This window comes from Momordica charantia (genome assembly GCF_013281855.1).
Source record: "Momordica charantia cultivar OHB3-1 chromosome 8 unlocalized genomic scaffold, Mcharantia_2.0 BLBB01000008.1, whole genome shotgun sequence".
NCBI lineage: Eukaryota > Viridiplantae > Streptophyta > Magnoliopsida > Cucurbitales > Cucurbitaceae > Momordica > Momordica charantia.
The window spans coordinates 2,706,612-2,982,803 of NW_028275166.1; the positions used below are offsets into that span (position 1 = coordinate 2,706,612).

Here is a 276,192-nt window from a genome sequence, read left to right on the forward strand (position 1 = left end):
CTTCAATATTAAGTCGTCTAGTTATTCATCAAATCAATATTATTTTCTCGATGGGAATTCAAACTTCTAATATCATAGGGAGGATCACTCATGCTTTCACCAATTGAATTATATTGAAATCAATAACATCCACCAAATAATTAACATTAGTGATACGATCCAAATAGATATATAATACAAAATTTAGAAGCCTATATAACTTTAACGTCAACGTAGCTCAACTAATTAAAATACATATCATTAATTGTTGATAGAGAAATATGGAGTGCCACGTGTAGCCCTTGCGGAGACGCGTGTGGTCCCATGACTCATGAATAGAAGGGTACCGAGCGCATATAGCCAAGGTCAACTGCACTGTATAGGTGTATGAATATGGTTAGCTCTCCTAGCACTCAGAACTCACGATACGTTAGGCATTCTGTTGGATCGTTGTCCATGCATGACGTCGTTGTGCACCTATGAAAATTCAAAAGGAGGTATAGAATGTTGGGGTCCCCCACGAATCTCATAGATACTTGTTATTCCACGTGATTCATACCCACTTGCTCTCATCTTGATGAGTGCTAACGTACACATCAAAATGCAATTGGCCGAGCAACACACAAATACTAAATTTCTGTGTTCAAAAGACGATGTAGGCGTCGTGACATTTGCATGGCAACATACATGGAACTTACCAAGAAACTAATATGAACATTAATAAAAAATCAAAAGTTGGAATCTTTAAATCGCTGCAACTCGTTAAAAGATTAAAAAAAAAAAGAATCCTAATTTTAATTAGGGCCGTACAAGAAGAGATGAAGATTGAAGACTAAATGGGAGGCTTCGTGGAGGCCGTTGTGGGCTCCACGGCGGCTCGTACAGTTCAACCAAAAAGATTTTTCCTGACCCCATCGAGATCCTCTCTATTTTGTCTCAGTTTTCCATTTTTCCATCAAGTCCCCCATTTTTATCTTTATTTCATTTGGATCCTTACACTTTTAAATATTTCCATATTATTTTATACTTTTAGTCCTTCATCTCTACGCTTTACCAAAATTTTAAAAGAAAAAGAACAGAAGAAAATAAAATCAAATTTTGTTATTGTATTTTGGCTGCAAGTGTCCTTATGATTAAATGGGACTATTTATTGTAGTTATTGATTTTCCAAATTGTATTTGATATATTTTTTAATTTAATAATTGTGGGGTTGGAGATTGGATCGTCAAACCTCAAAGAACGGTAATTGATATCTTATCTATTTAGATACGTCTAGATTAGCCTATGCTTTTAATTAGTTGATTTTCGATATTTTGTTGCTCAGCGTTTCTTATAGACTTCATTTTGAAAAGTCTATTAATTATTTTAACAACATCTAGAAAAGAGCAAGATATGTTATAATCGTTGAGCTATGTTCGTGTTGGTAGTAAAAGATGTAATTTTTATTATTTTTTTTAAAACAAGTAAAAGATGTGCTTAACTAGGTTTCATTAAACAATTTACAAAAGTTAAGGATAAAGATTAAAATATCCTTTTTAATACAAAGTTTAAGACAAAAAAATAAAATTTTTGAGAGAATGAAATGGATATAAATGTTTTAGGGACAAAATTTAAATGATTTGGTTCGATGATCACTTTTTTTCTTGAGAATCTTGACCCTCGACATCTCTCCATTAAATTTGATTCTCTTAAAAAAAAACTAATATAATGTTAGTCTTTCATTTGGACATTTGATCTATAAATAAATATAATATATAATCGTCGATTAAGTTGGTAAATAAACATATTAAATATTTTTAAATGATATGAAACTCTATGATAAAATTAATGTTCAAGGAAATTCTTGTTTCTATTAAATTTTTTTTCCTCTATGTGTGTGCACATATGACATCTTAACTCGAGAAATTAAAATAAGAACATCAAATCATTTTTCTTGACCCTTTTCCAAATTTCATTTAAATATGTTGGTTGAATCGTATATGTTGTGTTGTTTTAATGTTACACTTTAAGTAGTATTTCCTATTTAATTTATTAAATTCTATATTCATAGTCGCAATTAGATCTATTCATTTTAAATAATTAATTCTACATCTCTTATCTAATCATACACATACATACATTATATATTATATTAGATTTAAACATATTTTAGAACATCTATCTAATCCTTAAATTTTCCATCGTCCTAAAATAAGGTATGACCTAAGTATTTATTATTTCATCCATCCTTAAAGTTGAATATCGCATTGCATAATTGTTTTTTATTCCATTCACATAAATTAATCAAGAAAAAAGCACAAATTATCTTTTATCCGGCATGATCTCAATAATAAATAAAACATATAAATCCATCATTTTTTTTTAATTACATCACGTTGAGAATGAAGTTTAGGTTTGAGTTGATTTATTATATTTGAGCGGCTACTTGACAGTTAGCGATTTATTATAGATCTCAACTATCAATACAGTCTACTTGAGATTTATTTTATAAATGTATATTAAGATTTTTTATTTTTTATTTTGTAGTGTTGTGTTTATCTGCTTTAGTTATGTTTTCTTTCTTGTTCATGTCCCTCCATCATTTTTAGCTGATCTCTTTGTTCCTCTAGTGCCTTAGTCTCAAGCAGTGAGATCCATCTTTTTTCTTACAAAATACGATAAATCCATCATTTCTTTAACGTCTCTTTTGACTTGATACTAGGGTGAAACATATATCTTCTCATTGGCTTATGAAATGGGGAAACAAATAATTTGTTCAATAAAAAAATGGTTTAAAAAATCGTTATCATATATAAATATAGAACAAATACTTGAAGTTACGACTTTTTGAATAAAAAGATTATTAATATATTTTTTTTTTTTTAGAAAAACATGTGAGAATGAGATTGGAACTTACAATTTTTTGATTGGAAATATCTGTCAATTACCATAGTTATACTCACTTTGAGAAAAGATTATTAATGTCATAGTCAACTTACCTATATTAGGTTGGTATTCTTTTATCATATGTGATATATAATAAAAGTTAAATAAGTGCATGTATAATAATGCTTATTATAAAGTCAAAGAAGGATAGTGGGAGAAAGATTAGGATGGGGAAGTCAAGATAGATGGACACAAGGGCTTATCTTCTAGAATTTTATTGAAATTATTGGTGGTTCAATTAAATAGGCAAAAGTAGATTTGATTTCATTATATCTGTATGGGGGAAAGAATACCCTGGACACGTGGAGGACAGCCATTGGTGCCCCAAGGTGACCATGAGTCATGCCTCAGCTCGGACCGCCGAGATCACCACCACTAGCGTTGACAGATGCTAAGTATGAGGGCCGAGGTGAACCTGGCCGAGGTCCGACCTATCGGGAAGCTCGGTGGGGGTCGATGTGAGCTACTGTCAGCGGCGTGATTATCGGGTGTAACCGACGGTCCCGAGATTACCGGGTGTAACCGTCGCGAGATTAGCGGGACTAGCACCCATAAGTAGAGGACTTCACTCCACGATCAGGTACGATGATTTCTGACCTCGAACTAAACTGGGAATCCGACTTATACTGACTTGATCGTCGGAGTGCTCATCTTTTTGTGCAGGTCCGCCCAAGTATTCAGATCGGTCCGGAGGCCGAGTTCGAGCTGCAATCTGAAATACACTGTTGTGCATATCCTTGCATAAACAATATCCATAGAATTAAAAACAAGACAAATATTGGTGGATAAGCACTCTCAATTCATTAATTACCCAATTTGATAATTTCTTTTTCCCTTTTTTTTCTATCTTGTTTGGAATTAGAGTTATTGCCTAAATATTTAAAGCAATAAAGTATATGAAAAAGGTATTTATGTCATTTCAGATGTGAGAACAAAAAATTAGGATAAGGTTTTGATTCATATGAAGATATAAAATATGTTTTGTTCATATCATTAAGTGAATGGAGAGGAAAATAAATCGACATTATCTAATAATTTATTCAAGTTGAGATTTTTTAACCTTTTGTATCATAGAAGATTGTTTAGTTTTTGTGTAATCCAATATCAAGATTAGAGTGTTGTTTATCTCCATTTAATCCTATTTTAAAGAAAAAGTTCAATCTAAATTACAATTGAGATGTGGAAAAAAGATTGATTTAATGATAATATTAGAGCTTATATATTTTAGAAAACAACTAATTTTATACTATTATCTGTGGTTGTTAACATGAACATAACTTAACGACAAAGACATATATAACTTATTTCTCGAAGGTGGTGATTCAATTTTTCACACCACGTTAAAACTCTACTATGTTCACCAAAAGCATAAACATGAAAGTATCATTATTGTTGTAAGATAATATTTTTCTTACCTGATATATGTTATGTGACGGTAAAAATTGAATAAAGTTAGTAAATTGTATTTTTTTTTTCCTTTTTAGTTCAACTGCGATGAGGATTCAAATATCGAACATTTTTTTTAAGTACAACATATTGGAAAGAGAATTCGAACTTACAACCTCGATCAGAAGTATATGTCAATTATTACTGACCTAAGTTCTCTTTGCAAAATGAAAAATGGACGGGAGATATCTGAAGCTTTAAAATTTCATTGCCATTAAAAAAAGATTGAAAAAAAAAGACAAGTACCTAACTATATGAACAAAGTGGAGCCCCTTAATTTATTTTATCCAATTAAAGCAAACACGATAAGGTTTTTTTTAATCTCTCTCTGTTAGGTTGGTCTGACGTTTCTCCTTGGGCGGGCCCCTCTCCTTGCCACGTCATCAAGAAAAGTCAAACGTGTCCGATCGTTTTAATCTTCGTGTTTTTGTTTTGCAAATTACTACCCTACCCTTTCCTTTCTACTGATAAAGAAATCAATAAAAAAGAAAAAGAAAAAGAAAAATACCGATAATAAAAAAAATGTCATAATGTAACATTCATTGCAGAAAATTTTCAAATGATTCAAGTTTTAATTACTCAGCCAACTTGGTTAAAAAAAAAAAAAAACTTAGTCAAACCTTTTTTTTAAAAAATAGTTAAACCAACTTATATTTTTTTTTTCCGAACTCACAACTTCTTAATTGAAAATATATGTTAATTACCGTTGAGCTAGACTCGTTTTTAATACTTAATCAATTTGTTAATAATCAAAATATTCTAATTTTCCATCCCCACATTTGTAATATTATATTTATAAAAAAAGTATTTAGTTGGATTTAAACATTCAAAGATATTTGTAGCACATTTTATGTCAACCCGAATGTAACTTAATTAATTGGTTAATATATTAGTAATTTTTACTAAAAGTTACGGTTTGAACCTCTAAAGCTGAAGCTTCAATCTCTCTTCCCAGAGCATGACCCTACTCAACAGATTAAAATGTATATTTTTGACAAAAAATTGTGAGTTCGAATCTACACTCCATATGTTGTTGGACTTTACAAAAATTCTCTCATACCACACTTTTTACACTGAAAAAGAAAAAAAAAATCTCACTCACTTGATTAAACCCAAAAAAAAAATAATTAAAAAAAGTTTTGATGACTGGAATAAAAAATAGTAGATTACTTTATTTTGATTATAATATAACCACAAATGGGAGAGTAAAGTTTTGAATTTTCAATCCATAAATAAATAAATTAATTAAATACCTTAATCAGGAAGTTGTATTCAAATTCAACTTTTTTTTTCTTATCTCGAAGAGAGAGATCGATTTTTTTTTCTCTTACCTAAATTCGGATTGACTAATTTATTGTGGTAGATATGGTATTGATCTTATTGATAATAAATTAAGCTAATTAAAGGAGAAGATTGAATAATTGAAATTTAGGGCAATACTTTCCATAATATGAACATAATTTAATTGGTCGAAATTAAAAATTCAATTTTTCCTTTAAATTAAAAGAAAATAAAAAATCAGTTGCTTCCCTTTTGTGCAGCGCCTTTCTTTTACGGATCGCATTTTCTCCTTCCATTTTGTTCCCCTCTCTCCTCTCTCTCTGGTAAGGCCAATCACTGTCTCTGACCCACCGTTTCATACCAACAACCAAGCTTGTACCGGCGGACGGCGACGGCGACGGCGAGCCCTAGAAGAAGGATAACGCGAACGTCCTATTCTCCACCGCCGCGATCATGGAGGTTCTCTTTGGTCGTCCCTCTTTCACCATCCAGGTTCCGTCCTCTTCGCTTTTCGCCAGAGATCGGACCGCCGCTCCTCCGCTTCAGGAGACACCGGAGGACGCCGTCGATGCGACTTGGAACTGTTTCAAATCGGATTTCGGCTCCGGAAAAGGTCGGGAGGATGTCGATTACCGTTCTGATTCCTCATCGTCGATCGGAGTTCCCGATGATGTTAGCGACGATGAAAGCGTTTCGTCCACGGCTGGCGGAGATGGCGAGGAGGTTCAAAGCAAATTAAACGCAGGAATCTGCTCTCTCGGATCGTTGGAAGAGTCTCTTCCGATAAAGTGAGTTCAATCTTTTCTCTCTTCCTCTGTTATTTTATCGATCAATTGAAAGAGACAATTACTCCGATCAAAACATGAGATAAATTAATCAATATCCTCTTCAATCTGTCGTCTCAATTTGAATCTCGTTGCATTTTAATCAGGAGAGGCTTATCGAATCACTTTTCCGGAAAATCGAAGTCGTTTGCGAATCTAGCAGAGGCAAAATCAGTAAAAGAGATTGAGAAACCGGAAAATCCATTCAATAAGAGGAGGAGAGTTTTGATTGCGTCGAAATTGGCGAGGAGATCTTCCTTCTACGCCTGGCCAAACCCTAAGTCGATGCCTCTGTTAGCCCTAAGAGAAGAAGACGACGACGACGAAGAAGAGGAAGAATCGCATGCTCCATATTCCTCAGAAGATAATGAAGATGAAGATGAAAAATCAAAAGGAAAAAGAGTTTCAGATTTTCATCACAGAAGATTGATGAGCTTTAAGTCGAGAAGCTTTTCTCTGGCGGATCTGCAACAGCAGCACCATGATCCACAAGAAGAACAATAATTCACTGCGGTAGCCCTTTTTTTTTTTAATTTTAATTTTATTTTCTCTTAATATGTACTGTACACACCTATGTCCTATCTTGTATAAATAAAAAGGTTTATTCTTCTTTTCCAATCTTAGTTTCTATTTATTTTCTTACCAAAGATAAAAGAGTGAGGAGAAAAATAAATATTTATCTTTTTCCTAAAAGTAAAGATAATAGAGTAAACAAGGTTTTAAATGATGGTATGGTATGTGTTTTAATTTTATTGAAATGACACAATAATATCTATAAAATGATGGAAATTTATAATAAATATTTAAATTAACAAATAAAGATAGTAAATGTTTAAATTTAAATAAGTTATAAATTATTAATATAAATATCTGCGGAGGATTCCGGAGAAATTTCTTCTAGTTTAGCCAATCTCTTAGTTTTGTTTTACTGTCATCATGTTTCAAAAAAAAAAAATCATATAAATATTATGTTCAAATGTTTTGTTGATTTTCTTTTTGATATATAATTGATTTTTTTGGCCCATTATGAAAATTTCGATTTATACCTCATATCTATTTTGAATCTATGAACGTATAAAAATTTAACATATCGACTAAATTTAATTTTGTGATATTGAGATATAACTTAGGTTTTATTTTAGATATTATTTTATTAGATATTGCTTGACAGCATATTTCAACTTAAAACAATTATTCTCAAAATTAAAATTTGCTTCTTTTTTAATTTTTGAAAAAAGTAAAAATGTATATTACAATACATTTTAAATTATTGATAATATAAATTCAATACTTTTTATTGGTTGGGTTGTGATATAAGATCGATTCTTATATTTCTATAAAATTGTAATGAAGGGATAATGATGAAAAGATATGGTAAATTTTTAAAAAAAATTAGAATATTTATTGGAAATTAATACAAAATTAATGACCATGGCCGTAAAAAAAAATTATCGGGTTCGATTCAATTTTATTCTTTTGCCAACAAATTTTATTTTATTTTTCTAGAAAATAGCTCATTCAACTTCAAAATGAGTCAAATCCGCGAAATCAAAATTCCAGTGGAGTTGCTGTTCCTATTTTGTGTAGATTTGAAAAATTGGAAGAAGAAGAAAAGAAGAAGATAAAGAGATAAGATAATTTCACATTGAAAGCTAAGTCAATTATGTTTGTTTTTTGGGGGAAAGAGGAATAAATGTAAACTCATGTCTCAAAATAGTTGGGCAATGACTTTGGAGATAATCTTTTGAGTTTTTTTTTTTTTTTTTTTTTTGAGAATATTTCTAAATAGCCATTAGAGATTTTGGTCAAACATAAATGATGTGGCTGGTAGATGATATTATTAAAGAGAAAAAAAAAATCTTTGTGAGGTAAATTAAGGATGTATGACACAAAATAATATACCATTCATTTTTAGAGTTAGTGATTCAAAACGACTTTTAAGAAAATAGAGATGAAATTTTTTTATTGAACTCTCTAGAACCGAGAGATTAGATATGGACAAATTCCAACTACTCTAAAGAAATTAATGAGATCAACTCAACATCGATTAGAATTATTTGTTTCTCATTTTTTGAATATAGACAAATAGAAAGACTTTGACCTATTTGTTATGAATATGTAGAATGTTTATATATTATATTATGTCACAGTAATTGTTCTCCTAGGTGATTACTTATCATCGAAGTGTATACATTTTGCTTAAAAACTAATTACAATTAGAGGGAAAAAAAAAAAAAACTCACTACGAAATTTCAAAGAGAATTATACATGATATATTAACTAAATGGTATTCGTTATTGTAGCTAATGGTAAAGTAATAACATAACTGAATGGAACTATTTAAAAGGAAAAAAAAGAATTCATAAATTAAATAATATGTTTCAAAAACTTGAGAATTAAATAGACAAAAAGGTAGGATATAATTTATCCAATAACAATACCCAAAAAAATAAAAGTTAGAAATATATAATTTTACACAATAAATGATATCTTTTAGTTTTAGAAAATTAAACTATATAGAAAATTAGGGGCAGTCTAGCTTCTTCTACCCTACTACAACACCACTTGATTAATTTATTTCTTTTGGTCTTCTTAATTAATGAGATACAAGTTAAAAAAAATCCAAATATAACTCAATCAATTGCATTAGTAACTTATCTTAGAAATCAAAATTTCAAATTTCAAGAACAAATTATTTAAAAACTTATATTTAAATTATACGTTTAATTTTTTTAATACAACAAATATAAATGCATGAAAATTTGAAGTTATATAAACTACCTTCCTTCCGTAAAAAGTTATCTACCTAACAGTTAACAGTTCATTTAATATTGATGTACAAAGACTAAGTTCTCATATTTATTATTTGGAAAACAATGCCAGCTAAGCTTCATTATTTAATTATATTCAATTAAACAAATCTTATTGTACAATATCATAAAATCCTAAAAAAAAAAAAAAGAAGCTAAAATATGGTGGGCCCAACCTTCAGGCCCAAAAGGCCCATTAGAAATGCTGGACGGACGGCTTCCCTTGAAATCTCAAGGTTCGGTAGCACGGTTTCACATGCCTTTGTGGGTAACGATATCATGACATCTGTAGTTTCAGCATTCTCATTCTCCATCCCCAATTTCTGCAGGCTCTGTTCAAGGATTAGGGCTTCGCCATCTTCTTCACTCCCTCTTCGCTATCGGAACGGAAATTCCAGGTTATTTAGCTCGGTCTCGATGAGTGAATCCGTTGAAAGTAATTCCGTTCCTCCAACGGACGACGGCGGAGCGAAGGCGGAGGAACGAGCCAAGGAGGAGACCGCCGATGTTTTGGTTCAGTACGTGGTGCTCCGGAGAGATCTGATCGACTCGTGGCCGCTCGGAAGCGTCGTAACTCAAGGATGCCATGCTTCAGTCTCCGCCATTTGGTTGAACAAGGACGATTCCCACACTTCTGAGTACTGTAGTCCTGGTAACATCGATTCTATGCACAAGGTAAGTCAAGCTTTTAACTCCATTTTTGTTTTTGATTTTCAAGTAAAGCACCTCGAACAATGTAGTATGGGTTCGTGGCTACTATCTTTGTATGTTGATGTGCCGAATATTTGGTTTCTCGGTGCTCTATTTAGTCGGTCTGACAGTTGAGATATTCTGAGCAATTTGGAAGTTTTATGCTGTGGTCGCTGGTTGATTTATTCAGTGCTGGGAAGTACATTTTATTTGTAGTTTTCGATCTTTCTTCCGTCAGGTGTTTGAACATTTCGGAAGAACAATGGTTGATTGGAAAGCCTATTCTTATTTCTGTTCGCGTTGTTTTCCATGTGAAGAATTATTAAACTGTGTTCTGATTTTCCACCTTAATTCCACAATTGTATCCTTCCAGTATCTACATTATAATCGGAGGTCAAGGAGAGCTCATTTATCTCATATTTCTGCTTGTACATTTTCTTTTAGTTTTATGTGGTCTTCAATCATTTTCATGGTTAAAATGCATTCCTCTTCATTCGCATTTTTGTTAAACGATTGAACTGCCAAACCTCTTGTTTATTGGCAAATTCCTTGCGTATCAGATTAATATCTTGTGCAACTTTGTTGAATTAACTGGCATACTTCCGTTGATCTATTAAGCCATACTGGACTTTTTGATGCCTGAAGGTGGGTTTTAAGAAGCTGATTGTATTTCACTTTTTCCATATGTAGATTACTGTCGAGGTGAAAGGAGAAACCCAGATCGTTAACTTGTCAGAGAAACTCAAAGCAAATTCAATCGCCCATAAACTGTGGATCGAACAACCCGAGAACATTCCAACATGCCTTGCCACAAAGCCCTACCCCAAATCTCTAGTATCAGCATTTTTTAAAAAGCTGAAACTCTGTAAGTGATGAAATCTAGAATTTTTAAGAGTTGATACGTAATTTCCTTTACAAACCCCTCTCTCCCACCCAAAAAGGAAAATAGTGGGAGAGAAGAACGGCTTCTTGAACAATTCGAATTCAAAAGAATTGCTGACTTCTTTATGCCCTTCTTCTAATTCATGCTAAATATGAAAATTCTACGTTATGAAGACTTGCAGAATTACAAACTACTTCTGCAGAGAGATCATGCGACACAATTCATAATCATAAAAGACACAAGGGAGAAGAAAGGTATTTTTGGGCAATCGAGGTACATATCTATTTCTAAGACAGTGTATACTCTGGTAGATTTTACACAAACCCTGATAAAAAAAAATTACAAAAAACGAACATAAAACAGAAAACAAAACTGTAAGAAAGATAATAGAGTTAGATGATTCTACTGGACAACCAATTCTCTGGTGCAGATGCTGCAATATAACTTTCGTTTGGTTTTCCAGTAGAGAGGGAGGAAACAGAAGCTCCACTGGGTTTGAATGTCGGTGGCCTGGACCATGCCTCCACAGAAGGGGCAAGCCCCTGGAGCTGGCTGCCTCGACAGCACCCTCTGGTTCTCGTCGCAAACAAACACCAAACACATCTTCTTTCTCTTCTCTTCTCGCTTTCTTCTGGCTGTGGGATTCTTTTTTTGTTTGTTTGTTTTTGGGGTTTGGATCAAAAGTAGGATGGGAGGGATGGATTTATAGAGAGAGAGAGAAGGAAGTTTCAAGGAACCTGAGTTTGAGATTTTTCTTTGGCCTATGCCTATGGCTTCCGGAGAAGAAACGCGTATCCAGAAGATTCTGACCCACTCTCGAAACAAGGAAAAGAGATGAAAATTGAGAGAGAGGAGAAAGTTTCAATACCTTTCGGCTTCCCAATTTATTCTTCCTTCCCACTTGCTCTGGTAACCTTTGACGGGTACGAGTATTAGGTAGGGGAGACAAAATTTAATAAACCTTGATGACGTGATGTTTCAATTTTACGAAAACATCAACAGTTGATAGTTATTTTTCTAAAAATTAAATTAATTAATAAAACTTTAAATCTTTTTTAAATAGGTTAAAAGTTATTAATATTAAAATTATGCTCATATTAGTGATATTTTTTTGATATTTTTTAGTGTCGGAATGTCAAAATGTTGATAGAAATTTAAATACTCTAAAGAGGGTGGAATGAGATTATAGGGTGGTGAGTGGTTTGGTTCAATATTCGGTTTTTGTGGGTTTTTTTTTTCCTCTCGAATCTGACCTATTGATTTAAGTAAGTCTTTAAAAATTAATGTTGAAATTAATATTTTTTTTGTCAAGAAATCGAACCAACTCTAATTGACCACCCCACGAAACCAGTAAATTTTATTCACATTATAAATTTTAATTTAATTTAAAATCAATTGTTTATTTTTTTATTAAAAACTAAAGGGATCGAATTCTGTAATTATTTTTTTAGAATTAATTTTGGAGGTGTTTTGTAACCAGTATTCCAAAAGTAATACGAGGTTGTGTTTATTTTTAATTTAATGTGTTTGTTAGTTGTTTAATAGCTTTTGTTTTCCTTTTTTTTTTCTTAAAGATAAAATTGTATGTGTGTGTGTATATATATTGTTTTCGTACTCTATTTTTTGAAAACATTATTCTTCTTCTTTTTTATATCTAAAAACATTATTCAATTATTAGTCAGATTTTGACAATGCACATAATGGGTTCTCTTGGGTGTAAATTATAACTTACTAAATATTAGATCATGAAATAAGATGATTGGTATTGTATTGTATTCACCATGAAATTTGAATCGCCTAATGCAGTTTTTGCAGCAAGGGTATTAAATTTTTGTCGACGTTTTCACATGTCTATGGATTTGTTCAACGTCAATACGATGGGTAAATCGATATTTTATAATATTGTAAACGAATTGACAAAATATAAAAAATATCAACAAAATAACACTAATGTGTACCTAATATTTATATTAATAATTTTCAACTTATTCAAAAAGGGTGAGATGTCTATTTTTTAATTTAAATATTGGTTAGAAATTTTAATCTTTATAATCTTTCTAGAAATATCCATTTTACCGATATTACCTATGATGGTGATCAAACCTGGCATGTGATGTTTGGACATAGAATCAAATCTTAGTGAATGAGCAAAGTTAGGTGCTCTTATTTTACAACGGCAGGGACGATTGCAGGTGCTTCCACTGCGGTATTGGTAGAAGAAGTTGATACGAAAATATGAAATGGTGAGTTGAGGTATAGTAGACAATTAATGGATCAATCATGTGGTCTCGCAGAGTTCTCGAACTTGCTGGACGCTCCCTTTCACTTTTTTAACTGTCTCAAATCTCTTCATAATAGAAGGTGAAAGTAGGAAAAGACGAAGAAACCCCTTTTTCTTTCTGTCTCTCAAATTCAACATCAAAATGCTTAAATCCAGCGAAATAAACAACAAACAAATTTAACACCCACAAGGATACCCTTGCTCGGCCATTCGACCAATTAAGATATTGATTTCATAGGTTTCACTTCATGGTTCAATTAAAGATAAAACTTTAAGATTGAATTTACCTAAAAGGTAAAAGGTTAAAAAAAATTACCTTTTATCTTTTATCTTTTAGATAATTGAAATTTCAGATAGTGTTTGAGTTCTGAATTCTTATTGATATTAGCATGTATATGATAATTACAATAGTAGCCTGTGCTGAAACAGCCAGTAAAAATCATACTATCCTCACATTTATACAACCTGCTTCAAATAGTGAAATTAAATACAACAAATTCAACAGATTGAATAGAGAAAAGGAAAAAGAAAAAGAAAAAAAACCAACAAACTGATACAATCTTCTCTCCCAAATTGTGTCATTTTATTATACATTTAAGATAAGAAACTCAGAAATGGATGCATCAATCCCTTTTGAAACCCACCAACCACCAAGAAGCAAAAATAGAAAGAACGAAAACCTCAAACTCTACAAATTTGAGTTAAATTCTCCATAATGGGTTTTTTTTTTTTTTTTTGGTAAATTGATGAATGGAGAGTGTGAAAATGGGAGGCATTTTATGAATCATTTGGATGAAGATTCATAGTCAATGACTGTCTGAAATGCCCCAGCCAATGCTTTTACCTTGTTCTGCCTCTTCTCCAATAGCTTACTTGCTGTCTCCTCTATTACATCATTGTACATTGCCGGAGACTCCTTCCTCCCGCTTCCTTGTCGTTGTTTCGCTCCCATCACTGCCAGCTTCTCGGCCACTGCTTCGCCCTCTTTCTCCGCTGCTGCCACCTTCTCGGTCACTTCAGCCTCTTCCTTGCAATTCTCCCCATCTTCTACTTCTTTCTGATCTAAAACGACGATTCCTTCCTGAGTAGGACTGATCTCGCTTTTCTCTTCATCCTTATCTACCTCTTTTTCTTGTGTTATTATCTCTGGTTTCTCCTCATCTTTGACTTCTTCCTCTCCTACACCTTCCGTTCGTTCTCGATTCGATTCTTCCTGGATTAACAATTTCGCTTCCACCTCTATGGGCGATGGAGTTTCAGTGTCAGCTTTGGAGATCTCTGTGTCTTGTATAGGCTGCTTCTCAGCCTCATGTTTTGCATCAGCTTCTTCTTTATCCAAAACATCCACCTTTTTTTCCACATGATCAGTTCTGATTTCTTTATCTAATTCAGGCATTGGATCAGGAAGATAAGGATCGAGTTCGCACTCGATCTTCTTCAATTCCTCCTCGTTGACACCGAGAACGAAAGAAGGACTATGAACTGCTTGTTCAACGGCAATATTCTTAGCCTTGGGAACTATTTCTGCCAAGGCAGAGCCAGCATTGCTAGATTCTCTCCTCAAGCTTTTCTTTGCAATTGCATTACTACCACTTCTCAAATTCTGAACTGGCTGCTGCGGTTTCCCACCCACCTTGGATGAGGATTTGGAAGATGATGATCTCTCCAAATGGCTAGGCTCAACCTTGGATGAGGATTTGGAAGATGATGATCTCTCCAAATGGCTTGGCTCAACCTTGGATGAGGTTTTGGCAGATGATGATCTCTCCAAATGGCTAGGCTCAACCTTGGATGAGGATTTGGAAGATGATGACCTCTCCAAATGGCTTGGCTCAACCTTGGATGAGGTTTTGGCAGATGATGATCTCTCCAAATAGCTAGGCTCGACCTTGGGTGAGGTTTTGGAAGATGATGATCTCTCCAAGTGGCCAGGCTTTGCAGAGCTGGGAAAGGTGGGGGCGGGTTTGGACCCGAAGGAGGAAGACCGGACGGGAACATGAGTGGCCCTACTCCTCGGTCCAGGTGACCGAAACGGCTTATCCAGACGCGGTGCGGTCGGGGGTGGTTTGTCGAAAGATCTTCTTCTATTCAGGCTCGCCTTGCCCTCTGGTATCGGTGCAGGGGCGACAAACTTCTTGACCGTCTTGAAGCTGCCATGGTCGTGGCGGGAGCTGGCTGTGGACTTGAGATAGTTTGGAACGTGCTTCTCGGAGAGCATCGAGAGCGAAGGAGAAGAAGAAGAGGAGGTTAGTTTGGAAGAAGTTGAGGAAGAAGAAGAAGAAGAAGAAAAAGAAGAAGAATAAGCTAGTTTGTGATCAGTTTGTTGGCTTCTGGGAGATGATTTTGGAGTTCTTTTGGTTGAATAATTAGGAATGGTGAGAGAAGTTGGAGCAGTGATCCTCCTTTCCTTCCCAAAACTTGCTCTACTTGTTGCCATTCAGCTGCTTGGCTTTGAAAATTCTAGCATTACCTGCATTTCAACAAGGATCATGAACAGGGAAAAAAATAATTAAAACAGATAACTCAGATCTTAAATGTTCGATAATCAAAATGAGAAGATAAAAGTTCGTAGACCAAAATCGTACTTGGCTGAGTTTGAGGAGAAAAATACTTTCAAGTGAAAACACTTTTAGTATAATTAGAATTTTCAAAATCACTCTTCAAATGGGAATTATGAAGAGGAAAACAAAAATTTAAAACAAATTACTAGAACGAAATTGCTAGTGTAGGTTTTAAATGTTCGATAACAAAAATGAGAAGATAAAAATTCGTAAATCAAAACCATAGTTAGGGTGAGTTTGAGATAATTTTGAGAAAAATATTTGTTAAGTGGAAATATTCTTGCCCTTTTAAAAGTCATTATGAACTCACTCTTAAAATTAAATATAAATATGATTGAGGTTGCACGATTCATCAACTTTGGTATTGGATTAATTTGCAATTTTCTCTTTTTATAAGGGAAAAACTCAAGAATCTAAACGCTTAATTACATCTCTAACCATAACTCAAAACTGTAAATTAATGATAATATAATTATAAATAAAACAAAATAAAACAACACAATAATTTCATATAGATTACACATCATTTCCAAAGTTCCATTTTGAGGACTCATTAGAATGGAAAAAGAAAAACATATAAATATTTCTTCATCTACATATTCATGAGGGGAAAAAATAGAGGAAGAAAATTGTGGCATAAACTTGTAATTTCTATTGAGTCTGCCACACAGTTTCATATCAACGTTTACAAATCATAAACTCACCCATCGAATACAAATTACACATGATTCTCGAGGTTGATTTGATAACATTCTCGTTTCTAGTTTCTAGTTTCAAATTTTATTAAAAAAAATTAATCATTTGATAACTATTTATGTTTATTATTTCTCATGATTTTAGCAACATTCTCAACCTGGTATATAAATTTTGAAAACAACATAAACAAGTTTCTTGTTTCTTGTTTCCGTTTTCAATTTCTTCCAACATAAATAAAGATCTTATTTTGTCATTCTTGAATCCACAGATGTCAGGATCTATGCAATTCTTTTTTTCAAAAAATAGAAACAAGAAACGAGAATGTTACCAACGGGTCTTTAACAACCGGTTCTTGTGCACAAATCAATACATATATATACTACATAAATCCAAACTTCTCAATCCTATATCAGAGTGTCTAGTGCATCACATTATAATATAGATACTTTACCGTATGAAAGAGTCGCAATCGAGATTTGAGAAAACATTTCAACGGAAAGATCGCAAAGGATCGAGCAACGTACCTTGAGGAAAGAAGGAAGGAAATTAAATCATGGAGTGAAGAAATGGGAGGAAGAAGAAGAAGAATAAAGGGCAAAGAATCAGTTTGAAAGAGAGAAGAAGTTTAAAGAGTTTTGTTGTTGTGTTCTTCTTCTTCTTCTTCCTTTGTTTCTTCGTTTCTTCTTCTCTTTCTTTGTTTCTTCTTCAGTTTTTGTTTGATGGAGGTGCGCCAATTCCTCTCAACTCGATCCTTTTTTTCTTCTTTTTCCTTTTTCTTCTTCTTCTTTTTTTTTCTCTTTTTTTTTTTTTTCTTTTTGTTATGAAGAAAACAGCCCCATATTAAAGCCAACCATTCCAATGGTTGACTTTTTCAAACACAACACCACAGATTTGACCTCGGCCTCTTCTTCATCCTGCTTTTTAGGACAAACAACCCAACTATGCCATACTTCTCCTAATTAACCTCCAAAACTTGGTCGGTTCGGTTCGTTTCTATTCATTGCTACGAACCGAACCAATCAAATTTCTATTAGATCAAACTATGTCAAAACGACTATGGGTTTAAATCTTATCTTAGAGTCTATAAACCCTCTTATTTTTGTTTGGGGTTTTTTTGTCGTTTTTAATAAGAATTTTATATGACATCACGTGAATAATTTTGTTTCTGAGTAAAAATAGATGCACCAAGATTGAGTAGTACTAAAAAAGAGTTTAGAGATTATAATAAAATATTTTAATCTGATTATTGTTTAATTGGTTGAGTCATGTATCTCCAATTAAAAGAATTTCGAATATATTATTTAATTCAAAAAATACATATATTTTACAAAGAATAAAAATTAAAGTAGAATATTTTAAAAGTCAACTAAGTTTCTGAATATAAATACAATATAAAATAAACTTTTAAAAAGTGAAAAATATAAAATTAATTTAAAAATCAATCATATTTGTGCATAATACATCTCAATATAGAATGCAACTAAATGGAAGAGATTGAGTTTAGTCCTTTTTTGGTTTTTAGGTTTAGTCCCTTTTTGGTTAGATTCAACCTTGAGAAACCAACCAAATTTGATCGACTCTCGCTCTTAATGAAGAATTAAGGCACGTAATAGAAATTTATAAAAGTAGCGATTATTTTTCAATTTTGAAAAAATAGCAAAATTTTGAGACGCAATCAAAGAAAGCAAAAGTCCAGTATACCCTCAATGAACACAAAGGCGAAACGATGATATATCTGATCTGATACACCTTATTTGATATATACCACTAATATACTAACGTTGATATACTAACAATATACTTGTATTGCTAACATATATGATATATTTAGTATATATATCTGATTGGATATTTCATTGATATATCAGAAAATTTAGAAGGGTAAAATTGGAATAAATAAAAAATTTCAAATTTCAAATATTTTATCATATTTGCAAAACTCAAAAGTTACCCTAATTAATGATGAATATTGTAGCTAGCCATCACAAATTCCCAAAAATTTAATATATTTGGTGATTCTAAGATATATAGACCTTTTATACAAAATATTGTAAAGTAGACAATTATTCCATTTTGCTTAGAAAAAAAGGACAACTATTTGCACATAACACCCAAAAAAACCATCAATCTTTAACTTCATTACATTAAAATTTTATCATAACCCAAACTATAGGTTTTTATATGTTTTAATTTTTAATTAACGTTACAATAATTTCTTATAAAATGTAAATTATAATAATTAGTATTTTAAAGGTATAATGATGCGGTTGTGACATTGCCATTATATTACTAAATGTATCCTGCCGACTATGGTATTGGTGGAATTTAAAAAAAAAAAAATCAACGACAAGCGATAAATAATTTGTTTTTAAATTTTTATAAATTTTTTTTTTGTTGTTTTACCAATTTGATGAAGACAGGTCCCGTCTTGAAGTTTTCATCAAAGAAAATTAAGGTTATTTAATTTATAATTTGTCTGAAAGAAGTAGACATTTAATTGCCATATATATAAAAAAAAGACATTTAATTAAATTTTCAAAACAAACGATTGGTCCCCCAAGATTCTAGTTATTCATTTATTTTTTTTTTAATAAAATTTGTTTATTTTCTTAGAGCTCATTATGTTTAACATAATAAACTCGAATTTGGACATCTGGACTCACGTTCTATTTTGGTCATTTAATATTTAAAACTTTAATTTTAATCCTCAAATTTTCATTAAATTTCACATTATTTCCATTGATATATATGACAAATAGATGATGAATAGGTTACAATCATATATGGATAAATAAGACATAGCATTAGAGACTAAATGTGAAATTTAATAAAAGTTTGAGGACTAAAATTGAAAATTTAAAAAGTTTAAAAAGAAAAAAAAGCTAAATAGAACATTGGGTTAAATAATCAATTTAGATATAGTATCTATGGTATCAACTTACTTTCCATTCGGTTTTCATATCTTGGGATTAGTTTTAATTTTTAATCGGCACTAACATTTTGAAAGTTTCAATTAATTTGATTGAATTTGCAAATCATCCAATTTTTCCTATTAAACTTGACCAGTTTTATCAAATTTTAGTTATAAATTTTCAATCTTATCAAATTGAACCCTATGTTTTGACAAGTGTGGCATATTACGTCTCATTCAATATTTTTTGTTAATTCACCCATTAATTTAAAAAAATAATAATATAAAAATTTTAAAAAACTGACTAATTTAATGGAACTCAAGTTTTTTTACCAAATGAAGTTTAATTAATGTAAAAAAACAATCACTCAATGTCTTTACAAAAACTTACAAATTTCAACTCAAAAAATCCAACTATAATATATATATATATATATATATATATATATTTCTAATCCTTTCATTTCATTTCGTGTTCTTTCGATCTCTATGCATTTCACTACTCCACCAGAAATTCCTTTGTGCCTCTACCATACTCGAGCTTGGTAGTTTCCATAGACTGTCCAAGATTGAGCCCTAGGTTATATATATATACTTTTTTTAATCCTATCAATTTCATTTCGAATAAATGATTTATAATTCATTAAGAGACACGTGGTAATACTTTTTTTCAATAATTTTTTAAATGAAAATCTATTAAACGGTAAAAATTACAACATTTTTTTAAGCTGGCTATGTTTATCCAAACTTAAATGTATAATTTGATTAAATTAAAAAAAGTTTACAACTTGTCAAATTCTAAGGTTAAAATTCTATCTTCTCTCCGACTTTTTTTTTTCCTTCTAAGTACCGTGCTTAAACCCTTTCTTCTTCTAAGTACCATGCTTAAACCCTTTTTTCTTTTTTTTTTCTTTTTTTTTTTTTAAGGAAATCTCTCCCTCTCTCTTTAAATATAAACCGAATTTTCTCCATATGGCAGTGCCTCCCCTCAATGTTAGTAGCCATCACGTAAGAGAGAGCAAAAAAAATAAATAAATAAATAAAAACATTTTGGATATGAATTGATTGAATCTGAAATTGCTCTCAATATTTTTTTTCTTTCAAATATATTTATAATATATATAAACACACTCTGTTGGATCAAAACTTTCTTTTATAATTTATTATTTCTTTGACCTTTTGCCAACTTGTACCAATTTTCTTCATCTCATTTCGTTTTCATCTGCCTTAAAATAAATAAAATAAAATAAGAAAATATCTTCCAATTTTTCCTTTTCCCATCATTTCAATCTAATCAAAAGAAATTTTGTTTGTTCTTTCTCCTCCACTGCACTTGTTAAAATGATCCTTATCCATTCTGTCCTTGTTTGTAATTTAAAAGATCGGTTGAAAAACACTTTTAGTTGATGTGTTTTTGTTAAAATATTAATTTAGTCTCTAAACTTTAATTTGTAACGATTTAGTCTTTGTACTTTGAAATCGATAAAAATTTAATCTTTGAATTTTAATATATAACAATTTAGTTTTTATCGCGAATTTTTTTTGTTAAATTTCTTGTATGTATAGATTGATAAACTAAAGAGTGACCAAATATGTTTATGAATTAGTAATATTTAATTGTTAAATGATAAAATTTGACACTTAATTTTAATTAAAAAATTTACGATAGGGACTAAATTGCTACAAATTTTAAACTACATGGATTAAATCGTTACAAGTTAAAATCGAGGGACTAAATTGTTACTTTAAGAAAAGTATAGGGACTAAATCGTTACAAACTTAAGTTTATAGACTAAATTCTTACTTAATTAAAGTACAGGGACTATTTTTAACCAAAAAGATTTAAAAATTTAGATTCATCAATGAAAAGATAAATAAAAATCTAAAACATCTGTTACCATCTATAAAATTGATGGTTGAATTTTCCATCCACGCAATTGTTAAATTAAAAAAAAAAGGAATAATAATCCAAACCACCCTCCTTTTTGATATTTTGGTATAGATACCATTTTTAAAATCTTAAAATTATTTTTCAAAAAAAGATTAATATTGGTTATGGTGGATCGTGATAAAAATATTATACATATAATATTTGCTAGTTTGAAAGATTCGAAATTTGGATGTGAACCTTTACGACAAGTCGTTCAGAATTTGCTGGGGTTTGGTTTTGGTTGAGGCTTTACTGAAACGACACGTCATCCGCCATCTTTTTTCTCTTTTTTTTTTTCCCTCTTTTCTTACTACTTATCACTTGTTTGATTTCCACGGATGAATGAATCCGTGTGCCATATTTCCCTCTCATAAATCTCATTTTTCTCCCAAAATTTTATAATTTGTTCTATTTTCCTTTTACCTTTTATACTTTAAAAGTTTAAACTTTTCTATTTTATTTCATGTACAAACTTTGTTTCGATCCTTATTGCTAGATTTATCTTAGAATTTTCTTCTATAGAAAATTTGGTATGGCATTGAGTGGGCATAAATTCTAAGTCATCTTATCGAGTGAAGTATCAAATTTAGAAATAGATGGTCCCGAATTAAAATGCAAACATTTAATAGCAAGAAACTAAAACTGGATTTGTCAATCTCAATACTACTCAGTTGGCTAAGACATATATTTTTCATAAGATTGAATCCTCTCACACGTCGTTGTACTAAAAAAATTAAAAAAAAAAAAGCTAAAATAGTTTTATTGTACCTTTCTCCTGACCCGTTCACGTTCAGTTGGAGAGTCTTACGAGCTATGGCATGTCTCCTTATGCCATTTAACTGCACTTATTTTTAAAGTTCTCGTTCAAGCATGGATGAAAAACTAAGAAAAGAATTCCAACATTAGAAATATTGCAACTAAAATGATGGATCTAAATCAATTATATTTTAAGTTAAATTAAGTCTGGAAAGTTTAATCAAATGTCACAATTTAAAATAATATATTTTTTTGTTTACATAGAAATAAACTAATTTTTCCGTTCACTGTATTAAAGTTAGACATAATTAAAACAAAAAAGTGAAGAAAATGGTTTAAGAACAAAACTTTGAAGTTTAACTAAATGCTAAGAACCAAATTAAGACCTTGAAAATATACGGAAATGAAATTGAAACTTAGTTGAAACCAAAAAATTAAATTGGTAATCTATTTTTTTTTGTATATATATATATATATTAAAATTAAATTGTTAAGCTAATTTAACAATTGCTTAGTTTTTTAAGTTCAAGACAACAATATATATATATATATATATATATATATATATATATATATATGAAAAGACAACATAATACTTAGCAGCGCGGGGAGAACAATGAACATATACAACTTTATTACAATTGCACACTTTAATTTATATCAATATAAGGTATAAATCGATATTTTTATACTATTATAAAATATCAACAAAATATGAAAACATTAACTAATAGACTTAACATTAATATTAATCATTTTTAAATGATGAATGCTTGTTTGTTAATTTAAATATATTTTTATAAATTTTTTATTTTTATAATATTTTCAGAAATATCTATCAACATTTATATCTTATCGATATTTTTAATCATATTTTCATGAAATTGAGACTTCAAAATTTTCATAGACCTTGACGCTTAACACAATTTATTCAAAATGTTTTATAGATTTTTCTATTATCATAAATAAAATTTATTCAAATGAAAACATTCTTTTAAAAACCAATAAAACTCACAACCCGTGAATTAACAAGTAATTTTATAAATTAATTGTTTGAAGATATCAGCAAATCTAAATTTAAATTGTAGTCCTACTTGAATTGTAGTCTTGGAAAAACCAGTTTTATAGATTGAAAAAAAAAGAAGACAAATAAAATAAAACGAAATTAACTAACTTGTTGAACATCATCCTAAAAAATTAACCAACTAATCTTTAAAAAGTAAACTCTTAATATTTAATCTTCTGTTTTTTTTATCAGAGATAGGTGATTTAACCACTTGAGCTATGCTCGATTTGGTTTTAATCTTCTGTTACATGAATAGGTTTCCTTGCACATTAAAAATCTCGTAGAAAGTACCCTTATAGTTACGGATAAAATAAAATAAATTCATTAAAAAAATAATTTAACAATATAAACTCTATATAGTATAATAGTATAATATATTTATAGAAATTTCTCTATATTATATATTATATGGTGAACTTTATACCATGTTAGTATATTGCAACTCAAAAAATAAAATTCAAACAATACATCAAGGTGAAAAAGATGCCAATATTTGAATTAATGTGACACCTTCTATAAGAGAAAGTTTGATGTAGAGATTTTTTTCCAATTTGTTGATTAATTATTTGATATTTTGTATTAATTGGTTTAGGTTTCAATCTTATCCTTTCCATTTTTTTTTTCCTATTTTTTTAGACAGTTTGATTAAGATACGCCACTTGAGATAAAGTTTCCAAAACCATAAGACTCTCACACAAGTCATGTCAAGTCCAAATCCAATATATTTTAACTTTAGGTTTAAATAGCGATTTTGGTCTATCTGATCTTGTCTCTGTATTTTTAAAACATTCGTTTTAATTTTTATATTTTAGTTTATTTTAATTGGTGTACTTTCAAAATATCGAAATCTCTGTACTTTTTTAAAAAATGACCAATTTTTGTTCTTATTTGCAAAATTTTAACAAAAAATGTATGTCCAATGAAAACCTTTTAATACAATTTATGGCTACATTTCAAAAAATTATGTGAATGAAGTGTTCCTCGCCAAAAAGCCGTCTCGTGCAGGAGCGAAGCTGCTTTACCGAGTTTACGAGGTGAAGGAGCGCTCACATTGTTTTTTGCTTCCTCTTTCATTTTCATTTCCAAATCCGGCTCGCTCCCGGCTACGTGTCCTTTGGACCCTTTGCTTAGAAGTGGATTCGAACCACTGACACAAGGATTTTCAGTCCTTTGCTCTAACCAGCTGAGCTACCTGAACCACTTTCCTAAAGTCTGTTTTCTTCAAAGAATACGCCCTACCTTACCACTTGACTAGTAAGGGAAAATCCCTTTACTCAAATAAATAGTTAGGGCTTTGTGCTAAAATTGTATCAAAATAGTGAGATAAAAATGATAAATGAGCTAAAATAAACACTTTTTAAAAGATAACCAAAATGAGCTTTTTGTAAATATAGAGACTAAAATGAATAAAATTTAAATGTATAGAGACCAAAACTGACGTTTTGAAAGTACAAAGACTAAAATGAATCAAAAGTCGAAGTATAAATACCAAAATAGTGTTTCAATTGTTTTTTTTTTTTTGTAATATTACAATTTAAACAAGTAGGTGTGAATTTTTTTTTAGTATTAATAAGTGGGAGTGGAGAATTTTGAATTCATGACCTTTTGATCAGAGACATGTGACAATCATTGCCAAGTTAAGTTCATCTTGACGTAAGTGATAATTATTTAGAAATGTCATATCAGACCCAATACATGGTTATTTAATTAAAACATATGTTCTCATATTGGTCTCACATATAATTTTTACACATGTTTAATGGGCAAGGATGAAAGATGATGAATTTTTATACAAAATTTAAGAATCAAAATGTAACATTTTTTAAAGTACAAGATGAAGATGTGCGTCAAATTTAAAGAATAAAATACTATTTAAACCCATCTTTAATTCTTTAATGGCAACTTATTTTATGTTGAAATAAAGAAGAATATATATGGGTGGGTCAAATTTATATTAAATTAAAACATTAATTGTAGAAAAGAAAAATAGAGAAGATGACAGCTCAAAGATGAAGATTTAAGTAGACCACAATTAGCAAAGTGGGAAACAACTTTGGCCATCTTAATAATAATTCATTACCACTTTCCAGCCAAACAGAGATCACAATTAATCAAAAATTTCCTCTCATTCTTCCTCTTCTCATCTTATTATTATGTATACTTATTAATCATGCTACCAAGCTTGTTCTATGTCCCACATATTCCTTTCACCTAACTTCAAGCCCTTATTCTCTCTCTTTGGAATTTCTCTCAAAAAATAGGTCCTTCTCTCCCTAAAATGGAATACCGTGAAGAACGAACCACTTTAATTATATTATTATCACGGTGGTATGATATTGTTGCTTTAGACTTAATTAGCAAACAAGGTAATTTTGCTTGAATACATTCTACCCTAGGTGTTATCTTATTCATATAGTTAGATCTTCGAACCAATAGAGAAGATGTATCTTTGTTGATGCGCGATTCTAGCTTGCGTGACATGATGTGGGGTTAGTTGGAAACCTGCAAATAGAACTTTATATTGGTGTAGTGCTCGACCACATACTCTTCTGAAACTTAAGTTAGTGGTTAGTTCGAACTAGGGGCAAGCTGATCAACTTAATTGAATGGAAGAGATTGCGTACTTTTGAGAAATTAGGACTCCGCCTCTTATAAGGAGAGCATGGGAAGTGGCACCTTGTTGTGATGGTATCCATACCATCATTTAGCAAATATTCTTTCAACGATCAGAAGATCTTCTACTCGCATAATTGAAATTTCGGTCGACTATCAACAGATTTCTATAGGTCAGTATTTTTCCCAAGTCAGACCCGAGCACACGTCGATCCTTCCTCTTCGTCCTCAACGTGTTCGAGCTAAGACCAAAACACACGTGTCCCAACAAGGAAAGGTCACATGTTTGAACTTAATTTTACCCTCAAAAATTTTTTTTCTTATTTATATTAAACTAGAGCACATGCTCCGTGTGAATCAAATGTGACACTATATTTGTAACACTAACATATATCATCACTTTTTCCTATCAAAACAGAGTATTTCTCTTTTTATAAACTGAGTGCAGATTGGTTTAGTGAAAAAATGTTGCTCTCTAATTTTTTCCATGGTTACAATTTAAAGGGAAAAATAGAGGAGAAAAAAAAATTAAATATGAATTTATTAAATATATATATATACACACACACACACTAAAGAATGGGGTATCTCTATCTTGAGATGAGGCTGTCTCTAGAAATGGAACTTTAATTATATGATGTGGATTGTTCATGTTGTATACACATCTAATGATGCTTGAATAATTTTATTATATTATAAGCATATGGTTGGTAAATTATGGTACACGCGTTAGGCATGTGAAATTACACCAAATTTTGACAAACATACATCAACTTCCATTCAACATTTATGGCTTTACAAGGTTTCGTGTATATACACCTCCTGTGTATGGTATTTATTAATCAATCTTTTGTTTACGTATAATAATTTTAAATTAGTTCAAACACCATATATTTATGATTTACCATAACCAACTTTAATAACAATCATACCAAAAAAAAAAAGTTGGTATTATTGTAGGTATCATTGAAATGTAAAGTGAGAAATTAGAAATGTAATTCTAATTTTTTTAGAAACATAAACGTTTGACAACCGTTGTTGTTTTTCGTATTTTAAAAAAATGTTTCTATATTAAAATTTTAAAAACAGCAAAATCAAGTTCTTATTTCCGCAGGTTCAATTTCATTTTTTCCCAAAACATAGATTAAAACATTATTTTATCACTTGTTACTTATAAAATACATAATAAATATAATATAAAATTTTAAATATTTAATTTAAAAATTTAATTCTCATATGAAATTATATTTAATTTAAAATTTTAGAGAATCAGAAATAAGAAATTATTACTTTTTTTTCCAACAAAAAATAAAAATGTAAGAAACAATTACTAAACACAATTATATTTTTTAATTAAAAAAAGAAACGAGAAATAAGAAAGAGAAATGTTAATAAACGAACCTAAAAAATTAGGGTCTCATTCGATAATTAATAACAATACCTTTTAACTTTAAAAAAAAACTTAAAAATATTCTCAAAAGAAAAATTTTACAACAAATCAAACAAACTTACTATATAATTTGGAATGGCTATCCCACTTTTGATACCTGATGCCCACCACATTAATTTCATAATTATATAAATACACTGCATGGTAGAGTAAGTTAAAGTCGGTATCTATTTCGATAACGGCTAAGTCGAGTCATCCCAACTAAAAATTATGTCAATATTTAACTACTTAATTATAACGTGTCTCTCATTTTATCACAGATAACGACCCAACACTTCCAAAACGATAATCTTGAACCTTCATCGCATCCTTCTCACAGAAAAACCAATGACAATTATTATTAATCAAAGAATGGTTCCAAATGTTTTGTAATCATCCCAACATTTTGTTAAAGAGACAAGGAATTGTACATACTTTCCTTTTTATTTCTTTCCATCCTTTTTTTTTTCAGCCTCTAATTTAGATGTCAATAACATCAATGCCTTTCTTTCACTCTCTTTTCTCTCAAACACATATATCTGCTTCGATTATATAAGTTCAAATAAATAAGAGAAATAAAAGATAAAAGATAATTAAAAAGTTATAAAAAGGAAGAAATAATATAATAAGGATATTTTTCATCCTATTTTCTCTAAATCAAATTATGTATTTGGAGTGAAAGAAAATTATTCAACGTGCTAATATATATTTTTTCTAATGATTAAAATTTTGTGTTACATGCAATTAACCACATGTAAAATTTTCATTTTACTTTTTAGTTACGAAAGCTATCCACTTAATTTTATTTTAGACATTCCTTAAAAGACAGAGAAAATATTCCATTTTGAAAATTTCAAAGTCACATATAAATTTACCAATGACCATATTTTTCAAAGAAATGGCGACCAAAACGTCCCTCCTAGGTTAGTTGAGTTGACATTGAGATTAGAGTGAAGATTAAGTAGTAATATTATATTAGGAAAAAAATTCCTCTTTAATATAGATTTATTTTCTCATATTACAAATTAGAGAAAACATTGTTAATGCTTGATTTGGATATGGACTCTGACGTCGAAGGCTCTAAACACCTACACACAAGAGATTTATTTGCACACAATATGATGTTAAACCCAACGTACTCAGATGGCTAAAAAGTTAAGTTGAGAGTAGCCAAAAGTAGAGTTGTGAAGAATGCACCTCGTACCTCAAGACTGCCTTTTATTTATAGAGAAAATCTATTCGCACGTGGACGAGCAGAATTAGGTCTAGTCGAATGGTCTGATCATAGTCGAATCGGGTGATTCAACCAGACGACTCAACTTTGATCTCATTTCAAGTGAAGTAATTTCACTGATAACAAGAAATCCAAATACATTTAAACAAAACACTAATATCAAACTACTCAAATTAAGTTGAAATCGAAATCAAGTAATTGATATTAAAATAAAATGTTGGGATTATCGAAATAACTTTGTAGAAGGGGAATAAACAAGAGAAAATATATATTTTTTAATTAAAAAAAACCCTGAAAAGGAAAGGAAAGGAAATTAAAAAAAAAAACCCCTAAGAATAAAATAAAGAAGGGGATTAGATAAGAGGCTAAAAGCCACCCAAAAAGTTTCAAAAAAAAAAAAAAAGAAAAAGAAATCAGTGGAAGGAAAATTTGAGGGTAGGCGGGTCAGCTGGTGAGGTGGGGCAGAGCTTCTCTGTTCCTTCCAGTCCACAAAAATGGAGCCTCTTTGAAGATGACGTGCAGTCATCCACAGCCATTGATCGTTGACTCTCAATCCAACGGCCCATATTTCACCGAATCCCTTATTTTTTATTTTTATTGCTATTTGGACGGCACCACTATAGAGTTTTTCGGTACGCCCCCGTTTTCTCTCTCTCTTCTCCTCTTTTTCCGTTTCCCTTTTTTCGAAAGAATTATACTTGATATTGGGATTGCAAATCGACAAGCTCTCGTCCTCGGATCATTCATACACGTTTTTGCCCCTTCCCCCCCTTTTTCATCTCAATCTCTCTCTGAAATCAAAGCCTTTCCTCGCTCGCTTTCTCAATATACTTCTAAGCTTCCACTTCTTCTCTCTTTGATCGTTCTTAGCAACACGGGGAAACGAGGTAGATGATGTTATGTTTCGTTCTTGTATTGCTTCTTTTGCCCTTTTGAATTCTGGGGTTTGTTTGTAACTTCGATTGATTTCTGGGATTACGTTCGATTGATGTGAATTTGATTCTCTGTTTTCGTCTACTTAATTCTGATCTTGTATAATCAATCAATATTGGATTGGCAGTCACTCTGCTATTTTTCCCCCTTTGTTCGTTGCTTTTTCAAGAAAAATTTCGTGGGGTGTAAAATAAAGCTAAAAGCTATTGTTGGTTTTCCCTTTTTTGGGATGGTTTTTTCCGGTTATTGAACTTTTTAGGCCTTAAATCACGGAGCTATTTTGTTTTATAAATATGGAGTGAGCCTTTTGTGAAGAACAATGAAGAATGGCTTTCTCCTGGAAAAAAAAAAATGATAGACTTCACTTTTTGTGGGGATGGATTTCGACCATCTGACACATAGATTCCTTTACCTTTTTCACTTGTTTTGATTTTCCTTTTTTTATTTTGACTTAACCAAATTCTTATGGTTTTTGTTCCTTTATTTGGATTATGCTGATCAACTTCTTATTTAAATAGGCCGTAATCATAATTATTTAAATTGGAAGTGGAAATTATTTATTTGTGTTTATACCCAAACAAGTGCTTCTCTGTGTTATGGACCATCTTTCTAATTATGTTGCTTCTTCCATCATTATATAAGATTGGTCTGTTTCACTGCCATGGATGCATTTGTTATAGACTTTAGTTCTTCAGGAGAGAAACATAGTGGGATAATATCTTTATATCTGAGAGTTAGGTGATGAATGAGACTCGAGATTCGCCAGACTGATTTACTTTCTAGGATGGTTTTGGTTATATTTTAAAGATGATAAGATTATTTTAGTGTTACCCAATCCCGTCATAGTTGCAGCTTTGATTTCTGGCCAGGCTCAAAACAATGAAGAGCTAAGCAGTATTTTGGTATGAGAAACAATACCTATTAGATGCTTATTTTTGTTTTGAGTTTAGTACTCGTTAATTTAGAAATAGACTTTGATTTTTTCCGTCAAAGTTATTAAATATGGCCTTCCCGGATTGATCTGATGCTGCTATCGGATAACTCTGCAGCTTTAGCCTTGTGGGTTTATAATTTAAAGTTATTAAATATTTGCAATTTAAATGCTGCATGATTCTGGTGCTTATTTTCAGCTAGCTGGTTGGTATATTTATATTATATTAAACCATGAACTAGGACTAGAATTAATTGATATCCTTTTCTGGAATTACTATTTTGGATTTCCATTATTCATGTTGTGGATAATGAGTATATTGATCTTCATCTCTGATTTTGCCTCAGCCTGTGAGTTTCAATAAATTATTATTTATCATATTTAAATTAGATGCTACTATTTGAAAATTGGGCTGTGGCCTCCACTGGTTTGTACAAACTACATCCACTTTGTTTCCCGAGTTGACTGCATGACTTTGTAAAAGGTTTCAAATTCTCACTCAGGAGCTGGTTGTTGCAGAGTCGAAGTGTCTACAATTTATCATACATGGAAGAATATCCTAGTAAAAGAGCTGCTGATGGATACGTATCCAGAAGGGGACCCGGTGCGATTTTGAGAGATACTGCAAATAACAGAGACCAAGATGGTAAATATTGTAGCCGAATTGGTTGCAGTGGCAGACTAAACTCCCCAAAGGGCACTCGGAGTAGTTATTCAGAGAAACTTAAATCTCCATTGCAGTCTTTTCGAACCAATTCAAGTGGCAAAGAAGTTGTCGGAAGTTCCTCTAGGACTTACTATGCTGTTCGCGGTTCCAAGAAATCTGTAGCTGAAACTCGGAGAAAACTGTCCACCCAGTTAGAAACAGACTCTTCAGAAACTAGTAGCACCCAGGATGAGCCAGAGATTTCACAAGTTGTCCCGTCAAATGAAAGGATACGAACAGGGCTTCATGTCGGTTTTAAAAGTTCCGACTCTGCAGATGACACAATGGAACCAGGAAGCTCCAACGCTGCATCTAACACTAGAGGGCGAAGGGATTTCAATCGGAGATCTGGAACGCGTAGTAAGGATACTGCAGCAGGTTCTTCTGTGGTGACGGGGCCTAAAAGTTCTCGCCAGACGTCACGTGGTGGTGCAGGTAGGCATACCTTGAGAAATTTCAGATGTAATTCAATATCTGATGTCATCTCATCAGGTTGTTCTTCATCAGATCCAAATCTTAGTAAACGGAAGGATACAGCCAAAAAAAGGAATTCTGAAGCAGAAAGTAGCTCTACGGGAGGAAAGAAGATGAATGGATCATCCTCAGAAAGAAGGATTACGAGCTCTGGTTATGGCGTTTCAATATCTGATTCAAGAGGAGCCAAAAATGGAACTTCTCCCAGGGAAAATGGCATTGCAGGTCGATCTAGGGCATCAATCAACGGGATGTCAAGAGCAAGATCGCATGGCAACAGACCCGACAGAAACAGTACATCGTTGCAAGAGTCACGGTCCATGATCTCTCAGGTGCCTCATGTTCATCAACCCGACAGCTCAATAGATAGTAATGCGCATGAAGTCTCTACAGATTTGATTTCAGATCACCCAATTTCTTACAGACGATCAGATAGCATCAATGAGAATATACTTGGTAATAGACCTGCTAGTCCTGCAGAAATTGGATTGGCACGCACTTTAGCAACTCGAGATAGCTTTCGACACTATGGTATTGCAGAGGTACATTTCCATATCATAATTCCATCTATTTTGTGAAGATAAATCGAAAGAACACTTCATTTTCTCAGTCTAGTTAATTTTAAAAAATTTGCATCTGCTTTTTTAAGGTATTGTTGGCTCTTGAAAGGATTGAACATGAAGAAGAGCTAACTTATGAGGTAGGTAGTTCCTTGGTTTTATCTTTATTAATCTAGGGTTAATTTACAAATTTAGTCCTTGAGCTTCGTGAGTTGTCCTTTTATTTTAACAGGTTCTTGAACCTTTTCAATTGTGCTTAACAGGATTTTGAATTTTGAATTTCGTATCAAATAGGCCTAAAATGAAAGTTGAGGGACCTATTAGACACAATATTTAAAGTTTAGAGACTTCTTAGCACCTTTTAAAATTTATTTAGAAACCTATTAGAAACAACTTGAAATTTCAAGGACCAAACTTTGTGATTTAACCATAAGTTATTAAGTCACTACATGTTGAGCTAACATTTAATTTGCCCTGCAGCAAGTAATTCTTTTAGAGACCAACCTTTTCCTTAGTGGCTTAAACTTCTATGATCAGCATAGAGACATGAGGCTGGATATTGATAACATGTCATATGAGGTTTGATATCTTCTTTGGAAATACTGTGCTCCCTTTATATCTAATATATCCAAATGTACATCCTCTGTCCTGCCTTTTTGATGTTATTGTGGACCATTTCTTTTGTTACCCAAACAATTCATTCAATTGTCCTTGGGGGAGTTGCATTTTAGCATCGACTATTACACTCCTCCCCATATGCTGTGTCGGTTGTTCTCGTATTTTTACTTATCTACTATGTTGTGCTTATGACAGGAATTACTAGCTCTAGAAGAGAGAATGGGAAGCGTGAGTACAGCGGTTACCGAGGAAGCATTGTCACAGTGCTTGAATAGAAGCACATATCAGTCTAGACATGCAGAGAATACATCTGCAGGCAGTAGCGAGGGCAGCAGCGAGTACGAGGATGGCGTCAAATGTTGTATATGCCAGGTCTGTTTATACCAGCTGTTTGTTCTGAACCTCTGGTTATACTATAAAGTTAGAATCCAAAAGGGTAAAACAGCCACTAATCAGCCATTATTTATTATAAGCTTAGTTTTGAGAATGGACTTGATGAGGCTGCTAAAAGACCTGAACTCAAGGAACTGATTTGTTATCCTGTTGTATTATAGGTTACCATAGTGTCAGGATTTGCATGCATTTACCAACATCTCTGGCTATTAGTTACCAGACATCTTCGATTTAATTGAATTTTGGTCGTAATATCTTTCTGGGACCTAAATGTATACTCGTTTTCTTTTCAGTCCGTGAACTTTTGAACATCACTTTTGGTAAAACTTTACTCGTTTTTCGTCTTTCTACATGTCAATTTTAATCCTTCAGCTTTCATCAAACTCTAGTTTTGGTCGTTACCATAAAAACTTTTTTGAGTTTACCACATTACACAATTTATTATCTATGTATTAAATCAAGGTATCACTTTTATGGGAAAGATTAGAGACGTAGTTTAAGAGAAGATGAAGGAATAGGAACCAAAATAGAAAATGACAAAAAATTCAAGTACTATAACCATATTTAAACTACCTGAGTTTCTTGATCATTCAAATATTCGATCTGAGATCCGCACCTCAATCAGTTTAAGTAACAAGGGGTTTGACTTTTTTTCCTTGTTGCAGGAAGAATACTCGAATGGAGATGAAGTCGGGACGCTGCAGTGTGAGCATACTTACCATGAAGGGTGCATACAACAGTGGCTGCGGCTGAAGAACTGGTGCCCCATTTGCAAAGCATCTGTGGAGGAACCTGCTTCAGCTTTGCCTTCATAATTCGTTTGATTGTGTCCAGAAAAATGAAAAAAGAAAAAAAAAAAAAAGGAAAATGGAGGAGGATCAATCTTCTCCCCCCACCCAAGATTTATTGTACATAGCAAATTCTGTTCTATTAAAACCCTACTTAATAAGCACAGGCCAGCCATTGGCTTTAAAATCAGAAACTCAGTCTTATCTGTGAATGAAATCCTCTCATCTTGTACACCTTTTTCTTTTATATTCTCAGTACTTTCATTTGCTGAATTTCTAGATTGGAGAACTGAGTCAGGCAGATTTTGACCTTACTTTCATCTTTTAACTTTGTATTCTGTTGGATTCATTTAGTAAAAATTCTAAGTGACAATCAGTATTTGTATTCTAACTCATATACATCAAGCTTGAAGTTAGAATTAAAAAACAGGTAATTTAATGACTGAAGTTAAAAGTATTATGTAATCTTTTTTCTTTTTCAAGTATTGGAGATGGTGAGATTTTGAATCTTTTTTATAACCCTTTAATCAAGTTGGCTGGGCAAAACTAAATATATATATACTCAAGTTCATAAGATTTGTTTGATAATATTCTCGTTCCTGTTCTTCGTTCTTGTTTAACTCAGTTGAAAGTGAGAACATGGATCTAAGAGTTCGAAAGCGCAAATAAAAACAAATAACATATCAGTTTATATCCTGTTCCTTTGATTGGATGATCAAAGAGAAGAATCAGAATCCAAATGTGGCTGACTATTGCACCATAAACGTGGAACATGTAGAAAACAGATCCTTGTGTGAACAGAAAGGCTATATCATTTTATAGCTTCTGCATCTTTCTGTCTAACAAAAAAAAAAGCAAGCATGAAATACAGAGGATATTAACTGCAGATTGTTGTCTGTTGGTGAGTGTTATTAATATGGAATTTAAATCAATTCTCAGAATTAATACACAAAGAGCAACACTAAGCTCTTGGACCAGTAATTTACCTCTCACCAAGCTACACAAGCTGTATCTCTGCAAAATTTTGTATATTTCCTCAGTGATCTAAATTTACACGAAAAGCTTGAGATCTTTAAATCATGGTTATGGCCAGTTTAAATGCGAAACATAGATCAATCAGTGATGGGCGTTCCGACTGACAGTGCCCAAGCTTAGTCACAGTTAAATAATTCCCGAGAATAAACGCCAGTTTTGATGTTCGACCCGCTTTTCGTCTTTGCAAGTAGGAGCTTTATCGAGTTTTGAGCAATCTTGTTTACTCGCACAAAGGAGCAGAGCTGAGAGGTCTTTGAGATCCATTCTCGACCCCTTTGAACCATGACGAGTCAAACAAACTGTGGAATGTGACAAACGGATATAGCAGAGTCGTCTCATTCCTCGAATGCACGCATACGAATTTTCTCCAGCAGCAAAGGCCAGTCTTCCCCAAGTTGCTTTGGGTTAAGCTCCATTGCTACTTTGAAATCAAGCAACGATACCGAGCACCGTAATCTGTGCTCGTGCATAACTTCTCTGCTTCCATTGCTATGTCGCCCGTGTAATTGATTATTCGGCAACATACCATTGATCACCTTCCCCTGAACCTGTAGCTTATCGGTAAGAGGCTTCTCGGGCTCACATGGCATAGGGCATGTTCCAACCAAGCCAACACAAGACCTTATTAACTGCTTCAAATATACATCCAACACCTTATTCAAAATATTAGCAGAGTCTGCAGAAACACTGCCTAGGCCATGTACTGCAGCAATTTGTTCCATGCGTCGTCTCAATGACTCTGTATCCGATAAATGACCAATATCGCTAAAGCTAACGAAATCACCCCCAAAATCCGCAGGCCTTGCTTTGCGGGCCCCGCCGATACTAGCTGAGCAGAAAGGAATCCCAAGGGGTGCCAGTAAGCGACTTTGAAGTAAACCCGAGTGGATTGAGTGTCCCGCTTCTTCCCGGTCTCCAACCTTAGTTCCTTCATCATGGATCTTATTGTTTAGGACTTGCTTTCCTGCTGGTCGAATTCTAGCCTCGATATTGTTTTCAGGCAGTTCAGCGACTCCTTGCAGATGTTGCACTGGTCTCTGATAGTCACATAGAGTTGCATCACCATTAACCATCATCATTTTACAGCTTCCATCTTTCTTGCCTGCTGATTGATGTGAGATACATTCGACCTTCCCATTTGGCCCCAGTGGACTCGGCCTGTCCTTGAGTTTGCGGTCGCGTATCCCAGACCTGCTCTTTCTTGGGGACGCTGGAAATCCTCCATTAGACCAAATGGGAATACTTTGAGTAGAAGTAGGATAAACAGCTCCAGTGTCCTCATTCCCATCTTCTATAACAGGGGAAACTTTTGCAGATTGTGTTGAAGTTTTCGGATAGCCTGCTACAGGTAACGGCGGCGCAGCCTTAGCTTGGCACGCATTCTTCAAAATTGACTGTATCAACTGATTATGCAGCCAAAGATTGTCTCTCCCGAGCACCCGACGACATAACTTATCAAACTCATTCTTACTCAGCTTCTGACTCAAGAACCTGTTCAAGTAAAAGAAATACCGTTTTGACCGATCAGTTCCAAGCTTCTTCACTATCTGAGATTTCAATTCACCCAAGTCAATTCTCAAGCTCTGCTGAGGTTGCATTTCTCAGCAGACAGATTCACACACCCTTTACAAGATCACTTAATTCCAGACACCAAGATGAACACAGTCACTATTCAAGTTCACAGAAAAAGAAAAAGAAAAAAAAACCACAAAATTTTCACTCCCACATATCAATCAATGCAGATTAATTTTCAAGGTCAGCATCATTTGGACAAGTTCCTAAAACTCACCCCTCCAGATCAAGGATAATTGTAGCAATCATACTTCCAACTGATCCTTTCGTTGCCCAACTACAAAGCACAGAATGCAACTCCAAATCGCAACTTCTCAAACACACAACCCTAGAAGTTAAACCCACTACATGGCTCACTAAATCCCGCCAAAAATTCAAAATCAATTTCAACCTATTGCAAATCAATCGCAAATCAAAACCCTAACTTCGAACAAAGAAACCCAGGTTCAGAACACGGAATTTTTTTTTTCAACAACTACAACAAAACGCGTACTGCATCGTCGAACCAATACAAACCCATCATTCTTTCAGCAGAATTCGCAAGCTCGGAAGTTCGGAACACGAAATTTCAAAGTCGGAGAAGGAGATCAGTGAGTTGCGGGAAGTGGAGTAGAGGGAACAGAGCACGAATTGCAGAGACATGGAGCACATTGAATCTCGCCCAGTAAGTTCAATAGCATTTGAACAACGACGACGAAGAGATTGCCGTAGCTCTGACCTTTTGACGAACTTGAAGAATTGAAGAGAAATTGAAGCTGAGTGGCTGGGTCCGAATCTTCGGAGCTTCGAACTTTCGTTTGCTTTCACTGTCCTTCAACCTCCGTCTCTCTCTCTCTCTCTTCTCTCTCTTCTCTCTCCTCTCTCTCTTATAATTTAGATTTATTTTAATTTCTTCTTTGATGGGTTTTTTTTCTTCTCTTTTTGCTGATTATTATTGGAGGTTTTGCTTCTGCGTAGCAATCTGCAATATCTCTCTTCGGGTTCTTCTTCCTCAGTAGCTCTCTCAAAATGTTCCCTTTTTTTCTGTGTAATTAAAAAGCTCAGTTTTTTATTTTCTTTCAAACCCTCTCTTAATCATTTGGAGGTATTATTTTTAATTTATTTTAGTGGGGTTTTTTTTTTTCCTTTTAGTTTTTTTAGTTCAAGGAATTTGGAGTGAGGGAATTCAACTTAGCGACATATATTTTTTAATCAAGTTTATTTTAACAATTAGCATAAATAAATAAAATACTTGATAAAAAAAAGGACTAAAATATGAGATGGAATAGAGTCTCACTAACTTGAATTTATTATTAGTGAAAATAATCATTTACGGTACAAACTTTTTTTAATGTATATATTAGTTTTATTTTGAAAACTATTTTTAATTATATTAATTAGACAAATAATAATTTGTTAAGTTTTTTATAATATAGTTGTTCTTTTGTTAATAATTACAAAATGTCTTTTAAATATGTTTTATAGCCTCATAGGCAACTTTAAAATGTGTACTAAAAATACTTTATTATATTTGAAGGTTTTTAAAAACTAAATGTGAAATATTAATTATTAAAAAATTTGTAGATATCTCAAATGAATGTTGTGGATGGTAACAACTCTCAACATCAAATTTGTGGATTATTTTTTCATAATGAGCGTTGATTCTCCTCAATATTTTATTTAGGCATCTTATAAATAATATAAAATAAATAAATATTTTAAATATAGTAAAAATATTGAAATTAAAAAAAACATAATTAAAGTCTAAGAGAGTGGAAAATCCCTTATTTTATTTTTACAATTGTGATATTATATTCCAAAAACTATTTATTGAAAATAAAAGCGGGCATTCGAGATTTATGCATAAATAATGTTTTGAAAATAAAAGCGGGCATATTTCAAAGCCCTAATCTCTTTGCCGGGAGAGAACACCCGCCTAAAATTTGTTGCAGTTCACTGGGCGCGAAGTGCGAAGTTTTTTTTCAATTTTTTTTTCTGGTCAATTTTGATTCGTAGTCGAGAAATGGAGAGCGACATCGAAGAATCAATCAAGAAGAAGCCGAGAAAAAATCCACATCCTGGCGAATCTTCTCGCAAGGTACGTTTACTTACGGTCTCTGCGCAAATTTATTCTCTCATTCGATCAGGAGTCGATTCCAAATCTCCGTTTGTGTAAACGAGTTCAAGTGTACGACGTAGAAATCGAAAGCTTAGGTTTCTGGATCGAATTTGGCGTTGCGAGAGTTTAATTCTTATAAATTCGGAGTTTACATGTTACGACAGTATAGACGGTAAATTATTCGAGACGTGATTCTGTAATCGTTTTTATGATCTGAAGGTTTCAAGTGTGGAATCATGCAGCGGTTTCCTAGGGAGCGACGATATTAAGTAATGTGGGAAAATTGAGTCATATTACTCTTCCTAGGAGTTAATTAGCCAAGTTTATCGGCTGATGCAACAATGTAATGAAAGTATTTAAGAGGTATATGCATTAAACCAGTCGTGTTTAATGTGGCTAATGCGCTCAAGTCTATTTCCTCAAGAACAACCTATAGTTGAACTATCAAAAATATTCTAAGGTATCATGCAAGATCACCAATTGAAATGGACACAGTTAAATTAGTCAAAGTAACTATGCTTAATTTTTAGTGCTGTTTGTGGAGTTGTGGTTATTTGATCTGATAGTTGCAAATGTCATGCAGAATTTAAACATGGATACAATACATAAATCAATTAAAATGGACCTAAATATTACCGCTGAGAATTACCCTCCTGCTGTTGTAAATGTACATGAGATGCAGTTTTGCTTTTGCATGCCTCAGCATTTTCAGAAGTACCGTTTAAAACTCCATTTCTCCAGTTTCTAACTTCTTATTAAGGCATAAGAGATACCGTAACGTAATTGATTTTCTGGGTAATGAGAACAAGTGTGGCTATTTCTAGTGAATTAGCTATGAAAACATTAGAGATTTGGGGAAATTGATGAGAGGATACTAGTGCCATGCATCTTCCTTTTGTGAGTCTGACCAAGTAAGTTGGAACACGAGGTGTTCTATTGGAGATAATGAGTGCTGAACTTACATGGATGCAAATTAATGAAAGAAAATTTGGTGATGTAGTGTATTTAGGAGTTATTTTATAATTTTGATCTGAGTTGGTTTTTTATTAGTTTTTAGTTTTTAGGTTCAGAGGATTCCTGCAAGTTCCACTGATAGTAAGATACTAGAGTCCCTGTGGCAGAAGGCCGTACTTGCTCTCTGCAATCTTATGCCACTGAGAATTGGGTTATAAGAAGAAGCACTATAACCACTTGGAAAGGAGAGCAATACTTTTTATTGCCAACGACTTAGCTGCTCTAAGTTTGTTATTTTTCTTGGCTCTTGTTTTTTTTACTCTTTGTCAAGACTCATCATCTCAGATGCAACCTCTCATCGGTGTTATATAAGAGTTACTCAGCACTGGGACTGCTCACTCTGTTTTTCTTTTTTTTCTCATACATATATGTGTAAGCAAGACTCATGCATAACTTGAGATGCACATATCATGAAGGATTTGGCCAATATCTGTGTTGTTATCCGTTCATCACTCATTGTTGTATGCTGCTAGTTGTATTGTATGATAAAAATGTTTGCCTTGTAAGTATTTAATTTTATTTCTGGTGCATTATTCTTTTTATTTATGCCAGCTTTATATAGTTATCTTGTAATTCTTTATGGTTTGTAATTTTCTCTTTTGCAGCTAGCTTTGGGTTTTAATTCTTCCTTATAATGTTTGGTTCTGAGCTTTATTTATCTTCTCTGCACTCTTTCCTTTTTCAGCTGGGTACAATATGTTGTCTTGGGTTGAAATTTTTCTTTCAACGATTTGAATGTCCCTTTATCTGTGACAGAGTTTTATGCAAGAAGAAGATATTAGCTTGGAGACTACACGGGCAAGATGTACTTCATTTTTTTTTTGTTCTTTTCACCTCTTTCAAAATTTCTTTTATGTTATTTTTCCTTTTTTCGTTAGTTAATGAAATTTCTGGTTTCTGGCTTCTTTGTTATTTTGCAGTTTCAAATGTCCTCAAAAGGCACAGTGAATTAACTGAGCGTCTCTCCAGGTAGGCCACCTTTGATGTAGTTATGTTTGACTAAGCTTAATTGTGTACACGATGGTTTTTTTTTTTTTTCTTTTTCTAAATAATCATTTGAACGTTCTCTTGCCATGGAGAGCTTGTAGATATCTTGTTATGTTGTGGTGTATGTCCTTTTATTTTGTTATCAACTTATCATGAACAAATGGCAATGAACTATTTACTTTTGGGTGAGGGTTTCAAGTTATGTATTCTTTACAGAATATAAGGCGTAAGGTTTTTGGTTTTTGGCTTTTGTTTTTTTTTTCCTTTTTTTTTTAAATAATAATATTAACAATAGGGACTCTGACAAGATGATTTTTGAGCGCTTACAAAAAGAATTTGAAGCTGCTAGAGCATCTCAGACTCAAGGTAATTTGCAGTGAATTACATTCCCTGAGATCTATTTTACTCGTCTTTTCACTTGTTTGTGTGGCACAGTACCACATAATTATGAGATGACTCAATCCTTCCTCTTCTACCTTTTTTCTTGGTTTTTATTTTTCCCCTCAAAATGTGCAGTATGGCCATTTTAATCACTTCTTCCTCATTTGCCTACTTAGGTAAGGTAGTTAAGATGCTTTCCCCCTTATTTTTTGTGGGTTTTGCAGAAATATGTTTGGATGGTGAGCAATGGAATGATGGGCTTTTAGCTACAATAAGAGAGCGGGTATGACAATGTTGCAAACTGTCAAATCATTCAATTTTATTTTGAGTTTCTTTTTTTATTTCACTATCATTTTAAAGAAACTTGTAAATTGAGACAAAGATGATCGATGACCAAAGGTAATTTATGCCATTTTGATCCCATTGTTTCATGCTTCCGATGACGAATGCTTATGGTAATGTCCTTCCTTTATCAGGTTCATATGGAGGCAGATAGAAAGGCCATGCCTGCAGAATCGGATATGTTGCCACTGGAAAAAATCACCTATAAAGTTGGAACCAAGGTATGTTTTGTATGGCTGCACATTTCGATGGTTCTTTGAAATTACAAGGTGAATACAGAGCGTGGGAATGGTTGATTGAAATGACTCTTAAGAATTTTTCTGGGCTAGTCTAGAGGGGGCAATAAGACGTGAGAGGCCATTAAATTTTGAGGACTCCCTCTGGAGTTTATTGTCCAAATTTTTTGTAGTTGGGGCTTTTTTTTTCCACAAATGCTAGCAGGATATAATCCTCGTGACTTTTGTGGGTTGATACCTTATCTCCTATTGTATCTTTACTCCTTTGAGATATTAATGAAGTATTTTTGCTTGCAAAATGATCGTGGACTATAGCATGCCTTTGAATGTATGGAGTAGATTATTTTCAGATAGTGTATTAAGAGTTGAAAACGAGCATGTTTTTTGTTGAACAGGTTATTTGCTGCTTGGAAGGAGCAAGGATTGGTATACAATATGAGACATCTTTTGCTGGTAATTTGATAATTTCACTCTATTTCTATAGTATTTGGATTGTGAAAAGGAAAACAATTCACTAATATGTATTGACTTCCACTCATGTAATGAGGTCTTAAATGAAAGAAAATTAATGCTGTATGAGCCTATGAGGAGGCTAAAACTTATGGGCATTCATTCATTGTGAAAGGTGCCGGCACGTTCATTTTGGAATCTGTAATAATTTTGATTAATCAGCAGTGCAGACCTTCGCTTCCTTAAATTGAATAAGTGGACTACCAAATATTATTAAAATCTATGGGTCACATCCATACATCAATTTTATAGTGCAACGACATGACCTGGTATCTCCAACTGGAATAGGTTGGAAAAATGCTCATTTTAGTGCCTTGAATTCTGAGATTATTTGTCCAAATATTATTTCATTTTTCATGTTACTTAGAAACTTAAACTTTATGCTACTATAAATATTTTGGTTGATGGTTGATATTTTGCTTGAGCTTCTCTTAGTCAATGTAGCTTGGAAACTTGGAACTTTATGCCAGTGAGTACATTTATCATTTAGTGCTGGTATACAGGTTTGAATCACATAGAACTCATTTTGTTTCATTTTCTCTTGTTGCCGAGAAACCTGAATTTTATGCTATGGTAAATATTTAGGTAGAATCATTTAGTGCTGTTGACTTATATTTTGGTGCTCTTAATTTTTATTTTGCTGGTATGATCATTCATTAATTTATGTCTCTTGGAAGTGGAATGATCTGGTTGAATAATTTTCAGGTGAGCCTTGTGAACTTTACCATTGCGTGCTTGAGAGTAAGTCATTTCTTGAAAAAATGACCGTCCTAGAACATACAATTCCATTCTTTTTGCCAATACGAGAAGCAGAAAATGATCTTCTCTCCTCTAATGCGATGGTAGGTTTGGTTGCCTAAATTTTCATTGATGATCTCAGATTATTGCAAATAAATTGATTTTTCCACGTTTCCTTCAATTTTTCGATCTTGCAGAAGTTTATAGATCATATTGGAGAACTTTTGCAGGCCTATGTGGATAGAAGGGAACAGGTAAGAAATCAGTAAATGGTTATATTAAAAGGAAGACGTTAGTTCATCCCTTAGCTTGCGTGCTTCGATCATTCTGTCTGTTGTCTACACAGTACAGACCCCTGTGCTGTTAGACTTATGATGGCATTGTAGTAGAATTAATTCTTGCCTTTTGTTTTGCACGTGTTACGTCGATGGATGTTTGATTATGCATCCTGATGGTTGGCTAAGTAGTGTCATTTAGTATGAGAAGGCCAAATCTTCATAAAGTGATAATTATTGTTAGACAAATAAGACTTCTTCAGGATGATGTTTACCTCTTAACAAAAAAAAAACGGTGGCACTACTTGGGTTGTTGGCTGATATGCTAAAATTCGCTAACTTATTTTGATGGTGGTTGTAGGAGAGAGTTTTATGTTGTCGTGCACAACCCTAAGCATACTCATACTTAACAGTGCTTAGCATAGTTATGGAAAAAATCTTGTATGGGACCCCCGGTGTGCGTGTTTTTTTCTTTATAAGAATCCTCCAAAAAAATTTTGATGTAATCCTCCTGTGTGTTTATGTGGTCGTATGGCTATTCCTTTTGGTTCATTATAGGTTGCATCCTTTTGGTTCATTATAGGTTGCATCTTCCTTTCTCGCTAAGTGAAGATTTACATGATGTGTTCATAAATAATTCAGGTTAGGCTTATCAAGGAGTTATATGGCAACCAGATCAGGGAGTTGTATCATAGCCTTCCATTCCATATGGTTGAATTTGTGCTAGATGATTTTGACTGGTCAGTTCACTAAACTCAGTTATATTCATCGTTGAACTCTTCTTATATTTTGCCATATACCTTAAGCTGTTTTTCTATGAGTGTTTTAAAGAAAATGTAGAAACTGGAATTCTGAATACATTTACTCTTTAATCCTAACGTAGTTCAGCATGAGAGTTGAGTCAGGTGGTCTACCTGAAAGCCCAAGATATTGATATTGACCCGTTTATTTTTTTCTGCCATCAATTCCAAGGCCTGTTACTAGAAATCAACAACCATATTTGTCATGATTCTTATCAAATTTAACCTTAACCTGTGTCTTCTTTCCAGCACGGTGACTGTCAGTCTGAGATATGCAGATCTTATCTATGTGCTGCCAACTAAAATCAGTGTGCTTGCATGGCCAATGCCTCAGTTTCAGAAAAATGGAGGAACTGGAAGTCATCCTATTCCAGCTCGCCTATCATATGCAGAGGATGCTTTACGAACCATGAGCTTACCGGAAGGTATGTTTTCCAATTCAAATTAGTTAGGCAGTTACCAAATCAAATTTTAGAACTGTAATGTTCTTTTCTTTTCCTGCTTCCCCATATCAGCATATGCAGAGATTGTGTTGAATTTGCCTAAGGCTATACAACAGATGTTTCCGCCGAAACCTCCCACTTAAAAGTGTATTTCAGCAACTCCTAGAGAAATGCGGAACTGTACAAAGTTATAGCAGAGGTACGTTTGAGTGATGTTTGTATTTTATTTGGTATCATGAATTTGGTTAGAACAACATCAAAATCACAAATTGAAGTAGGTTCATCTGTAGGTTAGCTCCCAACTATAATGGCTTTTTTGTGGTTGGCATCCAGATGTATAGAGCAAAGAATACATTAAGATTTGCATTTTTGTATGTAGCATCCCCTCTTTTGGCCATCATTATTGTACTTTTCTTGATTCCTTTCCATTTTGTAAGGGTGTAAAATAAAATAAACTGACAATTGATCCCAAAATTTTAATAACCAAATTGACAAATTCTATTCAAACCAACTATCTTTAACCTCATTGGTTCGGTGAGTTTCTAATCTGGTAACGCTCATAGTTGCATTTAGTGATTATTTATTGTTCTTTCATTCTTTTTATTAAAAAAAAAGTAAGGAAGCTTGATTTTACCGGTAACATGAACAAGAGATTTTCAATTTTTTTCAAAATTTCTATATAATTTTGGGAACATTTCTAAAAAATGATAAACAACTAACAAGAAATATAAAAAAGTTGTCAAATGTTAAAACTTATCTATAGAACTATAAACAAGAAATGGGAACATTGCCAAACTGATGTTCGAGTTTTGAGCTTGTATCGGTATAATATTATAGTTGAGATCTCCTTTTCCGTGTTAATTATATTGGAATGGAAATGAAGGAATAAAAGGTACGTTTGCGTTGGTTATCCACTTAAACTAGGTACTTATGAACGAGGATAACGAAATGCTAAAGAAATTAGGTACCAACACCAGTTCTAAATAAAGGTCGTAAAATTCTAGGAGGGACCTCACACAACGTTGGTGCAGAAAGAAGAAAATCCCACTAAAAAATCTTCAAGGTCGGCCAATAAGTTTAAAAGTCTGAAATAAAGCTGGCAGTTAATATTACAGACATGGAAAACTGAATATCTATTTTATTTTTATTTTTCCTCTGCCTTGCATAATAAAAACAAGCAGCTAAAAAGTAGGACTCTAGAAACCAACTACTCGGTTATATGCGTCATTCATCGTTTTATCAGGAACAGAGAAGTTAAGTTATAGAGAGAGAGAGAATTTGGATGGGGATTGGATTCTCCTCACCGTCTTTAAACTGTGTAGTGTTGTTGGATTGTATCAATGTCCAGTCCTTTCAGCTTCACTACCGACTCAACATGGCCCTTCAGTGTATGCAATTCTCGGAGCCTGCACTCACAACACAAAACAAAAAATGATTTTCATAATTCTAAGAACACTGAATTTGGATTTGTAAGAGTGTAAGAACCTGGCAACTTCAGCTCGGCGCTTGGCTTGCTCCGCAATCTCTGAAAGCTCCCTGTAACTAGTCTTTTCAGGGAAGAGATTGGAGTTTTCGGGTGGTTGTAGACCATGTAGAGTCCGCTGTGCAGCTGCCCACTGCGCTTCTCTCTCTTCTTTCCCGTAGTCCTTCTTCGTTGTGAATGCGGTCTGCAATTGCAGCAGTAGTCCACATAGAATTCCAATCCCCATTAAATAACAAAGATTTTTGGCAAAATATTAGAAGAAAAGTTATCCCATGTTAAAAAGGTACAATGAGGGAGTGTGTTCTAAACACTTCAAGAGTTAACTAAGTGGCTTAAAATTTTGTGAGAATGTTTGGTGTAATTGGAATCAGAGAGAATTTTTGTGAGAATGTTTTGTGTAACTGGAATCAAGAGAAAGAATTTGGGTGATTGTTGTGTATGTGTTTTTTTTTTCATTTCTCAGTTATTTTCTACTTATATGCACAGTCAAAATAAGAGAGACACGAGACCTTGTTCTCCAAAAGAGTGTCCCAGGCCTTGCCACTGTGAGCGTAGCGTATTCCAAATTTCAGAATGTCGAGAGGGATATAGGTTACCAAGCTGTAGAGCCAGATGACCCCAGCCCAGCCCCATCCCATTCCCTTTATCCTTGCAAACCCCCAATTTGCATAAACAGCTATCACAGTCGCCACCTGCCAGTTCAAAGTTCAAACAATCCATTTAGGGACAACAAAACTTGTAATTATAATTAATTTGACCCATAATTCTTACCAGCTGAGCGATTATGAAAGCCCCCACTAGGAGGAGTCCAGGACGTTCCATGTATGACCAGCTGCGAGACCTTGTCACAAAAATAAGCGCCTGGCTTATTATGCTCACTTGTAGGTATAACGCTGCCATCATTTCTTCTGGACTATCCCTCAGGGGTTTCACATTAAATTTTTCCTAAAAAGAACAAAACAAAAGTATTTATATAAGTCTATAACAACAGCCCTTGTTAGTTATTAGTAAGCCAAAGCCAGACATGTAAAATTCTTACTGAGAAAAAGTTAGTATCTTTCACAGCCCAGAAGAATAACACTGTCATCAGTGCCAAGTATCCTCCAAGCACAATGCCAGTTCCAAAAATCTCCTTCAGTTTCCAACTGTCGGGCTGTGGAGATGGCTTTACTCGATCCTTTGAAATTGTCATAATTGTTCCTAAGAGTAGAGGAAATGCACAAAATCAGAAGCCTGATCCCTAGCCTGGTATGCGAGTAATGGTCCAGTTGTAGGTTATTCGTATGAACTTACCATCATTTAGAATGGCTATTATTAAAACCATAAACGGTGCAAAGTCAAACTTCCAAATCAAAGCAATGAACATGAAGCCAAACTGCAATATCCAAAGATTGTAGAAAGAAACAGGTATTAGAGATTAGAAGCATTTGGGTATAATTATCAAATCATTCACTACATATTTCATAATCACTTACCACTATTCGAATGGTGATTGAAACTGCGTAGATCTGCGGAAGAGAGAAGTTAATTAAACCACCGGTAAATGATCATTAAGAAGAAAGTACTTGATGACTTCACATGAAGAAAAGAAAAATCCAAAAAAGTACTAGAATAAAAGAAAGAAAAAAGAACTAACAGTGTAATTCTTCATCCTCTGGAAAATAGCTCTGCTGGTTAGCACCGCGCTAATAATTACACTCAATCCTGGTTCTGTCAGTACAATATCTGAAGCACCTCTGGCAGCATCAGTAGCATCTGCAACAGCAATTCCGATATCTGCCTTCTTCAAAGCAGGAGCATCATTAACACCATCTCCTGTCATTCCACATATATGTTTCCTTTCCTGCAGCCTTTTCACAATTTCATATTTGTGCTCTGCACGATGCAAAATATAGCATCAGATACCAGATTTAAAAGCAAACTGAAACTACTGGTTGCTATAAATGTCATTATTTGGGGAATAATTCGGTTCAATGTAGACTAAGACGAGCACGGATGAAAACTATCACTTCAATATGTTAAAGAAGAAAGAATGTGAGAGCAGAGTCCAACCTGGAAATACTCCAGCAAACCCATCCGCCTTCTCAATCAACTCGTCCACAGGAAGTGAAGCAATAGATTCATCCTTGTCTTGACCAAGTAATGAAGAAGAAGGGTACATATTTGTTCCCATTCCAAGTCTGCGGCCTGTTTCCTTGGCAATGGCAAGTTGATCACCTATGCAGAAGGACTTAAAAATGTTAGTTGCTGGAGTATATGATATAGAAATGTATAGTATAGGCAGTAACATTTATCGATATGTACCAGTAATCATCTTCACATTTACTCCGAGGTTCAGAGCTCTCCTTATGGTTTCTGCACTATCATGCCTAGGAGGATCAAATAGAGGCAACAAACCAACAAGCTGCCATGGTCCTCCAGGGCCATCTTTCGTTTTTTCAGGTACTTCCTAATATATGTTAAAAGAGTAACATAACATAAGCATTACATTCACTAGGAAAAGAAAAAACTTTAAAGATTTAGTTCTAAAAGTACCTGTCTTGCAACACCCAATGAACGAAGTCCACGTTCTGCAAACTTATCAATCACTGCATGAACTTTTCTTCTAGTGTCTTCCCTGGAGTTGCAAAGATTAAGGATCTGCTTGGAAAAAATTTGCAAGATGATCAGTTACTTCACTAAACTTGCAAGCAAGAATTGTTACCATTAAAAGTAGCTTACCTGCTCAGGTGCACCTTTGCTTACTCGATGCCAACTTCCATCAGAATCAATATAGGTTAGAGCAGTTCTTTTATCTACAGGATTGAATGGAAGGAAATGAACCTCCCTAACTCCTGCTCGTGCCTGAAAAGTTACAACTATACAAGTAATATGAATCCAATGTCCAAATCTTGGTTTAAGAAATAAAGATCAAATGCAGCCAAATTTCACCTCTTTGGGATCCGCGAGCATTCCTACTATAGCTGCATCAATGGCATCCTGATTTTCTGTTCTAGAGGCCCTCGCTGCAAGAAGAATAACATACTCTTTCTCGACACCCTTAACGAACACTTCGATCAAGCTTCTGTCCACAGTTAGCTTGTTCAGGGTCAGAGTTCCCGTCTTATCGCTGCAGAGGACATCCATGCCTGCCATTTCCTCAATAGCCGTCATCCTCTTAGTAATGGCACCTTGCTGAGAAAGCCTATGAGAACCAATGGCCATGGTGACAGACAAAACGGTTGGCATTGCTATAGGAATTCCACCAATCAAAAGCACCAACAAGTTGTCAATTCCGTCTCTGTACTTGCGGCGTTGTATTGGGTACATGACTATAAGCTCAATTAGTATTCCAACAGCGATTGAGCAAATGCAGAAATTACCAATAGCAGTAAGAACTTTCTGGAAATGTCCAACTTGATTGGTGCTGTCGACTAAATGAGCAGCTTTGCCAAAAAATGTGTGCACTCCAGTGGCAATGACAACTGCTTCAATTTCCCCCTGTTTACACGTAGAGCCAGAAAATACTTCATCTGAGGGGTTCTTGGTGACTGGGAGTGATTCCCCAGTCAAAGCAGATTGATCAATTTTTAAAGGATCACCCTCCAGAAGACGGGCATCTGCTGGTATTATATCACCAAGCTTAATGCTGATAATATCTCCTGGAACAAGAATAGCAGCCTCTTGCTCACTCCAACGACCATCTCTTAGAACCTACAAGACATCAAAAATAAATGAGAAAACAATTAACAGATGATGGAAAGCCTAAAGAGCCATGGCAGATGTGTTTTTTTACCTTAGTTTTAGGAGCAAGACCAGCCATGAGGGCTGCAGCCGCGTTACCAGCATTGTTTTCTTCAATAAAACTTATGGTAGAGTTGATAAAAAGTAAAGCAATGATCCCCACAAAGTCTTGCCAGTCTGGAGGCCTTCCACCACCATTTGCCAAGACTATAGCCATTAAGGCAGCAGCTTCCATGACCCAAGATAAAGGATTCCACATGAAACCCAAAAACTTGAGAAGTTTGCTTTCCTATTTGTCGGCCAAATGGAAAAATTAACAACGATATTCGTCTATTGTAGGAACTTTGAGCAATAATGAACTACTAAATTTAGTTAAAGCATGCATATGGAAAAATATGCTACTGTTACACCGTATGAATTCTACCTTCTTCTCTTCTAGCTTGTTGGGTCCAAAAACTTGAAGCCGGTGGGCTCCTTCCTCGGATGTCAGACCTTCTCGCGTACATTTCAACTGTTCAAACACTTCCTCTATTGGAATATGCTCCTGCAGAGAACAACAACATATGTCACTCAACAGTTACTACTCTCGAACCCTTCCATAACGAAATGCGACCATGAAGGCTCATGAGACTACATAACTTTATCCTTTACTAAAAGCAGATAACTATCAAGCTGCCAAAATTATGAATTCAGGCGAACAAAAAAATTTATTACTAAACTGTTATCAATGAGTCTGAGATTCTTATCATATTGTGAAAACAGGTCATACATTACACACAGGGCATAGCTTCTTTGGTTTGCATGACGTTAGCAGGGACTTTAAACCATTTGGCAATGAATCTGGTCATGCTGTTAATCCATTCTCATATACTCCATTGCAGAACCCATAGAGATATTGACTTTTATATCGCTTAAAAATATCAAAAACAAAAATTTAGTGGGCTTAAAACTAGTAGGCCACTGATAATTCAAACATCTTTGATTGAGTTCGAGAATTGGACCTTTCACAATCCACCACGGGCTCCAAGATACACCACCTGATCTTACAAATTTACGGAAGTGAAAGGTGGGAAATAGGCAATAACTCTAAAGAAACATTGTTTATCTAACAGAACAAGAAACTGTTGAAGAAAGCAACCCGCCGCCAAAAAGCGTTGCCACTTCGGGCTCAAAGAAAATGAACTAAAATGCCAAACTGCTTTTTCAAGCAATGTAAAATTATCATGATATGGAAAGAAATACAAGGTTAGCACATCATCATAAAACTGACTCACGTGACAACCAACGCCACCGCTGACATGTGAAAAGATAAGATTAACCTTTTATAAGAACAGCCACGTGAACTTAGCACACGTCAACCAACAACCGCTTCTATAACAAGTGCAGTTGTCGTCCTCTCGGACTTGTAGACCCCATAGAAATGGAAATTTACTACTATTTATTATCAACAGAGGCCATCCAATAGAGTATGGATGAAATTCTGCGACTTTCGTGCCCCCACTCAACGACTATCCATAATATTCAGACATCAACTTAATTAAATAGCCAGAGAGAAAATCCGTGCGGCTGGACCGCCAAGTACTGCAAGTACTTCGCCGCGCGACCCTCAAATAATATTGCAGGCTTGCTAATCTTTCAAATTTCTTAAATTTATATTCCAACTTATCTAATTATTTTTACAAAATAGTAAAATCACACATCAAAATCAATCATAAACCACATAAATTTAAATTACTGGGATCAAATACAACTTTAATCTCTCGGAACACAATTTAAAATGGTATGAAAAATCAATTTACTTGAATATTAAAAACACCCGTAGAATTATAGAAAAAAAAGTTGAAAATAAAAAATTATTTGAAAGAGTAAAATAAATTTATGAGAGACAAAGTCGAACAAAACTCATTTAGCATGAAATAAACACGCTAATTTATAAGAATCATTATATATATATAACTTTTGTTTTCTTTTTTTAATTTTCAAAACATCTAGGGCTGTCCATGACGGCCACGGGTTCACAATAAAATGGGTCCCTCGCGTTGAAAATTTTGGATGCTTTAAACAGCTTCTTGAAAATTCTAATTTACGTACGCCAGATCGCGGCGAAATCACGGCAGAAAAAGATCCGACGCGGATATAGGAATACCAATTTCTTCTATAAAAACAATACTCCGAAAATTTTGACGTGGAGACGATATAAAACATGTAGGTATTCTATAGAAATATTGACATTATAAATTCAAGTCTATTTTTATCTCAAAATTTTTTTGAAGTACATATTTAAAACACTGAATATAACCCTTCCAAAAAATATACGGAAAATTATTTTATGGACTCCGCTCCATAGTACTTGTACGATATTAAATAGACTATTTTTCTCTTTGGAAAATACGATATCAAATATTTGATAATTCATTGTCTGATAAATTATATTGCAAGGTTCATCACCTGCAGCTTCAGAAAACAATATTACATACAAAAAAGGAAGAACGTGAACATTAAATAATCGATCTCTCTGAACTTCTATATTTGATATTTATCTTTTTACTAGATTACGAATACAATAACATGATGTGATAGGAGTTAACAAAATAGTTAAAATCCGTAAACTGCTCGGGAAAAAAAAAATTAGAGACTACACTCCACCATGTGAAAAATGTTTCGACAAACGAGACTCCACTCTAGGATGTGAAAATTTCTATCGCCGTATTTTTTAAGCAGGCGAAAGAAAGCAACCGATCAAGTAAAAAGAGTTACAAATTAAACAAACTTCCGAATCGATAATTCATTCGCTGCGATGCGACGAGAAGATGTTAACGAAATAACGCAAACAAATAACCGTACAGAAAAATCAGAAACTAAAGCATCTCTGCTGGCAAAACAACAACATGCAAACGCAGAGAATCCGAATTTATTCGTCGTCGTTCCAATTAATTTTCTCGGCAACCAAACACAAATCGACAAGCCGCAAAATAAACAAATTAGGAGAAAGAAGCAGCGTATGTACCAGATCCACAGCCTCGTTTTTAATCTCCTCGAGAGTGATGGCCTTGTCGCCGCCCATTTTCGAAGAGCAACCTCGCTAAAAGCGATAGCTCAAGTGAGGAAATGAATTATTTCAAGTCCGATCAGAGAAAAAAAAACTACTAGAAATACGAGAAGTCCATGAGATTCATGGAAGAAATGCTACGACCGCCATTAGAGAAGAGGAAGAAGAAGAAGAAGAAGACGATACGGAACAGTGAGAAATAAAGGCTTCAAGTTTGATTGGTGATATCAGTTTATTGGGGCAGTGAACGGAGTTTGTTGAGCTCTGTACCGGCTTTTATAGTAGGTTCGACGTTTGAAGTTACGCTACTGTAGTGTGGGGCCCGCTGACCAACGCTTTATGGGCTTTGGCCAAGTTCGATTGCCACACGCGCCAGTTTTTGAATTGAGATACACACATCTAATTTGGTTTTTTTTTTAATTACATATTTTTTTCGAAATTTAAACAACTATGGGAAAATTAAAAAATAAATAAAATCTATACGTATTATAAAATTTGTTACTCTTTAATTTGAGTAACTATCTCCCAACTGGAATCTGAGTTTAGCTCAATACTAAATGATATGATTTTTGGTAAGAAATTTATGAGTTCAAATCCCAATTTATTGTAACTGAAAAAGAAAAAAAAAAACTACCTCCAAACTTATATTCTTTGCAATTAAATTCTTCTATTGTTATAATTTAGTAAAAATGCATAAACTCCTTTTCTTTCTGTCAAATGTTTACCCCTTCTTTTCAAAAAATGTTTATCCCTATGCTCTTTTTAACTTTTCTACATTTTTTTCCATTTCTCTTACATGTGTTTTCTCTCTCTAAGATCACTCTTGCTCATTAACTTCTCTCTCTAACATTTCTTTATCCCTCTAAAACGAAAATTTATCTCTTCCAATTTCAAAATTTTTACATGTTTGAGATGCTATCAAACATATCAATATAATAAGGGGCGGATTTACGTGGGGTTAAGGGGAGGGCTCGAGCCTTCCTCCTCCCCCAACTTTTATAATATGTATATTATTAGTTAATTTATTACCAATAAGTTTCCTTGGCACAGTGGCAATTGTCTTCTCAACCTCCGACCGCTTCGCTTCAATTCATTCCAACCTTCGTCTTTTGAATAGTGTCCTAAAGATGGTCTTCCCAATCCGAGTCAGATTAGGAAAAGATCCAGTGTATTTCTATCTCTTTCCCTCTCCTTCCCTTTCCTCATGTTAAATCAAGGTTAGGATGGCTATTACCCTTGTGTTTTGTCATATGCTCTAATGGCATGCACTAAGACTACGAAATCTTTTTACTATACTATGGATGAAGAGTGAGCCTCTCCTATGTCTAGGAGGAGAGGAGAGAAGAGAACACCTTCAACCGACAAAGCATTTATTTCCTGCTTTTCCTGCTTGGCCAAGATGTGTACGAACTCGGAACTAATAGATGTTCATACTCTTACCCGAAAGTAAGATATCTATTCATCTTCGACAACTGAACTATTGTCACCATTCTTTAGCCTAGACTTTTTTGGACGTTATATGCAAAATACCGCAAAGCTTCATTCCACAAGAATGCTCCCATAGAACAACACGACAAGCTTCCTTAAGACCAAATACTTATAGATTTGGTACCAATCGTGACATTTGAGAAGCTTGTCTATGCTCTAACTTACTCTTGTGAGACTTTGTCAATTATTTACCCACATAATTAAATAAAATGAAACTTACCTAATTTGTCAATTTCTAAAAGGGAAAAAAAAATCATAAAATCTATGGTTCTCTTATTTCTTATAGAAAAATTGAAAATTTTCCTTTGTATAAATATGTCAATTTTTATAAATACTTTTAAATGGTGCGGCTCCCATCCTATTATCTTTTAATATAGATATTTATTGTTTCTTTAGTTTAATTGTGTTCGTAATTTCACAGCCTGTTTTTATTTTCAATTTATTTTTTGCCTTATGTAATATCTTTATTATAGATTATTTTACTCATATCTTTCTTTATTATCTGTAAATCATTAATTCTTTTATTTTCTGTTGTTATTGGTTTATATAAATTTTTAGTAGTTCAGTAATGTCTCATATTAGAAAAATTATATTTTTGAATTCTGCATCTAAATAAGTGACAATTTGAAGATTAATCATCTCATACTTAATATATAATATCATAATTTACTTTTTCATTTTTTTTATATCAAACATAAATATAAATCAATAAAAATATTTTAAAAATTTTAATTATTATTTTTAATTAATTACACAAAAAACTATAATTCTTATAAATAAAATATTATACTTATTATTAGATAACTTGTAGATTATTTTTACTAAACTGTGAAGCTCTCTGTACGAGAAAATGTTGGATCCGCCACTAAATATGATCAATGAATTCAATGATCTCAAGATATCATTCTTTTTTAACGTTAAAATTCAAATAGTCATGTGAATAATAGGAATCTGGTGTTCATTAGCATTATTGCAGTGTTATATCCTTGTGGACGAGGTCTTTATTTAATCGAGTTTCAAATCATAAAATGACAAAGCGACTACACCAACGAATCAAGTTGAACACATGTTTGATTTACTTTATCAACTGAAACCAAGATCTTATAAAATGAGTAAACCGTCTCATCCATCGATTAAACAAGTGTTAGCAAATCGAATATAAATACTCAAATGATCGATCCCGAGGAAAAGACTAAATTAGATATTTTAAAAATTAGGATCCAAAATAATTCTAAAAGTTTTTTAGAATCCAATTTAGTTAATTTATCGGTGGTAATTATAAATGAACGTGGCAGAAAAAAGAAGGAAAATGTACAACGGAGCGTGAACCTCACGCTCCTCGAGGTGAATGATGGATGAAGTGGCACAATTCAACGCCCAAAAAAGAAAAATACTGAACCTCAAAACCAGCAAATTTCCTCCAAATTATAAGAAACCTAGACCAAAAACGGTGTCGTTTCCAAAGCAGACAACATTAACTCTATTGACTTTTAACATAAAAAAAAAAAAAAAAAAAGAAATAATTGGTATGACTTGGACGGGACGGGGTTACGCTGCGCCCATTCCAACGAAGTACATTGCTTGTCCACCGTACACGTGCCTGATGAAATATCTATTTATCTATTTTTTATTTTTATCAAAAGTCAACTTTTCATTAATATCTCTTCATTTTATTTTACTTTATTTTACTTTATTATTTGGACAAAGCATGATATAAATTTCTAATTACAATTAATGTATTTTCAATCATTATTTTAAATACCACTGTAATCTATTCCGAAACCTTTTCAATCACATTCATTTGCTATTATTGTTATTTTTATTGTTCCAGTAATTTTCTCCTTGGTTTCTATGCTATCAAATTTTGTTCATTTTAATTTCTGTCTTTCTCAAATAGTTTTGATCTCTATACTTTAAAAAAATGTTTATTTTTTGTCTCTATTTGCAAAATTTTATACATAATGAAAATATTTTAATACAAATTTATTATTACATCTCAAAAAATTTAATGAATGAAGTGTCATGTTAAAATTTTATTGAAATAAATGAGATAAAAATAAAAATGAATAGACCATGATGATTACTTTTTAAAAGTACGAAAATCGAACTAAAAAATATATAGGCTAAAATTTGATCAAATTAAAAATATAGAAACTAAAATTAACGTTTTGATAGTAAAACTAAAAAGAACTAAAGTCAATACTACACAGATTAAGATAGTATTTAAACCTTAAATATATACAATAATGTTGAAAATTATTTTCAAAATATTGAGGTACAATTTCTTTTATATATAAAAAAAAAGTAGAAATTTGCAGTTTCCCAACAAATAATTTGTTAGAATCCAAATGCTCCTTAAAAATTATTTTCAAAATATTGAGGTACAATTTCTTTTATATATATAAAAAAAAAGTAGAAATTTGCAGTTTCCCACCAAATAATTTGTTAGAATCCAAATGCTACTTAAAAAGAAATGTCCGGAGTCTCAAATCAATAGAAATATTGATAGAAATACCCATAAAATATTCCTATCCATGAATGTTTATAGAAAATTTATAAAAATAAAATATTCAAAAAAAATATTTAAATTAATAAATAAATATTTTACTAAAATAATTTCCAAATGATAGTTTTGGTGGCTTTAAGCTTCAAGAAATATCTTGAAATATTGGGTTCAAATCACATGGAATGCAACTCTACCAAACAATAACCCGTTACACTACAGGATTGCCGACTCCAGGTGTTCGAATCTTTTTCCCTCAACTTTATTTTATACATCTCACAACTATTTGTAACTAAGAAAAATAAAAATGTCATTTTCAAAAAAACTCGTTTGAATATTTGTTTTATTTAATTTTCTTTTTAAAGAATGGATAATGATTTCTAATTTGTCAGCCCAACATCAATGGAAACTAAAAGTTGCACCTTCAATTCATTCCTTTATTGTTAGCTTTTTATCTCTCTCCCTCAACTTTTTTTTTTTTTTAACTTTCACCATAATTTTAATTCGATTCTTATTCCATAAAATAATAAATAACATCAAAACGTCACAAATTGAAATTCTATACCCATTTCCTAAAGAATAAACTTCATCTCAATCCTCGCTATTTCCCATAGTACCCAAAAGCATCATTAAATTCAACATACACTTGAAAAAAGAAATTAACAAAATAAAATTACAAATATAAAGAAAATTCAAACCTATAATTTACGAAAAGAGGCACTCAAGTATCCGATTACTCGAATGACACTTAAGTTAGTAATTTCAACATAGCCACGGTGAATACGCTTTAAAAAAAATGCTCGAATGGCTCTAAGACCACACCTAGGTGTAAAGAAATAAGATCATAGTGCATATATTCCTTCATCAAAACTTAAAAAATAAATGGTCCACGGCATTATTTTTATTTTCAAACTTTGGAGAATTTGATGCGCCCACTGATTTTACATTAAAATTTAAATATAACCGTACCCAAGATTTTAAACAGGTTAAAAAAATATTTGTAGTCCATGTAATTTCACGGAAGTAACAATTTAATCTCTAAACTTTAGTTTGTAATGATTTAGTCCATATACTTTCAAATTGATAAAAATTTAGTTCTTGAACTTTAATATGTAACAATTTAATCCTTATAATTTGAAGATGGTAACAATTTAGTTCTCATCGTAAAATTTTTTTGTTAAGTTTCTTGTATGTATAGATTGATAAACTAAAGAGGGACTAAATATGTTTATGAATTAGAAAGATTAAATTGTTATATGATAAAATACGACATTTAATTTTAATAAAAAATTTTACAATGGAGATTAAATTGTTACAAATTTTAAACTATAGGGACTAAATCGTTACAAGTTAAAGTTCAGGGACTAAATTGTTAATTTAGGGAAAGTACAGGAACTAAATCGTTATAAACTGAAGTTTAGAGATTAAATTGTTACTTTAGTAAAAGTACATGGACCAAATGTGTTTTTTAACCTTTTAAATATCTATATAGATAAAGTCTCAATTTTATGAAAATATCAATAAAAAGATGCAACATCGACGAATAGTTAAATTATGAAAAAATCATATCAAATATTTAAATTAACGAATAAGAATCTCATAATATTAACAACACTATGTCTATATCAATGATATTATGTTGATGTTTTATCTTTTTTTTTTATTTCATGAAAATGACGATTCATTATTTATGTTAATATCGAATTTATGAATATATGGAAATATCGATGAAACTTTAATATCAAATTTATACCTTGCTAACATGTGATAGCAATAAGCAAAGGATTGCCGCGAGCAAAAGGAGAGGAAGAAAAGAAAGGCGGATAAAAGAGATGCCCGTGTGTTAAAGAGAGGAAATGTAACTCAATAAAATTTATACCTTTGCTATTATTGCCTTCAATTGCTTCACAACCAATCCTTTTATTGCTTATTCATTGCCAAAAATTTGGATTCTTATATACCTGCGTTTTTTGTTTATAAATAAAAAATAATTCAAATTATGCCGACTCGAGCACTCGACTGTAACTCAACTTGTTAAGACATATATCATTGATCAAATATCGAAGGTTCGAATCCCCACACCTATATGTTGTTGAACTCGAAAGGAAAAAAGAAAATAAACTATAAGTCTAGTCTCTAACTTTTTGAAATCGTGTTTAATTAATATGTCGTTAGACTTTAAAAATTGTCCAATAAATGCATGTTTGATAGTGTTTATGTATATTAATTTTCATTTCTTTATTTTTTAATAAATAAAAATAGAACTATGTTTGGAACCATTTTTCTAGTTATTTATTCTTTTATAAAAAAAAATAGAAATAAATATCTCTTGAAAATATTTCTTGGAAAAAATAAGAATAGTTACCAAACGCCTATGTTTCTAAAAAGTTGATAACAAGAAATAAGAAACGATTATAGATAATTCAAGAATAAAATCTTTTAATTAGTTTTAAAAGTGAAAGTAACTTGATTAAGTAATTTCTTTTATATGAGAACAAAATACTTATAAAGATCAGTTTGTCGTACATCATTATTTTTAGGAGCTTTTTTATTATTATTACTATTATAAAAAAGAAAAACTAAGATATGCATCCTACCCAACGCAATTAAAAGATGGAACAAGTCATACTTTTTTGTTTTTAATTTTTAAAAAATTATACATATAGGAATACTTTACAATTCTCTCAATCAAACTATTAAAAGACATCCAATAGAAAGTCATATATTTTATGAATTCTAATGATATTATATAGATAGGGAATTGATTGAGAATTATTAAAACTAAATTAACTTCTATTGCGAGGGGAAGATGGATCTCCCAACGTAAGATCAAGTACGGATAAAACAAAGAGACCTATCAAAAAGACATCAGAAATATCAATAAAAAAAGTCAACAATGGAACTAGAGCGAACAAACAGCAAAAGAAACACGCCACGTGCCTCGTAAATGAGACACAACATAATAACTCATTTATGGAAATAAGTTCCAAGCAAACTCTATCAATGAGCAGAAAGTATAATGAACTCTATTACGACAAGTAGAAGCACAAACCTAAACATCGCTCTGAATAAAATGTAAAATAATCAAGTCGGACGAGAATCACTTCCATTAATTTATAGAATTACGTGCTCTCCAAATATGAAAAATATAGACAGTTCAAACAATCTTCAATAGTCTACATCTATTGGATGAATGATCTCTACTAGCTCAGTATCCTATAAGCACGTTGCGGGGAGCCCGTCGAAAATAGATGGTCCCGAGTCTCAAACCATCCTAACAAAAATGTTACATGTGTATCAAAATCGTTCAAGTCCCAATACTCAATTACTTCACAGTATAGGTAATTCGAGCTAACCATGTTAATTATTCATTTATTAATTTCGACCGAGCTTGCAACTTGCAATTTCCATATGGGCTTGAAAGTCATTATTGAGATAATTTTTTAGAATAGTATTTTTGAAGCACCATTTAATAATAATTTTGTTTTTAATGGTTTATTTAAATTTTTACAATGCTTTTTTTCCCCCTTTGACTACAAAGTACTTTTGAATGCCAATATTATTAAAGGAATAGAATCAATTTTCAAGGTGAGACTTTGAATTAAAAAGGCAAGAACGAATGGAGATTATTGCCTTCTAGGTTTTGACCACATAAAAAAGGTGAAATCCAAAATCATTTCAAACTTGGAACTCCTAAAAATTAAAACTTATTTTTTTAAAATTATATATATATATTTTTTTTTTGTTAAATTACAAATTTAGTGGATGACCTTTCAAGTTGTGTTTATTAAATTAGTCCCACTTTAAAAATTTTATAATATGCTACTAAACTTATAGGATTTTGTTTATATAATTCTTATATTTTTAAAAGTTTCTCTCTAATTTTTCAATTTCTCTCTAACACGTATATACTTAGCACAACATGTGGTGGTGGAGGATCGAACTCACAACCTCTTAGTTGTAGGTATATGTCAATTATCATTGAGTTATGCTCGCTTTGATAAAAATGTGGGAGTCTATTAGAACCTTATTAAAATATAAGAACGATATAGATATAATCCTTTCAAATACCCTATTAGAAATGGTTTTAAAATACAATAACTTAATATACAACCCTAAAAGTTTATATATAGATTTAATTTACGAGTGTTTTAAATACTATTTTGGTCCATGTGTACTTTCGGCTTTTGTCCATCTACTTTTTAAAAGTTTAATTTTTATTCAACTTAGTCAATGTAATCTCGAAACATCAATTTTAGTCCTTGTACTTTTAAATGTGACCATTTTAATTTGGTCATTTTCATTTTTATCTCACTTCTTTCAATCACAGTTTTGTCACGACATCTCACTCACTAACTTTCTTGAAATATAGTCATAAATTTGTATTAAAGAGTTTTCATTGCGTATAAAATTCATGTTAAAAATTTTGTAAACATGAACCAAATGGGTCACTTTTGAAAAGTACGTGCAACAACCAAAACATATCATATTTTGGAAGTCTAGTGAGTAAAACAAACAAAAATTGAAAGTATAAAAACCAAAATAGTTGATAAGTTTAACCAATATATTTTGAATCTAGGATAAATTAAAACCGATTATAAATGATTGAGTGATGAAGTGTATAGGATTTGACGTGTGCTAATTACTATTGAACTAAGTTCATGTTAGCGACGGGCGAGTGAATTAAAACTTTGGAAAGAAATATGGCTCACGGGTCTATGAGATGTAGGTAGCATTTTCCATTTGGGGAAGAAAAAACCGAAAAGGGTATTAGATTTGATCATGGGAAAGAGAGGGGGAGAGCATGTGAATAATAATCAAAAGCATTTCAAAGTAGACTTATAAGAGAGAGGGCCAAAAGCCAATTACCAAACATGATTCCTCGTGAACACTTCTTTTTCTTTTTCTTTTCTTTTTTTTTCACTTTTCATTTGCAATCTCATTAAACATAATGGTAGGGAGAGAAGTGTCGTGAAAGTCGTGACTATGGAAGCTCTCATCTCCCTACGAAGCTCAAGAATTGAAGTTAGTAAGATTGGTCGGGTTTGGATGTTTAGTGGTCAGCACCTTTTTGTTGATCACTATTAAAAATTTGGTAATTCTTCATTTTTTATCTTTTTTAAGATAAAAAGTAATTTTTTTTCTTCTTACGTGTCAAAACTTGAATGATGATTAGTAAAAAATAGGTGCTTTTAACTAGTGTCTACTTTCTCATAGGAAAGTGGCTAAAGGAAATGTATAATTACTGCCCTTTATCTCTTTGCCAAAGCGCTCAGCGGTAATTGATATATACATCCAACCAACTTCAAATGACCCTACAATATTTGGTGTCGGGATTGAACTCATTCCCTTTTAATTAATCTAGTCCTTTTGAACCAATGAACGACTCATGATGATTAACAACAATATTAATTAATCAAGAATTAGGACAATAAAATTGAGATTAAAACAAAATAAATATAAAGTCTTAAAGAATAAAATAAAATTAAAAACTTTTAATATTGTATCAAATTTTGTATGAAGTAAACCACTAAAAAGTATTGATACTTCGATTATTAATTGCATCAAATATTCTGTGGAACTACGTGTCGCATTGTGTTAGCGACGCGTCGGTTGCAAAATTTTAGTGTATGAAAATGAAACTATACGAATGCAATCATTATTCATTAGTGATCCAATATTCTAATGATGTCCTCTTCATTTCAGAATCGCATCTGGTTCTGAAATTTTTCCAATTTGCTCTGCCAAATAGCTTTCCACTTTTGGAACAATTATCTATAAGGTTTTAAAAAATATTCCGTTGAGTTTATAAACTAAATTATTAAATTCAATAAAATGAGGAGGGAGAGGCTGAATTTATCTTTTTGTTTTTTAGCTCATTCATTAATTCGATGACTTTATTTAACTTTAAGGTCATCCATTTTAAATTAAGTTTAATATTGTTGGTCAGTAGATTTATCTCGGCCCATTCAGATGAAGTATGCATTCCAATCTATATAATAGGCCGACCTATGAAGTTCGTAAGAAACTAAGATGGTTTTTACAAAGACAGACTTTCAAACAGCGACATAACCGACCTCTTTACGTGAGCTTTGACGTGTTTGTTTCTTCTTTACAAATTTTTTTTCTTGCATAGCTTGCTCCAATATAGTTCATTCGAGTGAAAGTTATACTCACCTTCGATATTTGACAGAATTCATCATCAACAAATATAATTTAACCATTTTTTTAGTACCTAATTTAACGAACTTAATTCAGTTCACCATTTTGAATCCAAGTTCTAATTTAACGAACTTAATTCAGTTCACCATTTTGAATCCAAGTTCTACTTGAGCCAAATGATTAAAGGTGAATTGGTAACTAAAAAAACATTTATATGTACAAATAATACGTTACTACAGTCCTGAAGAGCCAAGCTCATTAGTGATTAAGATTTAAGAGGCAAATTCTTCATTTTCTTTTCCTTTGCCAGGGAAAAAAAATTATCAAATTGATCTATAAATAAGTTGATATTTAATTTGTCCATTATCTTTTTTTTTCATTATAATTTTAACTCGGACACATCTCTCACTAAATTATTTAAAATGTAGCTATAAATTTATATATAACGAACATTGTGTACAAAGTTTTTTGTGTTAAAATTTTACAAATAGAGATCAAAATAAACACTTTTTAAAAGTACCAAAAAGACTGCCTAAGTTTGAACTACTCTCCAAAGTCCCAAAAGTGGACCATGGTAATTTAATTTATTTGGCAATTATGAAAACCCATCTATAATCAAATTGTTTGAAACGTTAAAATTATTTTGTAACCATTCACAAGCCTGGCAAAATCCCAAATACAGAAGAGAGAGAGAAAAAGGTTGCTGGTAAAAATAAATTAGAAAAAATAAAAATAAACAAGAGAGAACATCTTCCAAAAATTGTGAAACAAACATATTTTTACCTGTCGGTTTAGAAGACAATAGTTGTTCAAAAGAACTCTTCAAATGGTCCTCAAGCGAATCCCATTCTGTGGCCAATAGAATACTGTGCACTGTGACTAAATTTCAATCAGGAAGAAGACTGAGAAGTGAATCGCCTGGTCTATGATTAACAAATGAAAACAGTACACTAGAAACATTCCGTTTAGCTATTAATCTAGGCAACCCAAAGAAGATTCCCAGTCCTCGGAAATTGCTGCGCAAACGGGCGCAATATCGAAATACACAGTAACAATATACCCCGTCAATCAAAACAAAAATCTGCACCTTTTTCTCTGATCTCGCCTGGTGTGGGGAAGAAATATTGAGCTTCAGGATGTTAAGATTTCGTCAGCTCCCTGCACATCAGCTTTCCACCATTGGTTCGGGATCGGATGCCTCTGGCCGAGACTTGTTCGATTGTCGCACTGAGTTGAAAAGGATGTCCTTGATAACCTAAGCAGGAAATAATGTACAACTTTGAGATGTTGTTTTGCAAAATGAATAGATAATTAAGAGTGGGCATTAGCACTAGTCACCTGTGACATCAGACCATGAACCTGCTCGACCGTTATCTTTGCACTGTCGCGAGTAATCTTTGCAAGTTGAGAGTCTTCCTGCAATTGGAGGATGATATTACAAAATATGACATATGCTTCAATATAAACAAGAGTTCATTAAAACAAATGTTGCGTAGAGCAGCTAGCTCACTTGGAGATGTATGTCGTGTATTGCCATCTAAGATAAACTAAATTCATTCATCAGGAAGCAACAAAAGCTCTATCATGACTCAGATACTAATCTAGACAGTCCTTTAAATGGGACCAAAGCACATCAATAATTAAGATCCATGATTAGGAATCACTAAGTTCCACTCTATATAATAAATCTCTAATGTGCAAAAAATAAGCACCAACTGTGGATACGGAGACAGCAACAAGCAACAAATTTAAAGAAAAATAATCTGTTTGTTTCTTGATATCTATATATATATACACACACACACATCTGAGTATGTATGCATATATCTAGTTTAAATCTTCTCTAAGTTAGAAATAAATATAAAAGGAGAGAATTCTTGTCAGAACATATCAAAGTGAATTTTGCACTGCCAAACCAGGACATAACATTAGGACCAACAAAAGAGTAGGATAAATACAACATTTGAAGTACACATGGTCATACCAGCACTCTGGTTAAAAGGACGGACCAACTTTTTCCAAAACAAGAGAATAGGAAGCATAGAGCTGATGAAAGGAGTGACACATGTCCAACCACGAAAAACTTAGTTACTCGAAATCTTTGTATCAGCCCTAAAAAAGGAACAAAACAACTGTTCTCTAATTTTTTAACACACCCACCACCCTTGGTTTCTGTAAAATGTGGTTTACAGCATAAAAAAAATCTGACAAAAAAGACGCATAATTCCCCTACAGTACAAATTACAGAATAATAGACAATTCTTTTACAGCTTACAACATAGATAAATGCATGTACAAGAAAGATTATATGTGCTCATTCATACATATATAGAGAAGAATAAAGCAAAAGAAAAATGACACAATGCAGTACCTCCTTCTTCCTCTGAGCAGGAGCTATTAATGACCCAAAGCGGGAGTGAGCCAACTGATTCTCCACCTGCTCAAGTTTTTCAGCTGCAAAGCACAAAATGGACCACTAAAAAGAATCATATAAAATCCAAACCACACCGGATGATTTGTGTAGGGTTAGTAAATAAAGCGAGTTCTAGGAAAGATAAGGATACCTAAATCTGAGATTTGCCCAGCAACATAATCTCCATTACCCAAGAGAGGAGAAGATGAAAGAGTATTGACCCAGTACTTGTTCCAAAGCAAATCCAAGAGGTGGCAGTCAAGTGAAGACTTGAAATAAGTAATATCAAGCGCATAATACTGCAACGACATGTAAAAATTGAGTAAAAAGTATACTCGATGGCAACTAAACTAAAAAAAAATATCTGAGAAGATGAAAGATTGAGTGAGGAGACCTGTTTGCAATGTACACCGAAGTCTTCAATCTTATTCAGTGGGATGGTTTGATACTCAGAAACGGGCTCATCTGGTGGCTTATATCCTTCCGGGTAGGTCCTGAAAGCCCCAATCTCAACTTTTCCAGCAGAAACAGTCCTCGTAGGATCAATTACAACAGCCAGAAAGGGCTCCTGAAATTGCTGGTTTAACATTTGTGTGGAAACATCAATCCCCGAGAGCCAGCATCCATAGCCTGGATGAGAATGGTACCATCCTACGACGTTCTCCAACCTCCCAGCCTAAATCATAGGATAATCTTTAAGAGAGCCAACCATCAACAGCACAAAGAATAACCTATGAACTACAAAGCTAGTTTAATAGACAGGCAGCACCATTCACTATTATGTATGCAAGAAATTTAAAATTTCTGATGAAACTCGACCAATTCAAAACCGCTAGATCAATGATATGACATATTAAACGAACTCAGATATCTAAACATCAACAACAAACACAGGATAAACAAGAAATATGTTCAACTTCAGTACACCCCTTCACCTTCAATGTAAAGCTCAATGGACCATATAAACCCAAACTCCATACATACAGACGTATATACAACTTGTCAGACAAAAAACTATAGACATATACCGTATACGTACAATTAATTGAAAAGGAAGCAATCAGAAATGACTATTTCAAAGAGAATAAAAGAAAAACCTGCTTATTAGTCTGAGAATAATCGACCATATACTCGTACGCATCAGCCTGAGCGTTAACCCTAGTCTCAGTACCTTCGACGGGCAAAGCAAAGGCATCCATCACGATAATAGCGTCTCCATCAGTCTTGCCCTGCATGAGTCCCATGACCTCTATAGTTCCACCGGAGCGTGCATGGACGACCATTTTAAGAAGAGCGAGTGCAGAGATCTTCACACGCTTGAAGTAATGGGGATCATTTTGCCACGGCTTCTCCTGCTGGAACTTGGCCTGTGCAGCCTCGTCGTAGTAGAATATCGCATCGGAGGATGAATCTGTAGCTTTGGAGGTGGTCGGAGGAGTATCAACGGGGATGATATTGTTCTCAAGCTCCCAGGTTTTCTGAGCCATTTGAGATGACGACGGAAACGGCTCCATTCGTCTCGGAACAGATGACGAACAAGAAGAACAGAACAAAAATGCTCCAAATTTTCGACTGAATTCAGATTCTTCCGAAATTTCTGATTCCTGTAAAACCAAGAATTTGGGGATTCTTCAATGGCAGCGTTGAAGGAGAAGCGAGTAGACTACCCCCAATCTACAGTTACTGAGGAAATTGATTCTCTCTTCGCACCGTATAAGTAACGAACTTGATGTAGACGGCCCATCAGGTTTGGGCTCAGCCCGTTGATCGGCCCAAATTTAGTCCTATAAGCCCACGGCCATGCTAGTAGTCTGCCTCTATTCAAGATTTTTTTAAAAGAATTATATTTATATTTATAAGATAAAATATCGAATTATCAATTTTGTTTTACAATGTGATATGACGTATGTTCCAATTTTTTTTATTTTGAGATTTTTCTTGTGGTTAAGATTTAAGCACGCCATCTACATCTCTTCATACGGATAAAATAAATAAATAATCAAATAAATGAAAGAATAATAAAAGATGAATCCTTTTATTTGTATATATAAAGCAAGACTAATATTTGAGTTAAGATGGGGCCCACACCCACCGAAATGTATAAAGCAAGACTAATATTTGAGTTAAGAGACATTCTATTCTTCTCTTGTATAAAGTCTCCATCTTTGTTTGTTTTAATACATGTAGTTTCGAAAGGTTTATTTGATTTATAAATTTTTTGTTCATTCATTTTTTTTATATATTATTTATTTAGATCATAATTTTAGTATAATCTTCGCTCATTAAATTTCTTGAAATATGAAATCATAATTTTATATTAAAGAGTTTTTATAAATCTTGTGGTTCAAATTTTGTAAAAAAAATAATAATAATAATAATTGGTCATTTTTTAAAACTACAATAACTAACATCAAAGTATAGTAACTAAAATAAACAAACCTTTTAAATTACATTACCAACATGAACCAAAGTCAAGATTAACCAAAATAGTATTTAAATCCTACTTAAAAATATGGATTAAACCATACATATTATACAAAAATTGAAAGTTCAAAATTTTCACTCTTGTTTTACTAATACAAAAGTTTAAAAAAATTATATTAGGTACTACTATCTTTCTCTAATATTATAAATTTTATAAATGTGGGCGGAGGTTCTAAACGTCAACCTAAAGTTATTGATAATAATCCATTGAGATGAGCTGAATTTAAAAAGTGGATTAAATTTAAAAAAATGTAAATTGCATTATTTAATTTGATCAACAGAAAGTAATATTTGTTTTTTTAAGAAAATATTTATGTTTTCTTTTTAATTACTCACATGTTAACTTTAAAATACAAGCCACATCATCCCACTAAATAGTTTAGATTTGGTTGCTAATAGAGCCACTTAGTTCTTGCCTTTATAATGAAGCATGCTCTGCTTGCCCAATTTGGTGGTGAATTTTAAATTTTTTTTAAAAAAAAAGGCTAATAAAGAACAGCATGCTTCATCCTTTTTACCCCCATTTTTTTCCCCTTTTAAGTAAATTTATTAATATTTGTTTAGAATATTATCTCACTTGATAAGCAATCAAAAAGAGAGAATAAAAAAGAAAATATGATAAGCAAACATGGTTGAGTTTAGTGTTTGACGTGCCTTTTCTTTCTATTTATTTTATTTTATTTTTTCTAACCACCACAATAACCTTTTTTTTTTTCATTCATTTTGCCCAAATTATTATTTTCTTTGTGATATGTTGAAAGTTTTCTCTGTCCCAGATGTTTTTTTTTGTCTTGTATGTTCCTTTTTCCTTTTGTATTTATTGTCTCTCAAATAAATAAATTGATGGAAAAGACATTCATTTAATTTATTGTATTTTGGCCATTGATCATGCATTAATTTCTTGAGAGTACTGTTTCAACACTAGTAAAAAAGCATACCATAAATTTATGGGAATTTGTTATTGCAAATAAGTAGCCATTAAGGCACACCCTTTTTTACTAACAAATCAATTTAAATTGGGTTCGATATATTTTTTGAAATTGTTTTTAAGTAAAATTTTTCATTTCATTCAAAATCGAGAAAAAAAAAAACCCTAAAAAGGGAGTGAAATGTACACTTTATCTCAATTTAGGGGATTTGAATTTGAAATTTTCTTTTAAGATTTGTGTTTCCATTTGTTATTCTATTTTAGTTAGTGAATTTAAAAAAAAAAACTATTTTGTTCACCACCTTAATTTGTCATCAAATGTTTAGAAATCTGAATGGTATCTGAATGGTGTAGTTTCGAATATAAATATCAACATACTAAAATGTACGTATAATTGAATCACTTAAGTTGGTTGATACGATATAGTAGTAATAGATGAGGCGGATATTATATGGCAAAGTAATATATCAATTACAATTTTTAACGACTAATAAATATTTTTACCGTTCTCGAGGTTTGATGATTGACCCACCTTCACAATTGTTGAATTACAAAATTTTAAGACTGGATTTTTTTAACATTTTTCTACAAATCATATTTTAACTCGTTAAATTCATCCTTGCAATTAATTAGTTAAACAACGAGAATGCTGTAAACAATTTATGAATAATTATCTTGCTAAGCACGTGTATGAGCACATATAAGTGTAACATTCAAGGTATTAAATGTCAGTGTTGTGTAAATGTTGATAAAATGTATTGATATTTTGAAAAATTCATAAAAATATTTAAATTTACAAAAAGTCATTTAACTATTTTTAAATAAGTTACAAATTATTATTATTAATATTATGTTCATACTAGTGATAGTGATATAATAGAAATATCGATTCAATTCGTTATATCGATATCGAACCCATGAACATATGAAAACTTAGTACAGCCATAAATGTCATTTCTTAAATTATAATAGAAATTCTTTTATTTAAAAAGATCTCACATTTTTTTAGTACTTGGCACCTTTGTGTTTATCTCATTAGATATTGGACAATAGAGTTCCACATGGACTAGTCCGCATCCCATTATTGGACGAGGGAAATTCCTCGCACATAATTAAGGGAGCCATTAAAAGGTGATTGAAACGAATCAGAAATAAATGTTACAAACACAATAATGAAATTAAAAGTACAAGTCAAAATTTTAAATAAATAGATAAATAAAACTTAACAGACATACAATTATACCGATTTAGAGTCCGTTTGATAATAATTTTGTTCACGATCTCCAATATAAAAAACAGATATGTGTGTACACTTTTCGTTTGTCTATTATTATCTTCTCCCTTTAAATTACACCTTGTATTTAATTTTATAATATACTTTTCAAAATGTCTTAAAAATTCGAAATATATATTTTTAAAAGTACGGTCCATTTAATAACAATATTGTATTATTGAATATCAAGCTTATAAAATTACTTATGCCTATATTTTTTTATTTATTAATTATTTAAAGAAAAACTTTATACAAATTGGCATGATTCATAAACAAAATACACCTTTTTTTTAAGTAAACAGGCTGCAATTCCAAAAGAAGTAAATAAGGGGGAGACGAGTAAATTTTCAAAAATTGTTGATTTTCAAAATATGTTTATTTTTAAAAAATTGGCTGAAATATCAAAAAGTATTTTAAAAAGTGCAAAAATTAAAATAACTACAAGAATAGTAAATAAACATTTTTTTTTTGGCAAAGGAAAATAAATAAACAATTTGAACTTTTCTAAAAACATAATCATTATAAAAAAATCTATTCAAAATTTATAGTACTTAAACAAACAAATATATATATATATATATATTTTTTTTTTAAGGACTATTTTAGTATTTATATCTTTTAACTTTGATTCTTTTGATCTATGTATTTGTAAATGTCTATTTTGATCCGTTTAACTTTTGTTCATTTTAGTTTATGTACTTTTGAGAAGTAGTCATTTTGATCCATTAATTTATATTTTTATCTCATTTCTTTCGATCTTAGTGTAATACTTTAATCACTAAGTTTTTTGAAATGTAACCATAAATTTGTATAATAGGATTTTCATTAGGCATAAATTTTGTGTTAAAAATTTTAAAATAGAGACCAAATTTATCAATTTTAAAAGTAGATAGACCTCAGATCAAAACAAACATTTTGAAAGTACATCAATTGAAATCAATATAAGTTGAAAATATAGAGACTAAAACTAACATTTTTAAATTACACGAACAAAAATCAACTAAATACAAAAATATCGAGATTAGAATAATATTTAAAATATTTGTATTCATGCAAAATATTTAGACGTCAGATTTAATATAATAATGTTTCAAAGAAGAAAAGATTTGATTTAATAACGAAAGGATACAACTTACAACGTGTCGCTTTATTCTGTGATTATATTTTATTATATTGAAAAAATAATGATTTGAGTCCACAAGAAATTATGGAAAAAGAAAAAGAAATAAACAAAAAAGAAAGAGAAAAAAAAACTCTACAATAATGACAGCCATCCACGTCGGCTCGCAATAGCGATTGTCTGAAAGCAATATGGTCTGTGCATCGGAACGGCAATTTTTTTTCTTTTTCTCAAATAATTTTGTTTATAATAAATTAATTAAAAAAGAGAGAAAGTTTATAAAGAGGAACATGCCTTCCCACCCTTCTGACGACTCTCTCACCCTTTTTCCAGGCTCAACTTGCAGATACTCTCTTCTTCTCTTGCGTGAAAAGTCTCCGCCTCTCTTTTTCCAGGTCTAAATCTCAATCTCCATCTGGGGTTTCCATTTTCCACAGATTTTTTTGCTGTATTTCAGGTGCTGCGGCTTGGATTTTTTCGTTGCCTTTGTTTATCTGGAGTTGTTTTACTTTGATTCTTTGGATTTTGTGTTTTTTTGCTTGCGGATTTGGTTGGGTTTTTCTGGGTTTGTCTCCTAATTTCTTGTATTAGCCGTCTGAAAGCCGTTTTTTGTTTGAATTGATGAATTTGGAACCAATCGTTTTTGTTGGTGATTGTGAATTGTGCGTGTTCTTTCAGTAATCGCATTGAACAAAGCATTTTTGGACGGGGTTTTTATTGTTTTTTCCTTTTTTTTTTTTGAGCCCTTGACTATGAGTCTTTTGCGAATTTTCAATCATCTAGAGTTTTGACTTTCGGATTCTTCATCTCTCTCTCTCTCTCTCTCTCTCTCTCTATTTCGCTGTCAGGATCAAATGTAAATGGCATTTGATATTTGTTCCTTTTAAAAGTGGTTCTTGCCCTGATTTTTGTCTACTAAAGGCTTGGGGGTGAATACCGATGATATTCATAAAATAATGAGACGGCATAGAATAAATGAGAATTTGGAATTTGATTGTAGAAGAGTGGAAGGGAAAATGAAAAATCTCCTTTCTTGAAAAATAAAAGCAGCAAATTGTTGTTACTATTGGTTCTATATTAATTTTGAAAAGTATGGTCCCGTAGAAGTTTTCTTCCAGAGAGTGTAGAATCGAAACTACGGGTTGCATTGTTCTTATCAAGAATCTTATTTGCTGATTGTTAGTTACCTAATTGAAGTTTTGGTGTTGTTTCCAGATGTGCAGCCATTTATATTGGTGCAAGGGCTGGCCTTCAAAAATTCTTCAGTGTATTATTCTGTCATCTCGTAGTGTCGTTTTGGGCCTGGTTGATCAATGACGAGATTCTGTTTCTTTGATTAGTATTTTTTTTTCGACTGAGGTGCACGTAGTTCCTTTTTGTCCATTGAGTGTTCTATGAAAGTGGACTCAACTTCCGATTTCTTCCATGGATATTAATCAGTTTAATCCAAACTGGGATGATGTGATTTGTTCAATATGCTTGGATTTTCCTCACAATGCTGTACTTCTGCAATGCTCGTCTTATGACAAGGGATGCCGTCCCTTCGTGTGTGATACTGACCATTTACACTCGAATTGTCTCGATCGTTTTAAAAATGCACACAACACAGCTCCGCCATCGACATCTGATGTAGTTCCTCCAATCAACGTTGAGCCAGTGGCGTCGGAAGATAATTGCAAATTATGTTGTCCTTTGTGTAGAGGGGATGTTAGTGGATGGAAGGTTGTTGATGAGGCCCGCATACATTTGGACGAGAAGAAGCGTTGTTGTGAGGAGGAACAATGTAGATTTATGGGTACATATTTAGAATTACAACAACATGCTCAACTGGAGCATCCTCACGCTCGTCCTTCAAAAATTGATCCTGCTCGGCAGCTCGACTGGGACAATTTTCAGCAGTCCTCCGAGATCATTGATGTCTTGAGTACCATTCACTCAGAAGTTCCCCGCGGTGTGGTGTTTGGAGACTATGTGATTGAATATGGAGATGATGAAAGCGGAGACGAGTTTGAGGATTTTCCAGGGGATGAAGGCAATTGGTGGACCTCTTGTATCTTGTATCAAGTATTTGACAATTTCAGGAACTCGAGAAATCGAAGAAGGTCGAGAATTGCTGATACGAGACGGGGAAGTCGCCGTTTGAGTAATGACTTATCAAATTCCGACGACAGTTCGGTGGCCTCAGTAGAATTTGCAGAGTATGGGGTAGAAGAAATTGATGATGAACTTGTGAGTAGAAATGTCTCTTCAAGGGGTAGTGCCAATGCCAACCATAGAAGGTGAGAAAATGCTTCCCCTTAAATTTCCCTGTGGGCTCTCTTCATTTATTTACCTTATCACTAGTTAGTTGTTGGCTTTACACAATTTTTCAACATGTTTTGGCTGAAACAGACCTGAAAAATTTTTAAAAATGATAAGTTTTACTTACGAATCAGATAGGACTTCTTTGGTTGCATCTAGTTCTTAGCTCTTTAGCTTGGATGTTGCATTGTAATTACAGTTTATTTGAGTTTCTCTTTTCTAACTTGATTAATTCGTCTTCCTCATCCCATACCTAGTTCCCGAAGACGTCGCTCCCGCTTTTACGACAACTAGGTGTGCAAATTTCCATGACTCTTACACTTTTTTTTTTTTGGTCTCCGTTTTAAGTACTCAAACGAGACATCTTTTAAGCACAATCAATTTTCTTTTCCCATCCATCTCACAAATATTATTTCCATTTTCTTTCGATTTTCTTGCAGTGCCGAAAAATGAGGCGGAGTTAAGAAAATAGAGGAACCATTTAGACGTAGAAATTTCTAAGGTTTATGTTATGTGTTATGTTAAAACATTAAGTCCTCACATTGTGTTGGCTTCTTTCTTTCTTTTTTCTATTTTGTTTTGTTTCTACATGGGGTTGTCCTAGGGATGTATTTTCTGCTTACTCAAATATTGTCAAAAGAGATTGAAAGGTGCCAAACTGATGATACTGATGCTTTAATGTACAGCTGATCTAACTTTCCCTCTCATGCTTCATTTAGAACTGTCTTGTTCTCGACCACGGCTTCTCGACATGCTTGAACCCCAAACCAATGCTTATTCTAGAGCTTTTCTAAAACGCCATGCTCTTGCTTACATACTAGTCTCTTACTCATTGTCCACAATTCCGAAATTATACTAGTGTCTTAACACTTGCTTAGATGGGGATCTCTAATGCATAAGCACAATTTGTTGACTTATTTCGGTAAACTTGCCTTTTGAATAGATGAACTGACCGCTGACATACCGAGCTCCTAGTGACTGACTTTTTGATATGGTTTATTTGTATAGACCTATTTTTATGACATTTAATAGGTAGGTAGATCCTACTAATATCATGGTTCAACAAATATTGTAGGGTCAAACGATTGCTCCGTGAGATAGTTGAAATGCGTGTAAGCTGGTTCGGACACTCGCAGATAAAATAATAATATTCTATGAATTACTTTGGTTATTAAATATAATAGAGTCAAATAATCGTCCCATGAGATTAGTCGAGAGGCACATACAAGCTATAGTTTAGATACTCGCATAATAAAAAAAAATGTGGATTCTACTAGTATCTTTGAGCTACTAATAATATATCATATCAAAAAGTTTAAGAAAAGCTTATTGCTTTGACGTAATTGATATTGTTCAATTTTAATGTAGAAAAAAATTAACACACTTTACTAACATCTTGATAAGCTTTCATGATTTATAACATCTTGATAAGCTTTCATGATTTATAGCTCGGTTTTTCACCTTATATTTTTGAAATGGTTGTCAATTTTAGAAACCAAAACAGATTTTCAAATTTTTTTTTCTAGATTATTTTTCCGTAGTTTCCAAAATTTAGTTAAGATTTCAGGGTGTTTGGAAAATGGATTGGTAAGTAAATGAAAATTATAAATAAATTACTCCTCGTTGTTCAGTCATTTGATAAGAATGATCATTGGTTCAAACTTCTAAATTTTAATTGGTTGATGTTATAAATAATATTATATATATATATATATATATAAACTGAAAAAGACACTTCGTAATTTTGTTCCAAACTTTTAGTTCCTGAAAATGATGTCGTCGGCCACAGATACTTAAAAATATGGTTTGTCAATTGTCCAATAGTAGAAATAAATAGGCAACAATCATTTGCCTTCGTTTTGTTTTTGTTTTGTGCTACTGGCATATCTGCAAGATCGATCAATTCGCACCAATCGCTATTTAAATAGTGATTTCCTAAATATATATTTTAGCCTTTGGAGTGTTTTTTTTTTCTTTTAATTTAGACTTAGTTTCTACAATTTAAAAATTTTCAATTCAGTTCTTATGCTTTAATATTTTTCAACCATACAATTCACATGAGGTGAATGTCAAAATTTGCTGGTGATAAAGTTATATGCATAATACTTAGTGAGACGAACACAAATTTATAAAAAAGTAGGTCATCTAAGTAATAAAAATTTCTAGTATTTCCTCCAAATATATAAGTTGGGCAAAAAAATTTATCCTTATTCCACATAATACTTTTTTTTTTTTTTTAAATTACTACAAACTCATTAAGAATAGTACATATAAACTTATAATCAGTCAATTTTAACTTGAAAGAATAATATAATTAAAAAAAATGTTAAAACATTACCGACTTAAATTAAAAGAAAAAAAGATACTTTATAGACTGAAACATTAATTTAGCCTTTCAGTTCCAGTGTAAAAATACATTTTCTTGCACAAGAAAAAGGCTAAAATTAGTTCCTCAGAGAAGAATCCCTTTTTTACTCGAAAGTAATTTTCTATACAAATATATGATATGCCTGTAAAGATAAAATACCTCCCTGTAATTTACAAATGCTCTTGGTTAATGCTTATAATGTATAACGGCAGAAAGCCATCTTCGGTACTAGCTTTCCGTATGAACTGAAATTGTATTTCTATAGGTGGCTAAATAAGGCTATCTTTTATCTGTCTGATAGAACGGAATCGCTCCAAGCAAGCACGAGGTCCCGGACAACTGATGGGAAATCTGCAAAAGACAGCCCCGGTCGTGGTCGCGGGGGAATGTTGAATTCAGTGTTAGGTTTCGACTTGATTCGACTCGAATGTGTCGATGTTTAACTGTCTAAATGCTTAAATTTTAACGATCAGTGATTGTAAGGCTCTACCTCGGGCTACTTCCAAAGCCATTGATGGTATGTCTATCTGATCTTCGAGTAATCTGTAGACGTCCACGAGCTAACAAAGATGGCAGTGACATTTAAGTACATTTTAAACCAATGGAATCAAATTAAGAAGGGAAAAAGAAGATTACTGACCTCTTGAACATGAAGCTGCGAGTCTTCGGTCAAAGCAAGAAGAAGCTGTCGACGGATTCCTTCGTCAAGGAGGAAAAGGCGAGCCCCGTCTTTGATTGTATCTTTGAGGTCAAGCTTCCTCTCAACTTGTCTTGAACCTTGCCTGAAAAGGTTGTCCGAGAAGAAACAAGTTGATGGTATATATGCGGAAAGAACATAAGCTAGAGTTGACTGTAGAAACTAGAAAGTTACAGACAGGTCTTTCTTTTGCAATGCGGGATTGCTGCTCATCTTGATTACGTTCTCCTTAGCAAGCACTATGAGATTTTCAAGACGCTTCCACTGGAACATTCCATCTTTGAATAAAACCTAAAGAGCATGGGAAATAAAGTATCTAACTTTTTTAGTGAGCAATTGAGCTTTTCATTAATAAAATGGAAAAGAAAGCATATATACGAGCATACAAAAAAAAAAAAAAAAACAGCTCTACAACAGGAGGCCCATCTAAAGAAAGGAGTTCCAATCTTGATAATTACAAAAAAAACTTAGAAACTGACCCCACAGGAAAGTATTAATTCTAATAAGCTCCCAAAAAATACTCCTTGATCTCTCCAACTCCAAAAAATTCTATTATCACTCCATCCAGATCCCCACAAAATAGCAAAGAAACAAGTTTGCCACGAAAATTTTCTCTCATCTCAAAAAGGAGGGAACAAGAAAACCTCTCCCATCAGAGTCTCACAGTCAGTATTACAAATCCAAGACACCCAAACAGCTAAAAAACACGACCCTAGATATCCTGAGCATATTGAAGATGGCCACAAAAATGCAGTCAAAATGCACTCCTACAAAGCACACACCACTGTGGCCCAAGACGAGCGCCTTTGAATACCAAGGTGTTGACTTTCCCTTTCCCATCCAAGGTGTTGAAATTGCCATATTAAGAAACTATTTAGACTAAAATGAATTAAACTGTTATACATAGGAGTAGTGTTGATCAAACCTGAATGAGGCGTTCACGTAAAGCGGGGTTCGGATCTGTCAGAAGGCGCTTTGCCACATATGGATATGCAACCTGTTGAGAAATAAATATCAACAAACATATGGCAAGCATGGGGATGGAGATCAGATCCTTAGCATGAGAAAGGAACAGAAAAGGACAAGGTAATGAAAGCATAGGTAGTGCTTACAAGCCCATTGTAGTTTGCAATTTATAAACTGTTTTCTTTTAGAGACAACAAATCAAAATTCGTTAAGTGGAAAAGAAACCAAGACATTCTCCCATGTCTAAGCCCTAAGGGTTTGCGGAAATACACTAATTCACTGCCTTGAATAGTAGCTTAAGAGCATTCTTAGAAGTATTTCGATTGAGGGGAACATTGTGAAAAACCTGTGCGCACGAAATACCCCAACACTTTCAAAACCCTAGATTTTCGCCATAGTTTATTCATTAAACAAGAAGTCGGGTCTAGAAATAATTGTCTCTGACTGCCCAACATAAAAACTAGGATGTCTGCCTATTAAGTAGGCGCCCGGCTCTTTGCAACTTATTCTTCTACTAACATAAGAAAACATACCATAAGAATTTAGAAGCAACGTGCAGCTTATGTAAAACATAACCTCACCTCAAGAAATTTGAAGTCGGGCTTGAGAGTAAAACAAATTCCCTCTTGAGTCAGTAGAGATCGAATAACAAGAGAAAACCTTTCAGGTATTCGGATAGGATAATTATAAACCAACTGGTTAAACTTTCCTGGAACACGTGGAGCAGCTATCTTAGCAATTCTATATTACGAATCTTGACTTTATAGGTACTCTGTTGAAATTAGAAGCTTATACTGACTAAAAACTTCATACGATCATATGTGGTACTAGGGAAGTTACCAGTGACACTTCGGAAATTAAAATCAGATAACCCTTTCCCAGCAGAATTTTGCCAAATTGCTTCTAATGCCGGAATGATAGGAGCAACGTCTGTTCCAGGGGCCAGAAACCCGAGCCTAGTGAAATCATTTGCCATTTCAGCGTAATCCTCATTTACAGCATGCACAACGGCATCGATTAAGATCTGTTTGTTTTGCTGAAAGATAGAAAGAACAACGCCACACAAAAAGAATATGAGAGAAATAATATATTGTTTTTTATTCAATTTTTCCATTTAGGACAAAAACTTACCTGACTGAGCACGGCAACGTTGCCAAAATCCACATAAGCAATACGTCCATCTCGCATTGCGAAAATATTTCCAGGATGGGGATCACCATGAAATAACCCAAATTCTAGCAATTGCCGCAATGCTGCACTAACTCCAACTGTTAAGAATCCATCAACATCAATGCCAGCATTCTTAATAGCCTGGTTTGTATGAGTAAACTGTTAATAATTCAAGTAGTACCCGAGAGGCTCCATGTACCAAATAATCCATATTAACAATCAAACCTGTGGGTCAGTGCAGCGGATACCATCAATCCATTCCATCACTAAAACTCGTGAACCAGAAAGTTGTTTGTAAACACGAGGAATTTTAACTGTGGGGTCATTTTTGAAGTTTTCAAGAAAATCCTCAAGGTTACGGGCTTCCTGAATTAGAAAAGAAAAATTAGCACAAGTATTAAACAGTGAGACATAACTTGTCTTCCTGCATGCTTTCCACTTATGGTTGCTTCAATGATATTTGGTCCAAGAGGACTTTGATAGAGGACAGTTCAGATCCGTACCAAAGTATAATCAAGCTCCTCCAATAGCTTCTCACCAAATTCATCGACTATGAGCTCAGCATTACACCCAAGTTTTTGTAGACTGATGCCATTTAAGAAAGAAGCAAGTGTACGAAAGAGAAAAAGGTCCTGATATATTATAGGCTCTATCTTGGGTCTTTGAACCTGCCAAAAAATTATATAATAATACTGAGGCTAAGTTTCTTAAAACAGATATGCAACTAGAAAATGTATACTATATAAACATCAGAAAATATGAGGAAATAATGTTCATTGGATAAAATCATAAAAACCTTGATAGCAACATCCTCGCCAGAATCTCGTAGTGTAGCTCTGTAAACTTGACCCAAACTTGCTGCTGCTATTGTCTGTGATGAAATTTTGCTAAAAACAGCTTCAAGAGGACGGCCCAATTCCTCTTCTATGATATTGAATGCAACCTATGCATCGTCAAACCACATGAAATTACCAGAAAAAGATAAGATCGTGCATAAGGATGTCTCAAATTCATTAACTGCTGACAACAGCATTGTACCTGATTAGGAAAAGGAGGAACATCATCTTGAAGAATGCAAAGTTCATTCATATAATCTTCTCTAATAATATCAGGTCTGTTGGCAAGGACCTGCCAAATGGACGAAAGATATAGACAACTATGAGATGCTGAAAGGCCGTGTATGCTTTGCTTTAGAGAGCATATATCTTTTCTAGAACACATGACAAATAGAGCTCTCACTGCCTGAAATGGGCTACTCATAGTTTAACTTTTAAAGCACGGCTACTACAAGTTAACTTTTGATCTGTAATCAAATACATCTGAGCTGATTTCAGTAGTATCGTATCATGATTTTTTAAATAACCAGTAAAAGATCCTATCGAGCTGCAAACAGAGCTTAGAAGTCCGTGAATATGGCTTGGCTTTTAATTAAGTGGACACAGATCAGGGTATCCAGGGCACTTTCTTGATATTGATGGAGAGAACAGGTAGATGACAGTAGTGGAAAATTACAATACATAACATGCTTAGATTTCATTCAGCAAAACAATTTATGATATTGACGATCAGAAAAACAAACCAACGAAATACAAACATTGATAAGTTGATGAGACATAAACCACAATTTAAGAGCAACATACCTGACCAGCTTTAATAAACGAAGGTCCCAAATCACACAATAGATTTCTAAGCTGCTGAGCGCGAAACGGAACAACTTCTTCATCCCTTCCTACAAAGCAGTCATACATCAATGTGGACCAGTACAATCCCAGACTCCAAACTATCTCTACACCACGCGAAATGAGTGACAAGACTGCTCCTCTGGATTCCAACACCTTATTTCTCACCTATATACAAGATTCAAATGGTTATACATGACAAGCTTAACCGAATATTATTTTGGAGCGCCATCATATACTGAATCGTCAAGCTTAAACAAGTACTCAGTGGATTTCTCCCTAACAGTACCAAAGCCGACATTTCGCAAAAGAATACTAGAAAATTGTTATCATGATATCACAGTCTCATTCTCCGCTAAATTTTTAGAGAGATGCTTATTAAATATACTGCCACAATTAAGTATGAGTAACAATGGCGCGAAATAACATCATCCACGCAGTAAAGAATGAGGTCTTGAAACCATATTAGCGGAGAAAGACACGAATATGCAAAAATGGAATATACATTCAGTTTCTTACAAATTACTGTTAAAAAATTCGTACTGTCTCGGGAGAATACTTGCGAAATGGTATGCAAACACCACGCTCGATGTCGAGCAACTCCAAGGCAGTACTAGATTTGGGCACCTGCCAGTCCTTACCCTCACTGGAACCATCACTCCTTCCACTCGCTGCAGTTCTACTGCCGGAAACGTCTGCAGCAAAATTAGAAATCCTAACCACAGAAAGCCTCTTGTTCCTTCCTCGCACGAACCTAATCCTACAATTCGACAGTGTCCGACCTCTGAAGCTGCGTTGTTCAGCAGAAACCGAGACGCCATGCGTGCAGTTCGCGAGGACAAAATCCATGTCCAAAAACGAAAAATCGAAACCCTAAAATCGGAAAAAAACAAATTAGAAGAAACACGGCGTTACTGAGCTTGGCGCCGGAGAGGAACAGCGAACGATCAACTTCAAAAATCAGTTAAAGTGGATAATTCATCTTCGAGATTCGTGCGCTTCGATAGAGCCACAAAACGAGAGTTCGGTAATTGATCCCCTCCACAAAAATACTTCGGCCATGGATAGTTGAATTGAACCATACGTGTACGGTACAGCTACCTTTTTCTATTGGATTAAGAACACAAAATTCGCGGCTGAAGTGGCTTTCGCCTATTCGTGGTCGTGGCTCACTGGATTCTTCAAACAGAGTAATCAATTTGAAATGATATCATTGCGTACAAATTTTACGTTAAAATTTATAAATCGACTAAATTGGTCATTTTTTAGCAAAATGAACGTTTTGAAATTATTCAGTGAAGAGTAACTCAAATTTAATGAATTTACATTTATATTTATGTACGCAGTGTTACGACCTCTAATATATAATATTATAATATATAATATTATAATACTTTCTCTTTGATGTAAACTTCGAAGGCTGGTAAATTTGTGCACCAAACAATGAGGTGACGCTTTGAGCTTGTAGTTTGTTGAAGAAATTTTAAAGTCTTTGACTTTGAGCTTGTTGGAGATCTTATGCTTGTTGAAGTTTGATAAAGTTATTTGACCGCTTGAACAAGTTGTTAGACTTATAGCTTGATGAAGTTATTCGACTATTTTTTATTATTTGATTTGTTGGTTGACAAAGATAATACTCAACTATTGAAGTCTCGTAGTATTTTACTTTTCGAGTTTTCAATTATCTAGATCTTCAATCTCTAAATGCATGATAAATGGTCGAATGACTCTAAATTCGTGTAGATAATTATGAATGTTCTGATAGTTCTTAATATGAATACCTCTAATAAATGGTGACTTTATCTATCTATTGCATTTTGTGTGTCTTATGCGAGTTTTCTTACACAGGGGTTGATCCCGATCTACACATAACTAATATAATTAGTCAATATCATCAAACGACCCTAAGAAATATACCTGACATAATTTGATTTGTTGATTTCATAATTAATTTGAACACACGAATAAATTTGCAATGATCTCAAAGACAATTTTAAAATAACGTCATGACATTTTATAATTGACTAAAATTTATCATTCAAAATGACTAAAATGAATAAAAATTAAAAGTACATGCACTAAAGTGAATATTTAAGACATACAAGAACCAAAATCAACCACATGCCAAAAAAAATTAAAACAAAATGATTCGTGAGTTTTTTAAATAAGCAATGAAATAAGCATGGGCTGGAGATAGTGCTCCCCACATCTGCAATTCAATTTGATTTTTAATACATGCACGTATCGTGGAAGTTAGGATCATGGCAAACCTTTCACACCCATATGGTGTTGTGCAACAAAAACTAATATAATTAATATAAACATTGACAAACATTTAAATCCGTAAATTCGTATTTTTATTCTATTATTTAAATTGTGTATTGCTAAGGAATAAAAAAATATAATTTATAATTTTGATCCTTAAAAGCACACTTCCGTTTAGAAATAATAATTGAATTGAAGTTAATCATTACTTTATTAAATAGGGAATCATCATTTCATCATTTAAAACTATTTTCTAAATATTAAGAATCTAACATGTCACTTTTTTAAATATTGAATATTGGATTGAAATTAGTTTACAACTTGAAAGCCCAAGGTGGATTTTACCAACCAAAAAATCTCCAATTTACAAGTCAAGGTTAATGTTGAAGGGTCATTGTCCAAACTTTGGGTTTCCAAGTGAGAAAATTAACTTTTATATTTTAATTCATTGATATATTAAAATTGAATAAACTCAATAAATAGATAAATGAACGAATATATAGATTTGCAGTTTGATAACTCAAATAATTACTTTAAAAAAACTAAGAATAGTTCACATTAATTTAATAAAATATGTTATTTGAATAGTATTTGCTTAGGCAGAAATTTGATTTCGTGTTCTCAGGATAAAAGTTTCAACAAATACTTGTATACCACATATTAGTGTGGTGTTAAAAATAGCTGTTTTTGTCCATAAGTGACCATCTCTACTTACAAAATTTAAACATAAATTAATAAATAATAAAAATGTTTGAATACAAATATATGACTACATTTAAATTTTTTTTAGTGAAAAGATACAAAGATAGAAGATTGAACCTCCGATCTTTCTTTCTTTAATAGTTAAAGTAAACACGTTTATTGGTAAAAAAAAAATTAAAAACTATGATATTTCTAAAAATACATATGTTATATAATGAAAATTGACAAATATTTATACAAGAGAGATAAATTTCGATTAAGAAATAGCATAAAATATATATAAAAAAAATATCCCCCTTAATTTCACTCTCAAACTCAACAAAACGAAGAGGGAAAAGAAAGCAATATTTGGCGGGAAACGGATTTTGCTATTTCGCGGCCTCGGCCTATTCGATATAAATGCTCGATTTCTTCAATCCTTATGTATCAACGACATCTACAGAGACGCGCTCTTCTCCGGCAACGGACTTTAATCGGCGCCGGAAGTATCTGCACTTTCACAAACGCTTTTCATCCGGTAAGAGTAAGCATCATCTGTTCTACATTTATCTCGCAGTACTGCATTTATCGCTTTTTTGCTGTTGTTTTTGTTTGCTGAGGAAGTAGGAGTGGAAATTAGTAATAAATTATTCAGAAGTTTCAAATGAATTTGACGAGATTGATTCGGTTTCCTCGTTTTCTAAATCGTAGAATAGAAACAGAATATTGGATTTCTCTCCTCATTCTTCTCCGCTCCAACCGTGGACTGCTTAGGCATGAGAGCTAGTGTTTGGTTTTTTGTTTTCTATGCTCTGTTCCTAAATTAGATGAATCGATGATCGTAATCCTGATTTGTTTGCGTCAATTGAGTTCAGTTGTTTGGAAGAGGATGAAGCTGATAGCCAATTCTTTCAGATGGTGACAAGATTTTGAGTTTTATAACGGAATTTAAATAGTACAGACTTACTCTGTTTCTGTGATAATTTAACCATGACAGTCCAATGAATTTGCCAAGTCCTGACCAACTGAGCTACCCTTGAGCTGCTTTTCTATTAATTAGGGATCAAGCCTTTGAATTGTAATTGGGCACCAAAGACGACAAAAGATACAATCGAGCCTTGGAATTGCCAATTTCCTTCACAATAGAGTTTATATCTACGATGTGCCGGAGCCTAGACATAACACTTGGTCGATTTATTTTCCTTGCTCTTATTTGAAAGAGTTCGCAGTCCTAATAGAAGTTATAATAGTCATTAGACACTTCCAGCAACTGGGGGGAAGACATTAAAAAAAAAAAAAAGAGGCGATGAAAAGTGGAAAAAGGAAACTACCAGAAGCTAGTTTTCTTATGGATTGTGCAGGGATGTGAAGATAAGTGACCTGAATTATCCATTCATGTTTCCAAGCTAAACATTTCAAGGAAGATCAAGAAATTAAGAACATGCTACAGATGACAGAGCTCTCTCAAATGGAGGAATGAGTGGCCCACGAAATTGACAGTTTCTTTCATCTCCTGAAGATGCCAGAGAAGGCTTGGGATCTCACTGCACCAAACACCTTCAAATAAGTGAATAAATATGTAGATAAAAGTTTGGTCATGTCTTTGAATCAGGAGTTCACATCCCTAAAATGTTCCTAAATCTAAACCAATTTAAAGGTCCACTTCCTACTCGATAACACGGTAAGATATAAGATAAATTACAAATTTAGTCCATGGACTTTTAAAATTGTAGGTCTAATATTTGTTTAATTTTAGAAAGTGTTTGGTAAGTCTATAGACTTTCAATTTTAAAGTCGTATGTCTAATATTTGCTTAAATTTAGAAAGCGTTCAATAAGTCAATGAAGTTTCAATTTTTATATTTAAGAGATCATTGATCTATCAAATGTATTAGATATAAAACTAAAAGGTCATGATGTTTTCTAAAAGGTGTGCTGGGATTTTATTGGAGACAATTTAATTGTGTTTAATATATTTATCCATTTTTAAAAATATCTAATAGAGGTTCAAAGTCGATACAAAATTAAAAGATCAATATCCTATTAATCACATTTAAACTTAAGAAATTTATTAGTTACAAAATTAAAAATTTAAGAAACTATTAGACACCAAAATCCATATACCTGCCCAACTTTTAAAAATTAAGAAACTAAACTTGTAATTTAACAAGATACTCAAGGTTCTATTAACTAGACAAATAAGCCTATTGGAATTGACTTTGTATCCATGAAATCTCATGATTGATACTCAAATTGGTGCGGTATATTCGTACCATAATACACGAACAATAATAACTAGCTAGTCTTTCTTACTAAGACTCGAACCCGAAGAAAAGAAAATTTATGGATTGAATCAAATAGGCTGTATTTACAAAGAAAGTACGGGATTATCAGGGAAAAACGAATAATCCTACCATTACGTAGATATAAAGTCACTCGTTCTGTTAAGTCTGGTGTCTGAAACTTACTCGTGTCAGGACCACATAGAGAGACACTTTGCAGTTTTCACACCTTATTTTTCATTCGGATTAGGGAGTCAGTTCCACGTGCATACAGGCTACAAAAATTCCAATATAATGCCCCACATCATATTCGACACATGGCACCTTGCACCTGTATTGTCACGTGAAAACCCATACTTCTCTTTCGCTCTTCCTTGGGACCTCACATCTGTTGGTATTATTCCCAATCAAAAGCCTACTTCGTAGGGCCTATTGTATATGATTGATAAATGATTCTATATATACCGCCGTCTCTTTCATTCTTGTTTTTATTTTTCTTTTGATTGGATAATTGATTTGTCTTCATCTGTATGCTCGTTGTGATTGAGAAAGTAATTCAATGATTTGATTGTAGGGTAAAACACCTTTTCACAGTCTTTTCTTTGTGACCTGGGTTTTATAGCAGCACCATGTAGTTCGCGTAGAAAACGCGATTCCTTCAATTTTGCAAAGATCTTTGAAATCTGAAAAGTAAATAAGGCCAAAGCACTGTTGGATGAGGGGCAGAAACTCAAATAATAAACGAACAGATTAATGTTTTAGGGCACCAGTAAATTTGTTTTTAATTTCCATGACTGGTTTATAATTTGTGTTCCTTTGGGTGCTTGATGAACACGTCAAATACGGATTTCCTTCCTTTACTCCAGATTGTTCTCCATCATTCTTGGAATACTGTCCACGTCTTAACAAAGTTGAAGTCTTTTGCTGGGATGACACATATTGGTCTTGCGGACAAGCACGAGACAGGTCACTTCATCACTCTTACAAATTGTATCCCTCGTACTTTCCTAACTATTTTGCTTAATAGATGCGCTATCCCTTTTGGCCGCGTCATAACAAGGGCAAAAGGACTGGTAAATTGGTAATTGCTCCGTTTTAGTTCGTCTTAAACTAAAAAAAATATATTAGGAGTCTAGATTTAAAATTTTTTCTTTAAGTTTTCTTGAAAAATTTTAAAATTAGAAAGATTTATATGTATATAAAATGTCAGAATATATTAAAACATTTTAGTTAGCCTTTGTCGTGGGTATCTCCTTCCTTCGCGAAGCCTTATTTATAATTTTATGTTTTGGGGCGAGAAAAAACATACCATTCTTTTATTGATATATATGATACAAACACATTAATGATCATATACTATAATTACACGCATCATCACATGGAACTACACAAATAAACATTACGCATCTTCTACTTTTGTAAGATACCACGGAGGAAAACTAGGCAACCAACCTGAAGAAAACTAACTAGTGGATCAACAGCCCATTCTTACAAGATAATAATACACGACAAACAATTAACGAGGCACATGCATGCGGCGGGATTATATATTTTTTATATATATGACGACATAGGAGAGATGGAAAGAAAAACACATGAAAGGAGCTGTCCAAACTCACATATCTCGAACGTGGAAAAGATTGGGATTTTTAATGACTATGTCGTACATGTGAACGGAGTTGAACTTGGCGAAGTCCCTCGGGAGAGAAATAAGGTCAATGGAGGAGCGTTTATGAAACTGGAACAGGTCTGGATCGCCTCCATAGTACCTCTCCCATCCCAAGGCTGTGAGGATTTCCTCGAGGGAGGAGTAGGATGACACGGGCTGGCCCGTCGGTAGGTGTATCAATACCTTTCGCCTTGAGTTGCCTAGCCTTCCATCAGAATCCGCTTGAGGATTTTCAATCAGACGAATTATACCATTCTTGAAAACCCAAACCCCAGACATGTTTCTTACCTTATGCCTTTGGTTTAGTAGTTTCGATGTCTGATGTTGGTCTGAAAGGATATGTTGTCTAGGTAGGACAAGTTGGAGCTTTCTGGTGAAGTAAGGAGGGGGGTTGGAGGGGGTTTATATACGAACAATTAGCAAATAAAACAAGAAGAAAATACTCTTGGGAGTGCGGTGTGTTTATTAATTAAAAGGGATATGAGATGATAGGAATGTCTGGCTTTTGGCATAGAATCTAGATATTGTGGGTCCTAATGGATTTAAATATGAGGGTACAGGGATTCTCTTGAGGGTGTAATTTTAGGGTACAAGAACCATCCGTGTGGTTAGGTTCGATTTTTAGGAAGAATCTCTATATGTTATTTCAAGCTTTACTTTTCTATATATAGAGGAGGAATCTTTATAAATTGGAGACACTACTCTAGAAATATATAATTCTTTATTCAAAAAGGTCAATGAATAAAAAGAAGCTGCTCCCACTCAGATCACGAGCTATCCATGTGAAGGGGGTTGGTTATTTGGAGATACTGGGGCTATATGAGATCGATGTCAATGTAATGTTATGGGGTATTTCCCGAGTGGAAAAGTGAATGGATAATTTGAAGAAAAATTTTGTATAAAACATGCAACTCTAGGGGAGGGTACAAATAAACATCAAAATTATTACGGTCATTTTATCTAATTTTGTTGTCAAAATTGAGAACAAATGTTCCCAAGTGTTTGTGCATGGTGGTTTTTCTCTTTGAACGTTGGATCCTTTTTGCGTGGCTTCTGAAAATGCTTACCTCATTTCTTGCATTACTAAATTCGTACGTTTTGATTTTACATTGAGGGTAGTGCAGTGAGATAGATCTTTGTTTAGGTACTGATAGAGATATATTATATTACCCTCTAAAATATGGTAAATTAAAATGTGTTTAGGTACTGATAGAGTAAGATCAAGTAGTTGTCTTATCTACCATTAAAGTATTGCTACTATATATAACTAATGATTTTCATCGTTTTAATGGATACCATTTATGAATAATTTTTATATGATTTGTTATCAATGTTTAGATATGACATTAGATCACCTAATTTTAACTTGACAACTTAAATATTTGTAACTTATTTTAATAGGTTGGTTTAATTTAAACCTATATCTTTATTTGAATGGTAATATTCTAAAGAAACGTACCACACAGTGAGGTTGAATTTGGCAACTGATGTGCGAGGACCACGAGATGAAATCGTATATGGATATCCTTTCTTTTACAGCTTCTTAATACTTCTTACAATGAGCGTAGAATTCAAACGTTCACTCCACATGCCATCACGTGGGCTACATGGTCCTTCACCTAGAACATCTCCTGTGCGGGCGCCGGCACGTCAATTCTAGCATTTTGTATGATTTAAAATCCATTTGAATTATATTTCTCTAGATAAAATTTCCATAACTTTATCGACACTTTTAGTTTGTCAAGTCTATCTCCATCAGTTTTAACTTTATTTCCTATATTTACTTTATTTGTTCTTGTTAATTTAGGGCTAAATAACAGTTAAGAATGACTTCTAAATCAGTTTTAATGAAAGCAACGAGGCCAAGAGATGGATACGGTGGTCCTCATATTGTCGAGATTGGATCAAAAGATGTTCCCTACAAGGGCTGTACTCCGGAGAAAGAGCGTGTGGATGTATGCCTTTACACATCCAACCTTCAAGCAAAGAAGTCTTTTTGCTTCTTCATGTTTCTCTTTATACCTGCCGTGAGGTAAGATCGAGATATTCTTGTTTACCTTTTATCCAATTTGTTTTTATCTTATTATCCACTCCCAAAATTTCCACTCGGTCTACACCTATACAGGTATACCGAATAATATTTAGATGTTTACTGATTAGTATCTCTTATATACATTCTTTAAAAAATTGACAGCTTTGGTGAATAGAAAGATACCTAGATAAATACCTAAATATTATTTTGAGTGTTAGTATGTATTTATGGTATGAATGCATCTTTTTGCTAAAGTATTGAAGTGTTTTTTTTCTTTTTTTTTTTTTAATATTTCTTTACCTGCAAACCAAACTTTACGAACAATTTTAGAGGTGATGTAGTCTGCAAAAAAGTGTTCTTACAATATAGAAAAATATTTCCGAACCTATTAGGAATAGTTACCTATTACAATATATTGTACATGTTGAGAAAAATGATACCACTGTTGAGAAAATGAAAGTGATAAAAATAATGTGGAAGCAATAGTAAAATTATCAATGTTTGATGAACAATGAGGAAATATGAAATGTAATATGAGAGAGTAGAAACCAATGGATGAGAAATCAACTTCAAATTGAAGGTGATTAAAAAATGTGAATAAACAAATGAAATAGTACAAATGTTGGTGATACAAACCTATCAAAGTAGTTCACCTTTATATAGGCACAAGGACCTATTTAATAACCAACATACAATTTAAAACAACATTAAAAAACTAGAAACTTACAAGTTATAAACTGAAATTTAAAAGATAAAAAACAGAAAATTAAATTTAACATTTAAAAGAAAAGAAACTTAAAAACTGAAAATTAAATTTGAGTTATAAGAAAAAACTCATAATTCAACAGTACAAACCATGACTTGTTGGTAATATACTAGGAATGTATAGAGAGGTGCACGCATTGTGTAAATTTATGTCATAATAATATATTTCTTCAATTTTGGGCACATGATAGTTAGACTTAGGTCAAGCTATTTAACTAGCGAGTTTCTTGAAAAGAAAATTTAAGTGTGCTTAGTAAATAGTAGTAGTATTCATAATCATCTTTTTTTAATAATCACAATTTTGTAATAAACACTTTATGGTTAACATTTGAGTGTAGTAGCGTTACAATCAACACTATAGATAAATTCTGGATACCCTAAAAAAAAATTAGGATTTCCTCGGAAAGTTGGAGAAATGTTCATTTTACACTCAAAATACTTGCTTATGAAAATACATACTTCTAATAACATTTTGAACCCTCTTTGAAACTAGTTCTTTTTTTTTCTTTTTTAATATCTATAAGTGTCAGTTAAGTAGATGACTACCATGGTTTGAACTCATTCTTTCCCAGTCTTTTACTATTTCTTTATTGATCATTAGGTCCTACCATGATTGGTTTTTTTTACCATTAGTTTTCATTTATTTATTCAGGAGTTCGTAAAAGAAAGTGATTTATATTGGATATAATTCATAAGCGTACCATTCAAACTGTAAGAAATAGTGCAAAACAACACACAAGGTGGAAAGAGCACACACTTTTTCTTTCGTAAATTTGGAGGAAGATTAGAGGGCCTCCAAATACGAGATAAAAATTAGATTTTCGTTGACATCAAATAAGTATTTTTATTCGTCAAATTCATAGGTAGACATTGTAGGAGGCCTAACTATTTACTTTCCCATCTCACAAGGGTGTTCGAATTTTGGAGGACAAAAAAGCCACCAAGCATTAAGTTTTTATTTTAATTAAAAGCTTCTCTAACATAGCTGATCACCTAGAATAACATTGCATATTTCAACTTAATATATAATTGTAGATATTACCTAAGGGATTCTGGGAGGAGGGGAAGTTATTTAATTTGCAAAGTTCAATTGAACAGTACTCCACAAATTTTATATAGCAACTTGGGCTAACTTTTATCTTTCAAGTTTTTATATACACAGAAGAATCGTCCATTGTGGGAGAGAAAAACAAAAGTAGTTTAATTTGTAGCCTCCACTACCGGAAAGTGTCACAGTCTCATATACGTATGCAGTGATTGTATTGTCAAAAAGCTTATAGGGAAAATGAAATATATGGCCCGATTACGAAAGAAGCAAAGGTGGAAAAAAAATTCCCTTTAGGTACGTAGTCCAGTTGTCCTCGTGGGGAAGAGGCTTTACAGTAAGTTCCATTTAGCCAGCTGGACTGTGCTCGCCGACATCTTTTTTATTCAGAGACAACAGATCCTCTACATTTTCACAATGATACGATATTATTTACTTTAGATGATTTTATTTTTGATTTCATCTAAAAGACTTTGTACTAATAAAGATGTTCTTTACTTATATACTAACGATTTTTCTCTTACATAGTCAGTGTGAAACTTTGGTTGCATTCTCATAAAATTTATCATTTTCAAACAAATTCATTTTGTTAAGGACGTATAACATTACATCCAATAATTTTTCATACCTCTTGTTATGTTTATATATAGTTATTGCTAGCTTGCCTTGGGTTTCTTGATGGATAATATTGTAGTTATGAGGGTAAAGGTCTGCTTTCTCCATTGGTATACGCATGGAATGGAATCTCTTGTGAGGTACTTTCTGATATGCCATTTACATCTTATCAGCTTAATTTTTTATGTTCACACACATAGGTTTAGAAAAGAAATGATAGGATAATGATGATGATAAACTCTTAATTTTCTTGACTGAGTTGAATAGTTTGGTACGAAATTAAGTGGAATACGTTGGGCTGGATGGATAATATAACCTCCTTTGGATACTATGATAAGAAATTCCCCCCTTTAACTAGATGGATGTTATCTAATCTACTATGGCCTCTTGGGGTATGGTTCTTGTATAAATTATTTTTGATAGGTTTGTAATTTGAATGTGTTCTGTGCGTTGATCATGAAGATTATAGAAAACAACTCTTTTTAAGATCTGGTTTATAAACCGAGCTTAAAAATAAAGCTAGTAAACACTGTTTATCCAAGTTTTTGTTTGATTTGCTATCAAATTTTAAAAACATTTTTAAAAATCTAAGCCAAAATTTGAAAGGAATTTTTTTTCATTTTTTTAATTTGGGTAATAATTTAGATGTGTTTTTGAAAGAAAAATAAATAGTCTAGAGAACTTGCGAGCCTAACAAGCATAATCATCAAAGATAAAAACTAGAAATGAAATAGTTATCAAATAGTCCAAAAAAAATTTTAGAAGTAAAATAAATTTTTTTTATTATTGTTAAATCTTTCCTTTTAGGAGTATTAGGAAAGTAGACGTCCTCATCTTCTTATCGCTTACTATAATATTTATTTGCTCTAGGTTGGAGGATTAAATGATTTTACACTTTGTTTCATATAGATGTTTTTCTTATAAGTTCATGATCTTCCCTCTTTCTAGCTACATGTCTTACCCCTTGTAAATAAAGTCTACGAAATTTCTCCTCAAGCATAATCATCCTACGAACAAAGTACTATTATTTTAGAGAACACCATCTATTTAATAGGTTTAAATTAAGATTACCTTATAAGTTAATTGAAGCACTTGTCATGGTTGGATCATAATTTCCTTAATAATAATTGAGATATTTTCTTTATAAATTAATCTTTCCTTATGTTTTGTCTGGTAATATATATATTTTTAGTATATCATGTGGGGTAGAGAATTGAAATCATAACTTATTGGTCGGAGATACATGTCAATTACTGTTGAGTTAAGTTCGTTTTGACTTGTTCGGTAATATTAAAGACCATCAAATCTCTCCTTAAGCAATCATCAAACCACATTTTTTTCCTGAAGGACACCCTCTACTTGTTAGAGCTTATGCTTAATTAAGATAATTAAGATCAAGTTGTAAGATGATTGAAGTTTATCTGGTTTGATTATCTCCTGAATGATAAATATTTTAAAACTATATTCTATTCTCCTATAATAGAAAGTTGATTAACCTAGGGATTCACTAATATCTACTTCCTATATCCTAAAGATTTCATTTTTTAAAATAACATTCCACTCCTAATTAAACTTCAAAACATTCACGATTTTTTCTTCTTTTTTTGAATCACGAATCAATAGGATTCTCACTTTCTAAACTCATCAATTGTATATTTTATTGAGAATGCATGACAGCCTTAATGTATGTTTTTCTCTAGCATTATCATTTTATAAACTCATAAACTATATATGTAACGTGCAAAAAGAATCCAAATTGTCGTGGAATTTCTGAGGGGAGAAAGAGAGAAATAATAAATTTTTCATAGGTTGCGGCCAGGAGTAGATTAATTAGTTTAAATACATGAAATAAGGGATATGTTCCCCATAGCCATAAGTTAATAGCATTGATTAAGCAACCTTAAGGAAGTTATTCCTAAAGGCTAGAGGAAAAGAAATCATATATATGAGAGTTGGCAGGGCATATGTACTCCATGCATCTTTTTATTTTATAGTATACTTAGTTTAGCTATAGGAGAGTATTTAATACCTTAATTTTGATGTCCTTTGGATTCTTCATTACAAACTTTGATTAATATTTTAATTTACTAAAGTAATATATCTTAGTAGCAAAGATACATGCATACACATTACATTTGTAATTATCTAATAGTAGTTCATGAGTGTGATTCTATATTCTCTTATTTAAAATTGATTGCAATTAGAATAAGTTCACAGACCAATATACGGAACTTTTTTTTTATGCTTTCAATTTTTTTCTCATTAATTAACGTCATATTCTTTGGATTCTTTTTTGTCAATCTTAAATACTTATTTGATGATAAGTATAAATTTTTTGAGAGTGCCTTTATGATCGAGATATTGTTCAATATTACTGGCTAATTTGAATTTGATTAAATGTATCTTCTACGTATAAGTACATATTATAAATGTTGTCACTACCAATTTTAATTGATAATCTTTTTAATGCTTTTGATATCCTTGCGTACTTCTCCAATTAAATAATTTGAAAATTGTTCTTGAGATTCTCTTCAATGTATTTACTAATTAATGATGATGCAATAAATAAGTCACCTATTGGTACATAATAGTTTGTTGTTAATATCTCTTATGATTAAACCTATAATTTCGTTGGATGTAATGACAGGGTACTATCAAATTACCATGAATAATTGAATTATATTTTATGAAGTAGGGATTGGTTGAAATACTATGCTACTTATGGTAGAACCAGGGAGTTGAAAAGCAATGCTTTTGGTTAGGGGTAAAACCAATTGAGACACATGCATGGGGCCTCAGCTTGGATGCGTCGAGGACGAGAAGGAAGGTGCCAACGTAGTAAAGTATTGAGAATGGTCTTCTAACAACTGGTTTAGAATATATATCCGCTAGGTGACAAGAACGGGATGCAACTATTGAAACGTGTCATTTTTTAGTACTCCTTTATAAAAGGTAGAGTCCCACATTTTTAAAGGTACGCAATATCTGTTCCTTCAAATAAGTTTGGATTTGTTTTTAGTGGAGGGGATATGATGATTTGAACCTCTAACTTTAAAGGAAGGAGAAGAGTTGATGTACTATTTTGGTTGGAAAGCAATGTTTTTAATCTTCATTTTCTGTATCATCGAGTTTGTGTATTAATGTGTATATAATTGTAAATTCGTGATAATTGCAAGTGGGGGTGTTTTTTTTTTTGCAAGTAAATAATTATCATAAAAAATGAACATTTTGAAAATCAACAATACTTTTTTAGTAGAAATGTCTAATATTCCTCTTTCTTTTTCTGAAGGGCTCTAAAGTCTTCTAGAAACATGATGTTATTATAATTGTAAGTTGGAGAAATAAAGATGTATTTTTGAAAGATTTGATTGTGTTTTCAGACCTAAATTATCAAATTATGATGTGTATGGAATTAGATTTTTGTTCATTAATATTGTACTTTTTTCAGAAATGATAATTCATTTGACCGTTTTGGACAGACAAGGCCGAACCGATCTCCATTGTTTCAGTCCATACTCATAGCATGATTTTTGGGCCTCTCTCGGTCCGTACTGTCTCCTGCTTTATGATTAAGCCCATTTATATGGATACTACTCTACTTTAGTCAAAAGAGTGTTAATTTTTTTTTAAAAAAATTTTAGTCTCTTATATTTTAACATTTTGTCAATTATATCTTTCCTATAAGTGAATGTTAAAAGTTAGCTAATAATGAGCTTACATGGTGGTACTTGTATAATTTTAATGTCTCTTGGTTTTTGTTTCTTCTTTTTTTTTTTTCTAATTGAAAAAGGTAACATTTGATAAACATTTTTTTTTGTTCTTTAAGTTTTATATACAACTTATTTTTTTAGAAGTAAATATTTATTATGCACTTTATAAGTTAAAAATGATAAAATAATATTTTTGTTTATGTTTCGAAAAAAATATTGAAAATAAAAAAAAAAACTAAGTCACCTGATTTTGTTGTTATCATCCTTTATACACCATTTTAGAAACATTTCTCTTTTTAGAAACTTTTCTTAAAAAAGAGAAATGAAAAATATAAACCATTATCAGATGTTCATCTTTCTCAATGAAGAAAAGAAACAAGAAAGGACAACATTACGAATGAAGCTTTCACTTTTCCTCCAATTTTCTAAAAAGTGGCCAGAAATGTCAATTTTTTCTTAGGCGGCATAATTGTCTTAATTAACCAACTCAAGTATCATGCTTGTCAACCAATTCTAATCTTTACCAACAAAAAATATATAATGGAAAATTGTAGAAACCCAAGATACTAAAGGTAAAATTTCTTGACAATAAAGGCTAAATTAAATACATTTCAAAATATTAAAGATGTCAACATATATTTAACTTGTAACTATCCTAGGGTTTATCGATCTAAAATAATTAGGGTTAATTGAGAAGGAATGTATTCAAATTTTGTGATGGTCATCTATGTTAGAATTTATAGCAAAATATACTTTTGATCCCTAAAGTTTGAAGCAAGTGTTTATTTGATTCCTGAAATTTTAAAATATACACTTTTAGTTCTTGAAATTTACAAAATAGTTCTAAATGGTCTCTAAGATGGTTTGACTGTTATTTGACTAACTTTTTTAGATGATGTGGCTGTTAAATGGCTGACTGTATATTTGATTAGGAAATTTTTATTAATATAATATATATATATATTTTATGGTGGGTAGATTTTTCATCTCCTTGTTCTTCCCTTTTTCGGTGAGCTTCGTCGCCGGCCGCCACCTCTTCCCTGCCGTTTGAAATGCCTTTACAAGGAGATGGGCTTGGCTTCAGCAAGCCTTGATTTCTCCAACTTTTCGTCAAGGGCAGAAGCCTTTCCCTTGTACGGAAAAATCTTTCAGATTCAACATTATCTTCCTCTTCCATGTTCTTTTCGTCCTTCATTTGTACATCCATCTCAAAATCCCTTCTCTGCACCAAATGAGTGTAAGAAATCCAATCACAAAGCACGTCGCAGCTAATTCTAGCCCTAGAAATCGTGAAATTTCCTATCCCAGAAGAAGTATTCCACACATGTAATAGTCACAAATTTCCAAACGACAAAACCCAAATGCAGATAACAATTACAAACAAGAACAAGCCTCTCGAATTGGATTCCTCAATGGTAGATTACGATTAAGGTCTTCGAAATGCAATTCCCTTTTCAGTTCGAGCAACTCAAAAACAGATTTAGAGTCAAATAAAGTAAACGAAGAGCTTCATTGACAAATGACCCGATCATAAGAAACCACAAACAGTATCAGAAGGCAAAAAAGAAAAAAAAAAAAAAGCTATAATTTACTGTAACCTTTTACAAGGGGAGCAGATCACTCGTCTTTTCTTCGTTCTCAGGGGCCGCACAAGAATCAAACGGAGAAAGTGATATGAATAACCGAGACACGAGCTTGGTGGGTGAAACTTTCAGATCTGGAAGGGTTTCCTGTTCCAGGTCTGGGATGAGGGGCGAGCGAGAAGGCAGATGATAACGAGCGCTGGAGCGGCAGCGACGAGGTGGCCAACGGCGAAGTTCATCGGAAAAGAGAGGAGAAAAAAAGGGGAAGGAGATGAAAAGTCTCATAAAAATATTATTAAATTCCTTTGCAAAAAAAAAATTAAATTAATAAAAATTTCCTAATCAGCCATACACTAAGTCATTTAACAGCCACATCATCTAAAAGAGTTAGTCAACTCACGGTCAAACCATCTAGAACGAAATGTCCATTTTAGTGTATTTTGCCCTAAAATTTAATACCTTGGTTGGGACACTCGTTGAGGTATAAAAAAATAGCATTTTAAAAATACCTGACGTTAGAGTACTGATATTTTTTTTAAGCAACTTATGATTTTCTCTTTAAGGTTTGATATCGAAATATAAGTAACACAAATTTCGGATGAATAACAAATAAGTCTTTTATCATAAAGAAATGATTGGATTTCTTTTTTTTCCCCATTCATATGGACTTTTTGATAAATGTAGGCATTGCATGGAGAAATCTCCGCCATTTTTTCTTCACAAAAGAAAGAAAAAATGTATCAACAATCCTAACATCTTTTCCTTTTCTCTTTCTTTTTCTTTTTCTCTTTCTTTCGCTTAAATTTCAACTTCAATTTAGAAAGCAAGGGCAACAGACAACAATCCGAGAACAACTCCGGCGCCGGCGATCTGGCCGCGCGAAGCTGCAGAGTCGTCCGCGGCATCGGCATCGGCAGGGCCCGGTGCATCTGCGTCATCAGCATCTGCCGCCTTCTTCGGAGATTTCGCCGGCGCGTCTGGTGCATCGGCCGCCGGCGACGGAGCATCAGCTGCTGGTGACGGAGCATCGGCAGCCGGCGATGGAGAATCAGCATCGGGAGCGTCCGCCTCCGGTGCAGGAGCATCAGCCGACGCCGGAGCCGGAGCCTCAACCGGTGGCTCAGGCGCCTCAGGCGACGGAGGCGGGAGGTTGTAACGACCAATGCCAGGAACCACAATCGGAGAACTGATTTGAAGGACGGAGATATTGTAAGGCTGAGAAGCGACGGGTTCCACAAGCCTAGAAGTGAACGGAGCGCTTTTGGCCGCAGATCCGAATTCGATTTCTCCCCTGCGGTTGTGGACGACCTTGACGAAACCTTGTTGGTAGACGGCGTCGCCGGTGGCCTGAAACATGGTGGTGAGGACGGTAGGCTTGTCGGTGCCGAGCTTCTTGAATTTAGCATTGTCGTAGTAATCGAGAATCACATGAGCGCTGAGGATCTGCTTGATAACATCGAGAGAATTCTGCGCGATTGCGGCGACGGTGGCGTTGTCGAGGGCGAGGACGGTGATGGTTTGGCGAGTGTTGATCTGTTCGAAGAGATGAGTTTTGGTGAGATAATCATTGAAAGCACCGAATTGAGGGAATTGATTGAGGAGTCTGGTGATGTTGAAGGCGGAAGCGGAGGGTGAAAACAGGAGGAGGATCAGAAATGGCGTGAAACAGAGGACAGAAGAGGAGGCTCTAGGGTTCATCATGTTCATCATTTTTCTTCTTTTTTTTTTGCTTGTTTGCTTTCGTGTTTTGGTTTAAATTTGTGTTTTTTTTCCCCAAATCCAAATGCAAATTACAAAACTGTGAAAAGTAATGGCTAATTAAAGCCCCTCTTGCTGCCTTTCTCTGCTGCAGGGAACGCAGGGGATGGAGATGGCATTTTATACAACAAATTTTAGCAAATTGAAGCAGAAGATTATTGGTTGGGAGTGAATTTCTCTCGTGTTCTTTGGATCATCGACTGCTTCCCAAAGGTACGTATGCGTTGTGTTTATGGCTCTCTATTTTTAGTCAATTTTCCAGTTTCTTGGGGGGAAAAACCACCTGTTTTTGTTTGATTCAAACCTATATATATTTTTTTGTTAATAGTTTAACCTCACGTGCCGGTGAGGATTTGAATTTTCCACTCCTTCGTAACGCTCAAATTTACATGCCTTTTAACGAAGTATTCTAACTCGACTTATATATTTCGAGCATAGCTAAGTGGATAAAATACTCTTATATTTTTCGAGCATAGAAGTCGTTGACTTGATTTCCACTCTATGGTTGTTAAACTCAAACAAACAAAAAGCATATAAACTTTCCGATGTCTCAAAGGTATAATGCATGAATTACTCAATAATATTTATGCTTATAGGTTAGTTGGTATTTTTTACTTACTATCATTTAAAATTGAAAGTTGAGAGAAGGTGAATGTTTAAATAAATAGTTGTGAGTTGTTTAATTGTGATAAGCAAGACGATAGCACTAAAATATTATTATTCTAAAATTATTTTGAAAAATTTATTGAAATGTGAAAAAGAAATATAAGATAAATAGTAGCGGGTAGAAATTATGGAGGATGTACGTACAAGTAAGTTCAATTTATTTCAACACAAACTGATCTAAATAAATTCACAATTCAACTAAATCTAAGTAGGGTTTATCAAAAATTTATTTCTTTTGTTATTTACTTCAACAATTATAGATTGATGAAGATTTTTCACCAAAAAGCAATTTATATCTTTATCTACTAAACTTGGATTGGATTGACATTTTATTAATTTTGAAGTAAATATCCTTTTTCTTTTAGAAAATTGTTATTAAATAGCATAAATATAGATTTAATGTGTATTTTAAAAATTTTCATAATTTTTCTTCTCTTTGGTAAATATATCAACATTTCTTTTTGAGATTTACATTACATTTGAGCTTCATTTTTATAATATTATTTTTAAAAGGTTTCAAACCTTTTGCTATGTTTAAAAATACTTATTTTTATATTTATGTAAATACCTTTTCTATTTTATTCAATCTACATAAATATCTCTTCTTTAATACTTCTTATATATGAAAAATGAGATTTTTTTTTTTTATTTTTTTGATCATATGAATACAAGGATCGATGTAGCTTTTTCAGAGGGAACAAATCTTTTGTTTGTCTTTGAGAATTTATTTTAGTGTTTTTTTTTTGTATTATTACAAGAGTGGAGATTTTAATTTTACCTTTACCAATGGAATGATGTTCAAACTAGTTATAATGATTATTTTACAATGCTTCAAATATTTTGATTACATTGTTGAGAAACTAATAGAATCTTAAATAATTATTAGAAAGAAGAAATCATACACGATGTATGTACTAAGGCAAAGTGTCAATTTATTTGACAATATAGGTCATAATAGAGGGATTAAAAACCATTCACCCAAAAATTAGTACATCTATTGTGGTGGAATCAGATCGTCTTGAAACTGTCCATATGCTAAATGATGTAGAGCAAGATCTCACCGACATTGGTTTCCTAAAAGCCATGTCGAACGACATGCCAACCAATTTGTACCATTATAGGTTTTTTTTAAGTACATGTGAGATCAAGGATTCAAACTTCCAATCTCATGATTGAAAATGTATATATACCTTATGCTTTAATTGACTTGTTATCATTATAGTTTAATCATGTCAATATAACTATTTTATGTAGACATAGCAAAATGCACAAAATGGTCGGGACATCGAGCTATTTGCATACTATTTGCTATCCCCCTTATTCATTTTAAACATAGTAAAACACTAGTACAAATAACTAATTTTAAAAATATATAATATTTTATTTGCAATTTAGTAAATATGTTAATAAAATATATATTAATTATTTAAAAAATGGAATTGGGGATTGCGTCGAGACATGCATTTTCTATCTTGAAGTGCAGACACATCTTGCGGAAATTTTTTGTCATCCTAATGTAGTGACATAAAAATACAAGTTTAGAGAGATGAAAATAAACTTTAGAAATAGAAATTTTAGAGACATAAAGAAAAAAAGTTTAAAAAAAATAGTGAAAAAGAGTTGAGAGGAAAATATACATTAAAGAAAAAAATTAATTAAAAGGAAGAGAAAAATTATAGTGAGAAAAAGTTTAGAGATAAAAATGAAATTCGAAATATGCTTGTTCAAGAAAATAAATAAATTAAAAAATAATAAAAATTATGGTGAAAGAAAATTGAATGAAAATATAAGATATAATTTTCAAATGAAAAATAGATTAGGAAGAGAGAAAAGACATAAAAAGATGAAATTACATAGACATAAAATATTAATTTTTTAGAGAGAGAAATGACAGTGATTTGTTAAAAAAAATTAAAAAATATATACATAGAGATGAAAACTTTTGAGAAGAAAAATAATGATAAATATTAAAACTTTTTAGAGATATTTATGGAGAAAAAAAATTTATAGTGAAAAAGACATTTGTTAGAAGTAAATATGTCGGATAAAAAAAAGTTAAACCTTCATAAGAAAAAATAAGATTTTGAATAATAGAAATTTGTTTTTAAAAACTATATATATGCTTTTTTTAATTTATGTAGAATTTCAAAATGTATTTTGAAAACAAAAAGGAAAATACTAAATTGATTATCAAACAATCATTGTTTTTCAAAAACTAAAAATCAAAAACAGAAAACAAAACGGTTATCAAATAACCTTAAGCTAATGACCAATTTTTGGCTTAAAACATAGATTCAAAGAAAACTCTTGTAATTCACACACCAAAAAAAAAAAAAAAAGAACATAAAACATAAGGGGGAATTGTGACTAAAATGCAAACAATTAAAGGATGCAAAATGGAGCTATTTTCTTACCAGAACAGTAGGTTTCCACAAGCAATACTTCACTTCATTTTTTGAAGCTTAAACCAAAACAATCAAATCCACCATGTTTGTGCAAACCTGATGGCTTTACCTTTACAAGCCAAAGTGAACATTGTCATTGGCAATGATCATTTGCTAAGTTCCCACCATCAAAGCGACTCTGCTTGCTTTAGCTTCAAACCACCACAAAAAAACAACATTACATCCATTCCTAAAGGAAGGGTAAGTTTGTCGTCAATGCCTCTCGTCATCCTTTTATCTTCTCAACAATATTCGAAATTACTTTCCCCATGTCGAGCTCCTTCATACGAGTAAACGGTCGCTTCATGTCCTGTAAATGGAAGGTAAGAAATTATAAGTGAACTTTCACTTTATCGATCGTTTGAGGAGTGTAGGACTCGACTCAAGCCAATAATTACCAGAAGGCTGATAAACTTCTCGCCACCTCCACTCCGTATTTCAAAGCATCCTCTTCTTGGCTGCATAATTATTATTAAAAAAAAATAGCAAAACGAGGAGGAAATATATATATATAATTTCATTAAACAAACATATCAGTTTTCTTTATTCAGAAGGGAGAAAAAAAAACCTATATACTTTTCAGTGTACGGCACAAAATTCACTGATTTATAGCAATCTCTTCCAATGAAATGATAAAATCCATGTGAGTAAAACTAAACTTCAATTAGATACAAAACATGCAGTCTAAATTTCAATATCTTAGAAAGAAATTCTTAGAATTGTAATACCTTAGGGAGGTGTCCAGTGTATGATTTCAGCTCTTTTCCCCAAAGTCCCTTGCTTGTTTTCACATACCCCACTACCACTATTAACTAAGAAAATCAAAGTGAGAATTCTAATGCCTTCATTGGTTTTCGTTTTTTGAGGTAGTACGAAGTTCAAAACCTGAGCCCTAAAAATGAAAACTCAAGTTGTCCCTCCTCGTGCAGCAACAGGAAAATATCAAATCAAAGACTCCTAATACCCCGTTTATCTACTTCTATCGATGTGGGGAGGAAAGAAACATAGCATTTCTGGTCGAACCGGCCCAACCCAACTAAGAAGAACCGAACTTGACAGACACATCTTTTTCAACTGTGCCCACGGACCCGTAAGCCCTCGAGGCAAGGCGAAAAGGAAGAGATGCTCTGGCTTTCTTTGGTCTTGAACTCACACCTCGCTCGAGAATGAATGTTGGAAACTCTTCGATGACATGTTCCTTTGAGTGCCTCATACCAATGGATGGAATTGTTCTTGCTTATATACCATAGATCGCCCATTTTCATAGCCAATGCAGAACTTTATTTTCACTCTTTGTTACTCTAATAATCCTGTTTGCACTCTTTGCAACTCTAACAATCCTACCCAACATGAGAGTCTGAGAGTCAACTCTTGACTAACAACAAAGGTCTCTCGTCTACTCCTAATTGACAACAAGAGCTTGCACTTATCCAAAATGTTTAGATAAAGCACAGCTACACAAATAACAGTGTAGGAACAAGATGTTGACCACAAGTCATACCCTTGGGATCTCTTTACCTCGAACAAAGGAACCTCTTCGAGTTCATCCACAAGTCTGTAATGATTATAAGGCTCACTAAATCATTTTTGTTTTGTCTTTGAGGATTTCCCCCACATGACTGGGTTTAGACAAGAGTCCCCCAAGTATCTCTACAATGATATGATATTGTCCACTATAGAAATAATTCTCATAACTTTGCTTTTGATTCCATCCAAAATATCTTGTACAGAGATAATTATCTTCACCTATATATACTATGGATCATCCCTTCTTTAGCGTAAAACTTTGTTTACACTCTCCTAACAATCACAACTCTTATGACCTTTAATACTACTGTGTGTGTGTATATATAACTTAATGCAAGTTCAGAAATTAAAGAACCAGGGGTTTCCCTGTCTCAATGTGACTCTGCCCCTACAGAGAACATGTGAGCTTGAAAACTAAACTGGAAATGCTTGGAAACTATAACCTCCACCTTCCACAAGATGGAAGACAAAGAACAAACTCAAAAGAGAATCAAATCAACTAACCATTATCGTGCACAAATTGTGATTATACTGGGATAAGAGAACAGAGAACCATGAATAGTTCTGCTCTTTAGAATAGCATATGAAAGTTAAAGATGTCAAAAGGATACCTTATCAGGGTTGACCAGCACAGTGATGCCAGGAACACCAGTCTCTAGACCATTCTGCACCTCGATGGCCCTTTTCTTGAACGATTGGCACTGTTTGCTACAAGAGAACAAAATTAAGGGGAAAACTGAAAAGTGTCTTAATATAAACACTGAGCAGGACATGAAAAAGGCAGAAGAATACAGAGACAATAACCAAGGAGGGGCAGGTGCCCCTTAAATTGTCTTGGATTACCAAAAAATACATACACGGAACTAAGATAATAAAGTTTTCCTCTAATTTGCCTCTCAAAGTTGGCTCCTCTAATGAAAAATTTTCCCTCTACCCCAGCAAGAGTATTCAACTTCAAAAGTATGCCAACGAAATAAGCAAACAATAATCGACCCTCCAAGAGTATTATGAGTAAGAATGCAAAAACTTCCACCATTTCATGTATATTCCTTAAATCCTACACCATCTTCCCCCGCCATCTCCCATTGCTGCTTCTCTTATAATCCTTCTCCATTCTTCTTCATTTCGTAGTTCTCTGTAACTTGAGAACTCTATAAAAACACATTTAACTTGAATGATGAGAACTGAGAATACAGGAAGCCATAGGAGACGGTAGAGCGGCACAAGAACAATGCAATATGGGTCAAAATGTTTACCCTACGGATTGGAGGCCCTGATCGATTATCCAGCGAAACCCTAAATGTGAAAACCACATTTGGCGGGGAATATCGAACCAGAAAGTAATCGAGCATCTCAAACCCTTGAAAGTTCAAGTGTTCAACTTCAACTTCAAATCAACTTAACCTACTTTCAATTTTCCTGACGATTTCCGAGAAACCAATCAAAATACACAAAATAAGGAACTCACCAATGTTCAATCACAACGGTTCTGTTCATCGCATCCTCGCCGCCAAGTTTCTCCGAAGCAGCACCAACTTCCACTTCCTCTTTCTCAGTCTCGACCTCCTCCGCCTCCGGCTTCCCATTTTCCTTCTGAGCACGCTTCGGCTTCTTCCTCACCGGCAACTCCGGCACAGGCCCACCGGCCTTCGAGTTCGCCGCCAGCCGGGCCGAACTCCGGGTTACCCTCGATGACGTCGGAGCAGGCTTGGCTGCCGCCGCCGCCGCCGCCGCCGGCTCATCTTCTTGCTTCGCTGTTCGCTTCTTCGGCGCCATCGAGAGAGGCCGAAACCCTAAAAAGCCAGCAAATTTCTTCTCTTGGCTCCCGCTGGCTGGAAGTGGAATGGAACTGAGAGATTACACACTTGTTCGAACGCGACCGTTGGTGGCGCTGCCACTCTTATATAGTGGCGCGGTTCGGTTTCCCGCGCTTTGTTGCGGCGGTGGATTTTGAACGGACGGTCAGGATGGATTGGGAGTGCGGGAATGGATATTGGCCGTTGATTGGGTGGTCGTACGACGTCCACGCATCCACTTTCGTCTCTGCTCTGTGGAAGCGAAGTGGCGGCACGAAGTCCCAAGGATAGCGCCACACTTCGCCACCATTTATTGTCACGTCACTTTTTTTCCTTTTTCTAAACTCAAATCTTTTTAATTACCTTAACTTTCGTAATTGGTGGGACCTATTTTAAATTTTGTAATAATTCTCCTAAAAATAAATATTTTAAGGTTAACATTATCGTTTCTAGTTTATTGTTTTCTCTTTTCAATAAATAAAACTAGAATAATATGATCTCTATAATAATGATATCTACCTTCTTTTTTAATTAACACATCTATGTTTTGTAATAAGATGGTAGCTAAAATAGGTTGAGATAAATGAGAGAAGGAATAATAGAACATAGTGTTTTGACGTTGAAAACTCCTAAACAAATTATGGTAAGAATTACGAATAATGATATAATAATTCTATTCAATAAAAATCATCGGAGTTGCAAACTTTATCTTTTATTAGAATAAACCCTCTCTATTTTTATCTCAAAAAGTTTCATACTTTCACTCGCTTGGAGTTGGGGATATGGAGACGGTTTTCCAACAATAGTGTCCACCTATTCATAATTTAATTATACTTGGTCATCAAGTAAATTCAAGTGGCCACAATTTTGTCACATTTTGGCCTGGGACAAAATTTATGATATTGTATTCAGAAATTGATTACATCTTATACAAATTTACCACATTTTAACCTTAAAAAGGTATAAAAATTAGTGGCCACTAGCCACAAATGTTCAACCCTCTAAAATTACTTACTGAACAAATTGATAAAATATCATTTAACACTTAACTTGGTTAATGTTAAATTCTTATTATTATAATTACTATTACTAGTGCTATTATTACATAAATAAGCCCTAGTAAATCATTTCCCTGACTATGACAACGAAGGTTTAAGGTTAAAAAACATATTTGGTCCCTGAACTTTGATTAAAGTAACGATTTAGTCCCTATTTAACCGAAGTGTAACGTGGATGTACATGTATACAAATTAAATGGACAATTGTATAGCCGGTTGGTTCAATCCCAAATCAGTTCAAATTTAGACCGGTTTAGAACTTAAAAATATATATATATAATGAAAAATGTCCTCTCTTTCACGACTTCTTCATAGTATATTCTCCAGCACCATCTTCGGCACCCTAAAGCCCCCTTCTCCCTCTCTTCCTCCTCTCCGCCGTCATGATACAGAAGTTTGTCGCTGGCGTCAACCCCACCCCTATCGACTGGGGTGGTTTAGATAAAAGATAAATTATAAATGAGCAGTGGTTCCAATTTTCCCATTGGATAACAACACAACCCTTCCCTTCCCTCTCTCATTTCCTAATGGTGGGTTTTCACTCCTCCCCTCTTCCCTTCTTCTATTTTTTTCCCTTTCAAGATGGTTTGATTGAAGATTCTCTCGACTTTGTGAGTTTTCTTTAATTTTTTTCTCGATTTTCTCGAAAGAAGAAGATCCAGAAGACGAAAGAGATTGCAGTGGAGATAGCGAAATCCTCCACTTTTAAATCCAATCATGGCGGCACCGAATCGGTACAGCACAGAAAGAGGGGCAGACCTTGCAAGGTTGTGATGAAACACAAAACGAAGAGAAGAACGAGGAACTTTACCGCCGGAGAAGAAAGTTAAAACCACCGAAGATGAGCAACCGCCGCTGCCCGCTGTGGAAGGAGGTGAAAAACAAGAGAACCAAATGAGAACAGAGGAAGGAGGAGGAAGAGAGATGAAAGGGAAGACATTTTCATTTTATAACATTTGTACTTCTAGACCGGTTCAAATTTGAATCGAACCGAGATTGAACCAATCGGCTGCATAGTTGTCCATTTAATTTGCACACATGTACATTCACGTCACACTTCCGTTAAATCTAACCAAAATTTTAACAGCATGGACTAAAATGTAACAAATTTAAAAGTACAAGGACTAAATTATTACTTTTGAAAGTTCAGGGACTAAATCGTTACTTTATTCAAAGTTCAAGGACCAAATATGTTTTTTAACCAAAGTTTAAAATACCCATCAATATATTGATACATCAATAGATGTCGATATATTTTCAATATCTTGTATAAATATTAGTGAAACATATAAAATATAATTAATTACCACCAAAATAAATATAAAATATTAATTATAAAAATATAATTTATTTAGGAAGTAAAGATAATTTATTTATTAATTAAATTATTTTTAACTTATTTGTTTATCTACCGTAATATCTATCAATATTGTATTTCACAATTTAAATGCAGGTGAAAATGAAAAGTCATGATTTATTAGTATGTTATTAATAATCTTAATAAATTAAGTTGTATCTGGGTTGATAAATATGATTGACATAAATCTCCACTCCCACATTGTTTACCAGAAGAAATATGAATATTATAAAACTTTACGAGAAAAGTATTGATAGATTGGTACTTGCACATCATTTAAATTTACTCTTTGCATAATTATATTTTATTTCTTATCATTTCAAAATTTCAATTATCCTTTAAGACCTCTTGGTTGGAATCTTGAGTTAAATTTTCATAAATAACAAACAAATCTCAGACTAAAACTTTCATACAAATATGTTTCAATCCACATTATCAAAATTGAAGTTCAAAGACATACCAATTATATAAACTACTCCTATCAAAATCAATTAGAATATTATGTGATAATGTTTTCGTTCGTTATATGATAAACGAAGAAACATAAAAAGTAGTCAAAATACTTAGATTTCTTAAGTAAAATTGAAAACAAAAAACAAAGAAACAGTATCGACTAAATGGACCTAAAACTAAAACTTTAGAAATACTACAGTTACATTCTTGAAAATAAATCTATCTATAGATTCAACGGTCACAAAAAAGAATGCTCTGTCAAAGCTACAAATAGCTGCAAGCTCAGTTCAAAGAGTTCATCTTATTCTACAGTCGATGAATCCATCTCTTTAAATTAAATGACAACTAAATAATTTAAAAAAAAAAAAAAGCAAAGATAATAACAACAATATTTGATAGTACAGAAATAAATAATACAAGAAGCAGATATCCTCTCTGATCGACTTCTATCTGCATTGCAAGAACTAGAAGGTTGAATTCTTCCATTCTCGAGGCTCTATCTCAAAAAATAAAAAATATTAAAATAAAATAAAATAAAAAAGTGTGTTGTCTTGTCTGAACCCGTTAACAAGAGCTTAAATTTCTCACATACCTCTAACGAGATTAGACTAATTGAAAAAATTATTCGATGTAATGAAGTAAGGTTGAGAAGACGAATCAGAACAACCAATGACAAGCTGCCAACTCGGGCGGCTCCATGTCAAAAATCTACCTAAAAAGAATCAACTAATGGATGTTGACTAATTGAAAAAATTATTCAAAGTTTTTTTTCTTCAAAGAAACAGAGAATATATTTCAATTCACGAAAGGCAAAAACAGTTGAGAAAATCTCCCCCAAGAACTATACAATAGCAGCTTTCCAATCTCGAATAATCATTTGAAGACTATAATTAACGAAAAAAATTATTCAATGTGATTGTCCTCTCGAACCTGTAAACGAAAGTTTAAATTTCTCTCTCTTACCTCTAACAGCCTAAACAGCCGTGTAATTGGAGAAAAGATGCAACAGTCTTCCGAGAGTTTCTGGATAAAACTTCCTGGCAAATAGATGACATGGTCTTCTCACTCCGTTCCAAAGGCAGGCCTTGAGTATCACCCTCCTCTGCAGAATCAAAACAAATATAATTTTGAGTGAAAAAATTCTTATTAAGGAATAAAATATTACAAAGACTTCAAATGTTAATTTTAATTAGTTACATGAAAATTTCACACCCCAAAGTTCACACCAAACTCACCTTAACATCATTTTTGTTTACACATTGTCACGTTCAAATAAACGGGATGAAATAGAAAATTTTCATAGAAGGGATAAAATTTTACAAGCTAGCTTCTTATATAATATAATCTTTCCATTTCAAAATCTCAATATTTTATGATCATATTTTGAATTTAAGATAAACCAAGTAGCATAATGCCCGTGTTTCCCGCTCCATCCCAAACAAGACTTAAAATTTTCCAAACCAAAATGAAAAGTAAAACACATAATAAGCCCATGGAAATATCAACAAAATTAACTTCACAATACAAAAAAAAAAGGAGAGTTAGTTAGGTACTCAAACATCAATCTTCGTACTAACCACCAACAAAATTTGACAGTTTTTATTAATTTTTTTAAATAAAAAAATATATATTTTTCTGTATTTCTATCCCCTTTCGTTAAAAATTTAATGGTGGTCAGTCAAAGATGGGTGCGTAAGCACCTAAATTTTTTTCATACAAAAATAGTTACGTACCGGAGTAGTACTCGTAATGTGGACACTTTCGTCAAACGACTGTGAATATAATAAAATTATCAGAAGTCAGAACCCATGTTTTCATATACTAGAAACATAAACGTAAACGTCACAAGAGAAGTAAAATTATGTGTCACGTACGGTAAGGTTCTTCAGGAGTTCATAGGTGACATCTTGATTCCTATACGATCTTGGATGCCACTTTCCCTCAGACCAATCAACATATGTTACCGACCAATTTGCAATTCCACCGGGGTCGATCATCTGATGTAAAAGAACAGATCAGACACACAGATAATAGAGTCAAATCATAATGTTTATATTCAGTGAAGGATCGTGTACCGACGTTGAAAAGGGTTGGAAAATAGTGCTCATCAGCATAGCAGTTGGGGCCGTCCTTGGTTCGCTAAGAAAGTCAAGCAATAAAAGAAGTTATTGGACAGAATTTCTGATGAGCAATGACTTGAGAAAGAAAAAACACGGAATAAGTATGTATTAAATTTAAAGCAAGCAACTTAAATAAATAAGCAAATTACAAGAGAATACTAATTAAGCTAAACAGTGTAGGCTGAAACTACATAGAAAAAGTTAAGGACAAAATTGTAGGAACCTCCTGCAGCTCCCCACTAACTTTTTGACGAATAGCAGAGAGGAACGCGAGGGAAAAATAAATACTTGTCAAAAATTTAGTGAAGGTATAGTTCGAAGGTTAATGTATGAGAATCAAGCATGTGCTTCAACTCTCAAGTATCCATTTCTAAGGAACACTACAACCATATTAAGTCAACCTGCCTTCATATACCAAAAGACGGAATGGACAAAAACTTTGGCGAGAAAGATAGATGAGTGCAAGAACAGTTAACTTGATCGCTCCAATTTTGATATTCATTAGCTAGAGAGCTAAACCACGACTAACACAGAAGAACCATGTATTTGATTTAGTAACAGATTGTTTTAATATAGAACTAACGTTCCAGATGTGAAAGACAGAACGAGTCGTAACTCGGAAGCAGAGTCTGATAATCGGTCTAAAATCATCACAACAGTAACAGATGAGGTCACTACGACCAACAGATTACCTTGCAGTAACGCTTGAATTTTGTAAAGTAAAGACTGTCGGCCATTATAATAATAGCATGTTGTCGCTTCATGGAAAACCACTGAATTTACAAGGTTAAAAATATTTGGAGTGAGTATTGCTATATGACATATTGAAAAGAAATAAATAAATAAAGATTTCATCACAATTTTCAGCTGTGATGAAAGTACTCTCCATCTACCAAAGAATTCAATACAAAAAAGGGAAGATGGATAAAGGACTAGACAAACGAAGGATTGATTTCATTCACTTTATCTGCCAGGCTTATATCCTCAACAAAGTATGCAAATTTTACTTGGCATAGGTTCATTAACATCTATCCCAAACTGGAGAGAGAGGAGAAGAAGAAAGTAAATGGAGGGCATACTTCCTTTACAAATAATTACTCACCAATCATCGACACCGTCTCTTGGAGAAAATGAAGACATATTCCATGGGATAACTTATCCAAAAAAGAGTATTATATTTTATACCATAAACATCCCACCCCACATTCCCACACCCTACCGAGCAAAAAAATGTTATTGAATAAATGTTAAAATCCGATTTTTGCCACATATACCCATGAAAATAAAAAATATTATACGAGCAGTTGGATTTGGATGTAGTACTAGAACTCAATATACGACTATACATACCTGAGAACCTTTACGGAAGTCTTTCTTTTCAATTTCAGGTGCCATGCGCTCTGAATACCTGCCATTTCCGTGGGGACCCTGATCTATAAAACTGGAGTAGAAATATTGTCATCAGATTGGCAGGAGATCATTGTCATTTAGATTGGTCAAGAAGATCGAGTTAACAGCTAACTAGCAAAGGTGTTCCAATGTTAAAAAATAAAGTTGCCTTACCAATCAATATAGCTGACATTTGTAAATATCAAATAGTTATAAACATACTCAAAGTCGTGAAGGGGTACACAACTGAAACAGAAGGAAGGATAAATAGTGATCAGATAAAAATTCATTGCATCTATATGATGCACGATCTTCTATTACCGAAAGACCGATGAAAAAAAAAAGTACCACCACCTTTCAGATAACAGAACAAAGTGCCGATTATCTGGGTCTAGAAGTGCATTTGCCAAAAGTCTCTTCTCTGCATCAACCATAGAAATTTCTCCCCAGGCTACCTGAATATAGTTTGCTAAGAGTTTCAAATCGCCAACTATTTCATATAGGAGAGCTAATAAATATATGAAGCTATGCATTATTGGCATTACCATCCATAACAAAAAGTACATGGATTGATACAAGACATCACAAATAATGATAGAAGAGACTACCATGGAGTTAATACAATGTTCTCACACCCATTGCCACTTTCAAGACACCATTTTCCAGAAGAACTATCACATTCAAGTATTGACATCAGATCTTAGCCCAAAAAATAAGTTTGACAAAAAAAAGAAAAACCAAAATTACAAGTATCATATAATAAAAACCTGTGTATACACAAATAATAACATTGATGAATAAAGGATAACACAGAGCGAAGAAAATTAAACGTATTGCTGACTATTGGTCATTTGACAGCCTGTTGTATCTGCCTCTTGAAGACAATTTAACAACTCTAAGACACATCAAGAGGAGTCAAAAAGTCATCGTGGAATTAGGCATGTGAAAAAATGTTCAATTTAATTTATCAAGTGCTGTGGTTTGAGAAAATTATGCCTTTTTTGTTCATTTTCATGCCACGCATCAAATAATGCTACTTTAGTACTAATAACTACATAGACATGCAGATAATAAGAAAGATTCTGCATGGTTCACCTTTTCGCTGCGAATGGCATGACCTACAAAATAGGGGCTCGTGTATGTTGGTTTGTCTCTAGATGCATGCACATATAGAGAAAATCTGTCGTCATGACCCTGAAAGACAAGGACTGATTAAGCATCGAAGTCAATAAAGTCAAGCTGACTAAAGGTGCAGTGGAAATCATCTCAAACATAGATAAACTGATGAAAATCATCTCTAATACAAATTGAACAAAAAAAAAAAAAAGCATTCAAGATCCAAGATTGAAAATAAAAGCCTTACAGCAAAAAATTTATGCCAGAGCTTCTCAAAAGGTAGTGGACCTGGAGTCAAAAACATAAAAGCAATTTTCGGATTCTTAGACTGAGCTAGAGGTCTCTTCAAAATTTCCTTGATTACAACCCGAGCTGCAGTCTCTTCATCTGTTAATTCCCGCTGAGCAGTGGGCCGGTGCTGTTCAAATGCACCATTGAGACAACCACTAGAAAATATATAACAAAGCAGAGAGCTTTTTGGCGAATAAACGTAGGCGCCAACTAGATATACGCTGACCAATGAAACCATCATACTAATGTATACAGCCGGCTTTAAGTATGGCCTTTGACGTGATCCTGGCATGGTGAATGTCTATCATCCAAGCTACCATGCACGGTCAAATTTGTGATTAAGCCATAGTGGCCGTATGTTCATGTACCCGGTAAGAACTTTATCACTATCTTCCCTGATGCCTCGCCTTTAAAATCAGAACAGATGAAAGAAAATTAACACTCGTCATTTACCAGCGAACACCTGAAAACACACGAGCATCAAAATTCTCAGAAAAATTCATCTACAATGACCTCAAAAAAAAGTAACCCATAGCCGTGCATAAGAAAAGAAATACAGTTTAACAGATATCTAGCCCAAAGAATATATGGTTGGGTATTTTGTCTGCCCAAATAGGCTTCACATTCCTACGTATCGTTGGGAATGTTGATCAAAATTTATAAAGAAAGTGGATAAATGAAACACTTGTTTCTTATCAACAAAAATTATACATAAATAAAAATAAAAAAAGAAAGTGCATGGATTGGAATTGTCCATAAGATATGGAAATCGGCACGGGCACACTAAACGCCTCTATGGAGCTACTTGGCTTCACAGTTAAAATCATACTCCGAATAAGAAAAAACTTGGCTCTTTAAAGTTATCCCACTTAATCCCATTAAATATTTGACAATTAACAGAGACAAACGTAAAAATAAAAAATAATGAGTTGTCAAATATTGAATGGTAAGAAGAAAATTTTTCCTTTTTAACTCTAAGGAGCCAAGTTTTTTTCTTTTGACCATCGAAAAACTTAATAAATTCCGATATAAAGAAATAACAAAAGTTCCAACGATCCCTTCTTCATCCATCCGCACGAGGAACGCAAATGTAGATGGAAAATAAATGGCCACAATTATCGGAAAGTTTCAAAGGAATAAGGCCGGACGATGGCAGATTAATTCAAAACAACAACAATAAAGAAAGAAAATCACCAATACAAATTCCACGCAGAATAAGCCGAATCAATGACGTCTCCGGAAGCTAAAAGAAAACTATCAAACGAATTTCAAACACACATGACAGATCAAACAATAATCAAATAAACAAATCGCAGTAATGAGGATGCGAATGGAGAAGGAAAAACCAGCAGCAGGTGATCAAACAATGAACAGTAATCAAATAAACAAAACGCAGTAATAATGACGCGAGTAAATAAATCGAAAAAAGTAGCAGTGGTAAAACGATGAACAGCAATCAAACAAACAAAACACAGTAATCACGACGCGAATAACAAATTGAAAAAAAAAAGTAGCAATGATCAAACGATGAACAGCAATCAAATAAACGAAACGCAGTAATGAGAATGAGAATGCAAATGGAGAATGGAAAAAAAAAACAAAAAAAAAAGTAGCAGTGATCAAACGGTACTGAACAGAAATCAAATAAACGAAACGCAGTAATGATAATGCAGATGGAGGAGAAGAAAAATACCAGTGATGAAGAGGAGATGGTAGAGAGTAAAGTAGGTTCGTGGAGTTGCAGAGATCTGAGCGGGAACATTGAGGAGCATAAGATTTATTGTACTGGATGTGGAAGGAGAAGGATGACGTGAGTTTACAAATTCCAACCAAAGCGAAGAGAGCGCCTCGGCCGCGTAACTTCCGGCATAATTTTCCCACGTCATTTTCTTCCTATTCTTGCCAAATGCCACCCTCTAATTTTCTTGTTTTCTTTTATACTGTTTCTTGTCACTTTTTTATCGTATCACCATTTCTGTGCGTCGCTCGCCACCAGTAAACTATTTTGGTCCTATATGCTACATTTTAATTTTTTGTATTAGTCTTTTTTTTTTTATTGAGTAAGTTAAGGAGTAATAATAATAATAATAATACAATAATAATAGCTTCCTATTTAATGTCATTAAATATTTGACAATATAAGGACCTAAGATTAACATTGAATATTATAAGGATTAAAACGAATCTAATAATACATGTACCAAAATAATTTTTTAATACTATTTTGGCTTCCTGTATTTTATATTTGGATTCATTTTCGTTCATGTGCTCTTAAAATGTCTATTTTAGTTTCAATATTTTCAATTTTGGTTCATTTTAGTTTTTACATATATAAAACGTACATTTTTATTCGTGTACTTCAAAACAGCAAACATTTTGGTTACTGCTTGCAAAATTTTAACATGAATTTTACACACAGTGAAATTCTTTAATACAAATTTATAGTTATATTTTAAGAAATGTTGTGAGTGTGGTGTCATACTAAGGGTATGTTTGGAAGTTATTTTGACATGTCAAAATAACTCTTGCGATTATCAAAATCACTCTCATTTCCATTTATCGTGTTTGGCAAATAAAAAAAATTGATGTTAAGAAAACATAAAATCACTTCAAATTGATTTTCAAGACATCACTTGGATGATGATTTTGAAAAATCAATTATTGTTAAATATAATTTAACAAAATCATTCATTCTACCATCAGTGCTGCTGGACACGCCCTATGTTAGTGACCATAATAAGTGAGATGAAAATGAAGGAATCAAAATGATTACAAATGCATGAATTAAAACGATGTTTTTAAATTACATTGACTAAAATTAACAAAAATGAATATTATCGGTACCAAAATAGATATTTTAAAAGTATATTGACCAAAATAAATGAAAGTCAAATACCAATTTAATATTTAAACTTTTTTTTATTATAATTGAAAAAAAAATGAATTACGTAGACAGCACAAAATGAATATGTATATTTATATATATAGCATTATATTTAAACATTAGACATAAATTGCAAACTCATATGCTCACGTGTTGATATAAGACCAACCAAAAGTTCATTTTTGTAATACATGTCATTTCGTATAATTTAAAAAATATTACTTATTGAGATTCCTTACTAAAAAAATAAAACAATTATATACATTTTTTTGTATACTGCAGACTTTATAATACAACTAATATCTATGACTATTCGGACAAGTTTACTACACTTCGATTAATCTCACGCGACAACGGTTTAATCCTACAATATTTGTGCCGACCAATATATAAGAATCCTAAAGTAGGTGATCATCATAGTATTTGAATTATTAATAATTTATTTGCCGTTTATATACTCATAGAACTTTATAATATAACTACCAATAATTTAAGGTCACATGTTAACAAATTTTACCAAAGAGGTAATTTAAAATTTTAATACACTAACAATAAATTTGAGAATTAAAACAAATTAAAGAAAGAAATTGAGAATTACCTAAAAAAGTTGGATTTTTTTTTTGTTCATAGTTGTCTTAAATATTCGAAAAATAAGGATAAGTGGTATATTTTTCGGGGTGGGCATAAAAATCAAAAGCGGGAATCTGAAAGATAAGGCTGCCATAAACTTTGCTCACTTGGCCGAAAGATAAGCCAGTAATCCATCTCGTGGGTCCTACCTGCGATTTTCTCCCGCCCACATTGCGGTGGCGAGGCAAATGATACCGTTCGGTTCATCGTCTGAACCTCTATGATTTCCATGGCTGCCTCGGCTACTTCAGTTGCACTTTTGCCGGCGAAATCAGTATTCAGAGGGCGTGTTGAGCCGTCGAGATCGAAGTTTCTCGCTTCACGCTCAACATCGTCGGTTCCATGTCAATCCGCTTCAATTTCATCAAGCTCTTATCGGCGCAAACCATTGGTGATTTTGGCGTCGGTTTCGACTTCGGATCCTCAAGTTCGAACGGGTCCAGATCATCTCGTTGCGTCCATCCTCTCGAAGGTAATGTTTTCGGACTTTCTTGCCTTATTCGGGTTTGCATAGTTGGGACTGGCTCTAGGGTAATTAATAACTTTTTTAGGATCTGAATCGGGAAATCGTAGTAGAAAAGGAGTAGCAAACAGATGCTTTAAATGGTGGCAGTGAGTGGTGTTTGAGTAACGGAGTTTCTAAACTCTGTGAAGTGTAGTGGGCTTGGAAATTTCCTCGTGGACGTGGATCATTCAGTTGGTTAAGTGAGCTAACATGATTTCTGCTCGAGCTTGTTCAGGAGGATCTTGGTAAAAATGTATTATCTGTAGTAGTAGAGTCCCGTTGACTGTAATTCTAGACAGTGCCATTAATTTTTGCTCTGATTTCAGAATTTCTATTGCAAAAATTATATGCAGTAGTAAAGTTCCACTCACTGACTGTAACTTTAGACAGTGCCATTTTCATTTTTGCTCTGATTTCAAAATTTTTATTTGCGGAAAGCTGATCTCATACTCTGAAGCAGGTGACACAAAGTGATAGAGGAGTTTTACTAACTGAAGAAAAACATAAAGAGGTTGCTGAAGTGGCTCAAGAATTGCAAAATTACTGTGTAAACGAGCCTGTTAAATGCCCTCTCATATTTGGAGGTAATACTTGAACAGTTCTTCCGTTTGTTGTTGGATATTTAATCTTTTCGATACTATGAGTATATGGGGCCAGTTTTACACGTACCTCTAACATCATGGTACATTTTGCCTAACTTTACAGTTTTTGGCTTTTTGCTGTTGAGAAACTGGTATGATTTTAATATTTTTAACCTGAGATTTGAACTCATTACCAAAATAGTGATTTTCTTGTCATATATATTCTAAAACACATTTACTCATCCTGCAAAGGACCAGCCTATTTGATCAACTTCGTTTTAGCCAGATTGGTGTTGTCCGTTTCTTCTCAGTTGTTGCAGGGGTGAATCGATAGAAGTTTGCCCCCTCTCGGTTCGCTTAGATTAAGAAAATTATATAAAAACATTCAAGATTTTAAAGTTTTCTATTTAGTTTGCCCCTCCCTACATTTTCAGAATTCCCGAAATTTCTGGCTCTGCCATGTTGTTGCTCATTTCTCAGCTCTTGTTTGGCTAACCTAATTGAATCCTATCTCAGATTGGGATGTAGTGTATTGTTCTGTACCGACATCGCCTGGGGGTGGATACAGAAGTGCAGTGGGTCGCATTTTTTTCAAGACAAAGGAAATGATTCAGGTTGTTGAAGCTCCTGATACTGTAAAAAACAAGGTGTCCTTTTCTGCTCTTGGGTTCTTGGATGGACACGTCTCCTTGACAGGTAAAACTCAAAATCTGCCTCTCTAAAGAATAAAACTTGAGAGTGAGACATCCATTCATAAGCATATCAGAACTTTAAATAGATATCTGGAAAACTAAGGTCTCAGTGACATAGCTGTAATCTGTGATAGATTCTTGATTTTGCTGGACTTGCTGTGGATATTTGTCGTATAGTTCTGGCAACTAGTTTTATAAAAGGCTGAATTTTAGATGATTTTTTAGGGTAATACTTTAAAGTAAAACACCTGTTCTTTGAACAATTTTGAAAGAAGCATAATACTAAAGAAACCCAATACTTTTTAATTTGTGTGCTTCTTTCAAAAGTATTTAAAGGAATAAGTAAAAATATTACTTCCACTCTTTTAAAGAAGAACTATTTGTCCCAAATATATAACATATATCCTAAGCAAGTCAACAAAAATCAAGAAGCTATGTCATTTCACTGAGGCCTTAGTTTTTCAAGTGCTTCTTCTAGTACTTCAAAATGCTTGTATGCGTGTTTAAAATTTTCAAATAAACAACATGAAAGTATAGAAAGTGATTTTAGGGGCTAAGAACACCCGAATACTAAACCCGTCTTAAGGCTAACTTAATATCATGATCGGTGATTTTAGACATCCAAGTTTTTCATTCTTTTTAAGTTCAAGTAGAGATTCAAATCTCCAACCTGATTTATACCTTAACCAGTTGAGTCATGTTTAGATTGGCAAAACATAAGTTTTTATGCGTCATGAATCTGAAACACCATAGATGCTCAGGACCAAGTTTCCAAATTTTAAAAGGCCAACCATTACTAATTCATTTGGCTTGCTATGTTTCATTTATTATGCATTTTGGTATATGGATTTAGGTAAACTGAAGGCACTGGACGATAAATGGATTCAAGTTGTGTTCGAACCACCAGAACTGAAAGTTGGGGGATTTGAGTTTCGATATGGTGGCGAAAGTGAAGTAGAACTCCAGATTACGTACATAGATGACAAGGTTCGACTTGGGAAGGGATCTAGAGGTTCATTATTTGTTTTTCGGAGACGAGTTTGAAGCTACTAAGTTAAACTGAGATTAACGCTTATCTCTATGCTATTTTTGTACCTCGAGATTCTCATATAAAAAGCTACAGATTAATATTATTAGAGATTAGTGTTTATTATTGCAGATTGCTTGGATGAATGTTGGGTTAAACTGTATATTTTATCTTTGTAACTCATCAGGTTTATTTGAGATTCGTAATAGACAGATCAAAATGACCGATCAGAAGTAGTGGTTTTTTAAGATGAAATGTTTAATATTTTTTTACTGAGAGAATTCATGAGCAGGGCGTGCTTCAGAAGAAACGATCTACGAGTCTGTATTATTGGGAATAACAAAAATATCTTTAAATACTCAAATTTTTTTAGAAATTATTTGAGTTTTAGCAAAAGCCACCTTCAAGGTTGTATCGAAGAGAACATTGAAAGAAAATGTTACTCTGCGAAGAATAAGATTCATTAGTACTAGATTCATAGAATTAAAACACACTGGGAAGAAACATATCAATATTCCTTTAGAAACACCAAAAATAAAATTCCAGTGGGAAATGAGACATGTCGATTTAGGTTTTTTTTTCTTTATTTTCGTTTAAAGGTTTTATTTTAATACTGCATTGAATCTTACCTATAATTATTGTTAGTAAACTAGCAAGAACTAAAACAAGGTTGCCTTTTGATCGCTGTCTTACTTTTTTATATGTTAGTTGGAAACTTAAGGATGAGAGTGATGTCTCAAAATGTAATACTATAACCATAACTCTACTTTATATCATATTCAAGTTAAGTCGTTTAATTATATATATATATATATTTTAGATTTTAAATTTTATATTAAATAAAAAATATAAATTTAGGTTGAGTTGAATTTCTATATTTGAATAGTCATAGTTATTCTCTTTTATTTATTATTATTTTTAACTAATTTTATTTTAATTTTTAAGTACAATACTTATGGGGAGGAGGGACCAAACTTCGACCTTGAGATAGGTGTCTTAACCGTCTAGCTAAGCTCATGTTAGCTTCTCTTTTAATTATTTATTATTTTTTATCGTTAAAAATCAAATAATAGGTAAAATGGAAATATATACAATGGATTTCGGGCCCAGCCCAATAACATCTCGGGAATTTCCAAAAATGTAAATAAAAAAAATAAATCGAAGAAAGGAGGAGACTGCAGTCTGCTTGGAGCGGCGACGAAGACGCCGTCGGAGCGCAGCCGGCAATACGGACCTCGCCGCAGCCGTCGATTTCACCGGCGTCGTCGAAACTTTGGGCCTTATATGTAACATATTTTCTCATTTGCTTTCGAATCACGAAGAGAAATCCAGAGCAGAATATTCGGCAATCTCGATGATGTTTACGGCGGTGAGCCATCCTCCATCGTACTTTTATCATACACTTCTCTGTTCAGAAATTTTTCTATATGTTGGTTACTTGTTCTTTTTGGTGGCTCAGTTGACAATTCAATCGCCACCGTCCCACATTATCGTGTTCGGAATTCTGAACGGAGCCCTTAACTCCTTTAAGCGCGATATTTCTCGGATGTTCGCCATCTTTTACGGTCAACCTAACATTGATGCAGTGGTGAGGTAAAATGACTACACACTTCGATGCTTGGACTGAAAGGAGTGCGAAACTGCATCGAGTTTGCACTAATTAATCGGCCCTTTTGTTTGTTAACATTAAGAAATGGAGAGCATCTTCTTTGTGCATGTACATCATCTTGTTTCTTTGCCTGCTCTTAACTTGGTTCTGTTTAAGTGATTGGTTTCCTCCTCGCTTTTTGATGCTATGAACTTCACTGTGTTTTCTGATTCTGATTATTACATGGGAAGGTCTAAAAAGGACGAGGATTCATTCCCTTCTGCTGTTAAAAGTTTGATGACAACTGTTGATGACCATTGCGAGTTGAGATCCTTGGATTGCTTTTCAGAAAAGCATAATTTTGATGGCGAAGGAGATCCGCGGGCTGTTTTCAACGTGTTGGACGCTCTGCTCAAGGGTAGTTTGGACCGTTTGAAAGCCATGAGGTGATTTTGCTTTTTCTTTGATTATGATTTAATCAGATTTGTTTTTCACTTTGGTGTTGTAGTTTGAAATGTCAATACATAAACATACATTTCTTCAATGTGAATGTGGATAGATGAAAGCCGTCCTACTTATTTAATGAATAACACCATATTGTTTGGCCTTGTTTAATGAATGGAATCACTATGTCGCTAAAACATTGCAACAACCAGAAATTTTTACCTGCACTAACACTAACTGCAGCTTAATTTATTTGGCCTTATGGATCCTTCTATCTAAAGGATCTGATTGGAAGGTATTTCTTATGTCAGCTTATTCCTGTACTTAGTATGTGATAGTTAGTTGTAAGTTAACTTTGCTCTTGAGCTGTAATTCTGTCATGAGTGACCATCAATGTAAAGATTTGGCCGGACAGAAGGGACACAAAGAATAGAGTATGTTTTGGGGGGGGGGGGGGGAATCAGTAAGGTTTTAGGAAATTTGTGGGAAGTAATGGAGATCTTGGAGTTTTGAAATTCCTGATTCTTTTGACTAAATACATAGATTCCCCTGTGTGCGCGTGTGTTTTTTTTGGGTAAGAAGAGAAGCTTTCATTATCAAGATAGGAATTCCTCTCTGTTTATTATAATGAAAAAAAATTGTCATTTGATTTGATTGTCTGGGAAATGAGTCCTTTCACATCCACCTATAGATTCACTCAAGTTAAGTTGATACAATTTGTTCTGCTTAGCATTGGGACGATTGCTTCTTTCTTTAGAGTCGAGTATTCATAATTGATATTTGAGTGCAATGTCATGTGATTATTGATATCCTATTATTTCTCCTTGTGATGAGATAAAAAAGTTAAAATTTGATGACTGATGGAATCTTTCACTCTGTTTTGATCTCCCAATTATTTTTATGCTCAGTATCAGATAAAATATAATGATTTATATGTCTTTCATGATACAAAGTACAATCTTGTAGAAATATGTTAAATGTGTAAAAATTATGCAGGGAAAGCATATCTTTAGCGAAGACAGGTCTTCAGAGATGCATTTTGGCGGCCGTTCAGCCTGACCACAGAGTCATGGTTAGGGATTTGTGTTTGAAAGGAAAGTTAGGAGCAGCTCTTTTGCTTCGGAGAAAGTTGATAAAAGAAGGTTTTGTTCTTGATTTACTCACGCACAATTATCTTCTTAATGGACTGTGCATAAACTGTGATATGGGGATGGCAGATTCTCTTTTTAGGGAAATGTTAGAAATGGGTCCTTCTCCCAATTGTGCCACATACAACATTATTATTAAGGGTTCCTGCCTTCATAAGAATATGGATAAAGCTCTTGGCCTATTTTATACTATGGCTAATAGTGGCATTACGCCAAGTAGAATTACTTATAACATACTTTTACATGCATTGTGCAAGAGAGGCCTTTTAGAGGATGCTAGGAAGCTTCTTGAAGATATCCTAGATGATGATATTGAAACAACAGATGACGTAATCACATCAACTATACTAATGGATGGTTGTTTTAAAAGTGGAGATATGATTCAGGCTATTGCTTTATGGGATGAGATGGTTGAAAAGAAGACAAAGGTTGATGCCATCGCGTATAATGTCCTTATTCATGGGCTTTGTTTGAATCAGGACAAGAAAATTGCATTTGGCTATGTTGTTGATATGATTAAGAGAGGTTTTCTCCCTGATATTTTTACATACAACACTCTAATTAGTGATCTTTGTAAAGAGGGCAAATTTGGCGAGGCTTGCTATATCCATGATGTCATGTCAAGAATGGGTGTTTCTCCAGATCAAATTTCATACAAAATGATTATTCAAGGTCTATGCATGTATGGAGATGTTATCAAAGCTAATGAGTTTCTTCATTCCATGTTAGAGAAATCAATGGTTCCCAAGCCTCATATTTGGAACCTGATAATTGATTGTTATGGAAGGTATGGAGATCTGAGCAATGCATTGTACATCAGGGATCAGATGTTGGCTACCGGTGTGCTACCAAATGTATTTACTTATAATGCGTTGATTCATGCACAAGTTAAAGGAGGGAACATATTTAATGCTTATTCTCTGAAAAAGGATATGCTCTTGTTGGGTCTTTTACCTGACGTCGTTACTTATAATTTATTAGTAAGTGGCGCGTGTAAGCGTGGACAGATTCGTTTTGCCCTTCAATTATACGATGAGATGCTGAGAAAGGGATACGAACCAGATAAGATAACATACACAGAACTAATAAGAGGTCACTGTATGTGTGGTGACATGAAGGAGGCAGAAGATCTATTTATCAAGTTACATAAATCTGGTTTGCCAATGGATATTGTTCCTTTTAGAGTTATTTTTGAAAAGTACCATAGAATAGGAGAGCCTGACATGGCATTTAAATTTTATCAAAGGTGGTTGGCAATGATGGTATGAGGAGTTGTTTATCAAAATAAATTATGCAAGGTAACAGCACTGTTGTTTTGTGTCACAAACAAACATAGGGGATTGGCGTCAGATCCTGTTTACTGAGTTATAATTCAGCCTTCTGTTTGTGGACATTTCTAATGGGCAATGTTCTCCTCCGAGAGGTATGTGTCTAAGATCATGCTTTATCCAATATTTCTTAATCTGTTGTTGTCTTCTCACAATTGTCTTCTCACAATTCTAGTATTGATGACATTGATCTCCTGTCAAGCCTTAGGGGTAGCCCAGTTGGCAAGGGCTTAGGGTCTCTTGATCATAGATCTCAAGTTCAAACCTTCTGGTGAACTTAATACCAAAAACTCTCGATATATCCCGGGTCCGAGCCTTGGGGTGGGCGTGGGTGTCCCTGGATACGGGGGAGCTAAAGCTCCGACTCCAGTTATAAAAAGAAAAAAACATCGATCTCTTGCCATAAACTTTCTACTTTATACATCATGCAATATTAGAAGCTTTCAAGGTTTATATAATATCCTTAGGATTTCCAGCTCTTGTTCTACTGTTCTCGTTGATTGGGTCTTGATCTTGTTTTCAGAATTATATTTTGGGGACATTTTCTGATGCAAAAATCAAGTCTGATTTATCATTGTAACTGTTTTCACTGCCTTGTGAAGCAGATGGTGCAGGAAACATAACACTCTAAGAATCCAATCGAGCAGGAAACATAGCACTCTAAGCATCCAATCGAGTAGGAGATTTGGAAGGTGTTTTGGAGAAGAACTATAAGCTGTATGCTCCTCTTTCGTGATGGGTTTATGCAGCTGATGGACTTGAAACTGTGGCACAAGTATCTGCCTGGTTTTATTGTGAAGGCATGATTCCACAACGATGAGGATGCAACCAAGATCACGTTCGAGTAATTGAATGCAGTCATGCCCATGGAGTATATAGTAACTTTTGGTCGTATAATGCAAAGTGGCAGAGTTACATGTGATTTTGCGGTTAGATCTTCGCCTTATCAAACTGCTGTTACTACGGGGTGCATCTTGATGTGCAGATCCTATCTCGGTCATGTTAACGCTGAATGGCGAAGGTGAAGAGCAAAACAAACTTCATTTTCTTTCATCAATCCAAGGCTTGAATAAAACAAAGTAGCCATTATATAATGCATCATTGCATTACACTCACTGCTCTTATGGGGACCATCATGCGGTACAACTTTCCATTACCCTTGTGTATTCTGTCAAACCATGAACACCATAGATGCTACAGACGAACCCGTGGTTCGAGTAACAGTGTTGATGCTAATCACTTTACAGAGCTGATCTGGTGACTGAAGACATGTTGGCGAAGGAGACGGTTTGTTTGGCCCTGAATCATGGAATCGAGCTGTTCTTTTCCTGAGACTGACCTCCAAATCTCCTATCCATAGGTTCTGGACCCCCCAACCGAAGAAATCGAAAAAGAAAACGATGTTTAATGCATACATAAAAGCGTGTTTGTACTTGGATCAGAGGGAGTGGGTAGGGAGTGAGTTAGAAAGGATGAAACTCTGGAAAGAATGGTAAATGTCGACTTCAGACTTCAGAGGGGGGGCCCTTATTGCACATGGACAAGGGTACTAAACCAATGACTGGTGTTGTTTGGCCTGAAAGTTTGGAGGACTGTTTTTCAGTGGCAGTGAATATTTGACTACTGCCAAGGATTCTTCAGGGTAAAAAGAAAGATTGAAGGACGTCGAGCCAAAACCACTTTTTCAATTAGTCATTCTTTGTTTCTTAGAGTGTGAGATCTCATCTTTTTTTTTTTCCCTTCTTTTGTTTTGGGGTATCACCAAAAGTTTACTATTTAAGTTACAGTTTGCATGTTATGTCCCCTAAACTCGTGGCGTGGCAAGGACTTGGATATTTCAAATAGTTTGGGTAACGTTCTTGTTTTTTATTCTCGTTTCCTCATTTTTAATTAAAAAAAATGGAATTGTATTTGATAACTATTTTTTTCTTTTAAAAAGAAATAAAAACATGTTTGGTAATTATTCTTGTTTTCGATTTTTAAATAGAAAAAGGTTTGTATAAAAATTAAAATTTTCAATTAAATATTCAGAATATTTGGGCAATATTTATGTGTTGATATATATTTTTTTATGCATTTTATAAATTAAAAATGATAAAATGATCTATGTTGTAGAAAAAATTGGAAACAAGAATAAGAATAAGAAACTTAAAGTATGTTTGGTAATGTTGTCGATTCTTGTTTCTCGTTTTCAATTTTATTTAAAAACTTACGTATTTGATAATTATTTATATTTTTTGTTTTTCATTTTCCTAGAAACATTCCTAACATTTTTGGAAACAACAAAAATAAATAGATTAATAAAATAAAATTATTGTTTTATCATTATTCATAAAATAAAAATACTGATTTATCATTATTGACTTATAAAATGAATAATAAATACTAGAAAGTAATATAACAAAATATGAATATTTAATTTAAAATATCAATTTTCATCTAAAATTTTTACTTTTTGAATTTAAAGTTAATTTAGTGGTTACCTACTTTTTTTCGATAGACAAGTTAAGAAATAATTATAAAAAATAGTTATGTTTTTCAAATAAGAAACGGAAATGTTGCCCTCCTTGATAACATAAAATAGTGCTAAAGATGATTTTTCTCGATACGTTGGAAACATGTATTACAAAAATAAAAGGACTACTTGAAATTTCATTTTTCTTAAATTTAAATATCTTTCCTAAACAGCTTTATTAGTTTTATGTTGAATTAAATATACTACTTGTATTATTTATAGTTCAGAAACACATAGTTAAAATTTAATCGTCTTGATAAAATTACAAAAATATTTTTTAACACTGAGATTCTTTTCAAGTAAGGGAGAGATATGAATTTATGACTTTTTTTATTGAAAATTAATACTTTAATCAATTGAATTATGTTCAAGTTGGTACAACGAAAAATGAGCCCATAATTTTCCACATTTCTTTAATATTCAATTGAGCTCTAGATAATGAAAATGAAAGGAGGAAGGTTTCGACATAAATCTACTTTGTCTTAAATATTTAGGGTGAATGATCAATCATCATTTTTTCTTTAATTTGATGCTCAATTTAAATTTGTTAGTTTATGTATTATTGTTATTATTTGTGTTTAAAAATAGGAATTTGAACATAAATAATAACATAAGTTGAACTAACCTCACATGTTTAAGTTCATAAGTTGTTTTAATAGGTTTTGCATTATATATAACTCTTTCATAATTTTAATTTTAATGGATATAATTTTGATCACGAATATTAAAGAATTCAAAAGAAAATTATTTGATCCCGTTCATGAAGAAGAAAGGAATTTGGTAGGATAATGTTTGTTTTAGTTTCCGACCATTGATAAGTCTATTTGAGATTTATTTTCATAAATTAGTTATTATGTTTTGTCTCATTTACGAGATATGTGACTTTGTTGTGTTTGTGATTTTGTTGTTAGTGTCCACCTTATTAACATATCTATTTGTTCTTTTTACGCCGATCTTAACTAGTTTACGAGGCCGGTCTTTTTTCTTGCAATATAGTCTGAATTTTGAGTTATTCAATAGTACAACAAATACACTGTCGGACTTTGTTATTATTATTATTATTATTTTTAAGATAATACTTTATTACATTTTCTTGGAAAATCAACTACATAAAACCAAAAATGACTAATTATTAATTGAATAACAATTTCGTCAACGTCTTAATTAACTTGCCAAGTTATTTTAGCCGGATCACGTGGCATAGCATGGTAAAACAACATACTCAATGTTTTTGCATACGGACAAAATTTTTAAATTAAACGCTCCTTGCATCTTGATATCTCAACGTTAATTATTCGATAAAAAAAATTGTGAGTTCTCATCTCACCCTACCTACGTACCAAAAAAAAAAATAGTGGTTTTATAGATTATCCAATTTCAATAATGGAAAAATCAAATGATAATGTAGGCATAAATGATAAGTCGGTGTGAATGTATTCCCTGAGAGATAATTTCTATAAACTCAACTCTAGTACTGCTATGGCTTCTAACCTTAAGACAATAGTTTATGAATTATTATACGAAATTTAGAGGGGAAGTTTTGCCAACCTCTTATAAATCGTTGTTTAATTCACATATATATCGGAAGGTTGCAGCAAGAGAAGAAATTTGATTAGCTTAGAAAATGGGTATATGCCTGATCGAGTTGGAAGTTGACTAGTCCTTAGGTTGCCTTTGATAGGTGATGGTCCACGCGTTTGGCTAGAAGAGTAGTCTAATACCATTAATCATTTAAAAGCTCGAATCTCTACTTTACATGTCGTTTTTTAGCACAACATGTGAGGGTGAAGAATCAAACTTACAATCTCTTGGTTTGAGATATATATCAATTATCGTTGAGTTATGCTCGCTTTGACTCTACTCTACATGTTGCATCACTCAATGAAATTGTTTTCACTAAATGAGTAAAAAAGTCACAATTTAATGTTAGAGTTACTTAAGTGTTGATTTATTTACTTAAATTTATAATGTATACAAATATCGACCATTTTTCATTGATTGAATTATGTGGCATAACAACGGTATTGGTTGTTGAAAATATCAGTGATTTAACAAAAATAAAATTGGACTTTGTTTTTCTTTTATTTAATTCTTTTTGGTGTGTTTCACTTTGATTTAGATAATATACATATATGCTATTTATTGTCAAATTATATTAAAATACTTAAATGACTAAAATAAAAAGACTCAAAATTATATTAGACAGTGACCTCATAATTTAATTGGATAAATAAACTTTTTAAATGAAAGAATATAAAGTCGGTGAAACCGTACTTTGACTCATCCGTCAAAAAAGCAAAAAAAAAAAAGACCCGGACCGACCGACCCGACCCGTGATTCGAACACTCAAAATCCAAGTATAAATAAAAAAAAATAAAAAGTGAAAATATACAGTTGTCCCTTTCAAACTCTCTCTCTCTCTCTCTCTCTCTCTCTCTCCTGAAGTCCGTTCTGTTCCTCTGACCCGTCTGACCCCTCACCCTTGTTCACAGACCCTGCAACCTCTCTTTTTTCTTTCTCCTCACTATTATTTTCTTCTCTCATAATTTATCACACTCAACAATGCGACACATGCCTTCTTCCCAAATTAATCTCAACAATTGCTGCCCACGAGCTCGAATCACCCGGATGCAGCTTTTGTTTTTCACCTAATTTCATGTCCTTCTTCTTCTGCGACTGCCTTTGATCTTCCAGCTTCAACTCACACCACGCTTCTTCCTTCTCCACTTCCTGGTAAACCCCTCAACTTTCTGCTTATGATGGAACTCATGTTCTTGCCTGGGTTTTAATTTGTTTTGTTTTTTTTTTGTTCGTGGGCAATAATCCCAATTCGTTTTTTCAGTCAATTTCGGTGCCGTTTTTTCCCCCCAAATTTTGAAGTTCAGAATATATTGTGGGTGTTGTTTTGTTTGTACCAATGGAAATTGTTGTTCATTTGTAGTTTTCGAGGGAAATTTACTTGGTGATGGGCGAGGGGCCTTTAAAATGACTGTTATTTGTGGTTTGTATCCCTATATTTCGATGTAGGTTTGCTTTGTTCAGGCGGGCGCTTCTTTTTTTTTTCCCTCTGTTATTGTTAGTTATTTCACTAAAAAAATTTCCCCAGTGGAAGAGATTACAAGATCATGACTTTTGCTATGCGCTGACGAGTCTCTAGAAGATATTGTAACGATTTAGAGAAGATAAGACTGTCAACTCCCCGTGTGTTCTTTCTTTCCTCTAGCAGAGTTTTGGTCTCGACTGCTGTGAACTTTGTGGAATGATCATAAATTTCTAAGTGCAATTTGGACGATTACTTTACCCCAAGAAGGAGAATATGGTTGGCAGTTTTATTTATTTGTTTATTTTAAACAGCTTTTTTCTTTTCAACTTTTGTTATTTTCTCTGGGGCGAGGGCTGGATAGGGCTAAGGTTTGGTAGGTTGTAAAAGTTTCCATATATCTATTTAAGCATAGGGACGTTGAATATTTCACACCTTTTTGGTTGTTGCGAATGTGATATAAATGCCATTCTACGTTACTAATACTACAGGCTGAAGTGGTGTTCTGGTGTTGTTTCTCTATGCAGAATTAGTTCGTCTTCAAGATGAGCCGACCAACTACGCGTAGTAAGAACAAAAGGCATAAACAAGAGGACAATATCGATAACAGTTCTGACATATTGAGGCAATAGTAGTTTCACTTTTCACTCTGTTGCACAGATTTATTACTTGTATAATGCAGTTTTGAATCAAGTTTTATCCTTTACAGGAAAATTCACTCATCTGGGGAAATAACCAAAGATGACATCAATCAGCTCTATATGATCTGGAAGCCAGTTTGTCAAGGATGCCGGCTGAATACTAAGGATAGCCCAAATTGTTTCTGTGGACTGATTCCACCTCCTACTGGTAGCAGAAAGTTTGGTTTATGGCAAAAGATGTCAGAAATTGTGCAAGCTCTTGGTTCAGATCCATCCAAGGATCTCCGTACTTCTCCAAACTTTCCTGCTGGTCTGACAAATCTTGGTGCAACATGCTATGCCAATAGCATACTTCAGTGTCTATACATGAACAAGTGCTTCAGAGAAGGCATATTTTCTATTGAGTCTGATGTTTTGAAACAAAATCCAGTTCTAGACCAGCTTGTACGGCTCTTTGCTCTCCTGCATGCCAGTAAAATGGCTTTTGTGGATTCATTCCCTTTCATAAAAACACTGGAGTTAGATAATGGAGTCCAGCAGGATAGTCACGAGTTTCTTACATTGCTTCTTTCTCTTCTTGAGCATTGCTTGAGTCATTCAAAAGCTAAAGCAAGGACGATCGTTCAAGATCTTTTCCGTGGAAGTGTGTCTCATGTAACTACGTAAGTTGAATTTGTTTTACCAGAATCTAGCCGCAACACCTCAGTGGCTCGACTAATTAATATTTTGATCACTTTTTAATGCCACAACTCTCTCTTTCCTTTCACTTTTTGAATAATTGTACATGCTTTCACATCTACATATCTAATATACCATCATCGTCTAAATTGTTCAGATTGATTAATATACCATTCTGACCAATCCAGACTGCTGAATATAATTAAGCTTAACTGGTCGCTGTGTCACATTTGTTTCCTTTATTATTTTATGATTCATTCAATGGTTAGTTCTTTCTGTTTGATCTTGTTATATATGCATGTAAGGAATATATTTCATGTCTTTTTGGCTAGGATCTTCTGGTTGAACCAATGCTTTTGGTTTGAAAATATACCTTTTGGTGTCTATTTACTTTGATAAGGGTATGATCACTTTGGGTTCTTGCTGCTGCCACTTTTCATTTTTCTTTTTATTGGTTACCAATTCCGTATTCAGTGAGTTTAAAGTCTATTATTTCTCTTAAGAAGTTATGGCTCAAGTTTACTGATCAATTTTGTGTACAAAGAATTTATTTACTGTTATTTATATCAGTTCTCTAACCTTTCTGGATGGTTGGACGCTTGGGCATTTCATGTTGATGAGCCGACTGTGGTTGCTTATATTATGAGAGCGCCTTGATCACATCATAAGAAAATACGAGTGGAGGATATGATATTATTTGCTCAAATGTTTGAAGTCTTTCTCTCCTCTAGGGACCTGCTTACCTCTATTGTATTATTGGAGATCTCTCTCTTTTGGATCACTTTTAGTGTATGTGGGTGGGACTGAGGTTGGGGGACGGGGTGAAGTTTCAATTCTCATGTATTCTCTCTGGAGGAAATAAAACAATCTCCAAAATTTCATTCATAACTTCTTTGCACAATTTATTCTAGGTTTCAGTTGATTTGAATTTAAGTTGATAATGATATCTTGGCTTCATATTTAGGTGCTCACAGTGCGGAAAAGATTCTGAAGCCTCTTCCAAAATGGAGGACTTCTATGAGTTGGAGTTGAATGTTCTTGGCTTGAAAAGTTTAGATGAGAGTTTAGATGATTATCTTAGTGTGGAAGAGCTTCATGGGGATAATCAATATTTTTGTGAGTCATGTAAATCCAGAGTGAATGCCACTCGCAGTATAAAGCTACGTACATTGCCTCCTGTTCTAAATTTTCAGCTGAAGCGATGTGTTTTTCTTCCAAAGGTACTGAAAATCATCATATCTCTTTCTTGGCTATCAGTAGCTAAATGTTATTTGAGAAGTAATCACCAGCTTTATGTGTGTTTTCATGTGGTTTCTTCTGTCAAATAGTAACCATTTGTTGAACTTCCTCGTAAATTTTCACAATTATGATATCTTATTAAAACATTTGACTAATGATGTAAGCTTTCTGTCGTTGATTTTTTGTTATGTCGGTTCTATTTTTTCCTTCGGGTTTGATTGTTCTTTTCGCTTCTGTTTTGAATGTGTCAGCAGACTACAACAAAGAAGAAAATCACATCTGCCCTCTCTTTTCCTGGAGTTTTGGATATGCGGGATAGGCTAGCTGAGTCTTCTCAGTCTGAATCAATATATGACCTGTCAGCGGTTTTGATTCACAAAGGAACCGCTGTCAACAGTGGCCATTACATAGCTCACATTAAGGATGAAAATACAGGGCAGTGGTGGGAGTTTGATGATGAACATGTCTCAAAATTAGGTCATCATCCATTTGGAGAAAAACAATCAAATGCTAATTCTAAACCTGTTAGAACTGAATCAGCTGTCCAGTTGGTTTCCAAGGAAGAAGTAAATGTTACTGCTGAAGGGAATCCAACGAATGGGGTTCTTCAGCAATCAACAGAATCTGGTATTGGTTGTCCCACTGACACATTTTCATCTAATGACGCCTACATGCTGATGTATAATTTAAGGTGCACGGGGAAGGAGAACTCAAATAGAGTTACTAGCTGCGATGTTAAAAGTAAAGAAGTAGAAGGTAACATGGTTCCTTTCCGGGATGGCCTGTCTATTCCATCACATCTGTGTGATGAGATAAGTAGTTTAAATGAATCGTATGTCATAGCTTGCGAAGAATATGATTCAAAGAAGGAAGTTGAATTGGGTAGTATCAATGATCGGAGACAAGAGGTCCGATCAATTTTGTCTGAGGCCCCTGTTCACTCAGTTGAGGAACCCTTTTGTTGGATTTCCACAGACTGGCTCCGCCAGTGGGCTGATAAGGTCTCCCCACCGTAAGTACAAAAATAATATTCGTACTTGTCCCTTGAAGTTGTTCTAACTCTAGTTTTGGGTTGCTTGATGGTCATGTGTTTCAGAGCTTTCCTTAAAACAGTAAGACAGTTAATCAATTGTAAAGGGCACTGAATTAGAAAAAAAAAAAAAAGACAGTAAGAGAGATGCCAAGTGCTGTAAATAAGTAACACATTTGAATCATTTGTTTCTATTATTTTTCCCAAGGGTTTGATTTATTATTATTATTTTTTGGTGAGAATGCTACTTCTTGAGGAGTCCCAGGGATATCTAACTTCTTTTTATTTGTTACACCTTACTTTATTATGGTTTGCAGCATTCTTGACAGTTCACCTATACAGTGTTCGCATGGAAAAGTTCCAATATCAAAAGTAACCTGCGTAAAAAGATTGTCAACCAAGGCTTGGGACAAGTTATTCTCCAAGGTATGTGCTTACTGCCTTACCATAAAGAATTCCATGGGTTGGTTTATCTGTCCTTGGTTTCATGATTTCTTCCTTGTGTAATATTTGGTGGTACTTGTTGTTCTCGATGCTCTTTTTAGCACTGAATTTATTTATTTATCTATTTTTCATATGGCTGACTGCTATTTCTGCTTTCTTGTAAAATTAGTATGGTGGGGGCCCCAAATTGACCAATGAAGATATCTGTATGGTTTGCCTTGTTGCTGGTGCTCGAAATGTAGTTTGTGCTGACAGCTACAAGGATCGCAGAATGTCTATGAAAGAAATTGCGTTAAGTGCACTTTCAGGCAATTATCCAGATGGAACATATTTTGTTTCTAGGACATGGTATTGTTTCAAAATTCTTGGATTGTCTCTTATCATTCTGCTTAGCTGATACTTGATTAGAAAATGGACTTGCTTCTACAAAAAGGTATGGACAATCTGCATCAAGAAAGAGTGAAAAGATCAATAGGATCACAGAACTGGCAACAATCTCTCATCTCCATAAAAAATTCTATGGTTTCTTTGAAGCCACGAAGTCCAAAAAAATGCTGCAATGAATTAGATTCATCCAATTAGTCTTGGATTCAGCTTTGAAGGGTTGGTCAACATAACAAATATACAAGAAGTTAATGATATTATAGGGAAGAACTATTTGCCAATTGAAAGAATAAGAAAGGGTATGCTATAACTTAAAGGTCATCAAAGAAAAGATTAAAATGTGGTCTTGAGTTCCTTTGGTTCTTTTGCACAATGTATCGGTTTGGAGAGAGATATCTTCTGGGATTCTTCCCATTGGACTTTATCTATCTTGAGAATTTGTGCCATCCAAAAGAAGCTTCCATATGAAATCTTGACCTTCATTGGACAAGAATTCTTCCAAATCCAGTTGCAAAATCAACGATCAAGGACTTTGGATTACGTTGCAATATTTTTAAGTGAGGCTTGCAACTGGAATCAGCTGTGCAATCTTTGAGCCAGAGCCATTTATTGCAAGAGTTATGACGACGAAAGTGTTTGACGATCTCCGTTAGAGATCCATACTGAAGCTTCTCAATCATTCAAATTTCTATTAAAATATGAATCCCAAAGGGAAGAATCAGTATTCCAGATGTGAGTGAATGGAAGGTCTTCATTCAAACACTTTCATCCATAAATTCTTGGAGAAGAAGTAAAGAAAGAGCCATCCCTAATCAAAAGATCCTCCCAAGAATAAATATTATCTTCATTACTCACCACCAACTTGACTATGTTAACAAGGAGCTCTTCATTTAGAAGATGTCCTGACTCCGCCCAAGGACCTTTTTTAAACCCTATTTAGCTGCAACCACTTTCCTCCATAGTGCTTTTGTCTATTACTATAGTATTGAAGTTCGATGAAGTTCTCATGATTTCTGAGTTAGATTATTTTGGCCACATATATCACTCATGCAGTCATGCTTGTAGGTTGCAACAGTGGGTCAAAAGAAAAATTCTTGACGCTCCTTCTGAAGCTGATGCAGAACCAACCGCCTCAATAAGGTGTCCTCATGGACAACTTTTGCCAGAGCAAGCTGCTGGAGCTAAGCGAGTGCTGGTTCCAGAAGATCTCTGGCTTTTCTTACATGAAGATGCTATTGCTGTAAAACCTGATGATCCTACTGGGGTTGCAACTTTTCTCTCGGATGCTAGACAATGTTCTCTGTGCAGTGAGGAATTATCTGAAGTGGCAGTCATGGAAGATTCCATAAGGTCATTTCATTATATTTAAGTAAAATTTTTTAGTTGATTTGACTTGAAGAATTACTTGACCTGTTTTATATTTCAGAGAAGTGAAGCTTAAGCAGCGACAGAATCACGAAAGATTAGCCGTTGGAAAATTTGTTCCACTTTCTCTGCATTGCAAGTATTATTTAGTGCCTACATCATGGCTTTCAAAGTGGAGAAACTACATAAATGCAAGTGGAAAAAGTGCTTCACTTGCTGAGAAGCCTGACAATTTAGATGGCGTGATTAATTTTCTGAGGTGTGAAAAGGTAATGTGTCACTGACTTCTTAAGATTTTTGGATTATTTATTGCCCATTATAATCTTTTAGACAGCACTTGGTGCTGAATGCATGGTGTTATTTAATTATTCAAACTTCTTTTTCCCTTGGTTTAGTGAATGGAAATTATTTTTGCTAAAGTTGACTCTGGTTCGTGAAGCATGGTTCTAAATAATTTTCTATTGCTTTCAATTTATTCTCAATGAAAGCATGGTTTCACATAAAAAAAAATCTTAAAATATTTATCTTTGTTTCAGATCTGTTACTCTCTTATTTTTTGCTCTTGTGAATTTTTTTCCTTCTAATTTTGGATTAATTGCTGCAATTTGACCGTGTACATGTATTTGGATGCAGCATTCGCGCCTCCTTGAAAGACCTCCTGACCTGGTGTGCAAACGTGGTACGGTACAGCAGAAATCCTCTGTAAGTATACTGCATGAGTTTATTTGAATATGATCTCTTTTTTTTCCTACGCTGCAAGTTAATATTTCCTTTATAACTTAGAGCTATTTTTGGATCAATCTTCTTTCCTTTTGACTTCTTTTTAAAAAATACTCTCTTGAAAAGTTCTTTATTACCTAGACATCACATAAAGTATTCTCCTTGAAAATTCTATGGTTACCTAAACATCATGCGGTTGTGATTCCACTTGTTGACCTCATCCCTTTGGAAATGTTGTTTTATAATGTTGAGTTCCTGTTTCTTTTTCCTTTTTCTGTTTGTCTTAATTATATATTGCGACTTTTGCTTACACAATTTCTGAAAGTTACAATGCCTTCATGGTCAGTGACATGATTAGAAATCTTATGAAGCAAAAACAATTTTTGCCTTTACATTTCATATCTTTTTACGTTTTCTTTTTTGTTCCCTCAATTTTAGGCAGATGTTTTAACAATCATTTCAGAGAATGACTGGAAATGCTTCTGCGAAGAGTGGGAAGGTAGCGAGGCACGTGGCATCTCTGCTGTGATTGAGTCAAGTAGTTTTGCAGAGGCAGGGAATGATATGGACGGGTCCTCCAAAGAGAATGCAATGCTGGAAGAGCATCTCAGTTCTCATGATGAAGTTAGCAATGGGGACTTCAAGCAACTTCTACTAAAGACTGATCCTGAGGTAATCCTGAACTCTAAACTCGTTTCTGTCTGCGGGGGTTAATTGTAAAATTTGTTCATAAAAAACAAACCTTTCATCAAAAGGAAGTAAATGTATAGAAGGGAGAGATGATAATATATCCTCACAAGCCCAGGGCCAAAGAAGTTCATGATAAATCTCTTCAATTTCTGTTCAACAGGTGGAGAAATAATTGCAATAGCTTTAGAGAGAAAACAAGGAGAAGAAACTTTAAACCAAACAAACTTCAAAATTCATATACGATTCTTAAAACATTCCAAAATTCTTCAATTACTCCAACCAAATTTATCATAGAAGTGTTTTGGCCACTAACCACATTACAGTAAGCTTTTCTTCTTCTTCTTCTTTCTCCTTTTTTTTTAAACCAAAACTAGAATCATGCTATATTTGAAATGGTGATATGAAACAGGATAAATACTGCCAGATGAGAATATTGTTACAATTGAAATACATACAACCTCGACAGTTCTTCACAGGCAAACCTGCTAGATTGTTCTCTAATCACAGTTACAAAAAAAAAAAAGAGAGAGAGAGAGTCTCACCAGGGACTCTTTTTCTTTATTAATGAAAAAAGAGTAAGCTTTTCATCTAAAAGACACCCAAAAAGAATATTTAACCATGAGGTTGACCCCACCCCCATGGCATATAAAATTCATGGTTAAAAGTTTTTGTTACTATCTTGGTTTGGGGGCTATCTTTCCTTACCTATCCTTTTTGCAGACAGTTATTATTCAATTAGTTGGTTCTTAGCCACTGGTGGCACTGAAATCACAAGATCACATATTTTGATCGTTTCATAATTAATGCTCGTGAAGCAGTAGATTGCTTTTATCTTTAATAAAGTATTGGCAATTAATCAAACGCCTTATCCTCTAATACTTAATTACAAACTCATGGTTAAGCACTGAATTTGGCTCGAAGTAACCATAAAATGATTCATCTCCCTTTGCCTTGAAGAAATCTTCTAATTATGTATGGATAGGTTTTAAAGAAAGACAATTGTTATGGATTTGATATTGCATAGGGTTAGAGTTTCTCAACTATCTTGTGATGTGCGAGTTGTTGTCTTGGTACTAAAACTCTGGCTTGCTTCATTTGTTCTAAAGTGGTCTTTCAATGGAATAGGTATGTGAAGAGTGTATAGGAGAACGAGAAAGCTGTGAGCTGATGCAGAAACTTAATTATACTGGCGAGGATATTTGTGTATATTTTGCCCGTGGGAAGGAGGCTCCAAAATCAATTTTGGAAGCTCCTGAGTCCACTTTTGATCCAGATCGCCGAATCTCAAAGCGTGCCAGGAAGACAAATTCAGGGAATTTTGTTAATCTAAAAGTTTCTGGTTCGACTTCAGTGTACCAATTAAAGATGATGATATGGGAATGTTTTGGGGTAAGCTTTCCAGAACAGATTCATATGTCAACTGAATTGGTTTGCTGAAACTATCTTTCACACTACATGCTTGAATTGTGTGCTCAAATATTTGTCTTTTTATTTTTTTAATGTTGATTCACACGTTTATACAAGCGATAAAATTACTGACCTAGAGGTTTTCTAAAAAAGAACTCTACCCCCGAACTTATATATAATATGTAGATTCATTATATTCAAGATTTACTACATTTAGGTAAGGAAAACTTAGATTTTTGAAGTTGACTGGAAGTTATTTTAGGTTTCCTAATAATAATTATAATCCCAATGTAATTATTACTTGTTAGGATGTATTTTTGTGAACTCCTAAAGCCAGTCTATTAGACTTATGTAGTAACTTTTCAAGTTCGAAAAATGAAGAAGAAAGTATGTACCAGAAAAAAAGGAAAAAAAAAAATTATGGCATTTTATGTTTTGACTCACGTAAAAAACTGGTTTCTGCAGGTTGTGAAGGAAAACCAGATACTTCGCAAAGGTAATAGAATAATTGATGGAGAAACTGATACTTTGGCAGACAAGAATATATTTCCTGGGGACAAGCTATGGGTAATGGACTCTGAGATTCATGAGCATCGAGATATTGCTGGTAATTACCATTTTCTTGCTCAAATTTTTGTAGAAGTTCAAGTCTAATATCAGGAGATGAATCATGTAATTTGTTCTCCTTTTCTTTTTATGTTGGTTTGAGGTGATATTTTTCAGTATGTTCTATATCATGGGACAACGAGGGTGAAAACATTTTAACTATACTTTTTTTTGTTTTTTGAAAGAATGTACAAGAGCATAAAAAAAACCACTCTATTTTATTGATTAGTATAGAGTTACTGCCCTCATAAATAGTTTAGATGGCTAGTTGGAGGTATACAGTAAATAAACCAGGAAAGCAATAAACTGAAAAATATTATATAAAGCAGGCATCTGCTGGAAAGAAACTGAGTGTAATGGTAATAAGTTTGCCATGGTTACTACATTTGCATCGTTTTGAACTTCATTAAGGTGATCTAAGATTTACTAACTCCATATTTCTGCTTTATGACTGAATTCTTGGATAAGTTTATTTACCAAGGACTAAGGAGTGAGGACCTGGCAATAATGTAACATGCCTGTTGTGATCTAGCTTCATTACAATTATGTGAATAAAACTTCTGCATCTATAAGTCTTTTTTGGGGCACTGATGGCTTACTGTAGAGAATGAATGACTTTTATTTTGGACTGAGTCTGTTCTTGCTCTTCTAACAAAGAAATACGTTTTCACCCTTGTGGTCCAGTCCAGTGTTCGAACCTCAACGAGGTTTCCTAAATCTAAACTAAGTAATACGTTTTTTGTACTGCCATCACCTGCAGCCTCGGCTCTCTTAGAATTCTTATGGGTTTTCACTTTTCAATAATTTCATATGCAATTTGCCTCTATCTTAAAAAAGTGGTGGCTAATGCGGGCTTGATGCCATGGACAGATGAGCTTTCTGATCACAAAATGAACATGCAACATACTGAGGAAGGGTTTCGTGGAACGCTTTTGGCTGCTAATGTTTCATCTGAAGTTGTTTAAGAAGCACAGAAATACGAAGGCACCTGCTGCCTGTAATTTCAAAATTTTGTAGATGTTGATAATGAGGAAAAAGAACTGTTACATTGTGATCAGCATTTTGATGTAAGTCGTCGTGCCTTCATTGTTTCTTTTCATGTCTTGTTATCTGTAGTTTCTACTCAGTGCCATTGAATCTTGTCACATATGCTGGAAACTACACAGATGCAACCCACAGTTCCTTTTTTCTTTCCTTCTTTTTTTGGAAACCACAGTTTGTTTTTTATGAACCTTGATTTAGAATCCCTTTTGGTATTAGGCATTTTTCTTGGCGGGGGTTGCTTCTACCCTTGGCTTTAGGCTGTTTCATGATCTTCTTCTATATTCTGAGTATATGATCCCTTATCTGAAAAATAAAATCTTTTCACCAATGCTGCTGCTGCTGCTAAAGAATATCTTGGTTCCCAAGGATTGGTTAAAGGCTCTTGGTTTTAGCTTCTATTGTATGGCGAAGTAATAATGGTTTCTGCTTGAACCTGACAGACCTAATAAAGGCTGGAGATTATTTGGTACAAGAAAAAAAAACTTGTTCAAATTGTGATCAGATCATAACTACCTGCTTTATTTACTAATCAACCCTCTTAAACTCCAGCATCTGTTGCAAAAAGAAAGTGAAAAGAAAACAATTGGCATCTTACATTTATATTTTTTTTGGTCTAAATCTCCTTTTTCGTTTATATTTGCATGTATATCTTAATTAAGACGTTACAATCGTCTTGCATTGCTTTATAGTCGTAATTTGTCGAGGTTTTTGCTGTAAACCTTTACTTTATGTTGGACTAATTGAGTTCGACTATTAGTTGAACCAAAATGCTCAAATTTCACTCCACCCTATTCTTTCGACTCATTGCACTTTTTCTGAAACCCTGCATCAATCGCTCGAAACGTCCATTATCGATCCAAGTTGGATGTGTTCAGTTTGAAAACTGAATATTTATTTACCTTCTAAAATTGAATATAGAGGAATTCTGTGTTTTCTTGTATCAGATAAAGAAGCCAGAAAATGGACCGTGGGATAAATTGTTTTCGGGTTTGCTGGACGATGCTTCGGACGACGAATGGAAAAACGATGCTGCAGGTTTTTTGTGATTATATGTTTTGATTCAGCCCCCAACCACAGTACAAGTTAGTTTTACCCTCATCACATACATTGGCTGTATATCATGTTAAAATGTCAAGGAAACTTGAATTTGCTGATTTTTCCTTTACATGATGTATAGAATGTTGTAGTGATAATTATGCATATTACAGCGTACAAGCCTCTCTTTCTTCTACTAGATTTCAGGAGAATAAGATAAGGACGATTGCTCTGTAATTATTCCCGACCCGACATACCGAGATTTTCTTTCAGGTTTTTCTGCAGCATTCAATTTGAGAGATTGAAATTTTATGTATGGACGTGACAGGTGAGTTTTATGATGCCGATATTTTGTTTATTGATTGAAAAATCATGAATTTGGGTTAGATTCTAAAGCATTATTTAGATTAAAGATTGAAAAATAGAAATGGGTGGAGACTTTGTTTCGTGAAATAGAAACCCAATTCATGATCAATTTGACTTAATTTTTTTATTTCATTAAATTTAATCGTAAATTTGAATAATCCACCACTTCTTTTTCTAGGTTAAATGCAATATAAAATGTTTCAAGTGCTAACCAACAAATTAAGACACAATTATTAATTACAGAGTGCTTCTTTGCCATGATTTACATTTGTATTATTAGTCCATTTTATAAAACTATTACACTTCTAAAATTGCCTTTTTTTAATTAAAATTATTTAGATTTTTTTTATATAAAAAAAGATAATAAAACACACAAACTAGGCGTAGTAGTCAATTTTATAAATGTTGACCTCGCGACCTCAAATTTGTAAAAATTTCGACAAAATATTGGTGTTTTGATGAATATTTTTCAAAAAAATTAAAAAAAAAATGTATAACAAATAACTAATCAATCCTATCGTTTTAGTATTCGTTACAAAATACTAATATTAATATTATTACAAAATACTAATATTAATATTATGTCCATATTTATTATTAGTGATATTTTTTATATTGTCAAATTTTTATACAGTTTTGTAGAAATGTCGATTTATCCTTGCAATGTTGAATCCGGACACATAAAAAAATGTTAGCAGCATTTTGTTATCATAGTAGAATTGTTTACAAGGTTAATTTTTAAAAATATAACAAAAGTTATCAAATGAAGCTAAAAATATCCAAAATCAACTATAATCAATATTTGTCCTATTACAAAAAATCGATAAAATATATAAAATATCACTAACATTAACAAAAGATTAGTTTAATAATTTTTAACATATCTAGTAAAATGTTTATTGGTTAATTTATATATTTTTAGAAATATCTATTAATATCAATATTTTATAAATATTTCTATTAACATTTTCATGAAATTGAGAATTTGATAATTACATCGGCATTTAAAACTTTGCTATAATCCAACAAACAAAAATACTTAATACTTCAATCACAGGCATACTCACGTCTAACCATAATTTCTATAACAATACAAAGAAACTCAGATACGAAATTTGATCATTGGTTTTTGTTTTAATTTGACGAAATTAGAAGCAGTTCAAAATTTTTAAATGGACGCAATAAATGGATTCCCACTTAAATTTAGGATGAACGCCATTATCTAGTCTTGTCGTAGATATGAATTTGGCTAATGGCTCCGATCATCTAAAATAAGGAATTCCAATTCCCACTACGAACGACGAACACGTGTATCCCACGATCAATCGTATCGTCTGGATATGAAATTTCCTGAAATTCGCTTTTTGTTGCCGTCAAGATGAGGTACGAATTCATTTTTCTTTTTCACAGTAATCTGATCACTTCCTTAGTGGCATTTCCACCACCAACTTCAGAATTCCGGTCGCCGCTTTCCGCCGTCGACCGCCGCAGAGCACAAAATTCCAGTCCAAGGTGAAGAAAAATCGTCGCTGTTATCTTCTTCCTCAGCTTCCCACAGGGGTTTGTTTTTTCTTTGCTTCCATGGTGATTCACTGAATTTTTGTTTTGTTGAATGTGTTTGTAGAGAGGATGGTGGTTTTAACTTCTAAATGGTGTGGGCGAGGAAGATGCTTGTTTCCATTGCTTGCTACCCAGAAGCTTAGTTCACCGAGGTATTTTTTAGTTCTATGGTTAATCATAGTTTAAAATCGTGTTTTGTATCATGAAGTTCTAACTAGATGTTGTATGATCTGTTTTAGTCTCTGAACTTTGCATTAAAAACTTTCATACTCTTCATTTCTTATTCATTTAACAAGAATATAATACATTTGGGTTTGGACGCTTGATATCTTACCTACTACTATATGTACTTCAAGTTCAAACACTTGTTCATTCTAGATATGTATTGATCGGTTGACTGAATAAAAATATGTGCTTATGTTAGGTTTTTGTTGGATAATTTATTAATAAAAATTATTACTAAAATGAACTTTTATGAAAAGTTACGTGGACTAAGATAGAATGTTTGAAAGTTCAGGATCAAAATAGAGTAAAGAATATGTATGAAAGTAGGAACAGAAATAGGGAGTCAAGCTTTGTTTCCCTCTTTAATGGAGTGAATTCTTTGAATTTGGTTTGTTGTTTAGAATGTTTCAGTTTTTGAAGTGCTTTGTGCATTTTGACCTCTGAGGGAGTATGAGTTGTCTCTCCCATCTAAAGACACTGAAGAACGAACCAACCATGGCAAAGTATTGGTGCAGTTTATCAGTTTCTTGTTCACTTCACTCTGGGAGACCAAACAATATTTTCAGTCGTAAACTTTATGGTAGTTTCAGCTTTCATTTATCTTTGAATCAATCACTTCTTATAAGTTAACCCTTTTACTAATGTGTTTGAATAAAGATATTGACATCATCTGAATTCATTTTCTGCACTTTCTTGATTCCAAATTGATGGTTAGTTAACAGTTTTCGTGGAAGTTATATATATTTATATATATTGTCATTTTGGCTCTTAAAAATAGTTACTTTAACTCAGGAAGAAATTTGAAGTGATTAAGCTATCCAAGGCCACCAATTCTGAGACTAATACCAAGAGGGCAAACTTATTCGTCACAAGGAAGGAAAAGATCAAATTGCCCAGTTACAGTGACAGCCGCGGAGGCAGGACGTATCATATCAGCGAATTCCTGTGTCACCCTTCAGGAATTGAAGCAATGCTTAACAAAAATGCCTTGCAAAGTTTTCAGTTACTTGATGCAAACACATACAGGTCTCATCCCTCTGTTTCTCCGCTGGTAGCTACATCTGCATCCTATTAGTATCTATAACAATGCCATATGAATTTACAATCTTCTCTTTTGTCTGTTATGGCCCGGAGTCGTTACTGTAACTGTAACGAGGGGGATCTGTACCCTGTATTTTTTCTCCATTGACATTGAAAGTAACATTATATGTATCTTTGAGGTAAATGGTTAGTGTTTGCTTTTGCAGATGCACTCTGCCCAGTTTGCAACTTCTGAACTTTGAAGCTGCCCCTACACTGGATTTACGAGTAATCCCAACAGACAAGGATTTTACCGTTGAGATGCTCTCGTGCAAGGTGGGAATTCTAGTCTCTGAATTAGGTGTTAGGTAGAAACAGCAAGCATTTATTCTCTTTAAAGTTTCTCTATTTGTGGGGAAGAAAATTCGAGTTTCATGTCTTACATTAATTACATATTTGGAATACTGACACATAGCATCCAGTAGTTATATAATTTAGCAAGTTACTAAAAACAAAACCGTTCAGGCTGACCAAAATAAGAAAGCAGGATCCTCATTTTCCAGAAGGAGAGTTGCACTATTTTGAGGTTATGTACTGAATCAGTTGTCTGATGGGGCGAGTTAAGGTTGAACCTACATTACGCTTCTAGGTCTATCTAATTCCAATATAAGTTCTGCTTAAAGATGATTAGGTACCAGTTATCCATTTACAATTTATTTTACATGAGTGATTGAGATTGATTGATTGTTCCTCTTGCAGGGACTTCCCAGTTGTTGGAACCATTTCATGATCTTGCTATGTTTGAGCATGAAGGAAATAATTATTTGAGGATACAATATAGTTCAATAGATCAATAGCACCAGTTTCTTCCTGTGTTCTCTAAATTTATTCTTAAATCTATTGAAGGAGAGATCTAACTTGTTTGAAGTGAGAGACTGTTGATTCTGGCACTTCTGGGTATTTTATTAGATTGATTAATGATGTGATTATATGCTTATTTATTTTAAGTCTACAGGAAACTGCCATCTCTGCCTAGATGAGACTTAATTGGAAATCATGAATGAATACTAGTGCATGTTAAGATTAAATTAAAGTTTATTAATTATCTATTTGATAGGAAACACAATATAAAAGTTGAGCTCACAAGTTAATGTTTACATTTGAAATTTCATTTGCAGTTCGAAGGTTCGGAATTGGTGGAACGCCAGAACGATCACTTTTCGGGTAAACTGAAATTTCCCTGACATCTTTCTATCTAAGCTGCAGTTCTTATGCAGCTATAAGAATTACAGATTTATTTGTTTATCTCAGAGTTAGGTCTTTAAAGATTAGAAACACTTTTCTAATCAATTTGCCTTCAAGTGATCAGGACAAGAAACTCTGGTTGATAATTGTATCTAAATGTGCAGCCCTGATGATTAATCACTTGACATGGAAGACAGTTGATTCAAATTCGTTTCTGGAAGTTGATGTGAAGTTGAATCTGTCTTTGGAGGTTCTAATCTTATCAATATCATAGAGGAATTATGGCATGTTATATGTTTTTTTCCCCTTTTATACGACTCAGTGAGGAGCATAGTTTATGTTGTTCTGTGTAGTTTTTAGCTTCATGATTTCCTCTAAAGTTTTAACTTTTGACTATTAAGGCCCATTAATCTTTGGTTTTCTATTATTTTAAGTTAGTAAATACTACTTTCACCTGAGAGTTTCTTTGTTTTGCATTTATTTTTTTAAACATTTTCTAATTCTAAACTAAAATTTGATAACTAAAAAAAGTAATTTAAACCAGCATAATTTTTAAAAAATAGAAAACTAAAAACAAAATAGCTATCAAACTAGACCCAAATAATTCATGCCTTATCTCATCCCTTTCTTCGACTTACTCTCCGCACCGTCCATTTTCTTATTAATAAAAATCTGTTTCGCTTTTGCATGATTCTCAGTGTTGAAAGATTTCCTCCTTGCTCGTGTTATGATCTATAGCTGTTCGATCTTGCTCGTACACAGTGCACCGTCTTATCTTTACTCAATAGGTGAATAATTCATGCTTTTGATGCAGATTTATACACTCCCCTTCACCCTGATGCCTACAGCTGCTGTGGAGAATCCAGGGAACTTGTGAGTCATTAACCTTCCAACATTAGAATCCTGCCTTTCTTTTAACTATATTCTGCATAATGGATCAAACTCAAGTGATTTCACTGATTTTCCTGAGATTGTTCTTGCAACTTTGATCAAAAAACTCCTGCTCAAGCACACATATACATGTCAATCTTACGAGCTTATAACTTAAAACTGTGATTCTGGATTCTGATGAATCTCCCTAGTTCCACCCAAATTTTGCAACGAATCCTCGAGTCCAGTTTCAACTCTCGAGTAATACAGAAGTCGAACAGCATAAGAAACATATTACAACCCTCAAACAAGAAACTAATTTTTTTTTTCACTGTGGCTATTCTATTATTCTTAGGATGTTACAAGCTCTCGTGGACAGCCTTGTACCTCTGCTGCTGCGGCAAATTGTGCAAGATTATGAAAAATGGATCCGTCAGCAGCGGGATCATTCAATTATGTCTCCATCTCTTGATGCAACTGGAAGTTAAACATAGCCCGCCATTTCCAGATTTGCGATAATCTGTTTTGTTATGTCAAGGAAGGCCTTCTATTTCGTTCGATTACAGATGATAGACCACGGTTGAAAGCGTACCGAAGCCAAACGCAAAGGAAGTTTGAGCAGATTCTGTCAGCACATTACACTAGATTAAGATAAGAGATGCTTGGTAAGCTTGGGATCCATCTCCCATGGCTTCAAAAGGAAAAAACCATTAGTTCAAGTACAATATAGTGAAAAGTTTATATGTTACTACTAGACTTCACTTTTTTTCTGGGAATCCTCCCTTTAGTAATAGGGTTGAGGTTGAATGGAGATATAATAAGTATTTCTGTATGGTTCTCAAATTTAAAGAAACAAGTGATTTAATGTGAGAAATAATGTTGTATTCTATATTTTTAGAATTTTTTAACTTGTAGTTGATTCATAAATTAAATATCAATTTAAGAGCTTTTGTTGAAATTATGTTTAGTAATATATTAAAATACAACAAAAATAGTGGGTGATATTGTACCTTCCCCAGTCTATTATAACAACTTCACTCATAACATAGTCTACCGACTTTACACAAACCTGATTTATAACAGGTAAATAAGCTTGTTCCATAATCGACTTATTTTCGACCAAAAAATCATGAGTTCGATTCTCTACGTTCACATGTTTTATTAAAAAAATGCAAAGGAAAAATGATTTTAGTAGCCTAATTAACTTTTTCATATCATTTTAATTGATACGGTTAACTTACCCATCATGTGTAGTCAATCTCAATCAATTATATCATTGCTTTTAACATCAAAGATCAATCCCCTATTCCTAACATTAGAGCTAAATCCCCTATTCCTAACATTAGAGCTCTAATTTGTCTTCACTGAATCCATCCAACATATTTTTTGTGAGAGCATACCGATAGAATGAACGAAAGCCAGAAAGTCAAGAGAACCCATACGTTTTACAGCTTAGAATAGAAGTCTATAGACCTACCCTATCATCTCCACAAAGGCTCCCAGATTCTTGGATGGGTCGAGATTGGGAACTCAGTTTCCGTGGAGCACCGACCTTCAATGTAGGTCGACTCACCCTCCTATTGCCAGGCTAAATAAAGGAGTTGATTCAAGAACAGCAATTTTAGTGCAAAAGAAATCAATTCTGCATCTTCAATTTCATTCCAACCGGCAAGAAAAGGTTCATTTCAAGAGATAAAACACATGACGAAGAATCAACAAGAGCTTCAAAAACAATCATCCCCAAGTGCTGGATGAAATGAAAATTAATGGTCAAACTAAAATTTGAACCATTTACAGAAAACAATGCAACACTTGATGAATCAAAATACAGCTTCAAGCATCCAACTACAGTAAGAAGATAAGTACCAAACAGGCGCTAGGGAAATTTTTCTTTACCAAGTTTTGAAGTGAATAAAGGACGCTGACTGAAATCAAACATCATTTCATTCTTTTACGAAGATCCGTCATCCATTTCAAAAAAAAAAAAAAACAGACGATTCAACCTTCGGATGCATGCTAACAAGGCATATGATTCAAATTCTAGAGTTGATAGAGATAAGTTATGGTACGAATTTGGGACCCAACCCTAATAATCATCACGTCTGCTTGATCGAGAATCGTCATATTTGGCCCTCTTTCTGTAATCCGTCTCCCTATCTCTCCTAGATTCTCTAGTTTCGTAGTCTTTCTCAGATCTTCTCAGCTTGCTGCTTGGCTTATACTCCCCACTCTCAACTTCCCTAGATTCTCTACTTTCATAATCTTTATCAGATCTTCCCAGCTTGCTGCTTGGTTGATACTCTCCCCGTTCAACTTCCCTGCTGGATTTTAGATCCTCATCTCTTTCATGCTTTCTCTCTCTAGTTTCATAATCTTTATCAGATCTTCTCAGCTTGCTGCTTGGTTGATACTCTCCCCTTTCAACTTCCCTGCTAGATTTTAGACCCTCATCTCTTTCATGCTTTCTCCCTCTATGCTCCTCATATCTGATATGCCTTTTTCCCTCTTCAATATCTGGACTGGCACTACCGTGACGGTGAGACTCATTAGCCTTACGATAATGTCTACTTCCATGCTCTGTTTCTTCATTATATTTGCTTCCTGTTCGATCCAACTTGCTGCGGTCATCCTCATCATGCATACTACTATAGCGTGCTCTAGTATTTGATTCGGAATCAACTTTTGGGTCCTCCCTGTGCCATCCATCCCTCATCTCATCATACCTATTATTGCCTGCTCTACTGTTTGATCCAGAATCAATTTTGGAATCCTTCTTGAGGTCTCCATAGAAACCCAACTCTCTTGTAGAATTTCGGTTTCTAGATTTTGCTTCTCGCTGCTCATTTTCACCACCCTCATCAAACTTTCTCTTGCTTTTCATTGTATGTTGATTTGCATGGTTGAACTCATCGATAGCATCTTTCCTAGACTTGTACGAATTGTTATCATCTGCAGTCACCGGCTCATCCAAACCATCTGCATGATTTAAATTCCCTTTTCCTCCTTCACGAGCTCCACCACTTGATTTGAATCCCTTCTCTAGACCAGAACCATCACCTATCGTATGTTTCTTAGCTCTCTCATGCTTATTACGGCCTTTTCTATCAACTGCACGACTATCATCAGAACTATCACTGTCATCATATTGCTTTTTAGCGGCTATTTTCCCCTTTGTGGCTATCTTACCACTTTTCCTATCAAAACGTTCACCTCCTCCATTAGATTCATCATCAGTATCATACCTCTTACTTTTGCGCCTCTCCACTTTTTCATCACTGCTATGGCTAAAATCACCACTTTCTTTGTCATCGGTATCATGCCTGTGTCTCCCAACATCTTCTTTAGGATGCTTTCTTGACTTTTCGGTATCAAATTCACTATCTACCTTGTCCTTCCCCACACTTCTGCTATGATACCTATGCTTACTCTTGTTGCGACCTACATCTGAATCAGAACCGTCATGGTCAGAGCTATCACTATCTGCCCTGCGTCTTTTACCCTGATGGTTCTTGTGCCTCGATAGCCTGCCTTTATCATCAGTCCCAACGTCAGAATTGGATTCATCAGTCGACTCCTGTTTCCGGCTTCCTAGCTTCTTCTTCACCTTTTGACTTTTAGGTCTACCAGATCCTTTCTTATGTCTGCCCTTCCCGAAATCATCATCATCTGTAACTGAATCAGAATCATCACTATCATGTCTTTTGCTTTTCCCCTGCTTCTTTGAGGTGAAGTATTTCTTGTCAACATCACTGTCAGGATCACTTTCATGATCATCTCTTTGATATTCTCTCAAGTTTTTCTTGGTTCCTTTATGGTCTCTACCAGAATCAGTAGAAGAATCATCACTATCATGCCTTCTGTTTTTCTTATGCTTCCTTGAGGTGATGTATTTCTTATCAACATCGCTGTCAGGGTCACTTTCAGGATCATCTCTTCTATTATCTCTCAAGTTCTTCTTGGCTTTCTTATACTCTCCGCCAGAATCAGTATCAGAAGAATCATCACTATCATGCCTCCTGTTTTTCTTATACCTCCGTGAGGTGATGTATTTCTTGTCAACATCGCTGTCAATGTCACTTTCAGAATCGTCTCTTCGATTATCTCTCAAGTTCTTCTTGGTTCCCTTATGTTCTCCACCAGAATCAGTATCAGAAGAATCATCCTTGGGCCTTCTTTTCCTATCTTTCTTATGACCTTTGGACTCCTTTGAAACCCTTATTTTTTTATCCTTATCATCATTGTGTGCTTCCTTTGCATGCTTTTTCCAGTTCAATTCTCTATCCAAGAAAGCATGTTCAGACTTCTCACGACGCTTAATATCAGAATTTTCACCTTCTCTGCTATTTTCTAATGGATCAGAAATCCCTTCTTTAAGTTGCTCACTATCATCCAATGAGCCCAACCCAAGAGCAGCTCTCAATGTTTTCATCTGCTCCTCCTTTCTCGCAGCAATTTGGTGGGTCTGCGTATCTGAGATCCTATTCAATAAAGAAAAACACCATGTTATATAACCATCATCATGTACACTAAATAAGAAAACAGCACTAGGCAGAAAAAGGAACTCCCCGAATACCAGGAGTCTTCATTAGAGGATGCCCCCCATATCTTGCTTTTACGTGACCCATGTCATAAAACTACCAAATTCGAAAACAAGTGCGTGCGGCTCATACCTCTTATCTAAAAGTACTATGGCCGAAGGTCCACCTTTTTCTTCCTGATCTGATGCAGCTTCCAATGTTTTTCGAGCCTCCTTCAACTTTTCAGAAACCTCCTCATCTGTATAACCTTGGTCGATGAGCTTGTCCTCGAGTATGACGAGCTTGAGTTCAATCTGACGCTTGCGATCATGTTCAAGGATATCCTTGTTAGGTTTTTTGGAAACACCTGCAGTACCTTGGTCTTCTTCGAATCCTCTGGTGCTTTCAGCAACCTTTCCGGTCTTCGGCCTCACAAAGAACTTGTTGGTCTGAATGTAACCATTTGTACCAGACCCTCTTGGCGTCTGTAACCCAATACCGTTATACATCTCTCTTCTTCACCAACAATTTCTGCCTAAAACAATTCAACCTTGTCAAAATCTATTTCAAATACGAAATTAAATCATTCTATCGAGAGGAAAATAAATCAAATCGGAAGCAGAGTTCCTGAAGTTTCTTTCAAAATCTTGGCCATTCATTCGAGATGATAAAAACTAATCAATATCAAGATCAATAAACGATATTAAGACATCATACAGATCCAAAAACAAAATTCGAAATTAAGATTACCAGCTGCTTTTAGGGATTCTCGTTCGTCCACACCTTCTGGTTCTGATGAACTCCGAGAAAAAGCTATCGTGGGTCGTTTCTTCTACAGCGAAAGAGAAAGAGAGAGAGTCTGGCCGTCCAAGAGTCGTGGTCGCCGGCCGTGATCGTCGCCGCCGCTGGAGAGGGTCACTCGCCGCTTCCGGATAGATCGGAATCTCACACTTCACAGAGAGATGGGGGTGGGTTGTTGCGTGGGTCGTGAGTCGAGAGGTTGGCCTGGGGGGCGGCGCATATAGGTTTTAAAGGTTAAGAACGCCAGAATGTGTAAAAGCAAACCGAACCGAACCGACTCGACCGACTCGGTTCAATTCGGTTATTTAGATCGGTTCGATTCCTTTCGGCCACCGAGTACTAATCGGATTGCTCGCTGAATTTTGAGGCTTAGAAGATGTCTGAAGAAGAGAAACAAGAGACGCCGTATTCCGAGGCGTCAACAAGATCATCGGTTGAAACACAGAATTGGATAGAGTAATCTGTAATTGGACAAATTTCTCTTTCTACAGAATCTTACATTTGAAATCGCCCTAAAATTTGTCTATGTTTCTCAGGGCACAGGATTTGCTGAAGAAGAAACTGATCAAAGAGGACGAGTTCACATGGAAAATTACAGAGGCGGAAGGGGAAGGGAACGAGTTGAAGTTCGTCGGCGGCGTTGATATAAGCTTCTTAAAGGAAGATTCATCAGTCGCGTGTGGTACGCTCGTGGTATTGGACCTCAAAACTCTTCAACTTGTCTATGATGACTTCTCTCTTGTCACCGTCCAAGTGCCTTATGTTCCTGGCTTCTTAGCATTTAGAGAGGTTTCTTTTCCTTTATTTTGTTCATTTCAAGTACATTCCATATTCATTTGCTTGTTTTCAGACTATCTTTTCTACCATTAATTTGTTTACATATACAGATAGGATTGCTGTGTTCCCATGAATGCTAATGATCATATTTGTTGGCACTTTATTTGGAATCTTTTTCAGGCCCCAGTTCTTTTGGAGCTTTTGGAGAGGATGAAAAAGAGAGCTATTCATTTGTACCCACAGGTGAGTGCATGAGTACCTGTGCTGAGTTTAGTTGTGCCTGTCAAAAGTTATATGTTCTTGCTATACCAATTTCTGTTTCTTCGCATGTTATGCTGAAATCATGTGGGAGATGCTTCTTTTTTGTGGAAGTCGTCATTTTTTTATATGCATTTATGTAACAGCATCCCATACTTTTCTTTCTCCTGAACAGAAAATTTTAGAATAGATAGTTTATAATTTTGATCCCAACATATTGCCTATGCACTTATCATTCTATGCTTTGTAATAATCAGTCTCCTCTATGCCTTTTTGCATTTGACATGACTGATTCTTTTAGCAGTTATTGATGGTTGATGGAAATGGAATACTTCATCCTCGAGGTATTTTTTGTTTTTTTTTTCCAATTCTTTGTGAATTATTGGTAGGATTCCACTGTAGTAAAAATAAATAAATAAATAAAGGTGTTGGGATGCTGTTTCAGCTAGTTCATAACTTGAACGTTGATCAATTATCTGTAGCAATATCAACATAATATGTTATCTTGAAACATTGACTATTCCATGGGAGGAACGTGCAGGTTTTGGACTGGCCAGTCATCTTGGCGTTCTAGCTAATCTGCCTACCATTGGAATTGGCAAGAATGTGAGTTTTGATTTCATATCATTTGGCATTGATTTGAATGTGATAAGAATGCTATTAGGATATAAGTATAGAGTGAGTGGAAAAGGATTGAGGCAGACAATCGTTTAGTGTGGTTTAGGCTGAATGTTTGAGTAAGAATACTCTAGAGAAGGGAGAGTCCAAGTACCTCGAATTTCTTAGTAATTATATTTTTATATTTCTTTCATTATCAATATATTTCTCTAGTTACTATTAGAATGTTTAACCTTGTCAAGTATTGCTAGGCCTAGGTTTTAAAAACTGTTACTGAATGCTTATTCTGTTGCTATTTTGTCTTGTTTTTAAGTTCTTATTCTGATGTATCATGTAATGTGAATTTCAGCTGCATCATGTTGATGGTCTTACCCAGTCCAGTGTGAGGCAAATTATTCAATCCAAAGGAAAAGATACTGATTCTATAATAACTTTGAGGGGTGTCTCTGGATGCATTTGGGGTGTGGTAAACTATTTATAATATTTTTTTTATGGTAATTTAATTTGGTTGAGTTCTGGAGCCAACGAGACAGGATTAGTGGTTTTTCAGATGTTACCATACATTAAAGTACAGCTTTTGTTTAGGAACATTGGTTAACCTTTTCCTCTTTTTTTCAGGCTATGAGATCTACAGTTGATTCATCGAAGCCCATCTATGTTTCAATTGGTCATCGTGTTTCACTCGATACTGCCATCAAAATTGTTAAAATCACATGCAAGCATCGCGTACCAGAACCTATACGACAGGTAGAACATAATTTTGCTCAGAACATTTCCATGGTAATTATTTCATATCCATTGGACTTTTGCTGATAAAGTCTTATAAATGATGGTTAGAAAAGTCATTTACTAGTCTAATAATATATTCTACATGGATAGCTTTTAAATCCTTAGCACTGAAAGTAGCCCATCCCTTTCTGCACGTTTTGTATGGTAATGGAAAGGAAGTGTCTTGTTTCATTAGAGATTATAACATTTCTTTCTTGTTTTTGTGGGAAGTCCAACTTTCTTCCGTGAACTGAATATCCAATGCTTATTTTTAATTTGTATCTTTCTACATACTATTTGTGTTATATCTTGCATTAGGCTGAGAGTTGATGTGAGATGCCATGTTTGTTTTCTATATGATTCAGGCTGACATAAGGTCAAGAGAATACCTCCGGAAATTTCAAATGGGAATGCTAGAAAGAGCAACTTCGTAGTAAAAGGTAACTTTTTCAATGAGATCACTCATGCACATGAGATAATTTCTGAACCTGCAGTTAAAAAGTATTTATAAGCACAGCTTATTGATTCATCATATGGAGAATGAAACACGTGTTTAGGATTTACTCCACATGAAAATTTGGCCTGATTCTATCAAAGCACTTTTATTTTTGTTATTATTATTTTTTAAAAGGAAATGTGCTTTCATGGAGAAAAAATGAAAGGAGAAAGCATTTTTAATCCGTCAAAAGTACTTTTTACTATGCTCTAAAATCTTAACCCTACTCTTTAGTCCGAACACTTAAAAATACATTCCAAACACACCCTTGTTCGTGCACGAACACTTTAAAATACATTCCAAACACACCCTTATTCGTGTTTCTATCTGATCTTGTATCTCTTTGGCTATCCATCAAGGTATTGCTTGTTTATTATGATTAAGTCTGTCTTGCAAGATCCACTGCAACACCATCTTGACTCATAGTTGATTCAATTCAAGAAAAAAGAGCTGAATTAAATTTGAAATGAAGCGACGCTCTTGTCCTATAGACCATCAAAGTCTAGGAATTAAATTTGTCATTATTGTAGTGATTTATTATTATTATTTAGTACAATGAGCGTGAGAATTTGAAACTCTGAAGAGAAATAATTTAAACTCTACAGTTAGTTATTATTGAGGTAAAAACCATGGAGTTGATTTATTATTATACTTGCAAATAAAAGTCAGTTTTCTCTCCATGATTTTGTTTGTTGGGAAATTTTAACAACTTTACTTTTCATCAAATATGCAAAACTTGAATGAGTGGTATAAGTCAATTAGTTAAATTTACATTTTCAAAAAAGATTTGTGGCGAGCTCCAAGTATTTTTGTGTTTTTGTTGGTGTTCGATTATTTTCATGTGAATGTTTTTTTTAGCTCAGTTTAGGAATTTTATTTTTGTTTGAAAATTCTTTTTACTTATTTTAGTTTCTTGCTTTTAAGTTTTTTAAACGTTATAGTATTTATGTGGCTCTTGAATTTATGTGATTTTTTCCTTTTCTTTTGGCTCTGTTATTTATTCAAGTTGAATCTAAAGTTTAACGTTAAAATGCACTGGTTGACTTTTGTAAAATCATTATTTCGCTGGTTTTATGTTTTTTTCCCATGATTATTCATACCATTCGAAATTATTTTTTTAGTTATTTGATCCAAGTCTTTTGATTTTAAAATCTAGTTATCTTTATAGACAAAAGGAATTTTTTTAAAGGTAATGAACCCATCAAATTGAATCGAATCGGTTCAAACTGCTAAATGAAAACTTGAACTTTGCTCTATTTGTTAGAAAGTTGATTTTTTTTATTTATGATAAAAACCCAAAAGTTCAAACCAAACCCGAAGGTAAATAAATTTAAAAGGCACTCCTATTTTATATTTTTATTTTTTATTTTATTAATCTAATATGTTTAAATATTTGAATTTAATTATAATTTAACAATTTGGCATAGATCAAGATGTTCAAAAATAATAATTCATGCACAATTATTAGGGTTTTAGATATAATTCAATTAGAAAATATAATGTAATCCTAAATTAATTAGGAAATTTTTTTATTTAATTTATTTTCTTTCCAATATTTCCTAATTGGCTATGGATTTAGATAATTTCCTCCTCGAGAGAGGATAAAATTATCTTTATAAATAGAAAAGCCATCCATCATTATTCCAATTACAACAAAAAGTTTTCTCCTCCTGAAATCAAACTTCCCTCTACAATTTTGAGTGCTTTCAACAGAGACGATGTATAACGGTACAGGGTTAGAGACGCCGAACAAGTTCTTCGTGAGGCCGAAGACGGGAAAGGTTGGTGAAAGCGGGAGAGGATTCGAAGAAGGCGAAGGCACCGCCGGCATTTCCGTAAAACCTAACAGAGATGTATATCCTGGAACACGATCGAAAGCGCGAGATGGAAGTCAAGCTTGTGATACTGGAAGACAATCCGATGGACCAAGGTTTCCGAGAAGTTGAAGGAGGCTCGAAAGGCATTGGATCAAGCTGCTGCTGCTGCAGGAGCCACCAAATTGCTGCTAGAAAGGAGGAGCAGATGAAAACATTGCTCTCGAACTGGAAAAGGCATGCAATAATGGAAGAACGGAATGATGATGACTACAAAATGCTAATAGGGCTTTCAAAATAGTCCAGATTATGTCATAACAAAGATAGGAAAAGAAAGCCCAATGATAAAATATGATTCTTCTTCTGAAAAGTGACAAGAAATACATCACCTCGAGGAAGCTGCATAAGAAAAACAGACAGAAGGCATGATATATATAGTGATGCTTATTAGGAAATTTTCCTTAGGGCCATGAAGCTGCATTTTGATTCATTCAGTGTTGTGTTGAATTGTTTTCTGTAAATGGTTTCAAATTTTAGTTTGACCATTAATTTCCATTTTAACCAGCATTTGAGGATGATCTTTTCTGAAGCTCTTTAATATGTTTTATTATTTCTTAGAAACGATTTTTATTAATAACAAAATTGATAATGCGGAAAGCTTTGTTTGATATTGAGTTTGTTTTTACTTTTCCCTTTTTTAAAAATTATGCTAATTTGCTATTTCTTGAAACACATTTTGAATTTTTTACTAAAATTTAAGAACAAAACTTGCTTTTTTTTTCAAATTTTAATTTAAATTTAAAAAGTGTTTTAAAAAAAAATCGCTTAGATTTTCATTAGATGCAAAATATATAAAGAAAGTAAACATAGTATACAAATTTAATTTGAAGAATGGAAATCAAAACAAAATAACTATTAAGCCGGCCTTAACAATCAAAACTATAGGAGATCAACTCAAAGCTATAGAGGAAACATGTCAACTATGCTCTTCAATGAATTGTATAAGAGGAAAAAAATCATATAATATGTCATATAAAAACCTATTCAAATCGCATATATAAAATTTGAACCAACCCTATAATTATTCGGTTTAACTCCGTTTGCTTTTAACCTATTCTAACATTCTTTACCTTTAAAACATATGTCGCCTTCAGGCCCCTCTCACGATTCACACCCACACCACAACCCAACCCTTCTATCACTCTCTCTCTTTTGCTTTTGAAGAAATGACTCATACTACCCACCACCCAACAAATCGCTCTACATTGTCGCTTCAAATTGACACCTTCCTCCGATCAGTTAAAAATTCAATTTCAATTTTTAAATGATTTTATTCTAATCAATCTCAACTTAGTTTAACTAGTTCAAATCTCGATTCATTGAAAAGAAAGAGAGAAAAAACAAAAAAAAAAAATGAGCACTCATGAGTAATAGCTATGATTAAAATTAATTATTTAAAAGTGTTGCGGTAAATGACGAATTGGTATGTGACGAAATAACCAAATAATTGTGCATATTGTCGGAGAAAAAAAAGGGGAAAAACACTAAATAATTGTTCTTCAATTTCATATTATTGTTGTCCTTTTCAAAACCTCAAATTGTATTAATCAAATCAGAAAAAGAAATTCTTATAAACTGAGTTATCTGTTTCCTTACTGGGCTGCTCTTGCTCTAAAGCCCTAGTTGCCCTTTCCAATCCCCTGCTTCAAATCGCCGCCTCCCTCCGATCTCCGTCGCCGGCCGGGAAAATGCCGACGCTCGAAAGCTTGCTCAGTCCATCCGCCTCGAACCTATTTTCCTCCAAAACCTCGATTAATCCTTCCATTTCCAGTTCATCGGTTTTCTCGCCCGCTTTGCGTTTGCGCAAATTGGCGTCGTCTTCTTCGTCGCTGTCGATCAGATGCTCGGCGACACAGCAACTGGAGCCTGTTGTTGATTCTGTTACTCCGGGGCAGTTCCGAGTCGATGTTCTATCGGAATCCCTGCCTTTTATCCAGAAATTTCGAGGTAAGACAATCGTCGTCAAGTACGGAGGCGCCGCCATGAAATCTCGGTCGCTACAGGCCTCGGTTGTTAACGATCTCGTTCTTCTGTCCTGCGTTGGACTTCGTCCGATCTTGGTTCATGGCGGTGGGCCGGAAATTAACAACTGGCTTAAACGGCTCAACATCGAGGTGGTTTTCCGCGACGGACTGCGGGTGACCGACGCCGACACCATGAAAATAGTGTCTATGGTATTGGTCGGCGATGTGAACAAGAATCTGGTTTCGTTGATCAATAAGGCTGGGGCATCGGCCGCTGGGCTCTGTGGTGTGGACGGGCGGCTACTAACCGCCCGGCCAGCCCCTAATGCGGCACAATTAGGGTTCGTCGGCGAAGTAGCCCGCGTGGACCCTACGGTACTTCAGGCACTTCTGGACAAAGGCCACATTCCAGTGGTCTCTTCGGTGGCGGCGGACGAGTCCGGGCAGATGTACAACATCAACGCGGACACAGTCGCCGGAGAATTAGCAGCGGCGCTGGGGGCTGAGAAATTGATCTTGCTGACCGATGTGGCCGGGATTCTGGAAGACCGAGACGACCCTAAAAGCTTGGTGAAGCAGATAGATATTAAAGGGGTGAAGAAGATGATGGAGGAGGGAAGAATCGGCGGAGGTATGATTCCGAAGGTGAGTTGCTGTGTCCGATCGTTGGCTCAGGGGGTGAGGACGGCAAGTATCATCGACGGGAGGCTGCCGCATTCCTTGCTGCTGGAGATCATGACCGACAATGGAGCCGGAACCATGATTACAGGGTGACACCATGAGAGGTTTGTTTCAACTCCTAGATCTGTCTGGGAAGTGTATAAAATTTTTAAATGAACTCTGGAAAACAGAGTTGGATAGAAATTGTATGAGTAATTGCGATTTGATTCGCCTGAGTCTGAATCTCTGATCAAATCTGAATGTGTTGATTAATAAAGTTATAAGAGATTTTCATTCTTCTGGTGCAAGAACATGGAGTTTTAGAATTTGATTTTTCTCAGCATTGCCTCGTGCGCATTGGAATGAGTTTATGACTCTTTGCATAAGCCGTAGCCATTTGTGCAAAGAAAAAATAATTGGCTCACAGTGAGAGTACAATCTTCCTTACTTTAATTGGATAAAGAAATGAGTTGAAAGTGATTAGGTAGAAATATAACTAGAATCTTTTCTTCTCTTAGCAAATAGTTAGTTTAAATCCCATGTGATCTTAGTAAACCTGTTTGTTTTATTTTAGACATTCTGTCACCATTAGGTTAGGGTAGGTGTTCGAGTTTTGTTTTATTAAGATTAAATTACAAGTTTAGTTTATGGACAGTCGAATTTGTGTTTAATAAGTGTCGTGTAGAATAAAAAGTGTTTAACTTTCCAGAAGGCGAGTTTCACTGTTTTGAGGCTATTTGTTTGTCTCTTGTGATTTCGCCAACAGCTTGTGGAGCAAAATCGTCACTCTCTTTGACTGGTCAGTAGCTCTCCCTTCGGTTATGCCCTCACTGTTGGCCTTCACCCTCACAGGCCATCCCTTCGCAAAAAAGAAAAAACTGCTTTTGGTTGCATATTGTTGGAGCTATACTTTGGATGGAACGAAACTATAGGACCTTCCAAGACAAGGAACACCCCCTTCTTAGTTCTTTTGGTTATCTCTTGGTTGTGAAGGTGATCCCTTCACGGGCCCTCCCTCTTTTTTTTTATCTATTTTCATATCATCAATGAAATTGTTTCTTCTCCAAAAAAAAAAAAAAACTATTTTGAGGTTATGTACTAAATCAGCTGTCTGATGGGGCGAGTTAAAATCAGATAATAGGTTGAACCTACATTTCCTGATTATTTGGTCACTACTGTGATGATGTTCAGCTGGAATTGATTCAATTTTAACGCTTCTAGGTCTACCGTGGTGGTTAGAAGTTAATACCAATATAAGTTTTGCTCAAGAATGGTTGGATATGAACGATCTTATTTGAACAAGATCTGTTCTATAGGTTGTACTATTGTGTCCTCGAGTTCTAAAGAATAGTTGGATACCAATTATCCATTTGCAATTGATTTTACATGAGTGATTGAGATTGATTGATTGAACCTCTTGCAGGGACTTCCCAGTTTCTTCCTGTGTTCTCTAAATTTATTCTTAAATCTATTGAAGGAGAGATCTAACTTGTTTGAAGTGAGAGACTGCTGATTCTGGCACTTGTGGGTATTTTATTAGATTGATTATGATGTGATTATATGCTTATTTATTTTAAGTCTACAGGAAACTGCCATCTCTGCTCAGGTGAGACTTTATTGGACATCATGAATGAATACTTTCGAATTCGTTACGTTTTTTAGTCCATTGGATTTGGCTGGGTATCGATTTAGTCCTTAAATTATAAAATGTACGAGTTTTCGATTTTCTTTCCACAAAGTCGATATGTCCGAGTGGTTAAGGAGACAGACTTGAAATCTGTTGGGCTATGCCCGCGCAGGTTCGAACCCTGCTGTTGACGACTATTTTTTTAATTCTTTTAATATAATAACAATAATAGAGAACTGAATGTTAGTTTATTTTAATTAAAATATGTTCAGTCTGTTTAATTAATTAACAATAATAATTCGAGGACTTTTTTGTTATCATAGTAGTAGTAGAGAATAGAGTTTTATTTTATTTTAATAAAAATATGTTCAGTCTGTTTAATTAATTAACAATAATAATTTGACGAATAAATCTTTTTTAAAAGTTTCTTATATATGTAGATTAATGTTGAAGTGATCAAATATGTTTATAAATTATAAAAACTAAATAGTTAAAGGATAAACATACACTTAATTTTGATAAGAAAATTGTTACCAAGTACCATCATTAGATCAAAGATATCCCACTCTTCCTATCAATCTACCCCGACTTGATAGGGCACATGTCTTTCTCGTCACCTAAGCACAAACCCAACATGACAATCATTTCTTGTTCTTACCTTTTATATGAAATTTTACTTTTACATTAAATATTAAAATTTTGATGTTATATTTATTATGCATTTGGTAGATTATGAATTATAAAACAGTATTTTTATTTGTGTTTTAGAAAGGAAAAAAAAAAAGAAACTAGAAACAACAACAAATAAGTTTAATTTTGTTGATTTCAAAATTTTTACACATTTAAAAAAAAATTATCGAATACTTATGTTTATATAAAAAAAAATTGAAAACCATAACAATAAATAATTTTTTGGCCTTTTGGTTATTTGGTTATGTATGTGGTTGCAATATTGAGATTTTGGATCAAACAAAACTTCTTCGAGAAAACTTTTTTTTTTCCCCTTCCTGATAGCTAAATACTTACCCAGAAAAAGGAAAGGAAAAAAAAAAAAAAAAAAAGTGGTCGATGGAGGGCTAAAGTGGAAAGTTGAGATCAGAATTCCACTAATTTATACGATTTTACTTCCAAACGAAGGATCCCAACAATTTTTAGTACACAACCAAAAATTAGAAAAAAAAAATGTATTTCACGAACGTTAAAATATAGGTCATTGATGAGACTTTAAAAAATATGATACTATTGATTAGATTTTTCCTTAAATATGTGAAGTTTTTCTTTTCGGTGATTTATTTTACGTTCGAGTTCAGTTTTGTGCTAACACTTGAATTTTAAGGAAAGTAAATGAGAGTATGTTTCGTTGTAATCAGAAAACAAGGGATTCAATGAAAATCAGAGTTTGTATTTTTAAAAATTGGTATATACGTGTTTAGTTGTATATTTGTAAACTATAATAGTTACAAACTAAATATTTAGTTTAATCTAAAGTTATATTAATTAATTTATTAACATTTTTTTATAAATTTTGTATAATTATTATTTTACAACGTTATATAATTTAGAATACATTACATTTTACGTATTTTAATTTTACAAAATGAATTTATAATATGAAGAAATATTTTTATCAAAGATTAGATCATTTTTAATGTAATTCTGCGTCTTAAAATTTTTAAATTATAAATCTGAAAACACTAAAAGATAAAAAAAGTCGTTTTCAGAATTTCTACCATTTGGATAACAAAATTCAAAAACAGTTTTAAAAAATGAATTGCTCGTAAATCTAAAAACAAACAACTGAATCCGAGTTTCCAACCAAAGAGACCCTTCCAAAACTGATATGTTGATTTTTTTTTTCCAATTAAAATTAGTTGGCGAACATACTTGAATTTGAACTTAATGTATAGATTGCCAAATTTGTCTAAATCTAAGATTAATTTTATGAACCAATATGAGTTTATAGCAGTAATTGCCATTTATCTCTAATCAATAGATTATGAGTTCGGATCCCTCCACTTAATTTGTTTTACCTAAAAAATAAAATTTGAAGATTTATAATAAAAATCGATACCCCACTAAATTATTAATTTTCCTCACAAATAAAATAGTGGATGAATTTATTTGTGGTATTACGTATGCTTGGGTTGTGACGGTTGATAGACGGCGTTTAAAAGTTCCGTTTATGTGCGGCCGTTTGGTGCCGCGAAAGGACGAATCTCTGGATTCTCATTCACTCCAATCACCTACCCTCCCTTTTGGACAAATAGATAAATAAACAAATAAATATATTAAGATTTTTGGACAAAATAAAATAGCAACTGTGTTACACGCGTTAATTTATTTTATCTAATTATATACTTATATTAATATTTTGTTGGAAATATGAATAGAAAAGTATTTAAATATTACAAATATTTTATGCCGATTACTATTAAAGATAAAGAAATTAACCTAAATAGAGATGTTTGTTTAGATAAATTAAAACTTAGCAGAGATAGATTACTTATATATTCTAAATTTATAATAAATATTATTTTTATTTTATTATCTATGCAACATTTAATAATGAAAAAAGTATCGGTACAAAATAATGATTTGCATACATCTTTAACCAGACAAGAAATCCAATATAATATTTGATGTTTATATTTCAATAATTTACTAGGATTCCATATGATTGAGGTGTTATTCAATAATTTTTTGAAAATGATACGATTTCTAAGTAATGTTTATCCCCACTAAAATTAAAATGGTTGGTATCTTCTTATCATAATTTTAAACTATGTCATCTATTATAATATTCCTCTTCATATAAAAAATAAAATAATCGTGTTTTTTCTTAGGAAATAAGGCATAAATAGAAAATCTCCTTAGGTTAAAATAACGAAAGACTCTCCCGCATACATTCTTATCAAACAGCTTTAGGAATTTTTTCTATTTAACACTCTTCCACGTCGTGTTCTACTGCTATAGCCTCACAAACTTATGTATGGTTCAATTTGTAGATCTCTTGCATAAACTGAATAAGCAACTTCATGGCTGGAATGCAAGGTTAAGTATTTCTTTTAATAACATCCCGCCTCTAACTTATCTATTTTCCTAAAATTAATTAGGTTGAAAATTCTTACTAAATCAGACTCAACTTCTAAAAATCGAACATTCATGTACTAGCTAAGAATAAACACAAACATCAATTAAATAAAACAAATTATTAAATTGACATGACCTCAAAACTGAACAAATGGATATTATAAATATAGGTAAATGTAGTATATGAAAAGAATTCAAGAGAATGATAATTTCATATAAACCGACCGAGCGTAGCATAGCAGCGGGCGTAGAGGATCGGCGCCCATTTATCGGAAGTTTTTTAACTCTGGTAAGGTGAAGTGGTAAGTTGGTAACCATGGTTAAAGGCCGTGAACGTTTGTCGGTTAGTAACAAAGATCTTTGGTCGCCGTCAGCTTCGTCGTTTTCTAATGACACACCCTTTAAAAGCGACATTGAAGATGCTGAACGCCTGAACCAACCAACACTTTTTCCCCTAAATACCCCTCCATTTTCCCATTATGTGAATTAAATTAAAAATAAAAACTTTATTCTGTTATTTTATAAAGTTTTGGTATATATTTATATATGTAATTGTTTAGTTATTGAAAAATATAAGGCTGGATTGAATTTGAGGTGCGCTCCATGGATAAAACTTGAGGTCGTTCTAACGTGAACTCAATAAAATAAATAAAAAATCTCAAATCCTCATCTAAAATTTTACTGAGAGGCAACTCGTACATGAAATCAAGTCGAGAAATGGGTATTTGTGCCTCGAATGAAATTTATACTCTACTTAAATGTAGTGTAGCTCTATTATATGATATAATGTAGTTGTAGTATGATATATTTTTAATATTATGGGTTAAGTATTACACCTTTTAATATACGACTAAATATATAAGAATAATATAAAGAAGAGTTGGGGGATAAACTGTAGTTCTTTTCCCTAGAATGTATTTAGACTTATTAGAACTCAATTTTTTTTACTTTTTTTTTTTTTGAGAAAAACTATTTTTTAAAACTTATTAGAACATATAGGCTAGAATGTATTTAGACTATGTTTTGAGACAAAATTTTCTATGACAGAATAAGTATCTTTAAGTAATTAAGATTTAAACCATGAAAATACTAATTGAAATATATTTAGATAAAATACCTAATTAATATTTGAGAAATTATGAAGAAAAAAAAAGCGATTTAGTTAAAACTCTATTTTCCAAGGTCATTTAAAACATATATTTGGTCAACAAATTAATTTCAAGGTAGTCAGGTTTGAAATTTAAGTTTAAAAGAGTCGAGGATTCTTTTGGGAAATTGTTTTTTTGGTCAGAGAGAAAATGACACTATTTTTGCTTTGAAGTTATTTTATTATTTTTATTAGTTTTTTTTTGAGATATGCTTTGAAGTTATTGAAAAAAAAATTATTAATTTTTGTATACTTAAATTTACAACTTCCATAATTAGTGTTACGGAAAATTACATAAATGAATCGATACCATATTTGACATCGTACCAATATGATTAAGAAAATTTTAAAATAATTGATAATAACTAATAAGGCGAATATTTCTTTTCGATGATTCAAAATTGTTTAGAGTAATAAGTTGGATGATCTATTAAGAGATTTTTTATGAAGTATTTGAATTAGGATAAAAGATCGTGAAAATCCGTGTATGGAAATGTGGGACTTTTAAGAAGGATTAAATGTTAAAATGGTTAGATAATGTTGCGAAGCCCAAATAAATCATTTTTAATTTATAAATCTCAATCATAAAGTTCATTTTTCAAACATGTATTCCTAAAGTAATTACATTTACTCTATTTTCTTAACAATTTTTAGAAATATACAAATATATAATTTTTGCAAATGAATCTAAAATGATTCGACACAACATTCCTGTTCAACATTTAAGTGAACTAACACCATTGAGATTTGGCAAATTATAGAACCCTAGATTTTATCTACAAAATCTACTAAACCGCAGGAAAGGGAGGATGTTGAATGAAGAGAGTTTCAAAATCAAAACACAATTAAGACAGCCAAATCCAAAGAACTTCCTTGAAAAACTAAAAAAGAAAAAAAAATCTGGGATTGAATTATTTGGATTGATCCAAACAACCCATATCATACATAATTCAAGCTCAGAGAATTCACATGATTCATTTGAGAAACAAGTTCAAACAGAAGTTCAGAAATGGTGAAGAAAAAAGAGGTTTTTTTTTTTTTTTTTTGGGTTTGAAAAAAGAAGGGAAAGTGGGAAAGGGGAAAGATGGGAGAGAAAAATGGAGAGTGGGGAAATGAAAATTGAAATGTACTAAAAGTAGGAAAATGAAGGAAAATACGTACGAAATAATTCTCTGCCAAAATACTGTACTGCACGGCATTGCATTGGTAGAGAGGTAAAGTTTTGGTTTTCTCAGAGAGCTGAAAGAGGTGTCTCTCAGAAGCTCACTGTTTCACTGATTTTGAGGCAGTCTAGAGAGAGAACGAAGAGTGCCTCACAAGTTTCACAGTTCGCCACATACCCATTTCCCCCCTCCTCTCCGGAAGAAATCCGCCATTGTTGACGTTTCAGAGCTCCTCGAGAGATTCAGGTAAAATTTCCCCATCTGGGTTCCGATTGTTTTTCTCTGTTCCTCAATCTTCCGAGACGATTTTCTGGGTTCCCCCCTTTTTGATTTTCAAATATTTTCGGAATGCGCTCGAGCGAATGAGGGTTTCGTTATTGGGTGACTTTGGGCTTTGTTATCCGTCTTCTTTTGCATTTTTTCTCCTTTGATTGATTTTCCGACTCAACCGTTGGGGTTTCTCATCGGGGTTTTTTCTATTTCAATCGATGTTTGAACTTTCGTTTCATATTGGGGATTTTGAAATTGATCGCTGAGAATGTTTCTGCATTTTGAGTTTTGGCTTTCGATTGTTCTTGAGAGCTTTCACGACGCTGTTTCTACTGCTCTCGGGATCTGATTTTGCGTTTCCGTTTTGTTCCTGATGCTGTTCAATGCTTCAATCTGCTCAGTTTCTGCTGATTCTGATTATGTGGACTGTGTTTTATCAGTTAGCGGATGTTAATGATGTTTGTATTTACACTGGCCAATGCTGCTCAGTTTCTGCTGATTCTGATGGATTTCTGAAATTATACTGGATTTTTCAATGAACCCAAATAACATTGATACCGAAATAGAAGCTTATGGTTTTGCAGGGGTCGGCTTTTCGGAACGGCGATTCGAAATAATGCTGAGGAAGAGAACAAGGTCAGTTCAGAAAGATCAATACATAATGAATCAGCTGAATGCCCCTTGTTCTGGTTCTGAGCTCCATCACCCAAAATGTAGCTCTATTTTCAAAAGATGTCACCTGTTTACTGGGTTGTCTCCTAAAGGTTCAGATTCTGATTCAGCTAAAAGTCCAACTTCTCCTCTGGATTTTTGGGTGTTTTCAGGTTTAGGAAACCCTCTTAGATCTCCTAGATCATCATCCAATGAGGGGCATAGAAAGAACTGGGATTCTAGTAAAGTAGGATTAAGCATCATAGATTCTCTAGATGATGATAGTAAACTATTTGGGAAAGTTCTTCGATCGTCGGATAGTAAGACTGTTCTCTTTGGACCCCGAAGTGTGGCCAAGACTGTGAATTGCCCATCATGGGCAAATCTTTTCCAGGGACCTAAATCCTTGCCCAAAAACTATGCAATTTCTCCCCTACTGAAGACCAAATCTCCCATTGAACAGGGAAACTCTGATGTTATTTTCGAAATTGGAGAAACCCCGTTAGAATCCGAGCCTTTTGGGAAAAACTATTCTCGTTCTTTCGATTCCTATAGGTCGTTTGCTCTTCCATCTGGTTTAACTGGTCACAGCCTAGGTAGTAGTACTACTACTGAGAGCCTTGCTTCTCCTCGGTTGGCTGATGAACATCGAGATTCAGAAAAATGTCCTCTGGCAGAACCGTGTTTAGTTTCTTTAGGTGTATCCGGTTACAATGGATTTAAGAGGCCTCTCTCGGCAACTGAGATTGAGCTGTCTGAGGATTATACATGTGTAATTTCACATGGTCCGAACCCGAAAACTACTCATATTTTTGGTGACTGCATTTTAGAATGTCACTCTAATTATTTGAGCTCTTCTTCTGAGAATGAAATGAAGGACATTGGATTGCCCCATCCTGTTAAAAGCTTGGATATCTCCACTTCATATTCCTTAAGCGACTTCTTAAGCTTCTGCTACTCCTGTCACAAGAAACTGGAAGAGGGGAAAGACATCTACATTTACAGGTTCACCCAAGAAAAATCTTTCCGCCTTTTAAACGATTTTGACGAAGAACTAACTCATCGTTGTTGCAGGGGGGAGAAAGCCTTCTGTAGCCTAACCTGCCGTTCCCAGGAGATATTGATGGACGAAGAACTTGAGAAATCCATCGACAAAACCTCCGAAACTTCTCCCAAGTCCAATGCTGACCACGATGAGGACCTCTTCGGAATCAGCATTGGAGGCTTTGCATAAGCGCTCGTTTCCAATGGCCAATCACCATGCCCCTAGTTGACGAACATGTCGAAGGAGACGCACACCCTTTTGGTCATCTGTTTGAAAAGAGCTGTTTTTATGTCCATTGGTGGCAGCCATGGATGATCATTTTTGTAAAATGTTGGTGTTCGTCTTGCTTTGCTTCACTTCTGATGGTCATGGTGGATGACAAGCTTCTACTTTTGCTCTGGTTTTTTTATTTTTTTTACATAAAAATTGACTGTGAATGCCCTGTGAGCCTGCTTTTTGTGGCTCCTTTTTTGAGTTTTTAATTTTTCTGGCCTCATTTATGATTTATGGCCAGAAATAAAAGATGAAGATGTATGGACCTGAAACTCCAACCAGCTTTGACTGAATAGAATAGCAACTTCAGTTCTCCATATTATACAACTTTGATGATGCTCTTTCCGAACCGTGACCCCTTGTAGGGATATAAAGGGCAATGGCATTGCATCGTCTCGCATCGGGGCGTGGCAGAATCAGAGACTCTTAAGAACGAGTAAACCACCACTCAACCCAAAAGTTTAAGAAGAGGAACAACGCAGGGGTTCGAACAGAGGACTACCCACTTTAATATCATCTTAAGAATGAATAAACCACCACTCAACCCAAAAGCTTAAGCTGATGGGTTGGGTAAATTTAATTCATTTATATGGATTCTAACAGAGACGTCCTCCCTATTTTCGATATCGTGGGAAATTTTTAATTTTGTTATTGTCTCCATTTTTTGGGTTCATTGTGGATTAAGGTTTCTTTTTATCACATTGAGAACTTGCCTACTTGGCTTACATAAGAACAAATATCCAGCTGTGTCTTCATTTAAGGACTATAGGAAACTGATTTTTGGAGCATATAGTATTCCTAAACATTAATTTTGTGTAAGAATATTAGGGTATGTTTGGTGGCAGATTTGGTAATTGAATCGCAATTTAAAAAATTGTTCAATGTGTGTTTAATAATATATTTATAAACTAGGAGTAGTTGCAAATTAAATTTTTAGTTTAATCTAAACTTATATTAATTAATTTATTAACATTTTTTTTATGAATTTTATATAATTGTTCTTTTACGAGGTTATATAATTTAGAATACATTATATTTTACATGTTTTAATTTTAACAAACATTAAATGAGTTTTATATTTATCAAAGTTTTTATCATTTTTAATGTAATTCTGCATCTTCAAAATTTCAAATTTTGAGTCATGCTAGATCCATTTCATTATGTGAATCTTAAAACAAAAAACAGAATTCGAGTTTCTAACCAAACATGCCCTTATTAATTTTAATGATGTATAAATAAAAATATTAACCTAAATATTTAAAATGATTAAAAACTTAAGGTTGGGATGAATGTATTAGCCTAATAGTAAAGGTTATTTTGTAAATGGATTATTTTTACATTTTTTTTCTTTTCTAAAACAAAAACAGTAGGCCCATAGGCCGATACATGTCCAATTCAGTTAGTTGGGTCAACCATGACAAATTACACTATGGGCCGTGGGCCCTCTGGCGATACGGACTTTAATTTCATAATAGAGTCAAGTTTAATAATTTATTTATTTTTAGGTAATTATCAAATAAAACTTGTTTCCCTTTCCCCTAATTTTCTTCTCAATGCCATTGCTAAAAATACTTAAAAGTTGTTATTTTATAGGGGGGAAAAAGAGCATTAAAAAATTATTTCAAATACAAATCAGCTTTAGTTTGAACTCAATCCAACTTAAAAATAAAAAAATAAAATAAAAACCTCCGGAAAACAAATTTCATTAATCACTCATCTTTTAAAAAATAGGAACGTTTGAACTTTTACGAATCATTATCTAAATTTTTTTTTAAATCTCATAAATCTACAAACTATGATATGCAAATTGAAACTTTACCATCCTATTAAACTCATGAGCCAAACATCTTCGTAATAATAATTGAGTGAACTTTTAAACTTAGGATTTTGACCTTAGGAGGGTCCATAGATTTTCTAGGCTTATCTTAGTGCTTTTCCTCCCATATAATAAGCAATTCTTTAACATCCAAAATAAAAAATCTCGAATAATTTAGGATCGATTTGGTAGTCAATATGGATTATTTTTCTCATTTCTTCCACATATCCAATTACTAGCGATCGAGATTGAGAGACTTCGAGGAGAACATATGTCATGTATTCTAATTGAAGTACACATCTCCTCTTGAGGTATTAGATTGAAGTAACATATTTCATATTCACTCAATATACATATTTATTTTTTAAAAATGTTTTTGGATTTTGTGATTCAAATGAAGGAAATTTTGAAACAACATTTTTATGTTTTCAATATTTTTATATTTTAATTAATGTCGTATTATCTAGGCAACAAAATGTAGTAGGGTTTAATGATTGTCTCATGAGATAGCTGGACATTCACTGATATCAACAAAATAAAATAAATAATATTTTTATATTTTAAATTTGAAACTTTAAAATGCAACATTACAATAAAAAAAATGTAAAACTTTTATAAATGTATTATTTCATGTTTTAAAATCATTTTATTTTTTAAATAAAAATATATTATAAATTATATAATACTGTAAAATAATAATTATACAAAATTTATAACATATATTTCAATAAATAAATTAATAATATTTTAGATTCAACTAAATATTTAGTTCTTAAATATAGTTAGTTACAAATATATTACTAAACATAGGATAATTTATTTTAAAATTTAGGTTCGATTTTCAAATCTACTGCTAAACATAAATTAAAAAACACTTAAAAATATACATACAACTCTCTTGTTTTCATATCACCAAGCAAACCCAATCCTCACTCATGAAACCATTCAAAGATGCCAATTCCTTGCCTTTTCATTTTTTTGTTCTTACTTTCTTTTTGGAAAAAAAACACATCTTAATTAAGATATTATGGTTGGAAAAATGAATCCAATGAAGCCTAACTGTGAATCATATATTGTATGTTGACTGGGGAGGGAGCCAACAACATTTAGATAATCCAATTAATTAAAACAAATCTGTACTTTATGTAATTATTTAATTAAAATAGTTTGTAAAAGTCAATATTCGCCAATAATTAATATCTACTTCTTCCTTTAAATCTAAAAAAAAAGTCATATTCACACTTTAATCGAATGAGATTATATTCTCTACTATATATTAATAATATAACGAATAACGAATGATTAAAACGGAAATAAAGCCATAGATTACATTCTCTTAAAATATTTAATAAATGTTTGACTTGGCCAGAGAAGTAGAGAAAAATTGAAAGGTAAGAGAGAGAGAGAGTTTGACTATGATTTTATAAATCAATGCACTGGATGTTCACAATTGGATGGAGATTTATATTTATAAAAATGATTTCTTAAAAGAGAATAAAATGGCATATCTAAATCTTTTGTCTCTTAAAATATATATATCTATAGAGTTGCTAATATGAAATTTTATTATTATTAAATTTAATTAACTAGTTATAACAGTTAGAATGAAAGTAGTAGATATCCGTGTTCAATATCGATACAAAATTTGCATGTACTGAAAGTTTTTATTCTTAGGTGAACCTAAACTTAAAAAGTGCAACAACATCGGTTTGTGTACGAATTTGTTCGATTAAGATTAAAAAGAAATATTCATATTTTTAGAGATAGGTCGTGAATTGTGATCCCACCTAATTTAAATTAAATTAATTCACTTAATTTGAATTAAATTATTATTTGACTGTTACTTGCAATTATAGTTTGGATATGTATCGTTTTAAGATACTTAAAACTTAGATCAGTAGAGATTTTTTTTTTTTTTTTTTTTTGAGAAAAAGATCAGTAGAGATTTTAGTTGATTTTAAAAAGGAAACATCTAAGCTATACTTATGAACAAAATATTAAAGAAAGACATTGAAGGATTGAGAAAGTATAAATATTGTGAATGTGTTAAGGAAATTTAATTAGTATATATATATCTTTGTATTGTTAATATTGTATAATATTAATAATTAATTTGGACTATAAAAAAGTTATGTATTCCCTTTATGAAGAAGAAAAAAAGAAAATATAGTTTTTCAGAGAATAAATTGTGACAACACCAAATAATAAAAATAGCCCAATTTTTAATTTCTATTAGGCGATGAAAAACAGCGTGCAAGTGAACCAATAAAAATAATTGACTATAGGTTGATACGAACCTTCAGGCCTATTTTTCGAAAAGTAATACTTTTGACATTAATTTATAGCTCGACCTCGACCATCTTCTAATCCGAGATGGGGTATATCACATCACCACCCATAATCGCTTGCCAATTGAATCCCGTATAATGCATCGAGAATCTTCTGATTCGAGATGAGCTATATCACATCATCACACGTAACCGCTCACAAACTAAATCCCGTATAATGTATCGAGAATCATGTAATGATGGAAAGCGATCGGTAAGTGGAATCCATCAACCTTATGTCTATAAATACTTCATTCCACTATACGTACGTGCATGTGCAATACTGAACCACTGATTAGTTCATCTTCAAAGCGATACATCATACTGATTTGAGCATTAGAGTTTGTTTACCTTCTCTTTGTACAGGTTTTCCTTCACATACATCGCTCTCTCATAGATCTTCGTCCAGTTAGAAGGTCAGAATTTTGCATCAACTATTACAAATAAAAAATGTTGTAATTAACTGTTACTATGCAAATGAATACTTTTTAAATTGTTCTAAAATTAGAGCAATTATATAAAATTCTGTAGCTCTATGAAATAGTTGGTATGTTTCTTTTTTTATTTTTATTTTTTGGTAGTGCATTTATTTCATTCTATCTACCTGGATATTTATATTAACATTGTATAGTTGGTAGGTACATTTTCGAATTTCTGCTTCTCATATCAGAAGTGTACTTCCCACAATCACTATTGTAATATATCACTAAGCATTATTAAGTCAACTATATCTTAAAAGTCAAATGAATATTATTCAACATTATCGTGATATATTGAGTTTCTTAACTTTATTTTATATTTATTAAAATTTATTAAAATTGATTGGTTTAGGTTTACCTTTTAAAATTTCATACAACAAAAATTAATATAAAAATAGAATATGATTGCAACACGTTTGAACAAACAATGGTATAAACTATAAAATTTATTTCGTTTTAAGAAAATCTAGGTGCTAAATTAAAATTACAATAATTTTTTAATGGAAAGTTGGTATTTAAAAAGAAATAAAATTAGTACAGTTGACAAATATGATTTTATTACAGGTGAGTATAAGTAATTTATTAAATTAAAATATTATATATTTCCTCTAAAAAATTTATTATATACTTTTGGTCTAGGTATATCAATTTGGTATTTGTAATTTTAAAATGAGTACTTTTGGTTTTGAAGTGTAAATTTGATGTCTATTTGGTTTCTTAAATTTCAAAGTAGACAATTTCAGTCTTGGAAATCTGTTCTAAATGGTCCTTAAACATCATTCGATGATTTTAGTTAATTTAACGAAAAAATGATGTGACAATTAACACGTGACTGAATTTTTATTTTTTATTTTTAGTACAACATGTGGGGTGAGGAATTTAACTCACAACCTCTTGGTTCGAGGTACATGCTAATTATCGCTGAGCTATACTCGCTAGCTCATTTTGATGACTAAACTTTTATAATTTGCTATATTTAAATGAGACGTAAAAAATATTAACTTTTATAAAATTTTGGTAAGCGACGTGGCTTCTTTTTTTTTTTATAATTTTATTTCTCTTCTTCACTCATGTTTCTCTTCATCTTCTTGCTACCGCCACCACCATCGTCGTCCACCATGTCATTGCCCATCACTTTCGTTGCCCATCGTCGTCGCCACCCATTGTTGTCGCCACGCACCACTGTCATTCTAATGCTACCATCGGAGAAGAAAGCTCCTCCTTATCTCTGATGACGGCTATGCCGCTCCATGACACCAATCACTGTCGTTGGAGGGAGGGAGACCTCTCTCCATCGATTTAGACATGGGACGAGGGAGAGAGGGAGAGCTTCCTCCTCTCCTTTTCGTTTCAAATCTGAACCAAATTGACACATACTTAAAAAAAATAAACAAACAGACAAACATGGAGAGAGATTTTTTACTAGTTGACTAATTTTCCATGTCATTTTTCTATTAGTTGACTAACGGTTAATTATCTTTCGGATAACATTTAGAACAAATTTTAAATTAAATAGATATTAAATTCTAACTCTAAGGACCAAAAGTGTATTTTTCATCAATTTTAATTTATTTTATTGTTAATAAATATTTGTATTTTAACCATTTATTTTATATTAACAAATAAAAAATAATTAAAATAAAATCACATCAACTAAAAATGATTAATATAATTTCTACCAGCAAAATCATCATTAATTATTCTATCTGTTTGTTACAATATTTAATAACAATAAATTATATTTTAACAATTTTATTGATATTCAGGAAGTAAAATTAAGGGTAAAATACATTTTTGGTCCTTGAAGTTTAAGGTAGGTGTCTATTTGGTCCCTGAAGTTTCAACATAAACACTTTTTGTCCCTAAGGTTTGAGGTAGGTGTCTAATTGATCCCTGAAATTTCAAAATGAACATTTTTTTATCCTTGATTTTCAAAGTAGGTGTCAACTTGGTCCCTTAAGTTTTAAAATGGACACTTTTGGTCATTGAAGTTTGAGAAATAGTTCAAATGATTATTTTTTTACTGTTAATTAACTAATATTAAAATGATGTGACAAATTACAATTAAATTGTTTATTATAGTTGCTGATGTGACAATTTATATCTCCCTCCTCTCCTCATCTTTTCCTCTCTCTTTCTCTTACCCTTTTCCAGCAACCACCACGTATTTGTTGTCGCCGTCCGCTATTCATACTGAACATATATGATTTAATTAATATAATTTGTCACATCACCAACTATAATAAATAATTTAATTACAATTTGCCACGTCGTTATGATATTAGTTAATCAACAGTAAAAAAAATCATGGACCATTTAGAATTATTTCTCAAACTTCAGGGACAAAAAATGTTTATTTTAAAGCTTCACGGACCAAGTTGACACCTATTTTAAACCTCAAGAACTAATTAAGTAGACACGAATCTCAAATCTCATGACCAAAAATGTATTTTGCCCTAAAATTAATAGTTGATAGATTAAATAGAAATCTGATCACATGGGTTTGATATAAATTACATAAAAATTTATAAACGAGAGAGAGAGAAAAAAGTAAAAATTATAAAATAATTATTTTTTCTAAAAAAAGAATAGAACCACAGCCACGTAATAATGAATGAAAATAAGACCCATAAGGTATGAGACTTTCGAAATTTTCATTTCGAAATAAGACCCATAAGATAAATCCTATCCATTTCGAAATTTTCATTCTCGTTCCTGAATTAAATAAACGGGACAAAGTTTGGGAAATAACTGTCCAAGTTGTAGTCTCCCGAGAAAATAAATGGTTAAATTCGAATCTGATGCCTTTCTTTGGAGCCCCACTGTAAATTGAGATCAGTGGCATTAATATCTAAAACAGTCTTCACGCCTCTCATGGCATCGCAAAACCGCCCTTCCCCGACCCTCGAAACCATAGAAAACCAGCCTCAACCCGGTATTCCGGGGAGGATCGTGGAAAAGCTGAAAGCCAATCTGGTATTCCGGTCGAAATGGGGTGAAATAAACGGCGCAATGGGCGACTTAGGGACGTATATTCCCATAGTACTGGCTCTCACGCTCTCCAAGGACCTCAACTTGGGGACCACCTTGATTTTCACCGGGATCTACAACGTGGTGACCGGCCTGATCTACGGCGTCCCGATGCCGGTCCAGCCGATGAAGTCGATCGTGGCGGCGGCGCTGGCGGATGCCGACTTCGGCGTGGCGGAGATCATGGCGGCCGGAATCTTGACCGGCGGGATCCTGTTTGTGCTGGGAGCGACGGGGCTGATGCGGTTGGTTTACAGGTGGATTCCGTTGCCGGTGGTCAGGGGAATCCAGCTGGCACAAGGGCTGTCGTTTGCGCTCACGGCGGTCAAATATGTTCGTTACGATCAGAATATGGCGAAATCGAAGTCGCTTGGTGGGCGAGAGTGGTTGGGATTGGACGGGCTGGTTTTGGCCATTGTTTGTGCTTGTTTTGTCATCGTCGTCAACGGCGCCGGAGAAGAAGAACAACATCTACAAGAACCAACAAGTAAGTAAAGAGCCCATTAATTACAATTTACAATTTACAAATGTTTTTTGTCTTTTCGTTTCTTTTTACTTCTTAATTAGTTGCCCCAATTCTAGTTAATTTCTCTACCGACTTCTTAATTTCATTTTGAAGCAATAAATAAATACCTGTTTGATAATTTCTTTCTACTTCTTGAGTCCCCAATTCTAGCTTCTACTGACTTTATTTACGGGATCAGTTCTATTTCAAAAATTAGAAGTTGAAATTAGATATTTTAAAAGATTATGCAAAAAATGAAACGAATTTGAAAGGTTTTAGAAACCCAAATAAGAATTAAGTTTCCTTTTTTTTTTTAATCTTCTCATTTAAAATAAATAATTTGTACTCTTATTTTAAATGGGATACTCCTTCGTTGACTTTGAATTTTTTCTTTAAAAATATACAACAACAAATAGTACTATTCAATTATTTACTTTTTAAATAATATTTAGTTTAGTTTTAGAACCATACTAATTAATGCTTACCTCTTAAATACAAGACGATAACCTTTTGTTAGTATAACAAGTGAGGATAGGGAAATTCGAACTCTTAATTACCTCGTAATACAAAATAGGTGTCAATTATTATTAAACTAAATTCATATTAGTAAATGACAAGTTAGATGTGCTTTATATTTATATATATATATGGAAATACTTTGGGGGTCTTGTGACCAACTTATCTTATTTTGATGAGCTAAGAAAAATTATAAAAACAAATAATTATTATAAAAGAAAAATAATAAACTATCAAAATTTCTAACGGATACAGAAAAATTATTACTAATTAATATATATACATTATATTTATCTCGCATGTGATTTGTAAATTATTACTAATTAATATATATACATTATATTTATCTCGCATGTGATTTGTTTGCTTGATTTTTTTTCTTACTTCTGTTTTGTGTTGCCCTATTAGGTGTTGTAACTTGATCTAGAGTTTTTGTTTAATATATTTACTTTTGCAAATATATATATATATATATAGTTTTATTGTTTATTTCTTCTTTATTATTATTATTATTATTATTTTAATTTATGGATGGGTAACTTCTCTGACATAAAATTCTGAATCTTGTTGGGAAGAATCAGATGTTGAAAATGGAAGAGCAAAAGAATCAGGAAAAGAGAAGGCGAGGAAGATCATAACTTCACTTCCATCAGCTTTCATCATCTTCCTCCTTGGCCTCGTTTTTCTCTTCATCCGAAGCCCCAAAGTGGTGAAGTACGTTACATTCGGGCCGTCGCCGATGAGCATCGTGAAGATCACCAGCAGCCAATGGAAGAAAGGGTTCATAAAGGGCACAATCCCTCAGCTTCCTCTCTCCATTCTCAACTCCATCATCGCAGTCTGCAACCTCTCCCTCGACCTTTTTCCCGGCAAGATTTTCTCCGTCACGTCGCTCTCCATCACCGTCGGCCTCATGAACTTGGTCGGCTGCTGGTTCGGCGCTGTCCCGACCTGCCACGGCGCCGGTGGCCTTGCTGGGCAGTACAAGTTCGGCGGCAGGAGCGGCGGATGCGTGGTCTTGCTCGGCACCGCAAAGCTACTCCTCGGCCTCGTGCTTGGAAGCTCTATAGCAAAGGTAAATCCAAGAGCTTAAATTAATGGGTGAACGATCATATATTTAAATTTAATTGTGTAAATTTGATTTTTGAATACTCTTTTCTAATATCTTCTTTTAATTCAATAATTTTTGCATTTATATTAATAAGTTTGGAATTTTTAAATTTATCCTCCTTATATCTAACAAGTTCTCAAACTTTTTAATTTTTTTATTAAAATAAAAAGACTCAAGTGTTGGTCACTAATCTCTATTTTCACCAACCGTTGAAAAAGTCAATATAGTATAAATCGATTTCTTGATGTGTCCCTTAAGATGGTGCATTTTCACAAATCTTGATCAAATCGTGTTCGTTTGAGTTGTTGAGCTCTAATATCATCTTATTAATTAATAAATAAATTGAGACTATGAGAGGAATAACCAGAATATCTTATAAATCTTCTTAGGTCTCATGATTTTTGAGATCCTTAGCAAAAATCTACAAGTAAATATCAATATATATATAATAATTGATTTTTTTTTTTTTTTGAATAGGTTCTGAATGAATTTCCGGTAGGGATTTTGGGAGTTCTACTACTGTTTGCAGGAGTGGAGCTGGCGATGGCAGCGAGGGACATGAACAGCAAGGAGCAGGCATTTGTGATGCTGATATGCGCAGGAGTGTCGCTGGTGGGCTCGAGCGCAGCGCTCGGGTTCTTGTGCGCGATGGTGGTGCACGTTCTGTTGTGGCTTAGAAAATTGGGTAGACAACAACATCAGCTTCCTTAGCCTTTTTTATTTTCCTAAACCATTATTAGTTTGCTCCTTATATATCATTAATTGGTGAATTTTGTATTGTCAAAGTTTTCTTTTTAATAAACGACTTTAGGTTAAAAAATTAGTGTTTTATTTTAGTACAAAATTAGTGTTGTTGATGGTACAAAAGTTTGTGTTTTGATCTTGGAGTAATTTAGAGAGTTGTTGTAATTAAAGTAGGATGATTTTGTTATAATTGTATGTACAGTGGTTGTAAACTTCTTACAACGTACTTGATTTGAAACAAATTATTGAATAAGATGAATAAGATTGCCATGATATGGTTGCTTGCATGTATATTCAAAATTATTCATGTCTCTTAATAAGAACTATTGGATATAAATTTAAAGTACATTTTATGATTTATTTCTTACCCATTGTAATTTATTTTTGAATGATGCATAATTATAAATTTTTAATACGCGTTTAAGTTATCATATAAGTATTATTAAGAATGTGAATTCAAAATATTTAAGTAAATTTCATATAGTCTATATTGTTCATAAATCTTACTACGACGATGTTATTTAAAAGAAAAATGAAATGGATTTGCAAAGTGGTATGAAATATAAGAAAAATAAACCTCTATGGTTGAAAACTTCAAAGTTAATAAAAAAAAATAATAATAATGACCATCTACCTTAAGAATTAGTAATTTCTATGCGTTTTCCGCCACCAAATGTTGTAGAATCGCTCGTGAGATTAGTTGCATAAATTGACCTAGACAGTCACAGATATAAAAAAAAAAAATAATAATAAACTTAAAAATAGTTAAAAATATGTAAACATTTTTTTGTCAACTTGGGTTCTAACATTTTTTTTTAGTTTCAACGTCTTCATTGTGCTCAATCATGGTTTTGATTAATAAGTCTCATTAATTTGATCCAATCACATTAAAATGAAAAGGTACTAAAAAAAATATAAGACGTTCTCCAAATTTTGAAGTTTATGTCTAATACGGTTTTGACTTAAAAAAAAAAAAGCCTAAACAGAGATTTGAAAACAAGGATTCAATAAAAACAAAAAAAAAAAAAGTCGTTTTCAAAATTTCTACTCTTTGTATCACAGAAAAACAAATCTCTCAAATCCGGTCAAATGCTTATTCACTAAATTCATTTGATTCAGTGCAGAATTCGAGTTTCCAACCAAACAAGTCCTAAACTATTCAAAAAAATTTTAAAAATTTATACATTTATTAGATACAAAATTAAAAGTTTAGGATCTTACTTGATATCAAATTAAAATTTGGTCTAATAAATCCTATAATTTTTTTAAATGTCAAACATGTCAGGAATATGTTAGACATCAATAATCTAATAAAAAATTTAAAAATTGAATGACCTATTAGACATAAAATTAAAAAAGTTACCTTAAAATGGGTTGATACCTTTTATACACAAATCTAAGTGGAGTAATTTAACAAAATTATTTATTGAAAAGGTTTTCAGTCACAACTTCTTTTTAAGTTATGTTCCTAATTATCACTTTCTTATGTGTGGTGGAGGTATTTTTGCTGAGTGGGAGAGGTGTTTGAATTTTGCATGATGGAAAAGACATTTCAGAAGTATAAACCCAAGTGTTTGGAGGAGTCCATGGTCTCTTAATTGCAACCCTTTACTTTTGTGATTTTTCCATTTGTCTTGAGTGGGAGTGATTTTAACTTTATTTTTTAGGCAGGTGCGGAAGTGATTTTAGCCCGACTAAAATTTACTTTTATTAATGTCAAAATCACTTAAATTCTAAAATATACATGTTTGATAATGATTTTTCAATAATTTTGAAAAAAAATTAAAAATGAATTTAAGTGATTCTCAATCAATTACTTAGGGTGTGTTTGAAAATGACGGTATAATTAATGATTTTGAGAAAAGATATTTTAGTGTAATTTATTTTCCAAAATCACCCTGTAATTCTTATCTTAAAAATCAATCCATGGTGGTTTTAAGTTTTTCTAAAATCAATTTTCTAATTTGACAAACATGATAATGAAAATTGTAGTGATTTTGACAATATCAAAAGTGATTTTGGTCATACCAAAATAACTCCCAAACACACCCTTAAGAGTGATTCACCAAGTAATTTTTGGTAAAAAAAATTAATAATAAATTAGTTTCTTTTCCTTCCTACAATTTTTGTCTCTCTCTAACTTTATTTATCTTTAATTTTGTTTGTTCTCTCTATTTTTTCTATCTAACATTTTTGTAATATCTCTCTAAATTTTTAGTCTTCAACTCTTTCTAAATTTATTTTACTTTCTAGATTGAAACTCATAACTGAGTTCAATGAAAGGTATTAATTACTCTGATATTGGCATTCGAATTTGGGTTTGATTTCAATTGTACTGTTTTTTTTAATATTTAAAACATTTTATTATATTTGACCATACGTATTTATTTTATAGCATAAACGTTGATGGAACATCATTTTATTCTTAGGTATAGATCACGAAAGGAAGATTGCACTTATTCTTATTTGATTAGAAATGGTCATTGAGATAAAGTCTTTATTTTTTAGAAAAAATTCTTTAGTTTATTGTCTAAACTTAAGAGGTAAATTAGGAGCCATCATTTTATTCTTAGGTATAGATCACGAAATGAAGATTGCACTTATTCTTATTTTATTAGAAATTGTCATTGAGATAAAGTCTTTTATTTTTTAGAAAAAATTCTTTAGTTTATTGTCTAGACTTAAAAGAGGTAAATTAAGAGAATAAGATTGTTTGACGGTGTATGATAAAATAAAATATATTATCATTATAATTGTTTGAAAATATGTTTTACAAATCTATATTTATTTTACTTTTTCACATTTCGTGAGTGGAGATTTAAATTTATGATTTTAAATTTTTTTTAATACATTAGATCGAGTTAAAGCTCAAACCGGCCAAAAAAAGAAAAAAGAGCTTGTGATAATATTTTACCCTTTAATAATTTACCACTTGAACATTGGTAGGTTACATGACGTGTCAAGCCGAGCATCGTGGGCCGAGAAGAGCGGAGCACTGCACACTGCAGCCCAATTGAAAGCCCGTTTTCATTGAGGAATTTATAGGGAAACATGGGCCTTTCATCATGTGTACGCTTATATGGGCCTGCCTCTGCCCGAATATGAAGCAAAATTGTCTTGTAAGTAGAGCCTTTTTACTATAAATATTTACGAAAAATATCATAAATGGTAAAATCTTACAAAATTGGCTCATTTAATTTTTTTTTAAAGTACAGTATTTTGAGGTAAAAATTCAAACTCACGATCTTTTAAGAGAGGTGGTTTAACTACGTTGAACTATGTTTAAATTGGCAATTCATTTAAATTAAAAATATAAAATTTATCATACATAATGTATGATCACCCTAACTCAATTGATCAAATATATCCCTTTTAAGATTGGAAGTTTGAATACTCGATTTTTCCTTTCTTAAGAAAATAAAGATTTGAAACTACTCAGTCATATATTTTATTGAGTTATATTCAAGTTTGAAAAAATAACATAATTTAGAAACTTTTTAATATTATATTTGAACCTCGTGAATTCAATAATCCCTCGTAAAATTTGCTCATTACATTTGCATCCACGATTCAGTTTCGTTGTCGGGTAAATTATAATTTAGAAAAAAGACTTTTTTTTTTTTAAAGGAAAAGAGAGGAAAAAAAAATACTTTCTTAACTCGTTGGGAAGATTAGTAACAGTATCCGGTAATTTTCTCCAATTTTTCTGTTCAGCGCCTCTTCTCAGCTTACTTGACTCGGTCCGTTACCGCCATATTTATTTTTTCTTTCCCCAGATTCCCTCTCGGATTCAATCTCCGATCGGGCTTAATCAATCTCTCTCCTTTTGATCTGCAATTTGTTTCTTATTTGCCGGATTAAGTTCGTCGTCGGGATACTGGACGCGTTTCTGGCCATTTGGTGTGCATGGCGATTTGGATCCAGATCTAGGGTTTTACTTTGATTTCTGTCTGAAATTGGCGCGTTCTACCGTTTATTTCTTCGCTAGAATTTATTTTTCAGGCTCGAGGGATTCGGATCTTGCGTCTGTGGAGGTAATTTCATTGTTCGTTCTGCTGTTTTTTTTTCGTTGTGTATTTGCAATTTTAGGTATAAGGAAGAAATGTTTGGTTCAGATACTTGTAGTTGACGGTGTCTTGGTATTTCTAGGGGTAAATTGTGGTTCGAATACTTGGGTTGATTTGTTCCGACATTTTTTCTAGACTGATTGGACAATGATATTTCGCTTTGAATACAGTTTCTTCGAATTATTTTATTTCTTTCTGTTCGAATGCGAATACTGTACGTTTATAAAAAGAGGCGATCTGATTTTCTCGACTAATATGGATTCACATTATGAAAATCAAGAAAATTTTATGGTAACTGAAAGTCTCGTGGTCTAGCTAAGGTTTTATTCTAGTTCCCTAGGAGTTTCAGCCACCAATAGTCTGGATGTTCGATAATCCAAGTCCATTGATGCGATTGCTTTTCATGGTGTTGTTGTAGAGTTTGAGGTTGCGGCGTTGAAGATGGCTGTCAAAACAGCACAATCATTTAGAGATCGGACACAGGAATTCCAGAACATAACAGAGAGGCTAAAGAAGTCTTTCCCATCTGCCACAGGAACAACTGGAGCAAGTGGTGGTTCGAAATCGGAAGAGCAGCGGTCTGCTGTGGCAATTCAATCTGAATTTAATAAGAGGGCTTCCAAGATTGGGTTAGGGATACACCAGACGTCTCAGAAACTCTCAAAGTTGGCGAAGTGTACGTAGTTAAATTGAAAGACGTAGTTAAATTGAAAGTATTCTGGTGCAGCTGCGCAATCTTGTATTATATAGTTCAGACCAGACGCCATTTTCAGTAAATATAATCGTTTAAGCATGTCATATTAACTCATTAGTCATATTCCTTAGTTTTTGAATTTAAACATTTCATTGTTAAATTCCCCTAATGTGGGGACCTTATTCAGACAAAAAAAAAATTGGTAGATTTTGGTATGCATTGTACTATGGTTAGATTTTCAAGTAGGTAATTTTAGGTGTTTCTTACCATCCAAGCAGGTCTTTAACATTTCCTTGAGATGCCATGTAATTATCCAAAAGAGATATGTCTTAACACTGAAAAAACTGGTCCTGTGGTTCAGTGCTATTGAGACGTTAAACTCAGGCAGTTGAATTTATTATGGTCCGCAAAATACATTTCTCTGTTTCATGTGGATTTGTTTTGTTGTTTGTTATTTATTGAGCTTAATGCATGTGAAGGAGGAGGATGCCCGATGTTTCATATGAAAAGTAAAGTTTATTAAAGATAATGCGTAAAGCCTGACAGTAAAATTTTTCAAATTTTCTGATTGAACCTTGATGTTCGCATCATGATTTCCAGTGGCAAAGAGGACTTCAGTTTTTGATGACCCAACAATGGAAATTCAGGAGCTAACTGCACTTATTAAGCAGGACATCACAACATTGAACTCCGCAGTTGTAGATCTTCAGCTTCTCTGCAACTCTAGGAATGAAAGTGGAAACATATCTAGTGATACTACTAGTCACTCAACCACTGTGGTAGATGACCTTAAGAATCGACTGATGAGCACCACAAAAGAATTTAAAGAAGTCCTAACCATGCGAACAGAAGTAAGTCCAAATGTTGCACTGCGTCGTTTTTTCTTTATTGGCTTTTATCTACCCCCAGATAACTTATTCTAGCTTCATATTTTTCTTCAATGCTTATGTTATTTGTTGGTTTAATGAAGAATTTGAAGGTTCATGAGAACAGAAGACAACTATTTTCTTCTACTGCTTCAAAGGAATCTACAAATCCTTTTGTGCGTCAACGCCCATTAGCTTCCAGGTCAGCTGCTGGTGCCCCAAGTGCCGCACCCCCTCCCCCATGGGCCAAGGCATCAACATCTTTTTCCAAAACATCTCCCAGGTGAGAACTTTTTAATTGTTCCAGTTGATATGTCACACAAACTTTCTTTTTTATGGTAGTCGTATTCTCCTTTGATATGTTTTAGATGATAGAGGGATAAATTTGAAATATATTCTTGTGGTTTAAGGTGCTTGCAAATGCGTACCATCAACAGCTTGCAGTTTTTAAATATGAACAAAATTTACATGTCCACCAAAGTGGCTCATGAACATGACCTTTCAACTCTCTCTCTCTCACAAGATAAAGATAAGTCGCTTTTGTGGATGCTGCATGGGTATTTCTGCTGCCAAAACGATTGAATGAACCAAAAGACTTGAGGAGAAAATTTTATAAGATGATTGTGCATTTCATTAATTGTAATTTGTAATTACATATTCTTTTAATCTCTTTTCATATGGTTTAATTTAATCTTAGAAATTTAGTCTCCTATCATTAAGGAGAAATGGTTACAGAAGCCTGAAGGAAAGATATGATGTCCCTCCTAACCAAAGGCCGTTGAACATTAAAAAAAGGTTTTTAATTAGCATAGATAATCAAAGAAGAGTAATGAAAATTGAAAAATACCTAGCTATAGTGAACTCGAGATTTGAGCAGAGGCAATAAAGCACACCACACCCCACAACAATTTCCTATTCTTTTCTACCCAGTAACCATATTTCTCGAACAATTCTCCCACTACTTTCTCACCATATTTATCTGAGCATGGCCTAGTTACCTTAAGTCTCTAAATTTAGCTTTATCTCTCAAAGGATAAACTGAACATTAGATGTATGAAGTCTCTTATATTACCAGGACAGCAACATTGAATCCCAGATTAAATTTATTGGTATCTTTTTATAAGAACTGCTGTACTTGTATAATTACCTTTTCCGAAATGGCCATTTATCTCATTCACTTTCTTTGGTTCAGTATTTGACTGAAATTATTATTTTCAAGGCAAGGTTTTTTAAATTTGTGATTAATGCCAATTGCCTTATCTGCTGTACATGTTTATAGTGGAAGTTCACACGTTTCCTATTTAAAGAATTTCTCAACTTCATAGTTGTGCTCTATTTCTTCTTCTTTTCTTGCAATCGTTTTCTTTGCTCATGCTGTTTTTACTTTCCTGTCAAACTTAATTAAACTATCATTATGTGGTGAAATTATGTTGCTTGTAAATTTACAGTAAGCAGGTGGATGGGGAGAGTCAACCACTGTTGCAGCAGCAGCAGCAACATCAACAGCAACAGATGGTTCCTTTACAAGATACTTACATGCAGAGCAGAGCTGAAGCTCTTCAAAACGTAGAATCCACCATTCATGAATTGAGCAATATCTTCAACCAGCTGGCAACTCTGGTTTCTGAACAAGGAGAGATTGCTATCAGGTTCTACCCTCATGCACCTATTTCTGAATTGCTGATCATATGATTCCTTTTTATGTTATAAACAAAGCATGGAACTAGTGTCAAAGATTTTAACCCATGTAAATGGTTCAGTATCCATTACATGCAAGTTGATCTTGAACCTTAAAAAGTTTGATCCGCTACACAAGACTGAATAGATCTAAATATAGTCTTTATTAAAACTGGATAAGTAATATACCTGTCAAAGTTTTTAGATGTATTGGGCTTTTTGACCATTCGTTTTATCAGTATTATAGTGATTCATATTTAATCATGTAGTTAACAAAGTTGCAATGGGAGTCGGTTTCCATCTGATTATGTTTTCTTTTTGAAGGGGGTTTTCCCCTCACTGTGCTTCTAATATAAAATTGGCTACTGAGATATCACTTCAGTTATTAATTCACTGGGGTTAAAATTTCCCTTTTTCGTTGCGCGCGTGTTTTTCCTTTTATAAGAAATGAGAGATATCAATGAAAAAAGGACTCAAACTAAGTAACAACCTATAGGCATGAGGGATGAGGAATCCCTAAGCCTAAAAGTGGGAGCAAGCAGAAGATCTCCAAGCTAAATTGTTGGTTGTTGCTGCTGTTGGTTTTTTTAGTACTTTTTTCCGATAAAGTATACAAAAGAGTAGCCTATCCGAAGCTATAACGCTTGGTGTATTTACATTTTCAGTAAATGTATAGAAGAGAAGGAATTTTAAACTTCTAGAATCTTCTTGTGCTTAGATAATAAAAGGGGAGAAACAGACTCGTGAAAAGAAAGTATTTACCTTTGTATCTTGATGTGGAGAATTGAGATGGATATTTTGGATATCCTTGCTATGGCTCTCTCTCTCTTATCGGTCATTTTTCTCTGTGATTTTCAAAACTGGAAGTAGGTCAGTCTAGAGAACTTGTATATATTTCTGTGATGACTGATTTGGTAGTCTTTGTTAAAAAGAAAAAGAGATGCGTTTTGTTAACCATGAGACTTCTCACAGTTAAAAAGTATAGTAGCCCATCGAATATACATTTGTGGAATGATGTCCTTGAACAGGATATGCTCTATAGGTTGTACTACCGTGTGTCCATGAGTTCTAAAGAATATACGTTTGTGTATTCCTTAAGTGTCTGATTAGCTTACAGTTCAAAAGTTAATTCGGGTCAGTTTTGTTGCAGGATCGACGAGAACATGGATGATACTTTGGCAAATGTGGAGGGGGCACAGGGTGCTCTGCTCAAGTATCTAAACAGTATATCATCTAATAGGTGGTTGATGATCAAAATTTTCTTTGTACTAATATTTTTCCTCATGGTTTTCCTATTTTTTGTGGCTTAATCGTTGAAGAGAAGAGAGATGTAATTGGAAAAAATGAAGAGGGAAAAAAAAAGAAATTTTCTTTTTTCTGTCTATTAGTAGCCCTTTGTATTCTTTCATATACCTGCTACCCCAATATTATTACTTTTCAGACGTAAGATGTGGTCCAGTATAATGTTGATAATATGTCAGTTTGTGAATTGTAAGAGGCGTTGATAACATGTCCTTTTTCTTTTTCTTTTTTTCTCATTAATTTATAATTATAGTTCCTGTCTTTTCTTCTTCATCCATGTATTCCAGTAGCAGCTGTAAATTTGTCTGTTTTTTCCAGGTTTGCGTTGAGAAGGAACTGTGTATGCCTTCTCAAATTCTAGAACTGGAGAATGCATCAGGCAATTAGTCATTTTTTGGAAGAATTATTGATCTTCTCCTCTTTTATTTTAGGTGCATTTTGACAAGGATGACGAATAGTTTTAATGGCAGATTCCGAGACTTTACCTTTTTTTTTTTTTTTTTGAAAATATCCCAAGACTTTACTTGGAGGTATAAAGCCTTGTCAAAAAAATAAGTTTTCAATCTCTCAAACTGCTCGGTAGGCCAACAGCTCAGTGAATCGGGTAGGCACTTGATGAAATGGGGCACACTGAGTTTGTACAAGAAATTGGCCCTGCTAGCCATGAAAAAGATTCAACAAAAGGCAACAAATCTACTCTCTATTTTACGTCAAGCAATAGGTGGATCAACCCATGAAGTTATTGAAATGGGATTCATGTTAGAAAAAGTACCTTCCGTTCATTGGTTGTTAGGGGCATCCCGAAAATATCCTGACCTTGACAATCATGTTGTGTCACATTTGGTAACGTTCAGTCTCTCTTTACGACAGTGTCAAGATTCTTCAGTGAAATATACATGTCTGTCAAGATGTGAGTTTGCTTAATTCAAATCGTTATTCACAATTTGATGATGTGTTTCTAAGAAAGATGGGAGCCATGAAGAATAAAAGAATATGGTTAAGAATGGATGCAAAGAGTGCAGAAGAGCACTAAAAAGCTATCCAGTTTGGAGTGTCATTTAATGAAACTTCTGTTTATTCTGCATCATTGGCATACTTTTTGCAGTTTTATACAATAGTGATGGCAATTAAATTCACAACACAGTTTGATCGTAGAGGGAAATTTTGAACATAAATAAGGTAGAGATCTACTTTCTCCAAATTTCGCATAGAAGTTGACCCAGAAAATCCTCTCACTTAGCTAAGCCTAGATCTCGAAAAATACACTAGAACTAGAACTCATTGGTAAAATCATATCACAAAAGAATAGGATACAAAATTGCCAGAAAATGCAGGGCTACAATATACAAAATGTCACCAAAATCTCCATGGATCCTTGTATGGAGGAACATAGTCCTCGGTCGGAGGAAGAAGGCGAAACGACTCTACGATTTTCTGCAGGAAAGGTCCCATCTGCCCGTAAAGAGACATTTTGTGGGTAATTAGGCACTGAATTCTACATAAGAAACATCATAAAATTCCATATAGAGAGCAGGAGAGCTTACTGCGTTCCATTGCGCGCCGAGGGTCGAAGCACTAATAGAATACAGAAAACCTGCAAATTGAAGAATTATTGGTAGCCTCGTTTTTCATTGAAACTTAAGACCAACATCCAGTTGAACAAACAAATAACTTCTTATACAACTTTTCTCAGCTACCTACTAAAACTTGGATGAGCCAAGACAAAATCACCAATATTAGAGGTATCGCTTATTTTTTCTTCTTTCCCATTTTCCAGTTGTAATATACTCACTCCTTTGCTTCATTGGTCATAACTTGGGATGTTTAGATATACCTTCCAAGATCGTAGGTTCGGTTTAAGTTTTTATGTTGAAAACTTAATGACTTGAAACTTCTGTTGTCTCTCTCTCGTAGCGAATCTTAGGGTGGGTGAAGCTTCTAGAGAGTGGGTCATATGCATGATGCAAGGAATGATGCCCGATATATCCTCCAAGATTTTGGATTCAAACTCCTAAATCTAGGACTTGTTTGATGTGCAATCTGAATTCTGTTTCTTATTTTCAAATTCACTTGAATCAAATAGATTCAATGGATATCTGACACATTAGTATTTGAAAACTGTTTTTGAATTTTGTGATTGAAACAGTGAAAATTCTAAAAATAATACTTTTATTAGTGTTTTCAGATTTAAATTTGAAACATTAATATGAAAAATTACATAATAAAAACTTGATAAATGTACTATTTCAAGTTGTAACTCATTCCATTTTTTTTAAAACTAAAACACGTAAAACACATCATATTATAAATTATATAATATTGTATAAGGATAATTATACAAAATTTATAATATATATGTTAATAAATTAAATAATAATATTTTAGATTGAGCTAATTATTTAGTTGATAACTATCACTAGTTTATAAATACATTACTAAACACATATTTGAACTGTTTTTAAAATTGGAATTCAATTTCTAAACCTGATACCAAACACATATTCGAAAACATTGAAAACGCGATCCTCTGTTTTCGGATCACCAACAAAACATAGACTTAAAAACTTTTGTTGTCTTTTGGATCGCACCTAGGGGTTGGCAATAAGCATAATGCAAGGAATCAACACCCTATACCCTAGTGGTATCAAAAAATAAATTGTAATAGTCATCCACAATTTCTATGACAATGAATGCAGACTGAAAAATCGACAGCTTACCGTCTCGTTCGGCTGTTGATGCAACATAATGCCTGTAAATGTTGGATTCTCCAACCTGCAGGATTCATTTAATTCCTCAAAAATCAAATACTTGAAATGTCTTCTCAGGGGAAGATGGAAATAAAGAAGTCGAGACGTACGATTTTTGTTGGCGACTTTCGAACAAGGTATTCATAATACCAGTATGGCTCACCATCAATCTGAGAATGAACTATTAGAAGTCCTCCATAGATACATACAAAAGCATGCCATATAGAGAAAGATTTGCACCCTACAAATAATGAGTATCAAGAACTAATAATAGGACTGTGTAGCTTACTTACATTACTAGAATGAGTATCAAGAACTGAACTCTCAGCCAGGCGCTGACTTGAAGTGACCCGCTGCAAGATAAACGAAAAATCCGACTTCAAATTTACCATTTAGAACATGGATTTTAATGAACTTTAGAAGGAAAAGTTTAGCATTTTTCCAAGGCATCTTCTACATGCCTGCATAAACCTGTTCCTCAGGCTTTATGTCCTGTTAATTCCATCTAGTGAAAAAGGAATTTTTATCTTGGAAAAAACTGAGATTGCTTCAAATAATCTAGAGGAAAGTCACCATGAACAGCATCTCGGTCCAAAGATTTTTCGGGTAAAAAGCATGAAAGCAATTACCAATGCGGATTTGTCGGATAAAACAGAGTCTGCAACATCTTTTGCTGACCAAGTACTCTTGTCCTTTGATTTTATGAACATGGAATTTGGAGGGCCTATCTGAAACAAAAAAGCCGATAAAAACTATCAACCTAAAGAGAGAAAAGAAAATAATTGTTCAATTGAATAATAAATTACCGTAACCGAAATGACAAGGTTGTCAATGAAATCAACTCTCTCGGAGACAATCCTCAATCGTGCATCAGCTATGACATGTGAAAACAGCACGAAGTTAATATTAAAAAAATCTGCATTCCAGGATCCATTTTGCTAAATAATTCGAAATCGAAAAGAAGCTCTCCCAATGATCCTTTGATGACTTAAAACATTTGGCAAAAATAAAAACCAAACAGTAGAGTTTCATCATTCTTTTATCGTGCAGAACAAATTTTCAAAAGTTGCTTGCATTTCAAACAGCTCAAAGAACAAATTATGTTTCAATTCTAGGGTGGTGCAACATAAGTTAAAACTTACGAGACAACGGAGCAGCAGAAGAATAGCGTTCTGGTTTTCTTGATTCCACCCTTGAAAAGATAGAAAGAATTGGGTACAATACAATTTAAGGACATGAGACAATAATGAGGAGGAAAAAAAAAGGTACAAGTAAATGTCAAAAAGAATTCAATAGGACAAGAAAAGTGAAACCCAAAGGTCAGCAGCACTCAAAGAAAGAAAGAAAAAAACTTAGATCTTCATTTCATTAGTTATAAATGGCTATAGATTGCTAGTGAACTTAAATTTCCTCCTTCATAGATAACGGCACTCTAAATTCAATGCTAATCTTTCAAATTTAGATCACAGACACATGCTCAGCAACAAAGAAGACTCATTCTTGGTCTAGGCTTGCACTTAAAAGTCTCATTCCAAGTGAAAAACCTTTAAAAACCTGTATTTGACTGCCTGAAACATCTGTTCTAGAAATAAATTAATACATACTCAATTGACAGATGTTTTGCCCATCCAAAAATAAATTAATACCTACTCAATTGACAGATTCAGGTCACATTTTCCGAGTCAACAGATTCTTGTAGGGTCAAATATAGCATTCATATGCTTCAGAACAATCTGTATTTTCACTTACTTAATAAAAACTTTGTTGTAAGGAAATATAAATCTCTACCATTTGAAGGCGAAATTAGTAGATGGCAATTCCACCGGATAACTATAAGAATAAGCATTTATTTGGTCAGCCATTGTAGCAACTTTCAACTCTTCCTCTGCAAGCGAACCTGAATATAAAGGCTGACCTTCATCATTCACAGCAAAAATATTTAAGGGCTTAAAAAGAAAAAGAAGCCCCTCCCATCTCGTAGCTTAAGCTACTCCATTACAAACTTCATAGATTAAACCTATGGTGGCATTTCCTAACGAACGAGAAGCAGAAATAAGTAGCTCACAGCAAGAAAAACTGACCCGAAGATGGAAATGTCAGAACAAATGAAGAAGAAAGCCCAAATAGAATCAAATCCCTCCTGCAAAGTCCATTTTCTGAGGTGGGTTTTGAGCTAGAACTTGAACAGAGATTGAATTTCTTGTACATTTCAATTTTTTTATGACAGAGCAAGCTTGTGGGTCGCTTTCTGCGAGTTGGAATAGATTATGAACAAGTTTCAATGGATAAGAGTCAATTAGTGAGTACAAGAGAATCAAAAATTAAAGAGATAGAACCTGAAGAAGGGTAGATTTGCAAGAGAAGCGTTGGTGGGAGTAGAAACAGATAAAGAGGAATGGAGAAGCGCCATTGCTCCCGCTGTTCTCTTTCTTGGCTTGCTCTCACGATCACCCCCTCGTGAGAGAGTTTTTTTTTAGAATGATAATTTTCATCTACAAGTGGAAGAGAGAGAAATTACAAAACTATTTCCGTAGTAAATTTGTGAAATTATTTTAACAGTTAAAACATATGTTTTTAAGATTACCAAATACTCGGAATAACTTTTAAGGAAAAAAAAATACACAAAGGGAAAAAAATAAAGAAAGAAGGAAAAGGAAAAAATAAAATAAAAAATTTTGCTCGTTCGCCCCAGGGGGCCACACACACACGGGGAACGCCCTTCCTCATTCTCCTCTCTGCAGTCTCCCGTTCGCCGCCGTCGCCTTCGCTCTCTTCTCCGCCGTATTTGCCGTCTACGCCGCCACAGTTCTGTAGAAACTTCTTCCCGTCTACGCTCTCAAATTTGAAACGAGTAGAGGGGCTTTTGCCCCTAAAACGCGAATGCTTCGCCCCTGCATTCTTCCGTCCTCTCTTGCCGCCATTGGAGTTCAAAGCTCAGACTCCCATTTCAACCTGCCATGCGTTTTTGCACAATTCCAACCATTAATTATCCATACCGACTTGGGCGGAGTTTTTGCTTTTTGGTGAATTATTCGACCTCCTGTGCTATCAGCAGTGTAAATATCATCGAAGAGAGCAACACCCACAACTGGAATTACCTCCAATTACAGTCTAGAATGCAGGACCGTGCGGCTTCTGGTGATCTCGCTGAAGCTCTTGAAACTTTGAATTTTATGAGAAGTATTACTGGGAAGCCCTCTGTTTACGATTACAATGCTCTCTTTTGTAGATATTTGAGTTCTGAAAATGTTTTGCTGGAACAGTTGGTCCAAGTGTATATAGGAATGAAGAGGTTCGGCCCAGCCCCTAACAAAACGACTTTCAACATACTTCTTAATGGACTTCTGTCATTGGGTTTTCTGAGAGACGCATATTTCTTTGTGGAAGAGATGACTAAAAGTGGGATAAATCCATCTTTCACATTCTTGTCCAAATGGCTTAAAAAGTCACTTAAGTCAGGTAATTTAGTTGATTCTATTTGGATATTCGAGTTCATGTTGAGGTTAGACCATTTGCCAACTGAACCCACTTTAGCCATGTTTATTTGTCTGCTTTGTAAATCCAAAATGTTGGAAGAGGCATCCAGATTCTGTGCTGCACTTCTATCCAAGAATCTGACTTTTCAAGCATATGTTTTTAACCCCATTATTTGGGCTTTGTGTAAGAGTGGGAAGAGTTTTCTAGCTTTGCAGTTGTTCTATATGATGAAAAAGAAAGGCATGACCCATAATGTATGTTCATATACTGCTTTGCTTTATGGATTTGGAAGGGAATGTTTGTGGGTTGATCTTTATCGTTGTTTGGATCAAATGAGAAGTGATGGATTTAAGCCCAATGTCATTACTTACACAGTTATTGTTAAGTTTCTTTGTGATGATGGGAGGATTGGTGAAGCATTTGAAATCTTGAAATTCATGGAGAGGGAGGGATGTGATCCAGACTTGGTAACTTATAATGTAATAATCCGTGCACTTTGCCTTCACGATAGAGCATACGATGTTGCTGAGCTTTTGCAGGTGATTCATAACAGAGGGTTTTCTCCTGATGCATATACATATTCTGCTTTGTCTGGAGGGATAATGAAAGTAGGAAAGTCACAGATTGCTTACGAGTTATTGTGTTATGTGTTTTCAAAGAACTGTACCGTTGACATTGTTGTATACAATATTTACTTCCATTGCTTGTGTCAAAATAGTAGGTCAAGAGAAGCATTATCACTGTTGAATAGGATGGCAGGAGGAGGTATTGTTCCTACTATTGTGTCATATAATACAATTTTAAGGGGCTTTTGTAAATACTATAAAGTTGAATATGCTTTGAAGCTCTTCGAATATTTCGAGTGGCCCAAGAGCGGACCAGACGTAGTTTCATTCAATACTGTTCTCTCTGCCGCATGCAAGCAAGGGGATTTTGTTCTAATTCAGAGGGTTTTGCATTACATGGAATATAGAGGTGTCGAGCCAGATGTAATAAGCTTGACTTGTTTGGTTCATTACTTGTCTACGATGGGGAGATTTTCGGAATCCTTGAGATTACTGGAATTCATGGTATGTTACGGCCCTGCTCCCTCAAGTGTCACTTTCAATATTCTCCTTGACAAGCTTTGCAGAAATGGGTTTATTAGAACCGCTTTCCAGATATTTGAGCATATTCGAAAAGCTGGATTATCACTGGACCAAAAAACTTATAATATTCTTATACATGCCTTAGTAAGAAAGCGTGATTTTAATTTGATGGAACGACTGCTGCAGGATATGTACAAGCAGAAGTTAAATCACGCTTCGTTGAGTCTTAGGAGAAGTTAGATATGTACACTGCCATTAGGGAAGAGCTGTAAGCTACATTTATTGCCCATCAGTCTTAGTGGTCTTACACTGGATTTATGATGTTCTTTCCTCTAAGATCTCTGAGAAATAACCTAAGCTAACTCAACCGATGGTGCTAAAAGGTCAGAGGTTCGAATCTCCACCCTTACATGTTGAACTAAAAGAAATTTCGATGAGAAATAAATATGTCATTTTACCACTCATCATTTTCTTTTTTCTCTGCATATTTTGGTTGTTCTATTACTTTCCCAGTTATCGTTACGACAGTATTTTATTGAGTAGCTACTTAACTTCAGAAGCCCTTTTGATTCAGAGTTTAAGATGAGAGTTATTTTTTATGTTGTGAGGTCTGAATGTATATAAGAACTATCTTAGTCTTCGCATTCTTGGTTGATGGCATATGTTTCTTTTAGTGTTTCTCTATGTTTGCCCAATTAACAATATTAAGATTTCTTCCATTGAGAAAAATGTTTGGTGAATTCAGGTATCGAGAAAGCGCAGCAAAAAATGAGATTTATGGTCGATCAAGGGCCAATCCCCAGTTACACACATCGCATGGCCAGGTCACAAATGAGGTGTTCCCCGAGTGCAGAAGACATGCACATTTTGTTTAGTCTTCTGTCTGGACTGGCAAAGTGGCAACCATGGAAGATTTGCCAGGGCCTTACTAGAATGTGTTCTCGAGTTTTAAGGAGACGAGTATAGGTGGCCTGGAAATTCAAGAAGGTCGTAATCAAACGAAGGGTGGCAGATTCCCAAATGCATTGCAAGGATACCGTCCAAAGGAGACGTTAACGCCCATGGGTATGTGTTCTTAATTCTATTTTCTAAGTTATTAACAAGGTTCAGTCGTATGTTTTTAGTCATTGTCCGTTCAAGTCGTGTTTCACAAGATTAGTTTTTAGTCATTGTCCGTTGAAGTCGTGTTTCATGAGATTAGTCCTTAATTCTATTTTCTAAGTTATTAACAAGGTTCGGTCGTATGTTTTTAGTCATTGTCCGTTCAAGTCGTGTTTCACAAGATTAGTTTTTAGTCATTGTCCGTTGAAGTCGTGTTTCATGAGATTAGTCAAGATGTAGCATGTACATAATTGGTTGATTCTATGGTTGGTAATAGCAGCATGTTCTCAAAAGTTAAATGGCAGTGGCTGTAACAATTTTTTAAATGTGTTAGCTTCCTTCCCCTCGTTTTACATAATTGGTTGATTCTTTGGTAGCATGTACATAATTGGTTGATTCTTTGGTGGCAATGTTTATGGCACTCAGAGCTCAAAGGGAATGAATGAACTTGAAAATGGAAAACACATGTTATAGGCTTACACAGTATGCTCTACTAATTATTCATTATCATAGCCATTATACCACAAAATTGAAGAGGGCAATACAAGAGCAAGGAGTGTGATTATACAAGTATAAACACCTTGCAACATCTGAAATTTTCAGTTCCTATAGTAACGAGAAATCACATAATGATCTCCACTCATAAACGTCTACCGTGCACCATAAAACCAACTGCGTATATCGACAATGGACGGGTTTACTAGAAGGAACTTGTTGAAGGCTAATGAATGCCGCATACTTTCTCACCTGAACCCAAAAATAAAGGTAAAACGGCTTGAGAAGGATGAGCTTGTACATACTACACTTGCATCGATGAAGAATGAACCTTCCAATTCTTCGTGCATACAACACGGTGCAATAGTCGAGTCGCTGGCCTCATTACTCACCCTGATGTTGTGTATTTTCCCCCTCCAGAGAGCCAGTGTTACTCTCACCAACCTCGTTTTTGCAAAGCGGGCACAGGGCGTTTATCTTCAACCATTTATCTACACAGTCTTTGTGGAAAAAGTGAGAACATGGCAACTCTCTCAGTTCATCATTGTTAGCGTATTTTGCCAGACAGATGCAACAGACCTGCACATAATTTTCAAAACAGTTTAGTATTTGTTTTACTTTTATTTTTGAAAAATGCTGCGAGAATGCAACACAACTAGTAGAAACCATCAAGAAATGGAAAAGTATATCCAGGTAACATTGATAGATCTATAAATTCAAGACAACAAACTTTCGTCATACAATTTCCATATCAACTAATAATTCATTTCACGGGATGCATTAGACAAGGTGAGGTTTCACTTCTGGCACATTCATCCCTTAACAAGGGAAATCTCAGGCCACAGCCTTTCAGCCAGTTAGGTTTTTGTAATAATTTATAACCGACTGCTAATTTATCAGACAATTAATTGTGCAGCACATGCCTTGCAGACAGTAGATAAAATTAAGAAACTGAAACTTAAGAGTAGTTATATAGTCAAAAGAATGATTTAAAAATTTCGAGAAGTACATGCAAGTAAAGTGGTTTTATAACATTTTTATTTTCTTTTTCAAAAAAGTTGTAGAGAGACATGTTAAAGAGACTGAGAAAAGTAAGGAAAATTTTGTTAGTGTGAGAAAAATAAGCTCGAGGCAAAGAAGTTTAAAAGAGAAATTTTTATAGAGAAAAAAGTTATAGACAAAGAGAGAGAATTTAGTAATGGAAAAGAAAAGTTATAGAGGGAAAATTTTTCGAGAGAGAATATGTAAGAGATAATGTGAGATTTAGAAAATAAAATTTTGCTTCTAAAAACTTCTTTTTGTTTTTAAAATTTACCTGCAATTCAAAAAACATTTTTCAAATTTAAAAACTGAAGACTGAATGGTTATCATTTTAAAAGTTGAAAAACCAAAAATTAAAAATAGAATACAAACTGGTTATCACTTATCAAGCTGCCCCTAAGAAATTGAGAATCACAAAAACGATGATAAAATTAGAATGGAATAAAACAGGTTGCACTGTACTTACAGCATCTTCTCCTGAAATCACTCGCTCCTTTTCAGTTCCAGCAGCCACAACCCCTCCTCCTTCCCCAGCCCCGGAGTTGTTTTCTCTATCATCTCCACTTCTACTTTTCTTCAGCTTAAACTTATAAGTTGGCAATGCATTTATAGATTCTGTTGTGGCTCCTCGGGTCTGTGTCAAGTCCTCTCTAAACCCAAGGATGGAAATTATACAAGGTAGGCAACAGCAGATGGTTACACAGAGAATGAAGGGCATGGCATAACCAATACAGCTAAAGGTAAGAAACACTATACATAGCCTGCAAAGAAAGAGAGAAATTAATAAAATCCATTCAAGTAGCGCTACTCATGTGTATCCACGTATACAAATGGTATAACAGCACACACCTGTACAAGTTAGGAGCCTCGGAGGCTGATGAATGCCCTCCAAAGATCCAAACGTTACCAACCACAAACCAAACAGCAAAGAAGCAATCCAAGCCCATCTTAAAATATTCAACCATTACTTTTAATCTGCAAGCAAAAATACCACAAGTCCAAATGTAAGGGCGATTATTGCTTAACTACTAGGAAAAGGAAGGAAAAAGTGCCTCAAGAAAAGATCACGAAACAAGGAATTGGGAAGCTATATGGTAAGAAAGAGACTGCTACAACCTTGAACATGACAATCAAAGTCATTTAATGTTAATCAAGGTCAAGGCCATGGCCATTCCGGCATACATTTAGTCTCGTCCTAAAGAATGGAATAAAAGAAACATCTAATGATGAATCTGTGATCCAGTCAAAATGCAACCTGCCTGATGAAATTGTCACACCCAATGGGGTTAGATTAACAGCTCTAATGATTGATCTACAGAGATGTAATAACATAGGGGAATTAGGATCTCCTGTATAATTTAAAGTTCGAAGTATGGAAAAAAAAAAGAAGATTGAAGGTGTAAAAAGCAGTAAGAATTTGTGTACATGATTTTCCATAATCTTACATGGGTGTTTTTCTCTCTGTCTCTCCAATAAGAGACAGATATCAGCAAGTAGAACTCAGCTAAATAATCTCGTGAACTGAAAATTCAAATATTGATACATCTAAAAATATTGCCACAAGACATAAAAATTGAGTTACCTACCAATCAAGGCTAATAATTAAAGTATATGGTACAAGCATAACAAACCCACACCTTGCTGTAAAAACGCCCGACACTTGACTGCCTCTAGGGGATTGGGCAGGATGCTGAAGTTCTTCCCCTTCTGATGTCCTAGAAACTGAAAGAGAGAATGGCCCAGCAGGAACATTAATGCGAGAAGAATTCTGACTGGATTGAAGAGAATCTTGTTCTGATGCCTGATTGCGATGTCGATAACGCCAATAGAGAAGAGGAAGAGTGGCACCACATCCAGATGCATATCCCACAATCCATGCAAACAAAGGTGCGCGAGGTTTTTCATCCCTTGACAATGATAAGACAATAATAGCTGCAATAATTTGGCTCATAGTGAGTAGCAATTCAATAGATATCCATAGACCAGAATTTAATGGACTCCTACGACGTCGCGCATCCCCTCTTCTAATGAATGAGGAATTTCTAGAATTTGATCCAGTAGAAGAAATTGAAGGCTGAGACATGGGAACTCGTGTACTACTTGAAGGTCTGTCTTCAGGCTGTGATGAATTTAAGCCATTTGAATTCCTACCATGAGGCAAACTAGAGGAAGAATCACCAGTACCAGTTATGTCAATGACATGCTCACTGCTGTCGAAGTTTTCTGGACGGGCCATTAATAAAGGGTAAGAATCTTCTTCGCTTTCACAATTTAGTTCCACTGAGGGAACGTCCATCTAAGTCCAGTAACACAATGAAGAACAAAGAGAGCATAGAATTCTAGAACAAGGCTGCTGCGTTTGGCCAACCACTGCCACTTTTAATTCACAGATTTAACACCAATTTGATAGATCGGTTGAAGGCTAATCAGAAACCCAATTTGGAGGACACCACAAAGAGAAGGGGAAAGTAACAAATCTCAATCTGCTTTAAGCACAAAAAGAGAAAATAATTAGACAACAATGAGCTTTGTCATACAATGTACAATGCTGGCTGGCCAATAGAAACAGTAGAGCGTTGGCATTTATTTCAAGCATTTCATTTGGTAACAGCTATCTTTTATTCTTTTAAGCTAGTGAAAATCAAATCATCCACCAAAAAAGAATATAAGGTCGCTGAATTCAGCTCAAACATTATTTAAGTTCCACGGGGCAAAACGACAAAAAGGCAACAAGACATTTTATAATTTTAACTAGCATCACTAGTTTCTGATTCTAAAAAATGGCATCCATCTGACTAAATAGATCGAATTAAAAAATGGAGCATTCTTTACCTGATACAAATAGGAAAGTCAAATTTCAGAGATTAATACGTAATGAATGAAACAAATCCACCCAACAATTGATGAACACATACAGTGGAGACAAAACATTAGGCAAATAATTTCTAAAAGGTAAGTATATCACAACTCCACTTACATAAAACTTAAATTGATGTTGCTGCAGTCCTTCGATGCAACTTTGTCAATCCACAAAGCTGCCAATCTAAGAAAATATAAATTATCATATTAAAGAAATAAATAACCTCCAGAGTTTAACCATAGTTCTCGTACAAATATCATACTACTGAAAGCAGAAAATACAGATCTTACATGTAACAAAAAGAAAAAGAAAAAGGGAATGAGGAACGAAGAAAATAAATCATAAAACAGTGTTTAAGGAGCCGTTTCTTTCTCGAACAATATGGCATTTTAGACAGGACAGGCGCGAAGGAAACGTAGCATTACTTGCGTCGTTAACGAAAGACCTCCGATATTTTTTTCCAAAAAGAAATTAAATATTCTAACATAGCTATCAGAAAAAAGAAATATGGTTAAAGAAATGAACTCCCCTATGCGCCATAGTCTCAAAATTTCCTCAGTTTCTCAGAATCAAATGAACCAAACAAAGACTAAATGCATAACTCCAGCCATTGCTTCAAACCAAATACAAACGACAAATCCAAATAGAACCGAATTATAAATTGAATTCCCCAAAGTAGATGGATCAAAACCCCCAACTCCACGCCGTTGACTGATCCTCTTATAAATGATCCATCCGCCCAACCCAAGACCACCGCAGGCAGGTAAAACCGCCTAAAATAATCATCAATTCAAACCCTAAACCCAAGACCGGCGAGACAAAACGCCATTTCCGACCTACCTCTACATTCAAAAATACAAATACACGAAGCATTTGGCAAATTCGATGGAAGCAAAAACTAGTTCCTGCCGGAGACGGGGACCTCACCGGACTGAGCGAACGGCGAGGGGAGCGGCCGGCGCGGGAGGCAGAGAGGAAATCGGAGGGGGTGCAGAAACGACGCCGTTGCAGAATTGAAGTGAATCGATGAATTTGCTTTATTGGGGAGGGAGGGATAGACTCAGCTTTGAACCTCCATTGCTTGGCTACCTTCGCCTGAGAATCTTCCTTCTTTTTCTTTTTGTATTTATAGATCACAAATTTTTTTTGTCTAATTTCGGATCGGAAAAAAATAATAATTGTATGTTAGATTTCCTTTTTCTTTTTCTTTCTTTTTTTCTTTTTTTTACTCTTTAGAATTTTTCTTATTACAACTATGGGGAGGAATGGAACTTTCGACCTCTCGTGTTAAATTATAATTTTGCTACTAACCTTTTAAGCTCTTTAGTTTCTATATTTTTTTAAAAAAAAAGAAAAATCTAATAAGACTTTTATTTTTTTCCTTAAAAAAAAATATCTACATCATCCTTATACTTTAAAATTTTTTAAACCACTTTCTAAATTTTAAAATTCCTGCTTAATAGATTAATATCGTTAATTTTTATTAATTTGAAAAAAATTATTATTTAAGCAATGTGATTAACAATATATATATATATATATATATATAGACCATTTAAAAGTCTTACATAATATTTTAAAATTTTAGGAATTAGTACTAAAAAAAGTTATAGGAATTTACTAGGCCCGAGACTAGAAATGTCTGAGAGAACTTGTGAAATTTATCTAATACTTCCTTTGCAAAAAAAAAATAAATAAATAAATAAATAAAAATAAAAAATCTTGAGTCAACGGGTTAAGTATGACCATTCAAATATTGGGTGGTAATTTAAATTTGTGATATTTTCAAGAATGCTACTAACATATGAACTAATTAAATTATACCTTAAATTATAAGTTTAGTTTCAGACCATCATGTTTGTATTTGATATATGTATAGAGTTACTTTAAAAAATGTCTAATAGATTATAGACTTTCAAGTTTGTGTCTAACAAGTATAACTTTCAATTTTCATGTCTAATAAATCATTCATCCATTCAAACTTTTTAAAAATTCACTTATCCACCATGTATAAAATTGAAAGTTTGAAATTATATTTGATATAAAATTCAATTTGATGTTTGATTAGATATGTTAAAAAATTTTAAATGTTTGAATATATCATAGTTATTTTAGATATGAAATTAAAAGTTTCAGGACCTATTTGAAATTTGTGAAGTTTATTGACTAGTTGATATAGAATTGAAAGCTTAAAGAATCTAGCAGACACTTTTCAAAGTTCGGTAATTTATTAGACACAAAATCCGAACCTCAATGACCTACTTAAAAAAATTTTTTAACTTAAAATTTTATGAATTGAAATTGTAATTTAACCTAAAATAAATCAAAATTCAAAAAAATCGTGGATGGTATAATTTGATGCCATGAGTTTTCAAAATAAAATGTTAGAATCTACTACCAATCAGAGTATAGATACGACCAAACGGTTATGAGTTACGAGTTCAAATCTTCATTCTCACATATTTTACTTAAAAAAGTTGGAATCTATTTTCTTTGTCTAATTCGCTTTCTTTTTTCTTTGTGTGTTTCTAGAATATTCTTATTCATAGGTCTAAAATCCACATCTATTGAATGCTAAACTCTGCAATCAGTTGTTAGAATCAATAAGTTTTCAAATCGTTGATTTGAAAAAAAAATTGAAATCCCTCCTATTGGAGGATGAAAAATAAAGGTCAATCCTTGAATTTTTTTTTATCAAAACAATAAAAAAAGTATAATTTTCTATTTTATAATTGAGTAAACAAAATAATTTTTTTATTCCATATAATAAAAAAAGAAATTTAATTTCATATTCATCGGCTCAAAATATTAGGAAATTTCAATAATAAAAATATGTTTATTTTTATTTGAATATATTTACTTACTGACAATAAAATTAGGGACACTTTTTCCGAATTTATTTGGCGTTTATTTTCTCGAAATTAGCAAAATGCAAAATTCCATTTTTTACTATTAATTTTAAAAAACTATTTATTTTTAACTAATATGTCCGCATCTTTTCAAATATGGTCTCATTTTTATAACCCCACATTTTCAATATAAGATGACAAAAAGGTGATCATTCCATTAATCTAACTATTAAAGTCTAACTTTATACTTGTCGGATTATTCCTCTTATATATCTTTAAATTAATTAATCACTCGTCTCAATATTTATTGTACTCCATAAGTATATTTAGTTCATCATAAATACGAATGTTTTATTCAGGGATTATTTTACCTATAGATTATTACTTGAATACATATGGTATTTTCTGATTTGTTTTTTTAACTCCTTTGAAAGTTTGTTATATTTTCTCCAGTAATTATGAAAGGTAAAAAACATCATTAAAAAAATATATGAAAAAAAAATAATTAGTTTGAATTCTTGAAATATTATTTTCCATAAATTTTCTGGGATCCTAATCAGAATTCTTGTTTTACTAAAACTCTCTGGAATCGGAATCGGAATCGGAATCGGAATCGAAATCGGATATATAACAATTACTGATATACCTTTTTCTCCTTAACTACAAATATATTATTGTGCTAATCCTTTTTAAATTATAATAATAATAAAATTTAATTTAATTTATTAATATATTATTGATGGTAAATATTTTTTATTATAACAGTTTATCTATAATACATAATGAATAATTAAAATAAAATTACATATTAATAAAATATTTTTTATTCGAACATAATATAACATATTATTAAGTTTTATTATTCTAATATTTAAAAGTAATAATATCTATTTAAAAAATTTATTGATATTAATTAATATTAATTTATCATATTATATAATAAAATCACATCAACTAATAAAAATTGGAATATAAATAGAGAAGAAATTATAAAAGTATAAAAAGACTAATTAAAAATTATATGGATCTAATCGTGAGAGATAAAAGTAAAAGTAATACAGTAATTATAACAATATATAATATATGTGGGGTCCACAGAATAAGGAATGAGAATGAGATTGTTGAGGTTGGGTATTACACCTTTTTATATAATGGGATTACAAAACTTGAGATGAGTCTCACAATTTGATTACATCCCTACAATTTGGTAAATACATCGAAAGGAACTAGTTTGATGGGTAAAACATTGACAACCTTTCTCCAAGTAAAAAATTTGAACCTGCAAAGGTTGAAAAAATATATTTTAAACAAAAAGCACGATGATTTATCAATTTAAAATTATACATAAAATAGTATTAACTGCAAAACCAAAATTAAAGTTTAAAATGTCAGAAGCATGATTTTACAAACAATGTCAATGGAAATTTCAATAAATTTATATATAGGTTTTTTTTATTTGAATAAAACAAATTGAAAATATAAAGATTCTCAGAGAAATATTATATGTTAAGTACCACTCAATTATGCTCGTGTTAACTAAAAAAATTATTTAAACTAACAAAAATAAACATTTTACCTTTTAAAATTATAATTATTAATATTACGTACATAATGATACTTTATCGAATTTTCTTATATTTCATTGATTTTTATGATATAATATTAATTTTAATTCATCACTCATTCCGATATTAAATTCATAAACATGTGAAAATGTGGACATTTATCGAAAATTTAATACCTTTGTTAGTTAGGAGCAGGACCCATTTGGTAATGGCCCAAGTGGGATGGCGTGTACTGCGTGGGCTAGTTTTAAGGCCGAGACTTGGGCCCTTAGATAAGCCTTAGGCCCACTTGAAAGCGGCGTCGTTTAAGACAGAGGAGTTTTAAACCACTTTTAAAGTAAGCAAAATCCACCAATCCTGCGTGGCACGAGGTACTAAATCACATCTACCAGCACATTCAGATTTCAGATAACATTTATCCCCAATTTTTTCATCATTACCCGTCCCGCCTAATAAATAAATAAAATCTAAAAATAAATATTTGTTTCTTTTCGCTTTTATTTCACTACGAAAATATGTGCTTTAGCATCTAAATTGTATGAGATTCGAATTCCTGATTTTTCGCTAGTATTAATATTTTAACACGGAAAAGTAGGTTCAACTGATAATGTAACTTTTAAATCAATTTTGTGTAAGTAAGAATCAAGCCATCAATTTTTAAAATAGTAATTAATATAATAAGTGTCTCAGACATGATTCTAATACGTAGACATTTCTATCAACATATCAATGTTTCCATGAATTTGACATCGACACTAGAGGTGAATCAACGTTTTCATCATAGTACAAGAAAATCGATAAAATATAGAAAATATCTATAAAATGTCACTAATATATACATAATATTAATATTAATTATTTTTTAACTAATTTAGAAATTGAAAAATGTTTGTTTGTTAATTTAAATATTTTTTACGATTTTTTTAATTTTTCTAATTTTGATAGAAATATCCATCGACATCGACATTGACATCAATTTTTCCATAAAATTGAAATATTGATATTTTCATCCACATCGACATTTAAAACCTTAATCTCAACGATTTATGAGAAGCATGAAGATGAGTATTTTTGTTCTAAAGTTGATAGATTGGAAGAGATATTTTGAATATTTGGGGCGATGAAAGGAAAGTAGTTACTTTTTTGAAATTAAGAAACAAAAATAAATAATGTCTGGGGAAATGAAAAAAAAGAGAGGGAGAGGGAGAAGGCATATTTAATGGAAAATTAGTGTTGTGTAAAGCGTTGCATTTTCTCTCGGAAAATGCCCATAAGGCAGAGGTTTCTTCTTCTCGTTCTCGCATCTACCGAGGAAAACGAGAACGATAACAAAAACGAAAACCAAGAACAAAATCAAAAACCAGAGGAGCAGCTCATGTTCAATTCCTCCATTCTTTTCATGGAAATCGAACATTAGCTATTCTAATTCGCCTCTCAATCCAGGGAAGACGAAACCCACAACTCAAAAAAGCAACTTCTTCATCATCATCATCATCAAACCCTCTTTCTTTTTCTCTTTCATCTCCGTTAATCTCCCCAATTCCCTCTCTCTCTCTCCTTCTCTTAATGTGGAGTGTTCTTGATTGTGAATGATGGGATTTGGATTTACTTTTGCTGTCATCAAACCCTAAATCTTCTTCTTCTTTTCTTCTTTTTGTTTTGTTTTGTTATTTTTCTCTGTTTATACGTTTGTTAAATTTCTTTGTTCTAGGAATGCTGGCTACCTGAATGTTGATAGGACCGTTTTGTTTCCTCTTCCATCCCGCTTTCTCTCTCTCTCTCTCGTTTGTGAGCTTGTTTGAAATTTGATTTTCCTTTTTTTAACTTTCCCTTTATAACCCATGTTGTTCCTTGGGAGGACTCGGGTGAACAAGATTTTTGCGGATCTGACATTCAGTCAATGTCCTCTGCATTCTCTACATTTTCCGTCCTGAGGTGTTTTCTGCTTCTGGGATCTCAGAAATCGTTGCTTACCCTTTGGATTTGCTCAAATTCATGGTCGAGAGATAGGGTTCCTTGTTACTATTTTGGGCGTTTATGTTCCCCGATGATCAAATTTTCCTCCTGGGTCTGATCTTCTTTTTGTTATCGAATCGTTTCTTCACAATGCTCAAGCAGATCCTCAGCAAGCTTCCTCGGAAGTCATCCGACTCGTCCGATTCACCAAGAACACCGCGGTCTTCATCGCGTTCCAGTCCCAGAAGTAGCTCTACATCTTCCGGCCCTGGGACCCCAAGATCGAGCGGTGGAGCTTCTGCCTCAGGCCGGACCAATGCTACTAAGCGAACTTCCTCTGCAGTGTTCCCGGCGAGCCTCGTGGCCGGAATCGAGCCATTGGTGCCTTTCAAAGACGTGCCCTCTTCCGAGAAGATGAATCTCTTCGTGAGTAAACTGAGCCTTTGTTGTGTTACCTTTGATTTCACGGACCCCAGTAAGAATTCCATAGAAAAAGGTGTTAAAAGACAAACGTTGATTGAACTAGTGGAATTTGTTAATGCTGGGTCCATGAAATTCAGCGAACCTGCGATTAATGCCTTGTGTAAAATGTGCGCTGTTAACCTGTTTAGAGTCTTTCCACCGAATTATCGAGCTAACATGGTTGGTGGTGTTGTTCTTGGTGGTGAAAATGACGATGATGAGCCCACGTTTGATCCTGCTTGGCCTCATTTACAGCTTGTTTATGATTTGCTGCTTAAGTTTATACATTCTACTTATGTTGATGCTAAGGTAGCAAAGAAGTATATGGACCATTCGTTCATTTTGAGACTGTTGGAGTTGTTTGATTCGGAGGATCCTAGAGAAAGGGAATGTTTGAAGACGATTATGCATCGGATATATGGGAAGTTCATGGTTCATCGGCCTTTCATTCGCAAGTCTATCAACAATATATTTTATCGGTTTGTATCCGAGACCGAAAGACATAATGGCATCGCTGAGTTGCTGGAGATATTCGGAAGTATAATCAGCGGGTTTGCATTACCTCTTAAAGAGGAGCACAAGATCTTCTTGTGGAGGGTTTTGATTCCTCTGCATAAGCCGAAGTCTGTAGGTGCCTATTTTCAACAACTTTCATACTGCATTACACAGTTTGTAGAGAAGGAACCAAAGCTAGCGAGTGTTGTGATTAAAGGACTGTTAAAATATTGGCCGATAACGAGTAGTCAGAAAGAGGTAATGTTTCTGGGTGAGTTAGAGGAGATTTTGGAAGCAGTTAACATGGTGGAATTTCAGAAAGTCATGGTTCCCTTGTTCTGGCGAATCGGATGCTGCATAAACAGTTCGCACTTTCAGGTAGTAATCTCCCAAAGCTTATATTTATATTAGCCAATATATGATGTGAAGGTTCAATCAGTTAATAATCTGAGTTCCAGTCATTTCATGCTTATATTCTCTTTGGTTTTTCAACATTTGTGGGTCCATTTCACAGCCATTGTCACATATCATTAACATATATTTGATGTTTGGTTCTAAAACTCTTTTGGTTTCACATTCAATATGTACGGTTCATATGTTTTATCATTTTCTTTGATAAGAGACAACTTGATTTGGCTCAGTTTCGATTGGTTAAGTTGGACTTTTCACCTTCAAGTTTAACTCTTCTTTTAACACCATTGTTGCTGAGATTGTTTGATTGAACTCATTATCTTTCAGGTGGCTGAAAGGGCCCTTTTCTTGTGGAACAATGACCACATCGTAAACTTGATCGCGCACAACAGACACGTGATATTGCCCATCGTACTTCCCGCCTTAGAGAGGAATGCCCAGATCCACTGGAACCAAGCAGTGGTGAACCTAACCCTTAACGTTAGAAAGATATTCATGGAGATGGACGATGAGCTATTCATATCCTGCCATGCCCATGCCAAGGAGGAAGAAGCAAAGATAAGCTCGGCAGCCAACAAACGGAAGCAGGTATGGGAGCAACTCGAGAACGCAGCTGCGAGCGTCCAACCAATGGCCGGGAAAACCGCTGTGCTGGTAACTCCCTTAGCATCCTCAATAGCCTGCTGAAGTTGGTTCCATTGATGATAAACATGTAATGTAAGATTCCCTCACTCCCACTCTCAAATCAGTGCCACTGCCACACCCCTTTATTTTCTTTGTTTTTCTGTTGTCTTTTGCAATTGAGGGTGGAAAATGGAAATACCAGAGGGGAAATGTGATGTGTTGGTGGGTAGGAATGGGAATATGTAATTTTGGGTTGGTTGGTGCTGTGGCAGCCAATCTTTGTAACCTTATTTTGGATCCTGTAATTTCTCTGTCGCCATTATGACGTTGGATGTTAACTCCTCTGCAAGTTCATCGGAAAGTTCTTGCAGTGCATTTCAGAAAATCTTTTCCCCTTCTCCCATTGTCTCAATTTCGTTGCTTTTTATTCTTTCATCAAGGTCAAAATGATATCTTATTTTTTGACAGATTGGTTCGGAGTCACGATTTTTGGGAAGAACGAGATGACTAGATCTAACTACTTAAATTATGTTTAGATAAGTATGTTTAGATTGATGACTAATGGTCATGATTTGAGAAGGTTTGTCAAATGAATAATGAATATTTTTTCCCCTCGATAATGAGATTGCAATTTGACCATGGTGCAATGATAAGAGTTTTGAGAATTGTGGTATCACTTATCACGAGATTTTGGGTTCAAACTTTGCGCTAATCACTGTGTTGCTCAATTCATAATCACATAAAAGAATAAGCAGCGTAAATAACACTACATCAATTTTAGGAAATTAAAAAAAGAAGGTTCATGGATGAGATTTATCATGAATATCATGACCCCACTTTGTTGCTAAATGATGTTCCACCCCACGAGCAGATTGCAAGATTTCTGTTTCTAATGAAGACCATAATTATTACTTCCACTTTTCTGTGAGGTCCCATTTTTATTTGGCTACCTACTATGAACAATTCACTTAATTATTTAGTGCAAAACCCACCGAGAGAATTGTTTAAGAATTTATTGTCCTTCAGAACAAAAATTTGGCACATAGCATTTGTTATATAACAATTGTAATTGTGTTACTTCAAATGTACAATAATCTAAAATAGTTTTGACATTTACACATTTAATCTCAAAATTTTCAAAATTCCGAATTAAATAAAACAGTCTAATATGACTCTAACCTATAAATAGACTTTCAATTTTGTGTTGGATACTAGTATCTCATTAAGTCAATAATCTAAAATACAAAATTGAAAATTTAAGAATATATTAGATACAACATTGAAAGTTCAGTAATCGAACACTTTTTGTGTCCTAAAATTGAAATTTCAAGAGCTCAATCCTGGTTATAAAAAAAATTGTAGCTGATATCGATGAAGTAGTGGAATTCATGGCAAAAGTAAAAGCCGGAGGAAGAGGAAAGTCAAATTCATAAGTAGGTAGGCATTCATGCAACCGAGTAAAATTGATAATTAAATTTTTTTTCTGGTCACAAAAAAAGTGGACAGGACAGGATTGTCTTTTAATAATCATATGATGTTTGCCTGTCGAGGCATCGGTTCACTGAGTTGTTTGATGTGAACCAAACAGTTGGAAGAGTCAGTTTCCTGTTATAAATTTAGCCTGTTGCTTTAAAATTCAACCCCACATCTGGAAGCAGAAGCGCCACAACCTGATAATAAATAAGCCAAACAAACACACAATTATTTTATCCACATCTTATCTTTCTCTCTCTTTTTCCTTTTTTTCTTTTCCTTCTTCAACCACTCATATTTTGGAAATGTCTCATATGCCCCTGCATTTAGGTACCTGTCTGGTTTTGCAAAACTGAGAGAACTGATTTTGTGGAGGTTAAAGTCGCCACATTCCCAAACTGTCACAATAAACAAGATTTCTCAGTCCAACACAGCCATGAATTTCGTCAAAACACATCAGACATTGAAACCCCATTTATTCCGCTCTTTTACTTCGAATTTAACAACTAAAAATTATAATGAGCCAAGTCAGAAACTTCATAAGAATGATCAGAACTTCATCTTCTAAGAGGGATTTTATTTGTTTTGAATTCAAGACAAAGAATGCATCCTATTTAATGATATAGATGCTGGATTTTGATTAAGAAACCCACACTATTTTAGAGCACCATCTTATTGATTAAAACAGTTCTTGTAAAGAAGGGTAAACTTTGTTTCTAACCTTCTGTTGTCTATACTTCTGGAATACGGCGTTTAAGGGGCAACTTGTGGAGTTCAATTGTAGATCTTCTAAGGCAAGAACTGGAGTTTTTAGCTCGGAGGCACTGTAATTGGTATAATGCTCCAGCGTCTGGTTCTGCAAGCCGAAGAAATGCGTTAAAACCGTGCTTTCGTATGTCGATAATGTAATTTGAATTATTAAACATTGTACCGATGGGACCCCAAAAGAGGGAAAAAAGAAAACATGAGACAAAAGAGAACAGTAAAGGGACAAAGGAAAAACAGACCCATGGGTGATTTGGTTGATTCAGAATCCATCTGGCTAAGAACACGACAGAAGCAGCTACTGCTGAAGGCAGGAACCTGAGGAAGCTGTACTCAAGAAGAGTCAACTCTGCTAGATAATCCGTTAAATGCTGGAATTCGACGCAAGGTTCCTGGTAAAATAGTTGGTTTTGAGCTTCATGTTAGCCAATCAAAGCAAAATGAATTCTGCAACAGATAAGATCGGGAATTTAAGCAACTTAATATCAACTTTTCCAACGGATGTGAAAGATCTAATCTAAATGCTAAGATTATCATTACTTTTCTATGTTCTTTAATGAATCGACATTCGGCAACTGGAGTGAACTGAATTCTATGAAAAATATGGGTTTTCTAAATTAAATACCTTGCAAGAAGCCTGTGCCACCTGCACGAATCTCCTGCGAAGATGCTGTCTTTTAGAACGACAATTTTCATGGCATGTTGTCAGAAGATTCAGAAAAGGAAAGAGATAATGGTACTAAGATACCTGAGAAATGTTTTTGTAGTGGGAACAGAAAGCTGAAAGTTGAGCAAGTTCAGAACTTCACCCTCCATTTTTAGTACCTGCCACACGATATCAATCTAGTGGGACCGGGAAAACCATCGACATTTAAAATTCTTGAGAATCCTCCTTGAACAGTTGAAGTACACTCATGAAATGGCAAAAATGTAACAAAGTTAAGGCCTAAGGAATCCTCAAAGAATCGTCGAATCAAAACAGAGGTGTTATTAATTTCTATTTTTAAATCTTCCAAGCAATCTGGAAAAAAAAAATTATTATCCCTCGAACTATTTTCCAAGTCTCCTGAGTATATTACCTTATTGGCAAATGGTAATGTAATATGATGTCATGGTTAAATGTTCAGCAAGAATTCCCTCATGCCTGCGCTCTTCTATGGCAAATGGTCAGACCCCAATCAAAATCAAGGTAGTTTTAGTCATCTTGTAAAAGCCATCATGACTTTTAAGGCTCTATTTGGGATCACATGCTATATGGGACAACAGGATTGCATATCCATAACCCTTTCTTAAGAATTGTGGCTACATGTTTCCAGGTCTAATTGACCTAAGCATGAGGAGGACAAGAAAAGATTTGGCTTACGAGATGAGGTCATAAATGATGAAAAAGGCATCAATATGAAGAGTTGAAAACTACGTGGCACAAATGCAGTGACATAATAAAATGAGAGCAGGTGAGCTATCAATATCTGCCCATAGTATTGCTGACAAGAATAGGGATGCCAATTGACCAAAAGCCTACCTCTCCTCTTGTATAGGTGTTGTCAGTGATGAAGCAAAACTCTTCCACAAACGGTGCACAGACTTCTTCATATTTACTACAAGCACCAAAAAGCAAACATATCACGGATTACACAGTGATTCGTAGATACATGGTTTTATAATTTCAATAATTTACAGTCGTTCAGGAAAGCTTAATAGAAGATCATAGCAAAAAAGATTGAACGGAGATTTGCGTTTAAAAATAAATAAATAGGGGGATAGTTGCAAGCTGATAGAAAGGAAGTTTGTGCCTGACACGTGAGGATGAAATCATATTGTTCCAGATGAAGTCATGGAATATTGAAAAGATGGTAAATAAAACATATAAATGAAAATTTTATCAGCAACCAAAATATGGCTTTAATGTATAAAACATTTGATTTGGTACTAATATAGAAAGTTAGCCACCAATGTTTTAAAGATCATGTAGACGTATGAGCCTTCACTGTACAAAACTTTGTCTGAAGTCTTGAGAGTTCACCGTTTTTTCGACCATCATTTAATACCAAGAATTCGTACCTAGTTTTCTTTATTGTTGGGGCTAGCAACCACATCAGCAATAACTAAGTTCATAACAATTTATTCAGCATAAACCTTGCTAGTCAAAAGATTTCATGTGAAAGTACTTTTCATTCCTAATACGATGAATATCAGTCCACAAGATTTGGAACTTACGTGGCGATTAACATGCAAGTAACACCAAGAAGCTGTAATCTATGTCTTTCAATGAAACTTCGAGAGAGAAACCGATCAATGAGATTCACAGTGAGGTAAAGTGTGTCAGAGACCAGTTTATATTCTTCGGAGACCTGAAATAAAGAGTTTGACCTACTTAGAAGTGAGCTCTTGCAAAATTCTACTCTTAAAAATTCACATGTGTCGTTCCCCATATGTTATGACTTATGAAAGAAGAAAATATGGGCATATTTCAAGCATAAATATCTGAATAAAATTCAAATTGTTTTTGACAGGCTATACTTATACTAACCTCCACCAGCCAATCAATTAGTATCCCTCGCATGATTGGAGTGATATATTTCTGTAACTCTTCCATATAGTTAGTGGATGGCCTTTGATCAAGCTGAAGAAGAAGACAGTTCAACAATTTAGCACAAGTAGGTCATTGTTTGACAAAAGATAGAAATTACTGTCCTCTTTATTTTTCCTCAATACCACATAAATCCAAAATTTTCTTTGAGAACTTGATGAAAATTTGACTATTCCAACACAGACCTCTATTACACGAATAGTATCATATATATCATGGGCATATAGGGTGCATGCTTGAGGATCTTCTGAGTTTGAAACACCATCCAATGTACCAAGGTGATTTGAGACTGACAAATTCTCACAATTCCTAGCCTTATCTGCAGAGTTTGATTAAGAAAAAAAAAAGAATGATGAATAGATAATATTTACTTCAACAGTATCTATCATTTTTCTTTTGATGACGAATCAAAATATTTTTCAAGGAGTGCACGAATTTCTAGAAGATCAAAAAGTCTTCAAAAAGATAAAACACATCAACGTATAACATCTCCTTAAATAATGAAGCTTTTTGTGAACCCGTTAATATAAATTCAGTAAAATTGAAATGAATGAAATTTTAATAAGATCAATGGTCTATGAGAATAACTAGTACGTAATCTGCCCCGTCTTAATGTCTTACATCTCCTAAAAAATTCCCTTGAACTCATTAATTTTCAGTCGATGAAGTAACTGAAAATCATTACCTTCACAAAAACATAATCATGTTCCTAAAATGAAAAGGATTAGACAAAGGAGAAAAGAAAATTATAAGCAGGATTCATTAAGTGTTTGTTTAAGCTTAGGTTAATAACTCCTAAAACAGTGGGCTGCAAGCATGCAAACAAAATGAAGCTTATCCCACATACTTTCATTCAATCAGCTGATAAAGAAACACGGAATATACTGCAAGCACATTTTGTAGTGGCACACTAAAAAATCGAGTAAAAATTGTAAAATTGTAAAGGACGTAAAAATTAAGAACTGAAGGAATATAGGATACATTCCTAAAACCCGTGATGAAAGAAATTATTGTCTACTTCTCTCGTACCATCTAATGAATAAGAAACTCTAAATTCTGTCATTGTACAAACAAATTATATTATATGGTATAGTGTGAACATCATTAGATCTGAGCTATTTGCCTTCTTTAGAAAGGAATAACTAATTTTTGTGATGATTATTAAAAAATTGTATATTCCTTCTTGGATCCCACGAAGATTAAGATGAAGATGTTCCCACAACGGTAATTAATTTAGAGAAGACTTGGGAATGGAATGGCATTGTCATAACTGAAATGGAAAAAGTTAGTTCGGTGTCAAAACCAAGCTATGCACGGTTAACAAGCAAGAGTATGAATCAGCATTTAAACCTTTGATTTGATGGTCTTTTGATCCTGAAAGCACGGGGAATGCAAAATTTGAGCTTCCTATGCCACTGTGAAACTTGTTTTCTTGTGCTGTCTCTTTTTTACCTTGTGACTCTGCCATCCTTGTAATGGTTGAACCTTCAACTGATTCGGTCTGTGCAACCTCTTGCATCTACGAATTTCAACAGAAACATTAAATACCACACTTTTTTTCATTATTGATAGGCCCGAGTTATCAATACTGTCATGAATGATTAAAGATACGATTTTCTTTTTCATTTTTTCAGCTGAAATATAAGTACATTCATGAATTTAAAATTCAAACTCCATGATGCAGCTGACAATTTAAAATATGAAAAAATTTGCACCTGAACTTCAGAAGCATGTAAGCAATCCAGATTATTGCTCTCACAGGACATGTTAGTAACATCCTTGAGCACTGCTCTTCTTTTGTGCCGAAGGCCGAAAGTAGTAGTTGCACGAACATTACTTCCATCTAGTTGTGCTTGTTCAGAGATTGCCGTGTGGGCGCGTTTGCAAAGTTCTTTGACTGGACATTGTAATAGGGGTGAAATAGCTCCTAGCCTACCTGAGGAATTAGAATGGGGGCGCCTGATTCTGACAGAAAACTTATGTTCTTCCATCATATTTGACAAATCTGTTGTGTGTGGACGAGCAAAGGCATGGCTATAACTTCAACAACCTGCAGTTGTAATATTAAATTAATGTTCATGATAGGACAAAACGTGACAATTAAATGGTAAAGATGATTTTTCTGGCCATTTGAAATGAAGAGCTGCATCTTGTACCGATATGAAAAGGAATTGTGTCCAGATATGTTCATGTAGGTTCAGAATCATGCTACGTCTATTCATATGCTATTGAACAAAATCGAAATAATTTTACACTTCAACACATCGCTGTTGTCTCTAAGAGGATCCAAAAACTCCCATGCTAAATTTAATGAAACATCAATTCCTTTTATGGTCTTGCTATCTAAGTTCGCTGATTGACTCAATACAGTATCCACTGCTGCAAATTCAAATTTAATTTCATTTGCATTATCCGCCAGGGAAATGATCAAGGATCTTATTCCGTAAGTTGAATCAATATCCCGGCCGAATAGAGCTTATCTTCGGCACCTGAATTTATTTCTTTCAGTAATATAACAATGGCAGCAAGAGTAACCAATGCAAAAAAAAAAATCAGTCAAAGTTAAATTGTAGCATTTCTCGGAAAATTCATGCTCTATTCGAATAGTAATTTGCATGCGCAGAATCTAATTCCAATTACAACCTCTTAGTATACAAAGAAAATGACAAAATGAACGAAGAAAATCTTCAGAGTTCGGGAAACAGGAAAACTTTGAGATCAAGTAATCGTAAATGCAAGACAATGCCGCATTTCGCAAAGCTAAAAAAATCAAAATAAAGTTTCCACTGAATCTAAAACTCACGGCTAAATTTATCCACACGTCTGCGCCAGAGAGAACGGAGCTAAGTCGCAGCAAAGCTTACTGCATCACAACGAGTCTTATTCCAGCATCTTCTCCGATCAGCTTGTCGGCCATAGTTTCAAGTGCATATACATATGTTGTGAGACAACGGCCGTAAGCGACGGAGCTAGCGGCGGAGCAACATGGCGGGCGCGCGTCAACGGAAGAGGAGCGGGGAGAAGGAGCGGGAAGGAGCCTGGAGTTTTTTGAACTCGTGGCCACCCGAGCGGACATATAAATATAATTCTAATTTATTGGATGTGACACATGACAAAAATATATCCATAATTATTAATTTATTTTTGTTTTGAAGAAATAATTTTTAATTTATTATTACTGTTGGATTACACGCAATGAAGAAAATCGGCATGATAATTTGTTCGATGTTGAAATCTTTGTCACTTGGGACTTGGGAGAATCGAATCCCTAAATTAATGTTTAGTGACGAATTAATAATTTCAAACTTATTTTTATTTTAAAAAAAAGTTTTTGAAAGTTTTGACAAATAAAAAAATTAAAAAATTAAAAATAAAGGTTAATTTATAATTTAGTTCATTTAAATTGGTTTTCATTAAAGATTACTATGAGATGTCTATAACATTTGTGGATAGTAATACAAATTTAATGCGCCAAATTATTGTTGTGATAGAGAAATTAAACTGGTTGAAAAATATAAATATAACTTATATTTTAAAATATTATTTTTGTTTGAAAAGTAATTAAAAAAAAGATTAGGGTGTGTGATTAAATTAACTGGATACTTTTGCTAATCAGATTATTTTAGAGCACAACCACTAATGCTTGTCTAATTAAGTAAAAAAAAGTTTGTCAAATAACTCAGTTGTATCTCATTTATCGTGTAGCTTAAATAACTTGTCTAGTTGGATTTACATTATTTTTCCAATAATACTAAATACATATACTAGATTTTAATCAAAATATGGAAATGATAATAAAACATTTAAAAAAGATAAAAGAACTAAATCGAGATCAAGTATAAAAATGTAATTCAACCAAAAATAAAACAAAGATATGGATATTGCATGAGTTTTTATTAAATAAATATAATCATCATCCAACCAAATCAGATTAGATAAAATGAACAAATATTGTGTGAGGTATTCAAGGTATTTAGGTTTAAATATTAATTTAGCCTTTATATTTTTTACGTTAGTGCATTTTAGTCTTTATACTTTTAATTTGGTCCATGTACTTTTACTTTTTGTTTATTTTAATCTTGGTACTTAATCTCTATTTTAAAAATTTTAATACAAAATTTATACGAAACGAAAATCTATTTATGATTACATTTGAAAACTTTAACGAGTTAGTATCATGCTAAAATTATAATTGAAAAAATGAGATAAAAATGAAAATGAAATAATCAAAATGGTCACTTTTTAAAAATATATAGGAATCAAAATGGATGGTTCAAAATACATGGACTAAAGAGACGTTTTGAAAGTGCATAAACTAAAATAAATCTAAATCAGAATCAAAGTGCACGAACTAAAATAGTATTTACACCGATTGTAATATTTAAATTTAGTATGATTAAAAAAATATGAAATGTGAAAAAAAAGAATGATATTCGAGTTGACCCAACTTTTGATTATTAAAAGACTTTTATTTTTTATAATTTTATTAAAGATTTAAAAGACTTTAATAAAGTGGTAAACGTGATTCGAATAGTAAGTTGTTCTTTAAAAAATCCTTCGATTAAAAAGGTATAGCAGTAAACGCAATTAGGAATATTTTTAGGGAAAATAACATTAATAAACTGAATAACGAGAGTTTCTAGAAACAACAGCTGATTTTTTAAAAAGAATTCAAAATGACTATTCACATGCTGCCAAATTCTTCTTCCCTGTGCCCTTGAAACACTAAAACCCAATAAAGTCAAATTTCAAATTGAAGTTATGATCTTTCACATCCTAAAATTCAAAAAGACTATGTACACCCTTATTTTTGTATGTATATGCCAAGAAAATGGGTTGAAAACTCTACTCCAATCCAAATCTAAGCCAAATACTCCATCTTCCGACCCTACATTTCTAGAGTTAAATACATGGTATCAATTTAGTAATCCCTAATCCATATATGAGAGTTGGACTGCAAGATCCTCCAACATATAATTGTCGAGAAATATTAGAATTCTCATGTTACAATGCTCTACTAGGCCAACATATGATGGTTAATAACAAATCTATACTTCAAACCTCAAATTCAGAAACTCGTTTCTTTTCACAATCCAAATACATGCTACATAAACTTGAGCGACTTCCCAACTCAAAACTCTAGACTACACAAATTTAAAGGTTATAAATACACGAATCAAATATCTCGTTAGTAATGACTCAAGTTAGTAGTATTAAAAGATATTCTATTTATTGAAAACCCCAAACTATAGACTATACAAATTTAAAAGTTATAAATACATAACCCAAGTATCTCACTAGTAATGGTTACGGTTAGTAGTATTAAAAGATATTCTATTTATTGAAAACCCCAGACTAAAGACTGTACAAATTTAAAAGTTATAAATAGACGACTCAAATATCTCGCTAGTAGTGACCATATGGTTAACAGTATTAAAATATATTCTATTTATTGAAAACCCCAAACTCTAGACTACGCAAATTTAAAAGTTATAAATAGATGACCCAAATATCTCGCTAGTAGTGACTATATGGATAATAGTATTAAAATATATTCTATTTATTGAAAACCCCAAACTATAGACTATACAGATTTAAAACTTATAAATAAACGACCCAAATATCTCGTTAGTAATAGTTATGGTTAGGAGTATTAAAAGATATTCTATTTATTGATAGGGGTCGAGAGAGAGAGGGAAAGGAGGGGAGGTGGTCCCAAGGGGGAAGGGGTGGTTGGAGAAGGATAAGGGCATCCAATCCATTCAAAATATAGAGGGAAGGGAAGAGGATTTCAAACAGTAACATTATTACCAGCTTTGGAGGAGCCTAGAAGACAAGCAGCTCCGCTCCACTGCTATCATTTTCCCACCTTTTTTCCTTTTCCATCACAAAGTCCTCACCACTCAGCAGCATTGTCAACTTAGGACATGGACACCCATTACACACCTAAATCATAGAGGGAGAGAAAGAGAGATTAGCCACCAAACAAAATATAGTTTTAAGTATTTTGGCATGTAACTGAAACTGATGCAATTTCTTTAATTTCAGTGAAAGACAGACCTGCAACTTGACTATATAAGTACAAGATAGCTAACTGAACACAGGCAGACAATTAAGTAATATAAACCGTTAAATGGTTAAATTACCATTTTAGTCTCTAAAGGCTTCGGGTTGTTTCAATTAGATTCTTCTCTGGACAAGGTTGAGAGAAGCAATGTGATCGTCTCGTCTAAAGAAAACATACCATGTCAAAAGTTATTAACATTTTATACTGACAAAGATGTTTCGAGAAATGACATTTTTAGAAGATTGGAGACTAAATTAAAATTTTTTAAAATTATGAAATCAACTTAGAGGTTTTAAAATTGTAAGGACATAATGGTAATTTAGCATAAAGACGCCCCATTTAGAACAAAGGCATGGCCTTTCTGTGGGCTGTTTGTTCTTTTAAAAGGACCAATTTGATTGGTTGAATAATCTGTAAATATGCAACTTTCCTTTTGGCCCTTTCTCCACTTTTCCTTTCTCCCATTCCAATCTCTCCTCATCGAGTAAATACAATACAACTCATGTTTGACTATTTCTTGGTGATTGTGAACTGTGCAGTTATTTTTATTCAAAGAGCAATATTTGTAAATCAATTGGTCACACCTGTCCATGTGTCCAGAATCAGATTCTTCAGTCTTCGTTTTTCCCTTCACAATTCTATTTCATTAATGAAGTATAAGAATGTGTGAATAAACAGTACATGTACCAGTATAAACATTACTAAAAGACACTATCTCCTTTTTCAGCTAAATTTTTCAAAATATACAAATTTAACTTACAAAACGTTAAAGCAGGAGCAAATATTGAGCGTCTTGTATTTGAGTGCCAAGCCACAGATTTGTTGGGTTGAAGGCAGGTATTTGAGTGCCAAGCCACCAAATTTGTTGAGTAGTAGCAGCCTTCAAGCGAGTCCTGGTTGGTGTAGCATAATCCCTCTTGCTTTTGCAACAAATCACAGCCTCTACATAATGATGCAACTCTAAATCACTTCTTCCATTGCGGCAACCTTTGGACCACAACCTGTAACCAGTGATCAGCTTAAACGTCAAAGTAGGAACAGAGAAAAAAAAAGAAGAATAAGGGCAAATACCCCTGCGTTGTCTTAGGTTAAGAAAAGAAAAAAACTACAGATAAAACTTCAGGTTCCATGTAATTTGCCCCTTAGTTCTTAGAGTTGAAACGCTTCGAATGTAAAATTCTTCCCCTCCATATGAAAATTTATAGCTCCACCCTTGCACAAACGAGCTTGCCTTTTAGCAAGTATGGAGTCTAATCATGACGAGGAGATCTAGGGCTATCATGTTTTTTTAAAGTACAATTTAAGGATCATGGATATTATATTTTCAATGCAATAGAAGGGTTGTGTGAATTTGGTAGTTATGAACAAAGATGCAAAATAGATTCTTGATAGTACCTTGCCAGAGTTCTCTTTATTCCCAACAATTGTCTGACAAGCAAGCCTCCACGTTTCGGGTTTCTAAATTGCCACAACCATGGTTACTATTGCTCCGTGCATATAAATGAAAAATGGCAAACTTATAGAAAACATAAACAGAAGTAGGTTCCAGAACAAACTACAACCTCCAATTTCAGCAATCTAAATCGAAACCAATTAAAAGTTGTCTGTCTTGCAAAGAAAAAATTGGTATTGATTTTTTAGCAACAAATGCACAGGACGGGACTTAGCATAATTTAAGAAAGTTCACTCAGTAGCACTATTTCAGAAAGTTGAAATTATTAGGTTAGAATAAATCGAATTGTTCAAACAATTCTGGGATGCTTGCTTACCTGGACTTGGATTTTGTTTGGGTCAACTATGCTCAACGAGCCGGAAATAGATTTTAGAAAAATACAGAAACATTAATGAATTTATTGAACTCTTGACTTCATATCATGTAGTTTTGGGAATAAAATGATTTCTTACTAGACCTTTGAGGAGATTAACACATATACATAGACTGGTAGAAAAAAAGTCGGAACTAATTAATGGCTAATAACGCAACATGGGAGGTACCATGGTAAATCAAAAAGGTAAGAAACAAACAAACAAAAAAAAATCTTTAAACATGCTTCCTATTAAACCTTTCGGCTTTCAGGGATTGTGGGGTATTGGATATTTGAGTTCGTGTCTGCATAAAGACGAGAACAGGAGAGGCTGAGAAGGAGAGATGGGTCTATCAATTATTATCTTACCTTCTTCAGGTATCGGAGTTCAGTATTTGTTCTTTCATTCAATAGACCATTCCCATCAATTATCTGCACAAGGAGGATTACAGACCATCATCAGAAATCTACTTCTATGTATTACTAGGAGAAAATGTGCAAATAGATCATAGAGGTCCTCTGCTTTATGTGTTCCTTTACCTAGAATAATTTCTCAACCAGACATGAGGTGCAGTAAAGAAAATAGAAAAATTAATAAATGAACGATATAAAAGAAAAAAACACCAATAAATTTTCGTGAAGATTGTGACACTGACACTACTATTTTGTACAATATGATGATTTCTACTGTGTCCTTTCCCACCGTTGTTGCAATCACAAAAAAACAGGCTTGTTAATCTATAAGTGATCTCAACTATTTAAAAGTTTGACGTTCATCTGTTCTGTTTCAAGCACAACTGACATGCATTTTTCATTATGTATATTAAAGGCAATTTCATACATGATACTTCATCGGTAGGCCTAGCATAACAAGCAAGTCACTTAACAAAATTACTAGAGCTCTAACTACAAGGATATGTCAGGAAACTACCTCGACAATACAGGTTCCGCAACTTCCGCCACCTCCACAGTTCATCAATTTTCCCTGTGAACATTTGGATGCATTTAAACGACACATCATGGGAGAAAACACATGTAAAAATGATCCACTAATTAGAACATTATGATTATTGTCATTCATCAATGATCAAGACCATAAACAATTTAATTAAGGGGAGCACTTTAGGCCTTGCTGTATCGAGCTATGGAACATTTGTCAAATTTGTTAAAAAGAAAGACTGAATAGTAAAGGCCAGGGTTCATAACATGATTCTATTGAGACATGACGATCAGACAAGTGAGACATATTTAAAAATTTGGTATTAGCTCAAATTCATTTATAGGTTTGAAATTGAAGAGATCGTCGTCATTATTCATAATCATCATTACCCGACAAACTCCATGATTATTGCATATCGGTTTTTCTTTCACATTATTCTTACGTCACTAGAAATTGATGAAAATGACATTAATGATCCATTATAGCCCTTGCAATGTCAACATTTTGCAGTATGAGTGCGACAAACAAATCGGTTCGGCAATAGATCACAACACACTCCACATTGTGTAGAAATCAAAACTTACATAGGGGGCGTACAACTCGATCTTATTATCCAGCATAATATTCCTCAAGAGCTTCTCGCCGCTTACCGCCTTGGCCGTGTCCACCGGGTACGATCCATCGCTCCCCGGGTTCGGCTATCCGCACCAAAGAACCACAACATCAAACAGTCATCATCCAATATAATCCACGCAACTAGACAAAAATTACCGATAACGAATTCTTGCACGCGAGTTTACCCCAAGAAATTCCAGCTCGATCTCAGGCTTTTCAGCAGGACTCGACAGCAATGGCTCTGAAGAATTTGCAGCGACAGAGAGAGGGACCGTCGGTCTCCGATTAGGAAAATTTCCGATGATGCATCGGCGATTGCCACTGCCAGAGCGGAATTCCGGCTGCCGGAGCGATAGAGAAGCTGTGGTGACGTTCAGGGACGCCATATCCTCCTCTCTCGGCTCGACCAGTAGGAAGTTTCTCAGTCATTCATCGTTTACTTCTGTTCTCTCTCTTTTGTTCGTTAATTCTCCGCCGCGAGTTCGGAGGGGTAATTTCGTAAATTCGTATTATTATCGCGGCCAATTTTCGAAAAGTGATTTCTAGATAGGGCGGGAAGTTATGTATGTGGATGGACATGACTGTACCACATGATTCTTATGTATGGATGTACCAAAATTTTCAAAATTTACAGGTTTACTCCTATATTATTGGTGATCATGAAATAGAAAAAACAGAGTTGAGAAGATTCAACCCTTGAAGTTTTTAAGAGATATTACTAATGCCTTGACCGTCTAAATTATAGATCATCAGCAAGATGGTGTTTATGTTGACAATATTATAAATAGTGATTTGAATGTGACATCTCTAAATCTCTCCCTATCTGCTAGTCTCAAACATCTACCCTTCTCGTTCCATATTGTTTCATCATTTTTGGAATTATTTATTCCTTTTAACCCCTTTTGGATCATTTCAAAACTACCATACCTATCTTTCTAACCCTACATTTAGTATGTGATTCTTTTTTCCCTCAAATGTGGGTTTCTTTCTTCGGTTTTTAAATTTCCCATTTTTCTAGGCCAATAATATATATATTAATTTTACCTTTCTACCCTTCTGAGTTTGTAATATGATTGATAAGTAAGTACATATAGACTCGAGCATATTTCTAATTAAGACATATATCTTTGACGATAAAGTTAGATATTTAAATTACTATCCGATGTATTGTTAAACTAAAAAAAATAATAATAATAAATAAATTGTGGGAATGAAGATTTAAACTTTCAAACTTTAGGAAATGTTGTATTGATACTTTTATTGATGAGCTGCATGCATGTTTTGATATTTACTTTTGAAAGATGTTCTTGTCTTCACACTGTATTGTTTTTCTAGATGGTTCGATCTTTAAAACAAATCTTTTTCTTTTTTAGATCGCAATTTTAATATCGATGTGTAGCCACTGTTTTGTTATAAGACATTTCGTCGCTATTATTAAAGGTAAGTTTGCTTCACAAACAATTTTACAATCAAGTTTCATTGGTTTTTTTTTTCTCCTTTTTAGCATAAAAGGCAAGTGTAAAAATGTAAAAGTGTTTTTTTCTTTTTGTTTTCACAAAGTGTCCTACTAATTTAAAAATAATTTAGTTAGTATTCGTTTGAAAATTATGGACTCCATGAAACAATTATATCATTTATATTCATTTGCAATTTATCGTAATTAAAATTTTAAAGTAATTTTAGAGAGTAAACAATCTCTATAATTAGTATTGATGGATTGTATCAAAGAGTAAAGTATGTTTTGATTTTAATGTGAATGACAACAATTTTAAATGTGGTAGAGAGATTATAGTAGCTATTAGAGTAGCTTACTTTCAAATTGATCATAATATATGTTGCAAGAAAAATGAAAATGATTATAATATAAATTTGTTGGTTAAATTGATAGTTTATAACATTAAACTAGCCAAGGTGTTAATAAAATAATCACATGATATTTGGTTGGAAATAGATTTAATGAAGTTAAGAAATTATGATAACAACAGTCGTCTATAAAGTGGAAACTTTGATGGACTATATTTATGTTGAATTATTATTAATAATTTTTTTGATACAACAGGAAATTATTTATGTTGAATTATTTAAATGTTAAGGGAGAAGATTTTCTTAGCCTAGTACGACATATAACTAGGAAGTCGTGAGTTCAAATCTTTCCTCTCAAATATTGTTTTAATGATCATTGCCCAATTTATATATAAAAAGAATATGGCGACGGTTGTTAAGACACCTATTTCCGACTGAAATATTGGGTATTCAAATTCTCACCCCGTACTAAGAAGAAATAAAAAACATCTAAAAATCTATTTTATTTCAAATTGGCTAAAATTTAGAAATGAAAAAAAAAAACAAATGTTCACCAAAAAACTTAATTTATTATCTTTTATGAACAATTTTAATAAAATAAATTAATTTATCAAACAAGCATTTGTTTTTATATTCATTTTCTGATTAAATATAATAACTTTGAATATTTCATTTAGAAAAATCATTTTAGCAAAGCTATTCATTCTTATAATTTAAAAACTCAGATAAAAAAAAGGTGCAAAATACATTTTATCTCTCTCAATTAAGAAACGAGAAATAATTAAATACCCAACATAATTTCAAATTTTCTTTTTAAAAAAAAAACAAGAAGTAGACATCTTGCATAATTTCAAATTTTCCCAAAGGAAAACAAACAAATAAATAAAATAAAATAAAAAACAAAAACAAAAACATTACCAAATAAAATCTAAAATTTCACATCTATAAATCATTCTCCAAATGGAAGAAACAAAGGAAAATAATTTGATTCATGAACGTGGCAAATAACTCCAAACGTGGCTTTCAATCCTCTGATGATGATGCACAACAAATAATGCCACCAACCTTAATTTAATAATATGATGGAATTAAAGTGCTTTTTCACTTTGCATCTATGTCTTTTATTTATATTTATTTTTTCTTTTAATAATATAATTTCATGTTTACATTTTTATTAATATAAGGTTAAGATTTGGTACATTTGTCACGTCCTCCTCCAATGACAATGGACACAATCCACTTACATTTTTATTTCTCAATCTCGTACCATAGTCTAATTTATTATGTGTATTGTAATATAATTAATGCGTGTGACAATGTAAAGGTTTACCCAATTGGAATCCACCTTTTTTTTTTAATTTATAATTCTATGGTTGCTTATTTGTTCTACCCAATAAACCATTGGTTAGTGGCAAATAACCATTAATTTATTTAGGGTAATCATGTAATTCTCAAGAGAACAATGGGTGTCAATGTTACATTCGATATATGTATTTTATATATTACCTTTTTTTTTTTGGAGCTATCGCATTTGGACTGCTTCCACTTACTCGACTTCTATCTTCTTCACTTCACACATCATGGAAGGAATTTGTTCTTGTTTGAAGTCTTCGTGACTCGGAGGTTTTCTTTCCCTATAAGAATATATTTTTTTAATATATTGTTGATGTCGAAAATCAATTAGTCCACGTGTTATTTGATCGAGAACCATTGAATAAGTTAATGTGCAACAACAGACATCGACATTGGTGAGGTGTCTTGCCTAATGTCCTCCAACGGTCATGTTAGTAACCAAAAGATTGGAGGAAAAAGGTAAAACACCTTGAATAGTTAGTGACAGATTTTTCACTTAGCCATGGTCGTGGTATCCTATCTCCTTTTGTAGGTAGTGAAGTTGACCAGAGAGGATGCCTGGTGTGAGGCGTAGTGGGAACCATTTGTATACGAGCTCTGACGGGTCGTTAGAGGACATTTCTGGTGCGTGGTAGCATCCCCGTCGCCTGTCGCCTCGATCCATTGCAAATGCCTTGCACCCAAGGTGTGTCGCGTACTGGTCTATATGCCCGTGAGCGTCACTCTCTCTGTTGATCCTATATCCATAGGGATTTTCTTCCCATTGCCACATGTCGTCGTATTAAAGGAAATTGCAAACATCACACTCTTATAACTCCAATTTATAATTTAAGTAGAGTTTAATAAGGTATTTGCACGTCAACTTAAATATAGTTGAGTGGTTTTTCACTATTTTGGTTCAAAAAGAAAAAATTCTCACTGTCGATTTATGACGTGATGATATTAAATGATTTTGACGCATTTACGTGATTTGAAAAAAAAAATTCCCTCACATTCAATTATAGTTCTTATAGATATTATTGGAGTCAACTCCTTTTTTTTTTCATTTAACATTATTTATAAAAAAGGATGTTGTGAAGTGAAATAAAACATAAATACCTTAACAACAAAAATAAAAGAAATAAATACTTTTTAAATAATATTACATGGAATAAGATGAAAGTTGGAAGAAGATATTAATATTTTTAGTACACTATGTAGGTGGGTTAATGTCTTGAATATAAGACGGGTAAAATCTAAATTTACACTCTACCGTCATGATATGTTTTTAAAAAATGAACTAAACAACATATGTCAAAAATCGATTTTACCATAGTGTAATATAAAAATAGTGAAATACCTATTTATTAATTAAATATTTTTTATAATTTTTAAAAACATCCATCCACATTGATATTTTAATATTTAAAAAAAATTAAAGCTTCAACCATTTTCATTCGGTTGGCCTCAAACTTGATGCAAAATGAAGGGCAAAGTGTCCATTTTGAGAGAATATTTCATTTCTTATTATATATTTTATCTTTCAAATAAAAACACATTAAATACTGATAGAACTGCTGACATCCTCCTCGTATTCCCAATGCCCAAGAAGAACCCCAAAAATAATATAAAATAAAAATCCAAGCTTGATAATGAAAAAAAGAACAAAAAAAAAAGCCCATTAAATTTGCACAGAACACTTGCCCAACTTTTGCTTTTTATTACCACTCTCTCTCTAAAAAAAAAAGGAGCTTGATTCTCTCTGCTGTTTTTTTTTTCTCCCTCTTCCTTTTTCTCCCTTTATTATTGATTTTCTTTTTTCACAAATCTTTTAATTTATTTTTTCCCCTGAAAAATCGTGCTCCTCCCTCTCCCCCCTTTTTCTTCTCCACTCTGCTGTGTGTGTGTTTCAGAATCAGAGTGGTAATGGGGGCAATTTCAATGGAGTGGCTGTTCTAATTAATGGCGCAGCACAGTATGCTAACCAATGCCAACACCAACAGCGACTCGAACAAAGACTATGTTTGTAAGAATTCCACTGACCCACATCGAAAACTACCCGCCAATCCAATCTTCCATGATTTTTTGGGCATGAAAACCACCGATACCCCTTTGGTTTTTGCTCCCCGGATGTCGGATGTACGCCTCTCCGACCACCCTTCTCCGGCCGCCTCCGCCTCTCGTGGCCCCTCTTCTAGCGGCGGCGGCGGCGGCGGCGTCCGTGGCCCCATCTCTACTACCTCAGATCTTGCTTCTGGTCAGTCTCTTACTCTCGATTTTTTATTGCTCCCCTCCGTCTGCTTCGTTTTACAGATGGGTTTTTAGCTTTTGGCTTTGGGGTGTGAACTTTTTTTTTTACTTGAGAAAAATAAAGTGTTGGTGCTTTCCTTTTGGGGGATTTATTTTGGAAATGATTGCTGATTTACTGGTTCGATCATCATAAGGCGAGGCAGAGGCAGAGTATTATTATTATCCCATTTTGATTTTGATTTTGCTTTTTAATATCTGAAACTGTTCCTCTATTCTTTCCTCTTTCTCTCTCTCTCTATTCCCGTTTTTTTTCTCTCCTAATGATTTGGTGTTTTTTTTTTCTTCTGGGTTTGCTTCATTGAGGTCAGTGATGGAGTTAGTAGCTTTGATGTGCTGAGTGAAAGGACTTTTTTTCACTCGTTTTTGAGACTTTTTTTTCTTTCTTTTTCAAGCTATTCTATTAGTCTGATTTAGCATTTTGTGATCTTTGTTTGTGCATTTTCTCTTACATGCCTGAATGTTTGACATTGAATGAGATATTTATTGTAAACTTAACCCAAAGAACGGGCATTGACATTTAAGTTTGGAGATGGATTGACCTGGACTTTTTCCAACATTTAAAAACCTTGGTTTGAGTTTGTATGTTTTATTGACTTGGAATTGGATATATGAATGTGAAGTTTCATCCCATTTCTCATCGGTATGTGTAGACCGACAGGTAGGAAGTCATCTTGAAGGTGTTCCGTTTTACGGTTCGAGGGGCGATATCTCTACGGCAGAGATTCATAGTAGGATCATAGGGAGTAAAAGAAGCATATCGGATTCTACTTTTATGGGGTCGTATAGAGATGGAGTTCCACACATGCCTTCCGAGTCGCATCATAGCTTGCATCTGATGAAGGTTTCAATTCATGTGGCTTTTAGCTGAAAGAAAAACTACTTTAGCTGCACCCCCTATTTAGTGATATTGTTGTGTTTTAACCCAGACATTACGAAATGGAGCAGGCGGGGAGCGAAACCGAAGATCTAACGACGATGAAGTAACACTTGGGATGCAGCAGCCAATGAGGCCAAGTTCTGCATCGATTATTTTTCAACCTCATATTGGAAGTGGTAGTAGACTCGATACCGATGTTACCAAGTGGGAGAGATCGACTCTTATGAACATTGGTCCTGCTCCAACAGTACAGTACTCTCCGCGTGGGACATTCGTACCTTTCCCCCCTCAGTTACCAACAAACAGATTCAGAGATGTCAATCTTGTTCCTCCAAATATATCTCAGTCTGCTGCAGACGAGGGATCTCGAACTGGTATCAAAGGTCCTGGGATCTTGAGTTCGAGTAATCCCGGTTCTGAGAGAAACTCATCGATCCTGCTCCCGAGTTGCAGCCTGCAAAAGTCCACGACTAATGTTGTAGAGCACGAACCTTCAATTCCTTCGAGGTAAAGCCTGCATTGATAGTTAATTCTAGTTTCTTTATCACATTTCCTATCAGATAGCTTTGGAAAAAATGTAACTGTTTGTGCTACTTATTCTTGTTGACTTGTCATGGCAGTCGACGTGGTCTTGCATCTGCTAATCGGCAGATGACGATATTTTACGGCGGTCAAGCTCATGTCTTTGATGATGTTCATCCAAACAAGGTTCATGTGCTAATTATATGGTTTTGAACTCATGTTTGTATCCAAAGTGATAGTGGCAAGTACTTCATAGTAATAGCTAAACTCAATATTATCATTGGTCGCATTTCACACGATATAGAAGCTCAGTAGCTTCATAATCATAATGCATTCTCGCAGTTGCATTTTGAATGCCAAACTTATGATTTCTGATATGCCATAGTACCAAATTATGTCAACTGTAAGCTTCTGGGTTGGTTTAACTTGGTAGGAAAAGATCGACTGTTGTTTGTACAGTTCCCTTGAAACTTGTCTCGTGCATGTTACCTCGGCACCGATAATTTGTCATGTGGCTCACCGCTAATGGTGTGCCACGGAATCTTGGGATGCCTTGCCACATTCCTTTATATTAATCCAGTTAGAGTTTTCACTCATTTGAAAACTCTTGTTGCTTGATTTTCTGTAGCTTGATTTCAAGCAGTATCTTAAGCCGAAAACTGCAATGCCATGCAACAACATCTTCTTTTCGATGTTTTTTTTCTCGACAAAACCTGTGCAATTCCTGCAAACTGCTTGAAAACTCCATAGATCCCATACGTTTGAAGGATAGCGCGTTATCATGAATGAGAAAGAAAATATTGGCCCGGGATCGAGAACTGATATTGGATGTTACTTATCTGCGAATATCTTTTTCCCTTTTATATGACTTGTCTGATTCTTGACAGATTGACAGATAGCATGAATCTTTTTACATCTGCTGCTAAGAATAATAAGTTTATCAGGATTATGTTTATAATTGAGATGAATGTCATATTTTAGATGATGTGATCTTTGAAACTATATTACAAACTATTCATTGCATTTCAGGCAGATGTCATAATGGCCTTAGCTGGATCGAACGGCGGGTCGTGGTCGACTAGCTATGCAACAAAGCCATCTGCTAGGCCAGTTAACGAGAACCAGATTCCAGGCGGAGAACTCGATATCGGTATGACAAGTAATACTACCTCGCCATTCGCAAAAGAAGCTCGTGGGAAGCTCTGTGTTGCTGGGAGTTCCGCTCCTGTAGCTGGCTCTGTCGAGAGAGTCTCAACATTAGCAGGTGGGTGCATCCATCCTAAACGAGATGGAAACCGACTTATTTCGGTAAATCGAACTGTTGTATGACGTATTTTTGTTCTTGTGGCCAAATAAACAGGAGGAGCTCCTCATGGTAGAGACCAAGTTCAGGGAGGAGATTCCAGTATGGAGAAGAAGAGAGAGCTGTAAGATTAGTTCCTCAACTCAAAACAAATGCAGCGGATGTTTTAAGGAATTGTCGTGGCGCCCGCCCTCGTTTCGGTACTATTTAGCTTCGATTTTTATTGTATTTTCTTACCTTTTGATCTTGGGGGGGTTGCAATTTTCTTGTTGATGGGAATGTGGAGAGATTATGGATGGGATTCCAGATTATATGAATGGTTTAGCTTGATGAGCAATGGAAATTAATCCCCTTCTCTTTATATGGAACTTGCTATTGGATAAAATGTTCTAATTAGCTTATATAACTAATTATAGTGTGATTATTTCCATTAGTTTTCTAGTAATGAATTAAGGGGCGTAACTCGGGTTAGTCTTCCTATAACATACGGTTAAGAAGTCGAAGTCGAGTATGTGTTTTATTTGTGGGTTTGCTCATAGTGGTTAAGTTAGTCGAATAAATATATCTTAGTGGTTAAGTTATCTGGTTCATTTCCTAGAAATTGGAAGTTCAATGATCTATTTCCACGTTTATTGTACTCAATTTTTTCTCATCTTTAATTAGTAATTTTAAAAAATATTTAAAATTAATATCTCAGGAACATTAACTAATAATTTGTTCAGGAAGGGAACTTCATTAATAATTGGTGATCTTTGTTCTCTCGAGAAAAACTACTGTCATTTACTTATCACCATTAAATTTTTGATAAATAAAAGAACCATTAAATTTTTGATAAATAAAAGAAAGGCTGAAAAAGCGATATATTTTATATTTTTCGTCAAATTTTTAGCATAAAAATGAGTGTCGACGGCGTGCATATAAGTATTGTTCTATTTTCCAAATCTACCGTATAATTAGGGACATGGAATGTAATTTCCCTTTGAATTACTAGACTGGATTTGCTTGGACACAAGAGTCTATCCTATGGGCTGGAAATGACTGGGCCGTTCCTGACTATGTGGACTCCAGCCCAGTTTTCTGTAGGCTTTTCTGATCAGCCAGCCCAAAAACAAAATGGGCTTTATAGCCCAGGTTGCGGTTTGGCTTAGGGAAATTTGAATGAAATATATGTACTTTTATTTAAATATTATATATATTTTTTGAAATGTTTTAAAAATATAATTATACATATAGCAAATATAACATTTTTAAAAGTTATATTAATCTTGATTACTTTTGGTATTGATAATCAAAATGTTTTTATTTTATTTTATATGGTAGTCAATTGATTTATATACATCAATGATTGACTAAGACATTATATATTTTTCAAAAAAGTAAAAAAAATAAGACTTAGATATGGATTGACTAAATTGTTGGATCTTCTCTTCTTGTTCAATACCTACAAAAAATCTTAAAAGTGGGAGTAGCTATTTTATTACAAACATTATAAAAATACCCAAGTCATATTATCCTAGTGGAGTTCACAGTAATTCATTTCTTTTCAAAATTTGATAAATCAAGAATATCTGAATCAATCATAGTCCAAATCATGATCGACCCCTAATAATTTAGTGCATCTCCACAATGGTATGATATTGTCCGCTTTGGACATAGCGTTATGTCTTTAACCTTTCGTTTGTAATAATTTAGTGCATGTACTGTTAAATCGATAATAGTTTAGTCCCTCAACTTTAGTATATACAATTTATAGTCTCCGTAGTTTAAAATTTGTACCAATTTAGTTTCTATCATAAAAAATGTCATTAAAATTAAGTGTTAATTTTTATTAGGTAACAATTTAGTTTTTGTAATTTATAAACACACTTTGTTCCTCGTAAGTTTGTTGATCATATGAAGGAATCCATTAAATCTTAACAATATTTTTTAACGATAGATGCTAAATCGTTACAAACTTTAAACTACATAAACTAAATTGTTATATACTAAAGTTCAAGGAATGAATTATTACAAATTTGAAAAAGAAAAGTCATTATTGATAATCCAAGAACATACATATTGATAGATATAATTACTAATCATAATTATACTAAACAATAAAACACTCGGGAAAGACCATATACGTTGAAGAAGTAGAAGTCCCACTCCTAACAGACAAAAATTGGAAGTGAGATGAAAGGTATGACGACCCATGAATATTGATACATATATTCCATAAAAAAGTATATTTAATTCCTAATTAACTTTTCTAATTCACCCGCTCTTATCTCTTTTCAAAAGGATAAAATGTTATTACAATTAAATGATAAAGAGGAAACAAAAGTATCTTCTAACCCAAAAAAACATCTAAAAGAATATATCCCAAAACCACACACATATATAAACTTTCAAGAGAAAATATAAGATGATCAAGTACTGTTGATAGTTGGGTGATATTCTCCATTACAAAATAGACAAAAAAATAATAGATATGGTAATAATGGGATTCATTGACTTTTGGCAATGGCATACATCCCATGAGTCTACCATTTGATTGGTCCTAAGAGGGAAAAAAATTAAAAAAAAAAAATTCCTACATTTTTTGGACTCATTTCCAATGGCTAAGAGACAAAAAATTTAACGTACTAGAGTCAACTTTGAATGCCCACCAACAAAATTGTATCTCCCTAATTTAATTTCTATCCAAAAATTTCCTCATCTCTCATTTTCTATTTTGCTGTTCATCTACACCCATTTCTCCAGACATATCTTTGCATTTGATTGTGGGTGTCATTCTCTCCGACCCTTTTTAGTAGCATCCGACATCTCGGTATGCCTGTCCATTATTCATTGTCACCCTTAATCGAGCATATTCACTTGCTAAGATTATCTTATATAAAATAGATGGAAAAATTTAAGCTGTTTAATCTATTTAGTATATTGTCAATATATACCTCATTGAATTAAATGGAATTTTATTGGGTATACTATTAAAAATCTTTTTCGTTGATTTGTTAATGTGTCTCAAAGTTTCAAATTCGAAATTTGTACAATGGTTAATATTTAGTAATGAAGTTGGTTCCTACTTTCCACTAAATAAACCACATGGTTTTCCATTTCTTAATACCATGTGGGAGAAAAGAAAAAAAGGAAAAGAAAAATCCCACATTTTCAAATAATTATATGAAAAACACGAGGGTTGAGTAGTTTAATATGAAATTGAACTAAAAAAGTTTTTCCATTTTTTTTTCTTTTTGGCTTTTGCATTTTCAAATGATATGACTATTCTTCCATCCAAATATCTCCAATTAATTTAAATAAAAATAAATAAATAAATGTCATTTTCTTTGCTTGTGGACAAAATGTGCACAGAAACAAGCCCTTTGTTCATTCATGATTAAAAGAAAAGAAAATTTTGTTTGGTATTTCTGAGTCATTGCATTGAAATTGCCACACCACAACCCCCATTTGTTTGCCTTTAATTTGTTTGCTTCTGTGTTTTGTCCCTTTCTTCAGCCTCATATCCAATTTCTCCATTAAAACAGACACCACTTTGTCCAAAATTTGCCACCATTTTTAACCTAATCTTCATCTCCTTTTCTGTCTCTCAAAATTAAAAACTTTTTAAAAACCCCCTTACATTTCTTTCTGCCTTCCAAAACAAATACAATGACCACTCTCTCTGAAACCTATCGAGACCACCCTCTGCATCTCCAGCACATCGTCCCTCTCGACTTCGCTTCGTTTCGGGCCGTCCCTGACTCCCATGAATGGCCTCGGTCGGCCTCTTCTTCTCATGGGCTTCGTACGAATGGAGATGTTTCGATTCCCACCATCGATCTAGCAGACCCCGATGCAGGTGTGTTGATTGGCAATGCGTGCGAGACCTGGGGAGTGTTCCACTTGACGAACCATGGCGTGCCGATGAGCCTGATGGAGAGAGCCGAGGGCGAGGCGGGGCGGCTGTTCAATCTCCCGATGAGACGGAAGCTGAAGGCGCTGCGGGCTCCGGACGGCGCAGCCGGGTATGGGTTGCCTAGAATAACGCCGTTCTTCTCTAAGTATATGTGGCATGAGGGATTTACTATTATGGGGCCTCCGGTTGACCATGCTTCACAACTTTGGCCTTCAAACTACAAACCATTCTGGTAATTCTCTCCATGCATTTTCATACACGTAAATTCTTCTATTTTTTTTTCTTTTTTTTGTGGCTTTGTTTTTATTGTGCTTTTATAGCAAACTTATACATATACATATGAGCAACTTTTCACATCGATGAGATAAAAAAGGAAAAAAAAAGTAGTACCAAAAAAAGCAAAAAAAAAAAGTACCTTTTGGTCATGAGTTTATTGAGTCATAGGTTTGTTTGGCTCTCGTGAGCTTTCATAAATAATAATAATAAAATTTAAATGGTACATCGACAGATCATCTGGTAATTAAAAGATGATCGAGCTTTAAAATAGGAATCGATCTATTATTCTTTTTTCCTAATAATAAATAAAAGTCATTTTCGACACATTCTGAGTATGAATTGATTCATACGATTGAACAAACTTGTGGAAACAGTTAGGTCATTGGATCGATAGGGTTATTGGGTGTCTATTATACTGTGATAGAGTTTTATATCGTAGTATCGATATGAGAATGAACACTATGATATTAGATTCTATCTCGTTAATTATACTTGAAATCAAGATTGCGATGATCATAATGTGATCATATTACCAATTGGTCTTGGTGTAGTGCGATGAGAGGATTAATAATGTGATTTCAAATCCTACCGTGGTGTTATCAGGAAAAAAAAATTATTGTGTAACGCAATCAGATTGAAGAACATCGCAACGTTGTTTTAAGATAACGATGTTTATCTGTTCGATGGCGTTACACAATGACATCTTATTAACTTAGATTTGCATATATGTTAGAAGAGGTACTTTATTTAAATCTATTTCTAAAATTAAGGAGCAAAAATGTATGGTTTTAAAACGTAGAGAGAATACATAAATCTATAGCTGAATAGATTATTGAGGGATAAAAAAAATATATACTTTTTAAAAAAATATTGATGAGATCAACTTGTTTATTAAAAATATATAAACAAACTAATAAAGAGTGATTACATAGGAAGGAGGTAGAAAGCAGACTTTCAAATTAAGTTACGTACGCTTTAAAACATTTTGGATTAAATTATAAATTTAGTTTATAAATTTTGAGTGTTGTGGTTAGTTAGTCTATAAAATTTGTTTTTTTTTATCATATTCTTAAATTTTATATTATATTTAAATGTACTGATCTTTTAACACGACATAAACATATCAATTTTTATTTTTATTTTTCGCTAATATGTTTGGTTAATTTGGTTTTAATTTCTTTCTAAAAAAAGTTCGGTTTTTATTTTATTTTTGTAAATTTTAATATTTCAGTACAATTTTTTTTTTAAAATCTCCAACCAACCCACTTGAACCTTGCAACAACATTGAAGTGTAATTATAAGTAAAAATAATAAGATTATATTTTCCCTTTATATTAAACTGTGTTTCTCCCTTAATCATTAATTAATACACGTAAGCACCTAATTAACTAATCGTTAATTAAAAACAAATTAATTTACATTAATTAATCTTCTTTGTTTTTAGCGATGTCATGGAAGAATATCAGACAAAAATGAAGGCCTTATCGGAGCGAATTATAAATCTAATCTTCAACTTCCTGAAAATTCACGACGCCGGAACCATGACGTGGCTCCATTCCGCCGGCGCCGGCGAATCCTCCGCCAGCAGCACCGCCCTGCAACTGAACTGCTACCCGCCGTGCCCCGACCCGACCCGAGTCATGGGCCTGGCCCCGCACACCGACACGTTCCTGTTGACGATCCTCCACCAGAACCGCACGTGCGGCCTCCAGATCTTCAAGGACGGCGTCGGCTGGGTACCGGTGGCGCCGGTCGCCGGTGCACTCGTGGTCAACGTCGGCGACCTCTTCCACATCCTGTCCAACGGGATGTTCCCGAATGTTCTCCACCGGGTCGTCGTCGACCCGACCCGCCGCCGGTTGTCTCTGGCGTATTTCTACGGGCCGCCGCCGGAATTCTGTGTTTTTCCGTACTGTAAATCGTTGAAGGATCCGCCGCAGTACCGGCCGGTGGTGGTGAAGGACTACGTCCGGTTGAAGGCCAAGAATCTCGACAATGCGCTCTCTATGATCAAAATATGAATTAGGTTTAAAATTTGAGTTTAAATTTTATTATTGTAATAGTAATAATAATTTGATCATATATATTTTGTTTGTATACATAGAAGGTTTTTTTTTTTCGAGTTCTTGAATCTGTTATTTTCTTTTTTAGTTTCACAAATGTTGTAACGTCCAAATATATAAAATGGTGGCTGTTGTAATTTTCTTTTTTATTTTTAGTTTTGATCGTGTGTCTTAACAAGTTGAGTTCTATGCTTCAAGTTAGCCAATTCACAATCTTTTTAGTTGAAAATAAATATTTTAACCGATTGAGTTATGGTCCTTGTTGGCCACCTTAATTTTTTTATTAAAAATATTAGATATATTATAAATTTAATTTTGGATTTTAGCAATCATGTTTTATTTAGTTTTTCAAAACCTTGAATTTGAATTCAAGTCTCGATTTTGGTTCTAACAAAGTCCGCACAATAATTAATATTGTTGACTTAAAATATCATAATAGTGACATGATACACATTATTTAACTTTCACGATCTATTAATCGAAGATAGGTGTTTAAATTAGTTTAACTATCGCTTAAATTGATATTAAAATCAAAAGTTTAGGCATACCTAATTGATTTTTTTTCTTTTTAAGTTCAAAGGAGTCGATTGACCCTATAGATAGTGCAATAGAAATTTTTAATTACATTTGCTATATAACAACGAATGAGGTGGATATATTTTTTATTAAGTGCGTAGGATATTTCCAACTCAATTAATAAAAAGCATTTTGATTTTCAATATCTATTACATTATTATTTTGTCAATAAATTTTAATATTTTGTGATAATTAAAATGATTTAAAAGATAAAAAAAATATATAAAAGGTTAAATTTGATTTTTACTTTTAAAATTAATAATTATGATTTTTTTCGTTTAAGATATAGTATTACAAATTTGAGAGCAAGGATTTAAAATTGCAAAGGGAGTACCTAATATCTTAATTAACTGTTTTTTTAGCAGAACATATCTTAATTAACTGTTGTAATATATTAAAATTAATTCTTAATTAATTATCTACTTGAACCTAACTTATAAGGTTAACACACCTATATTTGACTAAAAGTCTATGGGATCAAGTCCTCATCCTCTCTACTCTTCTTAATTATAATGGCCATGTGTGTGTTGGGAATATATATATATATATATATATATATATATATATATGTGCGCAATTATTAAAATCTTTGACAATAATAATAGGAGATCCTAAATTGACCACTAAATTAATGAATTAAATAATGTTAGTGTTTAAGAGAGCGTGACAAATGTAACAAGTTCCACACAAATAATTAACTATCATTAATGTTGTCACCATAATGGTACCCTCCCATATATATAAAATAATAATTATCTCTCTCTCACCCATTTTGTCTTATTCTTCATCAGCATTTAGCATAGTTTTTTAATTTTTTTTTTCTCTTTCTTTCACTATTATTATTTTAAAATATATCTTTGTATTTTTACTAATGTTTTTTTTAGGTCTCCATTTTTTAATTTTTTTAACCAGAATTTTTCATTAGTGGGTTTTATATTCCATTTTTGGAGAAAAGGAAAGTTTATGCTATAATGAATTTGAATTTTCTGTCATTGTTCTACCATTTAAGTTGATGACCAATAAAAGATAAGAGAGATATTTAAATAATTAAGTTAGATCGAAAAGTCATCTAGAGAAAATCGTATTTGGAATCCTTCTTCCTATATTTTATTTGTAAAAAGGAAAAGAGTAGAATTTTAGTTTAGATTTAAATTTGAAAGAGAAATATGAAGAATAAAATAATGAATGAGGAAAAAATAATTTTGATTTAAGGGCCAATATTTGAGAACATAAGCAAAAATTGGTAGTGTTTTATATTGTCCATCTTCTAGAAGGCAAATAATACTATAAAAGTTTTAATAATTTTTTTTACGGAGGTTTTAATAAAATTATAAGAAGTTAAAAGATGCATATTTTTCTTATTGTTTCATAAAAGAATATGATAAATGTTTTAATTTTCTTTCGTGTTTGTGATCATTGGATATATACTCAGAATTTAATCCAAAAGGATGTAAACTGTAATATATGTTCCCTATTTTTTAAAATACATTCAAAATTAGCATAGTACTATTTCTATTTTCTATCATTTTGGTTCAAAAATCTACAGAACTTGGTTAGAATCATGGTATTAAATATTTGTCACACGTTGACATTTTCATCGACATTTCCATATATATTTATAGATTTAACATTGACATGATGGGTAAATCAAAACATTTCTATCATATTACAAAAAAATCGACAAAATGTGAAAAATATCAACAAAATATCACTAATATATACATAATATTAATATTAATTATTTTTTAACTAATTTAGAAATAGAAAAATGTTTATTTGTTAGTTTAAATTTTGTTTACCATTTTTTTAATTTATATAACTTTTATAAGAATATCCATCGATGTCGACATTTTATCGATATTTTCGCGAAATTGAGACCTAACCATTTTTATCGACATCGACATTTAAAATCTTGGTTAGGATATATATCATCTACCAAAAAATCGAAAGTTTGAATCTTGACCCACGTATAAGTTGAGTAGAATAAAAAATATCGGACGAATATTTGAATCTTCAGTTAACTCAGATTCAAGTTGGTAGCTTCAATTATAGTATAATAAATTATATACCATAAGAATTATTTTAAATAGCAATAAACTTTTGTTTAGAAAGTGATAAATATATATGTTGTCGTTGTGTGTGTGTTTAAGGAGAGAGATCAGTGGTATTCCATATTTGATGGCCTTTATGGATCATAAATGAAAATGAAAATTTTAATAATATTTTATATAATAGTATATTGCTTATTTCTTCGAATTTAAAAATATATCATCGAAACATATTCCATGGCTACTTTTGATTAAATATTTTAGAACTTTTAATTTATTCCACATTTATCACAAAATCCCTTTTTTCTTAACAAATAATTCTCTAATATTTTTAAAATTTGTCTCTGAATAACCATCTAGTCTGATCTTTGCCATTAAAACGCATCATCCGAAAATCACAATTAATATATAACTATAAACCACAAATTAATATCCATGAAAAGTTGCCGACTTAGATTTAGTTCGCGATTAAGAGACATTGCTTATTCTCTAAATGACGGAAGTTCAATCCTCCATCCTCTCACCTACCCGTCCAAAGACGTAGAAAAACCACATGCGAGCGGACTCGAGCCCCTCCTGAACTTTTTGAAATAAGAATATATGTATATACAAATTCAGAATAATTTTCAAAATCTCTTTAGCACACAGTAGTTATAGGCGCTAGCCCCATGTCTGCGTGAACGTACATACATATAAACTAGATTATAATACAAGTTTGAATGCTATTTTGGAACGTTGTTTTAGTTGTATTTTTTAAATGTTTATTTTGATCTTATACTTTCAATTTTTATCTATATTTAGTCTTTATATACTTTCAAAATGTCTATGTGGATCCTTGTACTCTTGAAAAGTTACCATTCTTTGTCTTTATTTGTAAAATTATAACACAAATTTAATACACAATGAAGATCTTCTAATACAGCTTTATAACTGCATTTCAAAAAATTTATGTGAGTGAAGTGTCTAGCTAAAATTGTGATTGAAAGATCCAAATGAGATTAAAATTAGTAACATTCCCTTTTTTTTCCAATTTGTTTTAAGAAATCTTAGCATTTTGCAACTAACTATGTTTCTTGTTTCTTCTGGGAACATTCTCAAAATTCTATAGAAATTTTAAAAAGATTGTTTTATTCATACTTGAATTTATGGATGTTGCGACCATACAATTCATTTTTCTTTATTAGAAATGAACAAACATAAACAAGAAACATGAACGTTATCAAACGAACCATTAATGATCAAAAAAACATTTTGAAAATAAAGAAACTAAAAATGAACAAAATTAAGAACACCATGATCTAATAAACCAAAGCCAAGAAAAGTAGACGGACTAAAATAATATTTCAACCTCTAATATAAGACAACCTCCCATACATACATAATCACAATACAAAAAATCTAATCCCATCTTAAGAAGAATACAATAAAAATGACACCAAAAACAAATCCAACCCCAAGAGGAAATGTGATGTACAAAAAATACCTAAACTTTCCCAAAACAGCCCCCCATTCTTAATTATCAAATTTCCTTCTTATTATGCACTAAAAATTAATCTCCTCTAGATCTCTCCTAGTTTGTAATTCCCATACATGCACTGTTTCTTAGCAAAAAAAAGCAATCCTTCCATTTATAAATAAAAAGCAATCCTTCCATTTATGGTGGGCTGCCATAATTAGCTCCTCCATTGCTAATTCTTTTATCACTTTATAAACTCATCTTAACATTAATTTTCAAAACAGAAGAAAAGGAGGAAAAAAGAAGAAGCTACCAATTTTCATCTCTACAAATCAAAAACTGTTAGTATTTCTCAGTCATTGAAATTTCAGTGATGACTTTCTGAAATATTATCTCCTTTTTCATGTGTTGTATCTTTCAAACGTTGCTATCTATTCTCGTTCATCTTGAATAGGGGTGAAGCTAGAAATTTTCATAAAAAGGCGAAATTTTGTATTATGTTATAACTTTGAAGAGAAGAATTTAAAATCTTAACTTGTTATATAATTCTTTTTTTAATATAAGATGAATCGAGGCCATTTCTCATGTTTCGTTTTTTGTTTTTTGTTTTTCTTGGGGTTAAATTTGTTCGAGGAAGTTTATTAGTTCCATATTAGTTGTCTCAAAATTTATGCAGCTAGCTAGCTCAATGGCAGATCAAGAGCTTCCTCCCCCAAGCCATGTTGTTCCTCTAGACTTCGACTCGGTTGAAACCGTCCCTGAATCTCACTCGTGGCCAGACTCGAATGGGTTATCGTCGACAGACGAAAAGGTTACGATCCCTTTGATTGATCTTGTCGATGATAACGCATCGGAGCTCATAGGGAGGGCCTGCGAGCAATGGGGAATGTTCCAGTTGACTAACCATGGCGTGCCCGAAACCCTAATAGCGGAAGCTGAGAAAGAGGCTCGACGCCTTTTCGATCTTCCGACGAGACAAAAGATGATGGCGTTATACTCCTCTGACAGCGTCACCGGCTACGGCATGGCCGTAATATCGAAGTATTATCAGAAGTATATGTGGCATGAAGGATTCACCATCTTGGGTTCTCCGGTTGATGATGCCAAGAAGCTTTGGCCATCTGAATACAAACATTTTTGGTAAATCCATGGAAGTAGGGAAATTAGGGTTTATCGCACCATATATATGCGATCAAAATTATTCTTAAATTTTCATCAAATTTGATTTTGATTTGGTTTTTATAGTTTTGAAAGTTTCATTATAATCCTTATGTTTTCATTAAATATATCTTCTTTTTCGGACACGTAGCGAAAAATAATAGATTCAAAAGAGATTAGGGGTTTTTTTAAATGTGTTTTAACCCAATCCAATATTTTCTCTTTAATTGGAAATCTGCCCCATTTTTCCAATTTTCTAAGGAGATTTAATTAAACTATCTGGGACTATATAATAAAACATTTCAAACTATTAACCCAATTGAAAACCAATCACAAGAACTCAAAAGCAACAATTTGATTTTAGAAATTAAATAAGGAAAATTTTCTACTTAATCATTGTTTGTTACTTTCTTGCTTATAGTGATGTAATGGAAGAGTATCAAATTCAAATGAGGGCTTTAGCGGACAAGATAATAAGGTTGGTGTTCAAGTTTCTTGACATCTCTGAACAAGTGATCGAGAAGCTATCCCCGTCAAGCAATGACGTCGGCCAGCTCTACACTGCCCTCCGCCTGAACTCATATCCACCGTGCCCCGACCCGAGCCAAGTCATGGGCCTCGCCGCCCACACCGACACCTCCCTCTTCACCATTCTTCACCAGGCTCGCATCGACGGCCTCCAGGTCTTCAAAGACGAAGTCGGTTGGATTCCGCTCTCTCCGATGAGCGGAACCCTCGTCGTGAACATCGGGGACCTCCTGCACATTCTATCAAACGGGCGGTTTCGGAGCATTCTTCACCGGGTGGTGATTCAAGGGAAGGAGCATAGGTTGTCAATGGCATATTTCTATTATCCACCAAATGAATTATACATTTCTCCTCATTGTAACCCATTGAGTGAATCTCCACAGACTCCTCTCTATCGCTGCGTGAAAGTGAGAGAATATTTCAGCATGAAGGCTAAGAACATGGGGAGGGGACTTTCTACCATCAAAATCTGATCTTTCAAACCCTAATTTTCAAATAATTACTTAAATATTTTGATGGGTTTTACTTTTTTTTAAAGTACAATATGTGGGGTTGAGAATCTGAACTCTCAATCTCATGGTTGAATACATATGTTTTAATCTACTGGACCGCTCTAATTGATTTTAGTGGGTTTTACTTAATGTATGATTGTTATATTTTGTCTGATCACAGAGTTAAAAGCTTGGGAAATAAAATAGTTCGACTAAATATATATGGGTTTGTGAATATATCTTCGTCATTTTGAGTGATTTGAAAAGTTAAAAGAAATATGTGGAGGTGGTCAAATTATTAATTAGGATATGAGGCCAACTTAGAAATTATGTTTTATTGTTCTCAGATTCACTTAATTATCATATGGATAAGTGGATATGCGTAGGTTTCACACATTTATTTTTGAAAACTGTTTTTCGATTCAGAACCATTTTTATGTTTTTAGTGTTTTGAGATTTTGAATTTGAAATTTTAAGATGCAATTACATTAAAAATATATAAAAACTTTGATAAATATATTATTTTATGTTATAAATTTAGTTTATTTTTGTTAAAATTAAAACATGTAAAATATAATATATTATAAATTATATAACGTTGTAAAATAATAATTATACAAAATTCATAACAAAAATGTTGATAAATTAATTAATATTATTATAGAGTAAGCTGAATATTTAGTTAGTAACTACAACTAGTTTACAAATATATTGCTAAATACGTGTTGAACACTTTTTTAAATTGGGATTCAATTACGTCAAATATGCTACCAAATACATATATATCTAAAACCACTAAAAACAAATAATAAAATCCTATTTTTCATTGAATCATTTGTTTTCAAATTTATATTTTCCGTTAATAGATCCTAAATTTTAAATGTGGTGTATAATTAATATCTTAACTTTAAAAATATGAACTTTCAATCTCTTGTCTAATATGTCCAAAAAGAAAAATTAAGGAATGACCAATTATACACAAACTAGAAAAGTCACTATTTATTGATACAAATTAAGGAACCTATTATTAGCACAAAATTGAGAGTGAATCGACCTACTACTTGACATTTTTTAAATTTTCAAAATCTATTAAACACAATATAAAAAATATTTGAGACCTGAAATTAGACATTTTATAAAGTTCATGGATATATTAGACATATAACCATAATAAAATTCAAAGACAAAACTTATAATTTAACCAATATGTTTATAGATATATATTAGACTGCATAGAGGAGGTAAAAATTCTAAAAAAATTTATAGAGGAAACGAGTTCAAGCTTTGGTGGTCATCTACCTAAGATCTAACATCCTAGCTATGAGTTTTCTTAACAATAACTAAATATAGTAAGATTAAATTTAATGTCCCGTGAGATTAATCAGTGTACATGCAAAAAACTGACTCGGGAAAAATAAAAAGTTGTAGGTGTGGATGAGTGAGTGCATTAATTGAAAATTGTAAGAGATGAGAGGAATCTCTGTATAATATATGTCCAAAGGAAATCACTCAATGTCTGACCAATGAGGATTTTCTTCAACAATATTTGTCTATTCTCTGTCCAATTATTTGCATTTTTCAAACACTATATTCATGAGAGAGTACAATTTTTTGAAGAAATAAAAAAAGTGTTCATCTCAGATTCTCTTACTCAACTAAAATGTCTGCAAATTGATTCTCTCTATTCATTCAGTCAAAATTTCTTGCATATGGATAGGAATCGAGAAAGACATTGTACACACGTCCAAAGCAACATCCACGACAATCATCATTAGTTTATGCAGCGTTTTCTACCAATAGAATTGACAAAGATTTAGGGTGTGTTCGAGAGTGATAGTAGAATGAGTAAATTTGAAAAAAAAAAAGATTAAGTATAATTGATTTTTCAAAATCAGCATCCAAGTCATACCTTAAAAAGCAATTTTGACTAAAATTATTTTAAACTTTTTAAAATCAATTTTTTAATTTGTCAAATATGATGAATGGAAATTAGAGTGATTTTGACAATAACAAAACTGATTTTGGTCATGCCAAGATCACGCCAAACACACCTTTAATCTTCAATAGAAAGGAGTAAAATTTGACCATCTAGCCTATTGTACATTTAATCTTTCAACTTTGAAAAATATAAAGAGAAGAAAAGATAAAACCATAATTTTTAAAAAATATACTTTTCTTTAGTCTAAGATGAACTAAGACGGGGCACCCTCTCCTCTCATCGCTCTGCGCCCAAATGACAATAGCCCCTATCCATTAAGTAGAGGATTATTTTTTATTTTTTAATATAACATGGTGGGGATTCGAATTCAACTTCGAATATATATGTCAATTACCGTTGAACTATGTTTGATTTGATAGAAGATTCATTAACAATCAAATAAATACATCTCTTGTGTACCGGATGTTCAAAATCAAAGGTCAAATATAGTTCGTAGGACCTAATTTCAAAAGAAGGAGACTACAGGGTTACAAAAAGATAAAATACTGCTTTTACAAAATATAAATGTTTTAATTTTTTGTTTCATAAAATTGAGTAATTCTTTTAAGGAAAATATTGGAGAAAAAAAGAGAGATTGAACATTCAAAATTGACAGAAAAGTGATAATGAAGTTGATTTTACTCTTGGAATTACTGTTACTTTTGTGTCCTAAATTAGGAACCAAAAAGAGAGAAATTTGAATCACATTTTTAGCTGTTCATTTAGTAAATATCAGACATTGACAAAACATATCCTTTTTTTATAATTAATTTATTATTGTAAATAAGAGTCAAATTAAGCAGTAGCCCACCAAATTAGGTAGTGGAACTTCCAAAGTATGTATGTCGGCCAAAGAATATTTTAATTATCATTTAAAGATGTCAGATGAAATCATACCCACAAAATATTGAAAATTGTAAGATATTTTAAAATAATCAAGGCTAAAATTTTTTTCTTATTTTATTTCACAAGCCTCGTGCTTTTTGCTGGTTTGTTGGGATTACGACTTAGGAGTGCTTAGGCTTTTGAGATTTTTCTTTCATTAGATTTGATTTATATTAGATCCTTAATTCACCACTAAATTAGTTTTGTTGGTGTAAGACAGCATTAAATTAGATAAAGACAAAATTGATTCTAGAAATCTCCCCTCATATTCGTTGTTATCATCATTAATGTTTTCCATTTCTTTAATACATATAATTACAAACTTTAGATAGAGAAAAACTATTTTTTAAGATTCTAACATTCTAACACCAAAATTATCTTTTTAATAATAATTAGTTACCAACCAATTAACACCTATTTTTTACTGGTCATTATTAAATTTTTTGATAAAATAAGGAGAGAAATGAAAGACAACTTTTCTATCTAAAAAAATAACAAAACTGTCAAATTTTGAAGGGTGATCTTTACCTGTTGTTTTTTAAATAATACTTAAGTGATGATCGGTGACGCTGACCACTCTAAATATTGTTCTTTTTCTGGGGGCTAGCTAAACATATTTTCAGTTTAATCAATCATATGGAGAGAAAAATTTGCAATATGTTGATTATTGAGTATTTCTTTCTTCCTTTCTTTCAAATCATTTTTTTTTCTCTTTTTCATTTGAGAATTCAATTTTCTATTTTTAAACCAAATACAATAATTCAATTGCTTTCTAGAAATTTGATTATTATATATATCTATGATTCAGTCAATTCAATTAATCATTCTTATAACACAAATAAATTAATTGGTTAATAATCCTATGGAGAAAACAAATTCAATTGTTGAGACCCTCTTATTTTAATTTCTCAAATTCCAGAAATTAAAATACTGATGATGCATACAAGTAACATAAATGATCTAATGTGAGGAAGCATTTTCAAGAATTAGTCAGTAACATGTTGAAACTTCTACACATTATATTAACCAATAACATTCAATCTATTGGTTTGAAGTTATCGATAAAACAAACATTTTTCAAAGGGAAATGAGAGAGTTCAAAAGTATTAACTGACCTTTGGCAATAAGGTCAACTATGTCGGATTGAGATCGTCCATCAGTAAGCATTTTGATTTCCACAATCTGATTCTGTGAGTTCACTTTCATTGAGAATTGATAGCCGATGCCTCAATTGGTCTTCAGAAAGGGAAATTACGTATTGATATGTCCAAAAGGGCTCTTCGTTTTCTGATCCTATCCAAAAGATATGAGAGAAAATTGGGGGGGGGACCATGGAAATACTCACACATGCACTATTATGTAATTACAGATCAGAACTCGGTAAGGAGGACGATTTTGACATACTGAATTCGAGGTTGGAACAAAAGCCCTCTAATCAATCTCTTCTACTCTCCCCTTTGGCACAAAATCTGGCTCTAACATTGACCCAATTGAATGAAGGATAACACATGCATTGGTGATGATTATTATCGCTTCATGTGGAATTTTCGGTCCGAAGCCTCTCGTTCTTTACACATTCCTCCTGGAAAATGAAGAAATTAAGCAAGGACAGCAGTGGTTTCAGAGAGGTTATACTTCTATGGGGACCTCAATGTATTGAAACTGATCGGCCAAATTAAATGTTTCTGCTTATTCAACAAACTGACTCACCGGGGAGGAGGGTCCATTTCTAAGAACGGTCCTTTTAAGAAAGTACAGAGTGTAAGTCCTGAGCTAGTCTTATAGAAATAGCAACTATAATATCATTCACAACACCACGCTGCTCACCTGAAAAGCTTTTAAGAGAGTGTAGCAACGTCTTTGTTCTGAAGTTGCTGCTGAATATTTCTCTTTCAAAGCATTGCAGGCCTGCTGCTCTGCTTCACGAGAGAGATCCACCTTATCTAGTTTCTGCAGATTAATAATATTTTCATTAGTATCAAAATAAAAAGACTGCAACCCGAGCAGATTAACACTTTGAATTATGCGGGTATTCTTTGCTTGGGTGGGTGGGGTAATTGCCTTAAATTTCCAAAATAAATAACTAGAGAAGAGAATATTTTCGACACTTTGAATTATTAAGCTATGTAGCGTGGCTGTTGAACATTTAAGTCAGACCATTCTTTTATATCATAAGCTCAACCATCTTAAAAACAATGACCTGTAGAATGCCTTTCAGAATTCCCTCCATGGAATCAATAAGTTTCATTTGACTCGTGGGGCTGGTTATGGCATCTTGAAACTACAAAAGTTATAAAAGAACATCAGTAACAGAGTTACTAACTTAGCCACTAAACATGACATCAAATGCCTAGAGAAAGGCAAAATTATTGATGACATCTCAGTTATATACACCGTAATCATGTCTAACATAACGCAATACATATCCTACGTGGCCATAAGTGAAGGTAAACCAATGAATTAGCGCAGGAAAATAATAACAAAGACTGAAGCTATCAGAAAGTTTTGAACATTAAAGCTCCCGCCTCACTCCCCACACAACTCAAAATTAAAATGAAACGGGAGTAGCATATGGGTAAATGCAAGACCAACCTCACACCCACACTGGAGTAAAGTGGGAGCACGATTGTTTGCACGGGAGGGTGATAGTAACCAAGTCAATGACAGTAGTTTTGACAAGGTTACCAAACGATGAAAGGATTCAGGACTAAATATCCTCCCATATCTCCAGGCAAGAATATATATATATATGCATGAAGTCAAGCAACAAATCGAAAGCTAAAAAAAGACAGAAAGTAACATGCAGCGGAAAGATGGATTATCCCTAGTACACCCTTCATCAAAAGAAAATGCCACATACCTTTGCTACTGGAGACATCATCACATAAGCAGTCGTGGAAATAGTTTCTTAACATATAGATACAGAATCAAATGACAATGTGTATCCTTTTAGCTGTCATATACCTGAGAACTTATGGACTTCAATAAGGATGTCTCCTTTAACATCAGATCCTTAATCTCCAAATGTGCATTATAGGTAGCATAGTATCTGCGTGTTTGTCTAAGTTTATCCTGCATGATAGTGCGTCGTTAGCTTAAGAGTAAAATATCGTTATCAGTAAAAAGTTTAACAAATAACAAGAATCAACAAGAACCAATTATTCATGAATAAAAATTCTTGAACCTGAATGTTAATATATAGCTCAGAAAAACGGCGCTCATACCTGCAAACTGAGATTGAATCAGAAGAGGATGACTTTCAGCTAAATGCAAAATATTTAGAAGTATTTCAAAGTGCCCGTGTGAACATGAAAGAAGAAAAAAGAATTTCAGAGATCTCTGGGTCGATAGAAGAGACAATTAGAAATTCAAAAGCCAGAGTTGTGGAATAAATAAACAAACGAGTACAATGTGTCCACAGTACCACGTGCAATGAAGAACTTAATTTCTTTAACATTATGCAATCCATGAGTGTTGGAAAAAGAATAGGGGAAAAAAAGAGAGAGAGAAAAAAAAACGCATAGCTCTTACAAAGGCATGTGATGGAATGGCCATTACCCCAATGGTCAAAGAGACAAGATGTAAACTCATCTGTCTTTAAATTCCTGGGTTCAAATCATGATTTTCACGTTTTTTTTTTTTGATAAGAAAATGCACTTTCATTGAGATAAAAGAAAAAAAAAACTACAAAAGAGGGCATACAAAAAAAGCCCAGCAACAGAAAACCCCTAAAGAAACGGGCTCCAATCCAAAAGAATGACACCTAACTGATAATTACAAAAAGCCTTAGTGATTGATCCCCATAGAGAAGTGTTAATGGGGTCCCACACATAATCCACAGATCTCTCCACTCCCTTAAAAATTCTATTATTTCTCTCCTGCCAAATACCTCAAAGAGTAGCCAGAAAATACGCTTGCCAAAGAAAACGCCCTTTATCAAGAAATGGGGGGATAACAACACTTCCTCCATCATCGCCCTACAATCTCTGGAACGAGCCCAAACAATCCCAAAACTTCTAAAGAAACAAAGTCATATCTCCTGTGCGAACTGACAAGACCACAACAAATGCTCAAGATCCTCCGAAGCATTCCTACACATAACACACCACTGTGACCCAAACAAAGGGAGGACATCCTCTGGATCCGATCCAAAATATTAACTTTTCCAAGTAAGACTTGCCACCCAAAGAACTTAATCTTCTTAGGAATTTTAATCTTCCAAAGAGAGATGACCCAAGGGGTCAACAAGGGCGAAGAAGAAGAGGACAACGAGGAATTCAAGACATGGAAAAAAGAACTACAAGAAAAACCTTTCGAATGATGGAGGGTCCACACCCTCACATCTTCCCTCCCAACAAATAAGGAAACTCTAGACAGCAGATCCAGTAAATCGGAAACCTCTGATGATTCCCAATCAGTCAAGGAACGGGTGAGCCCCAAAGAGATGGACAAACCCTCTTCTCCAGAACTTAAAACCTCGGCCACTGAAAAGAGTTTCTTATCAGATAGAAAGTAGATCCGAGGGAAAGCAAGACAGAAGGGTTTGTCGCCTATCCAAGTATCCTCCCAGAAGTACATATTAAGACCTTCCCCGCAGAGACACGTAAAGAATGAGAGAAAACAGGGAAACCCAAAGTAATAGCCTTCCAGGGATTGTAGTTGCTTACTCTAGCCCCACCTGTCGATACCCAATCAAACGGATGTAGCCCATACTTACTGTAATCTTTCGCCACAAGGCATTAGGCTCGTGGAAGAACTGCCATAACCATTTAGCCATGAAAGCAATCATGATTTTCACATAAAAACTTTATTAATTTTTACCTTTTTGGAGCTAAAACTTTTAAGAAAACATCAGCTGCTAGCAGAAAACTGGGCAAGTGTCCAAGTTCACCAAGGACTACAAACTTTTCTTTTTAGTTCAACAATCAAGGAGTGAGGGTTAGAACCATGAACTGATGGCAATAAGTGCCTTATACTAAGCTATGCTGGGACTTGCCAAATAATTCAAAATTATAACTAAGAAAAAGGGAAGACAATAAAACCATCACTGAGAAGAAGTGAAGATGATGCAATTATCACCAAGAAAAAGTGAAGATGATGCAATCATGAAATGGAGAAACCAAATAATTTTTAAAGGAAAAACAGAAGGCTAATAAGAGAACAACAAACTGGATGAGTTCAGTTTGGGTTGGCACATCATCAAGAAGCCTCTTTAATGCTAGTGTTTCCCTCAATCTAGATGCGAGTTCCTACAAAAAGACAAAATACACAGTTACATCCAAGATAAATTGATCAATGAGTTGACAAAATCTCATGCGAAACAGATAATGCAGATCCAACAATGAAATGTTGGGTGGTGGACAATTTTTTGCATTGTTATCAATCATAACATGAGGAATGGCTTCAAGCCTTGATTTTGAATTTTTCATGCATAAAAAAGAACACAAATAAAAACTGCTTTAAGCCAAAAAAAAAAAAAAAAAAGAAAAAAAAAGTTTACCTTCTTTACTGAATTCAATTCCTCCTGAGATTCACTAATCAAATGATCTAAGCTATCTAAGAGACTTGAGCAATCATGGTCTTCTGTTAGTCTTCCCTCCAGCTCAATAATCTCATCTTGCAATTTATAACGCTTCGCATTACAGGTATGTAGGAATTTAGATTCCTGCTTTTCAAGATCCTGAAACAAACCCAGGTGCATTCAAAACCCAACAGATAATAGGCCAAAAATACTTTCTTTTATCAGAAACACAAAATGATAAGTTGAAAGTAAAAATGGTTGAAAATTCTCAAACTGAAAGAACATTATTATACACAAAGGAAAATTGGTTAAACAATCTTAACCATTATACAAAAATAAAAAAGAAAAAAAAAAGATACATGATTCACGAGTTGATTTTGTTTGCAGCTAACCATGTGATTATGCAATTAAACACTATTTTGTAGAATACAAATGAAAAGAAACATATCTATATGATAAGTGATAACAATTTCAAGCCAAACCCCTTACAGCATCAATTTATGAGACATATTTAGTTGAATAGAAGTTTGGCATCATTATTTTGCAAACGGAAGCTTGCCCACGCCTCCATCAGAAAATTTTTAAAAATTTTACCCTAGGTGAGCCAAAGTGGTAAATTGGTGATCAGAGAACCCCATATCCAAGTAAAAAGATATGGACGAGAAAGAATCTGTACTGACTGTTGTTCCATTTCATTTTCAAGTATGACAAAGCTATATACTTTACATAGTTACAAGCTTCGAAGCACAAATCTGATGAAGCAAAAAGAAAATAAATTGGTGAACTATATCTTATAAATGAGAATTTGTCCAGGAATATTATTAAACAGAAAAAAGTTGTTTTGATTTCAATGAAGAAATATACTTCAAAGAATCCAGAAAATGTTCAACATATTTTTTCCAAAGAGATGGTCCTTCAGTTTCCACCACTCTTCAACTAAAATAGAGAAAGTAACAAAATCTTCAGTCCCCTAGAATAGAAAACCAGTTAAGAATTGTTTGGAGAGACAAATACAATTCAACAATAAAATGAGACTGTAAGAGGAAAACAAAGATTCAGACCTCCAAAGTCTTCGAGCATGACATCAAATTCTGCACCACATGATCAGCATCCGCCTTAATGAATCTTTCTCGTAAAAGTTGCAAATCTTTCACAACTGTAACTTTCTTCTGGTTCTTAATGCCGGAAATGACAAGAAAGAAATTCATCAGGAAATTTTCTTTTCCAAAGACAAAAAGATGCGTTGAGGATTTATCAGATAAATTATGTTCTAATATAAACTTTTTGATGATCCAAACAGTACTCTGAAATTTGAACCAAAGTAAAAATGGAAAAGAAAAAAAAAACAGCGAAACAACAACACCACCAACCAGTTCATCCGAGCCCTCCTTTGACATCTTCATCGAAACTCCTTCATTGTTGGAATCCACCTGAAGGGGTTGCAAACACTCCTTTTCCTCAATCGAGAGCTCAGTGCAAGTACGCTGAGATTTCCAGTAAGTGAGCGCTACAGCGGTATGAAATCAGCCAACATACTAGAAATAGAAATACATCATGACTAGTTTAAGCTCTGTCGATAATACCTGCAAAAACACATCGTAAGTCCAAGCCCAGCCCAAGTTCCCAACTCACAATAGATAGTTACCTTACCATCACAATTGATATCATACAAAGACTAAGTACCTGACTCTTGCTCTCCTCAGACATTACACGGATCACGGATGCTGATAGCAAGCCACCGGACGAAGGAAAACACGGTCTCACAGTCCAAAAACTCTAGCTCTCCAGACGTCGCTAAAATTGTACATGTATCACAACGTCATGCTGAAACTCATTCAATTGGCTAAAATGGATGCTAACCTAACACTCGGATTAAGATTCGAGGAATTCATCAAACAGACATAAAGGGAGAGGGAATTGATTATGCACACCTGTTATGGTTTGATGCGCCAGGGAATGCCGGAAGCCAGGTTCTCGGATGAAGTAATCACAGATTTCCGAGCATCGGCGAAACCGGTCGGCCGGAGAAGGTCGATGTCGCCTGGAAATGGAACTCCAATCGGCCAATAGCTGTGAATTTTTCAATTGATTCCCTCACTAGAATTGGCTTGGAAGAGAAGCCGGTTGTTCCAGGAGATCTCCGCCCTGCGGCGGTCGGACGATGGTGAGGCGGGAAGAACTATTGGGCCCTTCTGGCCCATTTAAGATTTAACTGCCCAGGTTAATTTGATTAATGAATTAAAATTTAATGTTATAATCACATTATTGACACTTTTTCAGAAAAGGGGTTTTGAAAATTTTGAGATTAACCTCTGTTTTTCGAAAACCAATAGAGCGCGAAAGAGAACCCCTTTTACCCTCTTTTCCAATAAGTAATTCACCATTTTGAGATATAAAATTAGCAAAATCATTGATTCATTGTAATGGAAGGATTTGTTTATAGTACAACAAATGGCAGCAAATATCTTAACTGCTCATGTATATTCATGTAACCTCATGACAAAATCGAATATTTTAAAAGCTACGTATATGACTTAGTCTCAAATGTTTGGATTTAAAAAAAAAAAAAAAAAAAATTGGTTCCTGTTGTTAGTTTCAATTTAGATTTTTATGTTTTAATATTTTTAAATTTCATCTCTCTTCATTGATAAATATCAAATTTGATTGATGATAAACTGAATGATGAAAAAAATGATGGGTGTGGAGCTACTCTTCAATTTATTGTAATTCCTTCACACTACATGGCCTTTTTCCAAAAATTATATCCCCACATTCCCCCAACCCTCAACTTTATCTTTTGCTTTTTTTTTTCCTTTTTTCTGGTAAACTTTAAGCCATATTCTTCATCTCAGTAATGGGGCCAGGCCAGAGGCATTTCAGAGAACTGTTTCTTTTTTCTGCCTCTTTTTTTTTGAGATTTGAGTGCAGCACAAAAATACATTCTAACAGGAAGGAGTACTCCAACATACATTATTATCATATTATATGCAGCTCAAGTTTGATATTCTAAAACCCAAAATAAAATAAAATAAAATAAAGTCTAGAAACAGACCACAAAGCTACAACTACAACAAAACAAACTAGTGTTATTAATTCAACTAGTGTGTGAGTTACTCTTTCTTTTTTTCTTTTACTTCATAGCTTGATCTACTTGTCGTGGCTGGCCGAAGCGACCAGTCCCGACACTGTGGACGCCGCTAAGGCAGATATTACACCTTCGTGAGCTGACAGGGTCATTGTCTTGTTCTCGGTCATGTTCCAAAGCTATAACGACTGTAGCAGTCAAGACAAACATGGAGATGAGGGGGGAATAAGGTTTGATCATTCGAAGTGCATCGCAAACGAATCAACAATGTAACAAACTACGAAGAGAAATTATGTTTATTTTATTTTAGAACATGAAACACACGTTTTTCTTGGTCTTCCTTCTGTTTTAGGGGGAGGGGGTGTGGATGGGAGGACTTGCCTGATAACATCCGATGAGCAGCAAATTAGAATAGGTGGGATGGAAAATACAAGAGTGGTGAAACATATCTCTGTTACAGCTCAACTTGTAAATGGATTCACCCTCATTCCCCGAAGCAAGCGTCCACACTCGAACAGAATCCTGGCTAATGGATGCAAGAAACTCTCCAGAAGGATCCAGCAAATAGAATAAACCAGTTCGGTATGTCCCTGTAGTTAGAAGCATACATTTCAACCAAAAAGTTAAGTCAAAGACAACTCACATTGGAATGAAGCAAGACACTAGAAGAAATTTCAGGACCATAAAATCAGCCAAGTCTAGAAACAAACATGAAAACAGAATTGGGAAGGAAATTACATAACTACATAAGATAATGGAACCAAAAAGGCGTATTTTAGAGAGATTAAAAAAAAGATTAAAAAAAAAAAATCGGATAGGAAACAGTGAAATGAAATTGTTGCAAACCAAGAGCAGCAAAACAAATGCATACATCTATCTAGAGGTGTTATTTTAACAACTGCCAAAAGGAACCTCCAATGCTGAAAATAAAATGCATGTGATCCCTAGGGTTGGCACTCAACTAGCTTAAATATGGAATACTGATGAATAATGCACATGAACAAACAACAGCATATCTTTGGCAGGTGGCAAAACTTCAGATATAAACTAACCCGTAACGAATGAGGACACTGTTGAGTCTCCACGTCAAAAATGGATACAATATTATCTGCAGCAGCAGCGCGAGGTACCTTCCAAGACAAGGTTGAAATCTCATCTGGCCCGTACCACCCTAAATTGCACACGCCATTAAGAATCTAGGTACTGTAGCCTAAACAAGTACTTCCATTTTTCCAACCAAGAGAGCATGCAAAAAAGATGAGCCAAGCTACTTATAAACCATGAAAAAGAAAGATACCTTGAATACTCCTACACAGCTGCCATTGTTGAAACTCCAGTACCGAATCTCCTCGTCACTATCACTGGAGCAGATAAGGCCATCCTTCTTTCGATGGAAGTCCAAAGACATAACAGGAGCAGAATGTCCTGTAAAAGTATGCAGTGAATAACAAGGCTACTGATTGGGATACAGCAACATATTATAGAACTTCTTGTTATCATGAAATAATTTCTAGTAGAAGTTAAAAGTCTAAATTAAGAATAGATTAGAATAAAAATTCCACCCTTTTATTATAACAACTCTCCCATATTAAGGCCAAAACTAAACCATGTAATCTCCTAGTTTCTACTGTCAGACAAGAATGTTAATGAAACGAGATGATAGCCATAGGTGGTCGATGGATAGAGTTCATTGGTAATATATACTTGATCAACTTAAAATAGTTTTTAAAATTTGACAAAGATATAAGCTTTAGCCATACTTTATAAGCACATATTTTCAGAGGTTATCTAGAATATCTGTAGGATGAAAGACCAGTAATTAAGGATAAAGACTCGAGTTAAATCAAAGACAGAGAAAACTAGCATTGTCAGCATCCCAAACCCGGACTCTCCTGTCGAATGATGGTGTCGCGAGGAGGGGAATGCTAGGACTGAAACGAACATCAGTGATCGGAGAAGCATGTTCTTCAAGTGAAGTTTTCAGCTCCAAATTTTCCATGTACCACAGTACAGCCTGCACAACCGTCATCATGAAACCACAGGAAAAAAAAATCTTCAAATACATGCATTCATTGACCGCTGCTGCAACCAAAGACGGAATTTTTTCAACACAAGTCATCATCATTGGGTTCTCACCATTTTATCATGGCCACCACTAGCAAGCAATTTTCCATCAGATGAAAAGTGGCAACAGGTGATTTTGTTTTGGCTTGCTCTAACATAATTCACTTCCGTAAATGTGATTCCTGAAGGTACAATAAAAGCACTCCTTAGGGATAACTTACAAAAGCAACTTTATACATAGGTTGTAACTATCCTAAATGATATTTATAGCAGGATCAATAGTATATGCAGTATACAAAAAGAATCCATGCTGTTGGGAAAGAAAGTACAGACCAATTGATCCTTTTGTAGATTCTGCAAACAGGACATTTAATTTTCCCTCAGCAGGTTAAAAGCAAATAGATAAGTAACAATAATAAAATGAACGAGAGATATGGATAGAAAAAGCTAGACAATAAAAATTATACTAATTTGTCCCAATCTTGAGACTACATCCAGTTTTCTACAAAAGTAGGTTCTATATTTGAGAAGATTACAATTGACCTCTCACTTAAGATATCACCACAATGACTACCTTGTTTTTAAGTACTCAACATTGGCTATCTAGGATCATACAATTAAAATACCCTCAATAATTCTATTTTGGAATTTGTATTAGATAAAACTTTGACAAAAGAGCTATATTTATAGGAAGCAATATCTTAAACTTTATAAGAAGCAATATCTTAATCTTTGTAGGAATTCGCAATAGTGTTGAAAATCTTTTTTCTCGTAGGACATGAATCTCCTGTTTAGGCTCCATTATCCCAACACATGCCTCATTAAGGCCATGACAAATCCCTCCTTTCACTTCTAAATTCTAAATCCTGCATCACTTCACCTTTTAGTCTTCACCGTAAGTCGAATGATAAAGATCCAGAAACCATAGAGGATATGATGAAAGTAAGATCATTTTAATCAAGGAAGGTGCAACAAAGAGCACATGCAGCATAAATTTAGTACGTTACGTTCCACTGGCAGAATACAGAATGGCACTTGCTGCTCTCAAATATTCATTCACTTACTGGCAATCTAAAAAACAAGAATATGAATAAGGAGAAAGCAAAGTATAGCATTTACTGCACCTTTTCTGTCATCCGTACTGTGGCCTACAGGATCTCTAGGGTCTGCACCATCATGGGATGAAGAAAAGCCAACGTTGTCATCAAAAGACCCGTCCTCCACAAGGCCGTCCATATCAGCCTGCAATTCAAATTCTTTACCATCCCACAGCCGAAATGAAATGCCAATGAGAAAGTTGAAAAGGAATTATTTAATTCCTTCCCTAGAAACAACTACCAAGCTCCACCTACCAAATGATAGGTTGAAATAAGAATGGTTCATAAGTTTCAAACTGAAAGAACCACATTCGTAATGCAAAAAGGAAAAATGGTTAAATAAACATTATACAAAACAGAAGAGAAAGATAAATGGCTCATAAATTGATTTCCTTTGCACTTAAATAGGAGGTCATGCAATTATACATTATTATGTAGAATACAAATCAAAAGGAACCCATCTAAATAACATCAATCTCAAACCAAGCCCCTACACTACTATCAATACCTTGACATATGTTTAATTCAATGACATTAATCTTAACATTTTTTTATAAGAATCTTAACATCGCTTTAGGTACAAAAGCCATACACTTGCTATAATTTTAAGCGTTGAAAAAAAAAATAAACTGATGAAGCAAACAAAGAGAAATTGGTAAAATACACATTGCATATGAGGAAGCATGGTATAAGAAAAATGGCCTGTAAGCTTTCAGGTAATTTTCAAATTTCGTCCTTAATTATGTATCATTAAATTATTATTAAATTTTATTTAAAAATAATTTATGTACCATTAAATTATTGTTTTATTGACACATTTGAACACATAGTGATACTACTGGGAAGAATGGATTTTGCTGATGGATGGGTTGAATTTATGTATCAAGTAATATATGAGTGGAATTTCGTTCAAATACGTTAATAAAACAATGATTTAATAATAAATCATTTTTTTTATTTCTACACTTTTTATACAAAATAAATAGAATTATTAGTACGCTAGATATAAAATTGAGAATTTTAAAAGATAAATGACAAATTTAAGAATTTGCTAAAAGATTATGGACTATTTTTGTCTATTTTGGCTAAAAACAATGATATGTAGTTGTAAACTAAGAGAGAGGAACAAAAAATTAGTCCAGAATTTTATTAAACTGAAAAAGAAGTTCTATTGATTTAAATGAAGAAATATACTTCAATGAATTCTAGAAAAGTTCAACCTAAAAGATGGCCCTTCAGTTCCCACCACCTTCTTCGACTAGAACAGAGAAAATTAAACAATAAAATCTTCAGTATCCTGACAGGAACATAAGAACTACTATGGAAAATATAGAGAGTCAATACAGTTCAAGAAGTGTAAGTAAGCTATGATTTCCAGTAAGTCAGAAAAACGCATCACCAATTCAACTTGCTAAATGGATGCTAATACTTGGTTTGCGATCCAAAAAACTCATCAAAATGTTTCTTCTCTATGTTTTTGTATGGAAAATGCATAGAGGGAGAGGGCCGAAATCGAATTGATTAAGCACTCACCAGTCACCAGCATCTCCGATGAAGAAATCGCGAAACTCCGATCAGCCAGTATTGCGAATTTTTCAAACGATTCCCTCTCCAAAATTGCTTAGAAGAAAAGCCACTTCTTCCGGAAAAGGTGGGGCGGGAAGAACTTTGGGTCGGGTTTCGGGACATCGAATCAAGGCTGGGCCGATTTAATATTCGGCCCATTCAACGTAGAAGTACTCACATGAATTTTATCAATTAATTAATTCTGGTTGTAATCACATTATTTTGAGTTTTTTTTTTTACCTAATATTTGTTTGATCCAAAAATCAATCGATGTCAGAATCCGCGAAGCTCGGAAAAGAGAAGCTAACGTCCGAGGCACCTGCAAGACGAAGTTAGTACTATGACGAGTAAGTCAGTCTCAATCCGATCTAATACTCAGAGTGAAAGTAAGTTCGGATAACTTGTAAGGGAGACTAAGATCTCTATTTATAGAGAAGAGTTCTGACTTCCGACAGCATTCTAATAGCTCTTCGACACTCCAAAAAATACGGCACATAATTTGTAGGTTTTTCATGGAACTATCTTCTTAGATGCTGACACGTGGCAGCAATAAATGACCTCCAACAATATTTAACTATTTCAACCACTAGTTCATAACTTTGTGAACTTAATAATGATGCAATCTCATTAATGATAGAATGTAATACTTTCACTCAGAGAAATAATTCTTCTAGATAAATCATCTCTTAGAAAGAAGTTTTTATTTTATTTTTTGCTTAGTAAAGTCTCTTTCCCTTAAAAGAGACCATTCCGTTGACAAATATACCTAAATTTTGAAATTTATCTTATTAATTTGGTTGTTACAACTTTCAACTTACAAACACCACTCTAGATTTGAATCAAAAAAATAAAATAAATTCTAAAATTAAAAATTACCAACGATCTTTAAAACACAGTCGAGGGTTTTACCGTAACCTCAAGAACAAAATTAAATTAAAAAAAGAACAAATTAAATTAAATATTTCAAAGGTACAAGACTGAATAGGAAAGTAGATTAGTAACATATATGAGCCTCAAAATCATGTTTAAAATTTATTGACTTAAATACTATTATGATCTATTTCTACTTTTAACTTTAGTTCATTTTAATCCTTATACTTTTAGAACATCCGTTTTTGTCTCTATACTTTTGAAACTATCCAATTTAATTGCAATTGGTAAAATTTTTAATGCAAATCTACTATAACAGTTTAGTGAACGAAGTATTGCATAAAAAGAAATGAAACAAAATTGAAAAATGAAGATATTAAAAGGGTAATTTTCTAAAAGTACAATAACTAAAAGAAAAGAAAAAATTAAAAGTATGGAGAAAAATAGGCATTTGTAAATGAAATATAGCATCAAAATAATATTTAAACCAAATTTCTTTTAAAAAAAATAGTATGTAAATGCTATGGACCAAAAAAGAAAAAGAAAAAGAGAGAGAGATTAAAAATGGTGGGCTCTTCAATTATTGGAATTCCTTCCCACTACATACATATCATATCATAGCCTTTTTCCACAAATGATATCACCAATTCCCCTGCTTTTGCTTTTGCCTTTTTTTTTCTTTTTTTTTTCCCGTCTGTCAAAATTTAAGCCATATTCTTCATCTTCTCTCTAGTATATCAATAATTGTTTTTTTTTTTTTTGTCTTTTGGAATTGAGAGGAGCACAGAAAGTGATAGAAGACAAGAGAAGAGTAATAGTATACATTCTAACAGGAAGGAGACCAATTACAAGAACAGTTCTGTCAGAGTTTGGGGTCATATCATATCATATGCAGCTCAAGTTTGATATTCTAAAACCCAAAAAAAAAAGGGAAAAAAATTTAAAAAAAAAGGAAGAAGAAGAAGTAAGAAAATTGAAAGTCCTGAACATACAACAGAGGGGGAGCAAAAAAGAAGTCCAAAAACAGACCACAAAGCTACAACAAAACAAACCAGTACTACTACCGGACCCACTGCCTTGAGCTTTCCATTCAACTAGTGTGTGAGTTACTTTTTCCTTTTTTCTTCTTTTTTCTTTTTTCTCTTTTTTCTTTTACTTCCATAGCTTGATAAACTTGTCGTGGCTGGCCGAAGCGACAAGACCCGACACTGTGGACACCGCTAAGGCGGATATTAGACCTTCATGAGCTGCCAGAGTCATCGTCTTGTTCTCGGTTGTGTTCCAAAGCTCTAACGACTGCATCAATCAAGACAAACGTGGAGGTGAGGGGGGAATAAGGTAACTATTTGATCATTCGAGGCGCATCGCAAACAAACCAACAGTGTAAAAACTACGAAGAGAAATTATGTTTATTTAAGAACATGAAACACGTGTTTTTCTTCGTCTTCCTTCTCGTTTTGGGGGAAGGGGAGTGTGGATAAGAGGACTTGCCTGATAACATCCGATGACCAGCAAAGTAGAATAGGTGGGATGGAAAACGCAAGAGTGGAACTTATTGCCGTTACAGCTCAACTCGTGAATGGATTCACCCTCATTCCCTGAAGCAAGCGTCCACACTCGAACAGAATCCTCGCTAACGGATGCAAGGAACTCTCCAGAAGGATCCCAGCAAAGAGAATGAACCGTTTTGGTATGTCCCTATACTTAGAAGTACACATTTCAACCAAAAAGTAAAATTCAACCCACATTGGAATGGAAGCAAAATACTACAAGAAATTTCAGGACCATAAAATCAGCCAAGTCTAGAAACAAACATGAAAACAGAATTCGAAAAACAATCACACATAACTGCATGACATAATGGCACCGAAAAAGCATATATTTAGAGAGATTCCAAAAGTTTTTTTCGAATAGGAAACAATTTAAATGAAATTGTTGCAAATAAGGAGCAGCAAAACAAATGCATACATCTAGAGGTACTATTTTAAGCAACTGCCAAAAAGAACCTCTAATGCTGAACATAAAATGAATGTGATCTCTTGGGTTGACATTCAACTAGCTTAAATATGGAATACTGATGAATAATGCACATGAACAAACAACAGCATATCTTTGGCAGATGGCACAACTTCAGATATAAACTGACCTGTAACGAATGCCGACACTGTTTAGTCTCCACGTCAAAAATGGATACAATATTATCTGCAGCAGCGGCGAGGTACCTTCCAAGACGAGGTTGAAATCTCATCTGGCCTGTACCACCCTAAATTACACAAGGCAGTTAGAATCTAGGTACTGTAGCCTAAACAAGAAGTCCAACCAAAAGAGCATGCAAAAAAGACGAGCTAAGCTACTTATTAACCATGAAAAAGAAAGATACCTTGAATAGTGCTGCACAGCTGCCATTGTTGATACTCCAGTACCGAATCTCACCATCGCCATCACAGGAGCAGATAAGGTCATCCTTCTTCGGATGGAAGTCCAAAGACATAACAGAAGCAGAATGTCCCGTAAAAGTACGTAGTGAATAACAAGGCTGCAGGTCAAAGTACTGATTGAGATACAGCAGACATATTGTAGAACTTCTTTGAATGGAGCGAATAAAAGCAAATAAATAAATAACTAACTGTAAAGCTGTTATCATGAAATAATTTCTAGTAGAAGTTAAAAAACGAAATTAAGAATATTGATTATAATAAAAATTCCACTCCCTTTATCACAACTCTCCCATACTGTGGCCGAAACTAACTGTGTAATCTCCTAGTTTCTACTCTCAGACAAGAATGTCAATGAAACAAGATGATAACCATGGGTGGTCGGTTGATAGGGTCCATTGGTAATATATACTTGATCAACTTAAAATAGTTTTTAAAATTTGTCATAAAATGAAGATATAAGCTTTATCCATACTTTATAAGCAAATATTTGCAGAGGTTATCTAGATTATCTATCTGTAGGGTGAAAGACCAATGACTAAGGATAGAGACTCGAGTTAAATCAAATACATAGAGAATACTAACATTGTCAGCATCCCAAACCCGGACTGTTCTATCAAATGATGACGTCGCGAGGCGGGGAATGCTAGGACTGAAACGAACATCAGTGATCATAGAAGCATGTTCTTCAAGTGAAGTTTTCGGCTTTAAATTTTCTGTGTACCACAGTACAGCCTGCACAACCATCATCATAAACCCACAAGAAAAAAATCATCAAATACACACATGCATTGACCGCTGCTACAATCAATGGCAGAATTTTTTCAACTCGGGTCATCGTCATTGGGTTCTCACCTTTTTATCATGGCCACCACTAGCAAGCAATTTTCCATCAGATGAAAAGTGGCAAGAGGAGACTTTGCTTTGGCTTGCTCTAACAGAATTTACTTCCGTAAATGTGAATCCTGAAGGTTAAATGCACTCCTTATAGATAACATACGAAAGCAGAAAAGGCTCAAAAATAAATTCAATTTTACTTATAGTCACCCTAAATGCTATTTAAAGTTTAATAGTTTTAACAGTCGTTATCTTAGACCACTCTGATAACCATTTTGTTTTGGTATTTCTGTTTTTGAAAAGAATCCCTGCCACGTTGAGACCATGACCAAACCCCTCCTTTCACTTCTAAATTACAAAATTCTGCACCACTTCACATTCCAGTATTCACCATAGAAGTATCCACTTTGTAGCCTTCTGCATTACCAAGAATAAGAAATATAAAGCAAAAAGCCAAAGTCTAGAGATGCACTCTTTCTGTTGCCACGGCCCACAGAAGAAACAGCTCACAGGGTCTTCTCAAAGTGCTCGCATTATAATTATTAGATCACTTAATAGATGGAAAATATGCAAGAGGCACAAGGAAGCCTCCTTGATGGCTAGCCTCTCTCCTCAGATGCAGAGATAGAGTGGTGAAAGGATAAAATGGAGACTATCGTGAATCATGCACTTCACTTAATCGTGCACTTCACTTATTGGCAATCGCAAAAAGCAGTATAATAAGGAGAGAGCAATGTATAGCATTAACTGCACCTTTGCTGCTATCCATACAGCGGCTTACAGGATCTCTAGGGTCGGTATCATCATGGGATAAAAAAGACTCCACGTTGTCATCAAGAGACCCATCCTCCACAAAGCGGTCCATATCAGCCTGCAATTCAAGTTCTTTATCATCCCACTGCCAAAATGGAATGCCAATGAGAAAGTGCAAAAGGAATTGTTTAAAATTCCTTTGATGGAAACAACTACCAAGCTCCACCTACCAACTGATTTGAGGGAGATGTAAAAGTGCCAGGGCCATCACCGCTGAACATCATCAATGGTTTAGATGAACCACCACTGTGAGGCAAAGCAGGCATTGAGATTGCATCTCCAGGTGTGTGGGTTGAGGGAGTTGAAGGAGCAGAGCTTGGGGATGGGCCTGCAGTATTGGCTGTTCCCGAGCTATTTGCTGGACCTGAAGATGACACTGGCTGCTTCCTCTTTCTCCCAGTCTGATTTTTTGAAACCTGCAAATGAAATATCAAAAAACATTTTAAAAGCTAACCAAATAACAGAGAATATATTTACTTATACTCAAAGGTTCTATAATTATCATCTAACCATATGATCTGTTATCAAATTCACAAAAAGGGAATTAGCAGCAAAATTCCCAGCCCTAGGCATCCTCCATTATCATCTTAGTAGATATGATCGGCTTGCCATGTGGAAATAATAAAGTGAACAAGTAATAATGAAAAACTAAACTGACATGCATATGCATAACAATAATATGAGCAATTACGGGAGGCACTCACTATTGTGTAAGTGACAATCTGAGTAACATTCAAAATGTATCATAGAAACTTAAGAAAAATATAAAATTTTTTAGTAACAGTAAGGATCACCCATATTCACTAGCAGACCTGGTCATTTCCGCGAAATGAGTTTGACATGCTACCATCCATGGTGACACTACCAGCACCCCCAATTTTTTCTTGCTGATGCATATTGTGGTTTGAGCTTTGTGACTGTTGATTTGAAAGAGCATGCTGCTGAAGTTGCTGCTGCTGCTGCTGCTGCTGCTGGCTACTATTCTGTTGCTGCTGATGTTGCTGCTGTAATTGAGCCATTTTTAACTAAGGGAAACAAGACATACTTAGAAACTGGGCCATGAAGTGCTTTTTTTTTTAATGAAGAAACCAACTTTCTTGGAGAAGAAATGAAAGAATAAGGCCATGAAGTGTATATCCAGATATAGGGACAAAAACTGCAAAAGCATCCATAAGAAATGTAGTTGACAGAGAAAATGAACACCTTAATCATCATGTCTGGGTCTGTGCGGGGCAAAAGAGGACTGCCAGCTTGGTGAGGAGATCCAACATTTTGAACATCACCAACAGAATTTGAAAGTCCATCCTTTGCAATTCTACTGCTCAAAAGCATTCTCAACCTTCTACTGTCGTCACCAACAGGAGGTGAGGTTAAATTCTGTTGTGCGAGCATAAGTTGCTGTTGATGTTGTGGTGTCAACATCTGAAGCTGAGGAAAAGCCTGAGGAGCCTGTATGAAAGGTTTTTGTTGCTGAAGGATACCAGAACGGAGCTGCTCTAGCCCCTGCAAAAGAAAAAGAAAATTTGAATGTCAAAAAAACCCAGCAACTTGGATTCCGTGCATCCTACATATTAATGTAACGATTACAGAAATGAAGAGATTCAATCATTAAAACATACAGTAAGTGGCCATCCCTTTAAGGTCAAATTATTGCCGCCATGGTTTGATCCTGAAAGGTGATTTCATTTCAATTGTAAGATGCACATCTAGTAGTAGCAGACAAGAAATTTATCTTTAAACAGAAAATCCTTGGTACAGCATATGAAGATTGAGTAATTGAAACATAAGGCATGAGGATTTCAATCAAATCATAATTCCACAAATAGTCCTCAAAAACACAATAATTTGGCAGTACCAGGAATACCCATCAGTGATCCCTCAGGGCCTGCAGCTCTAGGATTTAAAACTGGATTAATCTCGCTCTTTATATCCTGCATCTACAATTTTTGTTAGGATAAAAAGAAAGAATACAGTATGCAATGAACTTGATAGAAGTACCATACCGGTGTGGAACCTGGCAATTGCTGGCTCCTAGATTGAACTTGAGGAGACATTCCCCCAGCTGAACCATGTAACACTTGCCTGTAATTAGAACCCTAAAGCTAGTAAGGAAGAGCATTGGCATCCAGTGCAACAGCTAGTGACGAATGAGAATTAAACTAAAGCAAATAGAACTATTTAAAATATCCAAATCCAATTCCAATAATTGGAAAGGATGTGTAATTTTGTGCATGGCTTTGTGTTTTATGTGAATGCAGTAATAATGAGAAAAATATCTAAGAGAAAAGCACCCTGAGGACTGGCTGGTTGCTGCAGCTGACTTTAGGATCGAAGCATGACTTGGGTCCAACAGCTGCCCAACATTTTCGCCATATCTTTGCTGTAAGATTTACAGAAGATGATTAAGTAAAAGTAATAAGAACCTATGCTTATAAAAAAACCTAATCAGTATACCTACTTTCAGAGCAGCATCATCTAGAGAATCCCTCTGAAGGGGCAGTTTTAATCTATCCTCGTACATTTTTGTAGCCAATGCATTTACAGATCCAGGATTCTGGCGCATAAGAGGATCGTTTCCAACAAAACCATTTGAAGTTCCATTTAAGAGTTGGGCTCCATCTCTTCGCTGCTGTTGCTGTTGCTGGGTCTGTTGTTGTTGCTGTTGAGGCTGCTGTTGCTGCTGATGCTGTTGCTGCTGCTGTTGTTGCTGCTGCTGTTGGGCATGTCTCTGCATCAGAAGCTGCATCTGCATGTGTTGTGGTTGTTGTTGCTGTGGCTGTGGCTGCTGCTGCTGTTGTTGATGTTGCTGATGTTGCTGATGTTGTTGTTCTCTTGCTTTTATTAATTGTGTCTATAAAGTTGATAGACTGTAAGTTTCTTTTGCATGAAATTTAATATCTCGTGAGAATCTTTCTATGGTTTTTGTTAGTTCCAACTTCCGAAAGGTATATGTGAAGAGAAAGAGTAACTTGGTTTATATTAGGACTTGAGGCTTTTTATGCAATCTATAAATTAATTTCTAATTCTAATACATCTATGAGAAATTGCATCTAGAAAGTGTTATGAATCAAGATAAAAAAATAAAGTGATACAATAACTTCCAAGTATTCGAGGTACCCTCTCTTGAGTCTTGAGATCACTCAAACCTACACTCACTAAACAATTACCTACCTTCCTTTTCCTCACTCTATATATAACCAACTTCTACAAATAAACTCCTTGTCTAAAATTACCACTATCCCCTCAATACCCTCCTAATGTTTCTAACTACCCCAATAGTATTCCTATTATATAGATTTCAAATTCAGGTTCAGCAACTACTAAAATAAAACCTAAGCAACAGGTAGGTCATTCTAGGAAACTTCGTAAAGAAAATGATAAATGAAGAGAACCAACACATTCCAAAACATTATTCTTTCTTTTAGGAAATATAAATATATACTATAGTTTTTTACCATTTTACATCTTGCAAGACGCAAAGTTTAATTTTTACAGCAAAATCATGTCAACGTAGGGATAAAGGGCTTGTCATAAGAAAACAATAATATTTCTTGCATTTGAGAGTAATTTTAATTCTCTCTAATATAGACAATGCCACTACTGGTAGAAACAATAATGTCAAGCAGAATACATCCGGTAAGGAGATTTAATAAAAGTATGCTTGTAGTTAGCCTATTTTCAAGAAAATACCGATGCCTTTCATATATCAAAATTTTCTACTATTGACATTACTCCTCAACTTGCATGGAAAGGGGAGAGTAAATTTGCAGTTTGAAATATCAATCAAGAATCAATATTGACTTAAGTCAACAACTCTATATTCAGCTCCAAAACAGTAACAAGAAAAAATAATTAGTTCTTCAATATGAGAGTAGGATGAAATATAAACAGCTTTAAACTGCAAACTTAATACCAAATGCAGAAAGTCCATTTCTCTTGTCTAAGAAGATCGACATTGTACAACAAACCTCGATATAAGATGCAGCAACCTCTGAGTGCTTCTCATTAGTCCTGGCAATGAATATATCCCAGAATACCGACCACCATTCGAAGAGAAAACCTCCAGGTGCATCGATAGCTGTAACACCAGAACTCATAAATCATTATTAAAATGAGCGAAGGGTAAAATAACATTCCATATGGAATCAGCAAATGAAAAAATATCCGAATATACTCACCCACAGGGTCCGAAGACACTTTTCCCTCTGCTTGAAAGGCCTGCGCAGTAGCCTTCAAATCTCTCTTTACTAAATAATCATGAATATACACATCTAACCTGTTACATAACGGTGCGCCAAGTACAAGAACAACTTTCCAAGTTAGGGGGTAATTGAGATTTCCCGTGGGAAAGACAAGGAACCGAAAAGAAAGAAAGCTAACACTGAAGCACAATACTTTAACGTTCAAAGATAATGGGGAACTAGAACAAACTGAAACAAGGGTTTGACAAAAGTAAGACAAGTTATCGGCTAAGTTGAAATCAGTCCTAATGAGAAAACCTGAACCCTAAATCCCCGAAAACGAAGTAACCAAATGCCAAATGTTCGCGCGCTAATTTACCCCCAAAAAAAAGGGTCGTCAAATCAAATTAAGTGGTATACCAGAAGCAACAAAATTAAAATTAAAGAAACCCCAATACCAAATCCACAAAAAGGGAGGCAAGAAATCCATAGAAGTGACAGAAAAAGAAAGAAACCCAAGTAGAAAAAAGGGGGGAAATGAAGCGAAACCCAGAAGAAACTTACATTTTATCAGCTTCCCAGTTGGTCTGAGACATCTTCTCCAATCCAAGCTCTGGCAGAAGAGTGGATAAACAAAGAAAAGACTGTTAGTTTCTTGAAAAACAAGCTCCAGCTGCTCCTGTAGAGCTCTTTCCGGCCAAAACTACGAAACCCAGAAGTGAAAAAACAACGACCCTTTTGGCTAAAACCATAGAAGAATCCAGAAATAGGAAGAAGAGTAAGAAAGTGCAGGGGGAGAATCTACGCAAGGGGAATTAGAAGCAGAGCCTCTGATTCCAGCAACGGAAGTATAGAATGTAAGGCCGTATTATTATTGATTATTTCATCAAACCAATTTTTTTATATATATTAATTTCTTTTATATATATATATATATTAGAAGAAGGAAGGATCGAAATAGATACCTGCAATCCAAAAACGTATTTTTGTTCCAAAGCTTTTTGCTTTTATTTCGAGAGCGGAAAATTATTTTTCTCATATCCGTGGGCCTTGGACGAAAACTAGTTCTTGTTGCAGATATCATAATTGCCTTCATTCGTATTGAGTTACCATATTACCCCTCATTTCCAGTCCAATTTTCGGTATATCAGCGAAACTCTGCTCTGGGTGGTTCTATACAAGAAGGGTCGCTTCGTACTTTCGCTCTGCCCTTGATCTGCTGATGAGTTTACAATCTGAGGTTTACACTCTTTTGTAATTACAAAATTGCCCATTATAACTTTTATATTTGTAAAATCCCCTCGTGTATTGTTTTAAATTAATATTTCGTTCCCATGCGTTGCCTCGTGGTAGACGGTTCAGGACTGCTGCTTGGTCTGACTCTGACCTTGGTTAAGAAATTGCAGAATACCTAATTTGACCTTGTATTTGGGATTTTATTTTCAAGTCCAATTTGCTAATATGGTAAAAAACTAATAACTAATTACAAATATAGCAACCAAATTTCTTATTTATAAATATAGTAAAAGATAGAGGTTTAATCCAAATAAAAAAAAATTAAAAAGTCGGTATACCTTTAAAACTCGCAAATTTATAGAAATAAGAAAAATTCATTAATATACTTGATATTAGATATATCAATTATTATTTTATATTAGTCAACCAGAATATAGCTCAATTAGTTAAGGTACTTATCTCCAACAAAATATCGTGAGTTCGAATCTCTACCTCCATATGTTATACTAAAAAAAAGTATTAATTTGTATTAGTTATTTTAATGATAAACTGAAAATAAAGTATATCACTGATATACTTAATGTTGATATATCAATAAGAAATCTTTATCTTTTCTTGAACTATAACAATTATTACTTCATATTGGTATATCACTAAAATGAAGCATATAATTGATATATTTGATATATCAATAAAAAAATTTACAATATTATCCACGGCAAAATCTTCAAATCGAATAAGAGTTACTAGTGATATATCTAATATAAAGTATAACATTCATATATTTAGTGTGACTGGTTTACTTCGTATTTGGTATATTAATTATATGATTGATATACCAAGTATATAATTGAGATTAAAATAAAAATAACAAAAACAAAATATGATTTAGAAATTTTTATTGTATTTCCAGGACAAAAAGTTATTGCTATATTTGAAAATATAGTAAATATTTTTGGCACTCGTTAAAAATACCTTTGTTTTTCCTCAATATACATTTTTTAATTTATTTATATCATTCCAAATATGAAATATTTTTGAATTTGTGTTTTTTTTTTATCTATCATTCCCATGCTCTTATTCTTTGTCGTTAGTATCCATGGTCAGTTATTTGTAGAGTATTAGAAGTGAAAAAATATGTAGATATTTGAATCCAAACCTTTACCATAAGCTACTAGTGTCTCGAAGCTGGACTAATTTAGTTATATTCATAGTGGTGATAATGTATTTGACGGAGTTCTTTTAATTTTTTTTTTAATAATTACATCACCAATATCGAAGCAGGACTTTATTTTACCGCATAAATAAATGTTATGCATGATTTATATGTTTGTCTTCTTGAGAATACGTAGAGATTCACCCCTAGACGATTAGTAGCTATTATGACCCTTATTTTTTTTAGATAAAGTAGCTATTATGACTTACGCTAATAATTTAAATAAAACAACAATAATAATTGTGCATTTTTATGTTTTAGCAAATAAGTTTTTGTTTTATACAAAATTTGGAAACAAATTTTAAATACCAATCCTTAATTGCACCTATGTGAAAGCATGCAATAGTTTGATGGAGAAATTTCATTGACATGGTTTTTTGTTAAATTTTTGGATATTGCTATATTCCTGGGTAATTTATTGCCAAGATTTTGTGCATTTTATCTATGGGACAAATGGTAGTGTAATTATGTTTTACATTTCTATACCTTTAATTTTTTTACAGCTAAGTATTTACCATTTTTTTATTCTATAGATATACAACGCCAATATTACTCAATTGGTTAAAATACCAGACGACATATAATACGATAAGTTGTACCAACACTACTTTGAAATAAATTCTAAAAATTCATTAGGCATCACATAAAAAAAAATTCAAAATTAAAAAATACAAGTTCATATATCTTTCACCTATCCAACTTGCTGTAATAAAAATGTTAACGTACACATGGTTAAGTTTTAAGTTTTAATAAAGAAGGTAAGTAATTACTAATATCGTCATCTGGGTTGGTTTCTTAATTAATTTTCAGTTGAGTACCACGGATACAATCACTCAGTTTTATTTAGAGGTTCAAATTTCAATGAAATAATGAAATCAAAGCAAATAGACATAAAATAACCCAGCGAAAATTAATTGGGCAGAAAGTCGTGTGGAATTGATTTTACTTATTAAATTTATGAACCGATTACTTAATTACTGAAAACTGAATGAAATTTTAATAATTAAAATCAATATTCTTACATAGTTTCAATAACAAGTAATGGCGTTAGTGATTTTAGTATTTTGACGACCTCTAAAAGACTTATAAATCTTCCTATATTAAAACTCATTTAGTTATGCATCTAAGTTCTAACTCAAATCACGTCTCTCAAATTTAAGATTTGAAGTCTAAAGTAATTAGCATATGACCATAAAATTAAATGCGACGTGGACAAATAGAATATTAAAACTCATTCAATTAAGAGAATTAAAGGATAATCCATAAAATTTAATAGTTATATCAATCCATAAAATAAGAGTTTAGCCACATTTAAAGTAAAATAATAAATAATGTCAATGAGAATTTTCATACCAAAACTAAAAAAATTAAGGGAAAGGATAAGAAGTTAAGTTCGGCATTTCGATCGTCCGTTCTTGAAACGACCTCCACCGTCACAAACATTGAAAATCTCTCTTATCAACTCTTCAATGGTCTCCTTATCCTCCAAATTGGCCAAAAATGCAAACGACCAATAAAAAGAAATCTAAGAGATTTCTCCTTGGTGGCACAAACAAATCTTCCTTTTATAAGAAAATTGCGACAGCTTTGAGAGGTTTCATGAAACAATGTTGAGACGTTATAAGGTAGCGTCTCAACAAAATTTCATCCAGTTATGGGCTCAATTCCTTGTTGCGTACTCCTCGAATCATTGACTCCAATTTGTCTCTCAACTTAATTTGATCACTAATTATCTTTCGTTTCCTCCTGATACTTCATTCCTACAAAATATGTATTTTATCTTAAATTTGTTATAAATAATATGAAAGATAAAAAACAACTAAATTATAATCCTCGTGAAATATAGATCACACAGTGCGCTATCATCACTTACCCAACTCATATGTTATTAAAACAAAAATTAGTTTATCATGGAGCTTATATTTTGCAGCACTCATGAACAATATGACGTGTTATAAGTTTGTTACCTCTCACATATCATAGGGATGTATTTTTTGTCAATCCGAATTTAGCTTAATTAGTTAAGACACGACACGAATATCCGATCAAGAAATTGTAAGTTTGAATCTCCACCTCTATGTATTGTTGTATTTATAAGAAGAAAAAAAAACATATTTCTTTTTCTAAGAATTGCGTAGGATGTTTACAAGTTTTAGTCCAAAGACAAAGAAAATGATAAATCTTTTAAAAGTATAGAGACAAATTTTTTAATAACTTATATATTCAAATTAAAACTAATATTAAAGTATAGAGTTTAAAATTGTAGCTTTATATGATTAAATTTTGAGTTCAGCTCAAAAACATTTTAAACTGATCTATTTACTTTGAGTTTCAAAATTTTCTTACTCGAATAACCCATTTAAACAATTAACTAGCCATACTTTTTCTTTTCATCTCAACAATTATTAGTCGTCTTATTGGATGGGTTAGTTCAATTTCATCCAATTTTATTTAAAATAAATTATATCAAGATGATACCGTAAAAAAAGCAATAAATGTTCTTACCAAATTGAGCTAGATTCGAATTAGCGATTTCATAACATATTTTTAACTTGTAATGAAATCATATACTCTTTGATCTTATGATTGTAGCATAAAATACATAAAATAATTATTAGGTGAAATAATAATATATTTGAAGAAAAATAACTAGTTTAATTCTAAGATTCACGTACTCTTCTTTAGTTTAAGTATTTTTTTAATGACTTTTCAAGTACTTGAATTTCAAAAGTATCCATCACTTTGAGCCATTTATCTATAGTCCTCTCTCAAATTGTTTATTCAGAAAGAGGTTTCAAATCAATCTAATCTTTTTTTATGATTTTTTATTTACTAGTAAATTTTCAAACGAAAATTTATGAAAAGGAAAAAATTGAATTTTAAGGGGGGGGATACAATTATCTAAATTTGACGTGCAATTGGATGAAATTAATAATAGATTTGTTGAATAAATATATTTACAATACTTTAAATATTTACAGATTTTTGGAAAACGTACTCTAAACGGATAAATCGGCATCCGCATCAGCAATCAAGTTCTAAAGTATTGGAGATTGGGCCGGTCCATTAAAACGAAAACAAAACGGGTTGGCCCATTAGGTCCGCTAAGATCCACTGGGCCTGGTCGACCTCGTTGGACTGGAGGATTCCCCATCCACCGATTTCGTCGTACACGAAGCCATTCCCCCCGATCCCCTCTTTTTTTTTCATTTTAAAATTAAAAAAAAAACATAATTGAAAAGCATCAAAAAAATTAAATCTCACAAAAAAGAAAAAACAAAATAAAATAATTACATAATTATGAGAAAAATAGTTAAAATAAATAAAAAAAGAGAAGTAGCATATTGTTGATGTGTTTGAGATGAGATACATTAAATAATATATATTTAATCGAACATAAAAAGAAATACGAGGTAGTTTTGGGAAAATATAAATGGAAGTGAGAGAGAGAGAGAGAGAGGGGCATTGAGAGGTCTTTCTCTTCGAATAAACAATACGCATGGTGTCAGCTTAAGCGAAGCTGCCACCAAAAGCAACATGCCACTGAGATCACAAGTGGGCCCCTTTTTCCTCCATTCTTCCTCTTCTGGCCCCCACCTTCCCTTCTCTTCCATTTTCATTTCTTTTCCTTTTTTACTTGTATATTTTCCAAATGCCACCTCATGTCAACGTGTCGTGGAAGGTAAATCTGGCCACATGAGTTGAAAGTTTAAGAAGGTATTAGATATCTTTTAAAGGCGAGTGATTTGGTAGATACGATATTGAAAGTTTAGGTTAGAGACATTAGACATATGTTAGATACTTTTAAAATTAACATTTTTTTAGTACGATTATGTGAGATGTGAGGATTTGAACTTCTAATATAAAGAGGACGAATATATGTCTTCTTTAGTGTTAAATTTATACTCACGTTGGCGTGTGATTTGATCGGGTGTTGATTTCAAATTTGGCTTATGTGATCTAGAATCAGTTTCAAGACATAAAATGGTCAAAATGCTAACTTTTAGTTTTTGTTAATTTTGATCTTTATATTTTTAAAATGTTGATTTTGGTACTTATATTTTCAATTTTGGTTCATTTTAGTCATGGTAATTTTAGAAATGGACCATTTCAGTCCACAAATACGGATAAAATAAACCATTTAGTATAAAGTAATGGTTACATTTCAATAAATATATTTAGTACAGCATCGTGTTAAAAATCGTGTGATAGACAAATAAATTAAAAATAAAATTAAGGAACCAAAACGGTCACTTTTTAAAAGTATTGAAATCAAAATAAACATTTTAAAAATACAATAATTAAAATGAACCAAATCTAAAATTACAAATATAAAATGAATTAAAGATGAAAGTAAAACCACTAAAATATTATTTTAATCGTTAATTTTGTACGTGACACGTTTTTGTTCAAACCTAACACGTGGAGATGCAAAGATGATAAACCGATTAATCCAATTTAGAGACATGTTTTAAGAGAGATTTAAACTAAACTAATTAACTATAGAGTCTAAATATAAAGTTTTTTGGAACCACAAAGACGAAAAATGAGATGGAGAGCATGGGGGATGGCATGCATGCAGAAGCTCCAGTGATTGATCAGTACAAATGCATGCCATGTCATGCCAACTTATACTTTGCATTTGCCATATGCACTCCCCATCACCCACTCGCGCGTGCACCCCACTCTCCGGCTCTGCCTTCGAGTTTAAACGCCACGCGCGGACGGAGAGCGTGGGTAAAATCAATCCACGAATAGAGAAGACTGGAGGGTGGGTGTCTTACAATAAAACCATGCAAATCTGCCTCTGTGTCTCTCTGCCAAGCACACAGAAACAGACAAAAATAATAGTAATAAATAATGAAAAAACTCGCATCGCCAGTACAAAATAAATAAATAAATATATATATATATATATTAAATTATAAATTTAATCCATAAATTATAAAACTATATCCAAAAAGCTCATATACTCAGGAGAGAATATCAAATTTTGATTTTTTTTATAAACTAGTGTACTTTTATTTTTCTGTTTTTAAAAACTAGAGTTGATATATGAATTATTAGCCAAATTTAAAGATAAAAAAAAGTTTTAAAAACTATTTTTTTCCCCAAAATTTACCTTAGATTTTGAAAATATCCATAAAAGGAAGATAACAAATAAATGAACACATGGGTGAAAGTAAGGTTTCTGAACTTGTTTTCTAAAGGAAAAAAAAACGAAATGGTTATCAAATGAAGTCTTTTATAAATTATCAAGAGGTCATCGATAACAATTTTATTTTAAAAAATTATGATTTTTTTCTACAATTTTATACAAGTTGACATATTTGAATTCCTAAATAAATTTAAAAAATCACAAACAAATTTTTAAAAATAGATAACAAAATACAAACGAAAAAATAGATAACAAAATAAGTAAACACCATGAACAAAATAATACGTATATTCAAGCTTAATTTCTAAATAAAACAATTATAAAAAAATGAAATAATTATCGGAGTCGAGAGAGATGAGGTGGAGACGGAAAGGGTGATTAGGAGTGAGAATGGGGAGAGAGAGAGGATGACGTAAGAGTGGACGTAGGGGGCGTGGTTGGAAGCGTGTGATGGGGATTTGGGAATGGGTTTTGTTTGAAGTTTGAACTGAGGCGTTGGACTTTTGCTCTTCTGTATTGAATTAA

The 276,192-nt window shown here is 33.5% G+C and overlaps 37 protein-coding genes, 1 long non-coding RNA gene and 2 other non-coding genes across 98 annotated transcripts; 21 read left to right on the forward strand and 19 right to left on the reverse strand.

Moving 5' to 3' along the window:
- Positions 1–5,864: 5,864 nt before the first annotated feature.
- On the forward strand, positions 5,865–7,073 carry LOC111004943 (uncharacterized). The gene is made up of 2 exons (XM_022276231.2): positions 5,865–6,419; positions 6,563–7,073. The coding sequence occupies exons 1-2, from the start codon at positions 6,085–6,087 to the stop codon at positions 6,957–6,959; spliced, it is 732 nt and encodes a 243-aa protein (XP_022131923.1). The 5' UTR covers positions 5,865–6,084; the 3' UTR covers positions 6,960–7,073.
- Positions 7,074–9,524: 2,451 nt separating this feature from the next.
- LOC111005172 (Peptidyl-tRNA hydrolase II (PTH2) family protein) lies at positions 9,525–11,196 on the forward strand. 2 transcript variants are annotated; one of them, XM_088127571.1, is made up of 3 exons: positions 9,525–9,940; positions 10,646–10,820; positions 11,012–11,196. In XM_088127571.1, the coding sequence occupies exons 1-3, from the start codon at positions 9,545–9,547 to the stop codon at positions 11,194–11,196; spliced, it is 756 nt and encodes a 251-aa protein (XP_087983697.1). In that variant the 5' UTR covers positions 9,525–9,544. The 2 variants fall into 2 exon arrangements, with proteins under 2 accessions (XP_087983697.1, XP_022132277.2); XM_022276585.2 differs by lacking the exon at positions 11,012–11,196 and having other exon boundaries at positions 9,527–9,940; positions 10,646–10,963.
- Positions 11,083–11,729, reverse strand: LOC111005173 (methionyl-tRNA synthetase). The gene has a single exon (XM_022276586.2). The coding sequence runs from the start codon at positions 11,439–11,441 to the stop codon at positions 11,241–11,243; it is 201 nt and encodes a 66-aa protein (XP_022132278.1). The 5' UTR covers positions 11,442–11,729; the 3' UTR covers positions 11,083–11,240.
- Positions 11,730–13,552: 1,823 nt separating this feature from the next.
- Positions 13,553–17,219, reverse strand: LOC111004674 (calmodulin-binding protein-like protein). The gene is made up of 2 exons (XM_022275785.2): positions 16,901–17,219; positions 13,553–15,589 (listed from the first exon to the last, which is right to left on the reverse strand). The coding sequence occupies exon 2, from the start codon at positions 15,554–15,556 to the stop codon at positions 13,904–13,906; it is 1,653 nt and encodes a 550-aa protein (XP_022131477.1). The 5' UTR covers positions 15,557–15,589; positions 16,901–17,219; the 3' UTR covers positions 13,553–13,903.
- A 6,944-nt stretch (positions 17,220–24,163) lies between these two features.
- TRNAF-GAA (transfer RNA phenylalanine (anticodon GAA)) lies at positions 24,164–24,237 on the reverse strand. The gene has a single exon. It is a non-coding gene; the product is annotated as a tRNA-Phe (tRNA).
- Positions 24,238–28,929: 4,692 nt separating this feature from the next.
- LOC111004854 (uncharacterized) lies at positions 28,930–33,952 on the forward strand. 7 transcript variants are annotated; one of them, XM_088127492.1, is made up of 7 exons: positions 28,933–29,202; positions 30,664–31,320; positions 31,393–31,901; positions 32,009–32,059; positions 32,400–32,498; positions 32,733–32,909; positions 33,596–33,952. In XM_088127492.1, exons 2-7 carry the CDS (start codon positions 30,726–30,728, stop codon positions 33,743–33,745), a joined length of 1,581 nt encoding a protein of 526 aa, XP_087983618.1. In that variant the 5' UTR covers positions 28,933–29,202; positions 30,664–30,725; the 3' UTR covers positions 33,746–33,952. The 7 variants fall into 7 exon arrangements, with proteins under 7 accessions (XP_087983619.1, XP_087983620.1, XP_087983617.1 ...); XM_022276080.2 differs by having other exon boundaries at positions 28,932–29,202; positions 30,664–31,901; XM_022276078.2 differs by having other exon boundaries at positions 29,060–29,202; positions 30,699–31,901.
- Positions 33,953–34,591: 639 nt separating this feature from the next.
- LOC111005206 (uncharacterized) lies at positions 34,592–37,331 on the reverse strand. Its single transcript, XM_022276635.2, has one exon. It carries the CDS (start codon positions 36,349–36,351, stop codon positions 35,089–35,091), a length of 1,263 nt encoding a protein of 420 aa, XP_022132327.1. The 5' UTR covers positions 36,352–37,331; the 3' UTR covers positions 34,592–35,088.
- An 839-nt stretch (positions 37,332–38,170) lies between these two features.
- LOC111005041 (centromere protein O) lies at positions 38,171–44,577 on the forward strand. Of its 3 annotated transcripts, XR_002600702.2 has the most exons (13): positions 38,171–38,402; positions 40,194–40,242; positions 40,358–40,406; positions 40,720–40,790; positions 41,030–41,088; positions 41,282–41,368; positions 41,779–41,836; positions 42,599–42,735; positions 42,829–42,885; positions 43,549–43,646; positions 43,956–44,131; positions 44,222–44,348; positions 44,440–44,577. XR_002600702.2 is itself a non-coding variant. In XM_022276389.2 (12 exons), exons 1-12 carry the CDS (start codon positions 38,328–38,330, stop codon positions 44,290–44,292), a joined length of 987 nt encoding a protein of 328 aa, XP_022132081.1. In that variant the 5' UTR covers positions 38,172–38,327; the 3' UTR covers positions 44,293–44,577. The 3 variants fall into 3 exon arrangements, 2 of the variants coding, with proteins under 2 accessions (XP_022132081.1, XP_087984259.1); XM_022276389.2 differs by having other exon boundaries at positions 38,172–38,402; positions 44,222–44,577; XM_088128133.1 differs by having other exon boundaries at positions 38,173–38,402; positions 40,123–40,242; positions 44,222–44,577.
- A 594-nt stretch (positions 44,578–45,171) lies between these two features.
- On the reverse strand, positions 45,172–52,651 carry LOC111005040 (plasma membrane ATPase 4). The gene is made up of 16 exons (XM_022276388.2): positions 52,363–52,651; positions 49,780–49,899; positions 49,408–49,644; positions 48,564–49,325; positions 48,354–48,476; positions 48,168–48,272; positions 47,937–48,081; positions 47,685–47,849; positions 47,269–47,507; positions 47,108–47,140; positions 46,926–47,007; positions 46,672–46,832; positions 46,404–46,577; positions 46,142–46,324; positions 45,635–45,816; positions 45,172–45,555 (listed from the first exon to the last, which is right to left on the reverse strand). Exons 1-16 carry the CDS (start codon positions 52,417–52,419, stop codon positions 45,459–45,461), a joined length of 2,865 nt encoding a protein of 954 aa, XP_022132080.1. The 5' UTR covers positions 52,420–52,651; the 3' UTR covers positions 45,172–45,458.
- Positions 52,652–63,460: 10,809 nt separating this feature from the next.
- LOC111005078 (COP9 signalosome complex subunit 5a) lies at positions 63,461–66,663 on the reverse strand. Its single transcript, XM_022276446.2, has 6 exons — positions 66,068–66,663; positions 65,365–65,646; positions 65,122–65,269; positions 64,929–65,011; positions 63,896–63,973; positions 63,461–63,812 (listed from the first exon to the last, which is right to left on the reverse strand). The coding sequence occupies exons 1-6, from the start codon at positions 66,482–66,484 to the stop codon at positions 63,723–63,725; spliced, it is 1,098 nt and encodes a 365-aa protein (XP_022132138.1). The 5' UTR covers positions 66,485–66,663; the 3' UTR covers positions 63,461–63,722.
- Positions 66,664–71,019: 4,356 nt separating this feature from the next.
- Positions 71,020–73,783, forward strand: LOC111005176 (E3 ubiquitin-protein ligase, putative (DUF1644)). Of its 2 annotated transcripts, none has more exons than XM_022276590.2 (4): positions 71,020–71,170; positions 71,991–73,054; positions 73,334–73,370; positions 73,517–73,783. In XM_022276590.2, exons 2-3 carry the CDS (start codon positions 72,201–72,203, stop codon positions 73,368–73,370), a joined length of 891 nt encoding a protein of 296 aa, XP_022132282.1. In that variant the 5' UTR covers positions 71,020–71,170; positions 71,991–72,200; the 3' UTR covers positions 73,517–73,783. The 2 variants fall into 2 exon arrangements, with proteins under 2 accessions (XP_022132282.1, XP_087983024.1); XM_088126898.1 differs by having other exon boundaries at positions 71,084–71,232.
- A 1,640-nt stretch (positions 73,784–75,423) lies between these two features.
- On the reverse strand, positions 75,424–81,086 carry ACDO1 (Protein kinase superfamily protein). Of its 3 annotated transcripts, none has more exons than XM_022276289.2 (14): positions 80,500–81,086; positions 79,918–80,124; positions 79,316–79,405; positions 79,074–79,220; positions 78,781–78,945; positions 78,503–78,643; positions 78,239–78,418; positions 77,948–78,143; positions 77,689–77,816; positions 77,067–77,138; positions 76,320–76,432; positions 76,085–76,226; positions 75,935–76,004; positions 75,424–75,795 (listed from the first exon to the last, which is right to left on the reverse strand). In XM_022276289.2, the coding sequence occupies exons 1-14, from the start codon at positions 80,803–80,805 to the stop codon at positions 75,731–75,733; spliced, it is 2,022 nt and encodes a 673-aa protein (XP_022131981.1). In that variant the 5' UTR covers positions 80,806–81,086; the 3' UTR covers positions 75,424–75,730. The 3 variants fall into 3 exon arrangements, with proteins under 3 accessions (XP_022131981.1, XP_022131983.1, XP_022131982.1); XM_022276291.2 differs by having other exon boundaries at positions 80,516–80,653; XM_022276290.2 differs by having other exon boundaries at positions 80,476–80,613.
- A 2,226-nt stretch (positions 81,087–83,312) lies between these two features.
- Positions 83,313–94,483, forward strand: LOC148209384 (uncharacterized). Its single transcript, XR_015793276.1, has 4 exons — positions 83,313–83,440; positions 86,050–86,149; positions 88,660–91,449; positions 94,005–94,483. It is a non-coding gene; the product is annotated as an uncharacterized LOC148209384 (long non-coding RNA).
- Positions 86,488–87,224, reverse strand: LOC111005023 (flowering-promoting factor 1). Its single transcript, XM_022276369.2, has one exon. The coding sequence runs from the start codon at positions 87,129–87,131 to the stop codon at positions 86,799–86,801; it is 333 nt and encodes a 110-aa protein (XP_022132061.1). The 5' UTR covers positions 87,132–87,224; the 3' UTR covers positions 86,488–86,798.
- Positions 94,484–97,189: 2,706 nt separating the features above from the next.
- Positions 97,190–98,780, reverse strand: LOC111004969 (fasciclin-like arabinogalactan protein 14). The gene has a single exon (XM_022276298.2). The coding sequence runs from the start codon at positions 98,310–98,312 to the stop codon at positions 97,419–97,421; it is 894 nt and encodes a 297-aa protein (XP_022131990.1). The 5' UTR covers positions 98,313–98,780; the 3' UTR covers positions 97,190–97,418.
- A 2,628-nt stretch (positions 98,781–101,408) lies between these two features.
- LOC111005187 (uncharacterized) lies at positions 101,409–105,057 on the reverse strand. Its single transcript, XM_022276611.2, has 4 exons — positions 104,466–105,057; positions 103,609–103,705; positions 101,869–101,928; positions 101,409–101,780 (listed from the first exon to the last, which is right to left on the reverse strand). The coding sequence occupies exons 1-4, from the start codon at positions 104,771–104,773 to the stop codon at positions 101,697–101,699; spliced, it is 549 nt and encodes a 182-aa protein (XP_022132303.1). The 5' UTR covers positions 104,774–105,057; the 3' UTR covers positions 101,409–101,696.
- Positions 105,058–108,503: 3,446 nt separating this feature from the next.
- On the reverse strand, positions 108,504–114,484 carry LOC111004663 (glycosyltransferase BC10). Its single transcript, XM_022275768.2, has 11 exons — positions 114,271–114,484; positions 112,534–113,040; positions 112,266–112,364; positions 111,525–111,625; positions 111,345–111,416; positions 111,132–111,222; positions 110,474–110,554; positions 109,741–109,800; positions 109,536–109,658; positions 109,395–109,433; positions 108,504–108,763 (listed from the first exon to the last, which is right to left on the reverse strand). Exons 2-11 carry the CDS (start codon positions 112,867–112,869, stop codon positions 108,635–108,637), a joined length of 1,131 nt encoding a protein of 376 aa, XP_022131460.1. The 5' UTR covers positions 112,870–113,040; positions 114,271–114,484; the 3' UTR covers positions 108,504–108,634.
- A 1,679-nt stretch (positions 114,485–116,163) lies between these two features.
- LOC111005210 (Plastid-lipid associated protein PAP / fibrillin family protein) lies at positions 116,164–119,027 on the forward strand. The gene is made up of 4 exons (XM_022276638.2): positions 116,164–116,563; positions 117,057–117,180; positions 117,694–117,873; positions 118,723–119,027. The coding sequence occupies exons 1-4, from the start codon at positions 116,312–116,314 to the stop codon at positions 118,911–118,913; spliced, it is 747 nt and encodes a 248-aa protein (XP_022132330.1). The 5' UTR covers positions 116,164–116,311; the 3' UTR covers positions 118,914–119,027.
- Positions 119,028–120,022: 995 nt separating this feature from the next.
- Positions 120,023–125,273, forward strand: LOC111004612 (Tetratricopeptide repeat (TPR)-like superfamily protein). Of its 4 annotated transcripts, XM_022275677.2 has the most exons (5): positions 120,023–120,265; positions 120,356–120,489; positions 120,736–120,930; positions 121,925–123,499; positions 124,010–125,273. In XM_022275677.2, the coding sequence occupies exons 1-4, from the start codon at positions 120,251–120,253 to the stop codon at positions 123,342–123,344; spliced, it is 1,764 nt and encodes a 587-aa protein (XP_022131369.1). In that variant the 5' UTR covers positions 120,023–120,250; the 3' UTR covers positions 123,345–123,499; positions 124,010–125,273. The 4 variants fall into 4 exon arrangements, with proteins under 4 accessions (XP_022131369.1, XP_087984301.1, XP_022131370.1 ...); XM_088128175.1 differs by lacking the exon at positions 120,023–120,265 and having other exon boundaries at positions 120,354–120,489; positions 120,746–120,930; XM_022275678.2 differs by lacking the exon at positions 120,023–120,265 and having other exon boundaries at positions 120,355–120,489; positions 120,834–120,930.
- Positions 125,274–128,337: 3,064 nt separating this feature from the next.
- UBP26 (ubiquitin-specific protease 26) lies at positions 128,338–140,518 on the forward strand. Of its 2 annotated transcripts, XR_002600621.2 has the most exons (15): positions 128,338–128,652; positions 129,487–129,584; positions 129,669–130,262; positions 131,243–131,498; positions 131,772–132,529; positions 132,865–132,973; positions 133,161–133,339; positions 134,441–134,725; positions 134,802–135,009; positions 135,374–135,442; positions 135,899–136,132; positions 137,276–137,539; positions 138,023–138,164; positions 139,034–139,230; positions 140,152–140,518. XR_002600621.2 is itself a non-coding variant. In XM_022275672.2 (14 exons), the coding sequence occupies exons 2-14, from the start codon at positions 129,505–129,507 to the stop codon at positions 139,126–139,128; spliced, it is 3,273 nt and encodes a 1,090-aa protein (XP_022131364.1). In that variant the 5' UTR covers positions 128,338–128,652; positions 129,487–129,504; the 3' UTR covers positions 139,129–139,470. The 2 variants fall into 2 exon arrangements, 1 of the variants encoding a protein (XP_022131364.1); XM_022275672.2 differs by lacking the exon at positions 140,152–140,518 and having other exon boundaries at positions 139,034–139,470.
- Positions 140,519–141,848: 1,330 nt separating this feature from the next.
- LOC111004622 (DUF1997 family protein, putative (DUF1997)) lies at positions 141,849–146,417 on the forward strand. Of its 2 annotated transcripts, none has more exons than XM_022275701.2 (8): positions 141,849–142,120; positions 142,233–142,320; positions 143,186–143,419; positions 143,641–143,749; positions 144,592–144,637; positions 144,823–144,908; positions 145,473–145,531; positions 145,884–146,417. In XM_022275701.2, the coding sequence occupies exons 2-8, from the start codon at positions 142,238–142,240 to the stop codon at positions 146,014–146,016; spliced, it is 750 nt and encodes a 249-aa protein (XP_022131393.1). In that variant the 5' UTR covers positions 141,849–142,120; positions 142,233–142,237; the 3' UTR covers positions 146,017–146,417. The 2 variants fall into 2 exon arrangements, with proteins under 2 accessions (XP_022131393.1, XP_087984407.1); XM_088128281.1 differs by lacking the exon at positions 141,849–142,120 and adding an exon at positions 142,795–142,973.
- An 834-nt stretch (positions 146,418–147,251) lies between these two features.
- Positions 147,252–151,033, reverse strand: LOC111004608 (pre-mRNA-splicing factor). 2 transcript variants are annotated; one of them, XM_022275674.2, is made up of 3 exons: positions 150,796–151,033; positions 150,199–150,576; positions 147,252–150,006 (listed from the first exon to the last, which is right to left on the reverse strand). In XM_022275674.2, the coding sequence occupies exons 2-3, from the start codon at positions 150,552–150,554 to the stop codon at positions 147,615–147,617; spliced, it is 2,748 nt and encodes a 915-aa protein (XP_022131366.2). In that variant the 5' UTR covers positions 150,555–150,576; positions 150,796–151,033; the 3' UTR covers positions 147,252–147,614. The 2 variants fall into 2 exon arrangements, with proteins under 2 accessions (XP_022131366.2, XP_022131365.2); XM_022275673.2 differs by having other exon boundaries at positions 150,199–150,580.
- A 42-nt stretch (positions 151,034–151,075) lies between these two features.
- LOC111004621 (endonuclease V family protein) lies at positions 151,076–156,160 on the forward strand. Of its 7 annotated transcripts, none has more exons than XM_022275697.2 (9): positions 151,076–151,302; positions 151,383–151,635; positions 151,804–151,866; positions 152,183–152,225; positions 152,423–152,487; positions 152,849–152,965; positions 153,118–153,246; positions 153,633–153,707; positions 155,477–156,160. In XM_022275697.2, the coding sequence occupies exons 1-8, from the start codon at positions 151,223–151,225 to the stop codon at positions 153,699–153,701; spliced, it is 819 nt and encodes a 272-aa protein (XP_022131389.1). In that variant the 5' UTR covers positions 151,076–151,222; the 3' UTR covers positions 153,702–153,707; positions 155,477–156,160. The 7 variants fall into 7 exon arrangements, with proteins under 7 accessions (XP_022131389.1, XP_022131387.1, XP_022131388.1 ...); XM_022275695.2 differs by having other exon boundaries at positions 155,498–156,160; XM_022275696.2 differs by lacking the exon at positions 155,477–156,160 and adding an exon at positions 154,123–154,443.
- A 1,030-nt stretch (positions 156,161–157,190) lies between these two features.
- NAGK (N-acetyl-l-glutamate kinase) lies at positions 157,191–159,667 on the forward strand. The gene is made up of 2 exons (XM_022275690.2): positions 157,191–158,386; positions 159,028–159,667. Exon 1 carries the CDS (start codon positions 157,326–157,328, stop codon positions 158,373–158,375), a length of 1,050 nt encoding a protein of 349 aa, XP_022131382.1. The 5' UTR covers positions 157,191–157,325; the 3' UTR covers positions 158,376–158,386; positions 159,028–159,667.
- Positions 159,668–159,999: 332 nt separating this feature from the next.
- On the forward strand, positions 160,000–160,081 carry TRNAS-UGA (transfer RNA serine (anticodon UGA)). The gene has a single exon. It is a non-coding gene; the product is annotated as a tRNA-Ser (tRNA).
- Positions 160,082–165,235: 5,154 nt separating this feature from the next.
- LOC111004616 (FCS-Like Zinc finger 10) lies at positions 165,236–167,844 on the forward strand. Of its 4 annotated transcripts, XM_022275689.2 has the most exons (3): positions 165,245–165,534; positions 166,143–167,214; positions 167,284–167,844. In XM_022275689.2, the coding sequence occupies exons 2-3, from the start codon at positions 166,175–166,177 to the stop codon at positions 167,441–167,443; spliced, it is 1,200 nt and encodes a 399-aa protein (XP_022131381.1). In that variant the 5' UTR covers positions 165,245–165,534; positions 166,143–166,174; the 3' UTR covers positions 167,444–167,844. The 4 variants fall into 4 exon arrangements, with proteins under 4 accessions (XP_087984462.1, XP_022131380.1, XP_022131379.1 ...); XM_088128336.1 differs by having other exon boundaries at positions 165,236–165,534; positions 166,128–167,844; XM_022275688.2 differs by having other exon boundaries at positions 165,237–165,534; positions 166,125–167,844.
- Positions 167,845–174,845: 7,001 nt separating this feature from the next.
- MOT1 (molybdate transporter 1) lies at positions 174,846–178,336 on the forward strand. Of its 2 annotated transcripts, none has more exons than XM_022275681.2 (3): positions 174,846–175,666; positions 176,776–177,275; positions 177,789–178,336. In XM_022275681.2, the coding sequence occupies exons 1-3, from the start codon at positions 175,024–175,026 to the stop codon at positions 178,020–178,022; spliced, it is 1,377 nt and encodes a 458-aa protein (XP_022131373.1). In that variant the 5' UTR covers positions 174,846–175,023; the 3' UTR covers positions 178,023–178,336. The 2 variants fall into 2 exon arrangements, with proteins under 2 accessions (XP_022131373.1, XP_022131374.1); XM_022275682.2 differs by having other exon boundaries at positions 176,782–177,275.
- Positions 178,337–181,748: 3,412 nt separating this feature from the next.
- Positions 181,749–186,848, forward strand: SYP32 (syntaxin of plants 32). The gene is made up of 6 exons (XM_022275691.2): positions 181,749–182,089; positions 182,541–182,798; positions 183,417–183,667; positions 183,787–183,965; positions 185,131–185,331; positions 186,510–186,848. Exons 2-6 carry the CDS (start codon positions 182,564–182,566, stop codon positions 186,667–186,669), a joined length of 1,026 nt encoding a protein of 341 aa, XP_022131383.1. The 5' UTR covers positions 181,749–182,089; positions 182,541–182,563; the 3' UTR covers positions 186,670–186,848.
- Positions 186,849–187,718: 870 nt separating this feature from the next.
- On the reverse strand, positions 187,719–191,905 carry PPD5 (PsbP domain protein (Mog1/PsbP/DUF1795-like photosystem II reaction center PsbP family protein)). The gene is made up of 11 exons (XM_022275693.2): positions 191,745–191,905; positions 191,490–191,656; positions 191,197–191,305; positions 190,551–190,600; positions 190,215–190,282; positions 190,038–190,136; positions 189,702–189,761; positions 189,519–189,578; positions 189,379–189,433; positions 188,206–188,255; positions 187,719–188,113 (listed from the first exon to the last, which is right to left on the reverse strand). The coding sequence occupies exons 1-11, from the start codon at positions 191,816–191,818 to the stop codon at positions 188,015–188,017; spliced, it is 891 nt and encodes a 296-aa protein (XP_022131385.1). The 5' UTR covers positions 191,819–191,905; the 3' UTR covers positions 187,719–188,014.
- A 146-nt stretch (positions 191,906–192,051) lies between these two features.
- LOC111004610 (uncharacterized) lies at positions 192,052–195,400 on the forward strand. 6 transcript variants are annotated; one of them, XR_002600624.2, is made up of 3 exons: positions 192,408–192,546; positions 192,638–194,363; positions 194,719–195,400. XR_002600624.2 is itself a non-coding variant. In XM_022275676.2 (2 exons), the coding sequence occupies exons 1-2, from the start codon at positions 192,366–192,368 to the stop codon at positions 194,743–194,745; spliced, it is 1,617 nt and encodes a 538-aa protein (XP_022131368.1). In that variant the 5' UTR covers positions 192,052–192,365; the 3' UTR covers positions 194,746–195,400. The 6 variants fall into 6 exon arrangements, 1 of the variants encoding a protein (XP_022131368.1); XR_002600625.2 differs by having other exon boundaries at positions 192,412–192,546; positions 192,672–194,363; XR_015793215.1 differs by having other exon boundaries at positions 192,449–192,588; positions 192,672–194,363.
- A 160-nt stretch (positions 195,401–195,560) lies between these two features.
- Positions 195,561–200,580, reverse strand: LOC111004615 (C3H4 type zinc finger protein). Of its 4 annotated transcripts, none has more exons than XM_022275685.2 (6): positions 200,398–200,580; positions 199,588–199,645; positions 198,248–199,093; positions 197,460–197,585; positions 197,077–197,371; positions 195,561–196,148 (listed from the first exon to the last, which is right to left on the reverse strand). In XM_022275685.2, exons 3-6 carry the CDS (start codon positions 198,904–198,906, stop codon positions 195,954–195,956), a joined length of 1,275 nt encoding a protein of 424 aa, XP_022131377.1. In that variant the 5' UTR covers positions 198,907–199,093; positions 199,588–199,645; positions 200,398–200,580; the 3' UTR covers positions 195,561–195,953. The 4 variants fall into 4 exon arrangements, with proteins under 4 accessions (XP_022131377.1, XP_022131378.1, XP_022131375.1 ...); XM_022275686.2 differs by having other exon boundaries at positions 198,248–199,096; XM_022275683.2 differs by having other exon boundaries at positions 199,588–199,653.
- A 4,510-nt stretch (positions 200,581–205,090) lies between these two features.
- On the forward strand, positions 205,091–208,230 carry LOC111004884 (Protein phosphatase 2A regulatory B subunit family protein). The gene is made up of 2 exons (XM_022276124.2): positions 205,091–207,175; positions 207,536–208,230. Exons 1-2 carry the CDS (start codon positions 205,922–205,924, stop codon positions 207,893–207,895), a joined length of 1,614 nt encoding a protein of 537 aa, XP_022131816.1. The 5' UTR covers positions 205,091–205,921; the 3' UTR covers positions 207,896–208,230.
- Positions 208,231–209,242: 1,012 nt separating this feature from the next.
- On the reverse strand, positions 209,243–219,627 carry LOC111004605 (cyclin-A2-2). 4 transcript variants are annotated; one of them, XM_088127616.1, is made up of 16 exons: positions 219,488–219,627; positions 219,312–219,365; positions 218,807–218,889; positions 218,472–218,606; positions 214,376–214,710; positions 214,011–214,179; positions 212,846–212,979; positions 212,601–212,693; positions 212,288–212,421; positions 211,593–211,668; positions 210,819–210,895; positions 210,696–210,744; positions 210,313–210,462; positions 210,027–210,161; positions 209,640–209,703; positions 209,243–209,502 (listed from the first exon to the last, which is right to left on the reverse strand). In XM_088127616.1, the coding sequence occupies exons 5-16, from the start codon at positions 214,652–214,654 to the stop codon at positions 209,462–209,464; spliced, it is 1,401 nt and encodes a 466-aa protein (XP_087983742.1). In that variant the 5' UTR covers positions 214,655–214,710; positions 218,472–218,606; positions 218,807–218,889; positions 219,312–219,365; positions 219,488–219,627; the 3' UTR covers positions 209,243–209,461. The 4 variants fall into 4 exon arrangements, with proteins under 4 accessions (XP_087983742.1, XP_022131360.1, XP_022131362.1 ...); XM_022275668.2 differs by lacking the exons at positions 218,472–218,606; positions 218,807–218,889; positions 219,312–219,365; positions 219,488–219,627 and adding an exon at positions 215,464–216,028; XM_022275670.2 differs by lacking the exons at positions 218,472–218,606; positions 218,807–218,889; positions 219,312–219,365; positions 219,488–219,627 and adding an exon at positions 215,464–216,021 and having other exon boundaries at positions 210,696–210,729.
- On the reverse strand, positions 219,391–222,573 carry LOC111004660 (2Fe-2S ferredoxin-like superfamily protein). Of its 2 annotated transcripts, XM_022275766.2 has the most exons (6): positions 222,273–222,560; positions 222,057–222,170; positions 221,464–221,517; positions 220,902–220,964; positions 220,123–220,185; positions 219,391–219,728 (listed from the first exon to the last, which is right to left on the reverse strand). In XM_022275766.2, exons 1-6 carry the CDS (start codon positions 222,471–222,473, stop codon positions 219,693–219,695), a joined length of 531 nt encoding a protein of 176 aa, XP_022131458.1. In that variant the 5' UTR covers positions 222,474–222,560; the 3' UTR covers positions 219,391–219,692. The 2 variants fall into 2 exon arrangements, with proteins under 2 accessions (XP_022131458.1, XP_087983744.1); XM_088127618.1 differs by lacking the exon at positions 220,123–220,185 and having other exon boundaries at positions 222,273–222,573.
- Positions 222,574–226,963: 4,390 nt separating this feature from the next.
- TIFY8 (TIFY domain protein 8) lies at positions 226,964–230,595 on the forward strand. 2 transcript variants are annotated; one of them, XM_088128274.1, is made up of 6 exons: positions 226,964–227,479; positions 228,183–228,373; positions 228,459–228,916; positions 229,030–229,117; positions 229,961–230,195; positions 230,292–230,595. In XM_088128274.1, the coding sequence occupies exons 1-6, from the start codon at positions 227,185–227,187 to the stop codon at positions 230,360–230,362; spliced, it is 1,338 nt and encodes a 445-aa protein (XP_087984400.1). In that variant the 5' UTR covers positions 226,964–227,184; the 3' UTR covers positions 230,363–230,595. The 2 variants fall into 2 exon arrangements, with proteins under 2 accessions (XP_087984400.1, XP_087984401.1); XM_088128275.1 differs by having other exon boundaries at positions 227,222–227,479; positions 228,191–228,373.
- A 2,971-nt stretch (positions 230,596–233,566) lies between these two features.
- Positions 233,567–236,617, forward strand: LOC111004980 (gibberellin 3-beta-dioxygenase 1). The gene is made up of 2 exons (XM_022276314.2): positions 233,567–234,361; positions 235,850–236,617. The coding sequence occupies exons 1-2, from the start codon at positions 233,883–233,885 to the stop codon at positions 236,424–236,426; spliced, it is 1,056 nt and encodes a 351-aa protein (XP_022132006.1). The 5' UTR covers positions 233,567–233,882; the 3' UTR covers positions 236,427–236,617.
- Positions 236,618–240,842: 4,225 nt separating this feature from the next.
- On the forward strand, positions 240,843–242,932 carry LOC111004962 (gibberellin 3-beta-dioxygenase 1-like). Of its 2 annotated transcripts, XM_022276286.2 has the most exons (3): positions 240,843–240,889; positions 241,225–241,688; positions 242,128–242,932. In XM_022276286.2, exons 2-3 carry the CDS (start codon positions 241,237–241,239, stop codon positions 242,705–242,707), a joined length of 1,032 nt encoding a protein of 343 aa, XP_022131978.1. In that variant the 5' UTR covers positions 240,843–240,889; positions 241,225–241,236; the 3' UTR covers positions 242,708–242,932. The 2 variants fall into 2 exon arrangements, with proteins under 2 accessions (XP_022131978.1, XP_022131977.1); XM_022276285.2 differs by lacking the exon at positions 240,843–240,889 and having other exon boundaries at positions 240,962–241,688.
- Positions 242,933–246,587: 3,655 nt separating this feature from the next.
- LOC111004933 (paramyosin-like protein) lies at positions 246,588–253,452 on the reverse strand. 8 transcript variants are annotated; one of them, XR_015792836.1, is made up of 13 exons: positions 253,041–253,450; positions 252,793–252,903; positions 252,480–252,593; positions 252,171–252,284; positions 251,089–251,268; positions 250,758–250,837; positions 248,773–248,812; positions 248,553–248,660; positions 247,789–247,869; positions 247,416–247,538; positions 247,299–247,317; positions 246,993–247,170; positions 246,588–246,881 (listed from the first exon to the last, which is right to left on the reverse strand). XR_015792836.1 is itself a non-coding variant. In XM_088127582.1 (12 exons), exons 2-12 carry the CDS (start codon positions 252,814–252,816, stop codon positions 247,115–247,117), a joined length of 939 nt encoding a protein of 312 aa, XP_087983708.1. In that variant the 5' UTR covers positions 252,817–252,933; positions 253,041–253,452; the 3' UTR covers positions 246,588–247,114. The 8 variants fall into 8 exon arrangements, 7 of the variants coding, with proteins under 7 accessions (XP_087983708.1, XP_087983707.1, XP_087983710.1 ...); XM_088127582.1 differs by having other exon boundaries at positions 246,588–247,170; positions 252,793–252,933; positions 253,041–253,452; XM_088127581.1 differs by having other exon boundaries at positions 246,588–247,170.
- A 613-nt stretch (positions 253,453–254,065) lies between these two features.
- Positions 254,066–259,046, reverse strand: LOC111005090 (transcriptional corepressor LEUNIG). 2 transcript variants are annotated; one of them, XM_022276475.2, is made up of 8 exons: positions 258,889–259,046; positions 257,383–257,500; positions 256,331–256,440; positions 256,077–256,208; positions 255,492–255,619; positions 255,247–255,365; positions 254,576–254,784; positions 254,066–254,382 (listed from the first exon to the last, which is right to left on the reverse strand). In XM_022276475.2, the coding sequence occupies exons 2-5, from the start codon at positions 257,492–257,494 to the stop codon at positions 255,503–255,505; spliced, it is 471 nt and encodes a 156-aa protein (XP_022132167.1). In that variant the 5' UTR covers positions 257,495–257,500; positions 258,889–259,046; the 3' UTR covers positions 254,066–254,382; positions 254,576–254,784; positions 255,247–255,365; positions 255,492–255,502. The 2 variants fall into 2 exon arrangements, with proteins under 2 accessions (XP_022132167.1, XP_022132166.1); XM_022276474.2 differs by having other exon boundaries at positions 257,383–257,606; positions 258,889–259,045.
- Positions 259,047–260,585: 1,539 nt separating this feature from the next.
- LUG (transcriptional corepressor LEUNIG) lies at positions 260,586–269,139 on the reverse strand. Of its 9 annotated transcripts, XM_022276467.2 has the most exons (19): positions 269,023–269,139; positions 268,622–268,670; positions 268,055–268,152; positions 267,845–267,954; positions 266,335–266,727; positions 266,168–266,256; positions 265,880–265,958; positions 265,732–265,813; positions 265,496–265,545; positions 265,080–265,379; positions 264,689–264,901; positions 264,047–264,292; positions 263,817–263,961; positions 263,082–263,191; positions 262,812–262,961; positions 262,172–262,327; positions 261,938–262,054; positions 261,283–261,489; positions 260,586–261,087 (listed from the first exon to the last, which is right to left on the reverse strand). In XM_022276467.2, the coding sequence occupies exons 2-19, from the start codon at positions 268,651–268,653 to the stop codon at positions 260,944–260,946; spliced, it is 2,721 nt and encodes a 906-aa protein (XP_022132159.1). In that variant the 5' UTR covers positions 268,654–268,670; positions 269,023–269,139; the 3' UTR covers positions 260,586–260,943. The 9 variants fall into 9 exon arrangements, 8 of the variants coding, with proteins under 8 accessions (XP_022132159.1, XP_087983662.1, XP_022132165.1 ...); XM_088127536.1 differs by lacking the exon at positions 269,023–269,139 and having other exon boundaries at positions 263,817–263,934; positions 264,689–264,880; positions 265,732–265,807; positions 268,622–268,933; XM_022276473.2 differs by lacking the exon at positions 269,023–269,139 and having other exon boundaries at positions 263,817–263,934; positions 265,732–265,807; positions 268,622–268,933.
- Positions 269,140–276,192: the final 7,053 nt, after the last annotated feature.

What these genes read in the sequence shown, in the direction of transcription:
- LOC111005206 (XM_022276635.2), bottom strand. Translation starts at nt 36,351, where the DNA reads ATGCAACCTCAGCAGAGCTTGAGAATTGACTTGGGTGAATTGAAATCT.
- PPD5 (XM_022275693.2), bottom strand. Translation starts at nt 191,818, where the DNA reads ATGGCGCTTCTCCATTCCTCTTTATCTGTTTCTACTCCCACCAACGCT. An exon ending in TTCTGCTGCTCCGTTGTCTC is followed by an intron (nt 190,283 to 190,550) that starts GTAAGTTTTAAC and finishes CACATGTCATAG; the next exon opens with CTGATGCACGATTGAGGATT. An exon ending in ATCAACAGCCGAACGAGACG is followed by an intron (nt 188,256 to 189,378) that starts GTAAGCTGTCGA and finishes TTCAATTTGCAG; the next exon opens with GTTTTCTGTATTCTATTAGT.
- LOC111004616 (XM_088128336.1), top strand. Translation starts at nt 166,175, where the DNA reads ATGCTGAGGAAGAGAACAAGGTCAGTTCAGAAAGATCAATACATAATG.
- LOC111004622 (XM_022275701.2), top strand. Translation starts at nt 142,238, where the DNA reads ATGGTGGTTTTAACTTCTAAATGGTGTGGGCGAGGAAGATGCTTGTTT. An exon ending in CTTGATGCAAACACATACAG is followed by an intron (nt 143,420 to 143,640) that starts GTCTCATCCCTC and finishes TTGCTTTTGCAG; the next exon opens with ATGCACTCTGCCCAGTTTGC. An exon ending in GTGGAGAATCCAGGGAACTT is followed by an intron (nt 145,532 to 145,883) that starts GTGAGTCATTAA and finishes TATTATTCTTAG; the next exon opens with GATGTTACAAGCTCTCGTGG.
- LOC111005023 (XM_022276369.2), bottom strand. Translation starts at nt 87,131, where the DNA reads ATGTCTGGGGTTTGGGTTTTCAAGAATGGTATAATTCGTCTGATTGAA.
- MOT1 (XM_022275681.2), top strand. Translation starts at nt 175,024, where the DNA reads ATGGCATCGCAAAACCGCCCTTCCCCGACCCTCGAAACCATAGAAAAC. An exon ending in ACATCTACAAGAACCAACAA is followed by an intron (nt 175,667 to 176,775) that starts GTAAGTAAAGAG and finishes CTTGTTGGGAAG; the next exon opens with AATCAGATGTTGAAAATGGA. An exon ending in TTGGAAGCTCTATAGCAAAG is followed by an intron (nt 177,276 to 177,788) that starts GTAAATCCAAGA and finishes TTTTTTGAATAG; the next exon opens with GTTCTGAATGAATTTCCGGT.
- LOC111005041 (XM_022276389.2), top strand. Translation starts at nt 38,328, where the DNA reads ATGGAGAGCGACATCGAAGAATCAATCAAGAAGAAGCCGAGAAAAAAT. An exon ending in TAGAGCATCTCAGACTCAAG is followed by an intron (nt 40,791 to 41,029) that starts GTAATTTGCAGT and finishes TGGGTTTTGCAG; the next exon opens with AAATATGTTTGGATGGTGAG. An exon ending in ATATGAGACATCTTTTGCTG is followed by an intron (nt 41,837 to 42,598) that starts GTAATTTGATAA and finishes AATAATTTTCAG; the next exon opens with GTGAGCCTTGTGAACTTTAC.
- LOC111005210 (XM_022276638.2), top strand. Translation starts at nt 116,312, where the DNA reads ATGATTTCCATGGCTGCCTCGGCTACTTCAGTTGCACTTTTGCCGGCG. An exon ending in ATGCCCTCTCATATTTGGAG is followed by an intron (nt 117,181 to 117,693) that starts GTAATACTTGAA and finishes ATCCTATCTCAG; the next exon opens with ATTGGGATGTAGTGTATTGT. An exon ending in TGGACACGTCTCCTTGACAG is followed by an intron (nt 117,874 to 118,722) that starts GTAAAACTCAAA and finishes ATATGGATTTAG; the next exon opens with GTAAACTGAAGGCACTGGAC.
- ACDO1 (XM_022276289.2), bottom strand. Translation starts at nt 80,805, where the DNA reads ATGGATTTTGTCCTCGCGAACTGCACGCATGGCGTCTCGGTTTCTGCT. An exon ending in ACGTTGCCGTGCTCAGTCAG is followed by an intron (nt 78,144 to 78,238) that starts GTAAGTTTTTGT and finishes TCTATCTTTCAG; the next exon opens with CAAAACAAACAGATCTTAAT. An exon ending in GCATTGCAAAAGAAAGACCT is followed by an intron (nt 76,227 to 76,319) that starts GTCTGTAACTTT and finishes CAACCTTTTCAG; the next exon opens with GCAAGGTTCAAGACAAGTTG.
- LOC111004933 (XM_088127582.1), bottom strand. Translation starts at nt 252,816, where the DNA reads ATGTCTGAGGAGAGCAAGAGTCAG. An exon ending in CATGCTCGAAGACTTTGGAG is followed by an intron (nt 251,269 to 252,170) that starts GTCTGAATCTTT and finishes GGTTTGTTTCAG; the next exon opens with GATCTTGAAAAGCAGGAATC. An exon ending in TGAAGTCCATAAGTTCTCAG is followed by an intron (nt 247,870 to 248,552) that starts GTATATGACAGC and finishes TAACTTTTGTAG; the next exon opens with TTTCAAGATGCCATAACCAG.
- LOC111004610 (XM_022275676.2), top strand. Translation starts at nt 192,366, where the DNA reads ATGCGTTTTTGCACAATTCCAACCATTAATTATCCATACCGACTTGGG. An exon ending in TGAGATTACTGGAATTCATG is followed by an intron (nt 193,956 to 194,718) that starts GTATGTTACGGC and finishes TGGTGAATTCAG; the next exon opens with GTATCGAGAAAGCGCAGCAA.
- LOC111005173 (XM_022276586.2), bottom strand. Translation starts at nt 11,441, where the DNA reads ATGTGTTTGGTGTTTGTTTGCGACGAGAACCAGAGGGTGCTGTCGAGG.
- UBP26 (XM_022275672.2), top strand. Translation starts at nt 129,505, where the DNA reads ATGAGCCGACCAACTACGCGTAGTAAGAACAAAAGGCATAAACAAGAG. An exon ending in GATGTGTTTTTCTTCCAAAG is followed by an intron (nt 131,499 to 131,771) that starts GTACTGAAAATC and finishes ATGTGTCAGCAG; the next exon opens with ACTACAACAAAGAAGAAAAT. An exon ending in TGAGCATCGAGATATTGCTG is followed by an intron (nt 138,165 to 139,033) that starts GTAATTACCATT and finishes TGCCATGGACAG; the next exon opens with ATGAGCTTTCTGATCACAAA.
- LOC111004962 (XM_022276285.2), top strand. Translation starts at nt 241,219, where the DNA reads ATGCAGCTAGCTAGCTCAATGGCAGATCAAGAGCTTCCTCCCCCAAGC. An exon ending in TCTGAATACAAACATTTTTG is followed by an intron (nt 241,689 to 242,127) that starts GTAAATCCATGG and finishes TCTTGCTTATAG; the next exon opens with TGATGTAATGGAAGAGTATC.
- LOC111004969 (XM_022276298.2), bottom strand. Translation starts at nt 98,312, where the DNA reads ATGATGAACATGATGAACCCTAGAGCCTCCTCTTCTGTCCTCTGTTTC.
- LOC111005040 (XM_022276388.2), bottom strand. Translation starts at nt 52,419, where the DNA reads ATGGGCGGCGACAAGGCCATCACTCTCGAGGAGATTAAAAACGAGGCT. An exon ending in GCAAAGGTGCACCTGAGCAG is followed by an intron (nt 48,273 to 48,353) that starts GTAAGCTACTTT and finishes TTTTCCAAGCAG; the next exon opens with ATCCTTAATCTTTGCAACTC. An exon ending in GTTTGCTGGAGTATTTCCAG is followed by an intron (nt 47,508 to 47,684) that starts GTTGGACTCTGC and finishes TGCATCGTGCAG; the next exon opens with AGCACAAATATGAAATTGTG.
- LOC111004621 (XM_022275697.2), top strand. Translation starts at nt 151,223, where the DNA reads ATGTCTGAAGAAGAGAAACAAGAGACGCCGTATTCCGAGGCGTCAACA. An exon ending in GAAACACAGAATTGGATAGA is followed by an intron (nt 151,303 to 151,382) that starts GTAATCTGTAAT and finishes TATGTTTCTCAG; the next exon opens with GGCACAGGATTTGCTGAAGA. An exon ending in TGGAATACTTCATCCTCGAG is followed by an intron (nt 152,226 to 152,422) that starts GTATTTTTTGTT and finishes AGGAACGTGCAG; the next exon opens with GTTTTGGACTGGCCAGTCAT.
- LOC111004980 (XM_022276314.2), top strand. Translation starts at nt 233,883, where the DNA reads ATGACCACTCTCTCTGAAACCTATCGAGACCACCCTCTGCATCTCCAG. An exon ending in TCAAACTACAAACCATTCTG is followed by an intron (nt 234,362 to 235,849) that starts GTAATTCTCTCC and finishes CTTTGTTTTTAG; the next exon opens with CGATGTCATGGAAGAATATC.
- LOC111004943 (XM_022276231.2), top strand. Translation starts at nt 6,085, where the DNA reads ATGGAGGTTCTCTTTGGTCGTCCCTCTTTCACCATCCAGGTTCCGTCC. An exon ending in GAAGAGTCTCTTCCGATAAA is followed by an intron (nt 6,420 to 6,562) that starts GTGAGTTCAATC and finishes CATTTTAATCAG; the next exon opens with GAGAGGCTTATCGAATCACT.
- LOC111004884 (XM_022276124.2), top strand. Translation starts at nt 205,922, where the DNA reads ATGTTCCCCGATGATCAAATTTTCCTCCTGGGTCTGATCTTCTTTTTG. An exon ending in TAAACAGTTCGCACTTTCAG is followed by an intron (nt 207,176 to 207,535) that starts GTAGTAATCTCC and finishes ATTATCTTTCAG; the next exon opens with GTGGCTGAAAGGGCCCTTTT.
- LUG (XM_022276467.2), bottom strand. Translation starts at nt 268,653, where the DNA reads ATGTCTCAGACCAACTGGGAAGCTGATAAAAT. An exon ending in GTGGTGGCCATGATAAAAAG is followed by an intron (nt 262,962 to 263,081) that starts GTGAGAACCCAA and finishes ATGGTTGTGCAG; the next exon opens with GCTGTACTGTGGTACACAGA. An exon ending in AGTGTCGGCATTCGTTACAG is followed by an intron (nt 261,490 to 261,937) that starts GTCAGTTTATAT and finishes TTCTAAGTATAG; the next exon opens with GGACATACCAAAACGGTTCA.
- LOC111004605 (XM_088127616.1), bottom strand. Translation starts at nt 214,654, where the DNA reads ATGATGGAAGAACATAAGTTTTCTGTCAGAATCAGGCGCCCCCATTCT. An exon ending in AAAAGACCATCAAATCAAAG is followed by an intron (nt 212,980 to 214,010) that starts GTTTAAATGCTG and finishes CAAACTCTGCAG; the next exon opens with ATAAGGCTAGGAATTGTGAG. An exon ending in ATCAACCAAATCACCCATGG is followed by an intron (nt 210,162 to 210,312) that starts GTCTGTTTTTCC and finishes TTCGGCTTGCAG; the next exon opens with AACCAGACGCTGGAGCATTA.
- LOC111004674 (XM_022275785.2), bottom strand. Translation starts at nt 15,556, where the DNA reads ATGGCAACAAGTAGAGCAAGTTTTGGGAAGGAAAGGAGGATCACTGCT.
- LOC111004854 (XM_022276080.2), top strand. Translation starts at nt 30,726, where the DNA reads ATGGAAGAATATCCTAGTAAAAGAGCTGCTGATGGATACGTATCCAGA. An exon ending in GACACTATGGTATTGCAGAG is followed by an intron (nt 31,902 to 32,008) that starts GTACATTTCCAT and finishes TGCTTTTTTAAG; the next exon opens with GTATTGTTGGCTCTTGAAAG. An exon ending in TTGATAACATGTCATATGAG is followed by an intron (nt 32,499 to 32,732) that starts GTTTGATATCTT and finishes TGCTTATGACAG; the next exon opens with GAATTACTAGCTCTAGAAGA.
- TIFY8 (XM_088128274.1), top strand. Translation starts at nt 227,185, where the DNA reads ATGGCGCAGCACAGTATGCTAACCAATGCCAACACCAACAGCGACTCG. An exon ending in TACCTCAGATCTTGCTTCTG is followed by an intron (nt 227,480 to 228,182) that starts GTCAGTCTCTTA and finishes CGGTATGTGTAG; the next exon opens with ACCGACAGGTAGGAAGTCAT. An exon ending in ATAGCTTGCATCTGATGAAG is followed by an intron (nt 228,374 to 228,458) that starts GTTTCAATTCAT and finishes GTTTTAACCCAG; the next exon opens with ACATTACGAAATGGAGCAGG.
- LOC111005187 (XM_022276611.2), bottom strand. Translation starts at nt 104,773, where the DNA reads ATGGCGCCGAAGAAGCGAACAGCGAAGCAAGAAGATGAGCCGGCGGCG. An exon ending in ACCGTTGTGATTGAACATTG is followed by an intron (nt 103,706 to 104,465) that starts GTGAGTTCCTTA and finishes GTTCTCTTGTAG; the next exon opens with CAAACAGTGCCAATCGTTCA. An exon ending in TGCTGGTCAACCCTGATAAG is followed by an intron (nt 101,929 to 103,608) that starts GTATCCTTTTGA and finishes ATAATTATGCAG; the next exon opens with CCAAGAAGAGGATGCTTTGA.
- LOC111004608 (XM_022275674.2), bottom strand. Translation starts at nt 150,554, where the DNA reads ATGTATAACGGTATTGGGTTACAGACGCCAAGAGGGTCTGGTACAAAT. An exon ending in ATAGTACTTTTAGATAAGAG is followed by an intron (nt 150,007 to 150,198) that starts GTATGAGCCGCA and finishes TTTATTGAATAG; the next exon opens with GATCTCAGATACGCAGACCC.
- LOC111004660 (XM_022275766.2), bottom strand. Translation starts at nt 222,473, where the DNA reads ATGGCGTCCCTGAACGTCACCACAGCTTCTCTATCGCTCCGGCAGCCG. An exon ending in TCGAGCTGGAATTTCTTGGG is followed by an intron (nt 222,171 to 222,272) that starts GTAAACTCGCGT and finishes TGGTGCGGATAG; the next exon opens with CCGAACCCGGGGAGCGATGG. An exon ending in AACTCCGATACCTGAAGAAG is followed by an intron (nt 220,186 to 220,901) that starts GTAAGATAATAA and finishes GTGGCAATTTAG; the next exon opens with AAACCCGAAACGTGGAGGCT.
- LOC111004615 (XM_022275685.2), bottom strand. Translation starts at nt 198,906, where the DNA reads ATGGACGTTCCCTCAGTGGAACTAAATTGTGAAAGCGAAGAAGATTCT. An exon ending in TCGGGCGTTTTTACAGCAAG is followed by an intron (nt 197,586 to 198,247) that starts GTGTGGGTTTGT and finishes TTTTGCTTGCAG; the next exon opens with ATTAAAAGTAATGGTTGAAT. An exon ending in GAGGCTCCTAACTTGTACAG is followed by an intron (nt 197,372 to 197,459) that starts GTGTGTGCTGTT and finishes CTTTCTTTGCAG; the next exon opens with GCTATGTATAGTGTTTCTTA.
- LOC111004612 (XM_022275677.2), top strand. An exon ending in AACATTGATGCAGTGGTGAG is followed by an intron (nt 120,490 to 120,735) that starts GTAAAATGACTA and finishes TTACATGGGAAG; the next exon opens with GTCTAAAAAGGACGAGGATT. An exon ending in GACCGTTTGAAAGCCATGAG is followed by an intron (nt 120,931 to 121,924) that starts GTGATTTTGCTT and finishes AAAATTATGCAG; the next exon opens with GGAAAGCATATCTTTAGCGA.
- LOC111005090 (XM_022276475.2), bottom strand. Translation starts at nt 257,494, where the DNA reads ATGGACGGCCTTGTGGAGGACGGGTCTTTTGATGACAACGTTGGCTTT. An exon ending in GTGGTGGCCATGATAAAATG is followed by an intron (nt 256,209 to 256,330) that starts GTGAGAACCCAA and finishes ACGGTTGTGCAG; the next exon opens with GCTGTACTGTGGTACATGGA. An exon ending in CATTCGACAGGAGAGTCCGG is followed by an intron (nt 255,620 to 256,076) that starts GTTTGGGATGCT and finishes ATACTTTTACAG; the next exon opens with GACATTCTGCTCCTGTTATG.
- NAGK (XM_022275690.2), top strand. Translation starts at nt 157,326, where the DNA reads ATGCCGACGCTCGAAAGCTTGCTCAGTCCATCCGCCTCGAACCTATTT.
- SYP32 (XM_022275691.2), top strand. Translation starts at nt 182,564, where the DNA reads ATGGCTGTCAAAACAGCACAATCATTTAGAGATCGGACACAGGAATTC. An exon ending in TCCTAACCATGCGAACAGAA is followed by an intron (nt 183,668 to 183,786) that starts GTAAGTCCAAAT and finishes GGTTTAATGAAG; the next exon opens with AATTTGAAGGTTCATGAGAA. An exon ending in TTTTCCAAAACATCTCCCAG is followed by an intron (nt 183,966 to 185,130) that starts GTGAGAACTTTT and finishes GTAAATTTACAG; the next exon opens with TAAGCAGGTGGATGGGGAGA.
- LOC111005078 (XM_022276446.2), bottom strand. Translation starts at nt 66,484, where the DNA reads ATGGAGCCGTTTCCGTCGTCATCTCAAATGGCTCAGAAAACCTGGGAG. An exon ending in TGGGCAAATCTCAGATTTAG is followed by an intron (nt 65,012 to 65,121) that starts GTATCCTTATCT and finishes TGTGCTTTGCAG; the next exon opens with CTGAAAAACTTGAGCAGGTG. An exon ending in CTGCTCAGAGGAAGAAGGAG is followed by an intron (nt 63,974 to 64,928) that starts GTACTGCATTGT and finishes CTCCAATTGCAG; the next exon opens with GAAGACTCTCAACTTGCAAA.
- LOC111005176 (XM_022276590.2), top strand. Translation starts at nt 72,201, where the DNA reads ATGGATATTAATCAGTTTAATCCAAACTGGGATGATGTGATTTGTTCA. An exon ending in GCCAATGCCAACCATAGAAG is followed by an intron (nt 73,055 to 73,333) that starts GTGAGAAAATGC and finishes TCCCATACCTAG; the next exon opens with TTCCCGAAGACGTCGCTCCC.
- LOC111005172 (XM_088127571.1), top strand. Translation starts at nt 9,545, where the DNA reads ATGACATCTGTAGTTTCAGCATTCTCATTCTCCATCCCCAATTTCTGC. An exon ending in ACATCGATTCTATGCACAAG is followed by an intron (nt 9,941 to 10,645) that starts GTAAGTCAAGCT and finishes TTCCATATGTAG; the next exon opens with ATTACTGTCGAGGTGAAAGG. An exon ending in TTTTAAAAAGCTGAAACTCT is followed by an intron (nt 10,821 to 11,011) that starts GTAAGTGATGAA and finishes TACGTTATGAAG; the next exon opens with ACTTGCAGAATTACAAACTA.
- LOC111004663 (XM_022275768.2), bottom strand. Translation starts at nt 112,869, where the DNA reads ATGCCAGGATCACGTCAAAGGCCATACTTAAAGCCGGCTGTATACATT. An exon ending in TTTGTTCTGTTATCTGAAAG is followed by an intron (nt 111,417 to 111,524) that starts GTGGTGGTACTT and finishes CTTCTGTTTCAG; the next exon opens with TTGTGTACCCCTTCACGACT. An exon ending in ACATTACGAGTACTACTCCG is followed by an intron (nt 108,764 to 109,394) that starts GTACGTAACTAT and finishes TTGATTCTGCAG; the next exon opens with AGGAGGGTGATACTCAAGGC.